This window comes from Cimex lectularius, unplaced genomic scaffold, assembly GCF_000648675.2.
Source record: "Cimex lectularius strain Harlan isolate CLEC.00 unplaced genomic scaffold, Clec_2.1 scaffold4, whole genome shotgun sequence".
NCBI lineage: Eukaryota > Metazoa > Arthropoda > Insecta > Hemiptera > Cimicidae > Cimex > Cimex lectularius.
In genome coordinates this window covers 2,009,600-2,275,667 of record NW_019392723.1, presented here as the reverse complement: position 1 = coordinate 2,275,667, position 266,068 = coordinate 2,009,600, and the positions used below count along the sequence as shown (strand labels likewise).

The window sequence follows — 266,068 nt, the reverse complement described above, 5'->3', positions numbered from 1 at the left end:
ACTTCACCTAATCGATATAAACAGTCCCGTTGTCGCCGTGGTTCCACATAGAGTGGGCCATGACTCCCAGGGTGGGTGAGGCGATATGGCCGTTCAAAAGCCGAACTAGTCGACCGTATCCCGTCCAGTCGCCACGGGGGTTGAATCCGAGTCCGCGGAAAATAAATTCCGCGGGTCGGATTGGGATCCTCAATCACAAACACTCACTCTTCACAATCAGTGCGCTCGTGGTGGGAGACCGGTTCCTCAGGCTATCGCAGTTTCCGTTCAGGTTCTCTGTCCAGCAGCTACTCTAGAGTCCATATGCTGCTCCGTTCAGCCGTTTCCCACCACCGTTGACATGCATTTTTTATTTATTTGTTTTTTTTATTTTTTTTGTTAGTCCTACCTATTGGCCTCTTCAAAATTAATAGGTTATCTATCAAATATGCCCTAAAAAATCTATTGCCCACCTACTCGCGTCATTCTAGCCTACCCCCCTCGCACGCTAGCCATCCCGCACGGACCTGCCCTAACTGTTTACTGCTCTCTAATTGACAGATTATAATATAAGGTTTATTAAGATATTAATATATTCAAGTTTAAACTCTATTCCCTCTCAGAGTTCTTTTACAGATATCTCTGAGATGGGCCCTATGCTCCTTATTTTTAAACCAAACGTGGAGATCTTCGCTCCACTCTATTCCTTTCCTAAACATTTCTATCCTAGCCGGGAATCTGACGCCGTCGGCCAACACACATGCGAAGACCCTATGTTCTATAGTGTCGATGTCTCCGCACTCGCACCTGTCGGTGTCAGATCGCAAAAAACGATTTAGGTATGCATTGCACGGCCCGTGTCCTGTTACCAATTGGGTAACTTCCGGGATCCATTCATTGCCCGGGGTTTTGAAATTCACCCTTGGCAATATATCCCTTACACGGCGTCCGTGCGGGTTTGTCTCCCAAACCCTTTGCCACCTATCTTGAAGGAATTGGTCGATTTCCTTCTCGACTCCTCTATTCCCTAAAATTTCTACCTCATCTTCATCAACTAGCCTAGCACCTAAACAAACTTTGCCCTCTCTTCTGAACTCATGCCTAAGTTTCGCTTTCAAGATCCTTAGATCAACGGGCAAGACCCCTGCTATCACTGGCAGGGCTACTGTGGACACTGTACTATATGCCCCCAGAATGGACATGAGGATTTTCCTCTGACAAGAGAGAAAGCGACGCTTGCCTATCGCCTCCATTTTTTTCCAGATGAAAGGTGCCGCGAAGCTCTTTAAAGCCGTAGCCCCCCCATCTGGTCCTAAGCCTTTTTACCTTCGACCATATGGTTTCGACTTTCTTGCAAACCGTATCAATGTGTTTCTTAACACACATTCGTTCACTGATCACGACGCCTAAATATTTATATTCACGAACAGATTTGATTTTTTCTACATGGACTATTACTAATGGAAGTCTTTCAGCATTGAGCTTCCCTTTAAGGAGAACCAAAGCTGATTTTTCCTTTGAGACTTCCAATTTGATTTTCTCACACCATTCGCTAACTGCCATAACTAATTGTTTGGCTTTATCTTCTAATTGTTTTCTGGAAGAGCCTTTAACCAAGCAACAGAGGTCATCCATAAAGGCTCTTCCTCTAAAACCTATCGATCTCAGGTGTCCTAGCAGCTGGTTGAAGACGATACACCACAGATAGGGACCAAGAACAGAACCTTGAGGGCAGCCCCTCTCTGCCTTCCTGGCCATTTTCGTTTGACCTATTGTGATGTTCATTACTCTAGTTGACAAATAACTATTTAGCACGTTGTACCATGTGCTCTGTATTTCCTAAATCTCACATTCTACGTTTGACATAGGCCACCAAAGACTATCGAAAGCGCCCTTAATGTCAAAGAATACCGCTAAGGAGTACTTTTCCCTAGTATCATTTCCTTCTCTATCCATATCCATTAGGGCATCGTCTACCGATCGGCCTTTCTACAGCCATACTGGTCGGGATCTTTGCTTGATTTAATCATTCCAGCATGTTCGTAGCAACTGAGTGGAACAGCCTCCTCTTCAAGATTCGCGTTACATGATTCGCGTTGAGTTCGTTTGCCGTCCACACTGTTCACTCTAAATTACACGTAATCTTGCATTACACGTTACACCCGTCTGGACCCGCCTTTATTGGCCTTCGGGATCATGACCACTTCCCCGATTTTCCACGAATCGGGGAAGACGCCTTTACGGCGTGATTCGTTGAATATCCAAAGGATATCCTCTTTGACCGTGTTCCAGCCTTCCCTTACCATTTCTATGGTAATCCTATCGTGACCTGGGGCTTTCTTTTTATGAAAATTCATAAATACCGCTTCCCAAGCCTCCTCTTCTCCTATATCTATGATGTCTTCGGAGTCGAGTTCTTCTTCGTCTACCTTGACACCATCGCGTATTGACTATTGAAAAGTAGATTCATTCTCAAGTTCGACTTTGAGAACGAATTCGCGCAACCATAACTCCATATTTTCTATTATGGAGCCGGTCCTATTCTCATTGTCCCTCAATTCGTTGACTACTGTATCGCGTCTAATTCTACCTGTCTCTACTTTATATCCTAAAGCCCAAATATTTTTAGTTTTGTCCGTCTGGAGGAATTCACCCCAGGTCTTATTTTTTGCCGTAATGATCTCCTTTTTGAAAGAGTTGACGGCATTCCTATATACCCTGGCATCGAAGGCGTCCCGGGTACGCTGACTCGTCTTGTTACGCCCGGACTGTTCACCTCCCCGATTTTGGGACTCCCGGTGGGAAATTTTAGAAAAGTATATAATTTTCGACGTTAGGGGTCGGAAAAANTTTTATATCTTCTTTTTAGTTGTTCTCTCTTCTCCTCATCTCTCTCCTTCTGCATGTTCCTTCTCAGTCGTGTAACCTTCTCCTTTCCCTCCTGCAATCCCTCCGTCCACCACCTTATCCTTCCTTTATGTCTCTTCCTATCCTTTACGGGTTTTGCAGATTTTTTGCATGCCTCCCTTATAATTTTTTCCATCTCGTCAACCTCCTTGTTCAGCTCTATCTCTGACCTTAATTCCTCACTCCTCATCATTATCAAGTTCTCCTCATATTTCCTCCAATCAACCTGCTTCCACTTTCCTACTCCGTCTCCTACCTCTCTCCTCTGTCTTTCCTTGTTCTTCCTTAATTCTATTTCAATTAACCTGTGATCACTGGCAGTATATTTTCCCAGTATTTTCCAATGTTTAACTCTTTCCACTACACCCCGTCCTGCCAAGGTTACATCTATATTCGTTTTGTATCTTGCGTTCTCAAAGGTTGTATATTCTGATTCCCTGTTCAAAACCTCAAGGCCATACTGATTTATCACTTCTAACAATTTCCTTCCCTTATCATCTTCTTCTCTACTATGCCATACCTTAGATTTGGCATTGGCATCAATCCCAATCAGTATATTCCTAGTGCCCACTATTCGTAGTATTTCATCGAGTTTCTGTAAGTGGTTCTCAATTGGGCTGGAGAACTGGAAGTAGCCACTCACCACCACTACCTCCCAGCTCTCCCACCCTACCTTAATTATCACCCAGTGAGAATCGCACAGCTTATCCATTTTTAGTATATTTAGATTCGGGTTCGTTACTACTATCGCAGCTCCCTTATCTTCCTCTCCTCCAATCACTCTAGCGTCCACGCCAAAACCCATCTCTATTCCCCTCCTAGGTGGCTCTTGCAACAACAGCAAATCCAGTTCTCTTTCCACGGCAATTACCCTTACCATATCCAACGCCATCGAACCTCTTCCCAAATTCACCTGCCCCAGTTTTAATGATCTACACCCCATAATCGGTCCTCAAGATTCTCCCCTGTAACGCCACCTTATAGCTTATGCATGTAATATCCCCTATTTTGTGGTCAAACTCTCTGTTTGCTCTTTTGCATGCAGGGCATCTATTTCCTTCCTTTTCCTTGCAATCTTTAATTTGGTGTCCCTCCTCTCCACATCCTCTGCATGTTTTCTCTTTTCTTTTACACACACTCTGCATGTGCCCATAATCATAGCAATTATTACACCTTACTACTCCCACATAATCCGTCACCTTGCATGAATAGAAATTTATATATACTCTTCCTATTCCCAATAAAATCTTTCTCAATTCCGCTGTAACCTCTATAACCCAGTTGACCACATCCTTTTCCCTTCTCCCAGTCCTAAACCTACATTTTACTCTTTCCCTAAATTCCTCTAATGTTCCACCTATTCTTTCTTTATTTTTCTTAAATATGCATGTTATTAATTCCTCTTCTGTTAGGTTTCTTTCTACATCGTAAATTATTAGCATCGGATTTCTCTTTTTCGGAAGTTCCACTTTATATCCTTTTTCTTGTAATATTTTTGATCCCTTTATTTTGTCGATATCCTGTTTACCCTCCACCCAAACAACAATTCCTTTATCCCTTGACTTCCTCACGTTCCTCACCTTAATCCATCCATCCTCTTCCTCTCTCTCCACTAGTTCCAAGACCTTTGTAGTGACTTCCTCACTTTCTTTTTCACTTCTCACCACTAATAAGTTTCTCCTTGGCTTTAGTTTTATACCTTCTCTTCCTTTGAATTCTATCTCTTTTTCCTTCGTAACTTCTGCATATGTCTTCGTTCCTAAACCGCCTCCTTCTCCTTCCCCTTCATATCTTTCCGCATACATCCTTATTTTGTTTAATCTAGTTTCTATTCCTTCCTCTATTCCTCTTCCTATTACATGCAGATTTTCTATCATTTCCTCTTCCACTCTTCTTATTCTGTCAACAATTACCTTTTCTATTCTTTCATGCCCCTTTCCCATCCCTAATCCTTCCTCTTTTACCATTTCTATCTCTCTTCTTAGATCCACAACCGGGGTTATGCCCTCCTTTAAGATGTTCATGTTTGTGCATAGGCTATCCATATTTTTCCTTATTTCCTCATTTAACCCCTTGTCCTTCTCAATCATTTTTATCACATGTCCTATTTTTTCCTTGTTTATCCTTAGTTCTTTCTCTATTCCCTCCTTCCACTCTTCCCTTTTTTCTTCCATTCCCTTCTGTATTTTATTCATCACCTGTATGGAATTCTTTATTTCTTTTTTAACTAATTTTATTTCCTCCCCCATGTCTTCATTCTCTCCTATTCTTCTCTCCATCCTCTCCACTCCCCTCGTTCCCATCTCTATCCTATCCGCATTCCTCTCCAGAAGTTTTTTGATTTCTATTAACTCCTCCTTCATCTCTTTAGTTTCTTTCCTCAATTCTACTACCTCTTCTTCTAATCCCACATTTCTTGGTCTTTTTACGTTCTTTAACTCCATAAATTCACCGAACATCTCTTTCACAATTTTAATCAATTTGCTAGTTCGTACCATAAACCATTTTCCTGCCTTGTCACTAACATTTCTTTTGGTCGGTTCCAACCATTTTAACACTTCTGCCTCAACCGCCATGGCCTCGGCATACCAATGTAAAACATCCTCCGACCCTTCTCCAGCTCTTCCCCCCAACTCCAATTCCTCCCGAAGAGTTATTGGGATTGAGGGGGAACTCCTTGTCCTTTTCTTCCTTGAGGGTACTGGGGTACCCCAGATACCCTCTCCCCCTCCCTCCATCTGTTCCTCCATACCGGAGGAAAGTGAGCCTAGCCCACTTACTCCATGCTCCTCTCTATCTGGGCCGGGAAGCCCCTCGCTCAACGGTGCCTTTGAGCTTTCAATATTATCTGTACTTTCCATTTTAAGATCATTATTTATTTGTCTGTGTGTGTGTATGCCCGTTTGCTTGTTGTCTGTTGTGTGTGTGTACGTGTGCATGTGTGTAGATGTATTCACCTGAGAGTTCCCCCCTCGTGCCATTGCCCCACCGCAGCCTTGTCCCCGATCCATCAGTGGATGGTGGCCTCGGATCGGCCCCCCTCATCATGCATGACGGTCCCGTCCAGGCGCCACCTGGCAGTCATGCACGACTCGGGATTTTTCGCTCGCTGATGGGTCAGCCTCCTTCCCAGCGACGGGAAGGTTCGGGACCCTGTACTAGCGGCGGCCCGGCGCACCCAGTCCGGTTTCTCGGTCTGTACCCTCCATCCCCCGACTTGACGGGGGGGCCGCGGATCAGGCTCCAGCCCGAGGGGTTTCCTCCCAGGTGTGTGTTGTTGTGTATGTGTCTTGGATGCAGTGTATTGGACGTAGGGTTAACCACAAGGGGATGTCACCCCCTTGTAGCTGTGCATCTCAGCTACCCCTTAGTGGTTGGTTCATTCTTAGCTTCNAGGCTACACCATTAGTTTTTGCCTGGAAAGCCCCCTTGCAACCAAGGGTTGGGATAGGATTATTGGATTGAGTAAAGGTCCTGTAAAGAAAAATAACAAGGAAATGTTGACTGATTGCAAAGCAAAGCTTTGGGCGATGGGATCGTCAACCCCTACGCCAAAGTCCCAACCTCCTGTGATCCTGAAGATCCTTGCGACAGTCCTTCGCTGCTCTGCCCAGCAGTAACACCTCCACAGTCCCTTTGCTGCTCTGTCCAGCAGCGCACCTACGACAGTCTTTTTGCTGCTCTGTCCAGCAGCAACTCCAGAGTCCGTTTGCTGCTCTGTTCAGCCGATTCACTCCGCCGTTAACATGCAATTTTTTTTTTTGGGGGGGGGGGAGTTAGTCCTACCTATTGGCCTCTTGAAAATTAATAGCTTATCTATCCAATATGCCCTAAAAGACCGAGTAGATAGGGACAGAGGGAATCTCGTTAATCCATTCATGCGCGTCACTAATTAGATGAGGCATTTGGCTATTGAATTGAGTTTTGAGCTAGCCAACCTTGTAGCAGAATAGTAAAGCTATGTATGATCGTTTCCCCTTAAATGAGTCAATTCTAGTGGTGGCTCTACACCACAGGGTCACCCCATAGTTCCTAGGAACTAGAAAGAGTTGGCCCCTAGCCTAATTCTAAATTATTTAAACAACCTAAATTAAATTAAATTAAAATAAACCTATGAAACCCTAAAACTACTAACTAACGCCTAGAAAAGACAGACATGAGATATGTGATCCCCTGAGGACACGCTCGGTAACCCAATCACAAACGTTCTTCCGAACTCCGAGCCCCAACAAGCTAAGATAGGAAGATCTACACCAGATCCCCCTCCAAGTGAGGGTCACTCCAATAACCTGGACGTTTCGTCTGGGGACGTCCATCAGCAATGCTACCTCATACAGCAGCTCCGGACCACTGTACTTGAGAATCTTATTCAGATTCTTACTTTCAAGTTCAGAGGCGCCACTAACAACCTGAAGATCGATCACATAGGCCTTATTATTCTTCGCAAAGACTCGCCATCAATCTCAGCTCATTATTCTTCGCAATTACCAAATCCGGTTTATAAATTCTGGTATCCACTTCCATTAAAGGTTCCTGTATAACTTCATAGCCACCAGAAATAAATGCAGAGACCAACAACAGAACACAGGCATTGTGTCTGAGTGATCTGCCGCCATCAGTCCTTGAGCAGTTTTGGACCACATGAGCCAATGTTTCAGTCGCACCACATCCGAACCGGCACATGTGATCCATGGCGGCACGCCTACCTCTCGACAGTCTAACTTTGGTTGGTATCGCTCCAATCCAAAGCCGACAGAACTGGACAAATTCTGACGTGACGACACCGCCGTACCAGTCCTAATCCAATTAGTGGAAGACGACACGTCAGCAGCATGCTTCAATTCTTTACCGTCCACCATTCCATATAACAATTCAGCGACCGCCTTCCTTCTTTCCAACCTTGTCTGCACCACCTGCTCCTGCTGGTCACCACCATGTAATTCACTCCTAGCTCTCTCCACCCTCAAGGCCCTCCAATATGGCACCCAATATGCCAACGAAGGTACGCCAAGCCCTCCAAATCGGCAAGCCGAATGAATGAAACCATTGGGGACATCGTGCGGTAAGTGCAGCCATTTCCTAATAAAATGCCTCACCCTTACGTCCAGCCTGTTAAGTTGAGGTGCTCTGAGGTTGCTGAATACCAAACGATGGTAGAACTTTGGCAACGTAAAGGTACGAACCAAATCAAGTTTTTGCGCCGGTTTGAGGGGCGCCACATCCACCCTGGCCAACAAAGGGTCCAGTTCAATCGGAATACCAGTTATGTCACCATGAGTCATCGGTACACCCAAATAATCAAATTGCTCCTCGACATCAAGACATCGAAGTGGAGCATCTCCAATCATCAGATGATCGTCGGTTGTCACTTTCAGTTGCTTGGTTTTCCCAACCGGGCAAAGGGATAGAGTCACAGACTTCACACGGTTGATCTCCAGACCAATCAATGCCAGATCAGCCACCGCCGAATCCAACAGCATCTGTAGGCCAATCTTAGACGACCCAATCAAGATCAGGTCATCAGCATATGCCAACGAGGTAACCCTTGTACCCTTGTAGCCTTGTACCAGTAGCCAATGTTAGACGAGAGCCTCTCCAACACCAGGTCCATCATCAAGTTGAATAACAGTGGTGATAGCGGGTCACCCTGCCTAACCCCCTACCCACTTCATGGAGTAGCCTGGGGTCACGCAGTCCATCAATGAAAACCATGGAGTGGCTATACAAGAATTTAATGTACCTAATAAACTTTTCGGGGAACCCCCGGGCTTGCAGGACAGCCAACAACGCATGGTGGCTCACGGAATCAAATGCTTTAGTCACGTCTAGTATCGCTACTCGCAGCTCACGCTTTTTCTTGATGGAATCCTTCAGGATGCCATCCAACAGGACCACAGACTGCGCAATTCCATCTTTGCCGGCAATAAATCCCCTTTGTGAGGAATGAAAACGAACAAGTTTACCCATCCTAGAAGCCAACACTCTGTGGTAGTGCCTTAATATCACGGAGGCCACTGCGATGGGCCTGTAATCGGATGCACTAGATGGAGACTCTTTCTTGGGAATTAGTGTCAACCGCGCTACACAGAGTCCTTTCGGTACCCTATCCAGAAGCATGAAGCAACTAAAGAGCACCGCCTTGATAACATAAGGAACACTCCTCCACTCTCGCACAGACAGATGATCCGGTCCCGCCGAGGAGCGCATTTCAGGCTCATTATCGTTAATTTCCTCAGCAGAGAACCCCTCCACCAGTCGCCCGAATGATGGGTTGGCAACCCCCGAAAGGACTTCATTCCATTCCTTGGACTGGGCAGAGACAATCCTCCCCCAATATTCGTCAAGTTCGCGCAGACCAACCGACCCACACCCATAAGTACCCCCCAAGATTTTATCCACAGTCGCCTTCCTATCCTTGGTCTACATCTTTTGAATATACGCGTAGTCAGATCTCAAGCTTCTTCGCCGCGACGTCCCACCATAACGATTCCTATTCGAAGAAATCCCCGGGCTAACAGCAACTTCATCCCACACTTCAAGGTCAGGCGGAAAAGTAAGCTCGAGCCACAGCCAAAAAACATCCTCATCAAGAACGCCATTCAAAGCCGCTCTACACAATTCGGCCACAAGACGAGGATTCACTCCTCAGCTAAGTCACGCGATTGCGTCAAAAAATCAGACAAGACCCGTCTAAGCACCAACAGGGTTTCATCACCAGACACCATTGGTGCAGACATGACCTGTGGTTGAGCGTCCACCAAAACAGGCTGAGGCTCATGTTGGGGCCGATCATGACCAGACATCTCCCTCAGGAGCAAAATATAGGCCGGCTTCCTCCTGGCACCCTTAATTGAGTTGATTGTTCTCCCCGGGAAGCTGAGTAAGATCCTCTGATTGATGTTCTGGACATTGCTTCTTCTAAGCTCAAGCTCCAGACTCGCCATCAGTCTCAGCTCCTCCTCAGACCAATTAATCCTATTATCAAACACAGTTATGGCCTGATTAAATTCATTGGGATGAGCCCGACGGGCGTGAAGCCCCATACCATTCCTGGTGCCAAACCTTCGCCCACAATAGAAACAGCTAAAATTAGAATCCATAGTCAGTATTCATGACAGTCCACCTTTTAAGCCTGTTATACTCTGGACAACCAGTAGATCCCTCATCATGGACAACATTTTTCCCGAAGTGACGACACGTACCACAAGCACCAGGCAATGATTTATCAGGACATACAGAACGTACATGTCCCTCCTTCCCGCAGTGACCACATGTTCTTTAGTTTACAACCAATTGATGTATGCCCAAAACCTTGGCATCTAAAACACCTTTGAGGTTGGATGAAGTCTTCGATTCTACAAGAGATCCATCCAATACCTACGGATCCCCTCTTTATAAGCTTGTTATACATCTCCGGCGTGACTTCAACCACCCATGCTCTGGTCCTATGCTCAGGTCTCCCCATTTTATATAGCAGACGGAAACAGCTCAAAAATTCGGTTTTGGACTCCCCAACGCTAGTCATTAGGTCCGCCACAACTTCTTCATCCGAGCGCTCAGCCGGGACCCCTCTAATGACAATCCTGGGTCTTACCTTTCTCATATCCGAGACCGTAAATCCAAGGTCCTTTACCTTGTGGCTAGCCCTGATTTTGTCGCAATCCTCAGGGGTGGCGACATCCACCACAACAGCCTTATCAGACCTCCTCCTAAGCTTAACCACTTGCCATCCTTCGTTAGCGGGATTAATCCCCTTAGACAAAGCATTGGCCGCCTCATCCGAGGAGCCAATACCCGATTCAACAGTCGGGGTCAGCAACACCGCATTACGCTTCAATTCCCTTCTAAGCGCGCCAGCATACGTCCTAAGTCCAGGTCCCGGCCTAGCCTGAGACTCATCTTCACCACTACCAATCCGCGTAGCCACTTTCTCTAGATCACCCCTTAGTCCATCCACAGCAGCACCCACTGAGTCGAAGCCATCAGTCACCTCTTTTTTCAGACTTCTGACAGCATTATTGACTGCCCCAGGATCGCCAAAATCCATTTCATCAAACCACCGATCCCTGGTTTCAACCACCGTCAGTAGTCTGTCCAAGCGCCCCTCAAAACGCGCTGCAGCATCCGAAGCCTTTTCAAGCGCCACAAACTCTGCCACAAGTTTGTCCACAACTGCACTGAGGCTAGAAACACGCTTCAAGATATATGAGGCGGCTCTAGATCCATAGTTAGTGGTAACACCTATCCAGTCAGTTAACTCCTTCTCCGTAGTCCTGAAGTCCGTAACCAACTCAATAGCCCTTAAGGACTTCACTTGGGCCCCAGAGACCGTATCACCAACAAACTCCTGAACACCGAAAGACTCACGGGGCCTCTTCGGCTTGGGGGCAGGTCCAGGAGAAGCCATATTGGCCCAACTGGGAAGCCCAACAATAAAAAACAAAGAAAAACACTCAGCACACTCAAAAGTATACGAGTAATACACAAGAGATAATCCAAATTAAAAACCGAAGACAAGTCCAGGTCGTAATCAAACACACCGGGTAGGAAAGTGAAAACACTCACACTCACACACTCAAGAGTGTGAACACAGTGTAAGTCAATGAGAAGTACCAATCGAAGTCCAATAACAATGCCAAGTCGTAATCAAAATCAAGTTTCAATAGGTTTATAAATAACACAGGAGCGGAGACAAATCGATGTTGACTGGTCGACGGCTCGAGGGCAACTGAAACCTTTTCACCTAGGGCTACCATTCCTTTTCACAGAGCAGATCATTGCTCGCTCAGTATAGTCTTTCGATCAGCTCGCGAGCCCCCATGACCATTGTCGACCGAAGAGTAGTCACTTTTTGGAAAAGATATAGTTTATCCTATATATATAAGTGTCTACCCGGCTTGTAATTCTGACTATGTGTGAACAATAATCTAGAAACTTTCATACTATATGCACAATTAAAATGTTGGGAGGCATCGGCGTTTTACGCCGGTCTCTAGCCCACAATTGTTCTTTAAAAAAATTTAACAAAAAAAAAATATATATATAAAACTAACCTAGGACCCACCCTTGGGGTACCCTATATTCCGCCACAAACCCGCCCACACCCGTACTCACTCAACCTATCACGCTAATAAATACATTCATTCAGGACGATAATGTGACTAATAAGTTTGGTGGATCTATGGGGTATTCAATATTCCACCACATACACTCTATCTAATAAGAAGCAAAACGCCCTAAATATTGTAGGAAGATTGTGTGAAAAAATAGGTTTAAATATAAGCCATAAGAAAACATAACTGATACCTTTTACAAGAAGGAAGCTAATTCTAAAAGCCCTCGCTTAACAGATGAAGACTTAATTTTATCCAAAGAAACAAGGTAGGTTATAATCCACGACCGAAGGCTCAAATGGAGAAAATACATAGGCAACATTCTGCATAATGCCAAGGCTCTACTAAGCATTCGCCCATAGATTAAGAAGCAAAAAGTGGGAAATAAACACCAGAATGGCGTATTGGTTATATACCACAACGTTAAGACCCCTGGTCATCGGAGCCCTAGTATTGTGGGCAAAACATTGAACAAGGTGACACAGAACAAGCTACAAGGTCTACAAAGACTAGCATGTCCCTATATAACAGTGGCAATGCAAACCTGCCCCACTATAACAATGGAATGAAACAGCACTCGACCTTCTTACATTATATTTATGTTCAAAAGATGGCCTCTGAGGGTGCCACTCCTGAGAAATGAGATGCAAGGAAATAAATCCGAATCTAAGGAGGAGCCACTACAAAATTCTAGAGAGTAAATGAGGTAGCTATAACCGTGCCTGACAAAATGGAGAAAAACTCAACTTTGGCAGACTCTCTCAAATGGCCATACATAATAGAAACCATTGGAAAAATGGTAGCCCAAGTTTCAGGAAGACAGATGGATCGAAGAAGGAACACTGAATAGGTGTAGGGATAAAAGGGCCGAACTACACCGAGCAAAGCCCCTTGGACTAATTATGAATCCCAACAGTTTTACAATTTTACATACTCTGCCAGCCAGGCAGCCTTAAAGGAACTAGATTCGTACGCTTTCAACTCCAAACTTTCTCGTAGTGTCTAAATTGCCTATTGGCTCTCGGAAAACACAAAATTACCTTAAGTGGGTTCCCGGACATGAAGGTATAGAAAGAAACTACAGGCTGATCAACGAGCGAAAAAAATGGGCATTCCTCCAGTAATATGTAAGTTACGTTATTGCGCGAAATAAAATATTTAAAAAATAATACTATTTATTACGCAATAATAAAATCGGAAGTAAAAGAAAGAAAGCCAGTCCATACATGCATTAAGCCGGGAACACACTTACCCGATGCTTACCCGACGCCTTGTCACGTTTTAGTTGGGTGTGCACATATATCCGACGCAAGCACACGTCGCGTACTGTCCGCAGCGTTTATCACAATAATCACTATGACAATCGCAACGCATCTTTTGTTCTTAATGCACTATTTTGAGCAAAACTTTGTAATAAATTGTTAGTTAAATTTTATGAGCACAACCACAAGCAATGTAAAAGTAAGAGCTGGATAAATGTCTTGAGAGAGAAAAACTCAAACCCTTTGTAGGTGACTTTTTGGAGATTAAGGTATAGGCAGAAACAAACGGATTGACCAACTATCCAAAAAATGGACAGCCCTTTCACCCATGAAACATGAAACCCAACTAGGCGCAGCGAAGGGTATATTAAAGTAAGAGCTGGATAAATGTCTTGAGAGAGAAAAACTCAAACCCCTTGTAGGTGACTTTTTGGGGATTAAGGTATAGACAGATTGCACAACCAGCCAAATTAGAGTCAGAACTTTCACCCATAGAACATGAACCACAACTAGGCGCACAGGAGGGTGTGCTAAAGTAAGAACTGGAAAAATGTCTTGAGAATGGAAAACTCAAACCGCTTGGAGATGAGGTTTTGGAGATTAAGGTATAGACACATTGACCAACTATCCAAAAAATGGACAGCCCTTTCACCCATGAAACAAAAACCCAACTAGGCCCACCGGAGGGTGTGTTAAAGTAGGAGCTAGAAAAATGTCTTGGGAAAGAAAAACTCAAACACCTTGGAGGTTGGTTCCGGGACATGAAGGTATATAAGGAAACGAACAGGGTGGCTAACTTTTCAATGGAACTAATTTGAAAATCAGACTTTACCGTAAAATTACTTTTCTAGATTTCATCTTTTACTTTATCACAATTTAAATTTTCAAACTTATTAGTTAAAAGGAATTAGGGCGTGCCAATACTTTTTTGACCCACTGTATATTGAAAACGCATGTATGAAAATAGGGGTAAAGTAATATGCAATCAGTTAAGAGGTAGTTTGTTGGGTTAAGTAGTTTTCGGTGTCTGTCGACTAATTGAGTGGGTCCTTACAAATAGTCTAAGGGAAGGCTCGTGTGCAAACTCACTCCCCGTTCACACTTGATTAGTAACGACAAACACGGATTACCATTTTATTACCTTCGAGAGTAGAGAGGCCGCCGGCAAAGTGGTATTAAATACTCAGAATCTCCTTTGATCACAGCCCACATCTCAACTTTAAATGAAAAAGCTCACTCAACCATTCACACAAACTATCTTTATTAAGCCCTTACCGACACCGGGGTAAACCCTCTTCTCTCACTTACGACTTCTTTGTCTACTTTAGACGTTATTTTCAAGTTTAATTGCATTTTAGTTGCGATGAGGAAACGCATTGTGTTACTGAATCTATGACATTTTACATAACGTTGCGATTCATTTAAGGTTTAAAAATATTCTCTTTCACTCTCTCTCTCTCACACACACACACACAATCTCACTCTCTCTCTCTCTCTCTCTCTCTCTCTCTCTCTCTCTCCTCAATCTATCTATAATAACAAAACTTTATTAAAAAGCAACAAATACTAACAGAATTTATAGGTTTTTAAAACAACGTCTACTGAGGTTTCTTTTGACTTAAACAAAAAAGTAAAAATTTTATATACTGGCAAAATTAAAAGTAAAGGTTGCTTCTAATTAGAAAATACTCCCAGATTGATTGATATTTTTTATAAACTTTTAATATTCAGGGGCACTTACAAAGTGACGAACATCAGTCTGTCCAGTTAGAATGGGATAATTTATTCCCTCAGCTAGTTTTTCTTATCAACATAAAAGCCAGTTATAGCTTTTTACGGTCAAATTTACACATTTTAACTTCAAAATTATCCCTTTTTAATTTCAAATTAGCCCTTTCTTTATAGCATTAAAAAAGTTCGTAGATAACATGAAATATAAACATGTAAAGTAAAATTCCTGTACATTTGTCAATTTTTTTTATATAATTATATAAAATGATTGGGATTTCAGAAGACCATATGCAAATTATATGTGAAAAGCATTCGATTGATATATGTAGCTTTTTTCCATCAAATTAACTCCTTTTTAACTTCAAATTAGCTCTTTTTTTATTTCAAATCACCCATTTATAACTTTGAATTAACTTTTTTAATTTCAAATTAACCCTTTTTTAAAGCATTAAAAATATAAGCATATTAAATAAATTCCTATATACTTACTTTTTTATGTATAAAATAATTTGGCTCTTAGAAGGCCATGAGAATATGAATTATAATTTTTTTAATTATTTAAAATTAAATATAAAAATAAAGGATAATTATGTTAATTCGAGAATGTTTTTAAATAAAAAAATATGGTTCTGATCTAAAATATTACATAAAAATTAAGTACAATTAAAATGAAAAGGAGTATAAAATTAAATATAAAAGCATATAATTCTTCTGTCTATCAAAATTAAAAAAAAAACTTATTTTATAATCCATTTATTTTATATTTTAAAAATCTGGAATTAATAGAACAATCATGTTTTTACTTGAATTTTATAGTATTTATCTCAAATTAAAAAAAGAATCATTCATTTTACATTTAATTTTATACGATTTGTAATTTTACTTGAACTTTCACGTGGTATTCTGAATGAAATGTAACCATGTAAGATAAAATTCCGGAATATTTGGGAATTTTTTTTTAAATAAAAGAATTATTTGGCTCATAGATCACATGAAAATAAATTACAATTTAAATTTAAAATAATATAAAAATAAAGGATTTTCATTTTAATTTGAGATAAAGTAATATAGAAATAAATAAAAAAACCGGTGATCTTTATATTAATTCCCGATATTTTTAAATATAAAAACCTGTAATTAATAGGAAAATCTTTTTTTATTTCTAATTGTAATTAATTTCTCGTGGAATTTAGCTAAGAACAAATTTCATATTTTTTTAAACACTCAAATTAAAAGGAGAATTCTTATTTTTTATATAAGATTGTATTTAATTTATTGTATTTTTTTAATTTTTTATTGTAATTAATTTCTATGTGATGGTCTAAGAGCCTATTTATTTTATATTAAAAAATAGCAAATATAAAGAATTTTACTTTACCTGTTTATATTTCAAGTTTTTTGATGCTTTAAAAACGATTCATTTGAAATTTAAAAAAGATTAATTTTATATTAAAAAGTGTTAGTTTGACGAAAATAGCTATGTTCCCTGAGTTGTGGACTTTCACCTCCAAAAAATAATAGGAATCTTCTCTTACATTTTTAATTACAGAGTGAGCACATTTCTACATTTGAATCCTTGTCTAGCCATGGCTTGTAATTCAAATAAAGTATTCACCCCAGATTTTACAACTTAACAAGATTCTCGGCCTGTTGTACCACTGTTTTTCAATGAACTTTATAATCTGTCATAATTATCGTATACAATGAAAATGAATCAGAAGTTATGGAAATATGGAAGTGAGAGAGACTTTTAACAGTATTTTATATTAAGTGTGATGAAAATAGAAGATACAAAGCAATTTCAATGTCCAGCATAAAGTTTGGGGTGACTGATGGCCAGGGAAGTAATTTTTTATTTTAAAAAAATCACTGAAATTTTTCAAGTATCTCATATAGCCAAAAACCCCAGACTAGCTCGCGTAACAGACCACTGAGTGAAAGACGGATATAAATACCAAAATTTTGATATGTAACGGAATATCATTGTTAATGATAAATTTCAATTAATCATACTTTTATCTAAAGTCTTTGTTGATATATAAAAGCTGTCATGAGCGGGATTCGGAGATTTCATCTCAACCAAGACTTTAGTTAAAAACTAATTGAAATAATTAAATAGATCATTGACCAATAACCATATAAGGGTTAATTGTAATAGTAAATAATAAACTTTGACCAAGCTCCATAGATATTCTTTTACTACATCTATTTACAATTTCTAATCTTTCTTTGAAACTACTTTTCTTAATAAAGAACCTACATTTGTTAATAATACTTCTATTCTTAATAAAGAAAGGTTTATTGGTCAATGCCAGCCTACCTCTATTTCGAAAAATCTTTTTTTTTTAGTTAATTAACAAATACTATTGTTCACAATAGTCTTCAATTATATTTATACTATTCTATTTATACTACACTATATGGAGTAATATCTTTATTCTGTTCACCGATCGCGCAGATTGAGTGCAAACAAGCAACATAATTTATGTCTCTATCCTAAATAAAAGAAGTATGTTTTCTGAAAAATGAGATAGTTGGCCAATATCAAAAATAGAATTTAAAAAGCCAAGTTCTATTAAGGAAATTGAAACAAATTTGTAAAATTATTGTTTTTATGTTCTGGCCTGGGACTTATTATTTTTATTGATTTAAGCTCCTTAAAAGAAATTGTGAATCATACTTCTTTTTATCTACGTAATCTTTCCACCTCTTTCTTCTCACTCATCCTTCTATTTCAGCTAACTGAGAGAAGTATTTAATTATATAAAACCAATTAAATTTGATTATGAAAAATATATTTGCATACTTTTATTATTCAGTCCATAATTAGATACACTGTATTTTTGTCAGGTTTGGAGGGTAACAAAAAGGTGGATGATGCAATTAAAACCATGCTTAAAAGAATGTAGCAGCCTCAGTGGGCCAGATCAGAAGAGACACACTCATGTATCAACAGCACCGTCAATAAGTGGCCCTTGGATGATCTGAACCGTAAAAGAATGGTCATCCTTTCCTGATTAAAGATAGGCCACCTCGTGTATGTGCCCGGCATAAAGAGAAAGGTTGCTTTATGTGGAGAGTACATAGGTATGCCATCCAATATGAGAATTGTGCTTGAGCACGTAAGCGAGTATCTGGGTCCCCTGTTCCAATTCTTGGAGGCAACAGGGTTGTTTTATTGTGTATAGTGATAATATTGCTGTGTACCCAATATGTGTTAGGAATGAATGTATTTATTAACATAAAAGTATAGTGGGAGAGGGCTGATGATGAAATAATGTATCCCATTAACCCTCAAATTTGTTAGTTAATAGGTATAAATGGAGGAATAGTAAGTACTCCTTCATCCTAACTGAGTGAATGGTATGTAAATAAAAAATAATGTATTATGCGTGAGTGAATATGAATGTTTGAATTTAGGAACTGTTTGCATTGGGGGCTTAGTTGTTGATAGCCCTTGGAGCCCAACCTCAGCGGATGGACGAATAAGAATGAGGTATGACTCCATTCTGCCAACACCTGGGGTGGGCGATTCTCAAGGCCTACAGGTAAATTACAAAAGCTGGAATTGACAGTTAACTGCGAGAAGTGATAGGCTCATATATACTATACATGTGAAGATTTGAGCTTATATAAAGCAATTTTTTTGTCTTTAATGTACATGTGAAATAACAAAACACCTTTTGCTCACTAGGACTTTTTTTCTACTTTAACATTATTTTCAAGTTTAATTGCATTTTAGTTGCAATGAGGAAATGCTTTGTGGAACTGAATCTCTGTGACATTTTATATAACATTCCAATTAATTTAAGTTTAGAAAATTTCTTTAACTCACTATTTATTTAATCTTTCTATCCCCTCCCTCTCCCTTATTTATCTGAGAGACGTATTTAATTACATAAGCCTAATGAAATTTGATTATTATAAGTAACTACACAAAATCATATATTTGCATACTTTTATCCAGCCTATAATAAGAATAATAAGAAGCTAGATACACTGCAATTTTTTCCTACAATGTAGCTGTGAAATAACAAAAACATAGTTAGAACATATGTTTTTTTGTTTTGTTTTTTGTTTTTCTAATAAAAATCTAATGTGAGTCTCCTTGGTTACTACTATTTCATTGGCAAAAAAATTTCATCAAAATTAACAGTAGGAAAATTTTTGATAAAATTTGAGTTATTTTTTTTTAAATTTGGCATTTAAGATTGTACTATATTAGATAAGATTAGTACACTCATAAAGAAGAAGCTGTATTTTAATTTTCTTGTTGCTCCTAAATTTAAAAATTTCTGTTAGTTTGAAAAAATGTCGGGCGATTATAGCGATATTATTGCATCGATTTTGATGGAACAGCTTCAACAACCGCTCCCAGCCCTCATGCATGTCATACGCAACCCAGAAGAAGACGATTCATCAAGACGGAACGTCATAATGGCGCACCGCATTGTGAAAATGCATAAACCATCGGATAGAACCACTGATGAGGGCATGCAAGATTCAACAGCAGAATCGCACGATTTGACAGGTCCAAGTACAAGCAGAAGTGATGAAAGAGTACCGAACGAACATTCTTTAAATTCTCGTGACACACATTCTTCTTAAATGCACAATACACATTTACAGGTATAAAATTAACAAACATTTCACATTATTAAACCTGGTAATATTAATTTTTTTTAAACTAATTTTTAGACCTCTGCATTACACTACAACAAATTTACTGCTGCTCAGAGACATCATTACAATCTAATGCTGTACCTACAAACCATTGAAATTAGAACTTCTATATAATTATTGGATAATTATGGTAAAGTTTCAATTATTACAAATCTAAAAAATATTTAAGTGGTATTGTTTAATTAAGAACACCCGAGGTAGGCCGACTAAAATGATCAGTAGTGACCAAAATTCAGTTTCAACAGCCAAACAATCATCTAAAAGACTGGTAATTTCTAGCCGTTGTTCTTGGGATGCGTAAATCAAAATTAATCATGGCAATAGTTAACATAGTAGCAAAATGCCATACCTTATTAACTGAATCTCCTCTTCTGAACCGTTCGGTATTAAATTTTTGAGAGATTTTTCTGTGTTATCTGAGTCATAACTGTAATTTTATTTTGTGAAAGGTATCTCGGCTAGTACTCTATTGTAAGCTAGTTGATGATTGATGATGGCTAAATTTGAGTGGGCGGTTAATGCAATTGCCATAAAACAGCAGTAGCTCCATCTCCTCTTCCAATGCCACTATCAGATTTTTTTTTTGTAAGCATTATTATCCGATAATGCGTAACTTACTCTTTCTCGTTCTCAAACAACCTGAAGGTCAAATTAATGCAGATATGTTATAAGTTCAGTTTGAAAGTTTTACCTAAAATCACCTATGTTTTCTTTTCACTAGCATAATGTGAAATACTGGAGTACGTTGTCTTGATATTCCAAAGGTTATGTACCTTATGTACCATGTATGGTATGTATGTCATGCATGTACCAATATTTTTCTGGTGTTTGACTTTGTTTTGAAAATTTGGAAATTGTGTCCAAGCACAAATAACTATAATTTTCATTCTTCTACCATCACAGTAATCACAGACTAGCTAAGAACAAAAGAATATATCACACAACATATCAGATCGTACACTACTTAATAAACTTTTCTTTATATGTAAAATTTAATATATATTATAAGCATAGTTTTTACTTCATTTGCTGGAAAATTTTATTGGTACAAGTTAAATTCAGATACAAATTTAGATGCAGAAAAAAAGAAAATACTTCACATTTTCTTGCTTTAATTGGCACTGCAGTAAAATTAACATTGTAAATTATTATAATGTAAGCTATTATAATAAAAGCATGTTTTGTAAAAGTTGTTTAATAAGTAGATTCAATAATGTTGTTAAATTTTAGGAGGTTATGTTAAACTTCTTTTGTGAAAAATTTAAATGGAAGCTACTTTAGATGCAACTACTGAGAAAACTGCATGAACTACAATAACATCTACATTTGTTGGAACAGAAGCTATACAAAATCAATATGAAGTAGGTCAATATCAAAAAGTAATTTCTGTGGTAGAATATTATTTTTTTTTTAAATTGTACATTCACACATCAAATAACTTTAAAGTTCAGCCAGTCTGGATAACCTTTTTCTTATTTATTGAGTTTTAGGACCAGTAATCTACATTGATCCTTTGTGGTTCTTTTTGAGTCTCATTTAATTCCTGCTCATTTCTCCGTACGCAACTGACAAGTTATTTTCCTGTCAATTATCGTTTGGGTCCTAAGAAAACCGAATTTTATGTAAGTAATATTTCATATCAAAATTTACAAATCTAATCAGATGTCCAATCGACATGAATAACATTTAAAACATGAAAGCTGAAAAAAATTAATAAGCAAATAACAAAAATGTCTAGTTAAGTCATTTTTTACTTAAGTCTTAAAAATCACCATTTTTGGAGGGATTCATAAGCAGTTCTTGAATAAATCATCAGCATTTTTTCTAAACAGACATAAAATATATTAAACTTTTTGTTTTGTAATACATAATTATGTACAAGACTTGGATAATTGCTTCATTAAATATTGTTACAACATAAAACATAAAACTGATCTTAAGGAGAAAAAAGTGAAAATAAACTCAAGGAAATAAAAAAACACGAAAATACAATATTAACTGTAAAATTTCGACACACTGTATGCATGAATTAAATTTTAACAGTATTAAAATTGTTAGGTTAAAATTTTGCCGTTCAACTGTGATCAAGAAAGAAGTAATTTAATAGTATTTGACCTGAAAATAATTCCTCATTCTTTCCATTTTTAATAGCACTGAACATCTTTTTAATAAGTTATGCTTTTTTTCAAAGGGTAAATAAACTGCAATTCGGAATGTTTATATATTTATCTGAGCCATAAAAAGTAATATACCAATACATACATTTACATAAAAATAAAAAATAAAAAGGCTGAACCAACAAAATTTATTAAAGAGGAAAAAAACTATTTCTTCTTTTTACTCGAAACAGTCACTGGAACTGGAGCAGGAAAGAGCTGTTTTGATGTTTTGTTTATGTAATACAGGCCAATTACAGAAAACAGGAAGCTGAAAAAAATTAAATGTTAATGTTAAAACAATTTAATAATAACACAATTCTTGCTTGTGTTTGTGACAATTCGTGCTGAACTGATTTGTCTTAAAAATTCAATACTTTTGTGTTAATTTTGTATAAAACTTATTTTCCACAATACATGACCCCTCTTTGTGTAGACTGTCGAAATTGGTTGCACCTTATCTACCATTCTAAAAATCATGTCAAATTGGTCGTTTGTTTAAAATGATGAATAACTTGAAATAAAATATACCTACTTTCTCTCTAATTAACAGGTTCATAATGAAAATCTCCATTTTTGCCTCACAATTATAAAGATTTATGTACTTTCGTTGTAAGAGATTTATTAATTTCAACGACTAAGTCACAAAGAATACTGACATTTCAAAATAACATTTTTATTCTATAAGAAAATTACAATATGCAGTATTGTTTTTAAAACACTAAATGCATGAAAAATCACATATGAAGCTGGTCTTGGTGGGTTACCACTAAGACCAGGTTCTGCTTCAAAATCCAAATGCCTTTTGTATATTTTTATTTTCACTTAAAATAAGGAAAAACGATGATAAAAAAAATTAATAATTAAGCTGTTGAGGTTGGGCTCCAGGGGCTACCAACAGAGCTAGGTCATTTCAATTAGTTCCCACATCCATACTCAGTGCCATGCCCTTCCTACAGCCCCTCTATATGTAGCCAAGGAATTGCACCCTTCAACATGATGGGACATGTTGAACAATCTTTCTCCACATATACATCTTTGTCTACACATATACTTGGGCTTTGGCCCAAAAGGAATTGTCCTTGTCTCAACTTCACATGGCCTATTCTTACTCAGGTGACGAATTTTTCTATGAATCAGGTCCTCCGAGGGCCATGTATTGACAGTGCTCTTGATATGCGAGACCTTTTCTGATGCTGCCATTTTCTTTTACCCATGTTTTATATTGCTCTTTTAGTGTCAGGGGGCTGGATTGTGGTGGCTGAGATTGGAGATTGGGACATTCCAGCCTTAGCCTCCTTGTCCACCTCTTCATTACCCTCCAGACCTATGTTTCCGGGTATGTGGTGAAGAAAGAACTGAACATTTGAGTTATGTTAGAAGAGTAGCAGCTGGTTTAAAACAAAAAATCACATTTTGACTGTTCATGCCTGCAGTCAACGTGTTAGGGAGTTACGAATGTGTGATATGTAAATCAAAATTACATCGTTATAAAATTGGTTGTTTTTACATTAAAACATGTCATGCTTACAATGTAATGGACATAATGCTCTTGCACTGATTAAGTTTATTATTTTCATTCCAGGTATAAATGGTGTTTATGTTCGTTCTATGTTATAAAGGAAACTGTAGAATCAGAAAGTACAATCATGATTTGCATTATTCTTCTATATAATCCGAGGTGTTCTCAAAACATTTGCACAAGATGATGAAGACTTGAAAAGGATGACACCTCTGACAGTGCCAATCACATCTACTTTAATGCAACCAATATAAAACTAAGTTTGCCTGAACACTTTCAGTACTTCACCTTGAATGAAGAAATCAAACTAACTCATGCAAAATAAATTATGATTAGATTCTGAAACATTTATTTTTGAAAATAAAGTAAATATATGTTGTTTAATTAACATCAATTTTGGAAAGTTCTTCTGTTCTCTGGCTTATGGTCTGACAGACCAGGTTGATTAGAAATGACACTATAAAAAATAAGTTAACTTTCTCAATGTTGGGTGAAGGATGAGTAGAAATAAAAGAATTTTAAACAAATGTTCATCATTCACAAGTTTAAAGCATGTATCAAGATGTATCAACGACTTTTTTACTCACAAATAATCTGGATCTTGGTATCTTCTGGATGAAAAAACAAATTCAATTGTTATCTGTTCAACTTTTTTTTCCCTTTTTTTTCTCATTTTAATGTCACCATCAGGGCCTACATAAATTACATATTACGGATAAATAATAAATCCTTGGCAGTGTTGGGTCTGAGTCTATTTGTAGGCATTTTTAAGGTTGGTTTGCCGTGATGATAACCTTACCCCTTGCCTTACAAGTTTTTTCTGATTACATTCCAAAAATCACCAATTTTTTAATAACTGATTTACACTTGTAACTAACATGTAAAAAATTAGTTGTGTCACATTTTTTAAAATTAGCTAAACTTGCTCAGCTGATTGACATAGTCCTCCAAAGCAAAGTTTGCCAAACCTACATGGTGTAGAAGAACACCCCAAAAAGACAGCACTTCGATTTATAAAAATTGGATAGACACTGCAAGCAAAACAGGTGGGAAAACAGCACTAAAGTTAGAATGACCTACCTGAATACTTCCTAGACATTGAGGAGGAGCGAAACAGGTGTATCCGGATTTCTGGGCCAAGCAAACCTTGACCTTGCACCTTCTTGTTAGACCTCTTAAATTCAATACTTCCAACAGCCTTTCATGCTTTGAATGCGATACTGATAAGACCTAAAAGGCCACTTCTGCAACAGTTAGCCCTCAACTTTAAGTGAATTTGCAGGACCAAAACTGTTTCTAGGCGTTCAAAGCATTAAGCCTAAAAATTCTTGGCCATCAAATATAGAGCATATATTGATCTACTTATTTATTTGGCCACATAAATTTATTTAATTAATGGTATAATAAGCTTTAATAGAGCCGTAAGTTTAGTCCTAACTTGGTTTTCCCTTCTCAATTTTGCAAACATTCTGGTTGACATACTAGTCAAAATTGTCCAAAAAATAAAATAAGGCTCATTTGCTTAAGATAGGATAACACAAGGAAAATAAATGCCCATACCCTCCTCAAGCCTCATCTTCATAAGGCAAGGCCTGAGGAAGACATAAGCTCAAACATTTCCTCCTTTTCTGTTTCACATCCGCAGTTTTTAGTTTGGCATGGTCCACCGGTATAGGGTCTGCCTAAGGTATGGGGTGGATGGGGAAAAATCCAAATCATACCAAGATGCACATTATTTGTAATCATTCACAAGAACCTTAGCAACAATATAAAATTTAAAATTGGTATTATCAAATTTAAAAAAAAAAACAAGTCACCAAGTTGTAGTGCAGACTCGATGTACCATTCCAGTAGCCAAGAGGGAGACCCCCAAGCAAATTATTACTGTAAAATGTTAAAAATTACATTTTGACTTTTTTATTATCAAGAAACAATGTTATTATTATTCTATTAACAATTTCATCTTTCTAAAATGATAAGTTTGTACAATAATTAAATGAATGAAAGAAATACAAACCTTCTGGAAATAATTTAGTGTGAAACCTTGGTCCAAACATGATTGATTCCATATTTCCAATAGCCTGTTTCAATAGTTTTAATTAAGGCAAATAATAAAATTAATTTAAAAAAATTGTTGATGAGACATAATTAAAACATTTCATACCAATATTGCAAAGGATACAGTTAATAAAAATGTAAATAGAAGAGAACCTAGGTAACCTCCTAATATAGTGTGCACTTGGGAAGAAGAAAACCATTGCTTCTGTATTTGCATCAGACAAAATATTAGAACGGCCAGCATTGTAGCAAATACAAAGGACAACCTTGCGTCAAGACCTGTTTGCCAAATCAAAAGAAAATTACTAACAGTGGTGAATTTAACTGTAAGATCTTAAAATTAAATTGACATTCTGATTGTATACTAATTTCAGAAATTAAGCCAAAAATTGAAGTGTCTGATATTAATAAAGATGTCACTTGACAAAGGAAGAAACATTCAGAAGAAAAAATACAGAAATTTAGTACAATAATTATGAAAATAATATAAATCGTAGCTGTAAAGGTGTAAAAATTTAAAAGTCAAATTTTTTTTTTTTCAATGGGACTAGACAATTAGTAAAAAAAGTAATGACGTCTTCCTCTTGTTTGTTAGTCTAATAAGTCTACTTACATTTTGTTGTATAGTTTAACAGTTAACAGACAGGTTAATTTTCTCAAACTCAGAATCTGCCTTGCAAGCCTTGGACCACTCCTATTCAAATGACCCTAATGTTCAGGATATACTGGTTCCATTGAGGGGCCTACAACTGCAGGAAAGTAAATTTTATTTTGTTCCTTGATATGCAAATATTAAGGAAACCACTTAGCTGACAGAGCTGCAAAAAGAAGCAGCCATATAGGCCTTCAAACCAGAGACGTCCCAAAGGGTAGTTTGCAATTCAAAAATTTGGGGTCAATGGAAACCAGTCTGGGCTAACATACATGAAAACAAACTCCAAGTGACAAAGGACTCTGTAGGCGCATGGCCTATTTTGTATAGGGATAGCAGAAAGGAAGAAGTGATTCTTGCATGGTTGAGGATTGTACACTGTAAGCCACCAAGGGTTATTTGATGGTGCGAGAGGCACCCCCCCCCCCAATTTGTAGACCTTGCAACTAGACCATTACAATAAAACACATACTATGTTATGCACATTATAACAAAGTATAACTTCTACACTCCTTGCCTGTAAGCAAAGAGGTGATTAGCGACAACCAGGATAGTATGCATAAATTATTTGATTTTATTTAATCAGCAATTTACTCAACAAAATATGAGCTTCTCACATTGTTTGTCTTTCTTTTAACTATTTATCAAGATCGACTGAAATGTATTAATATAGAACATAAAATGTAAAATGGTGTATGTGCGTCGTCTGTGGGCGGGAGGCCCGCTGGCCTGGGCAGTTCATGGGTGCTTCACAAGTCCCTGTTGGTTTATGCTATGTTAACCTACCCGAGGGATTTGGACGGGCCCACAGATGCACATCCCTCTCAAGCTCAGAATAATATAAAGTGTAATATTCGGAGTGTAATATACTGAGAACTATTGTACCTCCCGCTGTACATACAACACACCGATGAGTAGGTCCGGTTTACAGTGGTTTCTTCTACGGCCACATTGTACACCCCAAAACAGTTCCTCCTGCAGGTAAATGTAGCCAACCACAGTTGGTTAACAGATGTGTTGGTGTCTCCTCTGCTTCTTTGCAAAATCTCGGCCATGTTGGATTATACCAATCTTCTTCAAATGCCCATTTAGTCTGCTTGGGGCTATGAAAAATTTGAACAGGTCAAAAAAACTCAACGATTTTTAATTAGAAAGTTATTTACCCTTTCCAAAACCCTCTGAATTATATAATTTATTTAGAAACTAATGTATACCAGTTATTTTTATATACCCTCAAACTTCATTTTAACTACATCCTAAAATTCTTCGAACAGCCTGATTTCCGGCTTTCCAAAATAGTGGCCCTTGAAGTCGTTAAACACGGTGCTTATGGTTCGACATTGGAATAGTTTATGTAGAGATCTTTCATGTAACTCATCTCTTTCTATAAATTATGTGTAAGACTGGCCTTTCCTGTTTATGGAAATTATTAGAAAACTAAGTATCAAATTCGATGAACAAGTCATATCTACCTCACATTTTTACTCTATTAAGAACTATACCAACGTGATTTTGATATGATTAATATAGATAAAGATGAGACTAAGGTCTGTCATTGGTCAAGTTAAGGTGATTATTTGAAATCAGAGATCTGCTACATCTCAATGGGGTTCCTTTTGAACTGTTGCTTAACAATTTCAGAAGGGGGGCGTCGATGGCCACAACGGTTTAGGCGTTGACACGGCGCTCATCACTGTAAGGTAAAGGTCCCGGGTTCGAATCCAGCAGCCCTGCATTCGAACCCGACACGTTTATAAATGGGCTTTTTTTTCAAAAACACCAGCACCCCGACGGATGATATAACCTTTGCTGTTGCGAACCCTCATTTAAAAAATTTAAAAAAAAAATTAAAAAAAAAAAAAAGTTTCAGAAATTTAATTAATTATGCTCGCTCGCCACACTTGGCACTATTGCCAACAGTTTTATTTAATTTTTGAATATTTTAAATCTTTTTCTTTCTAAAATAATGGCCCCAATAATTTATGATTATAGATGTGAGATGCGGTCTAGTGTGATGTAGATTTAGAAACTATTTTTTTAATAATCAAGCCAACATTTCTATCTTTATTGAGATCATCTTCAGCGCCTGTTATTTATAAACATTGTTTAAATTATACAAATACATGTACGACGTGAAAAGAATTTATACAACAATATAGAAATTTTAGGTTTAATCAAAATATTTGTATTGTTCTCAAAGTGTGTTTTCTGTGTAACTTTGATTAAACATAAAATTTCTATATAAATTCATTTTCACATCTTACATGTATTTGTATAATTTGAACAATGTTTATAAATCCCAGGTCCTGAAGATGTTCCCAATAAAATTGAAACATTGGCACGATAAAGACAATGTTTTTCTAAACCTGTCAAGATCTCTAAATGATCATTAATTAACGGTCACTAAACACCACACATTTATAATTTATGTCAGTCCAAGGCTCGAGAGAATCTCCAGAAAGGAGATCTGAGAATTGAGAACTTTCCACAAGGGTGAAGATAAGGCAGGCAAGCTTTATGACGAAGATTGAAGCCCAGTAAAACGTAGCCTATCGACATAGGCAAGATAACTAGGTGTACCTAATTTAAAAGACAGGTATATAGTAGCCCTCCTTATACGATGTTAACCCTCTGCATTTGGATGCGGATGGTGCCCACCCAATCCATCCCAAGCTCGTAATACAGAAAAACATGCAGCAGTATTATCTGGCAGAATATCAGATATCAAGGGCCTCCATGGCTATGACCTTCCGTCCGCACCGCATGCCACCTATGAGCCTGTTATTGGGGCATCATGACCCTTGTGGTTGCGCGTTTATGTATTATTTCATGTATGGGATTAATTCAACCTGAAGAATTTATTTTAAACACGGTCCGATGGGAAAATACTTCGTCCACCCATGACTCTAAAAGTGAGTAACGAGAGTTCTTTCCGGCATTTTATAAAACTGATCAAACAAACCATCAGGTTGGTTCATCAGGTTTTACCTGGACTCTAATAATTTTGCCGGCTTATCGAAAAGTTTTTCCACTCACCTGTCCCACTCATCCTGTTTTCTACGATGTTTACCGTTTCTGCTGGTTCAAAAAGTCAAAAAGAAAGAAAAAATAGAATTTAGCCGGCAGAAGACAACTTGAGACCTGCCACGCCAAACAAAACGGCCAACTGTGTAACCTACCCGGTAAGGTTACGACGAACCATCGCAATCTATGGCCGTTGTAAAAGGTAAACAGAAAAAAGTCCGAACGTCAAATCGGCTCTTATCTCCGCCAGCTATCCAGACCCTCCCACAGAATCTACACAGTTTTGCATCAAAAGGCGAGTACGAGATGTTTATGCATTTTAATTCAGTACTAGAACTAGATGGGTCAACAGCTTTATTTAAATAAAAAGTGTTTAAAAAAGACCTGAAAGCAGTTGTTGCAAAAATTGTTAGACGCAGATTACTGTTGAGTATTGTCTCATTTGCTATCGCTTTCAGGTGGCTGCTTTGCTGTTGTCTCGACAATGATATCTGGTACCGACAGCCTTCGTCCAGCTTCATGAATGTAGAACTGATCCTGTTTACTTAAAAGAATGTTGTTGGTTATCGTGTTGTTGGTGGTCGTATTGCAGGTCGGCCGAGCTGTTAACATCGGTGAGTGGGCATGTTGAGCATGTGATTTTTTGCCCATGTTACAAATTCCCAATGCGGTTTTACACCTTTTGATTTGAAAATGTCATAGTGTTTTATCTATTTAGAAAGAAAAACTATGTTAAATTTGTAACTGTTATTGCGATGCATACTTGCTACACAAGCTTGGTGATGAAGACTGCACTCGGTTTATGTATAAAAGGCGTTTTTTTGAAAGCGCCAAGACTCCTGAGATACAAGGAAATAAATGCAGATCTTAGGAGAAGCCATTAGAATAAATGAGATTACTAGAACAGCCAAAATGAGAGGAAAACTCAACTTTGTCTGGCCTTTCCAAGTGGTCATAGATAAAAGATCATTAAAAGAAAGGCAGCCTCAAGTTTCAGGAAGGAGCAAAAATTTACATTAAAGAGCAAAGATTTACATACTTTTGGACAGTCATGCATCTGACATGCGTGCTTTTAGCTCTAGGAATGCCTAAATTATCTAATAGCCCTAGGAAAACACAAGGGTGCCTTAATCAGTTTCGGGACATGAAGGTATGGAAGGAAATGAATAGGAACGCAAAAAAACCAAAACTAGGTGCATGGACTCTGTGCTAAAGTTAGAGCTGGAAATATAGCTGGCGAAGAAAAAACACCTTGGAGTGTGGTCTGGGATATGAAGAACTGGTCTGAATTGAAAGAAGGAAACAAACAGGCTGACCAACTAGCCCAAAAAAGGGCAACCTTCACACCTCTATGATTGTAACTACTAGGCACACCGAAGAGCGAGTTAAAGTTGGATCTGGCAAACTGTCTTGAGAAAGAAAAACTCAAATATCTTGCAGGTATGTTCCAAAAGATATGAAAATGTAGAAGGAAATGAACAGGGTGACTAACTATCCAATGGAACCAATTTGAATACTTTGTCTTTATTTAAATTGTCAAAATTATTAGTTATGAGGAATTAGCCAATACTTTTTTGACCCACACTATTGGAAACGCATATATGAAAATAAGGGTAAAGTAATATGCAATCAGTTAAGAGGTAGTTTGTTGGGTTAAGTAGTTTTCAGTGTCTGTCGACTAATTCAGTGGGTCCTTACAAATAGTCTAAGGGAAGACTCGTGTGCACCCGTTCACACTTTTCACACTTGATTAGTAACGACAAACAGATACTATCCAACTAGCCCAAAAAAAAGGGCAACCGTCGCACCTATATGACTGTAACTACAACTAGGTACACCATAGGTGAGTTAAAGTTGGTGCTTGAAAAATGGCTGAAGAAAGAAAATCCCAAACACTTTGGAGGTGTGTTCTGGGATATGAAGGTGCAGAAGAAAATGAAAGGTTGGTCAACTAGCCAAAAAAGGGCAACCTTCCCACCTATTTGATGGAAACTACAACTAGGCACACCGGAAAGTGTGTTAAAGTTGGAGCTGGAAAATCGTCTTGTGAAAGAAATCTCGAACACCTTCGAGGTGGGTGCCGGGAAGTTGTATATTAGAATATATATAGTGCTTTTTTCATGGATTTTAAACTCCCGTTTGACTACTGCAAATAATTTTTGTAAGTTCAGTAATGGCTCGTAATTGATGGTACTTTTGTTGAACCAGCACTTGCGGATGTAGGTGTATTGAGTTCATTCACCTGGTAGATGGTTTTTGTCTCCAAATCTGCCAGTTCATGAGCATCGTATACATTTATATTTTCCACTTGAAAAAATATTTTTGTAATTATGTTGCCCGTATATCTACAATGGGTATATTTTGAAATTGCATACCCATTTTATTTTGTACGGATCAAAATCTATTGGCAATTTTGTTATTTCAGGTATAATTGGAGGTGGGATAGGAGGTACATCCGCTGCTTATTTTCTAAGGGAATTTTTTAACGACGATGTTAGCATTGACTTGTATGAACAGTCAAAAATAGGTGGTCGTTTATCAACGATTACTATTGACGAAAAAGAATATGAAGTAGGAGGATCCATAATCCACACAAAAAACAAACATGCTGTTGATCTTGTTAAATTAATGAGTCGGTGTCATTTCTGATCTTGGAATACCATGGGTCAACACTGATAAATAATCCACAAATTAAATTCTAGATTTAACCAAGAATTATGAAGACCCAAATGAATTTTTTGGCTTGTTCGGTGATAAAGGTTTTGTGTTCACCGGAAGTAAATATTCATTTATAACAAACATAAAAATGTTATGGAGATATAAATGGCAGCTAATCAAACTTGATAGATTTTTGACAGACATGCTTAGCCATTTTTCAAGGTAATTTTGATTAAAATAAAATTGAAAACTTGACAAGGAATTTCATAACAGACAATATCGGTTTATTATTTATTTTTACGAAAATATTACTGATTGTATTTTCAGAATTTATTCGTTTCAAGACCAATTAAATAGTTTTAAAGATGTACACAGCCTATTATACTCAGCCGACCCAAAATTTGTAAAATACTTAACAGTAACAGCAAAGGAAGGCTTCAAGGAGGATAGTTTTTCACAACAAATTATTGATGAATTGCTTTTAGCAGGACTTCGTTGCAATTATGGGCAATCCACCTCTGTACATAAATTTGTTGGTGAGTTCTAAAATAAATATGATGTCTTGGACTATACACCCAAAGACAAAAAAAAATTAATAATAATAATTTAAAAAATAGTAGTATTTATTTGTTTATTTTATGTAAAATGGGTAATATAAAGTTTAATAGTTACTTAAGCATAAATGCAACATTAATAAAATGTTGTCTTAAATCTTTAGTTCAAAAATAAAAAATCTTTAGTTTAAAAATAAATGTGCGGTGATTAATTTAAAAAAAAAAATCAGAGGCAACTTGTTGGTTTTATTAAATTATTTTCTTTGATGAAACAATAAATTTGAGAAAGGGGGCGTAGGTGGCCACAACTGTTAAGGTGTTGATCCAGGAGCCCTGGAGTCAAACCCGACAAATGGGATTACTTTTTCAAAAACACTGACATTCCGAGGGTTGATATAAACCCTGCTGTTGCGACCCTCCTTTGGAAAAAAAGTAAAAGAAAAATTTTTATCCTTAAAAGCATGGTTTTAAGTCGAGATCTTACCTGGGCAGATGCTAAGGCCGGGCGTAGCGTTACATGATCCAAGTCCTGGTTGACCATCCATTATAGTCTACAGCAGTTTGGGCCATTGGGAGTCTTGATCTAAAGAAGGTAGTGGTCGACCGCAATGTACGACAGTGAGAGCGATCGATTTATTGCTCTTACTGTTACTGTCATTTAATGGCTTCCTTGATAGTCAACTCCAAGCGACTATCCAAGTGGTCTGTAACATAAAGGTGAGCTCCAAAACAGTCATCAGAAGGCTTCATGAAATATCCTAGTCTCTAGACACCCCACATCAGTTCTCAAATACTGGAGAGGAATTGAGTAGAAAAATTCTTCACAAATCAGCATCTCGTTTCAACACTTGAACAATGTGGGGCTGTTCTCTTATGATATTTTGTTGAATTTTCTTTCAAACCATCATAATTAAATAACTTTTTATTAAAACCCATGAATTTCTGATCTCGTTTAATTTAATTCACATTAATTTTTTTTTTTTTTTTTTTTCGTTATGAACTATGCATATTAGCCATGTGACAATTCATATATGTGTGTTCAAATTTGGGGGGTTATTGTGAAAAAAGGGCCAGAGGCGACGGTGGGAATCGAACCCACGACCGCGGCGTGAGAGTCTCTCATGCTAACCACTCGGCTACCGCGGTCCCCCAATTCACATTAAAATAAGTATGTTGTAATCAATATAAAGATAAAAATACATACAGGTTTAAAATAAACAACAAAATATGATTTTTTTTTGTCTTTGAGTGTAAACCAAATATATTACTTATCATTTTTATGTTACTTTTTAATTTAATTTAGGCTCTGTATCAACATCTGGAATGGGCGCTGACTTGTTCTCAATTGTTGGCGGAAATAAACTACTAGCAGAAAGACTCATGAAAGCATCGTATGCTAAGTTGATCAATGATCAAGTTATCTCAGTAGACAAAACAGAAGGAGGAAAGTACATAATTAAAACAAACCATATTAAATCTGTATATGATTTTGTCATTGTTGCGACACCTTTGACAGTAGACCAAAAAAGTCCCATTGTTTTCAATATCGACGTTCCCGTGAATGTCCCTGGACATTACCATACTACCATTGCGACCATTGTAAAGGGAAATTTAAATAATGAATACTTCGGCTATACGAAGAGTGGCGATGTCCCAGATATTATTTTAACAGTCTCAGAGAATCTATTTTTTAATTCAGTCGGAAGAATCAAACCGGTAAATGGGACAAATAAAAAACAGATTTGGAAAATCTTTTCTAGAAATGTTCTCAGTGATAACGATTTAAAAAAACTGTTTAAAAATTATATCGTACTAGATGTCATCAATTGGCTAGCGTATCCTCATTACAGCACTGATTATAGAAATGATTCATTTGAGTTAGACCAAAATCTTTATTATATAAATGCTATAGAATGGGCAGCAAGTGCAATAGAAATGTCACTGATTGGTGCAAAAAACGTAGCTTTACTAATACACAAAGAATTACAACCAGCTTTCCAAGATAGTGACTCGTTACACGATGAATTATAACACGGTAACCACATTTTAAGAACGGTGTGATTTTTTAAAAGACTGCATTAATTCATTCAATCATTTAATTCTATGTTTTAGCTTGGTTTACAGGTTATATAAAAATAATCAATTTTTGTAAAATATTCTAACCAAGCTAACTTGTGATATTTCCCTACTGAAAAATAACTATAAAAAATGACAATGCAAATTTATTTTATTTTTCAATTAGGATGTATGATCGATTTATTAAATTCAAGTCACAAATGTCAAAATGTATGGACCGGTTGAAATGTAAATAGATATTTTTTACAAATATTTTGCACTAAGTATATCATGTAAGTAGAATAATATTACGGCTAGTGTAAGTGGGGAAACAAGTAAAAGTACATTTTTCATTCTACCTCAGAAAATATAAAATGATCCGAATGCTCAATAAATAGTTATTTTAAAGCAAATGTATAACTATTTCATGCAACCTTTTTGGTCTTGTTTGGTTTGACAATTATTTATATCCTTTACAAAGTTAAAAACCACTTGACATTGATGCAATGTTTGTGCACTTGCACTGATGTTTGTTTTTATTGCCAAAATTCTTTACTACATGGTATTACAAAAGAAGGATGACAAAAATAATCCACACTAGTAAAATTATGCTTATAATTATTTTAAGTTGTACACAAAAGAACAGAATTTAGCATAAATTATTGATAGAATCAACCAACAGTTGTAATTATACTGATGTAGTGATCGAGGTTGTGGTCAGAGTTTCTTAAGCCAAAGACTGTTCTGACAAGCTTTTAACTTTATTTGAAGTCTTCTTCAGGGCCTGAATTACAGAAAACATTGAAAACATACAGGATTAAGACCCCCCCCCCAAACCATGAACACAATCTCGATCACTACATCAGTATAAAATTTAGCATATGTAAGTTTGGTAAAAAAAAAAAAATCTAGAAAACGATTAAAGATTTGACATAATGTTGTTTTTCCCTTATACTGATTGCTGGAATGAACTAGTTGTTGATAGCACCTGGAGCGCAACCTTGGTGGCTAGATGGATAACCGAGGTTTGACCGCAGACTGCCAACCCCCCCCCCCCGGGGGTGGGTGATTTTTGAGGCCTGTGGTAATTTATTGAAAATTACACAAAAGCTGGAATTGCCAGCGAGCTGCGAAAAGTGATGGGCTCAACACTGTACATGCATGTGCATATTTGAGCTTATGTAAATCACTAATCACTTATTTAACTATTTATTTACAAAAGGTATACCATCCAATGCTAATAGCTCAATTAAGTATCAATAAATCTATTAACCCTTTGTGACATGCAAAATTGCCAAAAACATTGACCCATCAGATGGGTTAAGAATCAGTTTTTGGTTCAACGGAATTTTATTCAAAATGTCCATCAAAGGACCATCGCAGGAACTAATGTTATAACTACTAAACTTTGATTAGGATTAGAATCATAGTAGGACTGCTGATTAAATACAGCATACTCCAGAGTCATATCTTTACACGAGGAGCAGCAGAAACAAGCCCATGCGAATATCGCCAGAAAGAAGAAGAATCAGTGGATTGTTTGGTTGGTACAAAGACCTACAGGTAAGGAAAATTTAAAACTTTTAATGTTAACTTTAACCTTACATCAACAGGCCTGAGGGTAAATGGCTTCTATAGCATCAGGAAAGCCTTTCAGCCCATCACATCAGGCAATGAAATCATCCTGCAAACCATGATTTTTTAGCTCAGTCATTACTGGCAGCCAAAACTTTGCCCCTTCAGTTTTTGCTAAGGTCGTAAACAAGAATCTTTTGAACAGGCTACACTAGATATTGAAAAACGGCACCAAGGCGATGTTATGATGGCCTTAGGTGAACATAAAGGTGAACTGCGTGATGGTAAAGGTCAGATGCGGCTTGATTAATGAATCCTTAAATGTTAAACATGAATTTATGGTTTTATAATTATCTCAATTCTCATGTACACAGTTGAGCATAATATGTCAAGGATACATCTCCTATTTTGCAGAGGAGCAATGAGTCACTTATAATTAAATATGTATTTACCCATATTTAATCGGTTTGAAAAAGGTAATGGTTAAATAGTTAGATAACGATGGGTAAGTCTACAAGAATTTTGATATTGTTTTGTTGAAAATAAAACTGGTGTCTGTTTTCGTCCCTTGGTTTAAAATGTGTTTTGCTATATTCAGTACAACCTAAAAAAGAAAATATATTGTACATTTTCCCTGCTTTATCATCCTGCTGTGTGAAGTTGAGCGAAAATACTGTTTTAGTGAAATCTACACTCAAGGGAGTAGACAGCCTGTGTAACGTGATCAAATGGCAATCAATTGAACAAGTTTCATGTATAATAATATTATATAATTTTATTATTATTATTTAAAACTAGAGATGAATTAGGACAACAAAATGGGTTAATAGATTTTTATAACTATATTATAACAATATATTAATTTTTTCAAATTACATATTAACATTTTGTTGACTTTTGTATTGTTACTTACAATCATGATAAGAAAATTTATCAAATCATTCATGCTTAACATTGCAAAAGAATACAATTTACTTTTTTCTCTGGTAAAAATTAGATTTTTAAAAGAATTCTTAGAAATCAATTGCCACAGTTAAGTTGTATCCAAATATAAATTTGTGCATGGATCAAGGTATGGTCTTGAAGAAGAAGGCAATTTTCAAATTAATACTTTTTAACTTAAAATTAATCCTATTTTAATTTAAAATTAACCCTTTAAACAGCGTTAAACAAAATAAGGAAATGGTATGAAATATAAGCATGTAAAAAAAGATTCCTGTATATGTTTTTTTAATTTCAAATTAACGATTTTCAGTGAAAAAACAACTTTTTTTTCAATTTCAAATTAACCTTTTTTAATAGAAAAGGTCTCACATCGACGCCCTCCCCTCCTTACCGCTAATAAATACATTCACAGTACCTCACAACTTCTTATTTCCAGTTAAACAGGGTTTATAGCTTTTTCTTCCGTCAATTTAACCCTTTTTAACCAAAAATCAACTTTTTTAAATTAACCGTTTTTCTAAACCATTAGAAAAACTTTGGGGATGATATAAAATATAAGCATGTGAAATAATTCCTGTACATTTGCATTTTTTTAATATAAAATAATTTTGCTCCACATATGAAAATTAATTAAAATAAAAAATAAAAGTTATATAAAATTAAATATTAAAAAATCTCAAGTGGCTTTCTAGGAGAATCATTTACTTTTCTATTTAATTTTATATAACTTTTAATTTTAATTGTAATTTAATTTTTACTAAGAGCCTAATAATTTTATATTTTAAAAAAATCATTAAAAAAAAAGAATTTTACTTTACATGCTTATATCTCATATCATTTCCTAAGTTATTAAATGTTTTAAAGAGAAGGTATATTAGAAATTAAAAAGGGCTAAATTAGAGTAAAAAATGGTTAATTTGGCGGAAAAAAGCTGTAATAATTATGCATTTTAAACTTGTTAAATTAAATAACATCCGATTTTTATGAAGCTTTTTCTTGTTTTGTTTAAAAAAATGTTTATTTTGTTTTCTATTTACTTTTCTAAACCCAGTGTATTGGTGTTCGTTGCCGTGAGATTTAAGGATTTAAATCACAAATACACCTGCTTTTTATTTTTCATGAATTTGAGGCGACTAATCACTGGATAAGAGAAAACTGAAGTATTCTTCAAAACTATAAATTCTTCAAAAGCCTATAAGTTTAAATAACTTGTCTTGTTTTATTGTGGACACGCCCACGCAGGTGTGCTTTGGATGTGCAGTCACCTAAATGGCTATCGTTTGCAAACTAAGCCCCTTCAAGCCGAGGGAAATCACGTTAGTTAACGGTGCTTGAACTTAACAACATAGGTGCCGGCGAAGTGCCCACGGGGATTAAGTCTCAAGAAATCAATTATGAAATTGCAAATGAAATGGATTTTTATAGGTTTTACTTCATACAAATTTTAGTAGTAGAAAGTCTGTTTCTTATCGACCAAATTTGTTTCTTTTGATTATAAACGAAATCTGAGTCGGACTTTCGTGTGGCAATTGACTCTATTTATTTTCTTCCCTTAGAAGCAGGAGTATCAGCGTTTTTTTTATAGCTTGCATTCAGGAAGATCTAATTGGATTATGATGATGGATACTGGGAAGTGGGGTTTTTCGTTCCCAAGCATGGTAGCCATCTGGCTTACTTTTCTTTCCTAATCCTTAGTTCAGTGCAATTGTCTCAATCCTTCCCCTAGGCCATTGACTGTCGTTGCTACAATTCCTTTTCCTGGGTTTTCTTTGTATCCCAGGTTATGTCTCCAATTGATCGCATTCCAAGATGATATGGTGGCTGTTCCCCCCCCCCCCGTTGCATAACATACAAATGTGGTCATGATTGAATCCATGTTATGGGGTTGTTTTAATATAAGCTTTCTGTGCCTTGAACCTCTATAGTTTATCCACGTGCCCTTTTGTCTTTTTTTTATCCATGCTGAGACGGAGGATTCTATGTTGGTTTTTGTTATCCCAAGAATAGATTCAGGGACTATATATGGTGCAGATCCTTCCAGATCCAGAGAGTATTCCTCCTCGTGGACAACATCTCGCCACCACTGCATCTACTTTTTCGTTGAACATGGATGCCTGCTATTTTATTTTTTTAGCATAAATTCTATCCACCTACATCAGGTTTTATCAGTTCCTCGCTCTCTCAGTGATGTGACCGTTGCTTCAAAAGGAATATTATCAAATGTTCTTCAATATCCAAGAAGATTACTAATGCTATTTCTTGTTCAATTAATCTTCTATTTGTGCAGTTATTTGATGTAGTGCTCATTCACAGGATAGGTTTGCCAGTCTGTATCCTGGCTAATGTTTTAAGTAACTTGTTTTTGCTGAGCTTTGGTTCATCAGATTAGAGAGCCATAGGATAATTTGGGTCTGGATTATGATATCATCATCACAACTAGAATCCTAGACATTATTGAGCACACAATGAAGCGCACTAGGGACGTACTTCGCCAACAGATATAAAACTGATTCATTTTCTATTCAAACCAACTTGGCAATATGGGCAACTCCAGTCGAGTCTGTGTGAAGGTGAAGTGCTCGAGACGTCCAGTCATCTAGTCTCCTGGTTGTCAGGCAGATCTGTGTATCTCCTTGTAAATAGGGCGTAAATAAGACGTTTTTTTAAACAACAGTACAAGTCTTCTCAATAGTTAGGACAGATTTGTGATATAGTTTATACTCAACTGCTTAGTAGAGTATACTCAGACAAATATGTAAACAAGAATTAATCAAGTTAATTAAAAATATAAATTAAACTGAAATTTAAATAAGGAGATAAAAGTGAAAATGGAGAACAAGTCGTTTCTTTTACATTATGTACAAAGACTTAAAGTGGGGGAGAAAATTAAGTCGTTAGTGAACGTATTTAATTAGGTGAGTTATAAATGTGGAAATAACTGCTGCCACGGGCCGGGGTGGGTATAACAACAACGAAGTTAATTAAAATATGATAATGGGTTTCTTGTCTTGGGCAAATTAAGTGGGGCATTCAGAAGACGATGGGACGGGAATTCAAAGGGAGAAGCGGGAGCAACTATTACACGATTATTAGAAGAGCTTATGGACAATACAAAGTCTCGGATGAGCGGGTCCGGCAACGAGTCACAATTGACTTAAACCGAGTCCATTGATAGGAGAATGTCACATGCAAAGCGGGCCAGATAATGGAACGAGGGTTAACTCTCACTTAGCTCACTCCCTCACCCTCGAAAACTCACCCTCCCTTAATAGTTCACCCCCTCACATCAAAGATAGAAAACTAATTTGGGAAGATATTAAATCAGAACAAATAGACGGCGCTCTGCCACCCCTCACCCACATTGACTCGGCGAATCTTTAAATGAAGTGTTTATTACAATGAAGATCCCGTGAAAACGCAAACTTAGGTCCACGATTATCCACCGATTCGTAAACGTCGATGATCAAAGGGATACATTCCCCTCAACCCTGCGAAACTAGTGGTATTTATGCATACATCAGACCATTTTAAATACATTGAATAGGGTAAAAACTAGGTAATTTTTTCTGGTTATTACTGTGTTGTTCTTTCTGTCGAATTATCTCGCACCCATAATAATTAGTTTGACAGTTTCATTTAAACTAAATTAGTTCAATTGTTTATTTTTTACCAATATAACCACGTATATGGTTTCAGGTACTTGTTTTGTGAGATTCTCTCATGGGGTCTACGGGATGGTCTTGAGGGCCATTTCCGATCATTTCGGTCTGTAAGAAGCGTTTTGACTTCTCGCCATATTCGGGTTTTAAACAAATACTACACTGAAAATTGCGAGAAGTCACCAAGGAAAACCAAAGAGATCGGAAACGGTCAAAAAGATAGGAAACGATCAAACTACAGGCTCCATAAGTCATCACCAGAAGGAATACACACCTTCTTCAAGATTATTAAAATATAAAATATTAAAACTATAACTTTTAACAATACGAAATTGAAATCATATAGCACCAGATCAAACAAAACATTTTACAGCAGAGAAAAAATTATAGAATTTATTGACCATGTTTAATCTGGTCGTATATGATATCAGTTTTTTAATTTCGTTAACGAGTAATAACTGTCCGGATGAAGGTGATATATTTCTCTACATCCGATGAACGAACTGAGTGTTTTGTTTCCATTCGGCCTCATCCTTGATCGGCATTTTTTAATTATATACAATCATAATAATAACAGTACGTTATTTGTTATAATACATTAATATAAAATGAAATAACTATACAATATGCACGGTAGGTACCTGGAAAATACCGTTTGCCGGAGTTGAATGAAAACATACATATCAGAAAAACAACACAAAAATAAGAAGGAGAAAAATGAGGAAAAATTGAAAAAAAATTGTACCTGATTAAACATTAAATCTTTAGATCTTTAACATAAAAATTCCTGTACTGCCATGCTTTTCCGCAATATTTTACATGTTGGGTCGGTTCAGAGTTTAACCCAGTAATTTTTTCTTCTCCACCCAGGGAACTGTGGCCTAGGTAGAGCAAACGAATTTATTTATAAATTGTGAGTTCTGTTAAGAAATGGAACACGTCCTTTCGAACCTTAGAGTTACATACGATAGCACAGGGCAGAAGGCCCCTCCATCCAGGGTGTAATGTAGCCAAAGCAGCTCACACCTCATTTTTAAAACCTAACTCAAATCACCCAGATTCAAATGGCAGTGGAGAAACTGTATGACCGAGATCTCTATAAAGCATAAAACAAAGCTCAATTATGATTAACGATATATTATCGTTCTGGTGACCCCTGTGATGAAGACCGAATAAAGAGTTGAATTCTTGGCAGAGATGTAATAATAATTCACTAATTTCGTGGTCCGCTTGACCAATTAATACATTAAAATTAATTAAGGTTTTTAGTTGAGATGAAAAAAAGTTAATGGCACGAGCGGGATTCGAACCCACGATCTTCGGCTAGATACGCCGCTGCTCTACCACTTGAGCTCACGATAGCTTGTGACCTCCAAGCTATCGTGAGCTCAAGTGGTAGAGCAGCGGCGTATCTAGCCGAAGATCGTGGGTTCGAATCCCGCTCGTGCCATTAACTTTTTTTCATCTCAACTAAAAACCTTAATTAATTGTAATGTAATAATAATCTTCAATCGGACCCACCCCTGATTCTCAAAAAACATAGTTAAATATGCTGACTTTAGCTGTCAGTGGGTTGTTGTAATTTAGCATTAAGCCAGCCTAAATATTGGAAGGGGAGGAAATTTATTATATAATTACATATAACAAGGAATAAATGATCATGTGCTGGAAGTTTCAAGATAGTATTTTAAGCCTTCCAAACCAAAAGGATAAGAAGAAATAGGATTTTGTTTGACATCAGCCCCCCCCCCCTATTTCAGCCGGTTTTCCGTCCAAAGTACCTACTGCAATTAAAATCGTGCCAATCAAAATAAAACGTTTCTTCCCTTCCCCGCGGGCCAGAAAACAAACGAAACAAAGAGGATAATGGGGAAAAAAGTTAATTGTAAAATTAAACAATTCTATGGGAAAGAGAAATTAATTTTGGTTTAACTATGGTACGACATAACAAAAATAAAACTTAATTAATACACTTTGCAAATATGCCTTGAGCTAAACACAATATGTCTAAAGCGAATTAACCCTTTCGAGGGGGGCGGGGGCGGCAAACGGGCGGAATGAACTTGCATAAAAACGTTCAGCCCTTCGGATAGCAGTAGGGGGCAAATGAACTTTATGTCATTTAGAATTTATTCCCGCATGCTAGAATAGTGACCCACACCATTGTTCCAAAACCATTCTTGTATTACTTGAACGTATCAGATCAAAAATAAAATCGAGGTACGTATGATTGTTATTTGTTTTTATAAACTAATCTCTGTTAAATACAGTCCGTTATAGTTTTTACAAAATGTAGTACCAATATAATAAGGGTGTGAACGAATCGAATCTATAGACGAGTACTATACTGAAGTTTGCGAGACAAAGACAGACCAAAATGACCGGTAATGACCAAACTACAGGCTCAATCAGTCATCACCAACGGGAAATACATCCCCTTCATCAGTACAATGAAACTATAATTATTCATTTAAAATATTTCCAAATATCAACACACATTAAAATTTTTGAAGTTTATTGTTTCATCTTGAAACTTTCAGGTATATTTTTATGGATTTCCACACTGGTCTGCGAGGTGATCTTGCGGGTCTCTCAGATGCGTTTTGGTTCCTAGCCAAATTCGGGTCTTTAGAAAGATACAACACTGAAGATGGCGAGAAATCGAAACCAGAAGAAGGTAGATCAATATGATCGAAAACGACCAAACCCCAGTCTTCATCAGCCATCACCAAACGGAAATACATCCAAACTCTAGGTAATTATTAATTTTAAAAAAATTAACAAACTATAACATATATTAAAAATATACGTTTCAAACCTTTTACGTAGTTTTTTTTTGTGAGATTTCCTCATGGGGGTGTGTAGGTTGATGATCCGGCGGGTCATTGCCGACGCATTTTAGTTTCCAGCGTTCCAGCCATCTTCACTGTCGGGTCTGTAGACAAATTACATACGGAAGATTGCGAGAAAGCGAAACCAGACCAAGGCATGCCAAAAAGATCGGAAGGACCGAACTACACGTTCCATCAGTCATCAATAAAGGGAAACAACCCCCTTCGTCAGTACTATGAAAGTACAATTATTCATTTAAAACCTTAACAAATATGGACATATATTAAATTTTTTTAAATATATAAACGGACGGAGCGTTCGGCTTCTCGCCTTCTTCATTGCTGATTCGTATGTTGTTAGCAGATTTCCCCCAGAAGAAAGAGTTCAAACGGTCAGCCGGGTCAAATAATCAAATTTCTAGATGGATATTGACCACCTGTGTACTATAAGTGAAGAAAATAAAAGCGTTTAGTTCAAATTTTTGCCATCTTCAGTGCCGACTCGTACGGTATTTGCAAGGTCCGAAAACAAGAAGCAACTCACACATATTTTCAGGATTTTGTGATACGCTTTTTTCACTTGCGTACACTTTTGTGAGATTTTTCCGTGGAGCCTGAGGATCTTTTTCCTCTGCCATGCTCTGGTTTCGGCTTCGAGCAAACTACGGAGTAGAATTTGTCTACGGACCCGAAGATAGCGAGAAACCAAAACGCGTCTGACAGCGAACGTCCGGCTCTTAAGAAATTTCACAGATAGTACTTGAAAGTTGCTTCGAATTTTTGATATTCTCGTACTGAATACACAATTAACCGTACGTAAATATCAGGTCCCATTTTTATGTGGCATATCTTCATGGGGTCTGAATGGCACCTGTACGTCTTTTTCGATCATTTCGGTCTGCCAGAAGCGTTTCGAATTTTAAACATCTTCAGTGCCGAGTCTGAGCGATTCTTGTGCAAGTTTATGAAAGGTAAAAGGGGTGTCAGCAATGAGATGGCGAGAAGTCTAAAAGCGAGTGTCGGACCAAACCGGCTGAAATGACCGAAAACGACAGTATTAATTTTTTTAAACAAATCTTTCCAGCAAGAGATTTTACACAAAACGTCAAAAATAAACTACCCAAGAGTGTAGGACGATTCAATATCAAGTGGAAATCAGCAATGGTTTATTTAATTTGTCGTTAAATAATTACTCGAAATTTTTCTTTTTTTAATGAATCAGTCCGGAGAAAGGCTTTACTTTAGCAGGTATGTTTGTCACAAGATATTAAGTTTAGAAAAAATCTAGTTGATACAATAGTAGCAACCCATCCCTTTCCCACGTTGTAATGTTCTTTATTTCTAAATTATCTAAAAATATATTTCTCCGCAGCATAGAACGTAGATCGGGAACATAAAAGAGGCGGCGGTGCCCTTTCATTAAGCCGTGTACGTCAAAAGCCGATCAGCGTCCTGAAAAGAGTTAATTTATTGATATAGAGTTGTGGAAGAAGGGCTTAGGAGAGAAGAGAACGGCGGGTGGTCGAAAAACCGAGGGGACATCTGTACCTCTCCATTAACATTCAATCCCTGCAATTATCTAGTCCAGTACACAGCCCCCCGCTGCTCTATACACACCCGGTAACCTGATTTTAGGAAAGGGGCCTTGCCGGCGGAAATCCACGACCTGGGCTATCCTGTGCAACGAACATTTTATATAAATATAAACGCTTTCAAGGGGATTCCTGGTCACACGCACTCAATCCACCATTGTCAGATCTTTTCGTTTCATTCTGCAGGGATTTTTTTTATTGTTAGTCTAAGCTTTATACAATGATACATGGTCGTTTGTGAAACATTGTTGTGGTATGCGAAAAGAAGAACTTGTGGGGGTTGATGATAGGCAATATAAAACCAAGCTTTGCACTTTATTTTAACTTACAATAAAATAGTTATATGCTGGTAATACCGTGGTCAACATGAAATACAGGTGGATCCAAAATTAAGGAACCAGGCCAGGTTTTTTCTATGCAAGCCCAAAATATGACCAATTAAGCTCATTAGGGACGAACACTTATCTCTTTCAAGCTGAAATACATGTTTCTGCAATAAAAAATCTTAAAAGAGGTTACCCTGACAAAACAATTTCTTGTAAGATTATACAACCAAGAGGCTCTAAAAGAATTAGCACATAAAAATATAACACCCCAAATAGTCAGTGTATACATCTAAAACTTTTAAAATCTGGGATCGTAATAAACAGACAATACAAGTGCGATGGCACAAATGAATTTTGAGTTATAAACATATGTACAAACTGGCCAAATGAGAATCTGCAAGACTACTTACAGGCCCAGAACCTAGGATAACTAGATCCAACCGAGGATCCTCTATTTCAGAATGGTTCCACACCAAATCAAAAGGAGAAATGGACGTAATCTTAGAGACATACTAAACTAATGAAAGACAGTGATCAGGAATATTCTGCGTAAAGGAAAAATATGAGTAATCAAACTTATTAGACAAGTACACTCAGTCTTTCAAGCTGAAATACGTGCCATCAACGCTAGTGCCTTAGAAATGTTAAAAGAAGTTTACAGTAACAAAACAAATCCCCATTCTATTTAGACAGTCAAGGGGCTCTAAAAGCATCAGCGCGCAAAAATATAACACCCAAAATAGCCGGTGAATACATCCAAAACATTCAAAATCTAGGAAAACGTAATAATCAGAAAATATCTTAAGGGCCATGGTACAAATGATTTTTGGGTAATAAACAAGATAACGTGCTGAATTATCAGGTATATTCTGTGCAAAGACAAACTAACATGTAAACTCATTAAGGACGTACACATCGGTCATTCCTCCAAAATCCTGATAAGATCAAACAGCCAATGGACAGGGACCCCACAGAACCTGAACTAATGAACTAGGAAGTACAATGATCCAGAAGACTGTAGTGCTTGGGGAACTTAAAACCTCCATTGCCTCGTATCTGCATTCAACATCATTATCATGTCAGCAGTATGAGTCTTATATGAAGGGGACTACACCAAACTAGCATACTCCAGAATTAAACGAATTATAAAATTGGTTCTTCTCTAAAATACCACATGAAAATTAATTACAATTATTTTATGTAAAAAAGTTATATTACAACTTAAAACAAAATGTAATGTCATGCAGTTGTAATTTCAAACCTACTTTTATTTTTACGTACCTAGTTAAACGATTTATTATCGTTGGTTGAAATTTGATGGAAGGACTGTCTGGTCGGCTTAGAAACTGAGAAAATGGACAAAAGATTCTGTTTACCCCAGGGGTCGTGTACAGGCTAGTTTCACGAGTAGCTTGTCCCTAAAAAGGTGTAACGACAAGGAAGCACAATAGACTATTGAACTTCACGGCCTATCATGTTCTCCACCTCACCTGCTTTCGGTCGGACACCTTTCATCCCCATACAAGAACAGATTTACCTCAACCATAATGAACACGGCTTTTCGAGGTGCCGTGGGCAGAGGACCATCGACAAAGTGGGCGTCGTCTACCACTCGAAACAAAATTTCGGCAATATAAACAAGCCAAAGACACGTTCGCAATGGCCGGTGAAAAGGGTCTTCTAGCCGTAATTGCACCTTTTTTTCTCTCTTCTAACCAAACTGAGGTGAACAGAGGGATTATTCCCTTTGGGCTTTCGTCGCCGGCTAATCCGTTTCGAAAAATGACTGCCCCTTTTGACAAGTTTATGTTTATCTTCATTTAGTGAATCTTTTTGAATTTGCTCACCACAGTCTGTCGTACGTCCTTGCTGGACAATTCAATTTAGAAATTAATGGGATAATGCTGAAAACAGTCTTGGAATTTCTTGCACATTTTCTGCTAAAAGAATGAACCCCACTTATAAGTTGATATATTAGAAATGTATACATTTTTTATTCTTAAGCATATTCGCATTAAAAAAAGTGCCAAAAGCAATCATCTGTATTAAATTAACTAGTTTCGTGATCCGCTTGACCAATTAATATCTTACAATTAATTAAGGTTTTTAGTTGAGATAAAAAAGTCAATGGCACGAGAGGGATTCGAACCCACGATCTTCGGCTTGATACGCCGCTGCTCTACTACTTGAGCTATCGTGAGGTCAAGATAGCTCAAGTGGTAGAGCAGCGGCGTATCAAGCCGAAGATCGTGGGTTCGAATCCCGCTCGTGCCATTGACTTTTTTATCTCAACTAAAAACCTTAATTAATTGTAACCATCTGTATATTTATTAATTAATTTTTTATCGTTAAATTATGAAAATTAATTAAATTAAAATCAATATAAAAATAAAGGATTTTTTAAATTAAATATTTAACATATATGTAATGGGTTCTTATCTAAAATACCAAATGTAAATTAATTAAAACTTCAATATAAAGTAAAGCGTGGGTAACTTGTTTTTGTAACTTGAACTGGAATGCCACTCGATATAAGAATTGTGCTTAACCACGGCAGGAAGTATCTGGGTCCCCTATTCCGATTCTTGAAGGAAACAGGGTTATTTCATTGTACATAGTGCTGATATCGTCGTGTACCGTAGTGGATTGAAAATGAATGTATTTATTAGCGAGAATGTGAAGTGCGAAAGGGTCTGTGGTGAAATATTTGGTACCACATCGACTCCAAATTAGGTTAGTTATATAATAGGTGTAAAGGGTGATGGGGGAAGATAAAGCACTCCACCTCACTGAGTGAATGGTATTTAAGAAAGAGAGTGTGAGTGGATTTGGATTTAGGAACTGATTTGGTTGGCTGCTGAATTGACCTAGCTGAGAACAACCATTGTCCAACCTCGATGGCTAGACAGATAAGACCGCGGTCGGACCCCAGACTGCTATCACCCGAGGTGGGTGATTTTTGAGACATCTCGTTAATTTCTTGAAAATTACACAAGTTAGAATTGCCTGTGGTGTACGAGAGAGATAGGCTCAAGTCTGTACACGTGTGTCCATATGCATGTATAAACACGGTATACGATATACATTTTGTAAAGTCTGTCAAACACCTTGGAGTATGCTTTGATCGCAAAAACGAATTAGAAAGCCGTTCTTTAAATTAAAATTTTTAAGGTTTATTTTAAAACCAAATGCCATAAGGGCCGTGGGATTATGGCTATAGATAAATACTCGCTAAAATAAACAATATCCTTGCTTCAAATAAACAATGATAACTCCAAAAATAAAAGGTTTTGGACAAATCCGTTGAAATGAAAACTACGTTAAATTTCCAATAAATAATAAGTTCCAATAATAAGTTTTTCAAAATTCCATGTTGAAAAAGTTACTACAGTGATTCTGAACTACTATTTCGAAACCTAGAGACCAGAAAATTTCAGAAAACGTATTCCATTAATATCCTTTTTAGTGGTGTAATTGTTTTGTTAATTACTTTTTCCAAAGATGAAGAAATTGATGAAGGAAAGGAACAAACCGTGGTTAACGGACTGGTAAGGTGGAAAGATTAATAAAAAAGGAAAATTTTAGGAAATTTTGAATGACTTTATTAAACCTTTTTTAATTTTGATTCGAAAAGCTTACCACCCTCCGTATATATGTATTGTATGTACAACGATTTTCGACGCGCTGCCGTCGCATTAAAGCCGCAGACCCTGCAGCCTAAGATGTATATCAGCGTATTCTTCATTAGAAAAAGTAGCCATAGGGTTAACCAGATATCACATAGATAACTAAAAACGTTTTGAATCTTAAAAATCTTTTATTCCGGAGAATAATAATATAATAATCCTTTAATCAAAGTTGCAGTCGTAAATGTTTTTATTTTCTTTTTTTTACGAAGGTTCGCATCAACAGAGATCATATAAACCCTCAGGGTGCCGGACTTTTTTGAAAAAACAAATTTGTAAGTATGTCGGGTCGGGTTCGAATGCAGGGATTCGAACCCGGGACCGTTACCTTACAGAGATGAGCGCCGTGTCAACGCCTAAACCGTTGCGGCCACCGACGCCCCAGTGTTGGTAAATAAGTAAACACTTGCACTATTTCGGTTTTGAACCCAAATTAAAAGAACGTTTAATAAATTCATTCAAAATTTCCTTAATTTTTTTTTGATCTTTCCACCTTACCAAAACGTCAACCACATTTTTTCCTTTCCTTCACCAATTTCATCATCTTTGAAAAAAGTAACTGAAAAAGCAATTACACCACTAAAAAGGGTATTAAATGGAGTTCGTTTTCTGAAATTTGCTGGTCTCTAGGTTTGGGAATAGTAGTTTAGAATCACCATAGTATGTTTTTCAATTTTGAAAAAAGAAAGAAAAAAGAAAAGAATTGAAAGAATTTTGAAAATATTTTTCAAAGTTCTTTGCTACTACTACTAAAACGCTTATTTCACCAACGTTTACAAGTTTAGTATTTATCACATCTTATCGGAAATTTACGTAGTTTTCAATGGTACCAACGGATTTGTCCAAAACCTATTAGTTTTGGAGTTATCATTGTTTATATGAAGCAAGGTCGTAAAATCTTAAAAAATCAGAAAAAGGGGAATAACATAGAAACTGTTGAGATTCGGAGCATATTAAAACCAAAAATTGTTAAGTATTTTTGCTTATATATACAATATTGAATAATATTAACAAATCTACTAGTAATACGCTTTCTTCCGGAGGAAATAACAGCATGTGTGATGTGACAGCCACCAATATCACGGGTAATAATCACCAGAAGACGTTAGAATTAATCAAACCCAGTCGTTTATTTTTCTTTTATATTTATTTCACGCAATTTACAGGATGCAGCCGGCAATTAAAACTGCATTCCCGGCAACTGACAAGACCCCGAATCGGGCGTTTGTCTCAGTTGAACAATGGTCTCGAGCCAAGCTATTAATTTGTTGCCTCGTTACAAATGTGATAAGTTTTCGGTTTTGGCCGGGATTAGTTGACGCAGCTGCGGTTCCATTCATTTCCGTCCGGTATCCCACTGTGAAAATTATGCCTCTAATGGGGATTACAGTGTGAGTGTATGCTGTTCGGACTTTTTCTATAGACCTTTCAAATTGTATCAGCTCTCCAGCAGCCCCCAGGCCGTATCAAATTGCCAACGAATAGGTTTACAAACAGAATTTCAAGCTTTATCCTGTTGATAGGTTTCTATGGGGCCTCATCAATGAAATGGGAGTAGAAAATGATACCGTCAAATTTACTGTTTAAACGTTTTTTTCTTCTTGAACTTGGAAAAGCAAGGACAGAAAAAAAACCAATGCTAATAACTATACTATAACAACAAAGAAACCGACTATTTTCTTTCTAATTGGCCTTATCTCTGATAGTGTTTTAGCCTACAATTACTATAAAATTTAATATATTATACAGGGTGGCTTTTTTAACATGCTACAGCAGGTTTTCCCTATTTTTGAACAGATACAATGTGTGACGAATGAAAACCCCCGTTACATTTTTACGCAGATTCCACAACCGTCATCAATTTTTTGGCCGACAAGTATCGCTGACGTCACTTTTTTAATTTCAAATGAAAACCGCAAATTTTCAATTTATTTCTGAAACTAGACTTCCCTCCTTTTTGCCATTTTTTAAATGTGTGATTAGAATTCGATTCTCACCGATAAATGAAATGGCCACGGGAAGCTTTAGTGAAGATATATATCGTTTTACTTATTAAAGCCATTATATTCCGTGGTCCGATTGACCAAATAACTTCTGTCAATTAATTAGTATTTATGTAAGGTATTGGTTGAAATGAAAAAGTCAGTGTCACGAGCGGGATTCGAACCCACGACCTTCGGCTCAATACGCCTATGCTCTAACCACTTGAGCTATCGTGACTTCGATCCACTCAGACATATGGCCAAACGAGGGAAAAATTGGAAAAGTTGTAAGTTGAGATGAGGAGTTGGTGTCCGAATGATCGAAATCAGGACAGCTCAAGTATTGAGCCGAAGGTCGTGGATTCGAATCCCGCTTGTGACACTAGCTTTTTCTTCTCTTGCAAATTCGCTGGCATCACTGAGCGACTTTAAACTTTGACTCATCGAAAAACAAGATTTTAGTCCAATCTTAGTCAGACCGATTGATGTTATTTCTTGCGACACAGCTGTACTGTGCCTTGTCAAAAGTTCCCGACCAGTGGCAGGCCTTCTCGCATGTAATCCAGCTTTTGAAAGCCTTCGTCTTTCAGTGCGTAAAATGAAATTAAATACATTTCTTACTTGTTGAAGTGGTTTCTTGAACTTGAGAGCGAACATCGAATGCAAAATGTTCATTACTGTGTATATCCGAAACAATAAAAGATCATCTCTCTGATATGTGACACTACCTGATCCATGAGTCTGATGTTCCTGAGTATCCTCCAGTATCTCAGTAACTCCCATTCGGGCAGTTGAGCTGGGAATATTTTACACCCTGACCTCATATGGCTTGACTTCTTCCATCATTCTAACCCAATCTGTATCACTTAAAACCATCGCAGCAGCAGAGGTCATATCAACCCTCGGGGTTCCGGTGTTTTTGAAAAAAAGTCCATTTGTAAGTACGTCGGACTCGAATGCAGGGCCGCTGGATTTGAACCCGGGACCTTTACCTTACAGTGATGAGCGCCGTGTCAACGCCTAAACCGTTGCGGCCACCGACGCTCCCATTAGAAAGAAGCTTTCCAGAAAAAGCAACTAAGCAAAGATCGATTATTCAATGATTTATTTAAAAAATCCAACTGTTAATGCAAGTGGAAATTTTATCTGTGATTTATTTATCTCTAATCCTGTAAAACGGCCCAAATATTGTTGCATGATAATCAATGGAAAATAGTCGAACAAATTAATTAACAATATTAAGGGTGGCCACTTTTTTGCCTCTCAGTATAGTTTATAGGTATGGTTTGTTTGTGTATTTTTGGAGTATTGAGAGTGTGGTGGTTGTGAGTTCATTTTTGTGTATCTGAAAGTTTTTTTTTGCTTTGATGTTAGTTGATTTGTTGTTTGATATCTTTTTGAAAATTGTTTTTGAGGTTTTTGTACAGTCAAAGTTTTTTATAAAATGGTTTTATTGATATTATTATTTTGTTATAACTAGAATAATTATTAACTACAGCGAATGGAAGAAACATAACACATACCAAATACAACGAAGACAGTCATACTATGATGATCAGAGAGGAACCGTATTTTGAAAATAATCGTTTAGAATTGGCCAACTTTACCGTAGAATAGGGGAGAAAAAGAAAACCGACCGTTTAACAATCGGATTCCTTAGTTTTATGGGAAAAGCGCAAATTGAATGGACACCAAGAACACTTTTTCTCTGTGATCAATGGAGGGTTAGGACGGTGACAAAGGGAAGCCGAGGTGTGAACTCCGTCAACCGGTCGAGATGGGATTAGGCGCCGACCTCTTTAATGTAATAAAGGTCCGTTCAACTAGACTAATTACTTTACTCCTCTCGATCCCACCCCATATCCTCATTAACCCTGAAAGGTGGAACCACAAGGTGTCACCCCATCTCAAACCCCCTAAGAACCCAATCCCTTATTTAATTGCCCCATCTACCGAACATTTTGAAAATATTACCGATGGTTCGCCTAGTAGTAAGTAATAAATAGCCAAAACTGTGATATCGCCAGGATCAAACTGTGAGTCGCTGTGTAAATAAAACTCTCAAGTAAATCGAGACAAAATTTTAAAAACTTTTCATACACCTCTGCCCTTTTTTGATTTATTTGGGGTATTTCGTATTTTTTTTCTTTTTGTTTTTTTGTTCCGTTGTCTGTAGTGTGTCTCAATCGATTCTTTTTTCCATCTCGATGGCCTCGACTTTTTTGTTAAACATAGTTACATATTAATTATGTTCGGTGTTTTCTCCTTTTTTATTATCGGTGTGTTATTTGTTATTTTTTTTAAGTATAAGATCGCGACGTTGGTCGTACAGGCATCACTGTCCCTCTTATTATTTATTGTTGGTCCGGTCTTTTTGATTTTTGTGTTGTATTTTTTTTTCTCTTTTCTTTCTGCCGTCTCTTTAGTGTTTATCTCCGTTTTCTTTTCTTTTTTTTTTATTTTGTTTTTTTTTTTCGTGTTTTTTCTTAAACTCATTAACCTGGTACATTTATTCTGCGTTCAGTGGTAGTTGTCTTTTTACCTTTTATAAGGCATCTTTTTTTTTTTAGCGTGTGTTGTGTTTATTTTTCGTCGGTTTATTCTCATTTTCTGATTGTTGGTTGTTGTGAGGTGGGGCGTTGTTTTCTGGTATGATTTTGTTTTTCGTGCCACCTTTTTTTTCTTGTGTGCGCTTTTCTTTCTTTCTTGAGGTCTTTTTTTTGTGTGTAGGTGAGTTGCTGTTGCCCTGGCCCCGCATGATTGGCCCTTTACGGAGAAAACAAACACTTTGAGATCTCCAAATAATCTTTTATTGTAATTCTTTCTACCGCAGATATAGAGGGTATCTCAATCTGCTATTTTTAATTCAAATACAGGCCAACCACTATTATTGCAAACAAAGCGAGATATTAAAAAATGCTAAGTGGTCACCCCCATTTTAATTTTTAATAGGCATATTTTTCATGCTTTCTTTCTACCGCAAATATACAGGTGTCCGAATCAACTTTTTTTCAGATACGTAGGGGGTAAAAAAAATCCAAATATATATGAATCAACATCAACAATTGTTTGGTTCATTTGTTAACATGTCAATTATCTCAAGTTTAAATATCCTATGGAGCCAGCCAAAATTGTTAGGCCTTTTTGGCTTTTATCCTCCCCTTTTCGCATCTAAAAGGTTGTATTTAAAAAAGAATCATAGTGATATATCCGCGGTAGAATTTTATTTTTAAATAAACAAAGAAGCTCTACAAAAGATAAAGAAAGTTTTCAATTTTTTCTTCATATTTCCCTTTGTTTACGATAAAAGTGGCTGGTCCTCATTAAAGAGACACCCGGAATAGTCACATTTATTCATGAGATCTATGAGTCAATGAACCTGTAGTTTCGGTGTATAGTTTAGCCAGACACATTTCGCCATATTGCCTTCTTCGCAGATTATATATTTTTATATAACAATAATGTGTTTATTTGTCAGAAACAAACATAAACGAAAAGCGGATTAGCAGATCATGCAAACAATCAAACTACATAAAAATGTTCATAATAACATACAAATATAGAAATGAAGGGGAATCTTTTCCCAAGAGGTTTTAAAAGGAGAGTTTTCGGCCGCGCGAGGTCAGGCCACCCCCAGAGAGCCTGCTGGTTCGTTCAGGAGCTTCCTTGGTCCTTATTAATAAAATAAGCCATTATACGATGTGAAATTTAGTTAAACATCTTCTAACCGGGCGATTAAAGTTTCCAAGCTGTTTAATTAAAGGTGAGCGGAAACTCCGAGAAACTTTTACCGGAAATTATATGTTGCGGGGGTGGTTTAATGCACGACTCCCTCTACCCTGCCCGGCTTTGATGTTACTTACGGCAAATTGAAAACTAATATCATCATATCTCGTTGCAATAATTATACTTCAAGTCAGAAACATTCTTCAACGGAATGAGTTTACACTCCAACGTTCTGTTTGTTAACCCCGCCTTGAACAACGGGTTAATTACTGTTCCAGATTGTAACAAAATAAAACAAGCTGCGTTTTAATTAAACTTACAAGAGGCCAATTATGCGATAGCCTAATGGGAAAAATTAAATTAAATTTTTTCTAGAATGGCGGCCAAGGGTTTTATTAATCTTAAGACGTACTTTCAAGGGTTTCGATAGGAAAGAGTGCGACCAAAATGAAACATTACAACAAAACTAGGATAATTAATCATAGTTTTCTATGGCATACAAGCGAGTTTTCCATGTGGGTCATCATACGTGATCGATAAAATAATTAGTAGCAGAACAAATTGGTCCGTGACTCTGGGTCGTTTTTCCTTCCCAGACGAAAGATTTTTGCTGTTTTCCTCCTGTTAATTTGTCTTCTCTCGAGGGTTAGCGATCCAAGCAGCTCTTCCCTGTTGGTCGCAGCCCTGAAAATATCCACAGACGAGCATTCAAACCAGCACAAGTCCTTCAGCTAAGAGCCTCCTTCCGGGCTCCACGCATCACATGTCTCATATACCGTGACCTTCTTTGATCGTGAACAGAAGTTCCTGGGCTTGCACTTTCTGCGAAGCACTTCCTCATTTTTAACCCCCGCCTATAAATACGCATGCGCCACATATACGCCGTATGTGATACTTGCATCCAGCGTCCAGCTTTTGCATCCATATAACAGGACCGAAAAAACAGCATCTTATCATTCACATTATCAACTCTAAACTACGTACAATGAATAAAAAGGATTTTCATTTGATAGAATGCAGTTCTAGCCATCTCTATTTGGGCCCTTATCTACTCCGTCGCAATGCTCAATAACTATGGTTTTTTTAGATTTTCCCCGCTATATTAACTTTTTTAATATCATTTTAACTCTTTTAACTTTAATCTTTTTTATCGGAAAATTAACCCTTACTTTAATTCAAATTAACTGCTTCTTTAAAGAATTTAAAAAAGTTTAAGAGATGGGAAGAAATATCAACATATAAAGTAAAATATCTGTAGCTTTTTTTAAATATATATCCATTATGAGTGGATACTTAGAAGACTATATTATTGAACTTTTAAAATTAATGACAATTAAAATTAAAAATTTAATTGATTAGTGTCAGAAAAATATTCATTTTTTTATTGTAATTATTTTTCCTATAATGTTCTAAAAGTTCAATTATTTTATATCTACAAAAACTACAAACAAATTGAAATTAAAAGGGGTTTATGAGAATAAAAGTGATTAATTTGTAGTTATAAAATGGCATTTGAAACTAAAAAAAGTTCATTTAAAGTTAAAACAGTTTAATTTGAAATTAGAGAAAGGATAATTCGAATTTAAAATGTGTTAATTTGACGGAAAAGCTATAATTTTTTATTTTAATTGTAATTAATTGCCATTTTGAATTCTAAGAACCTAAATACTTTATATTTAAATTTTACATGTTTATATTTCATACCATCTCCTTTATTTGTTACATAGTTTTGCTCATAAAATTGAACTACAATTGATTACACTGCTTTGCTCATAAAATTTAACTAACCATTTTTTTCATGGTTTTGCTCATAAAATGTAACTAACAATTTATTACGTGGTTTTGCTCATAAAATTAAACCATTTTTGTCGAGTAGCGTCAGAACCGGACGCTCATATTTTTTTGTAGTTTATGTCAAACTATGTATGTGTAATTTTGTCGTTCTATTACAAGATGCTTATTTTAATGTAAACCAAATTAAACGAAATCAAACATTCATGAGTTTTTGTAAAAATTTACTTCTGATGGTTAGGGAGAAAATTTATCAAAACACCTGAATATCATTCATTCGATAGAACGAATTTAACTAACAATTTATTACACGGTTGTGCTCATAATAATGCATTAAGAGCCAAAGAGGCGTTGCGATTGTGATACTGATTTGTGATACGCGCTGCGTAACTGTACGTGGCGTGCGCACGACGTCGCATAGCTGTGCACACCCTACCAAAACGTGACAAGGCGTCGGGCAAGTCCCCGCTTGAAGACCCTGCAGACAGAGGAAGTAAATAAATTTAATATAAATTGAAACAATAGTTCTGCGGTCTCAAGGTAGATCATGTAATCAGGGGTGAAAGAAGAGAGATGATAAATGTTACGGATTAAATAGCGTTGTTGGGATCCAATTGTTTCATAGCGCTGGAACCCCAACCTGGGAAGCGTAGGGCAAAATCGAGTGTCAAACAGCCAAAAACAGCTTGTATTTACTGCAAACCGGGACAAGATTATTCAATATGAATTTAGCCCAAATTGAATTCGTTACATATTTAGAAAGAATAATTTCTCCAAAACAATGTTTTCTTTCTCACAGATCCACTGAGCAGGCTTTGTTTGATGTTACAAATTTGATTATTACGTTATTATTACATATACGTTATAGGATTGTTTCTGGACATTAAAAAGTCTTTCTACTCTATTGATCATAAGTTATGATAAAAAAATTTAAGTGCATTGGTATCTCTAATATTCCCCTTAAACTCCTTGAATCATATTTTTCGGACAGAACTCTGGTCATAAAGGTTGGAACAGTTTATAATTTTTCTTTACGCGTTGAATCGGAAGTACCACAAGGTACAGTCTTAGGCCCAATTTTGGTTCTTTTATATATTAATGGTTTTTTGAAAATTAAATTCTTTGGAAAAATATTTAGTTATGCAGATGATATTTGTATCATTTTCTCAGGTGATAATTTAATTAATGATATGAAGTTTAATTTTTGCTTAAACTCCAACTTTCTAGTTAAACACAAAAAATGTAATGTATTACACTTTTCATTGAAAAAGAAAACAAACACTAATAAATTAAAATTTGCTTATCATACTTGTGATGATAATGATGTGTGTCCTTGCTTGCCTAACCCTTTTGCTTACAGTGATAGATATCTTGGTGTGACATTGGACTCGAATTTGAGATTTAATTTACATATTGATTCTTTTGTTCCTAGTCTGAGAAAGCTCTTTTATAAATTTAGCATTTTACGCAAATTTATGAAAATTGAAGTCTTAAGGGCAATATATTTTTCTCTTGCACAATCGATAATATCCAATGGTATTGTTTCCTGAGGAGGTACTAAAAATGCTACACTAAGACTCTGGATGTAACTATAAACTCACTTTTTAAAATTATTTTACGTAAACCGTGTAATACGAAATACGTAATAAATAATACGAAAATAATACGAAAAAATTATACAGTGAATTTAAACTAATGAATCTATACCGAATCTTTCTTAAATGTTCATGTTTGTATATATATAAAAATAATCTTGCAACTACTTACATCAGTTAATATAATACAAGACACAATTCATTGGCTACCTCATATTTTTACAATGTAAAAACTACGCAACATTATAACTTTTCATTAAATATGGCCTTTCGTTTTTGTTTTTTTTTATAAAGAGAGGATTATTATTCAAAATTTCAAAAACTACAAAGAAGGTCAAAAATTTTAAACTGTAATTGTGATATTTTAAAGCCAAGATTTAATTTGGTTGGTTTTTTCATGATACAAGTTTATTCTGAATTACGTTTGTTTATTTGTTTGGTTTTCATTTTGTAAAGATATATTCTGTCTATATCTCTGATGGTCTCCAAAAACTCCTGCTGTCTAGTACAAGCTTTGCTTTTTGATAGCAGGCAGGGATGTACTAAAATAGTATTTTTTGTTATAAATTTGTATGTAATGTACATTCTTACAAATAAAGATTTATTATTATTATTTGCACAATATGAATCTTTCGCTTGAGATGAGCATTGAATGAAAGTTCAGGAGTGAGAATTAAGCCCAAATATTTATACTTACTATTTCAATGCCTCCCCTGCGAAAAACCATAATTTTGAATTTGTCTAAGTTCACCGAAAGATTCCATTTATTACAGTAAAGTCTCTAAAGCGTTAATATTTTTTCACAGAGTAACCGGTGAGTCTGACAGAATTACAATATCGTCCGCGTATAAAAGAATCTTTATTTCAATATTTCCGTAAATTAGTAGGCAAGACGATCAGGCAGATCGACGAGATAAAGGGAGAATAATGAAGGACTCAAGTTACATCCCTGTGTAACCCCTGAGCATCTAATACAACCGTATTATCATAAATGACAAAATTATCTGAATATTGATCATCCTCTGCCAATTGTCCTTTCTGCATTCAGGACTATTACTGTACTTTTACCTTCAAATTAACCTGTTTTTTAACTAACAAATTTACTTTCTGTAATTTCGAATTGATTATTTGTTTGTAACCGGTTTTAGCTTGAAATGAATCCTCTTTAACTTCAAATTAACCCTTTTGTTAAACTACAAACTAACGTTCTGTAATTTCGAAATGATTCTTTGTTTTTAACCGGTTTTAGCTTCAAATGAATCCTCTTTAACATCAAATTAACCCTTTTCACTCAACTTAACCTTTTTGTTAAACTACAAACTAACTTTCTGTAATTTCCAAATAATTCTTTGTTTTCAACCGGTTTTAGCTTGAAATGAATCCTCTTTAACTTCAAATTAACCTTTTTGTTAAACAACAAATTAACTTTCTGTAATTTCGAATTGATTCTTTGTTTTTAACCGGTTTTAGCTTCAAATGAACCCTCTTTAACTTCAAATTAACCCTTTTCCCTCCAAATTAACCTTTTTGTTAAACTACAAATTAATTTTATGTAATTTCGAATTGATTCTTTGTTTTTAACCGGTTTTAGCTTCAAATGAATCCTCATTAATTTCACACGAAACCTTTCGACTTTAAATTAACCTTCTGTAATTTCAAATTAATCCTTTATAACTTTAAATTAACCGTTTTTTAATTTTAAATTATCCATTTCTTTAAAGCAATAAAAAATTGGAGATAGGTTATGAAATATAAACATGTAAAGGAAAATTCCTGTCTATATGGGGATTTTTTTAAATATGAAATAACTGCAGTCTTATAAGGCCAATTGCCCATAAGTATTTTATACACATTATTAACATATCAGCAAACAAGAAATGTGATAACTAACAGCCAAAAGAGAACAAGGACTACCCTTCAAGAAATTTTTTTGCTGATTTTTAACAAAGAGCCAGACGAGATGTAGATAAAGTTCGGAGGAGGATTTCACACCGATGGCAGAAGGCGTGATGCAAGAGAGGTCGGTCTCTGCGCGCGCACCACGGCTATCTTCACTTCTTAAATTATTATCCAATTAATGCTCCCGTCGGCCATACTTCCCTCACCACCACCACCTATTTCTTGTCATATATAATATTTTAGATGATCGGGGATGTGATATTGTCATGCGGGTCAAAACCGGATATTCGACGTGGGGAAGAAACATCAACAACCCCACCGGTCGTGCAGAAAGCAATATTCTGAATTATGTACAGATGGAACGTTTTCCCTCATTTCTCACTCCCTCTCAGAACCAAGTTTAAAGCCTATTTTATATTTTTGACAACTTATAAACGCTCAAAGACAAAAACCAGACACTCGTATTTTGTTGTTTATTTCAAACTATGAGCAATATATGTACACTGACAGGCAAAAAATTCCGTCCGATTGATTTTTTTCATTTTCTCGATAAAAGAAAATTCTACCCTTAATTTGTCTCATTGTTTTTATATATAAATATTTGCTTATGCTGTGTTTTAAATTGGGAATATTAATTAGATGTAAACACACTTAATCCTTAATCCAAAACAGAGATAAAGAATTTTTCAACGTTTACTTTTTACGGAATTTAAAATGTTTATTCAGACTCATTTAAATTCTGAAGCAATAAACTGTTTAGTTTTCATCTTTGTTTTCTTAATTTCAATTTTTAAACTTAAAAATGCTCCATAGTGCTGAGGATGTTGCGCGTGGTGTGGCACTTATTGATGATGGTATGCGACTATTGCCATCGGAGTTCCCTACGAAACTTTGCGAGACGCCGTTTTACGTTTTCGAGAAACGGTCCTATCATAGAAGGGCCGTTTCTGGACACCCTAGGGTAACAGAACTACAGGATGACCGTTTTTTGAGCTGTGAATTTTGGGAAACCGGCACCTTACTGTTGTTCTAGCGATCCATCAGCTCCAGGAAGTTCGAGGTGTCCAAATTTATGAACACACTGCTCGAAGAAGATTAAATCATTACGGACTGATGGCTTTTAGAACCGTAAGAGGACCAGAGTTGACCAGAACACGCAGAGTTGCTCGAGAACACAGCCATTGGTCTTTAGACGATTGGTCTGCAGTACTTTTTACAGATGAATATAGATTTGCACTACGATATCCAGATGGGCGTGAAAGAGTGTGGAGAAGGCGAAATGAAAGGTACAAAGCTTCTAATTTTTCCCAGAGCCAAACTTTTCAATGTAGCTCAGTGATGGTATGGGCGGGAATTTCAATGGATAGTCGCACAAAGTTGGTTGTTGTTCGTGGAGGGTCTTTGAAGGCCACTCGCTATGTGGATGAAATTTTGAAACATCATACGTTGCTTATTTTCGATGAAATCAACGACAACCCACTCTAAAGCCGGGAACACACTTACCCGATGCTACCCGACGCCTTGTCACGTTTTGGTAGGGTGTGCACATCTATGCGACGTCAAGCGCACGCCACGTACAGTCACACAGTGTGTATCACAAATCAGCATCACAATCGCAACGCATCTTTGTCTCTTAATGCATTATTTTGAGCACAATAAATTGTTAGTTAAATTTTATTAGCACAACCATTAATAAATTGTTTGTTAAACTTTTTAATGCTTTAAAGAATGGATTAATTTGAAGTTAAAGGGTTATTTTAAAATTAAAAAAGTTCACTTAAATTCAAAAATTGTTAATTTCAAGTTTGAGAGGTTTTTGTTGCGTTTGAAAAAATTAATTATAAAATAACTGGGCTTAGGAGGACATATGAAAATTAATTAATTAAAATTAAATGTATAAATTGAATGATACTTATTTTAATTTGATTAATATAAAATTAAATATAAAAACAATGATCTGTTAATTCTACATGTTTTAAAATATAAAATAACTTGCCTATAAAATAATTGTTTTGTATTTATAAAATAATCTCGAATTAATAATCAGTTGTCCTCGAGTCAAATTTTTAAAAATTATTTTACAATTTTCATTTTAATTGTATTGAATTCTCATGTTGTATTTGATATAATAGCACACTTTATACTTTTAAAAAATTCCCAAATTAAAAGAAGAATCTTTATTTTTATATGTAACTTTATATATTGTTTAATTTTCATTTGGCCTTTTGAGACCGCAATTATTTTATTTTTAAAACCTCAAATACACAGGAATTTTACTTATATGCTTTTATTTTTAAAAACTTAAATACACAGGAATTTTCTTTACATGCTTATATTTTATACCATTCCATAAGTTTTTTGTTTTGTTTTAAAGAAAACATTAATTTGAAATTAAAAAGGGTTAATTTGAAACTGAAAAAGCTTTAAAAAAAATATTAAAAAAATAAATACCATGAGCGTTTGGAAATAATTGAAAGTTTTGGAAGAACACAAGATTGTATTTTACTTTTCTAAACAAAAATAGAAAAAGGGCTAAGTCAATATTATCCTCCCGGCAGTTATGATGTACAAAAATGATTTAAAAATGAAGATTCTGCGGTTGTTTTCGTAAACGAAATGTGGTTTCTAATTTTAATAATAGAACTTGGTCGATGAAAATATCTTTTATGCTGGGATTTTCAAGGTCTCACCTTAATTTAACGAACAACATTGGCAATGAGTGTTGGGGTTGTAACCAAATTATTAATTTAATAAATTTCTCAGGTAGATCACGTACTTTCTCCTTTACTATAATGGGTTGAAATTTTGTCTATCTGAAGTTTAGTCTGTCAACAGGTGGGTCCAATGGATAGAGAGATCAGACAACAAACAGGATAGGAAGACAAGGAAGATAGGAGGAAAAGACCTAAAAAACTACAAGTTCATCTCCGTGCAGACCTCAAGAGGTTCACAATTCATAGTGTTTTAGTTTGATTTTGACACATTCATCTAACCAATTGAATCGGTGAGTGTAATAGGGTTAAGACTCTAATTTTCCAGTTTTGAGAAAAACAAAGAAAACTTATTTTCTTCCTGAAAAATAGTTTTAGTCCAAATATTTTTATTTTACGTTCATTGTAAGTCTTGAAGGAAATTATGTGAGTTGTTGAAAAAAAAGTCCATGGTATCTATAGCTATATTAAAAAAATCTGTTGTAATTTTATCTTTCTTCCATTAATTGAGAAAAAAGCAAAATATTCATGTAATATAAAATGTATTTTAAGGAATAACTTTCTTTAAAAAAGGCATTTTAATTATTGTCGTTGTCGCTCTCTCAATCCTGGGTGGTAGTTGGCCATTCGAAAATCCCTTGTTACAACGGTTTAAAATCTTCAGGCATATAGTGTACAACGTTCTTGATGTCTTCTACTTTCTTATAGTTGACTGGTATTTTTTCTTGATGAACTTCCAGTGAAGGTAGCTGCACTGGGGCAGCAGTTTTAGTTAATTTGAAAGTAACTGGAATTAATCCATCAATGAATTCGCAGGCTTTAACACAACCAGGCCCACTATTCGAATACACGAGATGTCTGTACTTGCTTATATTGAACTTGATTCTTTTTTTCTCAATGTCTGTCGTTGCTTTTTTTTTTTTTTTTGTAATGCTGAGGCCACCTACCCTTGACATAGAAAATCAGGTCAGTATCAACGGTTCTTACCTCAAAATGGGAAGCTTGTTTCTTGGCTGTAGATGTTATCTGTTCGTTTTGACGGGGGAGTAAATTCTATCCGATTTATTAATCTGAATTTACTATCCGAGTAAATTCTATCAAACAAGACGTTTGATCACTGAAAAGTTCCTATTGCAAGGTAAGAAACTGTTAAATTCACTAATTTCGTGGTCCGCTTGACCAATTAACATATTATAATTAATTAAGGTTTTTAGTTGAGATGAAAAAAAGTTAATGGCACGAGCGGGATTCGAACCCAGGATCTTCGGCTAGATTCGCCGCTGCTCTACCACTTGAGCTATCGTGACCTCAACTAAAAACCTTAATTAATTGTAGTAAGAAACTGTGTGGAATCTTATCCTTCTTGTCTCACTAATATTTTTCGTAACCCCATTAGATTTCGTGGTCCGATTGACCAAATAACTTCTTTCAATTAATTAATCTTTATGTAAGATATTGGTTGCGATAAATAAGTCATTATCGCGAGCGGGATTCGAACCCACGACCTTCGGCTAAATACGCCGGTGCCGGACACAAACTTCCCATCTCAACCCACCTTACGAATTTTCCCTCATTTTTGCCATTTTTCATTCGAAAGGTGGGTTGAGATGGGGAGTTGGTGTCCGAGTGGATCGAAGTCACGATAGCTCAAGAGGTAGAGCAGCGGCGTATTTAGCCGAGGGTCGTGGGTTCGAATCCCCCTCGTGACATTTTTCATAACGTTCTTCGCCCTAAGTAACGCTGTAATCGTAACCGTTTTTGACTCGATAGCGCTTAGATACGGCTACAAAAAAGTTTTCGCCATTCATTTCAGCCAATTTTGGAATCTTAACTTTGTTACACTCACCGATTTGATTCATCAAACCACTATTAGTGTTTATTACCTTTGTTGTGAAAAATTACAATAAGAAATAAATTATATTTAAAAAAAGAAGCTCCAGATAAACGGCTTGAAAAGAGGATATTGATTAAATTTAGCTTGTTACCTGAGACTTGAACCGTCTGTATCGCTTTTTGAGATGCGAGATAAGAGAGTAATCCGATTGAGCTTCATCCGTAACGTACTCGCAGGGTAGGAAAGGGCTCCCACCCCCTAATACAATTAGCAAAGTCCTAAACCGAAAAATTCTATACCTGTTCACGTGCCTGGATTACACTCTTTCTAAACGATTACTTTCCCAACTTAATCTACCAATTAACGTCTTTGTAAGGTTGAGGGAGTCGGAAAATAAAAAAAAAGAGGAAGATATGAAGAAAAGATTTTGGGGATTACTTAGTTAGCTTTAAAAACACAGTAATTGCTGGGTTACTAGTGTTTTTACAATGAAAGACCGAACAATGCCTCGCTCCAAAAATAATAAACGTAGAAACAGCGGTAACGGTAACAAGCCTGATTTTACTTTAAAAAAAGTACATATTGGTCACGCGGAACTAAGAAAGAAATAATCCAAAACGATAATGTTACGTTTTGTGCCAAACTGAGGAAAGGGTTGTAAAATAATAAAAAAAATATAAGTACATTTTAAAGTTTGAGTGAAATTTGCTGAACCCCTCCAGATAAAAATGAGCGTACTCACAGTTTATGAGGGATCTCGTCGCCCAATAAGCCCAACAGGGAAAAAAGCGGTCGTGATGCAAATTTTTCATTATTTTGCCGTAATCAAACCCCTAGGAATGGATCCAAGGCATTCTGAGACAATTTTCAGGACGCTAGGGAATTGCGTAGGCCTCAAGGTGATACGTTCTTATTGAAAAATGGGGACACATTTCGATGAAGTGTTTCGCAATTTTTTTAGCGTTTTAAGGCCTGCAAAGTAAATTGTTCATCGCCTGTACATTATTAGCTTTGTTTTTCTTTTCTCACCTTTCTCGCGTTTTAAACCTACTGACTTTGTTTACTGTTTCTGTAGCCAAGTTTTGCTGTTTTGTGATATAACTGTAACCGACCCAATTTTCTTTATTCTATTGCTGCCTCTCTGTGTCGATAAAATAACACACATGAAATAGAAGAAAAATAAAGGATGATAGCCTGGTTAACAAAAGCCTTTTTTTAAATTTCTGACGAATTATAAACGCTCAAAAAAAATGTGTAATATATGTGTGTATTTTCACTTAAGGGCCTCATCAATTGTGGAAAAAATGAAAAACTCAAATGCACAGAAATAAAACAAAAACATGATAGTCTCGATCTTCCTCGAGGTAAATGGGGATAGCCCTGTCATTTGCACTAATAAATTTCATTCACATTACCCGAAAATACTCCATATTTCTCAGGGTAATTGGGGTTGACCACCTCCATTCCTATTGATAATCACGTTTATACACCAGATTTCCTTCACACTACCCTAGAGTACTCGATATTCCTCCGGATAATTGGGGATAAACCAGGCATTCACGCTAATAAATTATATCCACACCTCAAATCATTCACACAACTTCAGAGTACTCGATATTCCTCCGGATAATTGGGGATAAACCAGACATTCATGCTAATAAATTACATTCGCATAACACAAATCATTGACACTACCTTTATATGTTTTTTAATAGAAAATAACTGGGCTCTTCGAAAACCAAATGCAAAATAATTACCATTATAATTGAAATATAACTGCTTAACATCAAATTACCGGTTTTTAATGTCAATTAACCCTTATTAATGTAAAAGTAATTCTTTCTTTAAAGCATTAAAAAAACCTAGGAACTGGTATGCTGTATGTTTTTTTCCGAAATTACGGCTGTTTAAAGAAGGTCGGACCCCGATACCTAAGATCAATTTGTTAACTCTTTTAATTTTTTCCCCACAACTGAAGATAATAAATAGACAAGCTAGATCCGCGCGTCCGCCGCTCGGTTTCAATTCACGTCCAATTTTAGTAACGTACCATTTTAATAAGTTTACATGCCCTTTGTATCTTTTCAGCTCGTTTTATTATTGCTGATCTAATACTCTTGCCGTTCGTCCCCTCGAAAACATCCCTGGGATTATATATACAATAGGGATTTACGCCCATATCCTTCGAGTCGAACCACTTTGGTAGATCGATACAAATTATCAAATAAAATAATAACGGCAGTACTAAGAATCGAACCTAGTACTATCGCCACAAACGAGAATCGGGCGTATTTAACGATATATAAAATATATAATACATAGCCTTGATGATGAACGTTATACAGGGTGAATTGCTACTCGTGCTACAAACTTCTCCAGTAGATTCTTCACCCTAAAATGAACAAAAAAGTTCATATTGTCCATGGTCCGATTCTCAACCATTTCAGAGTAATTTCGCTTTTTATCGATTTTGAAAGATATCACGTCCTGGCGTCGGAAAATCGTGATATCTTTTAATCTAAACATTTCTCTTAAAATCTATAAGCACCGTTGAAATCCCCGTTAATTTTTAGAGAGAATCAAAATCATAATTCCATTGAAATTTTTTAATTTAATTTAATGCCCATTTAGTATGTAATGCTTAAGAAGTTTACAAACAGCTAGAAGGTCAAGGAAGAAAGACCCAAACGTTTTGCCACCTTCATCTTCTTATTGAAAAATTAACGGGGATTTCAACGGTGCTTATAGATTTTAAGAGAAATGTTTAGATTAAAAGATATCACGATTTTCCGACGCCAGGACGTGATATCTTTCAAAATCGATAAAAAGCGAAATTACTCTGAAATGGTTGAGAATCGGACCATGGTCAATATGAACTTTTTTGTTCATTTTAGGGTCAAGAATCTACTGGTGAAGTTTGTAGCACGAGTAGCAAGTCACTCTCAAACATTAGCAATCCTTGAACCACCATTTTTTCTCTTTTTGTCATCAACATCTTGGTCTCACAACCACTAAATAAGAAAATGACGAGTGCGTTGGAAGCGTTATTAAATCAGGTAGTTTTCCTCAAATTTGCTGCCTTCTGAGACTAAAATTAGAAACTCTGGATTACTTTATACACTTTCCGATTTACACAATTTTCCACTCTTTTTGTAGTTCTGGCTGAAATAAAACACAAAAAATTAGCCCAAACATTTTGCCACCGTCATCTTCTTATTGAAAAATTAACGGGAATTTCAACGGTGCTATTAGATTTTCAGAGAAATGTTTAGATTAAAAGATATCACGATTTTCCGACGCCAGGACGTGATATCTTTCAAAATCGATAAAAAGCGAAATTACTCTGAAATGGTTGAGAATCGGACCATGGACAATATGAACTTTTTTGTTCATTTTAGGGTGAAGAATCTACTGGAGAAGTTTGTAGCACGAGTAGCAATTCACCCTGTATACTGTTTAACGATTATTTAATTTTTGCTTTAGGCATATTCTTCAGTTAGTATTTTAAAAATATTATTTGAATGTACAACGTTTCAGCACCCGCGTCTATCAGGTACAATATTTTATTTCTATAACTATTATTTTATTTTAGTAATTCAAAATAATGTAACATATGATTGTGTGAATGAAATTTATTAGCGTTAATGGAGGGGCTAATCCCCAACTACGTATAACAACCTTATCGAACTTAAAATTTTTCTTAATCTTAAGCAATTAAAGTTGATATCTAATAACAATGAACTCATTTTAGATTTGCTTTGAAGTAATATTGATTCAAAATCTCTGCGGAAGTTAGAATTACATGACTGTTTAATAACAGTTGATCCACATTATCCTGCCATCTCACTGAATTTCACTGTTCCAGCATATTAAAATTATATTAGACCCGTTCATTTGCTAAATTTTAAAGCCGAAAATTTTTGAACATTAAACGGAAGTATGTTTTTAGTCGATCGGAGTGCGTTGTTTGAAGGTTAAAATGTTGATGACAGTGTGCAAATATTTTATGATCTCTTATTTAAGGCGATTGGTAAATGTGTTGCAAAGATTGTTAGTTCTAATAATTCATATCCACCAATGGTTCAATGCTGAGTAAAAATTACAAACTAACAAAACAAAAGTAAACAAAACAAAATATGCTATAGTAAATGTATTAAATCTATTGAAGCTTCTATTTCTAATGAACCTAGGAAATTTTCATCTAATACAAAGAATTTGAAATCTTCCCCTGCCATTCCTAGCAATGTTGTCGATTTAAATAAAGCTAGTATCTATGAAAGTTCTGCAGTTGATCTATTCGCTGATTTTGTTGCAAGTGTTTATTAAATTTGTAATATTAATACACCGAGTAGTTTATCTTCGAATGGTCTAAATCTGTCGTTAAAAAATTAAATCTTTGACACCAACTAATTGTATAGGTCCAGACAAAATTCTTTCTGTTCTTAAGAATGCTGAGATGTTGGCTTCCCCTTTACATCCTATTTTTAACAAATCGTTGAATTCCAGTATTTTTCCAAACAGATAGAAACTTAGTTACATTAAACCAATTCTAAAATCTGGCTGTGCATCTGAAGTTACTGTTTACCAACCCTCAGGGGGCCGGTGTTTTTGAAAAAGCCCATTTGTAAGTATGTCGGGTGTGAATGCAGCGCCGCTGGATTCGAACCCGAGACCTTTACCTTACAGTGATGAGCGCCGTGTCAACGGCCAAACCGTTGCGGCCACCGACGCCCCTACTGTTTAATATTATCGTCCCATTAGCCATCAGTGTGCCATTGCTAAACTTTTCGAATCTCTTGTCTATGATATCATTGCCCCTCTCTGTAATAAATGTATAATACCCGAACAGCATGGTTTTCAACCTTTCAAATCAATCATCTCAAATCTCCTTCTGTTTGAAAATTTTATACTAAATGCTTTTGCCCACAATAAACAAGTTGATGTAATTTATACGGACATCAATAAGGATTGTGACAAAATCCATTTGCTTTTGTCGAAATTAAATATTCTAGGCTTCCATGGGCCCATATTGTTGTGGTTTCACAGTTATTTGTATGGTAAACAACTCCTGGTCCTCAGCAAAGTAAAATTTGTAATTTTTTGTCTATATTTATCGACGCAAAATCTGGAGTGCCTCAGGGTTCTCATTTAAGCCCTTTATTATTTCTGATCTTTATTTATGCAGAATTTCTCCCTTGAATATAAATTTCTTGCTCTTTGCTGGCGACGTCAAGCTGCACCGTGTAATTAATAATAATAATGACAAAAAAGTATTTCAAACCGTTTTTTCTAATTTTGTTGATTGGTGCTCAAAAATGGACTTCTTTTTTTTTTGGCGTTATGAACTATGCATATTAGCCATGTGACAATTTGTATGTGTGTTCAAATTTGGGGGGGTTATTGTGAAAAAAGGGCCAGAGGCAACGGTGGGAATCGAACCCACGACCGCGGCTAACCACTCGGCTACCGCGGTCCGGACTTAAACTTCATTTTGAGAAATGCTTTGCGTTGTCATTTTTTATATGTAATAAAGAGTTAATTCATCTATTTTCGTAATAAAGCAACTACAAACTGTGACCACATTTAAAGACCTTGGTGTAACATTCACTCATGCCCTTGAATTTTTCCATCTTGTAACTAATATTACTAATTAGGCTAATAAATTTTCGGATTTGTGATTCGCAACACTCAACACTTTAGAAACATATTGACCACAAAAAAGCTTATTTTGCTCCATAATTCGTAGTGGTTTAGAGTATGCTAGTCTTATCTGGTCACCCTATCAAAAGTGTCTTTCTACCAAACTTGAAAGAGTCCAAACTAAATTTTTAAAATTTGCTGCTTTTAAATTAAAAATTCCTTTCGTGGATATTTCTTATGATCACTTATACTTAAACCTAAACCTGTTACTTTCTCTTCTAAAGCTTTATCAGTGGCAAAATTAATAGTCCCCAATTGTTAAGCCCAATCACTTTCAATGTCAGCTCTCACAACCCTCGAAATCCCCTTCCTTTTTTAGCCCAAACTCAAAAATATACGTACTTACTTCACTGTGGCATTTCTAGAATTTTAACTGTTGGTAATAAGCATACTACCATTGATACGTTCGACACAAACAAACTTGCAGTAAAGAAATATTTTCTCCCTAAGAAAAATTGTAAATATTTTTTTTTTACATCTCATTTATGATAAAGATATATGCTTTTTTTAAATATGTTTATGTTATATATGTTTGTATTATTATTTTTCTATAAACAATATCTGTCTTGGTATTTTTATAACTTTAGATTTGTTATTGTTGTATCTTCGTAAATGGGCTTCTTGTCTGTATTGTATTGTATTGTATCACACTAATCACCAACACAATCGCAATGCCTCTTTTGTTCTTAATGCACTATTCTGAGCAAAACCTTGTAATAAATTGTTAGTTGTATTTTATGAGCACAACCATGTTGTTAACTTCTTTGATAAATTTAATTGTTTTAAATAAAGTTATTCTGGTGTTTCGATAAATTTTCTTCCTACCATCATTATTAATTTTTTTTTCTCAAAAACTTATGCATCTTTGATCTCGTTTAATTTGGATTACATTAAAATAGGAATGTTGTAATTAATATAACAACAAAATTACATATACTTAGTTTGAAATAAACTACAAAAATATGAGTGTCCTGTTCTGACGCTACTCGACGAAAATGGCGTAATTTTATGAGCAAAACCATGAAATAAATTGTTGACTAAATTTTATGAGCAAAACCGTGTAATAAATTGTTAGTTAAATTCATTATATCAAAAAACGGTATTCCGGTGTTTTGATCAATTTTCTAACACACCATTAATTTTTTTTTTAAATAAAAACCAATAACCAATTAATTTGGTTTATATTAAAATAAGTATGTTGTAACAAATATAACGACAATAATACATGTAGTTTGAATAAAAATATGAATGTCCGGTTCCTTTGTCTTCGACTGTACTCGATGCTATCTAGTTACGAAAATCTGGACAGTGGGGATCGCAGAGCGTAGTGTAGGGTAGCGTTGCATAGCATCGGGCCGATGTGCACTGGGGTTATGCAATCTTATGAAAAATTGGACTTAAGATTTGCGTCGGGTAGCGTCGCATAGCGTTGCATCGGGTAAGTGTTTTCCCCGGTTTAAAGCCAGAAACACACTTACCCGATGCTACGCCATGCGACGCTACCCGATGCTACCCGACGCAAATCCAAACTCCGATTTTCCATAAGGTTGCATTACCCCCGTGCACATCTACCCTGTGCTATGCGATGCTACGCCATGCGACGCTACCCGATGCTACCCGACGCAAATCCAAACTCCGATTTTCCATAAGGTTGCATTACCTCCGTGCACATCTACCCGATGCTATGCGATCCCCACTGTCCAGATTTTCGTCGGGTCGCATCGAGTACAGTCGAAGACAAAAGAACCGGACACTCATATTTTTATTCAAACTACATGTATTATTGTCGTTATATTAATTACAACATACTTATTTTAATATAAACCAAATTAACTGTGATTAAAAATTAATTAGTTTTTATTTAAAAAATTAATTTTAATGGTTTGGTAGAAAATTAATCAAAACACCGGAATACGATTTTTTGATATAATGAATTTAACTAACAATTTATTGTACTCGCTTCGGCGGTACATATACTAAAATTGGAACAATTTATTACACGGTTTTGCTCATAAAATTTAATTAACAATTTATTTCATAGTTTTGCTCGTAAAATTACACCATTTTGTAATGTCGGGTAGCATCAGAACAGGACACTCATATTTTTTGTAGTTTATTTCAAACTAAGTACATGTAATTTTGTCGTTATATTAATTACAACATGTTATTTTAATGTAAACCAAATTAAACGAGATCAAAAATGCATAAGTTTTTATAAACATTGTTTAATTATGATGGTTAGGAGTAACTTTATTTAAAACAATTAAGTTTAACAAACAATTTATTAGATGGTTGTGCTCATAAAATTTAACTAACAATTTATTACAAGGTTTTGCTCAAAATAGTGCATTAAGAACAAAAGATGCGTTGCGATTGTGATAGTGATTATTGTGATAAACGCTGTGGACTGTACGCGACGTGTACTTGCGTCGGATAGATGTGCACACCCCACCAAAACGTAGCAAGGCGTCGGGTAGCATCGGGTAACGTCGCATGGCGTAGCATCGGGTAAGTGTGTTCCTGGCTTAACAGTTGCGGCCACCGAAGCCCCGTTTCACTCGTTTAATTAACAAATGTGTTTGTTATTGTGTTATTTTATTCAGAATTGATTAGGTCCTGAGGTAGACGGTTAGCGTTGTATCGTATAACATTATAAATTGGCTAGAGAACCAATAAAAGAAAAAGATAGGAAAGATGATTTGACGGATAAAGCTATACAGTCCGTGTGATCTGATTTGAGTTCATCACCTTATATGCTCTTAACATTTTGTTATTTTTTAATCGTTTACGCCTTGTATAAATCAAACGGAGGAAATTATTTTTAACTATTCAAGAGACGTATTTAGCACGATCTAAAGTAAAGTGACTATGAGAGGTAATAACTGAATATCAATCTCTGAGAATAAATGTCAGGATGAAAGGGCAGAATCGTGTGGAACTTCGAAATTAGTGTAAATGTTCTCTTGAAATTGGGTTTCCGATATAATGGGTTGAGAGAAGCAATTGGGAAGGAAATGTTAGACAATTATTACTGTGATTCTGGCACTGTGACGGTGTTCTTGTGTGTATGTGAGAGAAATCGTCTATTAAGCTCTATACATCCCTCAGTCAGTAATAGATAGTTAGGAGAGACACAATGGGAATATTAATAAAGTTACATTCTATACCAGGCGTTCCATGTTCGTCGACCTAGCGTTAATTTGAATTGAAATCTAGCTAATTCCCATTCGAGACCGTCTCGTCTTTGGAAACTCAGTCTGAAAATATCAATGGTTATACGGTATAATGTCATTTAATGGAAGGAGACGAAATCCCCTTTTATACAAGCTCATTACGAAATTTCTCAGGATCTGACTCTTTGCAAAACACGTTCACACAACGTGTTCGGGTACAATTAAAATGTTCCGGAGCCGATTCTCATTAAGGTCTATCTACTTCTTAGGATTATTAATGCCCCTTCTTTCGATTTATACGGAATTAATTAAAACCGCTGTGACTCCGCTTCCAAAACGATATTCGATAATAATAATTTACTTTTTTAAAGGGAATAATCGGTTCCCTCTGAGGAGGGCTGTGCCTTATTTAATATAACTTTTGATGTTAGCACCCCTCCACTGTCAATAAACCATCAGAAAATCGTAATCGCACTCTTTTTATGTAAAATAATTCTTAATTTTCACTCTTCCTCTTGCTCCTTTTTTCATCCTACAACTCGGTTTCCCCGACCTCTCTTCACAACTTTTTAGCTTTTATTACATTCCTTCCTTCCTTTATTTTCACAGTTTTAGCTCTTATACTACGAAAAATCTCCTCCTATTTTAATTTATGATTAATTCTTCAATTGAATTCTTTTTTTGCAGAATTATTTATGTTTAATTTTATATAACTTCATTATAACAGTTTCACCAAACAGATTTCAATTTATCCGAATTTTCAATAAATGGACGTTCAACCAGCACGAATCACAAGCAGTAAGTTTAGAAGTAGCTCCATTTCCGTCATATACTTGGAATACATGAAGACTTATAAATAAACGCAACCCTTTTGAGTAAAACTATCCATTCACAAAAAAGCAACAATCATCACGGTCGAATTTGCAATTATAAATCGTGTATATCATTAATAATCATTAAAAACTCTACTTGTCATCAAATGAAATTAAACCAACGTTTACGAAGCAAAAAATTAATTGGGAGGTGTAATTGGGTATTTTTGGTCCTCTGACCAAATAACTTCGTTCGATTAATTAATATTTTTATGTAAGTTTTTGGTTGAAACGAAAACAGTTCCCCATGGCCACTTCATATGTCGCCGAGAATCGAATCCTGATTACACGACATTTGAAAAATGGCAAAAAGGTGGGAAAATTCGAAAGTTGTAGGTTGAGATGGGGAGTTGGTGTCCGAGTGGATCTAAGTCACGATAGATCAAGCGGTAGAGCAGCGGCGTGTTTAGCCGAAGGTCGCGGGTTCGAATACCCCTCGTGGCACTAACTTTTTCGTTTCAACCAAAACCTTACATAAAAAGATTAATTATTTGTAAGAACTAATAAATTACATTAACACATTCATCCGCATTATCCCAGAGTATTTGATATTCATCGGGGTAATTGGGGATCAGCCAATCAATTCAAGCTAATAAAGTACATTAACACAGTCATTCACACATTGATTGTATATAGGTTTTTCCGACCTCTCTACACATTTTTTTAAAACTTTTATTACTTTCCTTTCTTCCTTCATTTTCACAGTTTAAGCTCTTATCCTACGAAAAATCTCCTCCTATTTTAATTTCAGATTAATTTTCAATTTGATTATTTTTTTGCAGAATTATCATATTTAATTATGTATAACTTCATTATAACAGTTCCACAAAACAGACGTCAATTTATCGGATTTTTCAACCAACGGACGTTCAACCACCACCAATCCAAACAGTAAGTTTAGAGTAGCTCCATTTCCGTTATGTACATGGCATACATGAAACTTAAAAACAAACACAACCCCTTTGGCCGACTTTGAAATTACAAGTCGTGTATATCATTTATTGGGTTGTCCGGAAAATAATGCAGGATTTTGGTATTAAACAAAAAAAAAGAAACTAGTTACTTTAAAGCAATGTTCTTTAATCAAAATAATTTCCCATACTCTCAATACATTTCTCCCAACGTGTTGGTAACTTATTAATTCCGTCTGAGTAGAATTCAGAATTTTTAGAATTGATAAAGTCAATAAATGCATTTTCCAGTTCCGTTTGATTTTTGAATATTATGTGTTGTAAGTAGTGGTCCAGGTGTCTAAAAAAATGGTAGTCAGTAGGCGAGAGGTCCGGAGAGTAGGGTGGGTGAGGCAAAGTTTCATAGCCAAGCTCCAATAATTTTTGTGACGTTACACGTGACACATGTGGTCGAGCGTTGTCATGCAACAAAATGGGCCCTTTCCGATTGACCAAAGAGGGCTTCATTACTGCCAATTTCTGATGCATGGTATTAATTTGGTTACAGTATGATTCAGCATTGATGGTTTCGCCAGGATTTAAGAAGCTGTAGTGTATTAAACCAAATGAAGCCCACCATACCGTAACCATTACCTTTTTTTGATGAGTTGGGGGCTTTGGAAAATGTATTGGAGCTTCTCCTTTGTCGAGCCACTGTCCAGAACGTCTAGTGTTATCGTAGAGAATCCACTTTTCGTCACATGTAACAATTCTGGCCAGAAATGGGTCATTTTTGTTTCGACAAAGAAGTGATGCACAAACATCAAAGCGCTGATTTTTTGGCGATCGTTTAATGAGTGTGGAACCCAATTTTCGAGTTTTTTCACTTTTCCAATCGCCTTGAGGTGGTCAGCGACGGTCGTTTTACTGACTTTGAGTTGCTCTGCAAGTTCTCGAACAGTTGTTTTGGGGTTTTCTTCCACCACTGATCGCAGAACATCATCATTAAGAGAGGAAGGCCTTCCACGACCTTCTTCATCTTCAAGGCTGAAATCTCCCTCCCGAAATTTTTTAAACCACCTTTGCCCAGTGCACTCATTAACACAACCCTCGCCCCAGACTTGGTTAATGTTTCTAGCCGTTTGGGCTCCGCTTCGGCCGAGTTTAAACTCGTAAAAGAAAATCGTACGAAATTCTCGCTTTGACATTATAAGGATGACTGAATTATTTCCAAGTAGCGGAATGCTACAGAGGTAAACAAACAATATCATTTGGAAGAGGATTAATAAGTGTTGACATTCATACAAATGAGTAATCCTGTAAACGTAAACAGAATATTTTATATAGATTTTTTTTAATGAAAACTTAAAATCCTGCATTATTTTCCGGACAACCCGATACAATAATTTTTTTACGAGGGATTTCAACTATGAACTTATATGAACTCTTGGGGCGACGGCGTTGTTTGAAAAAATGTCCATTTGTAAGTATGTTGGGTTCGAATTCAGGGCCGCTAGATTCGAACCCCGGACCTTTACCTTATGAGCGCCGTGCCAACGCCTTAACCGTTGCGGCCCCATTTATAATCAATAAAAACACTACTTGACATCAAATGAAATCAAAACCACGTTTATAAATCAAGAACACACAAGTAAAAAAAATTAACTCTCGTCCATTTTACCTGATTTTAATCGAATGTATAACATTAACATATTATAAAATTGAAAAAAGAATATCGACAGTTTGGGCACGAAAACTACCAATTATTGAATACAAAATTTACAACTATTTAAAGAAGCGACATATTTCTAATACTAGTATCTATTTAAATTTATTTATAAAACCTAAATAGTTTATCAAATTGCAACTTTATTTTTTATTAGCTTGATTGGAAATATATTGTTTTATAACTTTTAAATTGATCATGACTTTTTTTTAAAGAAAAGCGTAGTCACGGGTAAATAATTTATACGTTTATAAAACAGCACGTTTTAATGAAGACCAATTCGAATTAGAGTAGTTATAAAATGACATAATAAATCGAATTCCTCCTTTACTGTTGAGCTAAGATAAAGATTTTCTTTTAATGCTCGTAATTATATTAATAAAATTCTCCTTTACAGGGTGAAAACGATAATTTTGTTTTTAATTAAAACAGAATTTACTTGTTTATGTCTGCCTAAAAGTTAAGGCAATTAATATAGGAATAATATAGTTTTTTCGTCAAATTAACCATTTTTAACTTAAAGTTTAACTTTTAAACTTTAACCTTTTTTTACTACAAAAGAATCATTTTTAACTTCGAATTTAACTTTACGCAAAGCATTAAAAAACGCTTGGGAGGTAATATGAATTCCTGTATATTTGCACCAAAAAATTTAATTATAAACTGGGTTCTTAGAAAACCATATGAAAATTAATTAAATTAAAAAATTAATTAAGATTAAAATTATATAAAATTAAATATAAAAACAAAAAATTCTTCCTTTGATTTGTTGTAAGAAATTATATTTACCCACAAATGACAAAATGTCTTGCCCCAATAGGTGAAAAAGTCGGGGAGGGAGTTCAATTTAGAAGGGCAAACGGTGTTAGGTTTCTAGGGAGAATCAGTCCCAATTCGTCCCAATAGGTTATCCGAGCTAAAAACTAACACCCAGCAAACTTGACTAATCGCCAAAGCACATAGACAATTGAATCCACCTCACCAAAAATCACTAGACTGACGAAGGAACGTCCAAGCTACCACGAACACACCACTATCATGCACTTCAAAGATTCACTCAAAATTTGGGTTTTTTCGGAGCGGAAATTCTTACTTGTTTCAAGTTTTAAGTCAGTGATCTCTCCAAAAACTCATTTAATTTATATTTCATTATTTTTCCAAATGCAAACTTTTTTAAACTTCAAATTAACTCTTCTTAACTCCAAGTTGATTGTTTGTAACTTCAAGTTGTCCTTTCTTAACTGCTTCTTAAATAAATCGTTTTTACCTTCGAATTAACCCTTTTTTCAAACCATTAAAACAAACTTGGTGAATAAGTATTTCATTATTGTATATTCAAAAGATTCTAGTGATAGATATAGTTTGTGTTACTTATTTCGCATAAAGATAAAGATAAAAGAGAACAAGTAACTAAAAGAAAAGAACTCACAAAAATACAGACTTGCATGCATCTGCATAACGGGAGCAATGAGAACATGTCCCACAGTTAGTATGGAAAAAGTATTGGGATTAATCCCCCTACACCACATAGTGACGAGGACAGTACAGAAAACTATCATTAGTATTATCAAAGAGAAACCTCCATCAGGAATAAAACTAAAATGTAGAGATAGCAACAAAATAATGAAAGACCATCTGATACTCCAAGAGACGACATGAACAGGATGTTTGAATTTAATGAAAACTTCCAAATAAATCTAGGTACCAAAAAAGAATGGGAACGAGAGGAAACCACTTCCTTTAACAATGGCAACATCTTTTGGTACACAGGTGGATCTAGAAGGTAATGGGGCAGGTGTATTCGGTCCTGGAATCAAATACTCAGAACCAATGGGAAAATACTGGTTAGGGACTATCATGTCAGATAGCCAAGCAGCCATCAAAGCACTAAGCTCAAATATCATTAGTTCAAAGTTGGTGTTGAACTGCAAAACCAAATTACACCTATAGGTACGCAGAACAAAGTCAGTCTCTGCCGGATCCCAGGACACATGGGAGTAGAAGGCAATGAGAAAGCGGACACCCTTGCAAGGAAAGGAGCTGCTACACCAGATAGGACCCGAACCATTCTGTGGCATAGAAACCCACACTATCAATGAGTATCTCAGACAGAAGGACGAAAAGAAAATGAAGGAACATTGGAATTCACTCATTGGACACCGGCAATCCAAGAATCTCCTAACAAATTTCAGAAGAAAAGGAATTACAGAATGTGTCAAAGGAAGCAGAAATAAACTGCGAATCCTAATAGGATTCTTAACTGGACACTGCAAGTTAAATGGACACGTAAAGAAGATTGGACTAATCCAAGACGGCACATGCAGATTCTGCAAAGAGGCAGAGGAGACACCAACACACCTACTAACAAACTGCGGTGCTACACTTGCTCGGAGGAGGAAGTGCTTTGCTACATCTTTTTGCATAAATTATTATTCGGAGATCGTGAGATGCGGTCTAGTGTGACGTAGGTTTTAGAAAAACATTTTCTTTATCGTGCCAACGTTTCGATCTTTATTCAGATCATCTTCAGGGCCCTTTTTTATATTCAATCAAAGTATTTTTACTCAATCAAAGTGTTTGTTTTCTGCGTAATTGAGTGATTATTGTTTAATTAAGAACAAATGAAAAATTTATACGTAAAAAATACCTAATAAAAAGCCTTTTCAATGGAAGCCAACGTAGGAACAACACGAGACAACAATTTCTAGTCTTTTAAAATAGAATACACCTTTTTTTTCAAATTTTTTATATTTTATTTGTTTATTTATTTGTTTATTTTTTTAACAACGTGCCTCTCCGGCTTCTTCGATCGTGTGACCACTGGAAGGATGATTTGGTGGCCTTTACGAATTTCGAATGACGAATTAAAGGTGCTATAGTTGAATTATGAATTTAAAAAAAAATAATATACATACATTGAGATTAATGAAACATTTATAAAAAAAATGTGTGGTGTTTAGTGACCATTAATTAATGATTATTTGGAGATCGTGAGACTATACTACTATACACTACTATACCAGACCGGGGGGGGGGGCGTCGTTGGCCGCAACGGTTTAGGCGTTGACACAGCGCTCATCAATGTAAGGTAAAGGTCCCGGGTTCGAATCCAGCGGCCCTGCATTCGAANTCAGGGCCCTTTTTTATATTCAATCAAAGTATTTTTACTCAGTCAAAGTGTTTGTTTTCTGCGTAATTGAGCCATTATTATTTAATTACGCCGAAAACGAACACTTTGAAAAAAATATTGAAATGAAAAATTGAAATACTTTGATTGAATATAAAAAATATTTTTTGTATTGTATAAATTCACTTTTTTCCACATCCTACATGTATTTGTTAAATTTAAACAATGTTTATAAATCCCAGGCTCTGAAGATGATCTCAATAAAGATCGAAACGTTGGCATGATAAAGATAATGTTTTTCTAAAACCTTTCAAATTAACTCATCCTTTAAAGCATTACAAAGCTTAAAAATCATATATTATATAGGTTTTATAGATCAAGTTAACTCTTACTAACTTAAAAAAAACCTTTCTAATTTCAAATTAACCCTTTTACTTCGAATGCATCTCATTTCAAATCAAACCTATCTTTAAAACAATAAAAAAAATTTAGCAGATTTTTATACGATTTTTAAGAGTTCTATTATTTAATATGCGTGGTATGTAGTGACCGTTAGCCAATGATTATTTGGAGATCGTGAGGTGCGGTCTGGTGTGACGTAGGTTTTAGAAAAACATTATTTTTATCATGCCAACGTTTCGATCTTTAATGAGATCATCTTCAGGGCCTAGGATTTATAAACATTGTTTCAATTTTACAAATACATTTAGGATGTGGAAAAAATGAATTTATACAATGCTAAACAATTTTAGATTTTAAAAAATGAATTTATACAACGCTAGAAAAAAAATTTTTTCTTTTTGTTTAATCTAAAATTTTCTAGCATTGTATGAATTCATTTTTTTCCACATCCTTCATGTATTTGTAAAATTGAAACAATGTTTATAAATCCCAGGCCCTGAAGATGATCTCAAGAAAGATCGAAACGTTGGCACGATAAAGAAAATGTTATTTTCTAAAACCTACGTCACGCCAGACCGCATCCCACGATCTCCGAATAATCATTGACTAACGGTCACTAATCACCACACATTTTTGCATAAAGAGCTAAGTTTAATTAAAGATAACCCTATATTTTCATCCTAAAGGGAAATGAAAGGTTAGAAAGGAAGAACATAGTTTATAGGAGGATTCGGCCAGGACGGAAGATACTATACGGAAATATTAAGAAATCCCTGATGTCTAATATAGGGGGATGAGTGCTGGCAATCTCTCTTTAAATAGCAGTAAAGCCGGTCTAAAATAGTAAGATCTCCCTTAGGTTTATTGCCGCTGTCGGCCTACCCGTCTAAATTCTATGCATAATTCCTTTCAAATTAAACTTCAGGGGATTCTTGTCCTTTTCATACGATTCGGCTGACTCCCTAATATCATGCCGATCCCTGGTGTTAATTCGGCCAAAAATACGCTTTTTAACCTCGGGGAAACCTTTTCATTGGCATTTTCATTTCGGGATTGAAGGGGGTGGACAAGCATCAATAAACTCCCTCATCAGGACGTAGCTCGGGTTTGATTTGAAAAAATTAAAAAACTTTCTACAAGGAACTCTACTGTAAAAAGACAAACTAAAAAACAAAACGAGGGCTTTTATTTTGACATAACAACATGTGAAAAGGCATGTGTTTCAAATGATTTCCTGTCGGCTTTATTATTTTACCGTTTCTACCCACACGAGTTATTTTAGAGCCCCTGAGACATTTAGATAAACTTTTAGTCAATTTGGTAGTCGGAAAGAAGCCAGGAGATGAAAACTGACGTGCTGCGGGGGAGCGGTGCAACGATCGAAGTGCTCTCGCCCGGCCGAGCTCCTGGCCTGTCATCTCCTCCCGATCCGGATAGCGGGGCCGCAGTTCGATCTTCGGCCCCTTCGGCAACCCTTTTTCTGCCGGCCTCCCCATTTTGACTGACAACCCACTCGATTATAATTAAATGCGTGGATTTTCTGTAAACAGTGTTGCCTTAAACCCGATCAAATCAACTGTATGCAAGTTACATTTATTTTATATATGCCCGAGACCTGAGACAGTCCCGCCCAGGTCGGATTATGATTTCACATTTAGAAATAAATGTGTGTTTCTTAGTGAACCGTTAGTTGTTTCATAATTTGTTGAAGACGTTCAAATTAATCTTTTTCAGTTTAAAATTAATTTTTTTTCAAATTACCCATTTTATACCCAAATATAATTTTTTCATTTCAAATTAACAATTTATTAATTAACGTTTTAAAAACTTAGGAGATTGTATAAGCTCGTAAAGTTAAAATTTTTCGTATATTTGCGAATTTTTGTAAAATAAAATAATTGATTCTTAGAAGACTAAATAAAAATTAATTACTTTAATTAATTACTTTTAACTTCATAGAAGGAACTTCCTTTATTTATTTCTTGTAAATTATTCTTAGGGGACACCAGTCCCAGGATAAAGTTATTTTTCTTCTTCTTCTTCTTCTTTAAAATTAATTACAATTAAAATATAAAATTATAATTTTTTCTGTCAATTTAACTTGAATTAACTTTTTAAATTTCAAATTAAACTTTTTTCACTTCAACGTTTTTTAGTCTCAAATAATTTTTTATAACTTCTAATTAACCCTTTAATCGTTTGTATAAAGGAGAATATTTGTTAACAAATTCTCAAAAATATGTAGGCTTTTTTTCATTGGTATTTTAAAGAAAGGGGTAATTTAGAGTTAAAAAGAATTAATTTGAAGTTAAAAAGGGTGAAGTTGTATTTTTAAAAAGGTTAATTTGAAGTTAAAAAGTGTTAGTTTCATGTTAAGAATGGTTAAGTTAAGCATCAAACTCTTTTTAAATTCAAATAAATTCTTTCTATAAAGTGATTATTTTTAACAAATTCTCAAATATATAGGAATTATACTTTACTTGTTATATTTTATACCGTCTTCGAAGTTCTTCTAACCATTTTAATCCTTCCTTTAAAGCATGAAAAACGTAACCCTGTTGAACTTTTAATTAAGTTTTTTAACTTCAAATTAACCACTTTTAATTTTCAATTAGCCTTTTCTTTAAAGTGGAATATTTTTTCTTTTTTACTTTACTTACTGTTTATGTTTCATACGGACTCCTTAATTTAAAAAACTCTCCAATTAAAAGTGGAACCCTTTATTTTTATACTTAATTTTACATACGTTTTTATTTTTATTTTAAATAATTCTCATGTGGCCTTTTAAGAGCCCACTTGTTAAAAAACTCAAATACCCAAGAATTTACTTTATATTTTTATGTGTGTTTCTTAGTGACCTATTGTTTCATAATTTGTTGAAATGGTAAGGAGCGGTCAAGAATGAGGTAGTTTAGAAAAACGCCTTTTTTATTTTTTTGCCGTCGTTTCGATCTTTATTCGGGTCATCTTCAGGGCCTGGGTAAATTAAAAAACATACCGATTGGAAAAAATACAATTTAAAATGTAAATATAAATTTTGAACCAAGTATTTCATATTCACATAAAGTGTGGTGCTATTCTTGTGGTGTCGTTTTGGTTTTCTGTGAAAGTGTTGTGAAACGTGAATTTGTATTCTGTTGTTTTTATATGATTGTGACAGGGTATGATCAAAGAATTTTTCCCAGATTTACCGCGTCCACCACCCTGTCAGCCAGAGACACATGTAAACTCAGCCGCAGCTACGCTAATGTCATAAGTCAAATTCGACATCAATAACGCACAAAATATATAATACAACATATAAAACAATCATTACACTCCACACATCAAACAATTGTTACATAGTCTAAATCAGTAACAATTTATCCTTTCTTTCCCAAATAATCCCTTCTATAATACAGTAGAAATCCATTTATCCGGACTTGAAGGGACCGGGATTTGTCCGGATGATCGAAAGTCCGGATAATCCGAAAATTTGTGATTTTATTACTATCGTGTCATAAAAACACACATACGAATTGAATACTTTTATTCGTATATCGAGTAATATTTAAAGTAATAGATAATTTTTATTGGTTTTATTTTTGTTAAAGTCTGGACACGCGTTTCTCAAAAAATTTATACGTAAAAAATACCTAATAAAAAGCCTTTTCAATGGAAGCCAAATTACACCTATAGGTACGCAGAACAAAGTCAGTCTCTGCCGGATCCCAGGACACATGGGAGTAGAAGGCAATGAGAAAGCGGACACCCTTGCANTGGGGGCGTCGTTGGCCGCAACGGTTTAGGCGTTGACACAGCGCTCATCAATGTAAGGTAAAGGTCCCGGGTTCGAATCCAGCGGCCCTGCATTCGAACCCGACATACAAATGGGCTTTTTTTCAAAAATACCGGCACCTCGAGGGTTCATATAACCTCGTAGTTGAAATACCCTCGTAAAAAATATAACAAAATAAAAAAATAAATATACCAGACCGCATCTCAAGATCTCCAAATAATTTATAAAAAATACTTTAACAAACGGGTCCGGATAAACGGGTTTCCACTGAAATTCTGAAAAGAAAACTAATCCCGAACGAAAAACCAATACCCTTTTTGCCCACTGTCGGCCCATTTCACCTCAAAGAAGCCAACTCCTCATAAAAAAATGAATTTTTATCCCTACTTCCTTCCCCACTCCTTCAAAATCAATCATACCTAAACACAAAAAACATTTTTTATCTCACTAGCACTCTCAACACGATACACAACAATGACACATCTACAAAGAAAACACACACTTTGAGTGAGTACAAAAACTTCGATTAAACCTAAAATTTCTACTTTGTGTGAATCAATGTATGAATTCATTTTCACATCTTTCACGTATTTGTGTAATGTAATCAACGTTTGTAAATCCCAGACCCTGAGGATGATCTAAATAAAGATCGAAACGTTGGCACAATAAAGAAGATGGTTTTCTTAACCTACGTCACACCAGACCGAATCTCCCGATCTCCAAATAATCATTATTAAATGCAACCTTATCTAACATTTTTAAGAAGAGAATAATTATAATTTATTGTATAAACCAAGAGATGGTATTACATAGTCAAGATACAATGGTGATTTTTTTCTACAGTTTGTTATCAAAAAATTCTTCAATAGACATGTATGCGGACAAATACTTTATTTTTGAACGTGTGACAATTCGATTTTAGTTCTGCGGTTAAACAGTTGTACAGTTTTGGCATCCAGAACCTTGCACTGTTTTGAGAATTATTCACTCTCGAGAAAGGAACATACAGTTTAAATTCGTTGCTGAAACTGTATTTGTTAATCACACAGAGAATTATCGACCAGCGATGATTAACAAATTGATGATGGGGATCAGATATGTGGTCTAAAATGACGTAGTAGTGTATTTGTTGCCAAGTTTTCGCTTTTTTATTAAGCCTTCCACAGGGTTCTACAGAACTATGAACATTATTATTTTAATTGCATGGGATTATACTAAAACAATGTTTGCAATGAATTTACGTGTACTTAGTTAAAAAACTATTAAGGTTTTACTGGTTAACAAATAAATAACATAATAAATAAATAATCAAATTAATAAATATTATTTATAGTAAACGTAACCGTGACTTGATGGAAGTTTGTAAAGTGTAGCAAAAGCAGTTGTATATGTATGTATAAAGTAAAAAAAAAACCGACCACCTGTTTTTTGCACGAAAAAATGATCAACTTTGGAAATGCTCATTTTCTCAAACTTTTAAATCACAGATCTTCGCTAGGTCTCATTTTTTATATATTTTTACGCTGAACAAAATGGGGCTTTTAAATGTTTTCCTACTTTTAGTCATTCAACAGTAAATTCAAATTTTCGGGAACATGTTAATTTTTGCACTTTTTATGAAAACTTCAAATTGAGCTGTGGAGCCAGGAAATCGTCGTGGAGCGGCGTCCTTTAGCAATCCATAAGGAATTTTAATAAGGTTTCTATTGACCATATTCCACTTTGCCCGATTTCTCAACCGTTTTCGAATTATTCGAGATTTTTGGGCAAAAACCGTGTTTTTTTAAGTACTCATGTAAAAAAACCGATCACCCTCTCCCTGAGGAGATACAGATCGGATGCTGTTCCATCACCAAAAAACCGGCAGCGTAATTTCGACGAGGAGCTGAATATTTTACTGTATCAATTAATTATTCTTTTTATGTGAGGTCTTGGTTGAAATGAAAAAGTTAGTGTCACGAGCGGGATTCGAACCCACGACCTTCGGCTAAATACGCGCTGCTCTAACCATTTGAGCTATCGTGACAGTGATTCGAGTCCCGCTCGTGACACTAACTTTTTCATCAAGATCTTACATAAAAAGATTATTAATTGAAATAAGTAATTTGGTCAATTAGACTACTAAACATAAATGGATTAATTTTACGGTATGTTCGCGAAAAAACCGAATTTCTCTATCCGAAATGTTGGAAGGGTGTTAGGTTTTTCAAAAAATAAAATTAGATGCATTCCGGACTTACTATTTTAAGCCGTATCGCTCTCATCTTGTCCTGGCACTTCGGGCTATAGAAGATGTTCTTCCATACATACTGATGAATCCAAGCTCACCTCTAATGGCATATTAAAACGTTAAAATTTTCGAACGTGGGCTGAGGAAAATCTGAGAATTTTGTACTCTTGTCATCATCACGTGGTTCAGAGTATCGACGTTTGGTGTGGACTTAGATTAGATTATTAGATGATGTTCTTCTGCAACAAAGGTATGAATGGTTCTCCAGCTTGATGGACCCCGCATACAATTCTTTGGAGGTGAGACGTTATTTAAATCTTCACTTCCGGGATAGGTGGATAGGTCCTCATGACCCAAACTGTTGGCCTTCTCGGTCACTTGACTATATTCTGTGGGGCCATTTATAAAACAGACGCTAATCGTAACCAGCAACCTGAGATGAAGAACTGCGGCAAAGGATAGAAACTGCTTGTCAATCCTTCTCCCTTGATTCTATCGCTCTGAGCACCGGTGAAGAGTGGTTAGCAACAAATCTTTGCATCTTTACGCAAAGCAGGCAGTTCGAACCTGAAATGTGATTAATAATTAGCAAAACGTTTTGCCATAACTTTGTCATTTTTTGACCAACTTAAAATTTGATTGCGCCATTGTTTTCAGGATAAAAAATCCATTAAAATGATGTGGATTCAAACCCAATCTTACTCATATTCATTTTTAAATATATTCAGTCTTATTTACATACCATTCATTCAATTAGGGTGATGAAGTACTCGGTATTACTATCACTCCTTACATTAAACAACTAACGTAATTGAGGGTCGATGGGGTACTCAATATTCCGCCATCGACCCTCTCACATCACACATTTCTGAACACAAACTAAGTATGCAAAACTATTATTACTATATACAATAGAACAATCCGAATCCTCCAAGAATTGGAACAGGGGACCAAAATACCCTCTGCCATGCTCAAGCACAATTCTCAAATCAGATGGTATTCCTACGCGCTCTCTGTATGGAGCCAAAGAATCACACCCTTCAATTATGTGGGACATATCAAGCAACATTTCTTTGCATGCCGGGCATATATGCGGATTTTGCCCCGAAAGTAAGTGTCCGTGTGTCAACCTCGAATGGCCTAATCTTAATCAGGTGAGGATGACCCTTCTACTACAAGTCAGATCCTCAGAGGGCCATCCAGACAGTACTCTTGATACGCGAGATACTCTGTCGATCCGCCCCATTGACAATGCCACCTTCATGATTCACCTTGAATCATATTTTTATTGCATTTTTAGCGTCAGAGGGCCGGATCGCGTTGGTTAAGTCCGGAGGTTGGGACATCCGCCTTTTCATTACCCTCCAGGCCTATGTGACCAGGTACCTAGACAATAACCACCGATTTGCCGAGACTATCCAGTTCGTGGTATCTCTTCAACAAAAGCACTACGAGAGGGTCGACGGAAAACCTGTCACGGACCGCAGTAACCGCCCGGAGGGAGTCGGTGCAGATCAAGTAGGCAGAGCCACCATCGTCTCGAATCACCCCAAGCGCATGCCAAATCGCGTACAATTCTGCCGTGCAAACGCTTCAGTTCGGCGATTAAAAGAAAGAGCTAATTTGATATTAAAAAGGTTTGGATGTAAAAAAAAGTTAATTACAATTTAACAAGGGTTAATTTGTGGAGAAAAAGTGTTAATTCGACGGAAAAGAGCTGTAAATAATGTATACAAATTTTAAATTTTAATTAATTGTTTACTATACTGATTTATTTAATAGAATAATAATTTCGCATTTAATTATCATCTCAAATCTACTCCCACCGCTTATTTACCTTATACGCGCTTAATAAAAAATCAATTAAAAAACGATTAAAAGTTCAGAATAAATAAAAGGTCTAATAATGTGTGAATAACGATAGCTCAGTAAACAGCCAGCTCCCCTGTTTAGCACTCGGACGCTTAGCATGGTTATTAATTTATATGAACGGCTTTCATTAAAAAAATCCCGAGTGGCATTGTCCGAGAAGTGGCCACATGCCACCCTTCGATATTGCCACTTATTCCAGATATGCCCTCCAGACACTCCTAAGGATAGGCACACGTCCATTATAAAATTGAATTGTGTGAACAGAGGACAATGTCCGTGCACTATCGACTCGTTTGTTGTAATTATGTCCTGGAGGGTAAGATTTTAATTGCTTAGCTCTATTACGTAAAAATGCATATCCCCGCCAAAAAAGGACATACAATGATTCCTCATCAATAAGTAACAGTAATATTTCATATTTGTATTTTTTCATATTGGTACCCCAACACCTAACTTCTATCCCACATCCCCTGGGTATCAAACCACCCAGGCAATATTGGAAGATATGGCAACCCTATAATAATCAACAACTCACCACTGAAAAATACACAAAACAAAACACATAACTAAGGCTTCATCATCGTAAATAATAAATGACACATCTATGAGGAAACAATCACAATAAAAGAAACCATAAAATAAACTTTTTTTGGATCAGGTACCACAAGTAACAAATACATACACAAAAACATAATAAATAAAACATATATAATAGTCAGATTAAAATTCACTCGATCCCCGAGTACTCGATCTTCATCGCAGAAAGTGGGGATAAAACCCCCATATTCGCGCTAATAAATTACTTTCAAATAATAGATTTTGTTCACACTACCCCGAGTACTCGATATTTCTCGGGATAAGCCTTCCATTCATGCTAATAAATCATATCCTCACTACCCAAGAGTACTCAATATTCCACGGCGTAATTATGGACACGCCTTCCATTCGCGCTAATAAATTATTTTTAAACACTAGACTTCGTTCACTCTATCCCAGATTACTCGATCTTAATTGCAGAAATTGGGATTAATTCCCTTCATTCACTCTAATAAATTATATTCACACTACCCCAGAGTACTCAATATTCCTCGGTGTAATTGGGGATAAATCTTTCCATTCAAGCTTATAAATTACCTTTACAGACCAATCTTTTTTCACACTACCTCGAGTACTCGATATTTTTCAATTTCAAATTAACCTTTTTTTTAACTTCAAACTAACCATTTTTAAAATCAAATTAACCCATTTCAACTTCAAATTAACCCTTTTGTCAATTTTAAATTAACCGTTTTAAATTCCAAACTATCCCTTTCTTTAAAGCAGAATATTTTAAACTAATTTTCACTTATATAAGAATTTTCCATGCTTATATTTCTTACCATTTCGTAAGTTTCTTTACCGTTTTGAAGAAAGGGTTTTTCTTTAGTGAAAATGATGAAAAAATAATTTGAAGTTAAATCTCTTATTAGCATTAAAAAAATTATGGGATGGTAATGTGTAATTTAATAAAATTACATTGTAAGCATATAAAGCAAAATTACTTCATATAAAATTATAAAATATTATGATATGTAATTAATCATAAAAATAAATGATTCTTTGATTATGATTTATTCTACGATACGACTAACAAGTTGGTTATTCATAATTTAATTTTACTTTATCACAAAGCGCAATTATATTTTATCGAATCGTTTTGTTCGTTATTCTACAAAAATTGTTTCTGCATAAACACAAAAAAATTTATTGTTTGTCTGAGAGTGGATGAGCTTACCTGGCTAGGTCAATCTCGCGGGTATTTTACGTTTCATACACATTTCTGCTTTACGCTGTCATCAGTGAGGAACAGCCCTTATGATGCGTTTGAGTGAAACATAAGAAGAGTCCTTCGCTTAAAATTCCTGATTTTAAAACGGAACAACATTCCAGTTAGTTCCATTATAGCGGGATTCGAACCCACGACCTTCGGCTAAATACCATCTCAACCTACCTTTCGAATTTTCCCTCCTTTTTGCCATTTTTCAATCATCTTTTTCATTTCAACCTTACATAAAGATTAATTAATTGAAAGAAGTTATTTGGTCAATCGGACCACGAAATATGATGGATTTAATAAGTAAAACGAAGTATATCTTCTAAAGCTCCCCGTGGCCATTTCATTTGTCGCAGAGAATCGAATCCTGATTAAACGACATTTGACAAATGCGGCGTATTTAGCCGAAGGTCGTGGGTTCGAATCCCGCTCGTTACACTGGCTTTTTCATGTCAACCAGTGCCTTACATAAAGATTCTTTATTCTACTTACTTTCTAGATTAGTTGAAAGTGATTACTTTCTAGTTACTTATTATTTACTGAAAATATTATTATATTTTAGGATTCAAGTTATAAAATGAAAAATTATATTTAAGTATATCAGGATTGATACGGAAGGCAGAAATAAAAGGCTTAAAGAAAAATTTAACTTTTGATAGACAATTCAGGCAATGTGACTGTCATCATTGATTCACCTCTCATTGGCACACAGTTCACAAAACGGATGGTTTACTATTTGAAAGTCTCTTTCTAGGATAGAAATTTTCTTTGAAATCCATTTACATCAAACCGACCCCTCTCTAAAAAAGAATTTTCCAGCGCGATGCCATTCGGAAATGATGAGAACGCTTCCAAGGGAAAAGGGCAAGGGTTATAAATGAGCAAAAAGTTCGATATAACCCGTATAACAGGGATTAATAAAATTAAAGATTATAATAAGAACGGGAGATGAACATTATTAGCGAAGATATTAGGTTGAGGAAGATTCCTCGGAGGCCTCTAAACTAGAGTACAATAGGGTGAGGCTCCCCATATATCCAACTTGACTGTTTACTTTACCCTTCCCTCATTCCAATTTTCTACCGAATAAAAGATGAAGTTTTAATAAACCAATGGTTTAAGGGTTTATAGAGGGTGAAATGGGGATGGAAAAACCACGGCGGTGGTAGGTTTTGATTAAAGTTTACACGGACGCTACTGGCTGTGTCAACAAGGCCAGATTCAATAAGTGAGCCCCTTTTATTAAGTCCTCCTTTATTGGCTACCATTCGGAGAGAACCGCACGTTCTACCAATAACATTATTCAGTTGGTCTTGTACATTATTAGACCACTAACTTGGCCTCATTGATCACTGACGACTAAAGAAACGTCATGAATTGTTTCTAATTTAACGTTATTCCTCTCTATCCCAAAAATCCATAGCCGCGACACTGTTTATTCCGTGTATTTCCAGTGTAAATATCCTGTTGCGTTCAAATATGCAAACTCCATTGAAATCTACAACAGTTAACGAAATGAGACAAATTTAATTTAAATATCTTAACAAATTAATTATCGCACAATTTGTGTAATGCGTATCACCATAATTTGTGTAGATTTTCTATCGTTCTGTTGTACATATCAGTAAAATGCAGAATAATAGGCACTTCGTCATTTTTTCATGAAAATACGTTGAAATACTTAACATAGAGTCCAAAAATTAAATTTGTTTCTGGATGTTTCCCAAAAATAAATATATGTATATCCAATTATCATATTCCTTCTTTTTTTTCACAATATTTCTTATTATACAGGGTGAATTGCTACTCGTGCTACAAACTTCTCCAGTAGATTCTTCACCCTAAAATGAACAAAAAAGTTCATATTGTCCATGGTCCGATTCTCAACCATTTCAGAGTAATTTCGCTTTTTATCGATTTTGAAAGATATCACGTCCTGGCGTCGGAAAATCGTGATATCTTTTAATCTAAACATTTCTCTTAAAATCTATAAGCACCGTTGAAATCCCCGTTAATTTTTAGAGAGAATCAAAATCATAATTCCATTGAAATTTTTTAATTTAATTTAATGCCCATTTAGTATGTAATGCTTAAGAAGTTTACAAACAGCTAGAAGGTCAAGGAAGAAAGACCCAAACGTTTTGCCACCTTCATCTTCTTATTGAAAAATTAACGGGGATTTCAACGGTGCTTATAGATTTTAAGAGAAATGTTTAGATTAAAAGATATCACGATTTTCCGACGCCAGGACGTGATATCTTTCAAAATCGATAAAAAGCGAAATTACTCTGAAATGGTTGAGAATCGGACCATGGTCAATATGAACTTTTTTGTTCATTTTAGGGTCAAGAATCTACTGGTGAAGTTTGTAGCACGAGTAGCAAGTCACTCTCAAACATTAGCAATCCTTGAACCACCATTTTTTCTCTTTTTGTCATCAACATCTTGGTCTCACAACCACTAAATAAGAAAATGACGAGTGCGTTGGAAGCGTTATTAAATCAGGTAGTTTTCCTCAAATTTGCTGCCTTCTGAGACTAAAATTAGAAACTCTGGATTACTTTATACACTTTCCGATTTACACAATTTTCCACTCTTTTTGTAGTTCTGGCTGAAATAAAACACAAAAAATTAGCCCAAACATTTTGCCACCGTCATCTTCTTATTGAAAAATTAACGGGAATTTCAACGGTGCTATTAGATTTTCAGAGAAATGTTTAGATTAAAAGATATCACGATTTTCCGACGCCAGGACGTGATATCTTTCAAAATCGATAAAAAGCGAAATTACTCTGAAATGGTTGAGAATCGGACCATGGACAATATGAACTTTTTTGTTCATTTTAGGGTGAAGAATCTACTGGAGAAGTTTGTAGCACGAGTAGCAATTCACCCTGTATATGGTTAGAAAAGACAATTTTTTTTCTCGGTTTTTTTTTCATGTGAATGTTTTTTCATATAATACTGCATAATTTGATCCAATCTTGACAACATTTCGATGAGGTCGAGAAAGAGGGCTTTTTTGACATCTCATAAGAAATGGAAATTATAGCGTTTTTCAAATCAACCCATATTACTTCAAATTAATCTTTATTATTATTCACAGAAAAAGACTTAGGAGATAATTGAAAAATGAAAGTATATAAATTTGTTGAAGTCAATTACACAGGAATTTCATTTTATATGCTGATGTGTTTTTATTAGTGACCTATTGTTTTATAATTTGTTGAAGTGTTGAGGAACGGTCATGAATGAGGTAGTTTAGAAAAACACCTTGTTCATTTTTTGCCGACGTTTCGACTTTTATTCGGGTCATCTTCAGGGCATAAGGTGTGGTGCTATTCTTGTGGTGTCATATTGGTTTTGTGTGTTTTAGGCCCTGAATATGACCCGAATAAAGGTCGATACGTCGGCAAAAAAATAAAAAAGGCGTTTTAATAAACTACCTCATTCTTGGCCGCTCTTCACCACTTTGACAAATTATGAAACAATAGGTCACTAAGAAACACACATAAGCATATAAAGTATAATTTCAATGTTTTGAGTTTTTTACAAGTGGGTTCTTAAAAGACCACACGAGAATTAATAAAAATAAAAATAAAAACGTATGTAAAATTAAGTATAAAAATAAAGGGTTCCCCTTTTAATTGGAGAGTTTTTTAAATTAAGGAGTCCGTATGAAACACAAAAGAAAAAATATTCCACTTTAAAGAAAAGGCTAATTAAAAGTGGTTAATTTGAAGTTAAAAAACTTAATTAAAAGTTCAACAGGGTTACGTTTTTCATGCTTTAAAGGAAGGATTAAAATGGTTAGAAGAACTTCGAAGACGGTATAAAATATAACAAGTAAAGTATAATTCCTATATATTTGAGAATTTGTTAAAAATAATCACTTTATAGAAAGAATTTATTTGAATTTAAAAAGAGTTTGATGCTTAACTTAACCATTCTTAACATGAAACTTTTTAACTTCAAATTAACCTTTTTAAAAATACAACTTAACCCTTTTTAACTTCAAATTAATTCTTTTTAACTCTAAATTACCCCTTTCTTTAAAATACCAATGAAAAAAAGCCTACATATTTTTGAGAATTTGTTAACAAATATTCTCCTTTATACAAACGATTAAAAGGTTATATTAACAAAAACATTGAAATTTGAATGTACCTGCGTATATTTCATACTATTTTCTAAGATTTTTAATAGTAATAAAGAAATGAATAATTTGATTTTGAAAAGGGTTATTTTGAGAATAAAAATGGCTAATTAGAAGTTATAAAAAATTATTTGAAACTAAAAAACGTAGAAGTGAAAAAAGTTTAATTTGAAATTTAAAAAGTTATTTTAAGTTAAAATAAGTTAAATGGACAGAAAAAATATAATTTTTATTTGGTCTTCTAAGAATCAATTATTTTATATTTCACAAAAATTGACAAATAACAGAAGTTTTAACTTTACAAGTTTATATTTCATACTATCTCCTAATTTTTTGGAATGTCAATTATTGTTGATTTGTTAATTTGAAATGAAAAAATTATAATTTGAGAATACGAATGGATAATTTGGAAAAATAAAAGTTTAATTTTAAACTGAAAAAGATTATTTTGAAGTAAAAAAGGGCTAATTTGACGGAAAAAAGCTATAATCAGTAAATTGTTATATAGACTATCCACACAGAGTAATTTTTTTTTTTTTTTGTATTCTTTCTACCCGCTCTTCGCTGGTGGTAGCGTATATTATATAATTTGTTGAAGTAGTGAGGAGCGGTCAGGAATGAAGTATTTTCAAAAAAGACCTTTTTCAAGTTTTTGGCCGATATTTCGGCCTTTAGTCGGGTCAACTTCAGGGCATAAAGTGTGGAGTTATTCTTGTGGTGGCACGTTTGTTTGGTGTGAAATTGTTGTGTATCGCTTTATGCCCTGAAGACGACCTGAATAAAGGTAGAAATATCGGCAAAAAAAGGTGTTTTTCTAAAATATTTCATCCTTGACTGCTTCTCACTACTTCGACAAATTATTGACTAACCGGTCACTAAATAACACTCTTGTATATTATATATTTTTTAATTAATACTATATTGTTATCTAGTCAAATAACAAATGCCAGTGGAGAGAGATCAGATATTTTAAATTTGTTTGAAGCGGGATGAAAACCTTTAAAAAATCCTTATTCCCAAAACTATTCGAAAGCTTTAAGCTATAACTGAATAACAAAATGAAAAAGGAACAGCAAAGTTTATTTTCCAATTGAACATTTCAAAAAGGCCAAAAATAAATTTAGATTTGTGATGGTTAAAAGACTTATACGTTAATACTAATAGTTGGGTTTAACAGAATTAAAAATATAAAAACGTGCTTCAAAATTATTTGTTTATTTTTCATAACGTTCACATTGTTTGTAGTGCGTAAAATTGAATATGTAATAGCGGGTATATTATTTTAGAATTACATTTAACCCATTATATTTAGTGATCTATTGACCAAATTACTTCATTCAATTACTTATTCTTTTTATGTAAGGTTTTGGTTGAAATGAAAAAGTTAGTGTCACTGGCGGGATTCGAACCCTCGAACTTCGGCTAAATATGCTGCTGCTCTAACCGCTTGAGCTATCATGACTTCGATCCACTCGGACATTTGAAAAATGGCAAAAAGGAGGGAAAATTCGAAAGGTTGTAGGTTGGGATGGGGAGTTGGTGTCAGAGTGGATCGTAGTCACGATAGCTCAAGTGGTTAGAGCAGCGGCGTATTTAGCCTAAGGTCGTGGGTTCGAATCCCGCTTGTGACGCTAGCTTTTTCATTTCAACCAACATCTTACATAAAAAGATTAAGTAATTACATTTCATATTTTTTTAGACCTCGATGTCGTCTAATTTTCAAAGTCCAAATAGGTCTAAGTACTTGATGTTTCATAGCTGTCTTTTATGCCTACTCATTAGACCATTGAACCTTTCATTATGGCTTCTTAATTAGAATTTTCGTGTTGAAAATTGAAATAAAGCCTTGTGCCGAGTTGTTGCTGTCGATTCGCTTCCAACTCGGACTTAACAAAAGGTAATAGACTAAGCAGAAATCACACAGATCAAACTGCATACCCAAAGAGATAAACTTTTGAGAAAGCCAGTTTACATCAATCGTTCAAACTTTCTCCTGACACAGATATGAGATATTGTGTTACCGTTTTTACGGAGCTTTAGGTAAAGCTGAACGGAACCTTTAGGTGGCAATTAAATAATTACCGCTTAAACGAACCTTTTCAATGGGTAGAGCTCATTAACAACACGCCTACCATACAATTTAAAACAATTAAAAGTGCAAATGACATGTCACATATTTTAGATTCCGGCGGAGAAAAGTCCGGCTTTAAACTAAGTTTTCCAAGTCGTCAGCTTAGAGACTGAAAAGCAAAAGTTCAAAATTAAAAGTTAATCAACCCTTTCTTTCTTTTATTAAGGAGAGTGAATAGGGATTTTAAAAGTTCTATTAAGGACACAGCTTAATTAGGCCGAGGTAACAATAGCAAATTGTCTTATTTATTTACACGGATGTAACTTTTTAACTTTTTCCATTAAATCATTATAAATTAACTCGTTTATTTGTTGTAACATTTATTTCCGTGTGAGACTTTTAATTGCGACCGAGTCGGATCTCAATTCAGGCGAGTGGTTGAGACGCCAATTGCTGGGAAAACCTATGTGTACGATGCAAAATATGCTAGACAAATCGAAAGTTGAAGTTGTGATCATCACATCATCAGGAAACCCTGAATACGACAGGCGTCTTACAATCCATCCAAGAAAAATTGCGTACCCCAAATTTTTTACTCTCGAGAGGCTACTGAATCTAAACAGTCGTGTAGATCCACTCCAAATTAAAAGTTATATACAATTTAATATAACAAAAAATTACTAGAATAATCGTTTGTTTTTATTTACTGTATGTATTTAATTTATAATTGTAATTAATTCCATTAGATTTCGTGGTCCGATTGACCAAATAACCTATTTCAATAAATTAATGTTTATGTAAGGTATGGGTTGAGATAAAAAAGTCAGTGTCACTAGCGAGATTCGAACCCACGACCTTCGACTAAATACGCCGCTGCTCTTCCACTTGAGCTATCTTGACTTCGATCCACTCGAACACTAACTTCCCATCTCAACCCCACCTTTTGCATTTTCCCTCCTTTTTAATGTCCGAGCGGATCGAAGTCACGATAGCTCAAGTAGTAGAGCAGCGACGAATTTAGCCGAAGGTCGTGGGTTCGAATCCCGCTCGTGACACTGACTTTTTATCTCAACCAATACCTTACATAAACATTAGTTAATTAAAATAAGTTATTTGGTTATTATTACTTGAATTATTACTAGAAGAAACCTTTATTTTTATATATAATTATAGAACATTTTTAATTTTAATTGAATATGATGAAAATAATATGGTCTTTTAAGAACCCAATTATTTTATTTTTTTCATGCCATATATTTCATATCTTTAATTTCACTTATCTTTTCTTCAATGCTTTAAAGAAAATGTAAATTTGAAATAAAAATTGTTAATTTGGCATTAAAAAGGATTCATTTTAAATTATAAAAGGTTATTTTAAAGAAAAAAAGGTTGGTTTGAAATTATCAAAGATTATAGGAAAATAAAAAAGGTTCATATTTAGGTGTAAAAAAGTATTAATTTGAAGTTGAAAAGGTTTAATTTGAAATTAAAAGTTCGGTTTTCAGATAAAAAATGTTAATTTGAAGTAAAATTTAATTTGTATTCCCTTCTATTTGCACATCTAAATGTTATACACTGATGGACAAAATAAAAGAACCACCCTTAAATTTTAATATATTTAGGTTTATTCATAGTTTGCATATTTACTGAAAATTCTTAATACTGTTACTGGAAAACATTGATATGTAATACCTGTTTTGCAATCTAAAAATGGCTAAGGTTTTTATTTTGTTTTAAGCAAGAATGCCGCCAAAACGACGCTCCTTAAACTCCAAGTATTTTATTTTACCTGACACCAGAATAAGTAATCAATTCCATGGTAGTGTACGTTCGGTCAAGAGAACAGGTCTAGATCAGGGTGACATCAATTTTGCGGCAACTATTTGACTCATTCCCCAGTCGGAAAAGTTGGCCATTCTCAACTCAGTAGACATCTAATCTAGGGCGGTTATAATGGCCGTGGTAAATGGGGTTTCTCAGTGACAGATCCAAATACCTTTATTGCTATGAATCTTGAAAGAGGAGGAGGTAATTGTTGCCAAGTGCTCGTTGGATGTTTGACATCAAAGAGATAATTGACGGTTGCGAAATGCAGATGGGGTCCGATTGTGCCCATCTAATCGCCGAGATCCGCTCAGATTACTCGGAGAAATCCACCCTCCCGTCAACCAGTCTATACATAATTGACTCTATTACATTCATCCACCCACCCCCTTCACCGACAAGAAGTTATTTGCCACATTCGTCCTTTTCATTGCCAAATGATTCCTCGCACCAATATCACCCTCGAGGACCGTTTGAAAGCGAATTGACCTTACCATGAATTTTGCCATTCTTTTCACCCTCTCAAACGCCTATTTCAAGCTTCCTTTACAACACCGAAATTCTCCTTAACAAAAGAATGGTTCAAAGCAACGTTCAATCCAAATGGCTCTTTCGAATATAAATGAACGCTAATAGGACTTCATCAAAAAACGAACCGACTCGTAAAATACAACTGCGAATTTCAATTACACGCCAATATTCGTCACTCCTTCCCCAGTGACACCGGTTGACTACTTCGACTAGGAATCTCAACATTTCCTCCTGATCAATTTCCACTGACTTGCTTAACGCTATTTTCCTTTGCGACATAGTAGAAATATCTATAAAAACTGGTTTGAGTAAGTCCACCGACTTTCTGCCGTCTCAGTTCATTGTAAAGTTTTTTCTGAAAGGGTGAAGTACATAGGGTATATGGCGTTTATCCAGTGGTTCTACAAAATGGTACCGAAATCCATTGTTTAAGGCATTAAAAAAAACTCAAAAGAGTATGAAATATAAGCACTTATAGTAAAGCGTGTGGTGATTAGTGACCGTTAATCGATAATTATTCAGTTCATTGTAAAAATTCTTCTGAAAAGGTGAAGTACATAGAGTATACATTAAGGTCATTGTGGATATGAGATGGGAGACATAGTCAGAAGTTTGGAAAATTATTCTAAGGACTTTTGATTAAAAAGCTTGGATATGTTGGATAATATGACTTGGTGGTACCCCACAGTTCCGCTCGTACGTCCAAATCCGGTCGAAGTACGTTTTTGTACAGAGGTAGTTTGTTCTTTACTGTCATGTCTGCTTTTGGTTCTCTCGAAGTCGAAATCTTCGTAGTTGTCAAATGTTCTTTATTGTTGACGTATAGACGTGGGCAAGGGTGTTTGTTTGGCGTGAAGGTAATGTGGGTGCATTCATCTTCATTCAGCTTCATTGTACATGTTGCTTGAGAAGGATTGGACTTGGGAGATAAAATGGCGGTATCGTCCGCATAGTATGGTGTATGGACGTATCGGCAGATCAGCAGTATAAATTGTATATAGGATGGGGGTCAAGAATGTTCCCTTGTGGGGCGCCGGCCTGGATTGGTCTGACTTCGGAAAACTCGCCGCCTCATCTCATTCTGAAGTAGTGCTCGGTTAGATATGATTTTAGGATTGGGTAGTAAGGAGTGGTTGAAGTTTGAGTTTGAAGAGATTCCAGGGTCCAGACCCTGGGACTCATAGCAATGCACGCGAGCAGTACTCATTGTTCTTTAAAGCAGAGGAAATAGGGTCAACAATTTAAAATTAGAAATAAAACAAACGATTCTTCTAGATTGATGATAATTTGAATTTTTAAATTAGTTATTTAATAGTTATTACTTTTCACTAAAAGATTTAATTAAATGAATAGGAGAAGCGTATATTATTTTTAATTTCATATAATTTATAAGCTAATTATTTTATATTTTTATTTAGAAATCGTGAGATGCGGTCTGGTGTGATGTAGGTTCCAGAAAAGCATTTTCTTTATCGTGCCAACGTTTCGATCTTTACAATTAATTAAGGTTTTTTAGTTGAGATGAAAAAAAGTCAATGGCACGAGAGGGATTCGAACCCACGACCTTCGGCTAGATACGACGCTGCTCTACCACCTGAGCTATCGTGACCTCGATCCACTCGGACATCAACTCCCCATCTCAACCCCACCTTATGAGTTTTCCCTCCTTTNTGAGCCCTGAAGATGATCTCAATAAACATCGAAACGTTGGCACGATAAAGAAAATGTTTTTCTGAAACCTACATCACACCAGACCGCATCTCACGTTTTCTAAATAAATATCGATTAACGGTCACTAATCACCACACATTTTATATTTTAAAAAATTGGCAAATATGCAGGAATTTTACTTTGCATGCTTACATTTTACACCATCTCCTAAGTTTTCTTAATGTATTAAACAAAAGTTAATTGGAAGTTAAAAACGATTTATTTGAAATTAAAAAGGTTAATTTTAAGTTAAGAAGGGTTTGTTTGACGGAAAAACAACTGTACAAAAATTTTTTTTGACCATACCCTGAGGGTAAAATACGGTATTTTTATAATTTTTAACCAGCTTAAATGTAAAGTTTTTCTTCGTTGAGGGGTCCTAGAACTGTGAAAACTGGACCTAGAACGGAAAAGGTCATATTTACCAGATTGCATAAGATCACACACGGACACTTTCTAATGGGGATGAGACCACGTAGAGCGAGTTATGTGGAGGGCTTATCATGGTAGAGGATATAATAACAGATTGCAAAGAAATAATTCTGCCAAATACAGAAAAACAACATACCTAATGACCTATGAGCGCCCTAGGGGCACGGCAACAGGTATCGCTGATCCAAAATCTCCATAGGTCCATAAATATTTTTAATTGTATAGATCTTTGTACTTTTATGTTTGCGATATTGTTATTTTTGGACCAATGTATTTATTGCGTGAATGTACGGTATATCCCCCAATTAACCCGAGGAATATCAAGTACTCTAGGGTTGTGTGAATGATTTGTGTAATTTATTAGCGAGCATGGCAGGGTTTATCCAAAATAACCCTTAGGAATATAGAGTCTTCTGGCGTAGGTTAGTAAGAATGGAGGGGCTTATCGTCAATTACCTCGAGAAATATCGAGTACTCTGAGGTAGTGTGAACGAAATCTGGTGTGGGAATATAATTTTTAGCGAGAATGGAAGAGCATATCCCCAAGTACATTGTGAATGCTAACCCGACTATCATGTTTTTATCTTGTTATGTGATTCTGTGTAGTTGTGTTATTTTACCCACAATTGTCGAGACCCTGAGGTACACAGAGACGAGCTACCCCCCGTACCTGTATACGCTGGAAGTGCATTTCGGTTAATGTCTCAAAGTGTCCGGCACTCTCGCACCTAAAGTTAAAATACTTTAGTAGAGGTACGATTGATGTCGAGACTTTCCTTATAATAAATAATTTATTATAATAAATTTATTAATTTAAGTTATAAAAAAACCTTGTCTTACTTTTTTAGTATTATTATTTACAGTAATGACACGTTTCGTTATTATATAAATGTTATTACTACTTAATTATTCCGAAATCGTGAGATGCGGTTTTGTGTGATGTAGGTTTCAGAAAAACATTTTCTTTATCGTGCCAACGTTTCGATCTTTATTGAGATCATCTTCAGGGCTCAAAGTGAGTTGAGAGGCCGAATGTAAGAATGACACAATTACACAGAAGACAAACACTTTGAGCCCTGAATATGATCTGAATAAAGATCGAAACGTTGGCACGATAAAGAAAATGTTTTTCTGAAACGTACATCACACCAGACCGCATCTCACGATTCCGGAATAATTATCGATTAACGGTCACTCATCACCTCACACATTATTACTACTCATTGCAAAATAATTATTTTCTGTATTGTTTCTTTAATTTGATAATTACTTACTATTGGAAAAATTCTCTTTTCTTATTGGCAAACTCTGGCAGATGGTATTAGCCATTATTTCATATATTATTACATTTTTTGTATATTAAAGGTATAACGCGTTTTTTGTTATTATATATTATTGCCTTACTTTTTAGTTATTATTATTATCTAGTGTAATTACATTTTGCAATTATATAAATGTCATTATTGCTCATTGCAATTTTTTTTTGTTTCTTCAATCTTTAATCTATTTATGTTTAGTAGTCTAAGTGGCCATATTAATTATTTCAATTAATTATTCTTTAATTCTTCTATTTTAAGCAAGCTATAATATTTAATCTTTAATTTTAATAATTGCTTACTATTGTATACATCGTTACTATGAACGATAGCTCAAGTGGTTAGAGCAGCGGCGTATTGAGTCAAAGGTCGTGGGTTCGAATCCCGCTCGTGACACTAACTTTTTCATTTTAATCAATGCCTTACATAAAGATTAATTAATTGAAAGAAGTTATTTGGTCAATAGGTCCACGAAATATAATGGAATTACTGTAACATTTTCTCTTAGTGATTAGGTCTTTCTTTTTTAATGGCAAACTCTAGCAGACGGCATTAGCCATGCCATTATACTGACATCAAGATGACATTTGTATGTGTTTTCTTTTTTTTCAAATAAAAAGTATTTCAATCAATCAGAGGCGAACAATAGAATAAAGAGAAAAGAGAGTTGGTTACCATTATTATCATAAAACATCAAAACTTGGCTAGAGAAACCGTTATGATACAGTAAAAGACATTAGTAGGTTTAAAAAGCGAGAAAAATAACAAAATAAAAGCAAATGTAAGGAAGAGAGGGCTGGCGATGGCAAAGTAGTTTGCAGGAAAAAAGCCCAATAATTTTATATTTAAACAAATTCAAAAAAAATCTTGTATGTGCTTGTTATTTATGTTACAATAATTTATCCTCAACTGACAAGGCCCTGTGGTACAAAAAGGCTAGATATAGGATAAAGAAAAGATAGTCCGTTACCGCTATATCATATAACATTATAAAATTGGCTAGAGAAAAAAAACATTTACGTCCAAATAATTGATTATTTTGGCTTTTCACGAATTCTTTGAACCAGCAAACGAAAAGTTAAAAAATGTTTCATTAAGGCCATCACGAATTAATGCTCCTTTATGCTTCTTGTTATGCTTATCTGTACATTCCACCTTGCTCCTAACAGAAGTAACAGACTGAGCATAACAATCCTCAATGTTGTTGATAATGAACCTACAAACCCATCGAGGATAACAAACCGTATGACCAGAGATAATGAAAATATGTCTATCCGTTTATAATCAAGGGTGTACAGGTCCAAGATTTAGATGTTACTTATTAACATCGGGGCGATGTTAAAGAAAGCGGAGACTTAGATTGTTGAAGGATTTTTAATCCAAGTGTCAAACTGAGTGATGCGCGGAATATCTGGATAGGAAGTGTATTTAAAAGACTAATTGGCCATTGGCATGAATAGAGTCGGCTCGGTAGGTGAGATGTATTGTGGGCAGAGATTGGCCCATTAGTACTGCATGCTTCTCGACCTCCCCTAACTTTATCAAATAACTCGTTAGAAGCAATAACTACTGAGTCGATCGACAAAGGAAACCTCTGGTTAATTACTCGCTAGGCTTTTTAATCATTCCCTTGCCATATTGTGAACCGGCGACTGTGGTTGACATGATCTTGTGACAATGGCCTCAACCAAGCTAATCATTTCGGCACAATACCTCACCACCTGTACCACTTCCCCTTTATTTAACTTTACCCATTAGTGGATAACGAATAGATTTCTATGTTGCAATTATACGTCATAACTACAAGTAGATTGTCTCGGCTGTTAGCCGCCTAAACCATCGACTGTTTAGAACATCGATTTGTACTTTTGCGAAAGTTAATTTTACGATAAACTCATTTCACGGTGCAACTAGGTCACCCTTACCCGCCTTTACTTGCTTTCAAAGTTAGAACCAGTTTGTTCAATAACACTAAAACAACCCAAGCAAAAGTTAACTAGGAGGTAGTTAGTCCATTGCTAAACAATATTCAGGATGTTTGCTTCTACCCGTGAAGAAGGTCATCCTCACCCGATTAACGATAGGCCATGCCAGGTAGGCACACGGACTTACTTTTTTACAAACACGCGTATTTATCCGGCATGTAGAGGTTTGCTCGATATGAAACCTTGAAGGGTACATTTCCTTGGTTCAATATAGAGAGCGTGTATGTACAAACATAATATGCCTCCCGATATGAGAATCGAGTATCTGGGTCCCCTGATCCGTTTTTTTTAAGTAAACAGGGTTGTTTTATTACATGTAATACTGATAGGTTTTGTGTTGGGAGTGATAGTATGTACTGGCATGAATGTGTAGTGTGAGAGAGTCGTTGTCGGAATATCGACCCTCAATTAGGTTAGTTAGGTGTTAAGGATGGAGGAGAAATATCGATTACTCGACCGCCCTCAATGAAAGATATGTAAATAAGAAATAATGTATTTAAAAGTGAGCGAGAGTGTGAATGGGTTCGGATTCGTAGGCTGATTGCGTTAAAGGTTGAAATGACCTTAGATGTTGATAGCCTTTAGAGGTGTCCTCGGTTGTTAGGCCGGATAAGACGGGGGCATTGAAATCACTAGCCAAACATGGAAGACGTAGGTAATGAACTGAGGATCAACAGTTTAAACGTTTTTCACTTAGATCATTTACATGGTAGTACACTATGAGATGGAAAAAAACGATTGTAGATGGAGTAGAATGCCGCAAAATACGGGCTTTCTAACTCACACCGTCTCAATAAGATAGGGAAAAAGGATTCACCTTAATGCCAAGTGTGCGGTTGCGTTGAAGATCTCCAGCACATCATAATGAGATGCAAAAGATACAAAGAAGAAAGAAGTAGCATCTTGGGAGAAGTTATTAACTACGAAATTCTTCTTTCCTCATTCACCAAAACGACATACAATAAACTGTATGAATTCTTGTGCTGTGCAAAAATAAAAATATAACAAAGGAAAATAAGTTTTGTACATAAAGTTAACGATGTAATAATTATTTTGTTCATAAATGGTTGTATATATTAATTATACCAAATTAAAAAAAATAAATTAAAAAAAACACCGTCGAGAAGATACGATTGTAAAAATTAATCTTTTTTAGTTCAAATTAATAGCCTTATTTATTTTCAAATTAAAATTATTTTAACTTCAAATTAATCTTTTTTTATTTTCAAATAAATCTTTTTCAAGTTCAAAAAATTAACCCTTTTTAAAGCATTGACAAAATAGGAGATGATGTACAATATATGCATGTAAAGTAAAATTCTTGTATATTTGGAATTTGTTAAAAATAAAATATTTGGGTTTTTTTCGGAAAACCATTATTTATCGCCAGCCTTCTCTTCCTCAACTTTACGTTTCTTTTCTTTCTCAAGTATTAATTCTGCTAATTTCTTTTTCTGTTTCCCCAGCTGAGTTTCAATATTTTATGGTACAACGATAACCAACTCTCTCTTTTCTTTGTTCTATTGCTTAGCCTCTTTGTACCTCATGGCCTCGTCAATTGTGGATAAAATAAAACAAATAAGAAACACAAATGCCCAGAAAGAATTCAAAAATATGATAGTCTGGATAGCATTCATACTCCCCCAGAGGTCTCTATATTCCTCGGGGTAATTGGGTATAAACCCTACCATTCACGCTAATAAATTACATTCACACACCAGACTTCGTTCAAACTACCCCAGAGTACTCGATATTCCACAGGGTAATTGGAAAATAAGCACCTCCATTCACATAAATAAATACGTCGTTCCAATGACTAACACATGCCACATGCAAGAAAGTACAAAGATCTTAATAAATTAAAAATATTTACAGCCCTTACAGATCTGTTCCTGCTGTCGTGCCTCAAGGTCGCTTAGGTCATTAGGACTGTATCGCTCTCCTGTTTTTCTCCAAGCCCTCTTCGGCAGTCAGAAAACTTCAAACAAAACATTGACTCATCAAAAAAACAAGATTTTAGTCTAATATTGCTCAGACCTATTGATATGATTTATTGGGAAATTTAACCGAACTGTTTTGTGACTTAGAATTTCTAGACTAGGCAGGCCTTACACAACTTAAACTACTTAAAAAAATGAAACCACCGGACGTTAGAAAGAAGCTTTACAGGAAAAGCAACAAAGTAAATATTGTAAATGTATTGGTGATTTTATCTGTATTTTATGTTTCTCTAATCCTTTACAACGGACCAAATATTGTTGTACACTGGTAAATTGTCTAACAGATGATTAAAAATATTAATGGTGGTCACTTTTTTGCCTCTCAGTTATTTAATTGTATATAACTTTTAATTTTAATCGTAATTAAATTTCACGTGGTATTTTAGATAAAGAACCAATTTTATATTTTTTTAAAAATCTCAAATAAAAATAAGAATCATTTAATTTTCAAATGGTATCTGTCTCAACTATTTTCTATTAAGTATTTTATATTAGTATTTTATTTTACCTGGTTATATTTCATATCACCTCTTAAGTGTTTTTTAAGCTTTAAAGAGCAGATTAGGGGACCGCGGTAGCTGAGTGGTTTGCATGAGAGACTCTCACGCCGCGGTCGTGGGTTCGATTCCCACCGTCGCCTCTGGCCCTTTTTTCCCGATAACCCCCAATTTGAACACACAAGAATTCGTACTATGGCTAATATGCAAGATCATAAGGCCAATAAAAAAAATAATAATAAAAAAAAAGAGCAGATTAATTTTAAATTAAAAATGGTTAAGTTGTCGGAAAAAAGCTATATATATCCATGTATGATTAAATCTGCATAATATAAAAAAGATATTGCATCCGTTTATTCTAATAAATAAATAAACAAATAAATTGCTGAATTTGTTAAGAAAATTATTTCAACATTCGTCTCCATCTGTGAATGTCACTGGAAAGAAGTGCCTCGCCGACGCTTGCTGGTGGCTTGGTGCAATTCAATAAAAATAAGAATTTCATTTATTATTATTGTCCAAATGTATTATTGTCCAATTTTTATAGTTTCATAGAGGCCATACTCGATTTTAAATTATGTAGAATGCGGCGAAATTGGGTTTTCTAACTCACACCTTCGAGAAGAAACGATTTTTTGTATATCACAAAACAAACACTGATTTTCTCCTTTACTTATTTCATTTTTCATCAAAATTCTCTTTTTTAAAAATCGACGTTAACTTTTGTAAATAACGGGTCATCTACTGAACCCTTTTCAGTATAAATTTATTTAAAAATAGGATAAACTTTGAAAAATTTTAAAAAGTCGCACTTGGACTAAACTTGCTAGATATTTCACAGTCTCACAAAAACTGCTTGAATAAACTTTGGAATGGTTTTTTTCGAAGTAGTAGGATAGATCAAGCGCCGCAAAAAATCTAGTACCATGGAAAATCAAGGTTTTGAGCAAAGGGGATGATTTTCATATTGAACACAGAATTAATTATTTTAAAAAAGCTTTATACTAAAAGTTAAAATTAAAATAAAGATAAGCTTTTTTGACATAGTTATCTAGCGTACTACTCGAAAAAAAATGTCCCAAAGCTTATTAAAGCTTATGAAACAAGCAGTTTTTGAGAAATTCGCCTTCATCAAGTAGGAGCTTTCATTAGCGCGTGACTTTTCGAAATTCTTCAAAGACCTTGCAATCCTTTTAAAATTGAACATGGTGATAAATGCATTAATAATATAACAGATTTTGATCTACCTCCCATTTTAAATATGTACATAAAATAATATCAAACATCCAAATAATTAAACTAATTTATTTTAATTGTTATTATTTTTATAGTAATTTAATAATATTAAGTATTTACTAGTATAATATTTATTTGTGTTATAATTTCCGCGTTTCGCACGTTCAAATTGAGCGCCATTAAAAAAATCAGCTGCTAATTGGAACGTCGCGTTGGCGGAGGTATCAGCGGGTTCACTTTGGCAATTCATGTCGAGAGACGTGGTTGTAGAAGTCCTTCAATCTGATGATGAGCTAAAAGGCTCGAAATCCGGATCGTTGCAAAACAACTTACTGTGAGTAGGAACTATCTTTTTAAAAAAGGATTGAACACCACACTCACTCCACCATTTATCATTTCTAAGACCTTGCAATGTTTAAATTTAATAGGTTTGTTCCTGTGAAACAGCTATCATTTGAACTGAAAAAGAATCAGAAGTTAACTCAATTTTCAGACAGTTTAACATAGATCTTATACCATAGGGAGCTCGATTTCGATGACAATTGCATACTTCATTAGTAAAATGATAGTTTTGTGTGGGTTGTCCGTTTTTCCGGGGGAAAAATTGCATATAATCGTACCTTCTCAACAGTGTGATAGAAAACACCCGTATGCATTTTTAAGTGCATTGGTGCCGATCTGGATCTATACGGGCAGAGAGGGATCGTTTACGTGGATCAAATCTGTCCTCAAATTAAGAAAAAAGTCCCAAATTATCCGAGGGAGATAAAATTATATAAAAAGAAAGATAAATAATATCTATTTGACCTTAACAGATTCTTTCGGAGCCCTTCTCTACTACTCGAGAACACCGATAATCAAATACATTCTATTTCATTTATAGGCGACTATCACTTTTTTTTTCTTTTCTTTTTCCCCATAGCCATCCTGACTATACATACCCTACTACAGGGGTCGGCAACCTTTTTCGGACGGCGGGCCATTTTCAAAATAAAATTTTTTATGCGGGCCGCACATTCAAATGTAACTTAAATAGTGCTTTTATATCATATACGAGTATAAATATTATTAAAAATAAATATAGAAAAGATTTATTTTTATTGACATGCTATAATAACAATAATGTCAGAGAACAAAAATTTTACAATTCTTAAAAGGGGAAAAAAAGAAAATACAATTCCAATTACATATGTATAAATATGTAAATATAAAATATATAAAATATTAAGGAAAATAGTTTATCTTTCATTCTATTCATTCATTAAAATTCAATGCGCTTTTTGTTCTTGAATATTGTTTGATAATTCATTTAAGTCCGGTTGTGTTTGGGAAACTGAGATCCTCAACAAGTTTTGTCAATTTTCATCCGTCAACCTCATTTTATATTTTGATTTTATGTAATTCATTCTTGAAAATGTTTGTTCGCATAAATAGGTGCTTGAAAAAATACAAATCATTGATTTTGCAAAATTTCTTAAATTGGGAAATTTGTTTTCTGGTAGATTTGAATAAAATGCAATTAAATTATTTTCATCAAAATTATTTTTATATACATTGTTAGATTGCGAATCAATTAACTCTAGTTATAAATTGTCTGGTGCTTTTACAATATCAAATTTTAAAGGATTTTCAAATATTAATATGTCCATTTCTTTTGCATAAAAATCTTGAAACCGATGACGAAAATTTTCATCCAGTACTTTTATTGACTCAATAAAAATATTCGAAGGACACTGTTTGTCGTTTTTGGTTAAAAACGATTGCAAAGTAGGAAAATGACAATAATTATTCTTCTCAAGTTGAGAAATAAACAATTTTATTTTAAGCTGAAAACTTTTGATTTCTGTAAATAGCTCGTTGATTAACTTTCCTTTGCCATGTAGTGTTATATTTAATTTATTGAAGTAAGTTGTAATGTCCACATAAAAAGCTAACTCGCTTATCCATTTAAAATTTGATAATTCTGGTATATTATTTCCTTTTTCTGTCAAAAACATTTCAATCTCGTCTATCAACTCGAAAAATCTTTTTAAAACTTTCCCACGGCTGAGCCATCTTACTTCAGAAAAATAAATGATATCTTCATATTCTGCGTCAATTTCACTTAAGAAATTCCGGAATGTTCGATGGTTCATACCGTTTTTGCGAATATAATTGATGGACTTTACTACAATATTCATAACATTTTTCAAATTTACAACTTTTGCGCAAAGTGCATGTTGATGGATAATACAATGAAGTTGTAGACGAGGCTGTGTAATATTTACTTCTTTCAATTTTTTTATTAATCATGCCTACCAAACCAGTATTGTGACCCGTCGTGTTCTTTGCACCGTCAGTTGTCACATTTTTTAATTTTTCCCACTTGAGATACGTATTGAAAACATCTAATAGTTGCAAAAATATATCTTCACCTCTTGTATTCCCATGGAGGCTTTTTAATGCAGCAAGTTCTAAGGTAAGGGACTTATACCATGTTATAACCGTCCGATGTGTGCTCTCAATTTTCTTCAAATCCTGGTACATAGTTGTATATAGTTAAATTATAATTTTTAAGTTAAAAAACAGTTTAAAAAAGTTGTATATATATAACGTATCTATGATAGAGAAATACGTGTACCTGAAATTTAGTGTTAACTTATGAAAAAGTGAAACCAAAGGATGACCGATGAGGGTCACTAGACTTTAAGCAAGACGGTTTTTGTTTTTTAGTATGTAGATTCATTTTCACCTTCACTTCAAAAAAACAACAAACATGTGCAATAAATTGAATTTTCCTAACAACTGGGTTAAGCTTTGTTGATTTTTCCTAAAATTATATTGGGCTTTGGCGGGCCGCGCAAAAAGTTGCAAAGGGCTGCCAGGTTGCCGACCCCTGCCCTACTTTACCCTAGTGATATAATTACATAATTACTGCCATTTATTCAAGAACGATAAGGCCGCAAAATATAAACACTAGAATGGAACAATAAAAAATAAAGGGTAATAAAAGACTAACAGACAAAAATAAAATTAATAAACAATCCTAATGTTTATTGAATTGCAGGAACACGTCCTAAGCTACCAGCAAGCGCAACCTTATGAGGGTTCGCCGAGGCTCTACTTTCCAGTGACATTCACAGATGGAGACGAATGTTGACATACTGTTTTTTAACAATTTCTATAATTTATTTATGTATTAGAATAAATAGATTCAATATCCCTTTTATAGTATTTATGTTAAATCATATATAGATCACATAGTCAGCTTTTTTCTGATAAATTAACCTTTTTTAATAATATAAAATTAATCTTTTCTTTAAAGAGAAATTAAATTTCAAAAACGCCTAGGAGGCAGTATGAAATTTAAGCAAGTAAAATACCGGAAAAAATTCAATTTTTTTTATATAAAATAATTGGGCTCTTAGAAAGTCATATAAAAATGAATTACAATTAAAATTAAAAATTTAATAAAATTTAATGTACTAATAAGGGATTTTTCATTGATGTTCAGATACAATTATAAAATCTATCTTCAAAGCGTTGAAACCATTTTTTAAAAATTTTATTTATACGTTATACGTTTTGACCCATCGTGGTTGTATGCCTTTATAATAAAAAAAAAATTATTATATCAATTTGTAGACACTTTTAAGATTGTTTTGCTCTGATGATGACCATAAAATATGTTTGCTTTCGCATCCAGACCATACCGAGATCCAGAATATTCGTGATTAAAAAAGTGGTCGATACAATTAAATTTTTTTAGTTAATTTTTTTTAAATTATTTTTTTAAGGCTAACAACCACTAGGGTTAAAGCTGCCTAAATTACAGCAAATTATTTATACAAAAATTAAATTAAGTTTATCAATCCAGTCTTACATAAGAATTCCATCAATCTGTAAGGTCTGTGATATACTTGATTGGCGTGTCAGTGTTTGTATTTCTCACAAAGTTTATCCAAGAGACTCTTTTACAATTTTTTTATTATATTACTTGCTGTGTCTCAGCTTTATTATAATGGTCAAAGTTCCAAGTTGATGGCTGATGTAGAAATTTTGTTAGGACTTTTTTATGACTTCAGATGGCTTTGCTGCATTGATCATTCCACCAAGGAACAGGTTGCTTTTGACCTCGTACGTGGAACAGTTTCCTGCGCGTTTATTTTTGTTCAGGTTAGTATTATCATCATCTAATGGCAGTTGTTCTAGAGATACTAAATCTTTATAACTAACCCAATCAGCTTTTGATAATTTCCATGAGGTTGGTCTTTACAAAACAGAGGCCATTGTTTCAACGGTGATTAAATAATGGTCATTACCGTGTATATCCGTTAAGGTTCTCCATTGTAATAAATGCTGAATGTATGGGCTTCATAAGCTTACATCAATCTTTGAATGATTTCCTAACCTCGCACAGAAATCAGGAGGTTCACAGGAGAGAAAGTATCATTAAGTGTGTTAATATTTCATATATGCCTGTCCATGTTAGTCTCACCCCACAGAGGACACATTGAAATCGTCCATCAGAAGAACTAGGTTTGTCAACTGATCATATAAATTCTTTAAATCTTCTCTTGACTCATTTATTCCAGGAGGTAACTGTATAGAGCAAATCATGACTTCTACAGGCTTTAGAATTCGGCTACAACCTGTAAAATTAATCTAATGTGTATGTGTAAAAGGTGTATTGTCTCTGATCATCAAGCACACTCCTCCTATCTTACAATGATTCCATCTTCAAAGACTTTTCAAACCACAGATAACACCTTACGTTCACACCTTGATCATGTTTTAATTTAAGTGTGTTTTCTGCAGCCCAACCACCTGATAGTCGTTTAATTAAATTTTCTATTGTTTTTTATTATTATTATAATTTACAATTTTTTTAANCATATATTTTTTCTTGAAATTGTATTGACATTTGTGAATATTTCATTTTGTCGATGGAAAAAGTATTATTTGATTAAGATGGGGGCTTTATTTTTGGTTGCAATTTTTTAGTATCAGGAAGTTTTCTGGAGCTGCTGAGGAGGTTATTTTTTGTTTTGTTATTATCTTTTGATCAATCTTTGTGTGCTGTTCAGGAATTGTTTGGTTTGAGAAGAGATTGGGTGATTTATGTAAGGAAGGGATGTTATTGATCTGGTTTTTGTATTTTCACTTTTTATTTAGTTTGATAGCCAATTTTCTACTGCATTTTTTAAAAAACCAAGAGTTATATTAAAGGTTTCAAGAGTTTTATTTAGAAGATCTTGGTTTTCTATCTCTAGAAAAGTTTAGAGATTTATAAAGGGTAAAGGAGATGGTAATGTTTTCATATGAATTTAATGGCATCTTGATAGGGTTAAAGCGTTTAAAAATCCCTTATCAGTCATCAGGCTCTACGAAACCACAGCATCACGAAAAATGAAATAAGAAATCTTATAAGACAAGTCTGAAATGTTTCGATTTTCTCCAGGACTGTAAGAAGAAGGCGCAATGAAAATAAACTCAGGGCCGGGTACCCGGCTAGTGGACCTCTTCTTACCACAGTTCAGAAAATGGCTAGGCACAGGAACATGTGGCATAATCAAAGAACATGTTGTGCCATTTGCCCCCCCCCAAATCAGTGAGAGAATCTTGCTAATGTAGGATAATACCAGGCCCCATAGAGCACATATTGTGGATGACTACCTGAATAGGTTGTAATTGAGTGCTTGGTGTTAGCAGCTCAAAGTCCAGATTTGAGTCCAATCAAACATATTTGGGACAAGTACGATGGCGACACGCAGGTCCTAATACCCTAGAAGAGTTGGAAACGGTTGTTCTTGACGAATGGAAAACAAATTAATCAGGATTTATCTGAAATTTGTTCGAAGGAATGCAAAGGCGTTTGTGCGAGGTGTAAACATTTTGTTTTTAATTTTTATTTGTTTTTGATTTTTTTTTCTCTATCCAATTTTCTTTTTCAAAATATAAAAAACCTAATTACAGTAATATTTAAGAGTGGAGCATTTATTTTGACCATCATTGTACATTTGCAGTGTGATAGGAGTAGTAGTCCGCCACTGGACGGGTGACTATCCAAATGTGTGAATGTGTGTGTATTTCGAGTGGAATTTGAGTACCCACAAACCATTCAAACCAATTAGGTTAACTTGTGGTAGTGAATGCATGAGTTTTGTGGTGTGTGTGAATGCATTTATTAGCGTGAATGAAGGAAGGGCATCAAGGTGGAAATCGTCATGCTGGGCTCCCCACCATAGATTTAAGCTTTACATAATTTTAGCGTTGTTGTGTGGATGAGAATCAGTCTATCAATTACTCTTGAGACCCACCAAACTTAGATATTCTTTTAAATAGAATGAATGTGTATTTTAATTGACTTAGGACATTTTAATGGCACAAGGAAGGGTTAAACATCAAACAGGGTAATAAACAAATGCAAGAAAGATAAAATGTGAGGAGCTGACAACCTTAGCTGCTCTGGCTGGAAAAAACAGAATTTGAAGTCATGCAAGGAAATAAAAAAAGTAATCATTCAAAAGAATTATAATTTATTTTTAAAGCCGCTAAAAGTTTAAATTACAAAAATGTTTGCTAGTGTACATTTTTAAAAATATTTATTCTTTGTCAAATTAAACTGGTGAGAACAGAAGTATTTGCTAGGGATCATTTTGTGGTATTTTTATTTTTTAATTTTATTTTATTTATTTTTTTTATAATATTTTTAAATGGTGATATTGGTTCAGTACAAGTTCTAAAATAGATATATGTTTGTAACAAAAGTGCAAGACTGAAGATTTAAAAAACAATTTTGTTCTTTCGAAGTTGGGCTATTTTATTTATACGCACCCACATACAAGCACAGGATATACGCTTGCGTATATGTGTTTGATTGTTCATTTGTTTTTACAAAAATTCAACTTTAAAAAAAACTATTTATGGATAATACCACACACTTTTATTTCTAAGTAAAGCTTAGTATACTCAATTCTAAACTAAATATTGCTTAATTGGATGATAATTGTTTTAACAGTAACAAAAATAAAATGAGACACAAGAGATAATATACAGAAAAACAGAAGACACACGCTTTAGTACAATCAAAATTGTTGTTTTTTTGTTTTGTTTTTTTAACAATCTTTGTACAAAATAACTGTTTTTTTTTTTAATTTTTAAATAAAGAATGACTGATAAATCATTAATTATCCTAATCATTGTATCAATCAATCCCTTCTACAGTATTATTTGGCTTGATTGATAACTAACAATAATTGATTAAATAATTTTGCATTCCTTTTTATCGATTGTTTATTTATTTTTAATATATTATCAAGTGTCTCATTGACAAACTGACGTTTTCTTTAACATAAACAATAATGTCACATGTTATCTTGTCCACTTAATATAGTCTTTATAAACATTATTTATTGACAATTTGTTATACGTTAAATTAGAAAGAATAATGTTTTTGAAGTGATTAGAAGCAAGAAATGGAAACTAATTTCTGCAAATACAATACAGTAAGAATTGTGTATAAATGATTGAATATGGGCCCTTGATGTTTTTTTTTTAATTTTTTAATTATTTTTTTATATAAGTGCTCTTTTATAATATTTGAAATAGTCAAGGTTCAAAATACAAATTTTTAGATTATTATTATACCCAACTTCTTTCTCTCTTAAAAACTATTATGTTTTGTTCTAAAAGTGGAGTGAATTAAATAAATTGTCTACTTTTTAAAAGCCAAAACTAGTTAAAGTGTATATTTCAATTCTAATATCAATGCTAATGTTAGCGAATACAATTCTCCTAACCTATTTTTCAATCTCATTCCACTTCCATATTATAATAATTACAAAAAAACTAGACTATTTAAGATAAAAAACAGTATTTTTGCCGGCACTGAATTTGGAAGAAGCATTACAATATACTTTATTAATAGTACTCACATATACATATTAGTCAATATATTAGTCAATATATTTACAAGTCCTAATTCATACTTATTCTATATCCCTAAGGAGCTTTAAGTGTAACTGAATACAACAAAATCTAAACAATATTTTTTTGAAGTATACCAGTGGGAAGGTAAATAGGTATACTGCAAGATGTAACTGTACATTATTAAAATTGAAAGTAAATTAGCGGAATAACGTGGAAGATTAAACTGAAAGTGTTACACAATCAATTTTTTAAATTAATTTCCTTTAAAATAAATTACCCTCGTTATATTATAAATCACACAGTCTAACTGCACATTTGTTTCTATAAAAAAATCCCCCCCCAACCCCGAATAAAACGATCGTGCAATTCTTAACTTTATCGTGGTAGATGGGCTGTAAAGTGGTTGCATTTCAGTTTTGACAAGAACAGTTTCTTCACTAAGAGACTAGAACATTTACTCAAATATGATTTTGAGTTTGCAAAGGGCGTCTAAATATGAATAAATTCCAGTTCTGAAAATTGACACAGTTAGGACAAATATGTACAAATAGTTTCATTTTTATTTTATATATATATTTAATAAGTGTTGACATTCATACAAATGAGTAATCCTGTAAACGTAAACAGAATATTTTATATAGATTTTTTTTAATGAAAACTTAAAATCCTGCATTNATATTAAAATTTGGTAATATTTTTTCTCTAGTACTTCAAGAAACTACTGAAAAACAAAAATACTGGCAAATTATAGTTTGTATTTATTTTTGTTTTATTTCCTGAATATAGTGCAACATAAACATATAAAAGAACTTTTTTTGATCTACATATATTGTGAGTACAATATAAGGTACATTAGTTTGTACCGTACAATTTTTTTTTTTTTTTTTTAATTTGTTGCAGTCAAACCCTCTCTCAGTATATTAGTAAAAAAGTAATTTTATGTAATTGCTTGATATCATCCCAAGAATATTAGAACCCTAATTCACTTAACATAGTCTGGCACTGTCTGGTTTAACCACTGGAACTATAATTTTTAACACTTTTCCCAAAACTATACACATTTTACTTTTATGGTACTCACTCGCACCGTAAATGTTAATATAATAAATAATGATTTTAAAAAAGTCTGTAAATTAAAATTTATAAATAATAAAATAAACTTTCATAGATATAATAATTTACACAGCTAAATATCAAACTCGCTACCACTTGCTATAATATTTTTACAATTGTTTGTGCCTTATGTGCTGGCAAAATATCACAAGACTTTAAAATAGATATTGGCTATGATATAGTTGAAATATGTAAATATTTTAAATGCAGTGCCCAAATCCCCTTCCATATTTTTAATCAATTAATCAGATTATTTCTATAAAAGAAAGAAAATAATCCAAGGAAGTTTAAAAATTGATATCTCATAGGGTGCATAAATTACAAATATTTGTTTACAAAATTTGCAAAATGCATTAAAAAAAGATTAAAAATAAAAACCAATATGAACTTATCAGTCTTGTTTACCACCTATATATTAAAACCTATACAGATTGAATAATATATTCATATATAGCTAGTAACTATTATTAAATACTATTTGCAAAAAAGTCAACATATCTATAACTGCCCTGTTCATTTATCAGACATAGTCTATGCAAAAAATAAAAAAGAAGAAAAAAAAATCAAAAGCGTCCTATTATACTAATTTTGAATATGTCAGTAGTCACCAGTGCATATCACATGACAGAGAGCTACCAATAAAATAGCACTGTTTCCAAATACTCTAAGTAACAATTATGTAAATATATATTTTTCTATGTTTTTATACATAAATACATACATACACACATACATACATATATGTATATATGCCATATCACTAAAATATTATAAATAGTTTGCTGCTGTTTATATAATTAATGCTCTACTAGTGGACGAGTTGCACACAACAAAAGCACTCATGCAAAAAAAATATAAAGTAATGAAATATATTAACATCAATACTGATCAGGGTTAATGATCTATATACAGAAATGTGCAATCACATGAATGAAAAATTGTTTGTGGTGGAAAAAAACAAAACAAAAAACACTACATTATCCAGTGATCCTACTTTCTTCCAGATTGGATGAGATATACAATCAGTTATGATATAGAATATGAGTCTGTACATATAAGAATTCTATAAATGTATCTAAGGCATCCCCTATGCTGCCATAGAGTACAAAAGCAAATGAAATTTCTAAATTATTTTTAATAATTGTGTATATGTAAAACAACCTGAATTTTAAAAACGTTCAATTTGTTTTTTGCGCAGTGTTCACTTTTTACAAATTTAATTTGAAAGTGGTATGCGCTTAATGTAGCAGCTTTATGTTTACAAATTGTTTTACAGAATGTACAAGCACCTGAGCCAAATTTGTGTACTGTTACAAAATGTTACTGGATAGTATTTTCTTTTTTTTTTTTACTTTTGCATGTATTATTTTTATTTATATTAAAAAAAAGAAATAATAAAAAATCTTTATTTATTGACAGTTCTTTATGGGAGCTTAACAGAACTTCTCCAGAAAGGTTGAATTTACAAGGACTTTACTTATTAAAGGCAAAAATATATTTTTAACAAACTAGAAAATAATTATGATCACAGCATTAATCTTATGTGCATATTCCTGTGTGACTGTATATATTTTTAATTTTTAAACATTTTCAGTAATAATGTTGTTTCATACAAGATAAAATAACAAAGCCGTTAAGGCTTACCACATATTTAGTAACATACTAACTGTCAAATTCAACAAGAAGGCATTGTGACTCACTACTTGCGGTCAGCTGAATTCTAATTCTTCCTTAGAAGGTTGTCTATAAATATACATAGACCTACAACTATCTTATAATATTAAAGCTTAAAGTCGGTCAATTTGAAAAAAAAAAATTTACATACACAATATCATTAATTTTTATACTTGGGATATAATTTATTATATTTTCCTGTTGTCACAAATTGCTTTATGTTTATTATGTACTTTTTTAAAGGACTTCCAATCCAGTATTAAACGGTGTGGAATTGGATTTTACTCATATTTCACAAAAAGGAACTAGCCCATAGTTGCATGTCCATGCTCATTATGAGACAACATTTGGCACTTGACTTATGGTCCGGGGTTCACGCCCTGTAAATATAGCTGCAAGGTTGAGGAGGATGTGGAGGAGTGTGTGGTGGGGATGGGCTTGAGGATGGTGGAGATGGGGAAGAACTGGAGGGTGGGGAGCTGGCCAAGGGGTGCCTACGACTAGCTCGAGCACGCCCAGGCAGACTTCGCCCACCCTCCCCACCTGTCTCTCAGAGGTAAACCTTTTTTACAGAGCGAGTTGTACCAAAACCATCACGGTATCCCATACCAGCGCATTCATTCTACAAAAAACACAATTAATTAGACTTCTGTAATGAGATTGTTTTGTAAATTGAGTTGTAACAACCTTTGCTGTGTCTCGTTGAGATCTTAAAGTCCCAAAATGATCACGGTTCGGTCTGGCATAAGGTGGTTGGTAGTTATCGTTAAACTGGAAGAGGTTTTCATTTTTACGCAATGTAGCTTTAGGAGAATTCATATTTTTATTAGGCGGAACCAATACTGGCTCTGCATAGGTAACTTCTTCTTGTGGTAACAACTTCGGCTCGGTTGGCATTCTCCTGAAAATATTAAAATACACTTTAGTAATTGGACCTTTATAATATATTATAAAACTTACATATTGACATTTTGCCTTTGTTCAAAGTATTCATATTCTGTATCTGGGTAGGGTAAGTTGTCGTCATCGTCTTTATGACATTTACGCCCGCATAAGTAGCCAGACACAAAGCCTACTAATAGTGCAGCTAGAGATGCTGCTACCACGGACATAGCCATAGTTTCTATGGTGTAATGCAACGCAGCACTGTCTGCGGCACTAACTTCTGGTCCTGTAAATTATGTTTTAATAACTTATGATATAACAATAATAACTGTAATGACACTATTATTATATAGAACAATTAGAAAGATAGCAAAGAATTCTTGGTAACAATGATCACCTCAAAATGTCTAATCAGAGAAATTCTGTTTAATTTACACAATATTTAGATTTTTTCCGTCAAATCAATCCTGTTTAACTTTTTAAAGTTCTAAGTACTCTTTTCTAAACTTCGAATTAACCATTTTTAACTTCAAGCTGACTATTTTTAATTTCAAATTAACCCTTTCTCTAAACTATTAAAAAACTAGGATGATATGAAATATACGCATGTAAAGTAAAATACCTCTAATTTTTTTTAAAATATTAACTAACTGACTGTTAGAAGACCATATGAAAATTAATTACAATTAAAATAAAAATATAAGAAATTAAATATAAAACTAAAGCATNTGATGGGGGGAGAGAGAGGGGGAGAAAGAGAGAGATAGAGAGAGGGAGAGGGAGAGAGAGGGGAGAGGGAGAGAGAGAAGGGGAGAGGGAGAGAGAGAGAGGGAGAGATAGAGAAGGGGAGAGGGAGAGATAGAGAGAGGGCGAGAGGGAGAGGGGGAGAAAGAGAGAGGGGGAACGTGAGAGAGATAGAGCGAGGGGGAGAGGGAGAGAGGGGAGAGTGAGAGAGAGGGGGTGTGAGAGAGAGAGAAAGAAGGGGAGAGGGAGAGAGGGAGAGAGAAAATATAAGATGGCTTCATATATTTTTTTGGTCAAATTAACCCTTTCTAACTTCAAGTTAGCCTTTTATAAATTCAAATTAGTATTTTTTTTATAAATGTAGAAATAAACCTTAACTTTAAATTAACAATTTCTTTAAACCATTAAAAATGCTTAGGATTTGGTATTAAGTATAAGCACATAATGAAAAATTGCATTTGAGATTTTTTAATATATAAAATAATTGGTTTCTTAGGCCATATGTAAATTAAGTACCATTAAAATTAAAAGTAATATAAAATTAAATATAAACACAAATGTTCCTTCTAATAATTTGAGATTTATTAAACATACACAATATTAATTTTACAAACAAATTATTTTATATTTTTAAAAAGATATTTTTGACTGGGAGTGTATTTAGATGTAGTAAATTGACAACTATACTTAATAGAATGCCAGTCAAAATAAATATAAACAACTGAAATTTCATTTAACCAAATACAAACCATTATAATGATTATCGTCTTCTTGCATAATGTTAATGACTTCTCCATCGCCAATGTCTTTGCGTTCTACATCAATTTTTTGACTGGGATTGTGCGATGACAAGCCAACGTTCTGTGAAAGAGCATCTTTCCCTTGTACTTTCCCCGCTTCAATAGGAAAAAAAAATTATTAATTACAAATCAATAGTTAAATATCATATTTTTACTAACTGGAGGGGCAAGATGTGTGTATTCCGTGCTGTATGTTTTGGTAAAATACCTTCTCCTCATTCCACCTAGGAGCACCTACAGATTTGCATTTACCACTAAGACGATCCCAAGCGCAATAGGGATCTTGCAGTGCGACACATTCACTGGGATGATTAAAAAAAAATTAACCAACTGTTAAATAGTTTATTGTTGGTAAAAGACAAACCTGCAACCAGAGTTGACTTTGTCGCAACGATGCAGGCGAAGAGAAAGGACTTCAAAATCTGACACAACGATGAGCCTGCCTTCTGGTTGGGCTGCTGTTCGGACAATTTGCAAATTCCTGACACTCACATTTGGGTGAAATACTTGTAGCTCTTCTATTACAACTGGTGTCACTCTTTGAATAGAATCGGCAGATTCAGCATTTACTGTCTTTAAGACTTTTCCATTATCTACAAAAAAATATATATTAATGTAACTCGAGAAGAAGAATAATTGTCATTTCTGGTACCTGTTCCTATAAAAAGTACATCGTAAGATTTCCCTCCAGGTGTTTTTATCTGAGGATCAACTGCTATTTGTGTAAATCTATAACTGAAACAAAACAGGAATTTAAATACATAAATTCTCACTATTGGCTTGAAAAATTCATTTTATTCTTGGCACGTTTGATTTCAAGATCTCAAACAATAAACAATAATACTCACTGAAAAGTTGTTCTAACCAAAATTGGTTGTCTGAAAAAGGAAGGCACAGACTCATCCATTAATGCATGAGTTTTTATAAAATTTAGCGTTAAATCTGGGAGAGTTCTTGAGTCATTTACACATTGCCCTGGTCTAGGATCAGGCACCTGTAAAATCATATATTAAAACAAATTTACAAAAAAGCCATATGAGACGTTTAAATATGTACGTACTTTTACACTTTGCACAGGTAGCCAATTTGAATTGAGTTCAGATTGCTCCTTAAAATTGCCTTCAAAAGTATCTGTAATGTCTTGAAGAGCAAAGGCACAAACAGCAGATCCACCAATACTGTTAATTGGAGTTGTGAATACAGCATACAGAAGATGAGTTGTTACAGATCCGTAAGTCCCTTCTACCAATTCAGTTGTAGATTCTTAAGGGGAAAAATATAAAATAACTTTATTTATAAACTTTATTTATCCTTTTGTAATTGCATACATATAAAATTGTTGCAATTGTGTGTATGAAGTAAATTTTTTAATAATTTATAATTTAATGGCAAATATTATACAATAATTAATGAGTTAATAATTGAGTTAATCAACAAAAAAAAGTATAATATGATTGTGTGCAAGTATATGTATTTTATAGTTTTTCCCATCAAATGAACAATTTTTAACTTCAAATTACAATTTTTAAAAAAATTAAAATTAAAATGAACTCTTTTTAACTTTAAATTAACCTTTTTATTTCAAATTAACCCTTTTGAACTTTAAATAAACTATTTTTAACTTTAGATTTACCTTTTTAATTTCAAATTAACTCCATTTTTTGTCCAAATAAACCTTGCTAATTTCAAATGAACCAGTTTTAACCTTTTCAATAACTTTAACCCATTACCATTAACCTTTTTTTAATTTCAATTGACCCTTTTTAACGCTGACGTATGAAATTAAGCATGTAAATTGAAATACCTGTGATTTTTTTAGTATAAAATAATAGCACTCTTAGAAGACCATAAAAAAATTAACTGAAATTGAAATTAAAAATATAAATGTAAATATAAAAATGGAGGTTTCTTCTTTTAATTTGAGAACTTCTTTAATAGATAATATTTGGGATTTTCAAATTAAATTAAATGAAAAATTAATCACAATTAAAATTGGTGTGTTTGGATAAGGAATGTGGGAAAAAAGTTGATAGATATTCAGGACATTTATTTAATTAAATATTAGAAATGTATATTAAAAATCTAAGTTTATAAGTGGTTAACAGTGATCATTATGAAGTGTGTGTTCATTTAGTACTTACGGATTTCATTGAAGTAAAATGGAAAGTCCCCTTGAACTGAGCAATTTAAACGAGACTTCAGGAAAGATGTCCACCTATTGCGGAACCTATGCGGGCCTCCACGGTCATATTTACACACTCTTGCAACTCTTGAGAACACAGCCTTAATAATAAAATAATATATAATTAAAGTCAAAATTATAAACAGTTATAAACGAGTAGATAAAAGCAAGCTAACCTTTCCACAGTTGATATATTCAACAGCGGTCTCTCGAAAGAAGAAGTACACAAAATCCCCTTGGGTCATGGAATTGACAAAGTTTGGAGCTAATAGGAAAAAAAATATATATTCTTATTTGTGCTTACATAATATTTATAAAAAAAAGATATACCATTTAAGCTCATAGAATCATATTGTTCTGTTTGTAAAGGTTCTCTATAAATAATGGGGTCCATGCCAGAGAAATCAGCCACCGTACCAGTGTAGAGATCCCCATCTAGAAAAATTCATCATTTTTTGAAAATATTTAGTTAGTAGGATAAGTATATAAACTCATATTATGGTTTAATAATTTCTCCATGTTGTGATAAACCATCCATCATATGGTAATCTAATGCTAAATCATCCAGGGAGATAAACCTGAAATTGGGCCTGACAGACCAACACTGGCTATATTTAAGGATCTGTTAATATTAAAGAGAAAGTTGCACAGATTCCACCAGTCAAATCATAGCTTTATGAGAACTTTCAACACAAGATGAAACCAATTTCCCATAACCATGGAGCACTCATAAAAACAGGACTAAGAAGCCTAGAATATGACACCAGTAAAGTAAAGTAAATCCTATCATACAGGAGGACATCTTTTGGGTGTCGCAGATAAGGGGTCAAATCACTTTACAGTACTTTTTTCATATTATTCTCAAATGAAATTCCAAGGGTTAAGCCTGGATGCCAACCCAGAACAACAAGCATGGCAGATAAGAGACGGACAACCTACACTGTGGTCCCCAAAAAAAGTTTGGGACAATTACTGTCATACAGGGAAGCTGAACATCAAAACTCCTTTGGGTGTCATGAACGACTCTTTAAAATACATTTATCATATTATTCGCAAATAAAACCAGAAGGTTAAGCCAGGATTCAGACCCAGAACTGCTAGCCTGGTAAATACGATTCGGATGACCTAACCAAGGTCCCAAAAGAAGGGTCATTCCTATGTCATACAGGGAGTCTTAATGTCAAACTGCCTTAGGGTAAAACACTTTTTTCATGTTATTCTCAAATAAAATCCAGGGGTTATCCAGAATGCTAGGGTACCAGGTCCTCCCCCCCCCCAATACAGTCCTCTAAGACACCAGTCGGGGGAGGGGCGATAGGCAGTAATTGGATCCCTAAAAAAAATTGCAAAATTGGAATCCCTGCGATCCACACTGATCAAAGATGGTGCTCTTCCACCGGCAGGTTACAGAGAAGACCAAAAAAACATACTACAACAGGGCAGGGACTACAACCATCTAGAGTAACACTAAAAAATGCTCTTCTTTCTGCTTTTCTGTCTTCTTGGTCTTGATTACCATGTACCAAATATCCAGTAGCCAAAGGTTTATGAAAAAATGGGAAGAATGTCTAAGCAGATGGAGAGTAACTTGGAGGGACAGCATGCCTCTGGCAGATGCTTGCTTCCATAAATTGTGGATAATATGTCAATCCACTACACTGAAAAATTACATGGTAGACATCAGATAATAATGAATGAATGCAAAGAGGTCCAACTACAAAATTTCCCTGTGCAAAGTTTTTCAGGGTGAAAAAAAAATTAAAAAATCAATCAAATTTTTATATTTAGAAAACTTAACGTTCATAGTAGAGATTTACAATTTTAAATAAAAATAATTATATATAAAATGTATTTACCGACATAAACTGCAGTGCTGTTATGAAGTGGATCATATGGACAGACTGCTTGTCCTGGTTTTTCTCTTATGAGATTATAAGAACCAGCCTGTAAAGAAAAATAAATTAGAAGCATTTTTCAAATTTTCCATTTTTTTAAATATATATATATTTTTTTTACTTACAGCAATCGAGTATTCCCGACACACAGGTTTAAAAGAATTTGTACCGCAAAGAACTAAATTTCCTTGTTCTGTCTTTGCAATTATCCTTATATAATTTTGACAATTGTCCTATAAATAAAAGATTGATAAAAGGTTGTTTAAGTTTAACATTTGGTACGTACTTATCTAAAGCTTAAGAAAAAAAATGTTTGGACATAGGAAATCAAACTTTACCTCATCTTTTCCTTTAACAACACACATTTTCACAGCTTCTTCAGGCGAGTACCAAACCAATCTCTGCAAAATATTTTTTTAAACATATTTAAATAAAGTAAATATCATTGATTACTCACTTGTGCTTCTGAGAAATCAGTTATGCTGACATTGTACACAAGATTTCTGAAATAGATACAACAAAAAAGTTAATCACAATAAAACTCTGAGCCTAAGGACAAACCATTTTTAAAAACCATAATTTTTATTTAAATTCTAGTTAAAAAACGCTAAGGGATATATGTATAGCTTTGTTCCGTCAATTAATCTTTTTTATTTCCAATTAAACATTTTTAACATCAAGTTAACACTTTTTACTTCAAATTAATGTTTTTAATTTCAAATCAACCCTTTTTAACTTCAAATTAACCCTTTTTAATTTAAAATTAACTATTTTTTAATTTCACATTAACCCTTTTTAGCTTCAAACTATTTTAAATTTCAAATTAACTCTTTATTTTCACAATATATCTTAGAGCACAATTATTTTATATTAAAAAATTGGAAATTTACAGGAATTTAATTTTACATGATGCCATTTCTTAATTTTTTAAAATATTTTAAAGAAAGTGTTAGGTTGAAATTAAAAAAAGGGTTTGAGAACTCGAAAAAATTAGGTTCTTATCTCAAATACCACATGGATAATTATTTTTATCAACTACAAATATTTTCTAACTAAAAAATCTGAAATTAACAGAAAAATAATTTGTTTTTATATTTAATGTTATGTAACTTTTAATTTCAGTTTTAATTAATTTTCATGTGGTGTTTTAGATATGAACGCATTTTATATTTACATGTATAGATAAGTTCTTAAAAGTTTTCGGGCTTTGTCCTATCAACTTATCAAGTTCTTCATATTTCATGAACAATTATAAAAATAAAGCAGTTTTTTGTTGATGAAAAATCCAATGTTCTGAAAACTAAAGGTGGAGCAAATGAAGAAGGAGGTCAAACTGGCGAAAATGAGACGGCAAAGCGGGTCAATACTAGCTACCAAACGGCATCGGTATTTCATTTCAATGCGTAGACTCTGACGAAAAACTTCGTTAAATATATTATTCCCTAGAAAGATGGAAGAAAAGAAGGAAAGGAAGAATTTTAACCCTCAACATCCCTTAATTTCCGCCTTATGTGGGAAGGGTGATAAACAATAGAGAGCCATTGAAAAATACATTTCTGCAATCCTTTTTACATTTTAATTCTTTACTAGGGGCCTGCTCCGCCCCTGCTCGCTTCGCTCACCAACCCTTTTTTCCCCTTTTATTTCATTGACCACTCATCCCCTAGCGAAAAAGCTAGCAGGGCGCTAGCTGCCGTGGGTTAGCCCGGGGTTAGCGAGTGGAGCCCCCCCACTAGACGATTTTTGGCAGGATCGCTAGAAATAACTCCAACGCTTCGTTGAAAACAATATTTTCTATGTACGCGGTTGACACACGGGCCAAAGACCGCGCAGGTGCCCCTTGTTCAGAGAAAGGTTGCTCGATGTGTCCCACAAAACAGAGGCGTGTAGGCATGCCCCGGATTTAAGAATGGTTCTTGGACACAATAGCGAGTTGCAGGGTCCCCTGTTCCGCTGTTTAGGGGAATTGGGAATTAATTTATTGTATATAGCCGTCAAAATATGTGTTTTGTGTTTCTGTGTTTTGTCTGAGTGAGTGTATTTATTAGAGTGAATGGGAAGGGGCTGATGGTTGAAGACCATTCCCATCGCTCCTCGAGCTGTGTACGTAACTGTGGCGGATTATTTATAAAAGTACCCTATCGACCCCAATTAGATTAGTTTTTTATTGTATGCAGGTCGATAGAGGAATATTGAGTACTCCATCACCAAATAGAATGAATTCAATGTATATACGTGTGAATGTATTTATTTGCGTGAATGCGTACTGAATGTGTGTTGTAATATTTCGCATGCGCTCGGGGCAGAAATGAGCAAGTTGTGAAATGTTCCATTAAAAAAAACTGCATTTTTTTTAAATTTGCATTATATTTTAATCCCTATCTTTGTCTTGCACCTTATAGAGGTGAAGTGCGAAATGGTGAAAATAAAAAAGACTAGTAGAGTAGTACAATTGCCTGCTAGTTCCGGTTCCAGCAGCATTGGTTTATAATTGGACATGTGGATTGTCTTACAATAAGTTAAGAACTCGAGTTTGTTTCATCTTCTTGAAATAAACTACAAAAATCTAGTGTCCTGTTCTGATGCTACTCGACGAAAATGGTGTAATTGTATGAGCAAAACTACGAAATAAATTGTTAGTTAAATTTTATAAGTAAAACCGTGTAATAAATTGTTAGTTATATTCATTATATCAAAAAATGGTATTCCGGTGTTTTGATCAGTTTTCTACCAAACCATTAAAATTAATTTTTTTAAAATAAAAACTAATGAATTTTTGATCTCGGTTAATTTGGTTTATATTAAAATAAGTATGTTGTAATTAATAAAACGACAATAATAGTTTGAATAAAAATATGAGTGTCTGGTTCTTTTGTCTTCGCCTGTACTCGATGCTACCTGATGAAAATCTGGACAGTGGGGATCGCAGAGAGTAGAGTAGGGTAGCGTTGCATGGCATCGGGCAGATGTCCACTGGGGTAATACAACCTTATGGAAAAATTTACTTTGGATTTGCGTCAATTAAAGAAGAGCCATTTCGAATATAAGCAGTGGCACTGCCCTACTGACTTCAGACTTTCAAAGTCATCAGACTCTTCTCTCCGACGAGTCCGCAATTTACATTTCGACACTCGTCTAGCCTACGTGTTCTCGCCAATCAGTAATGGAACACCGACACGACGCAAGGGTACTCGCGGCATCAGCCTCGACTTCGCCTTCTCAACACAGCCGTCTTGGCTACTGGCCAAATGCTGCACTCGGCTACCTGCTGCACCAGAATCCCTTCAACCGCTGCAGAACCGACTCACGGCCCCGGACCTGAGCCAACGCTTCTCTCAGTCATGGACCTCTACCAACGGCACACAAACGGCCACGATTCATCGTCTCAACGCTACAAGACAACCTGCCCTTCTCAGATCCACCAGCTACTAAATAGTAAACAGAGAAATGTCTCAACCTATTTGGCATCATTTCTGAAGCAACATCGCTCATCATTTTGAACATATAATTTTCCGATTCGCACAGTCCCACTCTCGCTGCTTGTTAATAAGTACAATATTCCTTTTATCGTGCGCAATTCATCCAAACTTGTAATAGCTTTTGCGTCTCTAAGGAATAGTTTCAGACGAAAACGTTCGACATCTCTCTCTCTCTTTCGGTGAAACGATGTTCAGTCGTGCTAAAACTTTATAATTGTTTTTACGTACTTGCTATTTCATTTTTTTTTTTTTTTTAATATTTGGGGGGGGATCGTGAAAAAAAGGCCAGAGGCGACGGTGGGAAGCGAACCCACGACCGCGGCGTCTATGAGCCGAGAGTCACTCACGCTAACCAATCGGCTACCGCGGTCCCCAAAACGTAAATTGCCGAGCATTCTTATCTGTTTCATTTCATTTAAAATAAGCTAATAGTTTTGTTTTTGCTCACTCTACGCCAACGCTTCATGTTCCTTTCCCTCTGTAAATGTAATATGATTTTGCCCTGGGGCAAATGAACTTAATTCAACGTTGTGTGACCGTACATGCATTGGTAATTTCATTAAGTGCAACGCACTTTACATTGCACTTCGTATATAAAATATATGTACTATCATCTTTACTAACGGTGACGCTCTATCATGACCTTTACGATAGGTGATAGGTTATATATTTGTAAATGTATTTGATACTCATTACAGAAGCACAAAACTCAACATAAATCTGACAGTCAAATGTAAGGTGCAATCATCGAATTGTCTGCGTAAACCGTTTGTGCTCCTTTTTTCCCATTATATGTGTTACAGTCAAAACGGTTGTCTCTTCGTTTGTACGGTGGAAAACCAGGTTTTGTCATATCGGTAGCTTCTATAATTGATTTTGGAAACTTTTTCGAACAGATGTGTCTTCATCCCAACACTGTTTAACGTGAGGACCACGCTTTATCACTTTAAACCATAATGAAGGGTCAGATTCTTTATTCGGAATTTCCTACTAACTAGGGAACTAGTAGATGCATATACGGTAATCCTCTCTTTTGAAACTCAAATTGTATGTACGCATGGACCTCTCCAAATTTCCAATGATTTCAATAACGTCAGACACTTTTGATAAAACAAACGGCAAACAAATGTAGGAATGTCTGAAACAGTTGTGCCAGGGGGGAATGAATTGTGTTCTTTTTATTTCTGGCCAATTGGGACAGCACGTCATGGTATGGACAAATCAGGACGACCGATCTAACGGGAAATGGACATCGCATCCATGCTATAAGTGTTGCAATTTAATTTACAAATTTCAAAATAAGCTTATTTTCCGCAAAAAAAGTTCCTTTTTCCAACGATGTATACTATGACATGGTTTCTTAAAGTTTAAACTGAGAAAATAGCGAGAGAAGTGAAAGATGAAAAATTCTATTAAAACGTTACTTGTACTCGTCCCCCTATTTTCTCTTTTTACACCATTAAAATCGTATAGGTCCTTCTCTGTCAGATTTCAGCCAAAACCTTTTTAATATTATAGAAAGATAATTTATTTTTGCTTTGTCCCAATAATTATTCCTAGGAAAAAAAATGAATTACCGAAAATACACTGCTCAAAAATAAATAGGGATATTCACGTAGAGAAAGGTTGCACGATGTGTCCCACATACTGGAAACATGTCATGCCTTGGCTCCCTACAGGGAGCGTGCAGGCATGCCATCCAATCTGATAATGGTACTCGAGCACGGCAGCGGGTTTCTGGATCCTCTGTTCCGCTTTTTAGGGGAAATTGGGTTTTTTTACTGTATATAATACATCTTATGTGTTGTGTGTCTGTATATTTTGTCTGAGTGCATGTACTTTTTAGCGTGAATGGCGAGGGGTGAGGGTGAAATATAACGTCATCATCACCCCTCGAACTTTGAGATCGTGTGGGTGTGTGTTCGGGGTCGATGGCGGAATATTTACAAAAGTACTCCATCGACCCTAATCTAGACTAGTTTGAATAAAGGTCGGTGGAGGAATAATCCACCGACCAAACGGAATGAGTGTACTGTATGGATGTATTTATGTGTATGAATGTATTTATTTGTATGAATGTAGACTTAGTTGGGGGCTAAAATAACCTAGATGTCGGAAGCCACAATTTAAAAAAAAATATTTGTAATTTATTCTTATTATCTTATTCTAACCATTCGTTTGTGAGAAGTTGGCCATTGCATTGTAGCCCCTTCGAGACGACCTGCATCAACAGCCAGCCACCAAGCAACTAATGAGAATATGGTGCAGCGAGTGATGGCAGGCGCCCAAGATTCTACCGAGAACAGGCGATGCGTACTATGCCCCAGTTCGTGCTCCTTTCAGTGCAGTTTGCGGAGGCGGTGAAATAGTCTGAGCTGGGTATTACACTGGAAGACGAACTGGACTCCTTGTTGTTGAAGGCAACCTCACCGCAGTCCGTTAAGTCCAAGAAATTATCGAGGAATACATCCCTCAAAACAGGGATCTCATTAGCAGGGATTTTCGATTTCTGTATGACAATGCCAGACCTGATAGAGGCCAGTGTTGAGCAAAAATTAGTCATGTCTAATGATTAATGATTGATCACTCAGACCGTTAGTCATGATTGGTAGTAAGTGACTAATTTAGTCATTAGTCGCCATATGTGATTGATGGCTAAATTAGTCATGACTAGTAATTAAATACGAGGCATGACTAGTAACAATATAGTTAGTCATGACTAAATTTCGATAAATCATGTACAAATGGGTGCTCAAAAAATGAAAAATACACTTCATCACTTTTAAAAAATTTTCTAACAGAAATTTATTTCATCAAAACGAAAATCCTTCAACACCTTATTTAACAAAAATCAATCTTCCAATTATAAGTAAAACTCCGTCGTTATGAAAAGCCAAAAAATAATGATAATGATAATAATAAAATAAAATAAAAAAATCCTAGAACAAGCTACGCTTTGAAAAGTAAATATGTTTACATAACCGATCAATGGAAAAAATATTTCTTTGAATTAAAATTTATTCCACTTAAAAGGAGAGATTTCTATATTATTTGGAAAATACACCATTTAGGGGTCTTGATTATAGTAAAATAGACATGTAGAATAATTATGTAACTTTGGTTTTCGTTTATGATAACAAGTTTTGAAGGTTGGCCTTGAGCATTACTCTCATCTCAAAATTTTTATCCGGAGTCGGTTGGATTTTGGTAAGTTGGTCATTGTAGCCAGAGTTGGGCAAAATCAAACTAATTCAATCATGATTAAGAATTTTGATTGACGTTTAATCATGATTGAATTAGTCATGAGTAAATTAATCATTATATGATTTAGTCATACCTCATGATTGAATTAATTATGATTAAATCATATAATGATTAATTTACTCATGACTAATTCAATCATGATTAAACGTCAATCAAAATTCTTAATCCTGATTGAATTAGATTGATTTTGCCCAACTCTGATAGAGGCAAAGTTGTTCATCAATGTTTAGAAAACCTGGGAATTTCCCATCTGCCCCTTCCCCCAGACCTCAATACCATTGAGCATATGTGAGATGCGTTGCGGAGAAGGCTTTTCGATCACCATGCAACAACTGAGTGCAGCGTAGCAACATCTATGGTTCGAGTCAAATGCCTTATGAAATTGGTGACAACCTTATTAACAGTATGCCTAAAAGGTGCTAACAGAGGATATTATACACGGTATTCATTGTTTAAACAAATTATTGTCTCCAGTAAACAAAATTATGGAATTAAAACCTTTTATTTTGTTATTTTTCAGAATCCCTTAATTAAATTTCCCTTCAATAAAAACATATTATTTTTTATAAATTTTAATGCTATTTATAATAAAAATAAATTAGGAATGCCAGGGAAAGTAATACTACAAAACTCAATATCCCTATTCATTTTTGAGCAGTTTAGTTCTGGTACGTTTGGAAAGAGGAACAGAATTACTGATTGGTGTTCACAAAAATCCGATATCAAATTTTTTAATGTTGGCGAGTGCTTGGCAACCCAGGTTGTTTGTCGAGAAATGTTTGAGCGAGAAAGTATTTTCAGAAAAAAAAAATTTTATTTTTCAAAATAAGTTGAACAAGCCGAGATCCCAAACTTGCGGGATTGTGGCTGCTTTTCGACCATAGCCATTACCGCATGTTTCCATTTATTTGGAAAGTGCCCAAAAAGTAGGATCCGAGGATCCGGTTAATGACTGTGGCTTAGACTCCTTTCGTATGGCCTCTTGGTTACCAGGATAAAATTTATAATCCTGCACTTGAAATAGTAGTTGGGTTAGTTTTTATTGCCAAACATGTTCTTTCAGCATAACTTTTAAAAAACAGAAATTTGTACTTTTGAGCTTTTAGGTTTATGTGAAACCAGATGTGCTCGAAAAATACGAAAATTCCAGGATGTTGCGATTTTTTACTAGGAATGTCCTTGTAAACTGGGCAATTTGCATTGTTTGGTAATTATTTTGACATCTTCCCTCCTATCTAAGCCAAAAATATTGAATTTATAATCACTCTTACAAAAGGACTGTCCAAGAAGCGATTCAAAATCACCAAGAATCAATGTGAACATTGGAGTGATGGATGTTTGTATAATAAGAGGAATAATCCTTTTTTGCGACTTTAAATTAACCTTTTTGTTCCAAATTGATCATTTGTTATTTCAATTTAACTCTCTCTTTAATGCATTAAAAAACTAGAGATGGTATGAAATATGAGCATTTAAAGTAAAATTCCTGCACATTTGCAATTTTTTAACATAAAATAATTGGGCTCAAAATTCGATTAAAATTAAAAATTAAAAAATATTACTTCTATTAATTTCATATTTTTTTAAACATACAATAATTACCCTAGAAACTAATTATTTTACATTAAAAAAAATCGGATTGTCATGAACCTAGAATCATTTTTTATCTCTAATATTATATAACTCTTTATTTTAATTAATTTCAATGTGGTAGAATACATAAGAAATACCTTTACATTTAAAAAACACTCAAAAGAAGAACCCTTTATTTTTATATTTAATTTTATATAGTTTTAATTGTAATTAATTTTCGTATATTTTATATAGGTGCCCAGTACATATTTATTAAAAAATCTAGTATTAATAATAGAAGAATAATTTATTTTTATATTTAGTTGTATATAACTGTTAATTGTAATTATAATTAATTTTCATATGGTTTTTAGGTTATTAGTGTTTAAATAAATGGTTAATTTTAAATTAAAAAGGCTAATTTGAAGTTAAAAAGAGTTAATTTGACGGACTACAAGAAAATTACTTTACTCGCTACCTCGTAATTTTTAAAACTAAAGAAATAACTTGCAATTAATAAGGGTTAATTTGAGGTTAAAAAGAGTTAATATCAAGTTGATATGAAATGAAATTACAAAACTTTTAGCTACAATTATATAAAAATAATGTTTTAAATTTTTGTTTTCACTTTTGTATGGTAGCATAGGTTCTTAACGTTCCTTGTAACTATAATAAAAATTGACGTTATAACGCAAGGAAAAAAGGAAACATTAAAAACAGAATTTATTAATAATTTTGGAGGGCACTCACAAGTATGTACAACCAAATCTAATTTCGTTATAGAACTACATTTCTATTTGATTTATTTGCAATATTTCTATATACATAATTTATTTAGAAATCGTGAGATGCGGTCTGGTGTGATGTAGGTTTCAGAAAAACATTTTCTTTATCGCGCCAACGTTTCGATCTTTATTGAGATCATCTTCAGTGCCTGGGATTTATAAACATTGTTTACATATTACAATTACATTTTGGATGTGGAAAAGTGAATTTATACAATGCAAAATATATTTTATATATGTTAAACACAAAATAGCAAAATCTCACTGGCACTCTCGACACGACAAACAAGAATGGCACAATTACACAGAAGACAAACACTTTGAGTGAGTAGAAATACTTTGATTGAATATATAAAAAATATATTTTGCATTGTAAGTAAATTCACTTTTCCACATCCAAAAGTAATTGTTATATGTAAACAATGTTTGTAAATCCCAGACCCTGAAGATGATCTCAATAAAGGTCGAAACGTTGGCACGATAAAGAAAATGTTTTTCTGAAACCTACATCACACCAGACCGTATCTCACGATTTCTAAATAAAAATCGATTAACGGTCACTAATCACCACACATATGTACATAATGTCGTTTCTTCGATTTTTTTTTTTTAACTACGAAGATTGAAATTTTCCAAAACACTATTTGTCACTCTTACAAATTGTTCAAATGCGTTTCGAATCAATTGGGGTTTTCAATAAATAATTATTTTCGTCGGAAAAGGAAAGCTCATCGACTTATCATTTTGATATTTTTTTTTATTAGCAATTTTGCCGATATCATCAAAGCTATTTTCGTTTTGTCAGTCGCAATTTCTACACTGGTGAGCAAAATCCTGTTCGTAAGACGAATAAATAGCTCATAATCAGCGTAATCGGGGATTAGCTAATCGCTGGAATAAAAACACTGACTGTTCGCTGTAGACGTTTCTGAAACCATCCGCAACCATTTCAATTAAAACACAGTTTATCGATCCTACCATTAGCGCTCTTCAAACATTTCAGGTTATTGCATATATATTTTTTTAAATGTTGTTCGTCTCTTCAATTTTTATGAGACCTTAATGACCTTAATTAAGGTACAATGAAATTCCGCAACCCTTTAATTAGAAAACCAATTAGGTTTGGTAGATACCTAATTCGGAACGGTATACCAATTTACGAAAACATGTCAGTGATTTGAACTAAAAACAATTTGAACAACTCGGTTCGAACGTAGTAGCAGGGACAGACAATAAAGGAATCAGACTGATAAATATAAACAGAAGACTATTACAATCCCCGATAATAAAAATAAATTTAAATTTTTTAAACAATTGAACCAAAGGAAGGTGAACGGAAATATTAGATTTTTGAGAAAAAAAGCTGATTATTATTAATTATCCGCTAGAGTTCGTGGTCCGATTGACCAAATAACTTTTGTCAATTAATTAATCTTTACGTAAGGTATTGGCTGCGATAAAAAAGTCAGTGTCACGAGCGGGATTCGAACCCACGACTTTCGGTCTAAATACGCCGCTGCTCTACCACTTGAGCTATCGTGACTTCGACCCATTCGGACACCAACTTCCCATCTGAATCGAATGAATTGAAAAATGGCAAAACAGGAGGGAAAGTTCGAAAGGTGAGGTTGACATGGTGTCCGAGTGGATAATAATTTAAAAAAAATTATTAATTATTATTCCCGAATTTTCCATAGAAATTCGAATGATCTTTTGCTTTGAAGCTAAACGCATCTTAACATTTATCAGTTCTATATACGTTTTATCTCGACAGAAATTAAACTGGGCACTCTCAACACGACACGCAAGAATGGCACAATTACGTAGAAAACAAACACTTTGAGCGCTGAAGATGATCTCAATAGAGATCGAAACGTTGGCACGATAAAAAAATGTTTTTCTGAAACCTACGTCACACCAGACCGTATCTCACGATTTCCGAATATTCATGGACAAACGGTCACTAATCACCACACATTTGTACACGAGAAGAACGAAGAACATGGGATTCTATGAACAAATTTCAACTAAATATGGACACGAAGCAAAAAGTATTCTGAAGGACATCGCCAACAATGAGAAGAAACTCGCATCGGCTATGAATCAGAGAACCTTTTTGTTGATATGCAGACAACACAAGGTATTTCCTACTCACATCAAAAACAATTTTAACTTCTCAAATGTCACACTAACACAACCCAACACCAGAATTAACGACATACAAGCCACAATAAATTTCAAAAGAAACATTTTAAACATAGAAATCACCACGAGCATCAAAAACATTAAGACATTAACACGAAAATAACAACAATTAAAACTCAGTACCGCCAACATAATACCTACAGGCATTTTAATTTTTTTTACAAACATCAAAAAGATGCATATAATTTCCACTTTGACCAAATTAAAAACAAAAACACCAAAAAATTGAACAAATTATTCAACAAACAAACACCTGTTAACACAAACAAATGGTTTCCAGACCTAACAAAAACTAACATTCCTCGAGAAATCCAGAACTTCCTATCACTTGGTCCCAAACATTCCATTTCTTACAACAAAAGGGCACTCTCAACACGACACGAAGGAATGGCACAATTACGCAGTAAACAAACACTTTGAGCCCTGAAGATGATCTGAATAAAGATCGAAACGTCGCACGATAAAGAAAATGTTTTTTCTGAAACCTACGTCACACCAGACCGCATCTCACGATTTCCGAATAATCACAGAAAATTAAAATTGCAAACAGTAGGTTGCCTACAATGTAAATTAGTGAAGATCACCACAGTCAACTATTGGTATTACTGAAGCAGGAAATCGACAATTTTTGTATATCTGATCCGGATCTTTGATTTATTTAAAAATCGTATTATTTGATCGAGTGTTTTTTTTATTTGTAACCCTAGTACATATTACAAATCTGATCACAGTTAGATTTTTCACACTGTCACAGAACTAACACTTAATGCCAGGCGCTGCACCCAGATGGGTATGAGTAACCAGACAATACTGGCACTCAGTCTAAGGGATTACGGGGCAAGGAGGTCTCGAGGCCATCGTTGATTAAGGCAACGTGCCGGGTTCTCGGGATAGGAATGTGAAGAGAATGCAATTGGTGTGAAATTTTTGGAATCGGGAACGGATCGTTGGCAAAAGGATTGTGGAGGTCGTTGTGGTTAGTGACGTAGTAAGGAGCTTTGACGATTCAATTGGAGGATTGGATGCGTTTGATGATGGAAGGCTTGGCAGAACCTCAGTTCCATATGTCCAAAGTGGTCGCAGTAAAACCTTGTGTAAGGTCAAGACAGTAGTTGTCAAAGTCTTCTGCAAGTTGATTACCTTTTAAGTCTTGTGTGGGGATTGCACGTCTGTTTGCTGTCTACATTTCAAGGGAAGTCGGTATCTCTTTATTGTTGATGTACAGCGAAGGGCAATAGTTTCTTCAATGTGAACGTACACTAAGTACATTTTTTCATTCAGTATTGCCTCCAACTTTTTGGACCTGTCTACGATAAGTTCAAGCTGGTCTTGGTTAGGCAGGATTTCAGGAGATGGAATGGGTAGAAAGCGTTTAAGTTTATAAAGCATGCTAGGATGCCTGATCCAATCAAAAGGATGTGCTACTTCTAGGAACTCACCCAAGAAATACACTTTGTGCTCTAGAGCAACTTCGTATCTACTCAATAAATTCCAAAAATATTCCGTTTCTCTAACCATTGCAAGGCAAATTGGAAATAAAGAAAACTAAAACAGTAAAAAAGTAAAATTATGCCTAGTGTTAGCTTACCTTGCTCCGATGAGAATAAAGTTGCCGTCTTTGAGAATCAACCTGAAATAGTCGATGTTGGTGTTGTTTCCGGTGAACCTGTCCACATCGTCAAAACCTGAAACGGAAGATAATAAATTATTACACGGCTGAAAAAACAACGACGATCAAATTAGCAAAACTAGCATTTGATAAGATATACGATGTTTTAAATATGAACATTATTTACGTCAGTTCTGATGGATAACGGTTCTCGAAGTCAACACGGTGACAGTCTCTCTGTCCTCAATTACAGAGCTTGGCAGTGTTGGGACTGACAATGAAACTATTTTCGAAGAAATATGATTTGTAGACATCTTTAAGATAGTATTGCCCTGATGATGACCTTAAAATAGGTCGAAAGCTCGGCAGATAACAATTTAATTTGTTTTTTCATTCAGATAATTCTTTAAATGTCCTGTCCAGAAGTTAAGTAAACAGTTCCTTCGAGGGGACAAGCATGACCCACTGGATCATGAAGGTCCAGGGAAGATGACTAATGAAACCCGGTAAATATTATTGCAACAGGTAAAATTTTATTAGTTGTACTAAAGTAATTCTCCCGATAGAGAACCGCTAAGTTGGGTGTCGCGGACGAGGGGTCACTTTACAATACCTACTACTATTACTTACTTTTATCAAATAATTCTAGAATTAAAATTCCAAGAATCGGCACTCGGGCACTACTGGGTCTGTCTTCACTCGCGGGTTTTTTTGTTTGAGTTATTCTTTCGGCATTACGCCATCTTCAGTGAAAAACGTTTTTAGAGAGAGAGCTTTTCACTGAAGATGGCGTAATGCCGAAACGCGTTTGAATAACTCAAACAAAAAAACCCGCGAGTGAAGACAGACCCAGTAGTGCCCGAGTGCCGGTTCACTTTTTTCGATTCTTGTGAAGTCAAGTTTCTTACATATAGTCTTGATTTCATTTAAATTAAATATAAAAACAAATGATTCTTCTATTAATTCGAGTTTGAGATTGAGGGAAAGGAGATTTTTTAAAATGCAAAATAAACTTTATACTGGGTGTATTCGGATCAGTGTGTAATTCTTAAATGTCATTTATAACAAGACAAATGTAAAATTGATCAAAAATCCGGAATTTTCGGAAGAATTCAAAAATTTGCCTCTCTTTTACAAATACCCTTAGAGACTGTCGAATCCCACAAAAATTTCTTTATTTAATAATCTTTCTAATGATGTATGCATTACTGTGATTGATACTTCTTTGGGAGGAGAAACCGAACTTCAAAGGGGAAGAAACGTGGTCTCGTTTGATGGAAGGGGTTGGAAGTAGTTTATCATTTAATATTCCTTTCCTTTAATTTTAAGGTGGTATTTTAAATAAAAACCAATTTTATGTATTTTTTAAATGCTCAAATCAAATGATTTAATTGTAATTAATTTACATATTGTCTCCTAAGAGCCCAATTATTTTATATTTTATAAAAATACGCATATATACAAGAATTTTACTTTATATGCTTATATTTCATACTGTCCCTCCGGTTTTTTAATGCTTTAAAGAAATGGGTTTATTTGAAGTTAAAAAGGGTTATTTTGAAAAAAAAAATTAACATCAAGTTAAAAAGGAAAAAAGAAAAGCAGGGGAACTAATACGACAGTTCCAAAGAATCGCATGCCCTAAAAAATATTCAAATTAAAAGAATAATCCTTCGCATTTTTTTTTTTTTTACTTAATTCATATAATTTTTATTAAACTTTATGTAAGGCGTTGGTTGAAATGAAAAATTTGGTGTCACGTGAGGGATTCGAACCCACAACCTTCCATATAATTTTTTATCTTTCAACACAATAGACAAGAATGACACATCTACGCGGAAAACAAACACTTTGAGCCCTGAAGATGATCTCAATAAAGATCGAAACGTTGGCACGATAAAGAAACTGTTTTTCTAAAACCTACGTCACACGAGACCGCACCTCACGATCACCTAATAATAATTTTTTATTTTAATTAATTTTTATAGTCTTCTAAGAGCCAAATTATTTTACATTAAAGAAATATTTTATTTTACAATACAATGTTTATATTTCATACTATCTCCTGATTTTTTAATACTTTAATGAAAAGGGCAATTTGAAATTAAAAAGGGTTCATTTAAAGTTTAAAAAAGCTTAACTTGATATCGAAAAAGGTTAATTTGAAATTTAAAGATAGATTTTAATGAGTGAATGCAATTTATTAGCGTGACTGGAGGGTTTTAGCCCCAATTACCCCGAAGAATATGGAGTAATCTGGGGTAGGGTGAATGTTATCCGAACTATCATGTCTTATCTCACTTCCATTTCGTTTATTTATTTTTTTTACGAGGGTTCGCAACAGCAGAAGTCATATAAACCCTCAGGGTGCCGGTGTTTTTGAAAAAAATCCCGTTGTATGTCGGGTTCGAATGCAGGGCTGCTGGATTCGAACACGGGACCTTTACCTTACAGTGAACGCCGTGTCAACGCTTAAACCATTGCGGCCACCGACACCCCCTTCGTTTATTTATTATTTTATCTATAATTCATGAGGATGTGAGGCACAGAAAGGCTAGCAATACGAGAAAAAAAAGAGAATGGATTACCATCCTAACTGGTCTAATTATTATAATTTGGCTGGAGAAGAAGAAATTTATTAGCAGGATTCAAACGTGGGAAAGAGAAGAACAGAAAAGCCAAGAACCAAAAGATAAATACCGATTTTATATATTGTTTAATACTCAAATTAAAAATCCATTTTTTATATTCATTTATATATAATTAATTTTTTATCGCAATTGTCATATGGCTTTATAAGAGTCCAATTATTTCATATTAATCGCAAAATTACAGGAATTTTACTTAACAAGCTTATTTTTCATATTATCTCTGAGTGGTTTATGAAAATCTAGTGCAGGAGTGTAAATTGATCGTGAAAAAACGGTGGATCAAATTAGAGAAATTTCACCTGTGCCAAAATGGAAATTACTACGTTTACTCAGTTGGTGCGAAACTGGCATTGTAGTAACAAATAAACTAAGATAACAAGCAAGGTCCTAGCTAATTACAGGCTGGCAGTGATAAACATGCGTTTATCTTCTTCCACCTGTGAAGAATTCATTACCAAGAGAAAAACCCAATTTCGCTGTTGAGGTACGAAATGAGATGAAAGGAGCAGTAAAGTACACCTCCTTTTGAAAGAAATTAATTAAAAACCACTTCAAACGGGATTTCTCAATGTGTCGATAACAAAATTAAAAAACCGTTTACTCTGTAAAGACACGATAAAAAAAATGTTTTAACCGCGACCAAACAGAATTTTACGAGCCCTTCAGATTAAAAAGAATAAGAAAGGGCGATTATTTTCATTACAAGTCATCTCGTTTTACTCTGAGATTATTGTTGTTCCCTTTTAAAGCATTTTTCCTGAAAAAGGCCGCTTTATTCACCTTAATATATTACAAACAAAATAAGTAAAAAGTATAGTAAATGTTTGTTGGAGCTGCACAAAACTTTTTACATAAACAAGCACATAAGGCAGCGAGGTTAGCCACGACGAAACCACACGACCCCACCCACTCTACACAACCAGCAGATTTACAAACAACAAGTGTTAATAATACAAAAAAAAACGAATGGAGAATCCGCTGGAAAAAAAATAAATATCTAAAATATACAAATGTAAAAAGACATCGGTCCCTGACCTGCGGAGGATAGGTTCATACCAGGTTGCGCATAGGTCATATCAAAATAACACGGACTTAACACAAAGTCAATTAGGGGATTTTGAAAAGATTTTATAATTTTGTTTATTGGAGACAATAATTTTTTTAAACAATTAATACGGTGTAAAATGTCCTTTGTTAGCTAAAACCACTGTGTACCTGTTAGGCATTCTGTTAACAAGGTTGTCACTAATTTAATAAGGAATTTCACTTCATAGATGTCCAAATAAATGGAAACATGCGGTAATGGCTATAATCGAAAAACAGCCACAATCCCGCAAGTTTGGGATCTCGGCGTTCAACTTATTTTGAAAAATAAGTTGTTTTTTTCTGAAAGTACTTTCTCCCTCAAGCATTTCTCGACAAACAACACGGGGGTTGCCAAGCACTCGCCAACATTAAAAAATTTGATATCGGATTTTTGTGAACACCAATCAGTAATTCTGTTCCTCTTTCCAAACGTACCAGAACTAAACTGCTCAAAAATGAATAGGGATATTGAGTTTTGTAGTATTACTTTCCCTGGCATTCCTAATTTATTTTTATTATAAATAGCATTAAAATTTATAAAAAATAATATGTTTTTATTGAAGGGAAATTTAATTAAGGGATTCTGAAAAATAACAAAATAAAAGTTTTTAATTCCATAAGTTTGTTTACTGGAGACGATGAACAGCTCTGCCTCCATAAGGTCTGGGGATTGTCATCCAGAAATGAAAATACCTGACAATGAGATTCCTGGTTCCTGGATGTATTCGAGGACAAAACGGACTGCGGTGAGGTTTCCTGCAACAATAGGTCCAGTTCGTCCTCCACTGTAAATTCCCAGCCCAGACCATTACACCGCCTCCTCCAAACTGCACTGACTGGGGCATTGTACGCATCGCCTGTTCTCGGTAGACTCTTCGGCGCCTGCCATATTCTCATGAGTTTCTGGTGGCGGGCTGTTGATGCAGGTCGTCTCCAAAGGGGCATACGATGCCAGGCCAACTTTCCACAAACGATGACGAATCGTTTGTGTTGATTAAGGTTTTGCCAAAACATCTTGTACTTCATTCAGGATCTGGAGGGCACTATGGAAAGGGTTCCGTCATGCACCAATGACAATATTTCTGCCCTCCCTTAGCGTCGTAATGTGCTGAGATGCACTACCAGGTCTCCTATTGGCACTTCCAGTCCCTCGAAATCGGGCTGAAGTCCGGGAGATCACGCTCTGAGAAGCGCTAACTGCCTCTACGATATCCACTTCCCGGTGTCCTCTATGACTCATTCTAAGTATTGAGAACTTCTGGTTCAAGTTGATGTCTTTCCATGGTTAAAGAGAATACAACTGGATTGTAACGGAGAAAAGACGAAAAAAGTGTTTGTTTACAAAATGAGTAACCTTCATGTTAACTACTCTCAAGTAAATCCGTTATTAAAACTGAGGATTAACATTTATTTGCTTTTGGAGTATATTTTCTATTTTGTTTTATCCAACTAACAAGAATATATCGGTTAATTTAATTACAGTTAATAGAATAATAATCAATTACAATATCCCTATTTTTGAGCAGTTTAATATTTGTCTTATACAAACCTCTTCACATCCTATTGTGTCTGATAATATGAAACCATCTTTAGGCTGTTAAAACTTTAATCGTTGAATTTACCTGAGAGCAAGAAAAAGAACGTCTTCACTCTCCCATTGCCATCGCGTTACTTAATGTTTAAAATATTTAAAACTTGATGAAAAAATATACAGAAACCTTGAAATACACGCATTAGGGATAATGATAGGTATAAAAGAAGTGGCCACAAGGCCTTTTGCACCTCACCTGAGTAGACTTATTGTGCTCATCTATTTTTTATAAGTCAATGGTTAGCTTTGGGTTTTTAATCAACGTCAATAACCTTGCCAGCGGCTCGTGTAGGATCTTGCCTGTGGTTTTTCCTGTCCTAGTTGCAAGAACCTGCACCTACATAGACCTTTACAGAAACATAAAATGTGTTCTGCGGTCTCCTTTTCCTGGCAGTATCTGCACAGTGTTTCTTCTGTCTGTACTCCTATCCGCTCCATGTGCTATCTTAAGTGGCAGTGCCCTGTCAGGACATTCGCACGAAACTTGCATATGACCACCGTTATACACCCGGCCTCACGGGATATGGCGGATCGGACGGCAGCATATAGGCGTTGAGGACGCGATGATTGTGCTGGATAGTCCCTCTAATGCGTGAACCGCGGCCGGAGCGGATCCGGTAGTTTCTACGCTGGGGAAGCCTCAATACTCTGGGAGATAGAGTCGTCTTCTCTATCTAGGGAGTGCGCGGGAGACCGAGCTGATGAAATTCGGCTTAGGTAGCCCTTTGCACGCGGCATACGGCCTGATGCTCAATGCAGACCCGACCACTCGGAATGAGCAAGCTGGGAGCGAGGTTGTCTTGGCCCTTGGGGCTGAGCTGCCTCTAAACCAATGCTGGCAGTAACACCATCCTGTCGTATGCGGAGGTGCGACAGCTCTCATCTTGAGAATCAAAACGTCCGACAAGGCCGAATAGGCTATGTGCGGACGTTAAAGATCCTCAGAGTGCTTTTTAGGATGACCGAGTAAGCGGGAACCTCATGCCCTGTCAGGACAGCACAGTGTTTTCAAGTTCCAAGCCCTCTAGAGTCCTATGTGGGAATGGATTCGTCGTTGGCCTAGGTGGAGGCCCCTGGCGGGTACTTAGAAAAGAGCCACCAGTTCGGTGGTGCCCCTATGGGTTTCCTTTACCGAAGGCAGATTCCTCTAGTGGTTGGTTAGAACTTTCACTTTAAACGAAACCGCGGCCGGAGTGGATCCGGTAGTTTCGATGCAAGCGGGGCCCCTACACTCAGGAATATAGGGCTATCTTCTCTATCTAGGGAGTGCGGTGGGAGACCGGCTGATGCATTTCAGCCCTATCTGTTATCTCTTTACCGCCTGCACGCGGTTGAGTGCAAAATGTTAGCCCACCTCCTACGAAGAGGCAATCGGGCGAAGTCGGCATGTCTGTATGAAGGCCTAGTTTTACCAGAAATTTATTGTTGAGTCGATCCTAGGTCAATTTTACGGAATGAGATTTAAAAAAAAAATTACGATAATAAATACAATTTTCCATTTTGCTTAGAGCAAAACCAAACTTCAAACTCGCATAACATTTATATTTTCTACTTTTCATTAGATTACGGCTTAGAATTTATTTCAGTATTATACTGTATCTGGGCAAAGAATTTTCTGTATTGTTTGAAATCGTACGCTCGCGGAAGGAAGAAATTTTTCCGATTACATTCTGCAGTAAAGAGAAGTAAGACTCGATTTGTATTAAGCACGAACTCCTAACATGTTTTCTTGTTTTTCCGACTTGGAAAGCCTTTGTCCACGTGAGGCCATCCGTTTCTCCACACCCTTTCATGCTCTTCTCACCCTCATTTCAGAAACGCATTAAAACTCAAAGGTGTCAAATTACCTACCCTTTTACACCGAGCTCGGTTCGATCCCACTGACCCTCTCACCCTATCCATTCACGCTAATAAAAACGTTATTATTGCATTCAGTTTATTTGATATACAAGAACAACATCATAAAATAGAAAGCTTCTATTTGTCCCAAATTCCGAACTGAAAGCCCAGAATTTCTCTTTTGTGCTCAAGAAATATTCTGGCGGCAATTCTACTTGGACTGAATTGAACCATAACATGACACCCTATGTAGGAAGCATCCGATACAACATATATGACCCACAAGGAGGTTTCCATATTGTGCAACCTTAACGCTTGTTCTGTTTTTATAGCAAGTCAGCTTCGATCTCATACATTATAGCTTTTTTCCGTTAAATTAACTTTTTTTAACTTGAAGTTAACCCTTTTTTTATATCATGTCCAAAATGTTAACTTCAAATTAACCGTTTTAATTTCAACTGAATCTTTTTTAATTACCTTTTTCATGAGATGATGTCCATAAGTTGGTCAATTATAAGTTTTCCTCATCGTAATCAAACTGCGGTTTAAAGTGCCTCTCACACAACATTCAAGGCAAGGTATGAAATGAGAGGTCGACCTATCACCTTATGGTTAATGCATGACAGATCATCAGAACGTATGTCCAAATCCGCAGAAACTACTTGTTATTTTACCATTAATTAAATCCTCTCGAAGCCACGTTGTCTTTGGTCCGTCTTAAGGCAATTGATTTACAGACAGTAAAGTGAGTCACTTCTCAGGTGCTCGAGCACGTTAACATGAATGCCACTGGTGGCTCAATCCATTAAGCAATTGCAGTGAAATAGCTCCAGATGGAAATTAAACCGAAAGGGACTTGACTGCCGAAATAGAAGTCCTTACTCATCCGAATCTGAATAGATTTGAAATTGCCCTTGATTTGTAGTTTAATGTTACTTATGCAGCGTTATCTGACGTGTTTAGACAATAGACTTTGTTCGCGCCAAAAATCGCGAATTATAATTGTTTATTTTGTTTCCGAAATGCCGCTAATCTAGAATTTATCCTAGCACTGTTCCCTCCCCACAATCCTGTCCTGTTGCTGCCTAGTCCTGCTCTAGTCCTGTTCGCTTCCATACAGTCCACTATTAATTAGCCTCCAAGAGTGATTTTCCTTTAGTTTTCTTTCAGTTTTTCTCTTATTTTCAAGAAGCATTTTTTTTCGTTTTGTTAATTATCGCGTTCAAAATAACGCGAGTGTTTCCTCCCGAATCCTTAATGCGACACATCATGCAGGGTTCGGACGGAGCCCCGAAGGTAATTAATAGACTAGGATTCTGTTTTTTCTTTGGCCAGAGTTATTGCAGGTTCTAGCTATTAAACGGCTCTCCTCCCTGGTTGTCGAGAAAATCAAGCCACAGTTAACAAGTTAGTATTTATTTTATTTTGTATTTCATTTTATTTTGTATTTTTATTTTATTTAATTTTATTTTTATTGCGACCGACCAGCGCGTGCACCGACTTATTAACTTGCACTCGTTCTGGCATAATTTAAACTAGTGTTATGCACATTATTCTGTAACGAATAATGAATAATTTAAAAAAATATATATTAAACTAAGGAAAGGGAAGCGAACTATTCACTAGTGTCAAGTAAGAAGTGTCTCATTTTGCTATTGACAAATGGAAATGTATTTTGATCTGATGCTCGTAAGTAGTTACAAGGGTGCCTCGAAGGATAACAAGCCGGGGGTAATTGATGTGGCCGCAATTCCAGACGCCACTAATGTGCTAATTGTTCCCACTACCCCTGAAAATGGGCTGACTGCGAATTAGACAGTCAAGAGGAAAATGAAAAATGTTTCAAATGTGGTAAAAGTTCAGCAACGTGAAAACCTTTGTGACAATAATTTTCGTAAATTAAAAAAATGATAATGAAAACCTGAAAAGTGAAAAATCTCGTTTCCTTTCTGGCACCTCAAAGACTTATGGCATCCTAACTATTAATAACAAATTGACAGCTTTTTTAAAACAATGGATTGACAAATTTTGAGAAATAATTAATTAAGGCTGGGATTATCGCAGATTAAAGGTTTATTCAGTGAGGCATCGCAAAGTAGTGCAAAAATGTCCTATCATATTAATTAGCCAGAGACGAGATATGACGAGATTATTAATTTTTTTGGGTGAGGGATTCAGAAAATTCCAGGAGCGCCGGTGGAATCGAACCCACGACTGCGGGGTCTAAGAGCCGGGAATCTGACACGTTAACACCACTCGGCTACCGCGGTGCCCTGTTGTTGGTCATTTTAATTGTAGTATACATTCCAAAGGTTCTTACTTTAACATTTTTTTACAATATCATTCACAGGATAATAATATTTGGCAATTGGGTCGTCAGTGGCCGCAACGGTTTAAGCCGGGAACACACCCGATGATACGCCATGCGACGCTACCCGATGCTACCCGACTCCTTGCCACGTTTTGGTCGGGTGTGCACATCTATCCGACGCAAGCACACGTCGCGTACAGTCCACAGCGTTTATCACAATAATCACAATCGCAACGCATCTTTTGTTCTTAATGCACTATTTTGAGCAAAACCTTGTAATAAATTGTTAGTTAAATTTTATGAGCACAACCATCTAATAAATTGTTTGTTAAACTTAATTGTTTTAAATAAAGTTACTCCTAACCATCATAATTAAACAATGTTTATAAAAACTTATGCATTTTTGATCTCGTTTAATTTGGTTTACATTAAAATAACATGTTGTAATTAATATGACAAAATTACGTGTACTTAGTTTGAAATAAACTACAAAAAATATGAGTGACCTGCTCTGATGCTACCCGACATTACAAAATGGTGTAATTTTACGAGCAAAACTATGAAATAAATTGTTAATTAAATTTTATGAGCAAAACTGTGTAATAAATTGTTCCAATGTTAGTATATGTACCGTCGAAGCGAGTACAATAAATTTTTAGTTAAATTCATTATATCAAAAAATCGTATTCCGGTGTTTTGATTAATTTTCTACCAAACCATTAAAATTAATTTTTTAAATAAAAACTAATTAATTTTTAATCACAATTAATTTGGTTTACATTAAAATAAGTATGTTGTAAATAATATAACGTCAATAATACATGTAGTTTGAATAAAAATATGAGTGTCCGGTTCTTTTGTCTTCGTCTGTACTCGATGCGACCCGACGAAAATCTGGACAGTGGGGATCGCAGAGCGTCGGGTAGATGTGCACGGGGGTAATGCAACCTTATGGAAAATCGGAGTTTGGATTTGCGTCGGGTAGCGTCTCATGGCGTAGCATCGGGTGTGTTTCTGGCTTTAGGCGTTGACACAGCGCTCATCACTGTAAGGTAAAGGTCCCGGGTTCGAATCCAGCGGCCCTGCATTCGAACCCGAAATATTTACAAAAGTTTTTTTTTCCTAAAACACCGGCATCCAGAGGGTTTATATGACCTCTGCTGTTGCGAACCCTCCTAAAAAAATAATTGGCAATTCTGAGAAGCCATAAAGGATCTGAAACAACGGAACTAACGAATACATCTCAACTTAAAAAGGCACAACACCAGCGTAGATAAACCGTTGCATCTTTTACCAAGTTTTTCTTTTAGTTTACAACACAAAATTTAAACCCACGAGCATCTTGAGTATGAGTGGTGGCATAAACAGCCTGAACAAAATCAGATCTGTTATAACAATATCGTATGCTTCAATTTAGGTTTCAGCCAAAGAGAGCAGTTGACGCTCACCTGAATTTTCTCTGGATATTAAACGGTAAACTTGATTTACCCACAACGTATTAGGACTCGATTATCAAACCAAAATCGCGTTATATTTGTGGGATAATTTAAATGGAACAATTATACAAAATAATGGTTGATAGTTTAGAAAGCACCCTTCTGACATAATCTCCCATCAAATAAACTCCCCTCCTATTTCTCAATTCTGGAGGTGTTAATGAAATTCAAGCGGCAACATGGTACTAGACCCGGAGTACAAAACACAATATAAGGCGAATTAAGAAATAAGATACATATTGTAATAAGGTACATGACCTTTATCAATGATGGCCTAATTGCATTAGAGAGAAAGGGCAGTAAACGAAATGAAGCGAACTTTCAAAAGGGCACATCACATGCAAACTAGTTTTCCTGAATTTAATGACTTATAAAATCTACTGAGAAAATATCGGGTTGTCCGGAAAATAATGCAGGATTTTAAGTTTTCATTAAAAAAAATCTATATAAAATATTCTGTTTACGTTTACAGGATTACTCATNATTAAAGAACATTGCTTTAAAGTAACTAGTTTCTTTTTTTTTTGTTTAATACCAAAATCCTGCATTATTTTCCGGACAACCCAATAATTTTAAATAATAAACGATAGTTTTCTTACTTTTCGGCGGTTTTTTTATGTTTGAGGTAGAATATTATAGGGAAAGACTTTATGTGTTTCTGTACTACTTGAACGGGTAGGTGTTTAAAGTAAGAGAAATTATCTTATCCGATTATACTTTAGGTCCTGATTGATAACGTTGCTGACGTGCAACCTTGAGAGACGATAAACACTAATCAAGCCCAAAGTTGTTTAACGAAGAATTATTAAACTCTACGAACCCGAAGAAATCGACAGAACGTTGAATATGTAGAGCTGCGACTAGATTGCAAGTTACGTCGATCGATTCAGGTCTGATAGGTTTCTGTGAGGACGGGTGTACCCACTGGGATTGTGCAAAGCTCAGCAAAAGAATGGATCCTTTCTAAACACAAGCAGACCAATTTAAAACGCTGCCCTATAAAACCCACCAAAACATTGTACATACATTATATTTAGTGGTCTATTGACCAAGTTACTTCTTTCAATTAATTATTCTTTGTATGTAAGGTCTGGTTGAAATGAAAAAGTTAGTGACACGAGCACGAGTATCATTGATAAATGGCAAAAGGTGGGAAAATTGGAAAAGTACGTGAGGTGGGAAGCTGGTGTCCGTACGGATCGAAGTCACGATAGCTGAAGTGGGAGAGCAGCGGTGCATTTAGCCGAAGGTCATGGGTTCGAATCCCGCTCGTGCAACTAACTTTTTCATTTCAACCAATACCGTACAAAAAAATTAATTAATTGAAAAATTTTAATGTAGAGTTCAAATCTTCTTTAAGGTCTTTACTAGGTGAAAGAAGACAAAAGTGTTGGGATCACCAAGCTTTCGGCAACATTATGTTGCCATCATCTTGTGGGGCGAAAGCTTCGTGATCCCAACACTTTTGTCTTTCTTTCACCTAGTAAAGACCTTAAAGAAGATTTGAACCTACATTGATTATCTGCAGGTCGATCTACAAACATCATTTCTTCTGAAAAATTTTACTTAATGTTTCAGTGATATGATGATTTCCGTCAAATTAATTCTTTTTAATCCAATTAACCCCTTTTTAACTTCAAATTAACTCTTCTTACCCCTTTTTAACTTCATACTATCTCGTTTTAATTTCAAATTAACCCTTTTTACCTTTAAATTAACACTGTAAAAAAAAGTGGTATACGCTTTTACTTAATTGCATTGAACAAAAATGCTAAATGGGTAAAAAGTGTTAGCGGCGTTAAATAGGGGTAGTGAAGTTAATCAAGTTATTCAAATTTTGTCCAGGGCAAAATTTATTTCCCGAAATTAACTTAACAAAAAAGCACAAAAGGAAAGATTTTTTTTAGAAATTTTAAATTTAGCAGTTTTTGAAAGATTTATTGTTTTTTTTACTAAAAATTAAATTGAAAGGTCTGCAAGGGTACCTTCTTAAAGGTAATATAAAGTTCTTTTAAATTTTTTTTTGTTCGGAATTGAATAGTTCAACAGCTACGAGATACCGTAGATAGTTAAAAAAAACATAAAAGGGTTCGGACCATGGCTCCTACGACTTTTTTGTTGCACCTAGGTGTAAAAGCATCTGAGTAACTTTGTCGTACGAGTATCGAATCCTTGTACAGAGGTCCTTTTTAGGTGACCCGGCAGAATTTCTCTTGAAACAAAGACTATCAAACAAACCAAAAATTACGTGTTTATTATTTTTTAGTCTAGACTCAAATTTTGACTTTTTTTGTAGAAAAATTATACAGGTTACCTCAGGCCAGTTCAATTTCAAAATTTAAAATACTTCCGTATACATCCTGACTCATCATTTTAAAGGATTTCTTACGCTGAAAACAATGGTGCAGACGGATTTTAAATTGGTCAAAAAATGACAAAGTTTGAGGGAACAAAACAGACATTTGGTTTGGTATTTGTTAATCACATTTCAAGTTCGAACTGCCTGCCTTGAGTAAAGGTGCAAAGATTTGCTCTTTGTAACCACTCGTCACCCGTGATCAGAGCGATAGAATCACGGGTCATGGATTGACCAGCATTTTCTATCCTTTACCGCAGTTCTTCAACTGAGATTGATGGGTTATGATTAGCGTAGACACTGTTTTTTAAATTGCTCCACAGAAAATAGTCAAGTGATCGAGAAGGGGGCCATGAGGACCAATCCACCTATCCCGAGAGTGAAGATTCAAATAAGGTCTCACCTGCAAAGAATTGTGTTGGGTATCCATCAAGCTGGAGAATCATTCATAGTCTTTGTTGCTGAGGAACATCATCTAATGGTCTAATCTAAGTCCACACCAAACGTTGATACTGTGAACCACCTGATGATGACAAGAATACGAAATTCTCGGATTTTCCTCTGCCCACGTTCGAAAATTCCAATGGTTTAGTATGCCGGTGGAGGTGAACTTAGATTCATCACTATATACATATATGGAAAAATGTTTTCTTCCAATGTGCAAGGAACGTTATACGCCTGTCAAAATGAGAGTCCCGAAGTCCCTGGACAAGATGAGAGCGATACGGCTTAAAATTGTAAATACAGAGTACATCTGTAATTTTATTTTTTGAAAACCTTAAAACCCTTCCAACATTTCGGAGAGAGGGACTCGGATTTTCGCGAACATACAATAAATATTCAGCTCCTCGTCGAAATTACGCTGCCGGTTTCTTGGTGATGGAACAGCAACTGATCTGTATTGCCTCCTATTGCGAGCAACACGAATAAATTTTGTGGTTTACTCTGGGGCGTTCAGGAAATTTCTGGGAGTACAACTCCCGTCGTTAATTCGACCGAACAAACTACGTTTCTTAATGGTTTAAATAAAGGGTTAATTTGAATTTAAAAAAGGTTAATCTTATGTTAAAAAAGTTAATTTGAATGAAAAAAGGTATAGGAATTTTACTTTACATGCCTAAGTTGCATACAATCTCCTAAGCTTATTAATACTTTAAAGAAAAGGTTAATTTGAAATTAAAGAAAGGTTTAATTTGAAATTAAAAAAGTTAATTTGAAGGAAAAAGCAATAGGAATTATTGTGTATTTGCGAATTTTTGTTTAAACGACATAAAAAACAATATCAAATTAAAAAACGCTAATATGAAATTAAAAAGGGTTAATTTAAAGTAAAAAAGGGTTAATTTGCAATTTAAAAAAGTTAATCTTAAATTAAAAAGGTTAATTTGACCGAAAAAATTACGTTTCTTAATGTTTTAAATAAAGGGTTAATTAAAATAAAAAAAGGTTAATCTTATGTTAAAAAGGTTAATTTGACAGAAAAAGCAATAGGAATTATTGTGTATTTGCGAATTTTTGTTTTAACGACATATAAAACTTAATATCAAATTAAAAAACGCTAATATGAAATTAAAAAGGGTTAATTTAAAGTAAAAAAGAGTTAATTTTCAATTTAAAAAATTAATCTTAAGTTTAAAAGGTTAATTTGACCGAAAAAATTACGTTTCTTAATGTTTTAAATAAAAGGTTAATTTGACCGAAAAAAACTACGTTTTTAATGTTTTAAATAAAGGGTTAATTGAAATAAAAAAAAGGTTAATCTTATGTTAAAAAGGTTTATTTTGTCGGAAAAAGCAATAGGAATTATTGTGTATTTGCGAATTTTTGTTTAAACGACGTAAAAAACTTAATATCAAATTAAAAAAACGCTAATATGAAATTAAAAAGGGTTAATTTAAAGGAAAAAAGGGTTAATTTGTAATTTAAAAAAGTTAATCTTAAGTTAAAAAGGTTAATTTGACCGACAAAATTACGTTTCTTATTGTTTTAAAAAAAGCTAATTTGAACGTAAAAAAGGGGTTAAGTTAAACAAAGAGTAATCTGAAGTAAAAAAAAGGTTAATTGTAAGTTAAAAAGGGTTAATTTGATTAAAAGAACTTTGTTTTTAATGCTTCAAAAAAGGGCTAATTTGATGTTAAAAAATTATTAATTTCAAATTTTGCTCGTCCCTACGCGTTAGGGAGATTATATTTTTATCTGGGCTCATTTTATGTGTAAGAAAGATAAATAAAATCGCCTTTGGTATGTGACTATTATACTTGCGTAAAGATAAACGTAGAACAACGGTAAAACGTGTATACCTGAAACAAAACACAAACCTATTAGGACTGGTAATTGAAACTCGTAATTGAAAAACGAACAATTAGTAGACTGCCTTGCAGAGACAAGAACAGTCAATTTCATCACAAGGATTTTTTTTTTTGAAACCTATAAATTTCATATTTCATGCAGAATTTGATAAAGGTCAGCGGTTTGATTGGTAAAAGGGAAAACAATTGGAGAAAACTACGATTCCGAACCAATTGTTTTTGTTTCTATACATGATAGCCACATAATTGTAAATGAATGTCAATAAATAGTGGGAATCCACTCTCACGGTATAAAATTGTACAGCCCAGTTGCAGACGAAATTTACCGTGTACACCGTGTGTATCTTTCTAAACATTTTTTAAATATTTATTTGTCTTCTCACCCTATATATTGTCTATTAAAAACAGCTAGCAATAGAACATGAATCCCTTTTCATGATTTATTATGATGGTTGAAGGAAGGAACTATTAAGAATCCTTCAGAATATCACTACGCCACAAAAATAATAATACACGATCACCTTCATTATTAATAAAAGAAAAACTATTTTTCCGAGAGAGAAAGGAGCCATTTTCATTTATATATTGAAATCACATACACTGATAATCTATCTAGGTTGGTCATCTGCGCGAAAATTCGCAGTAATATCTAGATGTTTGATAAAGCCGTTCAAAGCAGTCTCAAACTCTCAGATCACTTCAAATTCAGATCTACCTCTTGGTTTTAGAGTGGCTGCTTCCACACCGGACAAAAAACTAAATTTTGGACCTCACATAGTAAACAGGATAAATAAAGCAAAACTAGCTATTAGACTTCTCTTCCCGCTCCTCTCAAGAGAATCTGGACTGTCCCCCTGTAACAAGAGACTCATTTACAATGCAATTGTAAAGCTTATGATTTTCCTTCTCGAAGGTGGGATAATAGGTCATCTAAAAAAAAAGTTTTTCTTTCAATCCACAACGTTTCGGATTTATTTTAATCCTCCCTCAGTTCAGTTAACGCAGTGGGTAAACTAATTTAATGAAAATTGAAAGAATTCAAAACGAGTTTCTAAGGCCAGTGGTCTCCCCTGCCATATAGGCCAGGCTAGAGTGACCACATGGTAAAGCCTAAAGTTCTTGGATACACGGGCAATAGAAACAAAACTGAATAATAATTTTTCGCAAGCTTGCCATAAGTAAAAACTCCATATGCAGTTCGATTGGCAATTACGAAAGATGAGATGTGTGGAAACACAAAAGAATTACATCAATTTTAGCGCAAACATAAGATAGAGTTAAAACTAACATTTTAATTAATTAAGGTTTTTAGTTGAGATGAAAAAAAGTTAATGGCACGAGAGGGATTCGAACCCACGACCTTCGGCTAGATACGCCGCTGCTCTACCACCTGAGCTATCGTGACCTCGATCCACTCGGACATCAACTCCCCATCACAACCCCACCTTATGAGTTTTCTCTCCTTTTTGCCATTTTTCAAATGTCGTGTAATCGGTTTGGATTCTCGACGACAATTGAAATGGCAAATTGACAATTGTAAAGTATTAATTGGTCAAGCGGACCACGAAATTAGTGAATTTAATGAATTAAAATGAAGTACACTTCACTAAAGCTCTCCGTCGCCATTTGTGTCCTCTAAGGGGCGAAAAGCCATCAGTCCGTACTGACTTAATCTTCTACGAGCAGTGCCTTCAGAAATTTGGGCACCTCGAACTTCCTGGAGCTGATGATTTGCTTGAACAACAGTCAGGTGCCGGTTTCTCAAAATTCTCAAAATCAAGAAACGGTCATCCTGTGGTTCTGCTACTCAAGGGCGTCCAGACCCGGGTCTTCTATGGTGGGGCCCAGTTTCTCGAAAACGTCCAACGTTGTCTCGAGGAGTTTCGTAGGGAACTCCGATGACAATAGCCGCATACCTGATGGAACGTCCATCATCAATACGTACTACACCACGCGCAACATCCTCAGCACTAAATGGAATTTTTAAGTTTAAAAATTGAAATTAAGAAAACAAAGATGCAAACTAAACAATTTATTGCTTCAGAATTCAAATGAGACTGAAAAAACATTTTAAATTTCGCAAAAAGTAAACACTGAAAAATCCATCCTTGTTTTGGATTATGTTTTAAGTGTGTTTACGTCTAATTAATATTCCCAATTTAAAACAGCAAAAACAAATATTTATTAATAAAAACAATGGGGCCAATTAAGGGCAAAATTTTCTTTTATCGAGAAAATGAAAACAATCAGACAATCAGTTAACAGAAGGATCATTTGATTTTACATTTATCTTTATATAAATTTTAATATTACTTTTGGTTAGTTTTCATGTGGTATTTTAGATATGAACTTTTTTTAATCTTACATTAAGATAAAAATCCTTCATTTTTATATAATTTGTAATTTGATTGTGATGAATTGTAATTGTAACTAAATTTCATGTGGTCTTCTAAAAGTACAATTATTTTACAAAAATTTTTATATTACAGGAATTAGACTTTACGTGCTTATATTTTGTACCGACTCCTAAGTTGTTTCAATGCTTCAAAGAAACGGTTAAAAAATGTTAAATTGAAGGTAAAAAGGTTTAATTTGACGGAAACTAGCTATACACCTGTGGCTCCCCTGTTTAACTCCGAAAATGAAGTTGTGAGGTTTTGTTAACGTATTTATTAGCAAGAAGGAGGGGAGAGTGTCAAACTGAGACCTTGTCAGCCTCGAACTGTCGGTTAATTCTTGCTTATCGGTTTTAGATTAGTTGGGGGGGGGGGTTCCCCATCGGAATACAAAGTAAAACGAGTCCCACCAAATTTAGATTAGTTGTTTTTAACAGTGAGGGCGCGTTTTTATCTTACTAATTAAAGAAATGGACAGTAGTCAATGAAGGCGACCTATCCTCCAGTCCTTCAATCAGAACAAAATGCAATTGAATGCTTTAAATAAAAGGAAGATGCATGGTGGAGAGAACTAGTTGAAACAGGATTGATTGATTAGCCCTGCTGTCTGCCAGCTGTTAAAAAAGATCAATCGTTTAATAACGTATTTCTTGGATTTGGAAGCAGTGTAAAGCTGGGGTAATTGCCGAAGAGGTCGGGATGACATAACCCAAGAACTCAGATATTGATCCTGGTAGATTTTCGCCGCGTTATCTCCGTCGCCCCCTCCAAGTTAGGCGATATCCCAGTATAAAAGGGGGCCCCCGTCCTGCCCGAACTTCCTACGGGCTTCTTTCTCCTCTGAAGGTTTCAACTTGATAAAGAGCCCTAAAAATTTAATTCGAACGGTATGTTTCATTTTATACGTTAGAATTTGACCTTTTGAATCAACGTCTTCCTCACCTTTTTTCAAAGCTTTTTTATGGGATCAATGCTGATGAGGTCTTAATTATTTCATTGTTATGACATTTTGTATTTGAAGCTGTGTGTTCGTCTGCGAGTCGAAGAACTCATGCTGAACCGGCATTTGCTCAATTATAGGGTCCGTCTTCATTGGCGGGTTTGTTCTACTACTCAAAGGAGTTGCGGCATTGCGCCATATTCAGTGAGGATGTTCCTATAAGCTGAAACTATTAGGACTTCATTGAAGAAGCGCAATGCCGACTCCGTAGTTCAATAAACCATCCATTGAAGACGGACATAATAAGTGACCTAATCAGCATATTTTTTATTGGCAAACACTCATCGTTTATGGAAATTTATTATTTTCAAACAAATAGTAAAATGCTTGTCAGAGTGTGCGCCATGGGTTACGAAATAAAGTGAGCATTTGCCTTTCGGTGGGGGAGAATAATTAAAAAGAGAACAAAAAAATATTTTGTACAAAAACACAAAGTAAACACAAATTCTGGTCGTTTCATCCGAAAGAAATGAGCAGTTCGGTTAATCTTCCAGACAGAACGTCACTCATGGAAAACTGACATAAAATGTCAAGAATTCATGTAGCGCCTTTAATGATAACTCAGTTATGTGATGAATGTTAAACTAGTTTTCTATACTGAACTGACGCCACAAATTGTGGTGTACGTAGAATACATAAACATGCAAAGATTCTTCACATGGTAATTCAGAAACTTGGGAAGTTTTAACTCAGAATGTGCTCCCATATTAAACAAAGTCGATATAGCATCGTGTTCCACATTCCGATATGATGTTATTTGTGGATTTTTTTTATCCAGAAGAAGACCCCATAACACGGACTTACATTGAACACTACGAAGGGGGTTAGGGATACTGTAAACGTTTTTATGGGCCCATTGTATGAAAAGAGACCGTAAAAGAGGAGTATTGGAACTTGTCAGATCAAAATTACCCCCCGCCCCATCACTTAGCACGACTTTATAACAGAAACTTCACAAAACTCACCCAGACCCACCATTGATGATGGCGAGATGCCGAAACGCGTCTGAGAACAATAAAGTGAGTGAGTACAGGCAGACCAAAATGATCGGTAACGACCAAATTACCAAATTCGTTTCTGGGTTCGAATTCTGCCCTAACTCTTGGAAAAGTATTGTAATGTGGCTCTGGCCCGTCGTTCGCGACCACCCAACTTAGCGGTTAAACATTCACCCTTCTTGTACGACAAGAATTACTCAGTGAAGCTAACATTATGCAATAATTATTACATTAATAATACAATAATAATTATATAATAAGCATGTTGAGGTGTTCAGAGCCTTTTTCGTTTCATTTTACAAAATGGTAATGTTTAACTTTAATTTAACACTTTTTAACTTTAAATTAACCTTTTTTTAATTTCAAATTATCCTTTTTAACTTCAAACAAACCTTTTATAACTTCAAATGAACACTTTTTAACTTCAAATGAACCTTTTTAATTTCAAATTAACATTTTTAACTTCATATTAATCTTTTTAACTTCAAACAAACGCACTGGAAGGAGTTCAGCTTCCTATGTAAGGAGGGGGGGTCGTTTTTGACAGGCGACACACCGAGGTGCTTCGTTTCGTTTACCATCTTCGCCTGGGGAGAACATCCATCGATACGTAATATTCCTGAAGACGATATTTTCATATTTTTAGTTTTCCCATTTGTTTGTTAATAACTCGACATATTTAGATTGGAAAGTTTTCTTTAAAATCTCCCTCTAATTTTTCTACTATCCAAAACCTAGTATAATTAATTTCTTATGTAATGACCGTGCTTTCTTTCCTTTCAGCTTCTCTTCTTTCTCCCTTGAGCTTTTTCGATGTCGGCTCATAAGGCTGCAGCGTCAGCGCTGGTCCAATTTTTTATCCACTATCTACCCCTCTTGCAGAACCATTTGCTGGGAGGTGCTGCTCGGTATATCTACACCCGATCCATCACTAACGGGGGTGGCCCCTCGGACTATTCGCTCAAAAATGAATAGGGATATCGCTAATTCTGTAGTATTTACTTTCCCTAGCATTTCTGTTAAAAAAATGCATTGAAAATTATTGTTTCTTGCTAAAGGAAATTTAATTAAGGGATTTTGAAAAATCACAAAATAAAAGGTTTGAATTCCATAATTTTCTTTATTGGACATTAATTTTTTTTGAGCAACTAATACCGTGTGTAATGCCCTCTGTTAGCTAAAACCTCTGTGCACCTGTTAGGCATACTGTTAATAAGGTTGTCACTAATTTAATAAGGAATTTCACTTCATAGATGTCGCAACGCTGCACTAAGTTCTGGCATGGTGATCGAAAAACCTTCGCAAACACAATTCACATCTGCTCAATGGTATCGAGGTCTGGAGACGATGGGGGAAGGGGCAGATGGGAAATTCCCAGTTTTTTTAAACAGTTATGAACAACTCTGTCTCCATAAGGTCTGGGCATTGTCATCCAGAAATTAAAATCCCTGCCAATGAGATCCCTGGTATGAGAGATATATTCCTCGATCATTTCTTGGACAAAACGGACTCCGGTGCGGTTTCCTTCAACAATATGGAGTCCAGTTCTTCCTCCAGTGTAAATCCCAGCCCAGTCCATTCACCGCTTGCTCGAAACAGCATTGAAGGGAACACTAACTGGGGCATTGTACGCATCCCCTGTTCTCGGCAGACTCTTCGGCGCCTTTTACCACTTTAAAGACAGAAACGACATATTGGTGTTTTCTTCTAGGCACTCGATGTACGATATTCTCATGAATTGCTGGTGGCGGGTTGTTGCTGCAGGTCGTCTCAAACGGGGATACGATGTGAGGCCAACTTCCCACAAACGATTAGGAATCTTGTTCATCATTTAAGATCTGGTGGGCATTATGGAAAGGGTTCCGTCTTGCAGCAATGACAATATTTCTGCACTCCGTTAGCGTCGTAATTTAAGCACTATCTGGCCTCCTATTGGCACTTCCAGTCCCTTGAAATCGGGCTAAAGCCAGGGAGATGACGCTCTCAAAAAGGCCAACTGCATCTGCGAGAACCACTTACCTGTGACCTCGATGTCTAATTCTAACAATAATCCATATATGTTTAGGGGTCATAATTGACCATAGTACTTATTTAAATTAATTATTCTTTTTATGTAAGGTCTTGGTTGAAATGAAGTCACGATAGCTCAAGAGTTTAGAGCAGGGCGTATTCAGCCGAAGGTCGTGGGTTCGAATACCGCTCGTGACACTTTTTCATCTTAACCAAGACCTTAGATAAAAAGAATAATTAATTGAAATAACAATAATATTGCGAACATCTGATTCAACATGATTGATGTCTTTCGAGTGTTAAAGAGGATACAACTGGATTAAAATGGAGAAAAAGAAATGGAGTGAAAGGTGTTCGTTTTCAAAATGAGTAATCATCATGTTTACTATTCTTAAGTAAATCCGTTATTAAATATGAGGATTAACATTTGTTTGTATTTTCTATTTTGTGTTATCCAATAAACATATATCGGTTAATTTAATTAAAATTAATAGAATAAGAATAAAGTACAAATCCTATTCATTTTTGAGCAGTTTAGTACTGGCATATCGTCAGGAACTGGGGCGTTATGGCATTTACTTTTTGTAGTTAAATATTTTTGGAAGCAGATACCCTCCCGACCCTATCTGCTTAGTGGGGCTGCCCCACTGAAGGTGAACGGCACACCACTCCTCCCTAAATTCTGGGACGCCGGAAGTAGGAATAAGAAAGAGATTAGTAGGGTGACAGGTTGTTACGCTAAGGTTATGGGGTTATTAAAGTCAATAGGGAGTTAAGGATGGTCACCTGGTACGGGAGGGGCACATGGACGTAGTTAACCTCTTGCCCTCCTTGAGGACAATTAATTGAAATAAAAAAATAAAAGTCATGTAGAATTAAAAATAAAAACACTTATAATTTAAAAAAATATAAAATACAATAATTATTTTATATTTTAAAAATCTCGAATTAACAGAACCTTTTGTTTTTATGTTTAATTTATATAACTTTTAATTTCATTTGTAATTGATTTTCATGTGATATTTTATATAAAGAACCAGTTTCATATTTTTATATTCTCAAATTAAAATAAAAATCCTTTGGCCTTCCAAGAGCCCAAATAATTTTATATTCTCAAAAAAATATCGAAGAACCAATTGTTTTTAGATTTAATTGTATTTAGCTTTTAATTTTCATATATTACTTTACATAAAACCCCATTTTATATTTGAGAAAAACTTTATTATTAGATGTAATTTTTAAAAGTATTTAATTTTAATTAATTTTTTTATGGCATTCTAAGAGCCCAATTATTTTTTATTAAAAAATAGGAGTTTTATATAGGTAATAAACATTTTTATATCGCTTTATACCTTTAAAGTTTTCTTATTGCTTTAAACAAAGGGTTAACTTGAAATTAAAAAGGGTGGCAGTACAACAGGTTAATTTAAAATTAAAAAGTGTTAATTTGAAATTAAAAATGATGGTTGAAGTTAAAAAGGGTTAATTTCGCGTAAAAAGCTAGGTATTAGCTCAGGTAAAAGATATGGTTATAAGATAATGAGTTAAGCAAACCCACTTTAGCCTCAAAACAACTTTTTAATCCTGGTGGCCAGTCTATTTTTTCAGGTAACATCCGCTTTTGAGAAAAATCTGCTGGACCGATGGTCAAGAAATAAACAAATATTATCTTGTTATATCATCCATTTGGAGGTAGATTTTTTTGTGTATTGTCAGTCTAGTCAAAGCTATTTTAAATTTTTACTAAATAAAGCAAATTTATTGGAAATATTTTCCATCACCATCTATACGTCTTTGGCAGAGTAAAAAGCGCTTTTATTCCGCTGACATAAAAATCTTTACTTCGACTCAAATAAAGTCTTGGAAGGCGTTTTCGGCTTCACCGCGTTCTCTAAAAATTCTATCAATCAAGATGCTTAAAAAAGTGGAAGTCTGAAGACAAGAGGTTGGGTGAATACGGAGGGTGCGGTAAGGTTTCATATCATAAGTCCTTAATTTTCCGCAGGGTTGGCATTGCGACATGTGGCCTGGCGTTATAGTGAAGAAGAACTTATTTAAGACTTGCTTAAGAATACTTACCTAAATACCCTTTCGCGTTACCAATGCTGGGCAAAGACGCTGCTATTTCCCGTGCATTTTGTCAATTTCTTGACAATATTTCACTGCTGTGATAGTTTCACCATCATTAAGGAAATTATAGTTAACAACCCCACCAGTACTCCACCAAACAGTCACCATACCTTTTTTGGGTGCAGATTTGGTTTTGGGAAGTGTTTTGGCGCTTCATCCTTGTTCAACGCCTCCTGTTACGTACAGAATCCATTTCTCATCGCACGTGATGATTCATCATTGGCACAACAGAAGAGACGTGTACATTTCAGAGCGTCTATTTCTTTGGGCTTCTGTTAGTTTGTGCGATTTCCACTCTTTACTTTACTAATTTGCTCCAGATGCCGAACAACGGCTTAGTGGTCAACACTAAGCTCTTCCGCAATTTCCCGTTTTGTCTTAAGTAAATTTTCTTCAATCAACGTTTTGAGCTGGTCGTCTTACCTATCTCCCAGACGGCCCAAGTTTAAATTCGTACAAATAAATTTGACGAAAAGCTGTTAAGACATATTTAATTTCGCAGGTCCTCGTTCTTATAAAATTCAATATAAACTAAAATCCATTAGAGTTCGTGGTCTGAATGACCGAATAACTTTTTTTCAATTAATTAATTTTTACGTAAGGTATTGGCTGAGATAAAAAAGTCAGAGCCACGAGCGGGATTCGAACCCACGATCTTCGGCTAAATACGCCGCTGCTCAACCACTTGAGCTATCGTGATTTCGATCCCCTCGAGCACCAACTTCCCATCTCAACCCCACCTTTCCAATTTTTCCTCTTTTTTGCCATTTTTGAAATGTCGTGTAATCAATTCCATTCTCGGCGACAAATGAAATGGCCACGGAGAACTTTAGTGAAGATATACTTTATTTTTCTGATCAAATCCATTGGAGTTCGTGGTCTGATTAACCGAATAACTTTTTTCAATTAATTAATCTTTACGTAAGGTATTGGCTGAGATAAAGCATCATTTGTCGCCGAGAATCGAATTGATTACACGACATTTGAAAAATGGCAAAAAGGATTACCCATCCATAATTCTGAGAACTTTGTATGTGTTCATTTATGCATACAACGGCCGATATGGGTACCGAGTCACTGAGATCTGCGTGTTACTGTGCTTCGGTGAATCGACCTGTGAGCTCGCGTGACCTGACTGTATGAGCTTTAAGGCTCTAAGTCGTTTTGAAGCTCAAGAAAAAGTGGCTATGCGTTTGATATATTTAAAAACAAGGATATTTTTAATAATTAGTGTAATTTTAATGTAGTCACAACACTGGCACTAAGGGCAGCACTGTTCCCACAGGAAAGAAGTGTTTTCTGCATGGATTGGCGGAACCCTCAGTTTCACTTTGTAGAAATGGTCAAAGTTAATTTTTGTACTAAAAGTCTTGACAGATGACCAAGTTATCTCCTACGTCTTGTGTGTTGAATTAGTACGTCATCTGGGTGTATTACATAAAGCTGAGCTTATTTGTATAGTTTTTCTGTCAAATCAACCCTTTTTTTACTTCAAATTAACCTTTTTTAAGCCGATGAACGGGAGGAAATATTGTGGTCTTTATTAACACATGGAGGCTGCAGTGGATGGGACATCTGCACAGGATAGACACAAGATGTCCAAAACGTGCTTTATATGGACACCTTGGAAGAAGCAAACTGTGGGGTCGACGACGACTTTAGGATGGTTGACCGACTTGGAAAATGATTTGGAGGTGAAAAACTGTGATTGCTGAGGCTCAAGCCTTCATAGGCTGAGAAAGTCAAGGAGATATTACGGGGCATTTTGGGATGTAAAGTAAACAAAAGTATAAATAGTATACGAGATGCCGCACCTCTCTCTGAAGCAGCAATTAGGATTCTGAGGTATGATTATAAAGGATTTCAGTATGGTAGGCCTAGGATATATCTTTAGAACTTTTTTTTTTGCGAAGGTGAAGTTGCGTCAATAACGTTGAAACTTTGTTGGGTGATTGGAACGGCATTGATGGATCTTAAATGAAAGGTTAACTAGTCAAGAGAGTGACTTATGTTTGGAGCCAAAAGTCGGACTGATAATCTTAACTCGTCGGATTTAATTGGAACCTTCACTGCCGTTCATCAAAATGACATAAGTAGTGGGAATTTTAGAAGAGTTTTGCGAAGCCCTTTCTGCGCAACTGCTTAGTCGTTTTGATTAACCGAAATGGAATTTGTGCTGCTTTATTAATGAATTATAATAGTCTATATGGAAATTAAGTGTTCTCAATATTCAGTCAAGTGTTTGCAGCTATAGGATAACAACCCTGGCTAATGGTATTTTTATCCTGGCATAATGATTTTAATCAAAACCTGACGAACTGTGAAACTCTATAACACATATTATTATAGCCAAAGGTAGAATTACCTATAATTCATGCGTGATTAACCGAAAAGGGCAGTATTACTAAGATGTGTACGAAAGGGAGGAGGAAGGGCGTTCGATACTTCACCATCCCCCAGCCTGCAGACACACCCGAACATAAATATTTCAATTTTATCTCGTGGCCCTGTCTGTTTACATTGGGTATGGCTTAGGGGGCAAAATTTCCGCCTGAGGACGAGCACAAGCATGGAATACGAGAACGGCCATCATTCCCTAGTTTGGAACACTTGTTTCTTTGAAAAATTATAGAAAATAATGAGGCTCATTCGCACATATAGAGGATTCCTTTAGAGTTAAACGTCTCCTAACCTTGCGATTACGTAGTGGACGAGTAAGAAACTATGTAAACGTGTTGGCGCATATATATTAATTTTATAAATTAACCTTTTTTTACTTCGAATTAATTATTTTACTTTGAAATTAACACCTAAAAATTTTAAGAAGACATTCCATGTTGCGTCACATGTGATAAAAAGTTCTCTGCAAACAACTTCCCCTCCTTCCCGATAATAAATACATTCACAGAACCTCACAATTTCAAATTTTCAGTTAAACTGGGGAGCCAAAGTTGCTATTCTTCAAATAAAATTTTATTAACTTCAATCTAACCCATTTTACTTCCAAATTAATCCTTCCTATAAAGCATAAAAACCGTAGTAGATGGTACGAAATATGAGTATGTAAAGTAAAATTTCTATATATTTGCGAATTTATTTTATATCTTCCATATAAAATATATAGGCTTTTAGTTGACCGTATTCAATTTAATTACAATTATGTTAAAACCATGTAAAAATATAGGTTCTTTCCTTAATTTGAGAATTTAAAAAAAAAATTAAGTTTCATATCTAAATTGCCACAAAAAATTAATCTCAATTAACATTAAATGTTATATAATATTAAATACACAAACAAATGATTCTTGGGTTAATTGGAAATTGTTTAAAACATAGAATGATTGGTCTATAAAATAATTATTCATGTGGTATTTCAGATAAGAACAAAATTGATGTTATTTAAAAATTCTCAAATAAATGAAAATTCCCTTATTTTTATATTTACTTTCACGACATTTTTAATTTTAATTGTAATTAATTTTCGTATGACCTGCTAACTGCCCAACTATTTTATATAAAATAATCACAAATATACAGGAATTTTATTTTACACATTTTTTTTTAAATTTAATGAAGAAAGGTTAATTGTGGATTTAAAAAAAAGGTTATTTGATGTTTAAAACAATAGTAATTTTATTTGCATGTTTATATTTCATACTATATCATAATATTTTAATGTTTTAAAGAAGGGGTTAATTTGACGTTAAAGCTTTAAGAATTTGACTTATTTCACAGTATCTCCTAAGTTGTTAATGGTTTAAAGAACGGGTTCAGTTAAAATTAAAGAAAGGGTTAATTTGAAGTTAAACAGTGTCAATTTGACGGAAAAAAAGCTATAGACATTTTACTTTATATGTCTATGTTTCATACTAATTCATAAGCTCATTAATGCTTTAATGAAAAGATTAATTTGAAATTAAAGAAAGGTTTAATTTGAATCTAAAAAAAAGTTAATTTGGCGGAAAAAGCAATTGGAATTTTACTTTATAACTTTTTAAATATCCTAAGTATTTTGATGCTTTAAAGAAACGATTAATTTGAATTTAAAAAGTTAATTGGAAATTACAAAGGGTTAATTTGGTAGTAAAAAAAGGTGAATTTCAAAATATGTACCTCAATTTTATCATAGTTTACTATGTGTGGTGTTTAGTTCAAGACTTAATGATTATTTAGAGATCGTGAGACCGCATCTTTAAATAACTATGTATTAATGTTGATCAAATCATAAATTTTTCCGTCAAATTAACTTTTTAACTTAAAATTAACCTTTTTATTTTCACCTTAAGCTTTTTTATTTTTCATTAAGCTTTGTTAACATCGAACTAACTCTTTTTATTTCCAAATTAACCCTTTTAAACTTCAAATTAAACGTTAACTTCGAATTAATGTTTTTAACTTCAAATTAACTCTTTTTAACTTCCAAATAACATTTTAATTTCTAACGTTTTTTTTTATTTCATTTTTTTACTTCAAAATAACTTTTGTTCATTTCAAATTAACCTTTTTAAATTCAAATTGACCCTTCCTTTAAAGCGTTAAAAACGTTAGGAGATATGAAAAGCTTATAAATTAAAAATTGCTTTCTCCGTCAAATTAACTTTTTTTTAATTTCAAATTAGCTTTTTCTTTAAAGCGTTATTAAGCTTAGAAGATATTATGAAAAATAGACAAATAAAGTAAAATATAAAGTAAAATTCCTATAGCTTTTTTCCGACAAATTGACGCTTTTTGACTTTATATTAGCCTTTAAATATTAAAAAAGTGAATTTGAAAACATGTATTTCAATTTTTTCATAGTTTACCAAGTATTAATGTTTATATAATCATAAATTTTTCGGTCAAATTAACACTTTTTAACTTCAAATGAACCCTTTTAATTTCATCTTAACCTGGCAAATGCCCATCCACTCCTTTCGGTCATCCTTATTCTCCAACATATATGCCTTGTATGTTTTGTTTCTATTCTGTAGTAGACAACCTGAGGTTCAAACGAGAGGCTACACACTTTAGGCTACTGCCGTAATATACATATGAAAGAAGAGAGTCAGTAACCAGATTGAGACGCTCAAATGGTGTCAGTTTATACCAAAATATGCGTGAAAAACCAGAAAAGAAGGAAAATACGCAAAGAGCCTGACAACAAAGATGACCTCGGCTGCTTGGCGGCTCATAAACCTTCCACTCAGGGGAGCCATACCCACTTAATGTGGAACTACGGTGACAATGGGTGGAACAGTACGGCCAATGCGGGGGGTGCAATCTGAAAAGGTGAGCGTCGTGTCCACGGTCACTTCCCTTTCTCAATCCAGAGACCTCTCCCAACCCTTGGATGCAAGGGGCATCCAAGCACGACATAATGGTGTAGCCTTGGGAGCGTGGCAACCTCTCTAAAGCACAAGCTGGATTCGGGTCGGTAGCGGATGGCGGGTGTTTTATCAGAGGTACACGAGGGTTAGGATACCAGATCCTGTCTGCATAGACGGGGGAGGGTGCATAACCATCTGAACTACGGGGAAGCAGAAAATGTTCCAAGTCCAGCCCTGCTACAAGGGAATGGACTCGTAGTGGCTTAGTGGCGATACTCCTGGCGAGAACTTAGTGTGAACCTGTTGCGCGGGGTTACCGTTCGCAGATCCTTCCAAGGGCAGTGTTAGAAATTCACCACCTCTAGGGGGTGGTTAGAAATTCCACTTTAAACAAAACCGCAGCCGGAGCGGATCCGGAAGTTCATACGCTGGAGGAGCCCCAATACTCTGGGAGATAGAGTCGCCTTCTCTACATACAAACTATAATATTACATGAATTTTTATTTTTGATATTTGTCCAATAGAATACCATCTCGAATTGCCCACAGCCGACAGACTTATTTATTCTACAGATCAAAGAATGCGAGTCACCAGTGTCAACATATACGCCTTTTTCTCATATTCTGTTCAGTTGGTTAGTCTCGCCAATCTTATAGCCTATTTTCTCTTGTTTATCTCTGTCTATTTAATATTTTTTGACAATTATTTTCTCCTTTGTATATCAATGGCAAAAGATCAAGGAGATTTTCCAAAGTTTATTCAGAAGGAATTCGTTAATGTAAAATAAATACCACTCGGAAAGTTGACCTCTTGTTGGAGGCTTAATTTAAATGGGCGGCTTTAAGTGTTGAAAAGATTAAGATTCCGAAAAGAGCAAATTGCTTTTATAATTGTATTCAAGCAATGTTAGTCCTTGCTATTTATTGGCTCTTCTTGAACCCGAAACCTCGACACCAATTATGCCAGACATTATTTTTCCCTTCTACTTCACAATCGAAAATAGATGCGCATCTTTCGTCAAATAAATGTGACTTTAAATAAAACCGAATCGTCTGCTATTTACACTTATACTATTAAAATATCAAGAAAACAAATAGGACTGGTGAAGCGATACCAGTTGATACCGCAGCTAGCAAACAGAAGGTAATTTTATTTTACAAAAAAAAAAGAGTCAGTATGGTGAGTCACTATGGTGAGTTGATTTGTCGTTTAATCGATACTTTCCGCCACACTAACTTTCATGCTACCGACTCATCCCCTTGCTTTCAGAAATCTCAAAACTAGTGTTGAAAAAACTGAAAAAGGGAATATTATTGTGATTAACCTTGAATAAATTTTCAAACTATGTACTCTTTTTTTATAGATAAAAGTCTTTAAATTAAATAAAAAACGCCCCATATACATTTTTCAAATTGGTTTTTAATTTTGAACTTTAATCGAATAAAACGACGAGTTGGCACATTATAGCTTTTTTCCCATCAAATTAACATGGTTTTAATTCAGATTAACTCTTTTTAATGTCAAATTAACCATTTTTTAACATAAAATTTACCTTTTTAATTTCAAAATAACTCTTTTTAATTTCAAAATGCAAATCAACCTTTTCTTTAAAACTTTAACAAACTTAGAAGATAGTATGAAATATAACCATTTCCAGTCAAATACCTGTGTATTTAAGGTTTTATAAAAAAAAAATAAGTGTGCTCTTAGAAAACTATGTGAAAATTATTTTCAATTAAAATTAGAAATTACAAAAATTAAGTGTAAAAATGAAAGATTCTTATTTCTAATTTGAGAATTTTTTATAATTTTCAAACCTTTATTTTTAGATTAACTTTTACACATTTTTAAGAATCGATTTTATATTTTTTTAAATAGTCAAATTAAACAAAGAATCCTTTATTTTTAGATTTAATTTTGTTGATTTTTAATTTTACTTGTAAAATTTTCATATTGTCTTTTAATAGCCCAATTATTTTAAGATATTATTTTTAAATTTCACAAATATACAGGATTTTACTTTACATACTTATATTTCATAACATCTGCGTTTTTTAATGCTATAAAGAAAGGGTTAATTTGAGATTAGAAATTACAAAATCTGAAAAAAGAAAAAGCTGTACATGCTTATAGTTCATACAATTTCCTAAGGTTTTGTTAGTGCTGAAGTTAAAAAGGTTAATTAATGGTTAAAAAATGGTTAATTTGTCGGAAGAAAGCTATACAGGTATTTTACTTTACAATGTTATATTTTATACTGTCCCTTTATGTTTTTAAAGGCTTCAAAGAAAGGGTTAACGTGAATTTTAAAAAACATTAAATATAAGTTAATTGCATGGAAAAAGCTAAATTTTACAATAAAATGAAAAAATGTAGTAGTCAAATGGTCTTGATGTACGCTCTGTTAAAACCTTTAATGAACATTTCATGTTTTTTAATGCTTTAAAAAGGATTACTTTGAAGTTGAGAAAGTAAATTTGAAATTTAAAAAAAAATTAAAAAACCTTTATTGACCATTTCATACCATCTTTTCAGTTTTTAATGCTTTAAAAAAATGGTCATTTTAAACTAAGAAAGGGTAAATTTGAAATTTACAAAATTAATAAGCTTTTATTGACTATTTCATAGTATACATAAAAATACACTTAAACAACCAGGTACTTCAACGTGTTAAGCCATATCGTTGAACATAAGTACACCCTCGAAACAACGATCGTTAAATTATTTAGTACATGATTTTCGGTTACAATTCATAGTCAATCGGCAGCAACAAAAAGGTTTTCACTTGTTTCCTGCGGCTTTAACTTGGCAGAAAGGAAGTCAAGAGGTTTGATCTACTTGAATATGCCGTTTGAACTGTTGCACTTGAACTAGTCAGTACAACTGCAAAAAATATCCTTAATCTGCATTATTTACTTTTAGTATTTCTTGCATTTAGAACATTTTCTCTCTTAAAAACTAATTTTAACGACTTACGAAGAATAGACGAGATGATCATTTGACGTAAAATGGTGACCAGATAATTATTTGTGTCTTTTCCATTGAATACATTGTTTTTACAATTCGATCACTTGAGGTCTTGATGCATAAGTGAATATTTTTAAAAAGTGACAATTCCACCCAAGATCGTGCTCAGGGCGTTTGTCCGTAAAACGGCTCGTTACTTTAACTGGCGCGTTGTCTATACTCAATCGTAAAGAAATTATTTTTGGTTACAGCTTATTTAAATTTATCATGTGTTGTGACAGGATTAACTAACGCTATCTCCACTGCCCTTGAGAAGTTCCCTAAAAATAGTTTAATAAACTGTTCCCGATTTTGATAATAATTAAAACAAAACGGTAATTTAGTTCTTACGGAAATGGACAGACTCTTGTAAACTTCAAGGGATGTTTCATCGGAAAAAAGATATGTACCAGAGGAAAAAGTGGAGAAGGTAAACTATAAAGGAATATCACGTGGAAAAGCTTAAACTCGGGGTTCAAGAGAAAAAAAATGATAAGAAGGGATGACAAAATAAAATCATGATAAGCTAAATAAATATTCATTATTCCATTAAAAACCATGTAATGATCAAATATGATTTTTGGTAACTGTATTTGTTTATAAATTAATTTGTGGGACGGTCGCTTGCGCAGTCAGTTTCTACAAAAATCAGCTGGTAAAAGAAAAACAAATGGTTAACCGCTAATATTGAGTTGAATAATCTCTTTTATCTAGTCAGTGGAAAGAATTCAAGTAGTGGGGACCTCGTATACATGGCACCATGTCAACAAGATTGCACTAGTTTGGCACCACAGTTTGCTCAGTTTGCGACCCACAGCACCCCCAGGAAGTAGGGATATGAAGCCTTCATCAATAGCACTATTCAGGCAGTATTTGGCTGCAGCAACAGGTAAATCCTAGCAATTTTTTTTCTTTTGCAGTAAGGATGAGAGGAGATTTTTGTTTTTCCTGCTTTTGATATGATGGAAGTGATTTTTTTACTATTTCACCCAAATTTAGAAGAAAAATAAATACATTCGACGTTTTAATATAAATTTATTTTTATTAAACCTTTTTTTTTAAATTGAATGGAATAGCGAAATAATAGTAAGGTTGGTTTCGATTTTCCATACCAGTTTGTAATACTTTACAGAAAGGGTTAATTTGAAATTAAAAAGGGTTAATTAAAATAAAAAAGGGTTAATTTTACGGGCTGTATCAACCTAATCTGTCTCACAAAATTAATCAGAAATCTCTTTTTGTTCTTTACAATATTACGTTTCAATATTAGAGCTACCTAATTTTTTTAATTTTGCATTATATTTAAAATGTGATCTTAATACAAGTTAAACTTCTGAAAATTATGTGAAAACAATTAAGAATTAATAAATTAGTTATAGAAAAGTAAATATGGATTCAATCATAGGTCACAAAAATAATCGGATTCAGAGTTTGTTTATTGATTTTCGTTTAGTTCCTAGTTTATATTTCGGTCTATATTTTTATCCGTGCGGTCGTGGTATTAGTTTGTATGAAAAGAATGTCGCAAAAATACTCAGTTTCTTCAATGGAAACACGTTTCTACGGGAAAAAGAACGAGATTAAAAAAAAGTTTAGAAACAGAAATCTAGTTGTGTATGGCTCATGATGACGTGCGGAGATATTAGAGAGGAAGACGGAATCGCTGACGAAGAGGAAGGGCAGGTCGACAAAAATCTGGCAAGAGAGGGTTGAGCGCAAATTATTAAGGACAGTAAAAAAAGGATTCGTTTATGAGCTGTCTAAAATCGCAGCAGATCTTCTGAACGAATCGTGTTAAACACGGAAACTATTAACTCGACTATAATACTATTTACTACTGCTATTACATTCGAGTCTTTTAAGGAGGCTTGAACTTTTCATTAGCTCTTCACCACACTTGTAATACCGTCGGTACCATGGAGGTTAAAGGATTTTTAATACTTTAAAGAAAAGATTAATAAGAAATTAATTTGGGTTAATTTAAAGTTAGAAAAGGATAACTTGAAATTAAAAAGTTAATTTGAAGATAAAAAAGGGTTATTTTGAAAATTAAAAAAGGGATATTTTGAACTTTAAATAAGTTAATTTCAATATGGGTTAATTTAAAGATATCAAAGGTAAATTTGAAATAAAAAAGGGTTCATTTGAAATTAAAAAGGTTAATTGGAAATTATAAAGGGTTAATTTGAAATTACAAAAAGTTAATTTGAAGTGAAAAATAGTTAACTGGGTGCTCGCTCTTTTGGCTAAAAGTTGTTGCCAAAAGAAAAATTTTTCAAAGATCTTTTCCTTATAGACGTCCAAGAGCCGTGGTTTTTCAAGGGAATATGTGGAAAATATCTAACCAATTGGGGGAAAAGCATTCGCCTTTTTGCTCTCCTTTATGCCAAGAATGCTATACACACAACAACCGAAGGACAACAGGCAGTACAAAAGACACGTAGAAGAAAGGAGATCCTATCGGTGGATAGCTACGAGACACAACTTGGCTCAAAGATGAAAGATTTAAATGACAGGATATTTAAGTTCATGTGGCGAACAGGAATGAAAATATGATTTTTCAAATGTGTATACATGTTTTAAATGAGGTCTAAAATTTGTGTTTACTTGCTTACTTGCTCTATTATGTTTTAGCAAGCATATCAGTGATAATACTCGGTACTACCCTGGCATGGCCCTCTCCAGTCTTGACGAAAATCGAGGAAACGAACGAACCTATGTCTCTGACAACATCCGAAATTTCTTGGATGGTGTCTTTTCTCTACTTGGGCAATCTAATGAGCCCCATGCCGGCGGGTATGTTGATGGATCGTTTGGGGAGGAAAAGATCTCTGTCTATTTTGTCCGTTATACCGCTCACCTCATGGACGATAATATACTTCGCCAATGCTTCATATATGTTGTATATCGCCAGATTTTTATCAGGTAGTTTTAACGAAAACGTACAAGATTTACTTTATGCATCCCGTTTAATCATATTATTTTTTTAGGTATGTGGAGTGGCATTGTAACCACCATAGCACCTATGTACTTGGCCGAAATTTCTGAGCCTAGAATTAGAGGAGCATTGAGCACCTTTGTACAACTTATGATTAATTTGGGGGTAGTTTTTGAGTATATTGTCGGACCGAGCGTTTCCTACCACCTGTTGGCTGTGATATCGGGTGCGATACCTCTAATATTCGTAGTGACATTTTGGTTCATTCCAGAGAGTCCGTACTGGTTGGTTATGGTGGGCAAGAAGGACGAAGCCTGTAGATCCCTCGCTTGGCTGAGGGGATACAACAGCCCCGACTGCGTCAAAGAAGAAATGGAGATAATTGAAAAGAATGTAATTAAAGAAATGTGCAATAAACACACCATGAAGGACTTAATTGCGACCAGTGGAAACAGAAAAGCTTTGATAATTGTTGAAATGCTCGCTATACTACAGAGGATGTCCGGTATAAGCGCATTGATTGCATATACTTCGACGACCCTTCCTCCACAAGGAGCCGGCATGTTAGGAAGAAACGATTGTGTCATCGTCATGGGGATGGTTTGGGTGGCTAGCGTTTTTATCGCGATGGTCTTAGTAGATTCCTGGGGGCGAAAGCCCCTTCTGTTCGGCTCGAGCGTCGGCTGCGGCTTAGCTATGTTCACGGCTGGGCTATGGTTTTTTTTAGACACGGAGACCGACATCAACGTTCAACCGATCTACTGGCTTCCGTTCTGTTCCTTGTTGGTATACGGATTGTGTTTTAGCATTGGATTGGGACCTATCCCTTCCACCGTCCAGGGAGAAGCTTTTCCGACAAACATTAAAGGCCTCGCATCGGGTTTAACTGCAGTCGTCACCGCTGGAACGTCTTTCATCATGAACAAGATCTACCACCCTCTCGCCGAAGGCGTCGGCATGTACATCAACTATTGGGTGTTCTCCTGTGCCTGTGCTGTCGCGACCATTTTTGTTATAACGTACGTCGTGGAAACCAAGGGGAAAACCCTCCACGAAATTCAAGAAAAACTGAATCACAAAAAGATAACAGTTAACTCAAACGGGACTCGGTCCACGCCAGACATAATAACCAATAGCGTTTAAAACCTTATCAGGTACAATATTCATTCAACAAGTAATTGCTTACTAAAAATAAATTCCATCATTAACACTTTTAATCCAACATTTATACTTGACGATCAAGCAATATGTTTTTTTTTAAATATTATTTTGACGAGTATTTACCTCATTTCTCCTCGTAAATTCTTCCCCGTTGATGTCTCATTTCTATTTCGATTGTTTGTATATTAATTAAATCGAACTAACTGAGGCCAAAATAAGCCATTACATTGCTACATTCAATTCAGAATATTTCCTTCACATGAAGTGGATGTACTCTCAATTTATGTTGTTAATAGTAGCGTGAAAGAACCTTTTATAATTTCTTTTTGGAAAAGATCTCAATATCGCACATTTGACAAAATTGCGGTAATTTGCACAAAATGAATTAAAAATTTGAACAAATATGTGATTCGTTAGATGATTAATTGTAAAAAATTTCGATTATAAGCGAATTTTTTTATAGTTTTTGTTTACATTCCATGAATAAATTTGTTTATTTAATTTGATGTATTATTTCCTTTATTCGATGCTCATAACGAGTATTTATACAGCGCGTGTTGTGTCAAGTTGTTATGAATGTATTGGGTTGTCCGGAAAATAATGCAGGATTTTAAGTTTTCATTAAAAAAAATCTATATAAAATATTCTGTTTACGTTTACAGGATTACTCATTTGTATGAATGTCAACACTTATTAATCCTCTTCCAAATGATATTGTTTGTTTACCTCTGTAGCATTCCGCTACTTGGAAATAATTCAGTCATCCTTATATTGTCAAAGCGAGAATTTCGTACGATTTTCTTTTACGAGTTTAAACTCGGCCGAAGCGGAGCCCAAACGGCTAGAAACATTAACCAAGTCTGGGGCGAGGGTTGTGTTAATGAGTGCACTGTGCAAAGGTGGTTTAAAAAATTTCGGGAGGGAGATTTCAGCCTTGAAGATGAAGAAGGTCGTGGAAGGCCTTCCTCTCTTAATGATGATGTTCTGCGATCAGTGGTGGAAGAAAACCCCAAAACAACTGTTCGAGAACTTGCAGAGCAACTCAAAGTCAGTAAAACGACCGTCGCTGACCACCTCAAGGCGATTGGAAAAGTGAAAAAACTCGAAAATTGGGTTCCACACTCATTAAACGATCGCCAAAAAATCAGCGCTTTGATGTTTGTGCATCACTTCTTTGTCGAAACAAAAATGACCCATTTCTGGCCAGAATTGTTACATGTGACGAAAAGTGGATTCTCTACGATAACACTAGACGTTCTGGACAGTGGCTCGACAAAGGAGAAGCTCCAAAGCCCCCAACTCATCAAAAAAAGGTAATGGTTACGGTATGGTGGGCTTCATTTGGTTTAATACACTACAGCTTCTTAAATCCTGGCGAAACCATCAATGCTGAATCATACTGTAACCAAATTAATACCATGCATCAGAAATTGGCAGTAATGAAGCCCTCTTTGGTCAATCGGAAAGGGCCCATTTTGTTGCATGACAACGCTCGACCACATGTGTCACGTGTAACGTCACAAAAATTATTGGAGCTTGGCTATGAAACTTTGCCTCACCCACCCTACTCTCCGGACCTCTCGCCTACTGACTACCATTTTTTTAGACACCTGGACCACTACTTACAACACATAATATTCAAAAATCAAACGGAACTGGAAAATGCATTTATTGACTTTATCAATTCTAAAAATTCTGAATTCTACTCAGACGGAATTAATAAGTTACCAACACGTTGGGAGAAATGTATTGAGAGTATGGGAAATTATTTTGATTAAAGAACATTGCTTTAAAGTAACTAGTTTCTTTTTTTTTGTTTAATACCAAAATCCTGCATTATTTTCCGGACAACCCAATAGATTTTGTTTTTAAATTTTGACGAAAATCTCTAATTAAAGTGCCTAAACCTAAAACAACACCAATTTCTTTTGGAAAATAAATCAATATATTAATACAATATATAATTCACAAATATTCAATTGTGTCAGTTTTCTTCCCAATTTTACACGGGAATTCAATTTAGAAAAACCTTTGCTAGCCATTTGCGCAGCAAAAGAAAAAATAACATGAAACTGACAAAAGGTTACCGAAGAGACGGTACATAAAAGTGAAAAAGGACGAGGAAGAGCTGAAAACAGTAGTTGTGTGATATAGGTGAGAAAGAGCAAGTTTTACGTGAGTATACTGAGAACTTGGAAGGTAAACTCGTATAGATCAGTTATGGGACCTCTTGGGGAGCCGAAGGTAAAAAGTACAAAACGATTCGTTAAAGTTTATTTAGTTTCAAGGTTCTCAGTGCGTCGCTCTCCGCAATCAAATGATGAAAACTACGAAAGACAGCTGACAGAACTGATGGAGGAGAATGTGGCGTCGGGTAATCTGGGAAAAATGTGGATTCCAGGATCAAGGGCCTTGACAGAAGAAAATAAGGTGATTGTTAATGGCAAAAGGACGGTAGGAAGTGAGGATTGGAAGAACAAGATCTAAACACAATAGCCTGGGACATTCTACATTCGAGTTAAGCCCATTTTCAGAGCCCCACCCTTCTGAATTTTTACCATTAAACATGCAAGTGAAGAGGTAGGAAAGAAAGGTAAATTTGGGAGTCGTCGTTAGCATAAAGGGGAGCAATTAAATTTTTAAAAGCATTTATTTTTTAAAAGCATTAAAAGAGTTAGATGGTACAAAATATAGCATGTAAAATAAAATTCCTGTATATTTGCGAATCTTTTTTTTATACATAAAATAATTTGGATTTAGAAAACAGTATGAAAATTAATTACTATTAAAATTAAAAATAATATAAAATCAAATATAAAAATAAAGGATTCTTTTTTTTTCTTTGAGAATTAAAAAAATATATAAAGTAGTCCATTTATGTTTAGTGGGCTCAAGTGGTTGGAGCAGAGGCGTGTTGATCCGAGGTTCGTGGGTTCGAATCACACTGGTGACACTTGCTTTTTCATCTCAACCAAGACCTTATATAAAAGGAATAATTAATTGAAATAATTAATATGGTCAATTAGACCACTAAATGTAAATGGTTAATAGTAAAAAAGTAATCACTTCACTAACAGCTGACCGTGGCCATTTTCATAAGTCGCTGAGAATCTAATCCTGATTACACGACATTTGAAAATTGGCAAAAAGGAGGGAAAATTCGAAAGGTTGTAGGTTGAGATGGGGAGATGGTGTCCTAGTAGATCGAAGGCTCAAGTGGTTGGAGTAGCGGCGTGTTGAGCTCAGTGTCGTGGGTTCGAATCCCGCTCGTGACACTAGCTTTTTCATTTCAACCAAGACCTTACATAAAAGGAAAAATTACTTGACATATAAAGTAGGTTCATAGATAAAATACCACGTAAAATATTTTTCTTTTAATTGTTAAGACAGGTTATGCTTTGGACCTTTTGTATTAGTTCTTTCTTTGTACTATTATTTAAATAGATGTTTTCAGTCAAATTAACCCTTTTTTTGAAACATTAAAAAATATAGGAGGTTCAATTCTTTATAATTTCAAATTATCCCCTTTTCTAAAGCATTAAACAATTAATCATGCAATACAAGACGAATATTCTAATTTTGTATGATTTAAAAAGATAAATCAACAAATTACAGCTTTTTTGCATACTTTAACATTCAGTAAGGAACGTAGATCAGAAAATGGTCAAAATTTGGATTTGACCTCATTGTCGTTATTCTAGCGTTACAAAACTCTTAGACACCGACTTTCGCGAAAATCGGTGTAAATTAATATTTTGACTGATAATTTCGACGACCTTTTTCCGCCTCACTGATATTCCTTGTACAAGTTCTAACATCATTTTTCTCCAAAGCTAGTGGATTAATTTACATGGTTGATAATTCATTTTAAACAAATTCTAAAGGGCTAAAACAAAATTTCATATTAGTTTCACGAGAAAAAAAAATTTGACCTAGTTATATTTTATTTGTAGAAATTTTTTGGTTATTGATAAGTTTTGATAGGTATTAATATATTTTGATTGCAATCAACATAAAAAATTTATAATCTAAAAAGTTCGCAAATATACAGTAATTTTACTTAAAAGCTTATATTTTATTCCGTCCCCTAATGTTTGAATGGCTTAAAGAAAGGGATAAATTGAAATTTAAATCGATTTATTAAAGTTAAAACAATTGTATTTAAAAAATTGCAAATATACAGGAATTTTACTTTATTACGCTTATATTTTATACCATCAAATTTTATGGGTCAAAAAATCGGGAAATTTTAATTAAAACAAAAATTTATATTTAGGGGTCTCTAAAGGTGCTAAAACGAAATGTTATGTCAGTTTCAAGAGAAAAAAATTAGGACCTAGTTTACTTGAAAAATATTTGGTTTTTAGACATTTTTGGGCTATTAATAAACTTTGATATTTTTATTGCAATCTACACAAAAAATGCTGTATTTGACATAGTTGAGTTTAACAAGAAGAAAGGCGAAATAAGACTATTTCCACTTTCAAAACAAAAACAAAAAAATTCACGAAACCAGCCAACATCTATTCCCAAGAAGTGGCGTATACGTGTCCGATATTTTGGAGTTTAGAATCACAAAAAAAAGTTTGGTCCAAATCCATGTCATTGACCCTTGTCAATTTTCGTGAGAAATATAACATTTTTGTTATAAAGGGTGGTTCTTACCCACAGGTTGTTGTTGTTTAGGCATTTAATGAATGTAACACTGTTTAAGGGGGGCGTCGGTGGCCGCAACGGTTAGGCGTTGACACGGCGCTCATCACTGTAAGGTAAAGGTTTCGGGTTCGAATGCAGGGCCGCTGGATTCGAACCCGACATACTTATAAATGGGCTTTTTTCCCCAAAACACCGGCACCCCGAGGGTTTAAATGACCTCTGCTGTTGCGAACCCTCGTTTAAAAAACAAAAAAATTAAAAAAAATTTTAGAACAGGGCATTTTTTCGGCTTAAAATTTATTTTTACCTAAGTAAACCAACTAAATTAACTAAAAGTTGCTTAATCAAATCGAAATGAGAACGGAAATAATGTAATTAAAAGAAGGAAAATGCTACAAATATGAAGGTTTTTTAATTAAAAAGAAATGGTTAATTCGTACATCAAATTTTCCTCCACAATGAAAGGTAATTGAAATGGAACATAAGTAAGAGATCGAAAATTAATTGCTATCTCTCCCCTTCTCGTTAACAAGGACTGATTACTCAAAATTTTTTCCCTGTCGCTTTATGATTGTTAATAAATATGGTGCCAAATATAATGCCATGTAATTATTGAAAATAATACTGCAGAAATTTTATATCGAGGTGTTTTAAACATACAATTTACGAGTCGTAATCACAGTATAGAATGCAAGGCCGCCATTATACAGGGTGTACCGTGAGCACAATACTTCAGGAGGTTACTTTACATGTCGAATTGGACTTAAATGTTTCTATTGTCCAAAGTCTGATTCTCAATTTTATTCGAGATATTTCACTTTTTAGATCATTTCAACCTTTCACAACTTTATCTCATAAAGTCCCCTGTATCTGATCCTAATGTAAATTTGATTACGCCAATCGAAAGAACAATAAAAAAAACCCTTTAAGATAGATTTTTTAATTATTACCTTAAGCAAACAAAGTGGAAAATCGCTTAGAAGATTAACATATACGAGTTCCAAAAGTTCTTACCTAAAGTTTAATGAGATTTCCTTGGTTCGCCAAATACTAAGATATAGAGCTTACAAAAATGTTGCACCTAATAAAGAGGGTAAACACATGTACTTAATTTCTCAAAGGTCAAGTTACCACCAGTGTAAAATGTAAAATTAACATTTAATTGCTATAAAGTATATTTGTCGGTTACAAACGGTTAAAAACGATTACCAATTAAGAAGTATTAAATTTATTTCTATTAGAAACTAAACTAACAAGTCTATTTGGTACAAAATTGAACTTCAGATAAAACAAAAAGCTTCTAAAACATAAAATAAAATAAAATGTTCAAAATGTCCACTTTCTTGGATGGATCTTCATTTTAGGAGCTATTTTCCTTTTCTTATGTTCAATGTTGTACCCAAGTGCGGTGTTTTACTTTGTATTAGTTTCATTATTTTTTTAACTGCAGTTTCAGGGGCGTCGGTGGCCGCAACGGTTCAAGCCGGGAACACACTTACCCGATGCTACGCCATGCGACGCTACCCGACGCCTTGCCACGTTTTGGTGGGGTGTGCACATCTATCCGACGCAAGCACACGTCGCGTACAGTCACACAGCGTTTATCACAATAATCACAATCGCAACGCATCTTTTGTTCTTAATGNTGTTCGCGGCTTTAGGCGTTGACACGGCACTCATCACTGTAAGGTAAAGGCCCCGGGTTCGAATGCAGAGCATACTTACAAATGTTTTGTTTTTTTCAAAAATGGGTTGATATAACCTCTGCTGTTGCGAACCCTCGTAAAAAAATTAATTAATTAATTTAAAAAAAATTGCAGTTTCAAAATCTTAATGACTAATTTTTTAAACCACGTAACCGAAATTTTTGAACATTTAATTTATTTTTCAGTTCTTTTTGCTTTTGCTTGTGTTGTTTACTTTGTTTCCAGTCTTTTGTTTACATTGTATTACTTTCAGTTATATTTTTATTAAAAGAAGTTTCAAAATCTCAATGAATAATGATTTTAAACCAATTTTGAATGTTTAATTTAATTTTCAAAAGCTATTTGTTTTTTCTTATGTTCAATTTTTTCTTTGTATTAATTTCATTATTTTTAATAGAAGTTTTAAAATCTTAATGAACATTTTTTTAAACCATTTGTAACTAAAATTTTTGAACTTTATTTAACAACATTTGTTTTCAGAAACTTTTTGTTTTTCTTGTGTTTAAGGTTACAATAAAAAAATGGATGAATCTCATAGGGTTTTTAACGCTCTTTCCATAGATAAAATCAGACTGCTAATAGGTATTATCTTATTAAATACGGGAAACTTTATAGAAAAAGTTATGAAAGTTGAAGAAACCAGAAAAAGTCACCGTTTTTTTAACAATGGATACCAGGAACTGGAGGAGTTTCCCATGAGCACTGCAGCTGTACAGCTTATTGTACTTTATCCCAGGCTCCATTTTTGGTGGCTCGCAATACGAGTGTGAATTTGAGCCCTCGGTGTGCCGGTGTTCTTCCATCGAAGAAACTCATTTTTGAAGGGTGTCGGGACCAAAATTCAGGGTCGCTGAGATCTGATCCCGCCCCTTCCATTGATGAATGCAGTGTCAATTTCTTTCAATTGCGGCCACCGGTCCACTTCGGCGTCAGAAAAAGAGTCCAGAGGCGACGGTGGGGATCGAACCCACGACCGCGGGATCTACTAGCCGAGAGTCTGACGCTTTAACCACTCGGCTACCGCGCCCCCATCCAATAAATGAAAAAAGTTATGAACTTGAAAAAACCCTGAAAAAGTGAAATATCACCATTACAATTGAGAAACAGACTTTGACCTCTGTTCAATCATATACATAAAAGCAATAAAATAGGTTTGCAAAATTGACAACGAGCGGGGTCAAATGTTGATAACATGAAATCAACGTCATCGTTCATCATCGCACTATGCGTTATGATTATTAATTAATTTCATTAGAAATCAACACAGATTGGGATTATGATATATTACATTAAACAGGCACTATTACAAACATTATTATAAAATTAGAGTCTCGTCTGTGTAATACATGTCATACGATAACTAGAAAACTGACAGTCTGGTCCAAAAAATGCGAGAACCCACCCCTAGGACCGAAATTTGTTATGACTAAAAAACCCAATACACTAAAATGAATAATATCAAATGGCTTACGATCCATAAAGCAAATTTCTTTTTCAGGGATAATTTCAATTAAACTAGCAAATACTAAATTATTCTTTTCATCCACTGGAAGATAGTTTGTAAAATACGGAAGCTTCTCAAAAATTACCATGCCAGAACAACAAAAAAGTATATTTTCTCAGCGATGTTATATTCCACTCAGACTTGAGTTGAAAATAAAACAAAAACACATAAACACAATACTTTATTACGATCTGCAACAACAACTTGCACCGTGTAATTTGAAGATTTATATGCACGGTTGCATCGAGGGGAGTAAATAATCAATGTTATGCTTCCCATAAAAAATGAATAACAACACGAAATGATTCATTCAATGTTGAAATTAAGAAGAATAGAAAGTTTAAAGGGAGGGATATACAGAGGGTCCTCCAATATGCCAACTGAAACAAGGGATCGATCAGAAAGGATAAAATGGCGGTGGGCGACCGAACGAACGAAAACGAAGTGTACCAGAGTTGGGCTTAAAATAATGACATTTCAGACTTTAAGATCATTGTGGTCTGCCTATCTCTGGCTTATAGTGATCAATTTTAAAGATATTTTGGTCGTTTACGATCATGTTGGTCTGTCTTTCCTCTGGATTACAATGGTCAGTCTTAAAGTTATTTTGATCGTTTTTGATCATTTTGGTCTGCCTTTCTTCTGAATTACAGTGGTCAGTCTCAATGTTATTTTGGTGTGTTACAATCATTTTTGTCTTCCTGTTCTCGGGCTTATAGTGAGTTGCCAGTCTTAAATAACGATAGTTTGGTCGTTTAAAATCATTTTGCCCACCTTTCCTATGGATTATAAAGGTCAATCTTAATGTTATTTTAGTTGTTTACGATCATTTTGGTCTGCCTTTCTTCTGAATCATAGTGGTCAGTCTTAAAGTTATTTTGGTCGTTTACGATCATTACTGTCTTCCTATTCTCAGGCTTATAGTGAGTGGCCAGTCTTAAATAATGATAGTTTGGTCGTTTAAAATCATTTTGGTCTGACTTTCTTCTGAATTATAGTGGTCAGTCTTAAAGTTATTTCGGGTGTGTTAGCTCATTTTTGTCTTCCTATTCTAGGGCTTATAGTGAGGGGCCAGTCTTACATAATGATAGTTTGGTCGTTTAAAATCATTTTGGTCACCTTTCCTCTGAAGTATAGAGGTCAGTCTTAAAGTGATTTTCGTGGTTTACGATCGTTCTGGTCCCCCTATCGTCGGGCTTATAGCGGCCCGTCTTAAGTAATGATGATTTGATCTGTCTACCCTCTGGCTTATATTGGCAATTCTTAAGGTTAGTTTGATCGTTTTCTATCAGGATAGACTGCTTATCCTCTGGCTTTAGTATTGTCTTTTATCATTTTAGTCAATCTATTGGCTTATAGTACTAAGTCTTAAAGATATTTCGTTCGTTTACGAAAATTTTGGTCGGTCTTAAAGAGGTTTGGTCGTTTAAGATCGTCTTGTCTGCCTATTCTCGCTGGTTTGGTTTGTGATAGCTGTGTCTCATCTCGACCTCTTCGATGTTGGGTCTCTCAATGATGTTAATATATAAATGGTAAAAAACATGTTCACTCTTGTTATTTTGACTCCATTTCACCAAAAGAGCGAGGATAGGCAGACCAAAAGGATCGGTAACGAACAATTTGCAGGTTCAGCACATCGCAGACAACACGGATTATCACATTTTTTCTAATTTGTTCAGATAAATTAAATTTAAAATACAAATCAAATAGGATATGGCGCGATGGATTATGCATAAATAGTCATCAATCACTTGGTTCCTGCGTAAGGAAAAAGACTCATTCACACGTGAACAATTATTCAATTCCCTGTTTTTAATGCAATCAGGTAAGCTTTCCGTTTTGAAATAAATAAGTGAAAGCGTACGAACAGGGATCGAACCGTGGGAAAGCTAATGAAGAGTTTGAATAGTGAATTATAAGTGGACAATATTGTTTGATAAGGAAAATTGAACATTGAGGACTTCTTCGGCAATTATACAGCAAAGAGGAGAAAAATCAATAATCAGTTAATCTGGATTTGTATTTTGTCATACTGTGGATCAACGAGGCGGTACGGATTTTGGTGGAAGACTCTTTGTTCACTCCATTTTTAATCACTTAACGTCAAACATTTTTCACATACGTTTCTGGTAGATTTCACCCCTAATCACATTCAACAAACGATATTTCTTTTTAACTTTTTAATCCTATTAAATTCCCGGAAATAAACTGGGGCGCATTGGTAGTTAGGGCAAAGACCATTATACATCAAGTTAATTAGAGATCGTTTGCTTTTTAAGGTGGGGTCTGCCTGCCTTCAGCCAGCAAGACGGGAAAGCGGCTTCATCAACATTAAAAATACTTTGGTCCTCCTCTCTGTTTAATTCCTCCAGTTCTCGTTTTCTTCTCTCTTTCCTTTACCGCTCCCTCTTCCCATTGTTATCCTATAAAGAATCTTCTAGGTCATTATCAAACCTTCATGGCCCGTCCAATAATAATACATTTTGTCCTCATTACCTCGCGCTTATCTTCCGAGTTAGGTATATAAGGAAGGTGGAAAGAAAGAAGATCAAATTTTCCTTCTATAGGCCTCGTGGGTTTAATTCATTTAAACACGGTTATGAAATCGCCTAAAACCCTTTAACCGTCCAGTACGTCTGCATCGTTTCTATTTTTAAAAAAATGTAGTTATTGGGATAGAATAATGAAAGTTTAATTATAAACCCATTTAAGTTTTCGTGGTCAAATGACCAAGTTACTTCTTTCAATCAATTAATTATTCTTTCTATGTAAGGTCTTGGTTGAGATAAAAAAGTCAGTGTCATGAGCGGGATTCGAACCCACGACCTTCGGCTAAATAAGGCTAATTAATCATAAATATTTATTAAATTAGAAAAACTAATACTAAATAGTGTACCTTTTTCTTTCATATTAACGCTTTTTAACTTCAAATAAAGTTTCTTAAATTTCAAAATAACCCTTTTCAACGTCAAATTAAACTTTTTTTAAATTTCAAAAATATTTTAATTTAAAATTAACCTTTAATAATTTCAAAATAGCCATTTTTAAATAAACCTTTTTTATTTTAAATTAACCCTTTTCAATTTCAAATTAACACATTTTAACTTCAAAAAAGTTTTACTTTCAAATTAACCTTTTTAGGTCCGACTCGTATCTACCACGCTAGCGGCCCTGGTTCGAATACTGGAATAACTTGTAGAATTTTATTCGATAATAATATGAAAAAATGTAAAGTGGTTTAACCTCTCATCCGCGACGACCAAAGACAGTTTGACGTTAACGTTAAGCCTCCTTGTATGAGAATTACTTTTCTTTGGGTCCTCGGTTCGAATTTGAGAATAACTCTTGGAATTTTATTTAATAATAATATGAAAAAAGTGTTGTAAAGTGGTTTGACAGCTCGTCCGCGGCGACCAAATGGCAGCTTGACGTATGTCCTCCGGTATGACAGGAATTAACTTAACTGTCGGGACCTCGGTCGCCGTGTGGTTAGACCGTCCCATGGCTTTTTAATTGGTATACCTTCCCTCAAATTAATCCTGCTTAACTTCAAATGAAACTTGTTTCAAATTTCAAATTAAACATTTTTTTCTAATTCAAAATAAAACTTTTTTAATATCAAATTAACTTTTTTAAATTTGATATTATATAACGCTTTCTATAAAGGAATGAAAAAAATAGGATCTGGTATGAAATAAAAACATGTAAAGTTTACATATCTCGGTGTTTTTTCCCCAAAAACGCCACAATAAAATATAAGAAATATATGGGTAATAAAATTTAAACTCACCCTGTTTCTATTCAAATTTTGGTTAACTTTTTTGCCATTACAATACATATATAAAAGAAGAATCCCTTATTTTAATATTTATTATTATTACAATTAATTAAGGTTTTTAGTTGAGATAAAAAAATTTCTTCAAATTTTCAAAAATCACAAAATTTCTTTGTCAAGCTGCCATTTGGACGCCGCAGACGAGCTGTCAAACCACTTTACACTTTTTTCATATTATTATCAAATAAAATTCCATGAGTTATTCTCAAATTCGAACCGAGGACCCAAAGAAAAGTAATTTTATCTCAATTAAAAACCTTAATTAATTGTAAAATATTAATTGCTCAAGCGGACCACGAAATTAGTGAATTTATTATTATTAATTAATATTTGTTAACTTCAATTTTAATTAATGTTCATAAGTTATTGTACAAATATAAAAGCCCAATATTTATATTTTTCATTACACTCAAAATCCTGACAACTTACATCAAAATCATTATTCAGTAACATCTATGGTCCCATTTCATTATCTCATTAACAAAAGAACACGGAATGAAAACTAGTTAAGTTATATATCGGTCATTTTGGGTTTTTGAAAGAATTTGGTATCAGGATGGTATCACGTAATGCCCACTCTTTTCCACTATTTTACACTTTCTTCTATATTTAATCCGGTAAGGATTGTGTGTCTATTGATTTGTTTAGCTCCGGTTCTTTTGCCAACTTCACTGCCAGGTGACGACGAGAGGCTATATCTCCATTATATCACGGCAGAATACCTTTCTCAAATATTTGGTGGGATCGTCTAGATTTTAATTTAGATAATTATTATGTTCATCTTTACCAAGAAAGCTTCCGTTAATAGCTACATAAATTTAAAAAAATGTAAATTCAAAAATACATGCGTTTATAAACTACTTTTAAGCTCATCTAGTCACCTTCTTATATAGAGCTTTTTTGTCGTCAAATTAACCATTTTTAACTTCAAATAAAATTTGTTTTAACTTCAAATGGATCTTTTTTCCTTCAAATTAACCTTTTATAAAAATGTGTGGTGATTAGCGACCGTTAGCCGATGATTATTCGGATATCGTGAGATGCGGTCTGGCGTGACGTAGGATTTAGAAAAACATTTTCTTTATCGTGCCAACGTTTCGATCTTTCTTGAGATCATCTTCAGGGCCTGGGATTTACAAACAATGTTTACATTTAACAATTACATTTATGATGCGGAAAAGTGAATTTATACAATGCAAAAAATATTTTTTATATTCAATTTTTTATAAAAAGACTTTTTTATCTCGACCAATACCTTACTTAAAGATTGATTAATTGAAAAGAATTTAATTGGTCAATCAGACCACGAAACCTTATCGATTTAATAAGGAAAATGAATTATACTTCACTAAAGCTCTCCGTGGACATTTCATTTGTCGCCGAGAATCAAATAGATTACACGACGTTTGAAAAATGGCAAAAAGGAAGGAAAAATTCAAAAGGTGGTGTTGAGTTGGTGTCCGAGCGGATCGAAATCACGATAGCTCAAATGGGAGAGCAGCAGCGTGGGTTCGAATCCCGCTCGTGGCACTGCCTTTTTTATCTCAGCCAATGCCTTACTTAAAGATTAATTAATTGAAAAGAATTTATTTAGTCAATCGGACCACGAAACCTAATCGCTTTTATAAAATTTCAAATCGATTTTTTTCACTTAAAAGTAATCCTTTTTAATTTCAAATTAACCCTTTCTTTAAATCAATAAATAAACAACCATATAAAAATTATTTACAATCAAAATTAAAAATTATAAACAATTAAATATAAAAAAACATTATTCATCTATTATAATTTTGTGATTTTTTGAACTGAAACTTAAAAAAAAAAAACATTCCTCTAGAGAACCAATATGATTAGTATACTATTTAGTTATCTTCTTCCTTTTAATTTCCTACTACTAAAACATCAATTAAGTAATTATTATATTTATAATAATTATCGTGTTTTGATGTAGTTAAAAAAGGCTTTTTTGTCCAAAGCTAGTAAAACATTTTAAGAAATAATGCTACCACCCCTTGATTGTGAACCTATTTATTAAATGAAGATTTTAAAATAATTCGTGTTAAGGGGCATGTGACAAACGCTAGGTCAACAAGGTTCGTTTTCTATAAAGACGTGGAACTTGAAGAATCTGCGTTCGACGAGAGGCGAATTTACTCTACCTGGATTTCACCCCTTGGGTCGAAGGGAGGGTGGAGCTTTGCTTATTGTGTGTAACCCGAGGACTAGGGGAAAATGTGGTTCATTTTTTCGACTCCACGTCCTTTATTAGCATTTTAGAATGCGGCCCTTGGTGTCCCTTCTGCCTGAAGTTCTTAAAAAGAAGCCAAAATTAAAGGAATAACGCAGTTTGAGTCTTGTAGACCATATTATTGTGTAATTTAGACCAGGTATCTAATTAATTTTTGTTTAGACATCACGAGTCTACACCCTTCAACACATTATACCGATTAAAACGGAACAAGACCGACCCGAACAATAAAAATTTTTAAACTTAATTTACACAGACGCAGAGAAAATGGCGAAATGACGAAACGCGTCAGGTCGATCAACCCAGCGAGAACACACAGGCCAAAATTATTTTTAATATTGGTTTAGGAAATATTTATGGGAAAAAGTGGCTCGAGGTGGCCGACTGTTTAGGTCGTTCGACTAGTATCTGCCACTCTAGTGGTTCTGAGTTCGGATCCCGGCTTAACCCCTGGGTTTTTGAATAGTATATAATGTGTGGTGATTAGTGACCGTTAATCGATATTTATTTAGAAATCCTATACAAAAATGTCTTTTCTATACCGACATCCTTCCCCACCCCTTCAAAATCCAACGTATATAAACACAAAATAGCAAAATCTCACTGGCACTCTCGACACGACACACAAGAATGGCACAATTACACAGAAGACAAACATTTTGAGTGAGTAGAAATACTTTGATTGAATATATAAAAAATATATTTTGCATTGTATAAATTCACTTTTCCACATCCAAAATGTAATTGTTATATCTAAACAATGTTTGTAAATCCCAGGCCCTGAAGATTATCTCAATAAAGATCGAAACGTTGGCACGATAAAGAGAATGTTTTTCTGAAACCTACATCACACCAGACCGCATCTCACGATTTCTAAATAAATAGTATATAATATAATAGCTATATAACAATATGTAAAGTATTTAAAAGTAAAAGAAGTTTAAAATTAAATTATTAAAAATGGTTCTGACCCGTCGTCCGTGTCACCCAAAGGTAATTCGTAATTAAGCCCTCCTATATTTAGTATTTTACTTTCGGAACCTCGGGTGGCCGAGTAGTTAGATCGTCCGACTCCTATCTGCCACCCTAGCGTTCCAGGGTTTGAATCCTGCCAGAGCCTTCGGCTTTTCAATTAATATGTGATTAGTCACAGTCCTTGTATGTATACGTTATCTAACTGGCTGAGGCGGGTTCTCATTGCCGTACTGTAGGCATATATCCATAAAATAGTTTTTGGCACAGGAGCGATCTAAATAGAGTCATCCGGACCTCTCTCGATGTTCCCCGTTTGTAATTTGCAAAATATCTGAGGGAGTTGATGACCCTTTTACACTGAACAGTTTCTCTTATTTGTAGTTGCCATCTTCATTTCTCGTCGAATTTTATGCCAAGAAATTTCACTTCCTCCGCGTACCCCAGAGGTTCGCTCTTTACGCTGAGCCAAGCAATGTCGTGGGGTCTCCTCTGCCTGCAAAAATGAACTGCTCTCGTTTTTACCAAGTTTCAAGATTTTTTAAATATAAAATAATACACCTTTTTTTCCGACAAATTAACCATTTTTAACTTCAAATTAACCTTTTTTTAAATTTCAATTTAACCCTTTTTTCGTTATATTAACCCTTTTTAACTTAAAAATTAACTCATTCAATTAATTATTCTTTTTATCTAAGGTCTTGGTTAAGATGAAAAAGTTAGTGTCACTAGCGGGATTCGAACCCACAAGCTTAGGCTCAATACGCCGCTTCTTTAACCATTTGAGCTATCGTGAGTGGTTAAAGCAGCGGCGTATTGAGCCTAAGGTCGTAGGTTCGAATCCCGCTCGTGACATAACTTTTTCATCTCAACCAAGACCTTACATAAAAAGAACAATCAATTGAACGAAGTAATTTGGTCAATCAGACCACTAAACGTAAATGGATTAAAAATTAACCTTTTTATATTCCAAATTAACTTTTCCTAATTTCAAATTACCCCTTTCCAATATTACTTTACATGCTACATTTCAAACCATCTCCTAAGTTTTTACTGCTTTAAAGAAGGGGTTAATTTGAAATTAAGAAGGGGTTGATTTGTAGCAACAGAAAAGTTAATTTCAACTTAAAAAGAGTTAATTTAATGGAAAAAGCTATGTTAATTAAACTTCCACTGCTACATATACTCATTCAAGTTGCTAGAGGCTCCAGGACAATCATCGACATTGCTAGACAATGTTAATGAACAGCTAAGGGAGGAGTTACAGGCGCAAAATTAGGTATACGGATAAGTTGTAATAACTCCCAATTTCAACCTTAACAAGGACAAATTAATTCTGCTCAAAACGAAATATAGGATCGAAACGTCCTAAAAAAAGAATGCACAGGGAACGGACTCTTAGGTATAAATGCAAACAGACTGCAAACTTTGACAGATAGCTTTTCAGTTGGTATTATAGCAATTGAACACTACCCAAGACAAACAAAAGGACTTAGAATCATTCACTCAACCAAGATCCGTAAACTGTGGGGAACCGCTATACATTCCAATATCCAGTATTTCCAGTCCTTTCAATCGAAAGTTATAAATGGTCAATATTATGTCTCCAATACTAGCTTCAATAACGACCATAAAATCCCGTTTATCCAAACATTAATTAAAAATAGCCTTATTTGATCTGTAGAGACTGACTTATTTTCATGAAAGAGTTTGTCCAATACTAATTGTAATAAATCAACCTGAAAAAATATTTGTACACTATAAAAAACTTCCTGAATTTGAGCTGTTAGTGTTTACTCAGTACACTACATATCAAAGTGTTTACCCAACTGTAATTCAATCTCGAATTGAAACTTTCTTATCACATTATTACCTAGAACAGTCACCATTGATGACATTTGTCTCAGGATTTAGAAGAGGCCTCCATTTTGTGTCCGGATCTGAATAAATAGGGGTGTGTACATACATAGCTACGAGTATACATCGAGTAAGTAATTTCACTCAGGCGTTTTCCCGTGTTGTCCTAAAACGATGTTCAGATTTAATATGTGTGAAAAGTTCAGAAATCCAGCAAAGTTCGTCTAGTATACGGGTGCTTTACAACTTAGTTAATAACGTATATTGGAGTTGTGTGCAATTACAAATATTTTATAATACAGGCAGAACGGATTTAGCAAATAAAACATTCTTACACATGATGCTTTCGTACAAAACACATACTAAAAAAATTAAAAAAAAAAAAAAGAGGACACATTTTTATAAGAACGTCATTAACATTTTATACTGGCACTACCTGATTCCTACATCGTCTAAAATGGATTAAACCCGCTAAAATATTGGCGAATAATTTATTAAGTGGAAAATCAATTGAATACTCAGTGTTGGGCAAGTCATACGACATGCACAGTTCACCGGTTGTTTACCTTTGTCAAATCCCGACTGGTTTATACAATTTTTACGTGGTTCCGCGTGTAGAAACGGCACGCTTTTCGCTAACATTGGTAATACAGAGTAGTCTATTATGAATTTTACCAGTAAAAAAAATTTAGCCTTTGTATGATATTAGAGGAGGGCTTAATGTCAAACTACACGTTGGTCTACTGATATTTCCTAGCATCGACTACGTTTTGTTATTGCTTTAAAAAAGATTTCATTGAAATTAAAAAGGGTTAATTTGTCTTTAAAAACGGTTGATTTGAACTTCAAAAGGTAATTAGAAATTAAAAAGGCTAATTTGAAATTAAAAAGGTTAATTTGAAGTTGATTTAATTTGGTTTGGGTTAATTTAAAGTTAGAAAAGAATGACTTGAAATTAAAAAATTAATTGGAAGTTAGAAACGGTTATTTTGAAATTAAGAAAGGGTTAATTTGTATTTAAAAAAGATTGATTTGAACTTCAAAAGATAATTAGAAATTAAAAAGGGTTAATTTGAAGTTAGATTTAATTTGATTTGGGTTAATTTAAAGTTAGAAAATAATGACTTGAAATTAAAAAATTAATTGGAAATTAGAAACGGTTATTTTGAAATTAAGAATTGGGTTAATTTGAATTTTAAATAAGTTAATTTGAATATGGGTTAATATAAAGATAGAAACTGTAAATTTGAAATAAAAAAAGTTATTTTGAAATTTAAAAAAAAGGCTTCATTTGAAATTAAAAAGTTTAATTTGAAGTTAAAAAAGATTAATTTGAACTTCAAAAGATAATCAGAAATTTAAAGGGCTAATTTGAAATTCAAAAAGGTTGATTTGAAGTTAGAATTTAATTTGGTTTGGGTTAATATGACGGACAAGTGTTATATTACATAACCATCCACAATTATTTTATATTTAAAAAAATCTCGAATTAATAAAATAATGATTTCTTTTTATATTTAATTGTGTAACATTAAAGCAGCCTTCCTTAACTTGTAAAGGCATTAAAAAAATCCATTGTTTAGTTATTCTTATATATTATTTTTAATTATAATGAATTTTCATATGGTCTTATATAAGCCCGATTACTTTATATTATAACAAACGCAAATATACAGGAATTTTACTTTACAGGCTGATATTTCGTAGGTAGCGTCTCCTACGTTTTGTTAATGCCTAAAATTTTAAAATTAATTTGAAATTAAAAAGGTTAATTTGATGTTAAAAATGGTCAATTTGACGGGAAAAGCTGTACTTTCAAAGCTACAGTAGGCGTTGTCCGCATAGACGGTGGCATTTACCATAATTGAGTGCCAATGAGTACCTTGATCATTTTACCAAGTCCAATAATAACTGATGATACTGACCCGTGCATAGTATGTAAATCTGTGTGGAGAGTTCGGCATATATCAATCAGTAATTAGTAATCAATATCGTATTCTATTTCAATTTTAAATGAGTATAAGTAACCAAAAAATAAAATTTAAAAAAAAAAATATATATATATATATAACGCATTGTATGTGACTATGATTATTAAATCGAGTGCGGGATTTTTTTAAAGAATATAATACCCCATAAATTAATGTAGTTTATTCGGTTGAAATGGCCCTTAATCTCCAAAATAAATATTAAAAAGTTGCGCATTTTACGAATACAGGCAGAAATTAAACCTGAAATTTGTTTAAAGGGCCGTGTCAATAATTTCCTTTCAGCCTGGAAAATTGAATGATGTATAAATATTATAAGCTTAAGAGAAAAGGGTGAAAAGAGACCATCAAGTCACCAATTTTCTTCAAGTTTACCAAAAATTATTTTACCTATTTCGTTCGTAACACCTGAATTAATCAATACACGACTTTTCCAACGTCCTCCAATTAACACTCCCTCCTTGGGAAGTGTTCTTTAAGTCACTTATAGCAATCTTGTCATTAATAACTAAGTGTTAAACTTGCTGTCATTAAACTCTTTCTACATCGATTTCGTGATCTCTATCCTGAGCAGTTTATTCGTAATCTGTTAACTAGTATGTTGAACGGATTATTCAATACTTACAAACCTAGGTTTAGGAATCGGATTGAGTTTTAATTAAGGCAAATTGCGTGACATACCTGAAACAGAAAAAACACAATGATTTTCCACTATTGTAACAATCGCTAAATTATATTAGTTATGTTAACAGGTGGTGGTTTAACAGGTGAACATATTGTTTGTGAGAGAAGTTGAAAAATATCTGTTTTACACAACTTCACGCATCCTGGACCCTGGAAGAAAGACGATACTGAAAAGGCATGGCATGAAGTTGGAAAAACGCGTGTACGCTAAGTCTTCTTCATATCATTCCTCGTCTGTAGTGACGATAGTACAGTAATGTGACAGCATCATCGCTTGAATCATTGCTCTCAGCAAACATACATATAGAATATAGGATGATGTTCCTGCCATGATTTCGAAGAAATTACTGATTTCGATCTGAGTAACTTCGTGAATGTATCCAAACCATTAAAATTTTGAATAGTTTAGAACTGATGATCCTTTTTTATTGAGAAACAAAATAATCTGAAAACTAAATAAAATAACAATAAATATAAAAATAAAATAAATTAATAAAATAACAATTGGATCACAGAGTCCACATTTTAGACGTCGAGGTCGATTATTAGGAACAGATAGGGAGGAAAATTGTTGAACAAGAGTACTAATATGTACAATTCATGTTATTTTTTTTTAGCTGGAACTGTAGTTGCAATATCGGGGACCGCGGTAGCCGAGTGGTTATCATGAGAGACTCTCACGCCGCGGTCGTGGGTTCGATTCCCACCGTCGCCTCTGGCCCTTTTTTCCCAATAACCCCCAATTTGAACACACAAGAATTCGTACCATGGCTAATAAGCTAGATCATAAAGGCCAATAAAATAAATAAAAAAATAATAAAAAAAATAGTTGCAATATCTAAGAATTCGTCCTTGTAGAGTTCAATGGTGGAAGGTTTGATTGAACCACATAGTTTCGTAGTGACTCCAAAGGAATTGGCCACACGACTTCTTTGGTGTAGTGTACAAAATGATCAGTATGATATTGGAGCACCACCAGTGAGTGATGACTCCCTCATTTAACAAATAACATATTTACTTATTTTAATTGTAAATGACAAAATAAAATTATACAAGCTGATATCAAAAATCGACATATGCGTGCAGTCGAGAGGTATGATGACTGTCAAAAGGCAAGCACTGATATTAAACCATGTTTATCAGATATATCGGCAATGAATTTACATAGTCCAATAATTGTTTGACAAATTTGGATTTTGAAGAATGCAGAAGAGATTGTTAATTAGATGGGTGATAACGTAGTAACTTAAATTTTGGGAGCTGGGTTTTGTTTCGTACAAGTATAATAGATTTCCTCTGGACTAATTTAAGTCTTTATAACGTTATGGATCTTTAATTCGCCCGTGATGAAATCTTTCACTGAACATCCTTCATAAATATGTAAATGTTTCAACATAGGATACAAAAGCTAATGAGCCCCAAGGCATCATTAAATGTGTATGACGGAATCTATTTTAATACTGATAAATTAGATGAACTGTACTATAGCTGAATTTCACCAAACCGAATTTCTTCAATGCTGATGTTAACACATTCTTATTCCTCTGGCCCGACTAAATTATAACATTTTTGCGCCACATTATACTTTTCCAATTTCAAATTAATTCAGTTTAACTTCAAATCAACTTTTAATTTCAAATCAACCCTTTTTTAAAGCTTTATAAAATATTAGAAGTCGGTATGAAATATCGACATGTATTGTAAAACTTTTTTTTTAAATTGTACTCTTATAAGACCTCATGAACATCAATTTAAATCAAAACTTACATGAAATTAAATATAAAAACAAATGATTCTTCTATTATTAATTCGAGTTTTTTTTAATATAAAATAATTGGTTCTTATTACAATGAAAAATTAAATTAACCTTTTTGTAACATCAAATGAACGCTTTTAAACTGCAAATTAACTTCTTTTCGTACAAATGAACCCTTTTGTGAAATCAAATGAACCTTATTAACTTCAAATTAACTACTCTTCGTACAAATTAACCTTTTTGTTATATCAAATTAACCCTTTTTAATTTCAAATGAACTCTTTTTTAAAACTTTAAAAAATGTAAAAGACGGTATAAAATATCAATAATGTAAATTTCCTGTACATTTGCAATTGTTTAAAATAAAAAATAATTTCGCTGTTATACGAATATGTGGTAATTAATAAAAAATTATAAGAAATTGAACATAAAAACAAATGATTCTTCTATTACTAATTCGAGTTTGTTTTTCAATATAAAATAATTTACCTCCTAAATTAATTATAAGTAAAACTAAAAGTTATAGATTTTTTCCGACAAATTAACCCCTTTTAACCTCAAATTAAGCCATTTGAACTTCAAATTAACAGTTTTAATTTCTAATTAAAACTTTTAACTGCAAATTCACCTTTTTTAAAAGTCAAATTAACGTTTTTAAGTTCAAAGTAACTCATTTTAATTTCAAATTAAACCTTTTCTTAAAGAAGTAAAAAAAAATTAGGAGATGGTATGAAATATGAGAATGTTAAGTAAAATTGTCTATTTGACTTTTTTAATAGATAATAATTGGGCTTTTGGAAGACCAATACCAATTAATTCCAATTAAAATTAGAATTTATATACAATTAAATCCAAAAATAAAAAATTATTTTTTGTTTGAGACATAAAAGTGACATAAAATTAAAGATAAAAACAAATACTTTTTATATTAATTAAGAACCAATTTTATACTACAAAAATTATTCAGAAATCTTGAGATGCGGTATGGTGTGATGTAGGTTTCAGAAAAATATTTTCTTTATCGTGCCAACGTTTCGATCTTTATTGAGATCATCTTCAGGGCTCAAAGTGTTTGTCTTCTATGTAATTGTGCCATTCTTGCCACTCTGAAGTGCAGCCCTGAAGATGACCTCAATAAAGTCGAAACGTTGGCACGATAAAGAAAATGTTTTTCTGAAACCTACATCACACCAGACCGCATCTCACGATTTCTGTATAATTATCGATTAACGGTCACTAATCACCACACATTACTACAAAAATATTTTCAAACAGAAGAAGAATCATTTATTTTTATGTTTAATTTCATATTTTTTATTTTAATTTTAATGGATTTTCATATGGCCTTTGAAGAACCGAATGATTTCAATTTAAACAAAAATTCGCAAATATACAGGAATCTAACTTTACACGATTATATTTCGTAGCATCGAAGGTCTATCGCATTTGAATTCAATGGTTCAATTGAAATTAAAAAAATAATGTAAAGTTTAAAAAGGTTAATCTGAAGTTAAAAAATGTTAATTTGACGGGACTATTCAGGAATTTTACGTTACATCCTTATATTTCACACCATTTCCTAAATTGTTTTAATGTTTTAAAGAAAAAGTCAATTTTAGATATACACAAGGTTAATTTGAAGTTAAAAAGGGTTATTTTGACTGGAAAAAGCGATACTTGAGTATTTTTACTTGTTGCATTCATGTCTTTTTTTAATGTAAAAATGAAATAAACAAAAAAAAATTTAAAAAAATTTAATGTTTAAAAAGGTTAATTTGAAGTTAAAAAGTGTTAATTTGACGGGACCATTCAGGAATTTGTCTGTACATGCTTATATTTTACACCATTTCCTAAATTGTTTTAATGTTTTAAAGAAAAGGCTTTTATTTGTTTGGCATTTTTATTTGTCGCATTCATGTCTTGCCGGTCGGTATTAAAGCGACCATTCCGCTATTCCAAACGAATAGCGGTCAGGTTTTATCGGGTTTTATTTAGTTACATTCTAAAGTGACATTGAAGTGTTTAATGTGGGATACACTTTTGGATGAATGTTCCGGCTAATCCTGTGGGTAATTGAAGAAAATGGTGGCAGTCAACCCTACCCCAGGGTGCCACTCACTACAACCATTCGCACATTCCACTCTCCCAGCTTTGTTATTGCTGTTTTTCTTTACGTTTTGTCGCTTCTCTTTTCGTTACAAGAGTGCATAAATAAAAAGGAAAAATACTGAAATTAATAAAACCGGCACTTATTCAAATACATTCAGTCTTCTTTATCTTTAAGTTCGAAAATCTAACGAGCCTCGTGTTTTTTTTTGTTTTTTTTTAATGTAATTATACCATAAAAATTACATACTTTATACTATTTTATAGAATTAGCAGTGTAAATTGGAACATAAATAATTTAATACGACGGCCGGTTGTGGTGTAGAGTGCAAAGTATGTTCAGCCTACACTGTATGCTTGGCTCAAACGTTAAGTTGAGCGTAAATGCGGCGTTGCCGACCCCAGAGCCTTTGAAGGAGGTCAGCTAAACGAAGGGAGTAAAATAACGTAGATCCGGGTATATTTAAGCCCCCTGTCGTGAAACCACATCGACTAGTGACCACCAGCCTTTTACTTTAACTACATTTGTCCCTAGGGAACATTGCTATTTATTGGTTCAATACAGATTGGCCACACATAACCAGAGAGTGGAGTCGGAATGAAGGATGCGGAACAATCAACAGTCAATAGCAGTTTTCCCCTTCACATTCAACCCCTTTAAAAAAAATTACAATTACAATTTACAGTCACCTCAAATTGCGAATTTTTTCTGCAACAGAAAAAAAATTTCTGTGAAAATTTTAACAATTAAACCATGACAACCTTTACAGTTGTCTTTGATAAATTAGTAAATGACGCGATTGAGGCACCTGTGTATGGCTAGGATTTCCAGATTCATAAGACACGAGTTCCTTTGCTCATTTTCAATTCAAGTATACGCAGTTCGAAAATTAGATGATTTTAGTAATTTTCTTGATATTTTTCCTTGCGAGAAATCCTATAAACTCCTGTCACCCTATTAAAAAGGTAGATAAGAAAGGCCGGTTAAATAAATATCGATTAACGGTCACTAATCACCACATATGTAAACAATGTTTGTAAATCCCAGGCCCTGAAGGTGATCTCAATAAAGATCGAAACGTTGGCACGATAAAGAAAATGTTTTTCTGAAACCCACATCACACCAGACCGCATCTCACGATTTCTAAATAAATTTTATTGTAATAATTACTTGTATTTACAATTATAAAAAAAAGGGATATTCACGATCTTTGTGTTAACCCTGTTAACTCTGTTAGGTCCTGTTACATCGAGAAAAATGATGATGTGGACTTGTAAGAATCGGCTGGTAACATTGCTCGATCTAACAGGCCTAATGTTGGGTGTTAGGTCGAATATGTAGTCACATTGCTATCCGTTACGCAACATGGCAGCCATGAATTTAACAGCTGGTTTTCGTTTACACGTATTTTTATTCTTAAATACGCATTAATTAAATCAGACCAATACATTTATTTTGTTAATTTCTGACCTGTCCTTATACTCTCATTCATAATAGATACATCCGATATCATATAAAGTTGTAGGCTATTAGACCTTAGGATAAAAGTTAGGTATGCCGGCACGAATTGAAGCGTGTCATTTGTTAGTACTTTCGAGTGCGCAGATAGCATTTTGAATGAAAGAGAAAAATTTTTTTTTAAAAAAGTATCAGCCTACAACTTTATAGGATAGATGAATGTATCTGCTATGAATGAGAGTAAGGATAGGTCATAAATTAACAAACTAAATCTATGGGTCTGAGTTAATTAATACGTGTTTAAAAATAAAAATACGTGTAAAGAAAAAACAGCTGTTAAATTCATGGCTGCCATGTTGGTTACCTACGCTCTAACGGATAGCAAAGTGACTACATTTTCGACCTAGAACACCTAGCATTAGTTAGATCGAGCAATTTAACTGGCCGATTCTTACAAGTCTACGTCATCATTTTTCTCGATCTAACACGACCTAACAGAGTTAACAGGGCAACACAAAGATCGTGAATACCCTAATATGCGGAGTACAATATATTGATATAAAATAATGATTAAGATCTAAAATTGATAATGTTTTAACAATAACAAAACAAATACACTACCTAGCTCCCAGGCCAGATAAAATAAACGTTCAGCAGCAGGGTTCCAGCTCTGGATAGTCTTGAAACGGCAAGACCGCAATCGCGTACAAGTCATTGTTGTTTAAAAAAGTTTTTATAACAGTAACCGGGTTGTTTGAAATTTCTATCTTTACTTATGAATAAATTACTTCAGATTATACAAATAAAATACAATATTTAATATTTCACTATTCTTTTGTAGTGATGCTAAATTTAACGTTATACACTTTTAGTCTAATGTAGACATTTGGGACAGTCGTATTTTCTATTCTGTTAATTTATGGTTAAATAAATTCCCGGAGATCTGGATTCTGTTTGACCGAAATGATTTGAGATCATGGCACACTGAAAACTCACTAAATGTAGGTCAATCTGAAGTAGCCTTTGGGTGAGATAGGGGTGGCACGGCGATCGTAAATTATAACGTTTTGTAGGGGTTTTTATCATGGCGTTAATCATGTGTATATTTAGGTCTCGGTGATGATTAATATGGAGTGTGGCCGTTTCCGTTCCTTTTCGTCCGTCGGACTTGGATTCTCGCTATCTTCAGTGTCTGTAATGTACCGAATTCATAAACATTGATGGGCTCGTCAGACAGATCCCATTTATGTATCAAGTAGAAGAAGGACGGAGGAAAAAACTTTACATCGTTAATTATGTCATACTTAGGATTAGGTCACTCAATCCAGCGAAAGCAGACGTACCCAAGAAAACTAATCAAGCGTCGATTCAACAGGAGCATTGTTCATCCAACTTGTGTACCAGGTAGACAAGGAAGGAAGAACCACAAACTCTAGGTCATATTTTTCTTAAAGGGATTGACACATTTCTAGACTGTCTAAGTAGTTCATGTTTTAGTAGTTTCATATATTATTAGAGAGCAGTATATATTTTTTAATTATTTCTAGCTTACTAAAACCCTATCTAAAAAAATCAGACGGATAGAGAAAAGTTATCGATAATTATAAGAGTCTACATCGTTATTCTTCCTAGTAATCTACCTAGACTTCTAAAAAAGGTAGTGGACACCGTGATCAGCTCTCGGTGAGTGCGACTAATTAAAATTTATCAATGATTTATGAGTGTTATCGCTGGACAGCTGCTCCACTCGATTTATTGTTATTTTATAATTTGTTATGTTACAGTGTTGCTCAATATAAAAAATTAACCAGTTTACTATAAATAATGTTATTAAGCCATTGTTTTTTTAATTTTTTCTATTAATTCAGGTATATCACGCAAATGGCCTTAATTAAAACTCATTCGATTCCTAAACCTAGGTTCGTAAGTATTGAATTAATAATGACACAATAAGGACACCTTATTACGATGTGTCCCAAATATAGGAAAGAATGAGAAAAATTATTCAACTCCATAATCCAGTTCAAGGATCTTCCATGTAACTCAAATAACGCTAAAGTTTACAAAGCAATAGTTACATTTTTAAGTCCCTTCGGGGAAAAAGTACTTTCAGATAGTCACCCCTTGTGAATATAATTATAGTTTGGATGATGACCATCGCAACATACGACTGCTACACAGATGGTTCACTTATCAAAGATAGAAGGAGTGGTGCAGGAATCTACATACCTAAATTAGGAATCAGCATCTCCTCCCCTCTTGGCAATAACACCTCCGTTTTTCAGGCGGAAATCCGGGCCATTAATGTGTGTTGTAGAACACTTATGGAAAGTAAAATTAAGGGAAAGGATATTAGAATTTTTCTGAGTCAGGCTAGTCTTAGGTCATTACTACAAGATTTGTCAACCTCAAGACTGGTGGAGGAAAGCGTAGATCTTATCAATAGGATCTCTTCCAGGTTTGAGAACAAGGTAACCCTTATTTGGATACCAGCACATAAAGGACACCATGGCAATGAAAAGGCGGATAGCAACGGAAGGTTCTAACACTGCGTTTGGCGGGTCACAACCGGTATTACCTCACTCTATCAGCACAGCGAAAGAGAGGATTAATAACTGAGGCATGAAACAATTCCTTAAGGAGTGGAATTTATCCCCCGGACACAGGCAATCGAAAGATTTTGTTAAGGTGATCAAACCAGCAGAATCGAAATGGCTACTCTCTATCTCAAGGAAGGGAATTAGGAGGCTTATAGGCATTCTGACGGGCCACTGCCCACTGAGAAGACACCTCTTCGTAATGGGTATCCTACCAGATCCCTTTTGCCGTTTTTGCGAAATAAAAGAAGAAACGGCAAGGAACTACCTCGCAGAGTGTGATAAGTATGCTAGGTCTAGATTTGAAATTTTTGAAGGAGAGGACATCAGCAAATCACTCCCCGAGATAAAATGGTCCAAAATCTTGGGATTTGTGAACCAGTCCAAGAGATTTATGCAGGACACGTGAGCCGACCAAGTCCCGGACCTTTTAGGGGGTATGGTATGGTATGGTGAAGAAGGATACTAGGAAGAGGGGTTTGCAGTCCCCAGGCACTGCAGCCTTCTGGTTTATTGCACCTTCCTTGTTCTTTAGTTCAGTGCAACAGACTCTTCTTAGAAGTATCAGGTCATTGACTGTCGCTGCTGCAATATGAATCCCTAAGTGTTTTCCGTACTTTAGGTTGAATCTCTATTGAGCTGTTGCTTCGCATTCGAAGATGATATGGGTGACCGTTTCCTCCTCCTCATTACATAATCTGAAAATGGGATCATCGTTGTATATACCCATGTTGTGTAGATGTTTTCTCAGATGCCAGTGACCGGTTAGTAGTCCTACCACTCCTCTGAGTCTGGCCCTCTCCAATTGCAGCAGTGCTTTTGCCAGTCTTGGTGAGGGTTGTTTCATCATAAGTTTACTATGTCTAGCACCGCTAGAGTTTATCCACTTCTCCCTTTGTTTTGTTTGGATCCATTCTTTGATGGAGGATTCTATATTTGTTCTTGTTATCCCAAGAATAGGTTCGGGGTCTATGATGGTCTCTGGCCAGTCTGTCTGCTTTCTCGAAACCCAAAATTCCCCTGTGCCCTGGCATCCAAGATATCATCTGGTTGTTGTGTTTCCCGAGGTTTTGGAGTTTGGGGATGGGATACGAGTCTACCCAGGCATTTAACCCTTCGGGTCTTGGTCGCTCATCCTGCGAATATATANTGTATATATATACATTTTTAATAGAGATTGGACACCAAGTGTAACGTGTATGAGATGTATACAAAATTGCACTGCGGTATGTGTTGGTTAGGGGTAAGGAATCAGGAAACGGCATCGTCATAAGAAAATAATAAAATAAAACAACAACTACAAAATGGTATGATTGGCTGTGGCTAACAAGGTTAATGCAAAAAAAAAAGTTGAATTATGATTTCAGTATCTATCAGCTTACAAGTTAACAACCGACCAGCTTGCGAATAAACTGGTCGGGATAGAACTTAAAACGTTGTTGAAATAGTTTAATGACAGAAAGTTGAACGCCTTACTCAATAACCAATATTAAATTTATAATAAATAATAATGAATACTTGTTTCTACGTTTGTATTTGTTATTAATGGCATGATTGATATAAGCGACTTAGAGAACACTTCCCAAGTGGGGAAAGTGTAAAGCGGAGGGCGTTGGAAAAGTCGTGTATCGATTAATTAAGGTGTTACTGACGAAATGGGTACACTAATTTTTGTTAAACTTGAACAAACTTCGTGTCTTGGTGGCTTCTACCCTTCTCCCTCAGCCTCATATTATTTATACATCATTTAATTTTCCAGGGTGCAATGAAGTTACTGACACGGCCCTTTAAATCTCAGGTTTAATTTCTGACTGTATTCGTAAAATACACCACATTTTAATATTTATTTTGGAGATTAAAGGCCTCACCATTTCAACCGAATAAACTACTTAATTTATGGGTTTTTTTTTAAATCGCGCCCTCGATTTAATAATCATGACTTTTGACCTACTGTGCTTACAGAATATTTGTTGTAGACAAACAACAAAAACAACAATATAAAACAAAGATATTCTACGATGCAGAATATTCTAATTGTGTATGATTTAAAAAAAATAAATCAACAAATATTGCTTTTTTTGCATATTTCAACAAACAAAGTAGGACAGCAAATGGTTAAAACTTGGATTTGATTTCATTGTCAATTTCGTGATTCTAGCATTGTAAAACTCTTAGACTCCGACTTCCGCGGAAATCGTTGTAAATTAATTTTTGACAGATAATTTCGACGACATACCTGTCTGACATTCCTAGTGCAAGCGTTAGCATAATTTTTCTCAAAAGCTAGTGGACTAATGTTCATGGTTGATTTTAAAAAATTTCGTTACGTTTAAAAAAACTGTCAAATGTATTTTATAACTATATGAAACATTAAAATTGCACTATTATTTTCATTTAAAAAAGACGTATTATATTATATTTCACATTATTTTTTATTTATTAGTAATACTTTTAATTTTAATGGTAGGAATGTGTGGTAGGTAATTTTCATACGGTCTGGAAGAGTCCAGTTAGTGAAGAAAAAAAATTATATAGGTATTTTACAAGTTTACATGCTTGTACAGGGTGACTGGGATAAGTGTCGAAAATGTCAACCAGTTTCCCTCAGCCTCTGATGAAATCGATGGAAGGTGCGATCTACTGGAACGCCTCCATGTGGAAAACGAGCATGGTAGTAGCATTACCGTTGCAGTAACCGTAAATGAAATGCATATCAGCAAGATGTGCATTAGGAAACAAGGACATAATTTAAATCACCAACCTGAGGAAGTTGTCAGCTGATAACAACTGACTGAATTGAACATTAAAGAACTGACACCGCTGGAAGCTAATTGAATGTAGAACTTTTGAGGGAATTTGCAAAGCTCCAGGAGTTTATAGTCATCAACAGTTACCAATCCAACATTTTAAAAAAATTCCAAATTTCAACATTTTTGTTTTTTCTGAATTTTTTGTGCAGAATGTTTCCATCAATTCTGCAATGTAAATGGGTTTTCTTACAGCGAATTTAACGTTCTTTCAGGTGGCACAAATCAGATTTTTCTACTGTAATCCTGAAGTTTATAAGCAATTTAGTAATTTAGTAGACCTGAATCGAAAAATTACAAAACACCCAAAACCTGAAATTACTGTTTTACCGTTGAGATTTGGACAGGGGTTTATAGGAAGTTTTTTTGTTACATATGGTGAGTAGAAACACCAGAAACTTTCGACACTTATCGCCAGTCACCCTGTATTTCATGCCATCTTAAAAGTTTTTTTCATCTAAAGAAATTGTTAATTGGAAATTTAAAAAAAAGGTTAATTTGATGGCCAAAACTACACAGGAATTTTACTTTACATGCTTGTATTTCATACCATCTCCAAAGTTTTGTTAATGGTTGAAAGAAAGGGTTAATTTGAAATTAAAGAAATGGTTAATTTGAAGTTAAAAAGGTTAATTTGAAATACAAAAGGTTATAATTTGACGTTAAAAATGGTTAATTTAATATTAGAAAATGTTAATTTCGTTTGACGGGGGGAAAAATAATTCGTACGTAACAGACGTAAATGTTGGAAAGTTGGTAGACTGTTGGAAGGAACAACATTCCGAAGTTCCAGCTTACAATACAGGAAATTTTGCGGCTAACCTCAGGAAGAAAAGAAATGCCCAACAACACTAATAATCGTAAGCTCGTACATAACGTTAAACGATCAGTGTTCGCAAACTCACCGATTTAACGGGGATAAAGGCAGAATACAAGCACAAGCTAGACACTAGCAAGCAAGTGATTTGAGTAATCATTGAACTCAGAGGGTTTTGACCATGGATTAAATTGCGAGCTTAATTAACGAAAATCCATTGAAATTTTAATGGCGGTTAAAAGGTCGGTACAACATGAACAGAACGTGCACATCCGACATCATGTACCCGTCCGTGCTCGTATGTGTATGACATCGGTAATTGACTTGAAAGATAAGAAGCCACGTGGCTTTGTTGATGGTCGTTGGCTGCGAAGGTTTCATTGACCTTGGTCTCGTCCGGACGAGCACCGCCCGGCGCAGCCGTGAATCTGGCATGAGCGCAGTTGACGTTAGGAGCGAACCGCCGGCTAAAAGCCATCGGCCAGCCCAGTCGCTACTATTAATACTATTATCCGCCTGTTAGTCAGTATTAATACTATGAGTTGTAGTAAGCGTGCGCAGTACTGACATGGCAACTTGTTGGCAAGATTGGTGGCTTGCGAAGGGGCGCATAGTATGCCGGTATCGATCGGCATGGAAGCAGAGCCTACTTTACATTTGAGACACCCCCGGCACCTCTTCCCTCTTACATTGATTGTCACTATCTCATTAATGCAATTTCCCAAAGGCTCGCAGCCCCTCTAACTATCTCTGGCAAACCCCAGTCTCACCCTCCGAAACCGAAGTTGGCCTGAAATGTATAAATATGGAAACTATATACTAATGGAGATACCCTGTTCAATCTGTAAGTCCCCACCACCGTCTGTTGGTTGTCGAGACGCCTTCTTTCACTGTCCAACACTGATGAGCAGTAGTAGGCGGTTCAAGGTCATCGGGCGGCTCGTTGCCACAAACATTTTATGTACGCTAAGCAGGCCAACTTACACAGTAGTCAACAGAAGAGACATAGTTGCTAAAAAAATGTGAAAACTGACCTAGTGAAGCTTTAATGCTCTAGTCTGATCAAGGTGATCGAAAACGACTGCTTAGACCGACAAGAAATGTGTCCAACCCCTTTAAGAAAAATATGATCTACTTATTTATGGAGTTCGAAAAGTTTGTGGTTGGGTCTTACTTCCTTGGGATTTAAGGAACAGTACTCTTGTTGAGCGGGTCGACACTTTGTCAGTTTCTAGGTTCTGCGCTTGCTGGACAGAGTGACAGCCCTAAACATGACCTACTTATCGAAATAAAGCTTCTCGTTCCTCTATCCTATTATTTCATACATAAATGGGATTAACAGGACAGTACTCTAGCCGTAATTATCGACACTCTAAAAACCTACTTATCGAAATAAAGCTTCTCGTTCCTCTATCCTATTATTTCATACATAAATGGGATTAACAGGACAGTACTCTAGCCGTAATTATCGACACTCTATCACTTTTTTGAATTCGTCTGCTCTAGCTGGACAGAGTAACCTAGTGAAGCTTTAATACACTAGTCTAACCAAGCCGATCGAAAACGACCGAACTGCTTAGACCGACAAGAAATGTGTCCAACCCCTTTAAGGAAAATATGACCTACTTATTAATCGACTTCTTAAAGCTTGTCGTTCTTCCATCCTACCTGGTACAAAAATGGGAAGAACAGTGCTGCTGTTGAACTGATGGACGCTTGACAACTTATCTTGGGTCCTCCTGCTCTCGCTAAACAGAGTGACCTAGTCCCACATATGACCTACTTATTGTCATAAAGTGTCTTGTCACTCCATTCTTCTTCTTGATAAATAATTGGATTTAAAGGACAGTTCTCTAGTTGAACTGATAGACTTTTATCAATTTACTGGGTCCGTCTGCTCTCCCTGGACACAGTGAACTAGTCCTAAATATGACCTACTTATCGATATAAAGTTTCTCGTACTTGCATCTTTAACTACTTGTTACACAGATGGGAAGTACTGTGTTTCTGTTGAAAAGATAAACGCTTGACCACTTTTCATGGGTATACTTGCTCTCAATGGGAAGGGTGACCCAATCTAGGTTTAATGCACTAGGTTGGCTAGAATGATCGGAAACGACCGAATTGCGTTCAACACTTTAAGAAAAATATGACCCATTTATCAAGTTCTTGAAGTATGTGGTTCTTCCAACCTTGGGATTGAAGAAACAGTACTCTTATTAAAAGGGTTGACATTTTGTCAGTTACTGGGTTCTTCGCTGGGCAGAGCGACCTAGTTTAAATTCACTAGGCTGACCTGGATAATCGTAAATGAACTACTTAGGGTACCTTGTCAACAGAAAAAACAAAGAAATATGTTCAACCCCGTAAAGAAAAATATGACCTACTTATTTATGGAGTTTTTAAAGTTTGCGGTTCTTCCTACCTTGGGATTAAAAGAGAACTACCCTAGTTGAACCGACTGAACTACTTAGAGAATCAAGAAATGTGTTCAACCCTTTTAAGAAAAAATATGACCTACTTATTTATCGAGTTCTTAAAGTATGTCTTGGACAAATTGGATGAACAATGCTGCAGTTGAACTGAGCGTCGCGTGACCACTTTTCTTGGGTCCGTCTACTCTCGCTGGATAGAGAGACCTAGACCTAAATATGACCTAAATATCGATATAATGTTTTCCCTTCTTCCATTCTTCTACTTGATACATAATTGGGCTATTAGTGTTACTGAATACCATACAGACCGTTAAGATGGCGAGACTTCCAAATCCGACAGACGGAAGACATTAAAAGGAATGATAACGATTGTACTATATACATAATAATAACCACCGAGATATAAATATACATATCTTAAATATTTTTAAACTAACTATTTAAATGGACTAAAGATTTATTTATTGTCCATTATTTGTTACCGTTTTTTGTTGTTGTTTTTCTAGTTTGGACCATGCAAGATAGCATATATTAGGTCCTTGCATGGAGTTGTGTGGCTAATGTGAACTTATATTTTTATAGATTTTTATTATATTGTTAATAATTTTTTCATGTTTAACGCCATGATACCAAAAGCTAGAATTTACGATCATCAAGCCATCCCTAATCTGTCCCTAAGGTTAAGTTAGATTGACCTGTATTCAGAGGATTTTTAGTGTGCCACGATCTCACATCATTTCGGTCAAACAGAATCCAGATCTCCGGGAATTTATTTAACCATAAATTAACAGAATAGAAAATACGACTGTCCCAAATGTCTACATTAGACTAAAAGTGTATAACGTTAAATTTAGCATCACTACAAAAGAATAGTGAAATATTAAATATTGTATTTTATTTGTATAATCTGAAGTAATTTATTCATAAGTAAAGATAGAAATTTCAAACAACCCGGTTACTGTTATAAAAACTTTTTTAAACAACAATGACTTGTACGCGATTGCGGTCTTGCCGTTTCAAGACTATCCAGAGCTGGAACCCTGCTGCTGAACGTTTATTTTATCTGGCCTGGGAGCTGGATAGTGTATTTGTTTCAATCTCAGCCCTTCCTCCAGCCCAAAACAACCTGCTCTCAAGTCTCTCTGTCACAAATAATCTAACCGCGATTTCCCTCGTGTGTCCCGCTGTTATTTTTAACTCTTCATGAGTTACGGGTCCCGCCGAAAAAAAATTCCTCTTAAGTTCCATCAAATTTCTTAATGATAACAACATGGCGAGAAAAACTTTAAAGGATTGAGCGTGCAGTTGTGAATTGTCGAAAAAATGTACATACCTATGACCCACCTGTCTGTCTATTCTGGTAAAATGCGAAAAACCACCCGACCTGTCGAGTACCGCTGCTATATCCAGAAAACTGGTCAATTTGTTTTATATCAATAAATTGTGAGATTTTTTGGAGTGAGTGATGAATTGAGTATGTCGTCCCGATTACTTTGGTCTACTTATATAATACAGGTTCTTTGTAGAAGCTGACGAGAAGACAAAAGGCGACTTTCAGGCCAACGCAGCGAGGATAAGCGGGCCAAAATTATTGGCAACGACCATTCATAGTCACCAAACAACCAGAGCGGAGGAAATCTTACGATCTTATTTTAACGTAAGCGTTTCTAACAGGATAACAGGAAAAAATAGGACAAAGAAAAATATCCTGAAAAACGCTCAAATTTGATCAATTTTCGGACGTTCTATAAGTTCGAATTAACTCGCCTATCTATTAGGACGAAAGGTATCAAAATTACCTTTCAAAAGGGAAACCCAGGTCGACAAAATCGTAAAGATTCGTCGTATTTCAAAGTTCAACAACTTTTAAACAACAATTTGACAAGCGTTAGTTGCGATGCAAGAGCACTGACAATGAAAAATATCCTGGAAATCCTCGTATTTTCTTCTTTTCGACCATTTTATACTTTAAATCAACAGGACTTTCTATTAGGGTCAAAACGTATCAGGTCGTCAGGGGCGAAAACGAGCTTTGTTCAAAGTCAAACAAATAGTAACAAATAACATGCAGTTTCATTTTTTTGTAATAAGGTTACTAACAGGACGATAGGAGTATATTGGAGCTCTCACAATGAAACAAGCAAAAAATCGTTCGAAATTTGCTGTATTCAAACTTATATTTGGACGTTTCTTCTTGTTTATTAGAATGATAGGGAAAAAAGGAACTTGCTTCGAAATTCAGTTTCTTTAGATATTTTTTTTTTTTTTTTTTAAATACGTGTTTTTTAACAGGATGCCAGGAACTTATAGGAGCTTTACAATGAACAATAACCATAAAATCCTTCAAATACTCTTCTTCGTTTTCGAACTTTTTATACATTTAATTAACAGGTGTTTGCGTTAGGATTGTAAGGGATGAAAAGGAGCTTTAAAAAGTAAAATAATTACTTAAATTGGGAAAATCCGTCCTTTTAAGCTCTTATTTTAATGTGTTTAACGTTTCTTACAAGATGAAAATAGATTTTGCTGTTTTCCTAACTTGGACGCGTTGAAATAGCAGGCGTTTGTATTAATATGAATTAACAAAATAGCAAATTTCAACGTTTTTGCTCTTATTTTATTTATTTTTTAAGTAAGCAGCAACTGTTTTGCTCAGACAAAGAAGAATATCCCGAAAATCGCTCAAATTGGTTAGATTTCGACCTTTTTATACTTAGATTTATAATAGTTTATACTATTGATTTCTAATAGGATGACAGGGATCAAAATGACCTTTCAAATAGAAAAAAAATCGTAGTGTTTTGAATTAACAGGTGTTTGTGATAGGATTGTCAGGGATGAAAAGGAGCTTTAAAAAGTACAAATAATTAAGTAAAACGGGAAACATCCATCACAACCTCTTCTTTTATGTGTGTTTAACGTTTCTTACTAGATGAAAAAAGATTTTGCTGTTTTCCAACTTGCACACTTTGAAATAGCAGGCTTTTGTATTAGTTTGACAGAGAAAGGAGCATTCAAGAAGAAAAACTAACCAAATAGCAAATTTCGTCGTTTTTTCTCTTATTTTGTGAATTTTTTAAGTAAGCAGGAACATTTTCGCTTAGACAAAGCATCCTGAAAATCGCTCAAATTTGCTAGTTTTCGAAGTTTTTATATTTGGCATTCTAATATTTTATACTATTGATTTCTAATAGAATGATAGGGATCAAAATGACCTTTCAAATGGAAAAAACGTAGTTTTTTTTAATTCTTATATTAAGGTAAACGTTTCTAATAGGATGACAGGGATCAATATGTCCTTTCCAATGAAAAAAAAATCGTAGTTTTTTTAACTCTTATATTAAGATAAACATTTCTAATAGGGGACAGGGTTTATAGGAGCTCTCCCATACAGAAAATCGCCCCAAATTTGCTGTTTTCGATAGTATATAATTCGACGTTTTATACTTGACTATCTTGTGTATTAATTACGATGATCAAAGAATAGGAATTTCAAAGGGACTGTAAAAAGTAAGCGTTTCTAAAAGGATGACAGAAGCTTATAGGAGCTCTAACAATGAAAACAACACAAATCGCTCCAAATTTTCTGTTTTCGAACTTGCATACTTTGACTTTGAATTAACTTTAATTTAATTAAACTGTATTAGGATTGTCAAGGATGAAAAGAAGCTTTGCAAAGCACAAAAATGCCAACAAAACGGCAAAACACCCTAGTTTTTAACTCTCATTTGTGATCGTTTCTGACATAATGACAAAAGTTTATTAGATTTCTCACAATGACCAATCTTTCAAATTTCCTAGTTTTGAACTTTTTATACTTTGAGTTAATAGATATTTGCATTAGGATGAAGGGATGAAAAGGACTTTAAAGAGGGAAAAAATGGTAAGGGTTTGTTGTTTTTTAGCTCTTATTTGAACATAAACCTTTCAAATCTTGTGAGAAACGGTTACATTAAAATAAGAGCTAACAAAAGTTAGCCATTTTGTAAAAACTTTTCGTTTGGAAAGTTCAGTTTCCCTGTCATCCTAGAACAAACGTCTGTCAAAGGATACAAAGTTCGAAAGCTAAATTATTTGGGCAATTTTCTTGATATTTTTTATTGACAGCTCCCATAAACTCACAGGTGTCACTCATCATCCTGTTAAAAACGATTACGTTATCGTAAGGGCTAAAAACTGTGAAATTTGACATTTCGCTGATTTTTTGTCATATTCAAAGCTCCATTTTCATCCATTTCAATTCCTAATGATGCGTTTCCATTGCGCGAAATTCACTCGCGAAACGGCCTTCCCGGGTTAAATGTTTCCAATAGGCGAAACATTCAGCGACATAGATTTTCTTGTGGTGACCGAAACAAGGTGATCAGTTCGCGAGACATCGCAAAATCAGCAATCTGTCTGCAGCATCAGCGTTTGCTATCATGGCGATGCTTTACGTTAAGAATTGAAAAAAAAAAAAAAAAAAAAAACTTAGAAAACACCACATCCATTCCAGGCATCCTCTCTCTTCTTCTTGTTATTATGACTTTCTTTAGCATCCCACAAAAATCGATACCTCTGATAACAGTTGGATAAGTCGAATGCAATTTTCCTGGTTCATTTTTAAGCTCGAGACACGTTTGAAAAAACCGTCATTCTCGCACAAAGTTTCAGAGTGAGGGCAAAGACAAGTTTCAACAACGCTACGACAAATTTCACAAAACAATCGCGCGAATGATTTTCGCGCAATGGAAACGCGGCCTAATACATACGTCCGAGAATTCAAGATATAAAAAGGTCGAAAATTGTACAATTTAAACCATTTTCTGATGTTTTTAATTGTGACCCTCTTGCCGTCCAATTCAAAAGAAGCCTTATGGTTGACTAATTTTTCCCTTTTGAAAGCACCTTTTCACCCCTGTCAATCCAAATACAATAATTCGAAGTATAAAGGGATCCAAAGCTGCAAAATTTGGGCAATTTTCTAGATATTGTGAGAGCTTCTATGAATTCCGGTCATCAACTTACAAACATTTGCCATTTGGTTTACAAAAGCTCATTTTCGTTCTTGTCACCTGATTGACCCAAAAATCCCTTTTAATGGAAAGAAGAAAAAAAAACATTGAAATTGCAAAATGTAGGTGATTTTCAGGATATTATTATCATGAGAGCTCCTGACATCCCGTTGAAAAGTCTTACGTTAAATAAAGCGTGAAAGAACATCCGTTTTGCTAAACCGATTGGCGAAGTTCGAAAACCTCATAGTTAAAGAACCTCGAGATTTAACGCGAAAAATCCGGAAATGTTTTTTTGGACATTTTCCAATGGAAAATACACTGTTGAATCGATTGGCGCAAGTATTAAGTTTATATTGAGATAAACGCAAAAACCAAAAAAATGTGTAATTTTTTTCGACGTTTTACTGTTAACGACCTTGCTGAATCCATTGGCGGATGAGTTAAGCAGGAAACCCACAGTTAAAGAGAAAAAGTCATTTTTTTCGACGTTTTCACGAGGAAACGACCCTACTGAATCGATTGGCGCAAGAATTAACCTCACAAACCACATACTTTATTAGATTAAACGAAAAAGAAGGAAAAAAATATTTCCACGTTATTCAATGCGAACGACCCTGCTGAATCGATTGGCGTAAGATTTAAGCACGAAAACCCATAGTTAAACACATAGTTTAAGAGTTAAACGCGAAAAAGGCCAAAATTTTTGTTCGACGTTTTCCTACGGAAACTAACCTACTAAAACGATTGGCATAAAACCTCGAAAACCTCACAATTTAGGAGTAAAAACCAAAACGGAAAAAAAATTTTAATTTGGAAAAGTTTACCAGAAAAAAGTAAAAACACACATAAACAAAATAAAGAAAAGATGCCGACAAATTTTCTACATTGGTGCGAGAAAACGCAAAAAAATTCAAAAGTTTTTCGCCACATTTTCCAATGAATTTGACCCTGTTAAATCGATTAGCATAAGTTGAATGATCAAAAACCTAATGGTTTACGAGAAAATATAAAAAAGCAAAAACATACGAAAAGTATAAATTTTCTGCATTTTTCAATGGAAACGACATGGCCGAGTCGATTGACAAAATAATTAAGCTCGAAAAGTCAGAGTTTACTTGAGAAACGTAAAAACACGAAAAAAAATTGAAAATGTTTCCCACATTGTACATTGGAAACTATCCTGCTGAATCAATAGGCGTAGAATTAAGGTCAAAAGCATAATATTTTCCGAGATTAAATGTAAAAAATATATAAAAAATAGTTTCGCCGTTTTCCAATGAAAACTAACGATCAATTGGCTCAAGATTACCGAGAGATTTAAGCTCAAAAACCTCAAAGTTTAAGAGAGAGAAAAAAATCAAAAATATGGGAAAAAATTGTCTTCGTTTTCCAATTTAAACGAGCCGCTGAATCAATTAGCTGAAGAATTAAGCTCGAAAACATCAGAATTTACGAAAGAAACCCACAAAACCAAAATATTCCGCAAATTTTTTCCCATGTTGTCCAATTAACCTCAAAAACCTCAGAGTTTACTAGAGAAACGAGAAAAAATCAGAAATTTTTTTTTCAACGCTTTCCATCCAATCTTCCTCTTAAATCGATTGATGCAAGAATTCCGTGATAAAAGAAAAACAGAAAAAAACCAAAAATATTTTTTACATCTTGTCCAATATAAACAATCCTGGCGAATCGATTGGCTCAAATTCCGAGACAAACGCAAAGAAATCCGATTTTTTTTCCAAAATTTCCAAGGAAAACTACCGGGCTGAACTGAGTGGCGGAAAAATAAAACGCAAAAACCTCATAGTTTAAGAAAAAAAAAATACATAGCAAAAATTTTTTGTACGTATTCCAATGGATACGACCCTCTTGAATCGATTGACGCAAGAATTCCGTGATAAACGAAAAACACAATAAATTCCAAAAATATTTTTCCCACATTGTTCAATATAAACGATCCTGGCGAATCAATTGGCTCAAATTCCAAGAGAAACGCAAAAAAACCGAAAAAATTCTTTCCATGCGTTCCGGTGGAAAGGACGCTGGTGAATCGGCTGGCATAAGATTTAAGCTCGAATAACTCAAATTTTACGAGGAAAACGAAAAAATATCCAATTTTTTTCCAAGTCTTCCAATGGACACGACCCTGCCTGCTGAATCGAATGACTCAAAATTCCGAGAGGAACGCAAAAAAATTTTTTTTTAACATTTCCAACGGAAAAATACCGAAGGACAAAAATATGCGGAAAAAGTTTCTATTTACACCGATGGAAACGACACTGCGGAATCGAGCGTCATAAGAATTCAGGTCGAAACCTCAGATTTTAGAAGGAAAAACAAAATAAAAAAATTCTCCACGTTTTCCAACCAATGGAACGACCCTCTTGAATCGATTCCCATAAAATTTAATCTCACAAACGTAGTTTACGAGAAAAAACAAAAGCAAAAATATGCGGAAAATTTTTCTACGTTTTCCAATAGAAACGACCTTACCAATCAATTGGCACAACAATTAGGCTTGCAAACCTAAGAGTTTTTTTTAGAGAAACGTCAAGAAAAAATCAGGTTTTTTTCCTCATTTTCAAATTAAAACGATTAGGCCGACTCGATCGGCGAAAGAAGTACATCAAAAACCTCAGTTTACGAGATTAAAACACAAAAAGTCCGGAATGTTTTTAGACATTTTCAAAGTAAACGACGTTTCTGAATCGATTCGCGCAAGAATTAAGCATGAAAGTCTCATATTTTGCGAAAAAGAAGCAAAATCAAAAAAAAATATCAGACACTACTGAATCGAGTGGTGCAAGAATTAATCTCGCAAATATCATAGTGTACGAGATGTAAAAAAAAAGCAAAATTGCCTAAAATAATTCGACTTATCATATGGCCCTGCTGAATCTATTGGCGCAAGCAAAAGTATAGTAATACCTAATTGTTTACGAGATTAAACGGGGGAAAAAATAATTGAATTTTCTATTGGAAGATGCACTGCTGAATCTGTTGGCGCAAGAATGCCGACATTAAACGCCAAAAAAATCCGAAAACATTGTTTCTAAACTTGCTAATGGAAGCGAACCTGCTGATCGATGGCGCAAAAATTCTGAATTAAGTGTTTATGATGAATAAGCAAAAAACAGAATTTTTTTTGCACGTTTTCCAATCTAGGCCATGCCGAATCGATTAGCGAAAAAGATTACGAAATATACGCAAAAAAGAAAAAAATCCGGGAAAAATTCCACGTTTTCCAATGGTAACGACCCTTCCTGAATCGATAGGACCAAGCATTCCGAGAAAACGCAAAACAAAAAAAAAATTAATTTTTTCAACGTTTTCCAATGGAAATGACCCTGCCGTATTGTTTAGCGAAAAGGATTACGAAATACGGCAAAAAAATCTGGGGAAAAAATTCCATGTTTTCCAATGGAAATGATCCTGCTGAGAATCGATTTGCGCAGTAACGAAGCTCGAAAAACATCAAAGTTTTAAATGCAAAAAACAAAAAGTCCGAAATATTTTTTACATATTTGCCAAGGAAAAAACGTTGCTGAATCGATTGGCGCAAGAATTAAGCTCGAACCCCCCCCTTTTGCGAGACAGAAGCAATAAAACAAAACAATATCCGATTTTTTTTTTTTTTTTGCGCTTTCCGAAGAAACGATGTTGCTGAATCGAACGGCGCAAGAATTAAGCTTGAAAACCTCAAATTTTGCGAGATAGAAGCAAAAAACAAAAAATATCCGAAAATTTTTTGTGCGTTTTCTATAGAATCGAAGTTGCTGAATCGAATGGCGCAAGAATTAAGCTTGAAAAAATCAGAATGCACGATATGAACAGAATACAAAAATGTGAAGGAAAACTTTCGACATTTTACGATGGAAAATTCAGTGCTGAATCGATTGGCCCACCAATTAAATTCGAAAATCTTATAGTTTGGGATATAAACTTTTTTTAAAACCCTAAAAAAATTTTCGACGTTTTTCATGGAAACAACCGTACTGAATCGTTTGGCCGAAGAATTAACCTCGTAAATAAGCGAGATAAAGGCAAAAACTGAAATCAAATTACGGAGCCCTGGTAGTTCCATTATCGAACATCCTAGGGTACAAGTAACCTTTCTACTCTATTTTAACCTGTTTTTAACGCAACAACCCTTTTTGATTGATAATTTAAGTTTCTTGATCAATCTTTTTCCTTACCTCTTTCTTTTTTAAACGTTTTTACAACATCTTTAACTTATTTGTTTGTTAGTTTATTATATTGGTGATGTAACCCACCTACTTCGTAAATTAAACTCATTACCCAACGTGTCGATCCTAAGTCCTGTCCTAGTCATTCACGTATATGAACGTGGTTGAAACGGTAAATTGAAAACATTGTAGCTTTATTGTCGTATTATTTTATCCTTGATCGTCTTGTCGTAAGACGTATCGACAATAAAGTACGTAATTTCCCTGATATTGCTCACAATCGCATGCTTGTTTTCATCCTCATCGAAAGCGCTGTATGTAAACATAAGTAAGTCCCGACATTTTTCAATTTCATGAACTATCCAGTCTAGGGGGAATGCTTATATCTGAAAAGGTCTTCGATTGTAGAAAATCTGTTTAGTTGTTTGTTTTAACGTCGGTTACGTGACCCTGTACTAGTTTGGAGTGGTAAAATATACTAGACTAGGCAGTACTCAGTAGACCCCTGAGAGTACTGCCGACTGCGGCCAAGTGGTGGTGAAACTTCCCTTCTCCAGGGTGAGAACTCATGGAGGGGAGCACATGCGCACGGTTTTCCGAGAATCCGTGGGAAAGACGGGTGAAAAATTCGACTTGTTTTCAATGAATGGTGCGAGTGTCGATTGGTGCAAAAATTAAAATAACCAAAATTACCTTTTTTTAAATTTATTTTGTAGCTTACGAGCTTAATTCTTGCGCCAATCGAATTAAGACGGTCGTTTCCATAACAACCTTCAAAAAAATCCAATTGATCTGGGAGGCGATTAGGAACAGCGAGCCAAATTGGTGGGTTGGTTAGGAGAAATAATCCTTTTCTGATAAAATCATATTTGTGAGGTGACGTCGACTGGGATTCTTAAATCTGCGGCCCATTATGGGTACTTAGACTTTGCATTGAAATCTCCTCCAGCTTCAAACGGAGAGAAAGATTAAATTGGCGAAGATATAAAGATATTGATAAATGTTCTAGGTCAGTTTCATTATATCTTATATGGAACCGTTGACAACACGGCACCGAGAAAAAGAATAGAGAGATCGAAATCTCATCCGGAATCTTAATGGAGTGTATGTGGAATAGTACGATCGATAATTAAATCAATAAAATTAGGGAAATTAAATTCAACTTACCCCTCAACTATGCTGGTTTTCTTCATCCACGTAGGGTGCGGCGGGGAAGGGAAAAGGTTCTTAAACATCCGAGAGGGATGGCATAAGTACGGCCAGCCCCTTTTACCTCGTGATAATTTTCACCGACTCTAAGATAAAACTTACCCGAACAAACGAAGAAACTAGAAGTCCACACCGATGAAGCATCAAAAAGAAAAACTCCACAGAATCGACTACGGTCGGATGCCAAACTAGGTCTGAGCCAAAAACGGCATATGATCCATACAAACGATTTTGAAAATACTTAATAATTTAATTCTGAGCCCATATTTTACAAAAAAATATTATATTGTTTTACTTTTAAATTTTGTTGCAGAAAAAAAAATTAACTACGCTATCTCAAAAGATTCGTATATTTAGGACGCAGGGTGGCCTTTTTAGATGGCCCGGCTGAATTTCTCTTGAACATATAACGTTATCGAAAGAAAATTTAATATTTTTTAGTCTAATTTTAAATTTTCACCTTTTTTAAATTTAATATTTGTTGTCAAGATACTTCAGAACCAAAAAAAAATTAATTTTAAAAGAAATTTCGAATGAAAACGCATTTCTTAATCTTACCCACTGTTTTAAATGATTTTATTACACAGAAAACAATTGCGCAATCAGATTTTACAATGGTCAAATAATAACAAATTTATGGCACAGAATGTGAAAAGAAATGTCTTAATTCCATTTTTATTATTATTTTCAATAAATAATTTGTTTGTTAATTTTAATTTAAAAAATTCTTTACTTTGTCTATTTAGGTCATTTTCAACAAAAAATTTCACGTGAAAAACATAAAATAACAATACACAGCAAACATAAAATAACAAAACGTAATGGAGCGAGAACTAATCGAACTTTCTTGGGATGATCCATCTGCAAGCAGTGGGTACGCACGTTTTTAGTTAATAATTTAGTTGATTTTTTAAAAAAGGTATACTCCACATGTTTTGAACGTCACGAACAACAAACAGGAACACAGAGATGTTCGAGCCATCACCATCATCCCATGAAATTCATAAAACCGGCTAGCACAAAACCAGCAATGAAAATATTTAATACTAAAAACGAAATTAAGTTATTTCTTTTCAAATTGTGTGTCATAACGTTGTTACTCTTTGATAAATTTAAAATCTGATTACGCCATCGTTTTCAGTATGTTTTGACATTTTGAGATATCAAAGTCAATTTCTTGCTGTAACAAAATTTAAAAGTAAAAATGGATAATAATTTTTTTTGTAAAACGATATTGTGGGCTCGGAATTAGATTATTTTCAAAAATCGTTTGTAGAGATCATATGCCGTTTTAGATCAGTCCTAATTTTGCATATGACCGAAGTAGATTGTGCGGGTTTTTCCTATGATTCGTCTGAGGCTTCATCTGTTTGGAGGACTTCTCGTTTCTTCGTTTGTTGGGGCATGTTTGGACTGGCTTTTATAGCCGGTGGAAATCATCACGAGGTAAAGGGGTGTCCTTCTTTATATTCCTCTCCGATCTTTTCGAACTTTTCCCATCCCGCATCCTTCGTGGATAAAGAAAACCAACGGAGTTGAGGATAAGTTGAATTTATTAACGTTCACATAATCTCATTACTGCTCTGTTAACAATTCTCTAATTCTCTCTTCTGTATAACTTCTGTATAAACCAACGACTTTCAACATTTTGCAAAAGGTTTCATTTAAATCGTGCGAGTACTTATAGAGAAAACGGGTCACAAATATAGCTTTTCCTGTGGATCCCCATAACGATTGTGCTATATTTACTCAACTAGCTTATATTAACTCAACAGTACAACCGAGATGTTTATCCCATTTTCTAGGACTTCTTTTTTTTATCCCATTGACATCTTGTACTGACTACTTTAAAAAAAAGCTCAACCAGATCTGCCCGTATCAAACCTTTTTTTTTAAATATTGCAGCTTCAACTAATCAGTGGTTGTAAACTGAAGTTGATAGTGCCTCTCATAAAACGTTAGATGCGGGACAGATCTGGTTGAATTTTTTTAAACATAGTTCCAGATGTCACCTACAAAATGTGATAAACGGTGGTACTTTTCAGTATCGACCTAAACAACATTAGGAGTGGAAATTGGTATGTTTATGACCTATTTTCTCGAAAATTACTCCCACGATTTAAATGAAAATGTTGCAACATCTAAAATTAAATTTCAAAAAACCTGGATCAGGACAATCTTCATCACTTTCTGCTTAAAATTCAGTCTCTGACACACTTGATTCAGGAACAGAGAAATTTATTTTATTTTCAATACTTAATTTAGCCCCAACTCTCAGTCCAAGAGTCCATTTTGTCGACAGGTGATGCGTTTCCACTAACACTTTCATGTAATTTTTATGCACAAAATCGTAAAAAAATGATCCTAACTTATTTTGTGGCACTTCAATAATTTGTCGGGGTGCTCAAACCATTTTGCAATACACTTGTCCTGTTATAATCAATTGAAAAGCCCGGCTCAGACGGGATTCGAACCCAGGGTTAGTTAGACAAACACATGTCGGACGCCCTAACCACCGCGGTCCTCCAGCGCATTTTACACAAGGAGTTGTTGCACAATAGATGACAAACGCTTTATTTGCAATTAGAGCTCTGTCATCAGGATTTCCGCGGACCCCTACAATTTTTATCCATCCCCGTCAATATGATGTCATGTCGAACATTAAAACACCAAACCATATTGATTATGGCACTTTTATTTGAACACTGAAAACATTTGAGTTAAATCCTTAAATCCTAAATCACTTGTCCCAGTCTGGTTCATCCAAGAGTACAAAATGAGAGATTGAATCAGCTGATGTTCTGTGAAGTCGCTCCACCATTCCAATGCCTTCGAGATGGTAGGAAGTTGTTTGGATCTTCTTTATACCCAGCAATTCACATGCGTTCTTTAACAGGTCAGAAACGAAATTCCTGCCATGGTCCGTTAATAGTCGCATCGGGACAACATACCTCGACCACTGATTCTACGAGAATCCTAGCCGTTTCTTCGGCCTCTGCTCTTGCAATGGAACACCTTCGGAGTACTGGGTGAAATTGTTGATCCACGCCAAAAGGTATCTGTGTCCTCGGTTACTCCTTGGCAGCGGACCCACGATTTCCATGGACTCTCCTGCTCGAATCGCTTTACTGGAAAGAAGAAAGGCGCAGCGGGACCTTCTGGTCAGCCTACGACTTTATTCTCTGACAAGAGTTGCATTGCTCTACGTGAATTTCGACGTCCCTCGTTAAGGTTGGCCAATAGTAGGACCCCGTTACAATTGCAGCGGTACGATCTTTGGCTGGTGACATCGCCTTATTGATTCGGGGACTTTGGGTTCCCGATTACTCATCGTCAACAAGACAAGAGGATCTTTAACGTCCGCACCTAGCCTATACGGCCTTATCGGACGTTTTGATTCTCAAGATGAGAGCTGACGCACCTCTGCATACGACGGAAAAGTGTTACCGCCGCAGCATTGGTGTAGTGGTGTCCCGGCCCCTAAGGGTCAGTAGCCACGCTCTCCGCTTGTCCACTCCGAATGGTCGGGCCCGCATTGTGCGTCGGGTCGTACGCCGCACGCGAGGGGCTAACGGGCCGAAATACATACTTTGGGTGTTACGTTCTCTCTTCGAGATTGACCAGATGGGCTCTCCGCCTGCAAAAGTTCGAGTATGAAGTCGAGCACAAGGCCTGCCGGAAACATACCAATAAGGACGCCTTGTGTAGGGCGAGTGTAGCTCTCAGGTAACTGCAGCTCCTCCACGCAGGGGATTAGGGAAGATCTGTGGTGTCGAGGTTTGGCGAAGGTTGGAAAGAGTGACCTAAGAGATGTAAAGGGCCACCTGTATAACTGCACGGACCCAAACGACACTACCACGTGGAGTGCTTGATTGATTCGGGGACTAGCTAGTGAACGCACATTTTTCTCCATTCACCTTCAGTTAGGTTTCTCTTAGTTTCTGGAATACATTCCCAATCGAAATGGCGTGCTCCTCGATCGACCCGTTGTAAATGATCACGCCGTCTAAATAGACGTAAAAATGGGTCCTCTTCAGCTCTCCTAGCAGCTGGTCCATCAGGAGCTAAACGCCATCCTCTGGTATTCGAAATGCCCCTCCGCGGTGGTGAAATCGCCCTTTTCTTGATTACGCATCGGATCTTGTGATACCCACTGGCCAGATCAATGGCAGAATGGTAGAGAAAACACTTGGGCCAGCGTCTCTTGGATATTTTATTATTTGTAAGGACTTACGGCAGGTTCATTGACTCCAGCAATCCCCACCTTCGAGGATGATCGCTACTAGGCTCCGAATAAACTGTCTCAGAATTTCAGCCAGCATAGCCCTTCGCAACAGCACAGGACATTTTCCGCGGTTTCTTCTTAACACATTGGTTGTTTCTGCTGCTCGAAGTCTATACACATTATTTCATGACTACCATTATAGTCCTAACATATTCTAGATTTAGTTGTTCTACTGTTGGTTTCTGCGATAGTAAGTACTTTGATGAACTTTTTGTTATGCCTTTGTCCAGGGGAATTTTACCTTAGCCAATTTATCGATCTTTTCGTTGCCCCACTGCCGTGAGTGCAAGGTACGTAAACAAGGCTAATTTTGTTGTTACTAATGTCTAAAAGGGCTTTGCTTCAATCCCAAATGACTCGGCACTACCTATGAAGTAGTTGCTCTCAGAGGCTGTCCGAATAGATTATTATTCTTTTGTTAATAATATCTAACCTTGTAATCTCCGTGGTACAGTGTTTAATAGGTACAGACTCTGATTTTAAGGCGGTGGCATATTGCCCAAGGTTTTATATCAATTCTAGTCTTTTTTATTTTCATAGATATCAGCTCCTGACCCATACCTGACTGCTCTCAGGATTTTTAAAGAGAATTATTTTTATCAAATCAGAATTTCGCCATCGCCACAGAATCTTGTCTGCCTGAAGATTTAATTGGTCCTTGCGCGTCCCCTATAGTTGGCAGCATTTGCTCCAGAGTAGCACGGGTGATATGGGTCCCATAACCCACCATAATTGACATATTCATTGAATTTTGTATATAAAAGGTACTGAAACTTGATTATCTCCTCATTATTTTCAGCCTTCTTCTTAAATGTTCAAAATCCTAGAATGACTCCTTTTAAAACGTTTAATGCCAATCAAAGATTCACATGAAACCATTCCTTGTTACAAATTCTGCTTTAGATTCCACCATTCCACCGATCCAGCAAGGTTTCAGAATCGTTGACATCATTTCCTCCTCTTTAGGGAGCAGATGTAGGCATGGATGTGGCCCAGGCATTTGACAAGATGTGGCACCTAACCAACCTCTATGTACTAACTGCATCCTACCCACTCCTTATTACCTCATCCTTGAATCCTATTTAACTGAACGCTCCTTCAGAGTGAGGTGAGGCAACGAATACTCGACTTTGACCAATACAAGCAGGCGTCCCTGAAGAGAACGTTCTAGGTACAATCTTGTCCATACTGCTGGCATTCCTATACATCTCAACACGTTGATGTTGCCCTCCAATGCACATCGGCAACAAGGACCCTCCGATTTTCACTCATGACCACACAGAAAACGTAATTGATAACAATTAGCACATGAAGACTTTTATGTCCAAAATTTCTCTTGACCCTCAAAACTCAACTAACTTCATACCAGACATTACTACGACCAGTTTAATCATACGGAGTGGAACTGTGAGGTTGCACTGAGCCATCCAATATCCAGCGCATGCAATCCTTCCAACCAAAAGTCCTCAGACATTGTCATAGTTTCTTACTACTAACTTATGTTCACAACATTAACATTCCAAACATTCATTTGGTCAGCAAACTGGTCCAATCCCGCCTCCACACCAACGTCTCTTTGCATCCATATTCTACTACCCAAGCCCTATTTACACTTTTCCGTCTAAAAAAATAACCACCATGGTCTCGAGACCTCGCCCCTAAACCTCTCATATTGAATATTAGCATTGGCTGTTTTACGTGAACATGCTGGTACTCTCTGAGTGGCTATTTTCCTTTTCTTTATTTAACGCAAAAACTAATGAAAAATTGGAAACGACCCTTCTGAGTCGATTGGCGTAAAAATTAACCTCGTAAACCCCAAAACAAGCGAGATAAACGCAGATTTTTTTCGACGTACTTACACTCTTTTTCCCACATAATCGACCCTTCTGAGTCAATTGGCGTAAAAATTAACCTCGTAAACCCCAAAACAAGCGAAATAAACGCAGATTTTTTTTTCGACGTACTTACACTCTTTTTCCTACATAATCGACGCTCCTAAAATGGCACAAGAATCAATTAATTCTGTTTTAAATAAGAATAGTCCACAGCTGTTGTATTACTTATGACTGTTTTATATAGCATACATAAGTATATCATATTATTCATGCTTACTTTTTTCATTGTTAATGTACAAACGCGAATCTTGCTGGTGACCACGATGTTTTATGATTTCTTGTTTATTGTGGTCATATTTTATTTTACCATGCCTACATCCCTTACTGAGTTTACAGGTTAATTTATATCCTAACGTTAATCTATAAACCCGCAGCACACGTTTTTCTCGAATACCAGTATCGATCTCCCTGGTCACAACAGCTAACCTCTTGAAAGAGCACTAGAGATCACCTAATTCCATTAATTAACCAGTTCAGCTGTAGCGTAACAAGAGAGTCCAAAGACACAGTGTCTTTCTTTTACTTACCCAGCTGGTTCATTTAATTATAATTGTTGTCTCTTCCTCTTTTTTTTATCTTTACTCCTTCCAGGGGCCCCTTCCGTTTTTTCTATTTGTTTTTCTTCGGGTATTCCTATCGTACTTCCCGTCTTTCTTTTTAAAATCATTAATCCTTACTTCATCAGACAGATCTCAAACATTAAATTTCATTATACATACTATTAATTATTTTAATAAATTATTCTAATCTAAGGTCTTGATTGAGATGAAAAACTAGTATCACGAGTGGGACCCGAATCCACGACCTTCGGGTAAAAGTGCCAAGGGTGCCGAAGGTCTTGAGTTCGAATCCCGCTCATGACACTTGCTTTTTCATCTCAATCAAGACCTCAGATTAGTATAATTAAATAAAATAATTAATACGGTCAATTATGACTACTAAATACACATATGGATAATTATGTATTACCTTCATTGTAAGATCGTATTATATCAACGTTTTTCCCAAGAGAAAAGATTAATCAATACCACAAGAAGTCATTATATCGTGTATAATCTGTCACATAATATGACATCCATGTACCTCTTAACTTAAGTGGGGGACTAGAAACGCATGAAACAAATATATTTGGGGGATATTGTGATATTACTGCAGCTGGGACTTATTTTCTTCGTTCAATGAATCCATCATACTTTGGATTAAAAAAACCCTGGTTTTATAAACTTATTTTACTACAGGAAAACAAGAGGTAAACAACGAAATGTTCATTTCAAAACTGACAAAGTTTACCCTTATTTTGAACCATACCGCCCAACAAATGACTGTTAAATGAAGCCAACAGATGGAATCATTTGTTTTACTTCATATACTCTGGTAGACAAAACAAACGGGAACACTACAGAACTTTCATTTTTTATGGCTTTATGTTTCTTTTATCAAACGTAATATGTATTTGTATGAGCTATGATTTTCGGTGGGAATCGAAGCGATGACCGTGGAGTCTACTAGCCGACAACCACAAAGTACACTATTATTTTAAGCTTACCGTCCACCAAATCTCCGCTAAGTAAGGCTGAATGAATCTCCTGCTTTGTACATTGGTTATCCTACGGGCCAGTGGCACCAACATAGGTTAAACGTAATCTTGAATCCCCAGCTTTGTCAAACAAAACAGGGTAAATCACGAAGCCTTCATTTCAAACCTGACCAAGTATAATCCTACGTTGAAACATACCGCCCACCAAGTTTCTCCTAAATTACTTAGTGCCTGAATGCCCAGCATGCTTTCCCAACATCTTTGTTTCACAGCATAGCTGGTAAAAAGAAAGAAAGGATTCCTGTCAGAAAAGCGTGCTGATGAAAGATGAAAATAGTCGGAAATTTATTGTTAGATCAAGACACGGGATTTGAATTAGGAGAGTTATATTTTACAGCTACAAGTTCTAAATAAAGAAAAACGTGTTTATGATCTTTATTAATTATTTATTGTTGTAATAATGTGTATAAGAAATAAAATTATTTTATCTGAGCATTTGATATTTTTAAGTAATAAAATTCTTTTTTGTTTTTGGAATAGGTTCATTTCTTTAGCATGCTTCTCCTTAGGTTTCATTTCTTTAGCATGCTTCTCCGTAGGTTTCATTTCTAGGACATGTCCTTCTAATAAAAACTGCTGTCAGAATTTCTTCCTCTTATCGTTTGAGCTGTATATAGACAACAGTCCACTGCGTCAACTGACAGTTCCGTGACCCTAGATACAATAACAAAACGAACTAAGAAAAAGGCGCTGTACACCAAATATAATTAACTCACTGGAGCTGTATGGTTTCTCTATTTTACTCTGTAGCCTGTCTTTAGTCTTTCAACTACCTCCTTACTAGGTAAAAAAGTTACAGGTCCCGGTTTTTCTCATTCTCTGCACACATCACATAGACCGTCAATGAATGCTAATTTTGTCAATAAAATATCAATACGAACCATTTTTAGACAGTCATTTACAGCAAAATGGAACTGTTCAACTTCTGGAGCAACTACAACAATTTGACAGATAATTACTAAACCTATTTTTGTTCAAGAATAATGGAACCAGTTGTTGAGTGACTTACCAAGAATGTTCGTGACTTCGGCACCGATGGCGAACTCGTGTGGGACCCGTTTGTTCATTTTTCATAACGCTTGTTGCACGAAACAAAGCAAAATAACAACTGAGAGCTTCGACGAGTTAGCAACAAGTAAAAGCTAGAATATATGAACACAGTTTAACGCAAACTGAATTTAGTTTTGCATGAAAGACGCTTTTCCAGGAGATGAAATTCAACCTAATTACACCAATTTGCTCAAAACTAAGTTTAAACTAAACCTGACATAAACAACAAATCGGGGAAAATTCAAACCAGACAATGGTATACTCGGATGTTGCAATATACCGCCCACCACGGTTCGCTCTTCATATTAACCAATCTACTATTTTCTATTATTAAAATTTACCTGTTCAACAATCCAAGTTTTGAAAGGTGAAACTCCAATTGATTATAAATATAACGTTGAGGTTTTCGAAGCAAAATATAAAAACTAAGTTTAACGTACACCGAGTTCGGTTTTGCGTGAACAACGCTTTTCCAGAAGCTGGAATTTAACTTATTTACTCAAATTCGATCATGACTACGTTTACACTGGCCCTGACATAAAAAACAAATTAAAAATTCAAACCAGGCAGTGTATACTCGGATATTGAAATACATCCCACATACCAGGTCGATCTTCTCTACCTCCTCCACATTTATAAATTCAGTTAGGGGAAAAATCCGTCCACCATTACTGCCTTCAAGGTTGTCCTTCGGCAATGGGAAGTTCCAACGGTTCTCAAGCTCGCCCCTGGGATTTATGCCAACACCCCCCCCCCCAGCATAAGATACACCTGTCCAGGGCATGCTACATTCTTCATAGGGTAAACAGGTGTGTTACCCACTTTAATCTAGCCTATAAGGATTAGGGCATAGATAAAAGGTTATGTACATCGTCACTTCACCGTTCCTCACTCACCGGTCGCAGTGTAAAGACTCAGACTAAAGACCTGCTTATTGTCATGTCCACAAGGCATGTTAGTAAAATTCCAGATTACTATTCAGCCAATATACGACAAAATCGTCGGCCCAAAAATACATGGACCTGCTATACTCCGAGATAACGTAGCTGAACTGTTTAGTGTGCTTAACCCTTTGTGGCCTGATGTTGTATTAGAGCTGGACGACTTTTAGAAATTTTGTTTAAAGGTTAGCGAGAAATCCCGTGTGTTTAGATTGGTGCCAAATACATCAGTGTTGCCAATACATGGGCAGAAACAGAGCAGGAACAACAATGCGCCTGCTCTAAACTCCTGCTTTCCTGATCTCCTGATAACCTTAAACAAAATTTTTAATCCATATATGTATTTAGTAGTCATAATTGACCGTATTAATTATTTTAATTAATTGTATCTTTTAATCTAAGGTCTTGGTTGAGTTGAAAAAGCTTCATCCCACTTGTGACGCTAGCTTTCTCACCTCAACCAAAACCTTAGATTAAAAGTATAATTATACTTATTATAGTATAATTAGCTTTTAAAAAATGCTAATGTTGGCATTGCTCTGAAGCAATTTTGGACAAGAAAGACTGGATATAAGAAAAATTTAGTGTTTGGTAAATAATTTACCAATCGATACAAAATGGAGGGGTGAAGAGCATGTTAGCGATAGCAGATGGAGATTTTCCATTAGCCTCCTAAAAAAAATGTTGCCAATACACGGAATGAAACATTGAAGGGAAAACACGGCACCCCGCCCTAAACTCATGGGATTAGCTAAACTTTAGCAAATTTGCTAAATTTGGTGTTACCCTGAGGCAACATTGGGCAAGAGAGTGTAAATGGTGTCCCAGGGTACGATCCCCTCCAATGTCATGTGATTTATTGCCAGTGCAATACTATATTTCATTATTATATTATTTATTTTATTTGTACAGTGGTACAATCAATTTTATTCCCGTCCGAATTTCCTCGGTTCCGAAGAACGGCTCAATGGGCCCAGGGTCGTTCCACTCCTACCCTTCCTTAATTCGTATCTTGATTACTCCCTTACCGTCCCGGAGGACTTCGGTGGCAATTTCATCAAAATTTTTAATGTAATTTTTCATTTTCGTTTAAATTGGCAAAAAATACAATTAACGAAGGTGTGACATTTTGTCACGTTTATCTAAACACAACTTTTGATTGTTAAAACATCATATTCGGCTATTATTAATTTTATTTATTATTGGGTTGACCACATGAAATTTCCTTGTACATTGAAATATCACGGGGCTAACCGGTAACTCTTTCATATCCCGGAATATTTCACTGAATAGGAAAACTAGGGTTGCAACATTTTTACCGTTCGCTTAAATTTATCGAACGAGTTTCGTTTTTGGGGTCTTTACGTCTGAGGAGATAACACGCGATGTAACATGCTACACGAAGATGCGTCACAGGGCGGAGAAAACAAATTACACAATTATTGTTTTACACAATTGAACATTCGACGAATATGTACTTTTATTTCAGATCTAGAATTATTTGTAATAAATGCGACACCTTCTGAAGAACAAAATCATTTCTTTCCTAAATTTTAAATTAATTCAGGTCAAACCTAACTGCTCAACTGAACCTTGCTACTATGGCTACGGTCCTAAAAGATAAACAAACTCCGATACCCGCCATTAAATGTGTTTACTCAGAAAAAATAAACATAATCGTCCCAGTCCGCTGAAATTATCAATCCTTCTCTTCTAGGCTATACAACAACCATCACTGCCTTAGAAAATCATAAAAAAGGTTACACTGGCAAAAAATGCTCATAAGATCGCCAAGCGGATATGAAGCATTAGCATGAAAAAAAAATCACACCAAAACTAGTCGGTGAATACATCCAAAATGCCCACAACCCGGGGTAAAACAATATCCTGATAATATCTTGGGTACCAGGACTGAAAGGAATTCTGAGTAACGAGAAAGCAGACAAATTGGGCAGAGGAGTATCCGCAAGACCAGAGTCCCTGACCTTATTAAATTAGTAAATTCGCTGCTGCAATTAGAGAGGGCTAAACCTAGAGGAGTGATAGGACTATTAACCGGTCGCTGGCATCCGAGAAAACATCTATATAACATCTATAGAACATGAGCGTATTCAACGAAGACCCCGTTTGTTGGGTATGCAATGAGGAGGAAGAAACAGCCATCCATAATATCTTCCAATGCGAAGCAACTGCTCATTGGAGACATAACCTGGGGTGCAAAGAAAACCCAGGGAATGGAATTGCAGCAAGAACAGTCAATGACCTAGTTCTTCTCAGGAGAAGGATCGAATCGATTGACTAAGAGACGAGAAAAGTACAAAAAGCCAGAATGCTGCAATGCTTGGGGAATAAAAATCCTTACTTCCAACTATCCGTCATCATCATAATCTAGGCCAAACACGACTCACGAAAAAGATAAAACAGTTAATAGTTCTCAAAAGTCAAGTCTGCGTGTGAGGCACCAAAAGCCCTGGCAGTGTACCTAACTAATTTTCTTACCACGTAGAATTTTAGCTAGAGCAATAGAATAATAACTGGCGAAGATCAGACAGTGCAGTCACAATGTGTTACTGTGATTTTTTTTGTAAAGATTTGATCGTGAGTCGTTTCGTGGCCGGAAGTCATAGGAAGTGTGCATTATGGGAGATGAATTATTCATAACGGATACCAATCCAAAAGACACAGTCGAAACTGAGGTACAGCCTAAAACCGGAACCTCCGATCAGGCGTTCGACGGGGGACTTCTGAGCAAACAAGACCTATTTATCTTTTTGGAGTTGTTTTTGTGGAATTTAGATTTATATTGTTTCCCTTTTGACATTGACAACAATAGTATTAAAATAAAAGAGTAACACCAACAAATTTCCGATTCCCTTTGAACTCCTTAAAAAAACCTGTTTCTGGTATTTCATGCATTGTATTCTGTATCGTAAACAGCATTGTTTTGCTTAAAATATTAAAAAATTCCACTTCGGCTCATAGCACACCCCCAAAAAATGCTATTTGCACCGATTTGGCCAGTCAAATGCCCCGTTATGTTTTGGGAAAAGAATTTTAAAAATAAGAGTTTAATAAAGTAGTAGAGGGGCGTAGGTGGCCGCAATAGCTAAGGCGTTGACACGGCGTACATCGATGTAAGGTGAAGGTCCCGGGTTCGAATCCAGCGGCCCTGCATTCGATCCCAACATACTTATAAATGGGCTTTTTTTTTAAACACAGACACCTCGAGAGGTGGTACGAGTTCTATTGTTGCGAAAATCCATCCTCTACATACATAAAGCAGGAGAAATCAATAAAATATTAACACACTTGTAAAATAAGGGACGACGTTTGGTATGCTGCAGATGATGCTATTGGTACATATGAAACCTTCGCAACCTACTTTTTTGCGACTCCTACTTCAGTTTCCTTTGGTTTTCGAAAGTATTTGTGTAGCCAAATATTTACCAGTGCTGTACAAGTTCTGTATCTTGTGTAAAGATTGTTTTTGTGTCTGTAGAAGAGTGTTGGAAATGCCTTAGCGTCAGGCTGAGTATTATTTTGCATTATGTCGCTATTCACGTTTTTTAGATTCTAGAATTTAAAAAAGACTACTAAGAGAGGTATTAATTAGTTAGAATCGAAAATGTAAAGAGGTTCAAGAGGAAAAAAATACGCCAGAATAGGAAATAGTTTAAGGCTGACGGAAAAGTAACTAACTGGCAACTTACAAGGGGAGGCCTAGAAACGTGGGACATGTGATTTTCATGAAATTTTTTGAATGGTACTTCGTCGAAAAATATTAGACTTCTCTGTGTGAAAAATATATTTGACAAATAGCCATGGGGATTGCAGCTATTTAAATGCACAGTTTTTGACTTAGCGTCTTAGGAAAGTAAGTTAAAATATTATTTCTGCAAGAAACAAAGTTGACATTCGTTTTTCTCCCACTAACAAGTTCACCACAACAGCTTCCTAGTTACATCGTCATCATCATCATCGCCCTAACAAACCTCTTAATACAGATTATTGAGAAATTGAAAACATATTTTTTTGTCTCAATTTTTTTACCTTTTTTGCAGATGGTGATTTTTTCGGAAATCACAAATATGGCGACAACTTTAAAACGGTTCCACTGATCTAAACGGGTTTAGCACACTGTAAACCACAAGTAATGGCTCAAACCTGGCCTCAGTAAATAAATTAGCACCGGTGATATAAAAAAGAACTTGTGTGGGGTTTTCGTCGAACTCATCCACCTTGTTCTCACTTATAATGACATAAAATGTAAACACTGTTCATACGCCCTGAAAGAAGAAAGATCAAGCTTTCCGGCGGTTGTGATAAAGTTCAATTTAGATAAAATCCAGGAGTTATGAATTTTTGAAATGGAACACCGGCCATGGAAAAAATTGCCACTTGCAATTCGTAATTATTGACCGAGCGACTAATGGAAGTAGGATAAAATATTATTTCAGCAAGAAACCTAGTTAATATTAGTTTTCTCCCTCTAAAAAAACCAAAATACAAATTTTTGAGAAATTGACAAAACATTTTTTGCCTTAATAAATTATTCTCCCTTCAAGAAGTCTAAGAGATTTTTGAAAATCACAAAAATGGCGATAACTTCGAAACAGTTCGACTGAACTATAAGAAAGTTTAAAAGGCTTTAGAACTTTATAAACCACAAGCAATGGCACAAAACTGGTTCCGTAAATAAATACATCTCACCGGAGATATAAAATAAAATATTTTAAGGAGTTTTTATCGACCTCATCCTCATTTTTCTCACTTATAATCTAAATCGATGCATAAAAACTAAACATTGTTGATACAGCCTGATAAAAAGAAAGATCAAGCTTTTTAGCGGTTGAGGTAAGTTCAATTTGAATAAAATCGAGGAGTTATGTTTTTTTTAGGAACAAAAGACATATCGGACAAAATGAACTTGCCTCCGGCGGATCCATGTCCGAAATGTCTATTTTTTGCTTTTTATAAAAGTTAGTGTTTAAGGGCTTGAAAGAAAAAGATAGCTTAAAACGAATCTTAATTGTTTGTGGGTTTTTTCAATCAAATTTTTTGGCCTACTTTATAAGCTTTTAGTATATATTGAACATTTTAAAAACAGTCGTAATCGTGAACTCGAGTGAGAAGGACGTGTTTCCTGAACGGGATTAACGGTGTTGACTACTGCAGAGCGATAAGTATCCTTATCTCAAACCAGAACAATAAGGCTAATAAATTTTTTTTTTAATAAATAATTTTTTTTTTCTCGTTGTAACATAGAAGTGGGGTAAATTCTTATCATCTTGTTTTGATTTTTTTTCGTTCTCGCTTTAAATTTTGTGTTTTAATTGATTAGGTACATCGTTATTTACTAAAATCAAGAATATAACCGGCCCATCGATGGGCACGGACAGTGTGGGCGCTGTGCCTCCCAACACAATTATTTCATTGCAGGACATAATTAGAGATGAGATCTACTATGTCAGTAATAAAGACAGCAAGAGACTAATGGTAAAGGAACCAAATAAATCTTACTCGAAAATAATCTATCAAGATATCTCTGATATTGATGTTCAAAAACAACAAAGGCGAGCTGAATTCCAGTCCCGTCTTTCCAAAAATAGATTCGATAATAATGATAGATGCCCTTTTTGTGCATTCACAGAAAGCAGAGACAAAAACATAGGAAAGGCCCATCCGATGCTTTTGGGAAAGTGGTTGTATCAAGATCAAAACATACACCTTATCTCCTAGCATTAAAGAAATTCGCGAGATTAGTAAAAGCAGACTGAAGATAACAACCTTTTCAAAAGAAATGGCTAATTACCTAGTGGAAACAGAATATCTAAAAAAAGAACATTTATTCACCTATATACCGGACTTTCTAATAAAAAAAAGTAGGCGTAATACGAGGAGTACACTTAGAGTTAGAAAACGACGAGATCTTAACACACATGCAATCCAACGTACAACCCCATATGGTAGAGCGAATGAAAAAATTCGAAAAAATGGGTGATGAAATTAAAATTTACCCTTTAGAAACCTGTTTAGTAACTTTTAAAGGTCAAAACCTGCCAGAATTTATCACTATATATGGTGGCCTATCTCGGGTACGTCCATATATACCAAGAGTAAGACAATACAGTCAATGCCTTAGATTTAATCATTCGGCCTCTCAATGTCTGGGCAAAATACGCTTCCTCGGTGCAGTGAAGAGCACTCATTCAACGATTGTACAAAAACCAATATAGAGCCAGTATGTCTTAACTGTGGCAAAAACCATTTGTCTAACAGTAAAGACTGCGAAATATATAAACAAAAATCGGAAGGAAACAAAAAGAATCATATGGAAGCATCTTTCGCTTCAATACAGTCTTCAAATAGATTCGATATCCTACAAAATATGGTAGAAAAATCAGAAGACAACTTCCCTCCCATCACACCAACAACATCGACTCGTCGTCAATATAGAAAAACACTTGTAAGGAGATCCGATTCGACTGCCGGGTGCGGTCAGTCTCCTACTGACTTTTTACAAACAAGCACAAAGCCGAAAACATTCGAACCTAACCCCATATCGACTTCCCCAACTGAGAAATACATATTAGAATTAACTAAATTAATTTCGAATATCAAAGAGAACCAACACCATACGAATACTACTGAAATAGTCGACATAATAGGTTTAACCTTGTACAATTTAATAAACGAAAACCAAGCAATAGTTCGTAGGCTTAATGAAAAATACCGGAACCCAGATAGGGAACCTGAACTATAAATAATAATAATAAATAAATATTTAAAAGAAAAGTATACACAAAAATATATAAACAAATAGACACAACACATCGGATATGAACGGAAACATTCTACACAAAAAGAAACAAACTAAAACAACCTATGAAAAAATAATAAAATCCACACATTACCCATCCTTCCTTAGATCCTTAGACCATGGCTCAACCCCCCCCCCCAAAAAAAATATATATAAAAAAATGAACGTACTAAAAGTATTACAATGGAATATACGATCTTTCAATGCAAACAGAAATATCTTAGACTGCTCATGAGGCAGGAAGGAATAGACAGCACTGCTCTCAGAAACATGGCTTGCGCAGAACAGCTTATTTAGCGTCTCTGAATATAATCTGTTACATAACGATAGGTATGATGGGTACGGAGAAAGCGCTATCATGATACATTCAAGATTGCATTACAAGCCAATAAATGTAACCAATCGCTATGAGGAAAAGATCCAGATCACAACCGCAAAAATTTACATCTCTCAGCGACCATTAAGCGTAGTGTCCAATGTACATTAAACCCAACGAAAACATTATCGAAACAATTTGGACGGAAATGTTACACCAATTCTCGCATCCTTCTATTATAGGCGGGGACCTGAATGCACACCACCTATCATGGGGGTGCTCCTATGGGGACGCGTCAGGTAGAGGTTTATTATCCGCTTTAGAACAACTGGACCTATGCTTCCTAAATGACGGTTCGCCAACTATCATCAATAGACAAGGAAAAAGCAACTCAGCGCCGGACATCTCCCTCATCACATCAACCATAGCCCCACTAGCAACCTGGACCACGCTACCAGATAATTTTGGGTCAGACCATTATGCCATATTAATGAATATTCAGATAGGTCCAGAAGATACGGTAGAAGAAGTACCAGAACGATGGATGTATAAAAAGGCCTACTGGAAAAAATATACCAACTGGGTACAGCAGGAAGTGGACAAAGTTAAGCCAGAAAACTACGTCAAGATGGTGGATATAATAAACCAAGCTCAACCAACTCTATCCCACGTTCCAAAAAGACACGGACTTGAAAAATCGACCATGCAGGAAACCAAAACATTGATGGGACGATGCATGCCAAAATGAATGGAACAAGAAACAAAAAGATTTCCAGAACTTCAAGAAAATCCCGTCCATAACAAACTTCATACGGGCACAAAAATCAGATGCGATGTGCAGAAAAACGTTCAAGCAAAAAAAAAAGAGATAGTTGGGAAAATTCGTAAATACTCTAAATAGAGAAACACCAATAGGAAAAGTCTGGGATAAAATAAGAAAAATAAAGGGACTCGAACGACGAAAATCTATCCCTAAAACAAGAGGCATGGCGGAATTCATTAACATAGTGGCTCCACCTACAGCTCCTGAATACGTAAGCACAGAGGATATAGAGGTTTCCAACGACACAGAAATAGACATCCCTTTTCCATGGAAGAATTAGAAAAAGCCCTCTCGTCAGGAAGCGGAACCGCGCCAGATCCGATGGCATAAACTATGAAATGGTGAAACGACTACCCGACAATGGAAAAATCTCCCTACTAAGAAGATTTAATGAAGTATGGATAGAAGGAGTGATTATTTCACAGTGGAATAGAGAATACATCATTCCAATCTGCAAACCTGGGAATAGAATGACGGGGAATCTTATAGACCAATCGCGCTATCATCGCTTGTTCTGAAAACTTTTGAAAGATGCGTTCAGGCTCGACTAGAGTGGTACGTTGAAAAACATGGATTAATACCAGCCAGAGTTTCAACATGGATTTCGCAAACGCCATAGTACTTATGACAACATGGCGACTTTTTTAAGTGACTGCTATAAAAATTTGGGGTAAAAAGAAATTACGCTAGCGATATTCTGTGATATCTCCAACGCCTATTCTAATGTAAATATTAATCTATTAAACCATCAAATGTTAGGATTAGGCATACCCGGACGATTCATTCGTACGACCATTAATATAGGCAAAAATAAAACACTTGTCTTCCAAGTTGACGGGCAAATTATGGGAACACGACTAGTCCATGTCGGCCTTCCGAAAGGAGCCGTCTAAGTCCTCTCTTGTTCTCTCTCTACACATCCACACTGAAAGTACGGCTACAGAACAGATCAAATTTTCCCAGTTTGCCGACGATATAACACTATACTCACGGAAGGACGTAGAAGAGATAAAGAAAATCAGCACACCACTTGATAGCCTTATTAATTGGACGAAGAACCTAGGACTCTCCTCTTATCGGAAGGAAAAAGTTCAGCTATGTTTATAACACGGAAACGAAGACTAGTACAACCCGAATTCATAACGAGTGGAAAAATACAAACAAGGACAACCATGAAACACAAGTTTTTTGGTATAATACTTGACCGGAAACTTTTATGGAAACCACATCTAGAATACACAGAGGCGAAATGCGAAAAGGCCCTAAACGTATTAAGAGCTATTTCGAGAATAAAGTATGGCGGCCATCCCTCCATATGTACTATAATATACCTACCTCATTCAGTCAGTCATGGACTATGGAAGTATTTTCTTTGGGGACGCAGCCAAAACACACTTAAAGACTCTTGACCGAATACAATTCAGAGCGTTAAAATGTTGCTTGGGAGCAATGATATCAACTCCCACCAATGTTTTGCAAGTGGAATCAAATATCCCCCCTCTAAGTACAAGGAGAGAACTCTTAACAAGAAATTTCTTAACACACAGGATTATAAATAGTGAACATCCGATGTCGGTAGGCCTCAACAACCTTGCTGGCTCAATCCTGGGTATTGGGACCGGCGAAAGTGCCACTCTGGGAGCCAAAGACTTATAGACCAAGTGTGATAATGAATGTTAAGGATTTAGAAGGAAAATCAGAAGCTATACAAGGCTGCTTTGAAACCGGGAATTGTAACAGCATAAAACTAGTATTCACGGATGGGTCGAAATCAGAAAAGGGAGACGGGGCAGCAATATTAGACCCTGGAAATAAGACATTTAAAAAAGTTAAGCTCCCCAATATAGCTTCAATATACACAGACGAGTGTATGGCTATACTCGAAGCATTGAGATATATTCAAACACTACCAGACCAACGAATTGTCATAATCTCCGATAGCCTTAGCGTGCTAACGGCCATCAAATATGCGACTCGCCAACAGAATCCCCTAATAGATGAAATGCTGGATATGATTGAGAAAATTAAAAAAAAAGAGATTGACCTCCACTTCATCTGGGTCAAAGCGCATCATGTAAATAGGCACAACAACGAAGTAGACTTACTCGCAAAAGACGCTGCACAGAATGAGGTTCCTTACAACATTATCATCCCATGTGACATCACGGCTCACCTGAAACAAATTGCAAGGAGGAAATGGCAGAAACAGTATAACGAGTCCATAACAATGAAAAGCCAGTACTACGCTAATGTACAGCTTAGCATCCAACCCCTGGTACCTTAAGGTGAATAGACCAAAAAAGTTCTTCCCGACGATATTCAGGTTACGGTCTAATCATAACCAATTACCATACCACCTTGCCAAAATTGGTATTGTGGACAGCGACAGTTGTGGATGCGAAGCGAGGACCATTGCCGATTCAAACCACGTTATCCTGGCATGCACAGAAAACACGATGGACAGGGAGGTTTTGTTCTCAGAACTAAAAAAAAATGGAATGAAATTCCCAACGAAAATGGATATCGTACTCTCGGACACAAGAAACATCCCGGTTCTCGATGCACTCGTAGTCTTTATAAATAAGAACAATATACATATTTGACAACATGAAGTACATACGGCAGGAACGAATAAAAAATTAGTTTGACTCGTTCGTGGCGTGGGGTTGCCCGGGGACGGGTGGGTTTGGGTGGTGCTGGACTGTGAGGTCGGGTGCCATAAGCGGCTTGGGCGTGTTTCGCCCCGGATTCTATGGGGATGTGGTCTTTTCCATGGTGTTGTAAATGGTTTTTATCCACATCCCCGAAAATGGAAACCGTATATAGGCCTTAAAAAGAAATAAATAAGTATGAGTTCTGGTCCCCTTAGGCAGGCTTGGGCATTCTCCCGCTTTCCGGCTGCGCCTTGCTTGCCCCTTCGGGTTTCCACATGCTGCGAAGGAGAGAGAAAAAAAAAGAAATGGCAGATGCTCAAACGGCGATGCCAATTTTTTTTTTTTTAATTTGAATAAAATTATGATCTTAACGTAAACAGACCGTATTACCGAGTTTTCGGTGTATGTTACCACAATCGGATTTATTGGAGTCACATCCGTAAACCAAGCGCTTCTGGCAAAAGAAAGATTTACCACCGGCAAGTTAAAAAAATAAAGAAAGTTCTTATAAAACAACATCAAAAAACAACTGACCACTCTCAAGCTGTAATAAAAAATATTAATATCATGAGATTTTCAAAGAGTCCCACGGCGAAAGTTTGTCGAACCTGAACAACATCTGAGTTGTGCGTGTGTACTAGTCACCCGACACGCAGTGGACACTTTATTTTCGTCAAATTTTTTAGCGTTTAATCCATTTCGTAGATATAGGAAAGGGGTAGTGGTCACCCTTTGGGTGAGTAAGACCAGCACAGAGTAAGAAGTGTGAAAAAGAGATCGGATTTCTCCCCCTGACACATTCGATGACTCATCTTAATAACAGAGTTAACAATAGTTTCTATCTCATCGGAAAATTTGCTTTACTAAGCTACAACATGTAAAACTTGACTCCTTCTGAGTAATCGAATGGGTTGACCTCCTCTTCAACGCACTTCCACGGGTAGACCCAGTAAAATGATCATTCTATAAGTTCAACAATCTTTTGTTGAATCAAACACTATAAAAACCAGGCCCACGTTTTATTCCCCTTAAATACGAAGTACATTCTTAACAGCCTACAAGATTCCAAAGGAAGTGTCTTCGATGACAATATTCAATTCACCCACCATACAGACTTAATATTAGGAAGTAAAAATACAGTGTTGCTGACTGCTGGTCGAAAAGCCGAATATTGGATTGGAAATTAACTAGACGATTCTTATCAGCGGTGAATAAAACGTAAGTATTTATATTGATGTTGATACCTACAAAAGTCGAATCTACTTTATAAAAATTCAAGCTGATAAAATAGTAGTGCTCAGGGCGAGCAGGTGAAAAGCCTACGATCAAATCTTCCGAACAGTTTTCAAGAGTACTACTATTCAAATTCAACGCTAGCCCGCATAAAGAGGTTGGAAGTGAGTCGTTAAAGGGCTTTATTAATCAAAAAGGCATCCGTGAATTCCAGGAGGATTTGTCATGTTGGGGAGAAGGGTGCATTCATTACAAAAGGGCAGACCTCGCTTCATATCGGAACCGAACAAATTAGATTGTCGTACGGTCTTTAAGAAAAAAAAATCGCTTCAAAAAGGCGAGAGGTCGTCCATCGGTTGGGACAAATTCGAGTCTGTTCGAGATTTATGTGAAAGAAATATATAAAAAAATCACTCACCTAGTTGGACGTACATCTTTGGCCTGTGGTTATCCTGCCAGGCTGCGAACACGAAGGTCGTGATCGAGAGCAAGAAAACAATGCGGCCCATGCTTCCGCTGTTCCAAAGGTCTATACGGCGCACTAACAAATCCTAGATTACATCTCCCTTCATACTTCCGAACACCTGTAAAATCATTGAGTAGTCATTACTTTTTTTTATGTTACTTTATAAATCGCTATTAAGACGATGCAAAAATGTGGTCGAATTGAATAAAATGTAAAAGCATGCTTCTTATTTGTCATCTACACTTGGACACAATAACACCACGGTCAGCACTGCACACGAAAGAAACGTATCTGTTGACAGAAAGAGCGACGTCTCAGAGACATCGTCGTTGGAAAATTCTTGGAATGAGCGCTTGAAAAATACAGTTAGGATAGGTTGAAAGGTTATAGTGAAACAATAAGACCGTTCAAGAAACCGTTGTGGTTGCATTATATAACACTAAAATATCTGATTAAATGTTTATTAAACAGAAGGTTACCGTATATAATAAAGTTATAATAATAAACTTTTTAAGGTCACAGAAAGTTTTTTCCTCTCGGGTGAATTCTGCCGGTTTGGTCAGACTGCCCATAGTACTTCCTAAACATGGTCAGCTGTGATGGAAGGCCTAGGAAAGATCATACTGGAGGTTTCTTTTGGCGTCGGTTCCAGCTTTCTGGTCAAACGGTGCTGGAGTTGCCGAGTCCCAGTCTTGAATGTCAAAGATATATTCGTGTAACACAAATACTGTTTAAGACGGTCAATGGAAACATACCGCCCACCAAATTACTGCTAAGTTAGGCCGCCGAATGATATCACCCGCCTCCTTCAACGTCTTGTTAAAAAAAAAACGATAAACCACGAAACTGTAATTTTTTTATAGCCTTATGTTTCTCAAATCAGTCACAGAACATAATGTATAAACAATATTGAGGGGATGGCGCATTGGAAGAGTCAGAAATTACAGGAGTCAAAGTGAAGACTCTATTTTTGGTCTTTGTGTAAAAAAATTGCATACTTAAGACACCCAATTTGAAATATACCGCCAAGCCAAATGGCTGCTAAATTAGGCCGCCGAATGGAATCCCCTGCTTCCTTGTTTGTTAATTTTTATAATAATTTGATCATTTTTCTTGTTTGATTTGTTTTACTACTGCGAGCAAAACAGCGTTAAATAACTAACCGTTCAATTCAAACCTGACCAAGTAAACTCGTATTTTGAAACATACCGCCCACCAAAATACTTCTAAGATAGGCTGCCTCATGGAAGCCCTCCTTTTTCGACTTGTTTTACAACAGAAAGCAAATCAGGGTTAAATAAAGACTTATTCATTTCCAACCCCGACAAAGTATACTCTTACTTTGAAAAATATCACCCACTAAAATATTGCTAAGTTAGGCCGCCAAACGCAATCCCCTGTTTTGGCAACTTTTTTCCACGGCAAATAAAACCAGGGTAAACCAAGAAACCTTCATTTCATATCATTTCCAACCTGACAAAAGCAGACTTTTGAAACAAACTACCCACCAAATAACTGCTAATGCGCCGATTGTATCCTCTGCTTTGTCTCCTGGGAAACCAAAGAGTCAGTTGCGCCGACTCAGTTTATATTTAGTCTTGACTTAACTCGGTTTATCTACATTTAAGAGGCTTGCTCAACACTTCTTTCACAGTTTCTTAGTGAAGACAAGGATTTCAAGGTTGGTGACAAGTTTGTTCGAAACAAAACTCTAAATATTCGGCAAAGTCCTGATCATCTTCAAAGTCCAGTACAGTCTAAAGGTAGGGGTTAAGTGTATTGGACCTTTACTAAGTGCTATAACTGCTGAGTGAGCGAATGGAGTTCCTGCTTCCAGAGTTTACGGTTACCAGTCAAAAACGAACAAAGTTCATCAACGGGTTTTTTCGTGTCGATCGACCAATTTTTAAGCACCTTACAGTAGATGTACCTATTATTGACACCTGTAACTTAAATTTGTTAAAATAAGCGTTTGGGATCACCCAGGATTTCAAAATTGACGCTATTTGAAAGCCCTAGTAATGAGTCACTGATTCCCATCAATATCACTTCTCCTTTGGGTAATAACATGGGGAAATGCTTATTTCTCATCACTTCACGCCAGTCGCCGGCTCCTTACGCATCAAGGACTCAAAATTTTGCCTATTTCATTCTTGTCCTATTATGTTTATGATCTTCAATTATTTTTAACCATTTTGATACCACTTCCTGATGATGTGAATATAATTTTTAAACGGCTGTTTAGAGGGTCGATAACTGTGTCTTCAAAATGATAGTTACCTACCTCAGTTATTGAAACAAAGTATAAGAGGGTATTTTATAGAACTTTGGTTTATATTCTTACTAGTTTTTTTTTTTCATTTGTAACAGAATGAAGAATGTTTTTCAAATTGATGATGAAATACTAATCAAAGAGCAGAACATAGTTACCCAATTTCCAAAGTCTAGTGGTTGTGAATAAGTTTTATTCCCTAATTCTTTAAATATCCATTAAAATGTACCAAAGTATATCTACCAATTACGTAGGTAATTTTCTGTCTAGATTATTTTATAATTATTGATTAGCTATGGGTTATAACTGAAATAAATTTAAAACTGTTCAGAACCTACTGTGTGATCATTTTGAACCAAAAATTAACTGTATTGAAAATGAAATCGTTTGATGTTTAAAATATGATGTCAATAACTGGTTCCTTTCCTATCGATAAATAGTTTTTTCATGTCAACAATTGGTGAAAAGACTGGTCATCGATATTCGTCTCGAAAAATAGAAAATTTTAGCATTTTGGCAAAAATTATAAGCGAAATCTACAAAATAGACCGGACAAGTATGAAAAACTTTGAAACAACGATAGGTTAATTAATAAAAAGAGTTGTTGGAAAAATATTGAAAAATGTCATTAAAGTATCGTCAATAATTGGTGACTTTACACTATATTGTACAAAACAATACAACACTTATTTATAACTCATTTTTTGTTATTTTACATTATTTATCTTCATTTTTTAAATTGTTTAATTCTTTGACTATTCAGCTGATGGAAACAATTTGCAATTATTATTAAATTGTTGTCCGATTGCTCTAAAGGAACATTCTCCTGAAGAAATAAAAATGAACCGAAATGAAGAAAAGCCGATAATCGCGACGAGTCAGTGACGACCTCACTCAGTCAACGAACCGAAAAGAACTTCACAAATAGCCAATTTTTCCCCAGAAAAAAGAATAACTAAAAAAAGAAGGAAAAAATAATATTCAGGAAGCCACTTCTCAATTCGACCAACCTATACTCCAGCGTACTACACAGACGTTTAATGTACCAGCTGCTAGTAGTACTCCAGATACCTCATCGCATCTTCGATGATTGCTGCTCCCGTAGGAATATTAACCAATAGTCCTTTTGCTCCTTTATCATTACCAGACGATATGGGGACCTCACTTGCGACAGAAGAAGCCACACACAAAAAAAACACCACCCATGTAAAAAAAATGTTAAGCAATACGTTATTTTCTGTGGTGTACCTTCACGACTTGTGAAGAAAAACTCATTCACCACCAAAGCTCGCTTTACCGACCTTGTAATTAATGCGGAAACAGTTGGGAGCCACACAGGTATAATCACATACCTTAAAGAACATAATGCTAATTACCATACATTCCAACTACAAGAAGACAAGGCATATGGGGTGATCATTCGCAACTTACACCAGAGTCTGCGACTCAATGGCATTAAAGAGGAATTAAGAAAAATGGGTCACTCTGTAAGAAACTTATCGCCAGTGAAACACCCGATCACGAAGCACTGTTCTTCGTGGACCTGGAGCCGAAACCAAGCAATAAAAACATTTTAGATTTTGTGGCCCACTATTGCTCTAGGGTTAAAATCAAAGAGCCGCATAGACAATGCCAGTCCTGCTCCCACTACTCCCACAACAGTCACACAATACAATACCCCTCTTGTTCGCTCAGGAGATTTCACAAACCTTCTGGGGTCATTTCTAAATGATTTCATAGCTCTAATCACGTCCTTAACATCCTTTATTAACCACAGTTGTAAACCGTCTCCCAAACTCTCTCTCCATAAATGGCCAACACACAACACCCTCTTACCGTTCTTCTTTGGAACGCCAACGGACTATCAACCGATGACATAAACAAATCGCGATTTTATATCCCAGCTACACAACTTTCACGATAACCACCACGATCAGACAGCACACGATGGGACATCAATTCTTGTTCACAACTCTCTATCTTACTTCCCAGTACTGGCAAATATTTCGAAGTACTCTTAAAGACAAAATTAAATTAAACGTAACTTAAAGACATCACAACAACTGGGTAGAACAACTAACTCCATACAACAAAGCATCTGGCATTCGACTTCATGCAAGACCAACATTACCTTACAATCTACCATTATATCTAACTCAAATTATAAGTTATAAAAGTAAGAGCGTGTTGGCACAGCTCCCTTTACCCTTCAGACAAAACATCATTCAACCGACTAACCACATAACCATCTAAAGAATTGCACAATTACTTCAACAATCAATATTCAACATATGCAGAGTCATTGATAACTGACGACAACTCATTATGGATTGCTACTAAGAAAATACTAAAATACAAAAACTGTCTCGCTTTCTACACCGAACAGACGGATTATAGACTATATCCGACGGGATTTATCAAATATATTCACTCAACACCCAGACACACACGATCACTTTGTCCCAGAGAAGTCAAGCAATCTATCTTTAACCTCTGGAAAACAAATAGTCCTGGTTACGATCGAATTACTCCAACAATATCTCAACTCCCAAAGCTCCCAACTCCCAACTCAAAAGCAATAATTTTCATAGCATATCTCTTCGCATTACTCACTTCCCCACTCTATGGAAAATCTCTTCAATAAAGGTTATTCCTAAACCAAACAAACCCACTCGCCTTCCTAGTTCTTATAGACGGATCAGGCTTTTGACTATAATCAGGAAGATTCTCGAAAAACTACGGTTGCTCCGCCTTTATAACGAAATTCCATCCCATACTTCATAATCACCAATTCGATTTTCGGAGCTGCCACTCGATTATCCATCAAGCTCATCGCGTTGTAGACACTGTTGCACAGTCCGCGAGCTGAAACAGTACTGCCCTGGTGTCTTCCTGGACATATCTCAGGCATTTGATAGGATATTGCACGTTCTTCTATGGAAGCTCAAGGGTATCCTGCCATCTACTCTATTCCTGATACTAAAGTACGATTTAGTTAGACCTTACAGATCGTCACTTCCAAACTGTCCAAAACACTTCTTTCTCCGCCATTTATACGATGCTCGTTGGTGTTCCACATCTCCTCTACACAATCTACACAGCTGATCTACCCACTCACCTTAGCACTTTCACTTTTACCTGTGCCGACGACACATCAATACTCACCTCGAATAAAGACCCCCTACATCTGGAGAATCGAGATTGATGAAAATCTAAATATATTTTTTTCACCTTTAACAAAAAAGACTCTCCTTCCTTTATATTTCAATAATCTTCCCACCCCCGTTGCAAACCACGATACATTGGGCTGTACCTCGAAAGTCAACTTACGTGGAATCACCATAAGACTAAAACGTAAAAATTTAAATACAAGATTGAGACTGCTAAAATGACAACGATCCAAACTTACAGTAACAAACAAAAAAAGACAATACCCCCTGCTAGCCCCATTGTGGACATATGGACTTGAACTATACGGAACCGCTTTGCGTTCCAATCTTTACAGATTACAAACCCTACAATCTAGAATTCTGCCAATAATAGTTAATTGTCCCTTTTATGTCTCTAACAATACAATTCATACCGACTTAAAAATCCCATTCCTATTCGACCTTGCCCAAATCCGTTGCTAATTTTCATTCTAAAATATCCGATCACTCAAACCCCTTAGTCCGCGAATTGTAATGCTCAACATTATTTGCCAATCCTCGTCGTAAAGTGAAGCGACGATGACGACGCGACTATTTATTTGCCTAACATCGGCAAGTGGCAATGGCCAAGTGATATCCACCCGGTTGGTGACTAACGGCTCCCTTCACTGGATGTGCACGTTCACACAATATACTAACAATTTCGACATTTTTACTTATTATATATTTAAATAAACAAATGAATTTAAAAAAAGGGAAAGTAAGTTTTGAAGTATTTCGTATTCCAACAAAACTGGTCAGGACATTTCTTTTGCTTTTTACACCGCTTTACTTAAAACCAAATTTTGTTTGTCGTGTTCTACTGTTTTTCTCTCACACACAACCGTAGGTTGCTTGATAGAAGATAGATTGTTTCTCCGGCATTTTTATTTATTTTGACATTACTTCGAATCATAGCCTTATGCCTCTTCCTTTACGTTTCAACGCGCGACCATTTTTCGACTCATGTGGTTATAAATAAATGTTGAAAAGCTGGCCGGTTTCCAAAGACGTTGGGACATCCACCGGCCTCATAATCAAGTTCAAAGGATTGTTTGTTTTGTTTTTTAAGTTGAACATTAACTAAGACTAACGTTTAAGGATGATCTTTTGTGCAAAACCTCTCGTGTACACTTCTGAGTGGCAAGTATAGTTTTGAAAAACCAAAGTCTGCCTATGCGAGTAAACGTGTTTTCGGCCAAGTTATAAATTATTTCCATGCCATTCTAAACATCAAATTCTAACGCAAAAGAGTATTCTGGGATCTGCTACAACAGGTATGAGGGAGACTTTATACCACTCGGGTAATACATGTACATCAAATAAAGAACTGGTCTCAGTATACTACCTTGTGGTACATCAGTGTATGGACAAGATGTGGTTCCATCGCGTAGCACAGAGAATAATAGTAGATATGATGCAATAAAGCGTGTCCGGCAAACAATTGTTTACCTTCATCAAGAGACTGCTCTTGTCTTACACAGTCGGACGCCTTTTCGGCGTCCAAAAACAGCTCTGATAATTTTTCGTCCTATGCATCTATGTAGTTTTCGATGACTACTCGAAGAAGTAGCAGAGGTCAAAAGGCATTTCTGAACCCGAGTTTTCTAGCTGATAGAAGTGGTTGAACGGGTTTGTAGCTTGTAGGATCATCTCTATTGCCATCTTATTCGGAGATCCCTATTACTTTTTTCATAAGCCAACCAAACCTGTCAATCTTCCTTGATCCTATTACCCTATCAGTTTCCTTCCTGTAAAGAGTAAAATTCTCGAGAAACTTCTATTAAAATGCCTATACCCTATCAAGTTTGGATTTAGGTCATCACATTCTACTATCCACCAATATCGCGTTGTGGACGTCATTTCATCTTCCCTTGAATAGAAGCATCAGTTGACCGGGTGTATTACATGACATTGCTCAAGGGTTTGGCACCCGGGCCTCCTACGGACGCTGACGGGCATCCTACTCAGACTTACTACCTAATCCTAAAATTGTACCTGTCTAACCGTTTCTTCAGTGTTAGGGCATTATGATATCTTCTATCCTGTCCAAGCTGGCGTCCCTCAATTATTGGAGCGAAAAAAAGGAATTGTAACGACAGTCAATAACCAAGTGCTCCTTAGGAGAAACATCGAGTCGAGAGCTCAGAACTAAGAAACTAGAAAAGTACAATAAGCCAGAAAGCTGTGCTTGGAGAACAAAACCCCCACTTCCTAGTATCCATCATCACCATAAATAACTCCTTAACCAGAAAATTAATGCACCCGTATTTTCTGCCTCTTGTGTAGTAAAAACGGTTAAGTGATTCAAAGTGATAACCGAGGCATTATAGTGATGAGTCGCTTTGCAGCTCTCTTTTTATTGGAGAGATTTTAGTTAACAACCCTGATTATTTCAACTATAATTTTTGTCCACGACTTTTCGCTTTTAGTTCGTTTCCCCTTATTTCTGCGTTCGTGTAAAACTTTATTAGGGATTCGATTTGAACATTTTATAATAAAGTATTGTTCAATAACCATCGGTTATAACAAACTTGTTCCGATCATTCGATGTAGGAAAGTGGAAGGTTTAATTTGATGCAGTGGACATGGAGGCCTGTGTTACTGTCATGCCAAAGCTCACCCCCTGTCCGGGTAATGAATCAATACGGTGGTCGGCTCACTATTAATGGGGTATAATCTACATCTCCTTTGATATTGAATGTGCATGTGTGAAGGATGATCTAGGAAACCAGACTCGCGGTTATTAATGACTTGCAATGATACGACACTGCCCTTTGTTAGTTCAATATCGGAACTGGAAAGATTATTTTTAGAGATACCGATTCATTAATCGTCTTTGTTTGGTTTTCTTATTATTTACCTACGTTTTAAAGAAAAAATGTCTTTTTTTAATTAATTTATTTGTAGCCTATGCATATTAATAGCACATTACTAATGGCCAGCATTATACCCAAAGGACAGATGTTATGAGAAACCAGGCTGGCACACAATATGAGAGATTAAGGGGTGAGGTCTCGAGGGATTGTTTAGGGCGACTTGGAGGGTTCTCGATATGTACAAGTGTAGGATTGAGTAGTAGGGATGGATTCGAGAGCATTGGTATGGAAATTTAGAAAGCTGGATCAAGTTCGTTGACAAAATGAATATTGAGGTTGTTGTGTCGCACTAAAGAGCTTTAACAATTCGTCTGAGGACTTTTGAAAAGAAGGATTGGATGGGCTGAATATTGATTGGCTAATTCCACTGACCGTATATCCTAAGTCATGGAAATCACCGCTCCATAAGCAACAATCTATATACAAAACAGGAAATCTACACAATCATTTGTTAATTTATTTTCCATTTTCTCTCTCCCTTCTATCTCTCTCTCCCACTCCCTCTCTGTTTTTCACTTTTTCTTTCTCTCTTCTTCCTTTCTCACGTTGCTCTCTTATTCTTCTCTCTCTCTCTCTCTCACTCTCTCTCCCTCTCTCTGTTTTTCACTTTTTCTTTCTCTTTCTTCCTTTCTCACCTTGCTCTCTTATTCTTCTCTCCCTCTCTCCCTCTCTGTTTTTAAGTTTTTGTTTCTCTTTCTTCCTTTCTCACCTTGCTCTCTTATTCTTCTCTCCCTCGCTCCTTCTCTGTTTTTCACTTTTTCTTTCTCTTTCTTCCTTTCTCACCTTGCTCTCTTATTTTTCTCTCCCTCTCTCACTCTCTGTTTTTTCACTTTTTCTTTCTCTTTCTTCCTTTCTCACGTTGCGCTCTTATTCTTCTCTCTCTCTCTCCCTCTCTGTTTTCACTTTTTCTTTCTCTTCCTTCCTTTCTCACTTTGCTCTCTTATTTTTCTCTCCCTCTCTCACTCTCTGTTTTTCACTTTTTCTTGCTCTTTCTTCCTTTCTCACGTTGCGCTCTTATTCTTCTCTCTCTCTCCCTCTCTGTTTTCACTTTTTCTTTCTCTTTCTTCCTTTCTCACTTTGCTTTCTTATATCTTCTCTCTCTCTCTCTCTCTCAAAATTAAAGGGAGAGAGAGAGAGAGAGAGAGAGAGACAAAGGGAGCGAAAGAAAGAGACAGATCGTTCGCAACCTAAATTGGCGAGGATTTTTAACTATAACGATATCCATTCCTTCATTCAAATAAAATGAAGCTGCCAATAAAGATAAAGAACCCTTGACTGTCCAATAGTTACCAACATTCTAAATAGCGAATTATGTTGTTACAATGTTGGTTGGCAGGATTGGAGTAAAAATAAAAATTTACGATACCGTCATCGTAGTGTTGGGATGTGGTAAGTCAGTGGACAAGAATGCTCCCTTGTTGTACGTCAGTTTTATTTGGCCCATTTCCGATTATTAGATTAAAAAAGTCTTATATTTTTCTCTGAGCAGTAATATATGGAACCCACCCAGCTAATTCCTCCTCCACGTGTTGGTCCTTTGTTCGAAAAGCAAAAAGATTCAAAAGGGCCAGGTAAGGGATGAATCCGTCCTTGGAGTTCCTTAGCCGACTATTCCAGCTGGTTTTACGTTCCGTACGGGTTTTCGGTCTCACGTCATTGTCAGACTGTTCCGAAACGCGTATATGTGAAACGTAAACCAGCGCGAATTGATGAACGAGAGAAACGATTAACGTCAATCATCCTGTGAAGTTCTTTGTTTAAATTAAATACTAATTAATTTTAAAGATGCACTCTTAATGATTAATTGTAGATTATTATTAGAATAGCCTGACCAGTACGATCAAACACGATCAAATTACAAGCAACTTTACGTTTAATGTTGTACAATGCTTTATTTTATGTTTACTAATTTTGATTCCACTTCGGGATGGTTAGGGGTTGATATTTGATCACAAATCACACATCAAAAGAAAGCATATCTTGCCTCCCCCAGCGTACAGTATACGTAATGTCGCTAAAGTCGCTCCAATTAACTTTGGGGTTGGTTTAGGGTTATGTTAGATCATGAGGCTACCTTCGGCGTGGATGATTGTTAGTGTGGGATGTTGAAGAAAGGCTTAGTGTCGAAGGAGAGTGGAGGTTATCTATTCCTATTTGGATCAGGTCAGTTTGATGTATAGGTCTTTATCGGTGGACACTGGATGGATTCTTTGAATGTAAGGTTTAGTTCTTCTCATTGGTATTTTGTTTATTATTAGTTTGTTATGTACACTTCTTGTGGATTTAGGTCTAAGTAGGCGTCTAAGTTGGATCTCCAGTTGATCGTTTTAAATTTATTGTGTGCGTTCTATGTCTGCTGTCCAAGTAGAACCCAATGTGGAGGGTTTGGTTGGATTGTGAGATTTCCCTTATTATGTGCGCTAGTGGGAAAGTTTGTCTTCTGATTCGTTACGCGACTGTTCTTTTGTTCATTTAACCACCGACTGCACCAGTCTGTAATGAGGTCTTCTTGGTTGATTCCAAGAAGACCATGAAGCGGGGGTTTTGTATGCGCCAAGCACTGCAGTCTTATGGTTTATTGTGCTTTCTAATTTCCTTAGTGTGACTCGATCCCTCTCTTAAGATGTATTAGGTCATTGACTGCCGTCGCTGCGATTCTTTCCCCTGGGTCTTCTTGATATCCTATGTTATGGCTCCATTAAGCCGATCTCATTGCGTAATCTAAAACTGGAGTCACCATCGAATATTATCACGTTGTGTAGGTGTTTCTCAGTGCCGGTATTTATAGCTGTATCATTCCACCGAGTTTAACCCTCTCTAGCTGTAGCAATGGATTTGCCAGTTTTGGTGAGGTTCTTAAAGCATAAGTTTACTGTGTCTGACACCTCGGAAGTTAGTTCACCTTTGTTTTTTATGGACTCATTCTGAGATGGATGATCCTGTTATCCAAATTATAGGTTCTGGGCCTAAGGTCTTGCAGATCCGCTAGTCAGTTCGTCTGCTTTTCCATTAACAGGAATCACTTTGTGTCCTGCATCCAAGATATTGTCAGGCGTACCTTGGGTTGCTTCTGCTGTCAAGATGGGTTCAGAGTGTGAGGTGTCTTTGCGGCGTTATTTAAAAGGCCCAAGGTATTGAAATGATGGCACATTGAAAGGAGAGGTGAATGAAAAAATAGCTTTACTGTCGATTGAAGCAGCAGCACGTAAATTGCCCTTTCGATATCGTTTATACCTGGATTGTCAAAAGCCACTTTAAATTGTTACGAGCCACGTAGGGATGATTTGATCAAGAAGTACAACAAGTAATATTCTAATACTTTCATAATAAGGACCATGTATGATCAGGTATCACTATTTCACAGTACTGTTGATAGAAGTACGGTCGTGTCATAAATAAATGCTAAAACAAGTCGAACCAGTTTTTATTGATGCATCGACAGTTGGACAGTTAGGTACAGAAAACGGAATGGGGTGGTGAAAATAATCTACGTGCCACAAACTCAGAACCATGTACATGGTAGTGCTTGAAGACGTCTCTTTACTTTTATACGGCAACTAAGTCGATAATCTACAATGCTTGCCTCTCATTTGTACCTCAGGTTGTCAACTACAGAATAAATATATAATAGGCAATACATCACCAAAAACATATAAGTCTGATCAAATTCACTCCTCCAGAGTACACGATATTCCTCGGGACGAAGTTGAACCTACTCCATTCCACTTCTTGATTCCTTTTGACTTTTTGAATCCAAGGCTGCCAAATTTGGATTTTTCGACAATTTAGCCCTTAAATAATGTTATAAATATTCTGGGAACGTTTGCGAACTGTAAAATCGATTGGGCTGTGTCTTTCTTTGACTCATGCACGAATCCCAGTAGATGTAATCAATGAGTTTCTGCCTACCACCCTCTTCTCTAGTTTAATTTCTATTCCAATAATGGACAGAGGGGTGATTTCGCAAAAGATGGAAAGGCCGGCCAGTTTCGTTACGGCAAACAGGAAAATAATGCCGTGCTTTTGACAATGGCTTTAAAACGTTCACACATTGATTTTCAAGAAAAATTCCACTGCGTTACATGCTCGACATTGTAAACCAGTCGGTTGTGTACTTCACGATTCTTTGATCGTTGAAAGTATCATGGATCGGTTGCTATCAATTATCTCTGAATTCTCCCACTTGAGAATTTTCATTTTCCCAGGGAACTAGATCTAATTTAAAGTCTGAATTAACATTATTGTTATCAATTGGGCTGAAATTACCGGGCCACCCTCACCATCCGACGAGATCGTTTGGGTTTGTTATCATGGGAAAGGTTCCAGTTTGTACTTGATTTATCAGTCCTTTGCTCGAGTAGAAACTCTGGGCAGAAACCCAACAATAAAGGTACTAAAGTATACTAATTCCCGACATACAGAAGGTTTAACGTACAACTATCCGTTGAATGTCTCTCACGAGGGTTCAAAGCACTTTACAATACGTTTTTCAATAAAATTCATTCTTCATTAAAAAGCGATGGGGTGTACCGGAACTCGATCCCAGAACTTCACCCTAAATACTAAGCCATCGTAGTTCCTACCAGCCAGGCCCCAAGAGGAAACTCTTGATGACCTCGGATCAAAGATATTTTAACAGATCTTGTGAAGGTCCTCGGTTCATAATTAGCTAGTCCTTTCCACCCTCGAAACCCTTTTACTGGAAATATCGCCGGACTTCTTTGTGGCTCTTAAAGCGACGAAGCAGTTAATGAAGGAAGGTGAGAAATTTCCCAACGCGGCACAACCTGGGCGATATGTACATAGCCGACTTAATAACGTCGATCGATTCCTTCCTAGAGGCCTTGGTGTTGAAATCCCGAGCTCAAAGCTTGTTTATACACCCCGTGGGTTTGAATCGACAAGTTTTGCCCGATAAATTTTCCAGAAGAAAGAATTTTAACAACTCATATGTTCCGTGTTGAGTTCGCATTGGGATCAACATAGATTGTCTTCGATTAGAATGCGACCTGAACAGTAAAGATTGCACCAAAAAACCAGTTATTTACTTTAATCGGCGAGAATGAGTAGTGTGACAGGGACAATTGTGTAATATTCAGAACACCATCGAACCTCGAATTACATTCCTCATTAAATTAAGTCAATATCTCGATTGATTCTTGACACGTTCAAAATGGTCCCTGATATGCCCAATCGAACTAGACCAAACAGAACCATGTACATCCTTGGATTATAAAATATAATAAGAGCATAGTAGTTGTAGATTGTGATGGGAAATTGGTGTGCGGTGGATCGAAGTTACGAAAACTCAGGTGGTAGAGCAGCAGCGTACTGAGCCGAAGGTCGTGGGTTCGAATCCCGCTCGTCTCAACCAAGACCTTACATAAAAAGAATAATTAATTGAAAGAATTAATTTGGTCAGTTAGACCACTAAACGTAAATGGATTAATATAGTAAAAGGTTAACTAATAATGACTTAAATTTACAACTTTGAAGCCTACGGATTAAAGTACAATGAAATTCGAAACTCTATAAGAGCAGATCGAACATAGCCATCCTATGTGATTACTGACTTGAAAGCTTAACAAATAACAACCTCAACTTATAAGTTGGAAACCAACGGGCAGTGTGATGAAATTAAAAATCAAAAATCGAACCAGATCGAACATGGCCATACTAGAACTAAAGTATAACTTTTACATATGGTTTGATTATATTATCACAGTAAACAACAATTACTAATTTAAAAGGTTAACAAATAATAACCTCAAGTTACAACTTGGAAACCTACGTATAGAGTATAATGAAATTAAAAATTCTTTAGAAACCAAAACAAACATGGCCAGTACATTTTATAATAAAAATATCTACATATTCATTACATTTTATTATTTTGTTGAAGAGCGTTATAATAGACGGTTTAAATAGTACTGAAATGGATTTCTGGCCATTCTATTGTCTAGGTTTTATTGCTCTTACAACCGTGGTGATCCTGTGTGCGGATGGGCTCCGTCTTGCGTCAGAATGAAATGCTCGCCCCTCATTTCAACTGCAGCTGTTAGGGGAACTTGAGGACTCATTTACGTATCGTTAAGCTGTCAAGAGTATTTCGTAAAATCATAATATCAGTTTTTACTTCCTCGGAAATCCTCCTGACACTATTTTCTCGTCTAAACTCGACTACATCATACGAATTTAAATTAAAATTAGAATTGTTTGTGAAGAAGGCTGAACTTTTTGTGTCATGTCCCACCTGCCAATGTGCCTGACTCCTCGGGAAGATTTCTGTCAATTTTGTGACGCTTAGTTAAATATTCCACCTTTTTAGGAACTCTTGAAGTCGATTGAAATTTGACCCGAAACACCGAGCAGCACGGGAGAAAACTCTCAAAAATGTGTCTTCACTTGAACTTTTATCCAGGACGTCTAATGCACACCTGTGAAACCCCTAGACGAAATCTAACAACTCTTAAAATGTGCTTTCTTCAGCCGAATAACAGCATAGGTCGTAAAAATTGTGAAGATATTTTCATATTCGTTAGTAATTGAAGTTTTAAAGACCATTTTTCGGCATAGGACACAAATTAAATGGTCCATATTCTCAAATTTATTACGACAGACCCATAGCGGTTAAGGCCCACTGCCTCATCTCTGATGCCTATTTTATTGGACACCTGCCTCCAGCAACCTAGGCTTTACTTCTTACTTAAGGACCAAATTCGATCGATTTGTCAACTATACAGTCAGCCTAGAGGTATACATCTTTAGAGGAAGTGTAACAGGCTAGCAAACAGAATATATTCAATAATTATTAAAATTTTGTATTAAAAATAAAATAAAATTAAATTAAATTTAAAAGAAGTAAAGGCAATTAGAAAGAAAACATTCATACTTTCACGGAATTCCCATCATCAGTACTATGAAACTATAATTACAAATTTAAAAGGTTAACAAATAATAATCACTGCATACAACTTTAAAGCCTATATAACCACGTACATACTATAAAAATATGTAACGTATACATATCGATTATATTTTATTATTTGAGTAAACAATAATTATTATTTTGAATTATTATTTAGGTTTATTAGCCGCAACTTACAACTTTGAAAACTACAATTTAAAGCGGAATGAAATTAAAAATCCTCTAGAACCAGATCTAGCGTGGGCAGAACTAAAAAATGTAACATCTGCATATCAATATTTTAAATTATTTGGGTACAATATACTAGTAATAAAAAATAACCTCTGTTTACAACTTTGAAACCTAAAGTTTCGAGTAATTATAATGAAATTAAAAAGCTATAGATAGATTTTACATTCTATACATTTCATATCATTTAGAATCTTATTATTTGGATAAATGACAATTACTAATTTGAAAGGTTAACAAATATGAACCTCAACTTATAACTTGGAAAGCTATAGCTATAAGTACAATGAAATTAAAAAGCGAAAATCCTTAAAACCACTACAAACTTGGCCAACCTACAACAAGGCTAACCTACATATATAGATTCAACTTTATTACTTGGAAAAACAACAATTACTAATTTGAAAGGTTAACGAATATTAACGTCAACTTACAACGTTGAAACATACGGATTATAGTACAATAAAATAAAAAAAATCCTATATCGAAAAATCTATAGAACCAGAACAAACGTGGCCAACGTATAAGCAAACTATAACCTCTACACATCGATTTTATTATATTATTTTTTGCCAAGCAACAATTACTAATTAATAAGGTAAACAAACATACCTAACAGCTTTTAAACCTGAACTTACACATTTGAAACTTACGAATTAAGGAACAATTAAATTAAAAATCCTCTAGAACCGGAACAAACACGGCTAGTACATCGTATTACAAAAATATAACCTCTAAGGGTGAATAGGATTTTGTTATTTGGGTAAACAATATGTACTAATAAGTTAACTTTACCTAATAATAACCTCAAATTACAACTTTGAAAACTATAGTTTAAAAGTATAATGAAATTAAAAAGCAAAAGTCTATAGAACCATATCCAACATGGCCATCCTAAAACAAAAATATAACCTCTACAAATCGATCCTATTTTGTTATTAGGGTAAGCAACAATTACTAATTTAAAAGGTTAACAATAATAACTTTAGTGTACAACTTTGAAATCTATGGTTTAAAGTATAATGACATTAAAAAGCAAAAATGTATAGAACCAGATCCAACGTGGCCATCCTGTAACAAAAATATAACCTCTACATATGGATTTTGTTATATTATTGAAGTAAAAACAATTACTAATGTAAAGGTTAGCAAATAGTAACATCAACTTACATCTTGGAATCCTACCAATTAGATAATAATGAAATTAAATAAATAAATTATATATATATATGTGTGTGTGTGTGTGTGTGTTATATTGTTATATTTTTGTTGTAATATGGCTATGTTTGTTTTGGTTTTATGGTATTTTTAATTTCATTATTCTCTATTTCCTAGGATTTCAAGATGTAAGTTGATGTTACTATTTGCTAACCTTTTACATTAGTAATTGTTTTTACTTCAATAATATAACAAAATCCATATGTAGAGGTTATATTTTTGTTACAGGATGGCCATGTTGGATCTGGTCCTATAGATTTTTGCTTTTTAATGCCATTATACTTTATACCATAGGTTTCAAAGTTGTACACTGAAGTTATGATTGTTAAACGTTTAAATTGGTAATTGTTGTTTGCCCTAATAATAAAATAGAATCTATATATCCAACATGGCCAACTTCTAACAAAAATATAACCTCTACATATGGATTATAATTTATTATTTGGGTAAACAACAATTCCTGCTTTGAAAGTTTAACAATTCCTGCTTTGAAAGTTTAACAAATGAAAACCTCAACTTACAAGTTTTAAACATACAGTTTACGTTATAATGAAAATTACAAATCCCATACGACCGTTCATAAATAACATCGAACTAACACGATGTATAAAATATATAACCTCCTTATTTTTATACAGATTAAATCGGCTATATTTTTGTCATAGAATGTTTCATTTATTTTGTCACTGTACTACGTTCATATCAGTTAGCTTTTTTAATTGGTAATTACGGTTTCATAGTCTTAATGAAAGGGGGTATTCTTGGCTGTAGGAATACGCGTTTTCTTTCTATTTGGATTTCTAAATATACAATTATTTTATAGTAAAACTAGGTTGGTTTAATACTAGTTCACAATACTATTGTACTTTTCCTTTTTAAACATTTATAGTTCGTTTGTTTATAATAGGAAAAAGGCGATGTACGCATGCGTCTTTTCAATGGGAGTTATAACTGTTAATTGTTATTTGTTTATTTTGACAAATAATTTCAGGTTTGCTTGTATGTTTCTTCCGATACAATAACCACTCCCATGAATGAAATTTCCAGCCCGACCTATAAATCACGGTTCTGACGGAAAGGGCCCGGAGTGATAGATAAAAAATAAAATATCGAGACTATAAAAAAAATTAATAAAAATATATTAAAAAAGGGACACAATTTTAATACACGTATGCGTAATGGGCGGCACGATCGCACGCAAAGGAAATTCAGTCAGGTTATTGAACGAGAGAGAAAGACGAAATAAAAAGGTCGGTGAATGGTAATAGAATTTTTTTTGTAGTATTGTCTGACATATGATATAATAATAATACACAATTTTAACGTTTTAACGGCACCTCTGAGGAATTGCACAATTAAACAACTGGCGTGCTTAGCAAGATGGTATAATTTCCTATACGCCAATTTTCGAGGGAACATTGTGCATTTTTGATGATGATAAGAGTGATAAAGATGAAAAATAATCGGAGAAAGCGCTGAAAATGAAATAAATATGACAGAAACCAGCCCCTATTCGGATGAGAGGTTATAACGGAGGGTGATATTTTCTCTGGATCGTCACAAAACAAAACGTGCGTCCAAAATAAAGTATTTTATCGCACTTGTGTCGAAGAGGATGAAATATATAATTTTATTGTTGAAAACTTGTTTAAAGGGGCCGTGTAAAGAAGCGGGTCGATAGGAAACGGCGTTGTATTTCCTCGAGTCTAACGGCCTGGCCGTGGCGTATATGCGTTTTGGGATGAAAAATCGTACGCTACGTACCGTTAAACTAGGGATTATGTAATCCAATCCAGTGCGAGATGTGGATCGACGTCGGCGGATGGGCGGGGTGTCGGGCACGGCCTTGCAAGGCAAGGGTAGAAACGGCACTGAGGACAAACGCGAGAAGGGGAGAGAATTTTACGGTGGCAGTCTGGCAGAGGCCGCCATGAGCCGCGCCGGGGGGGTTGGTGGTTGTAGAGGGAAACGTTTCCCAGGATAAAAGGGGAAAAATTCATCTTTCCATTACTTGACCATAGTTCCCTCCTAGCTCACAAATTACCTATTTCCACATCTACGATAACAAGGAAGACAGTTTAAAATAATTTTTCCAACAAGAAACAAACTTTATATTCGTTTTTTAACCCCCAAAAAATCCCTGAATACAATTTCTTTTGTAAAAACCCTAGAAGCCCAAAAATAAAATACACTGACAGGCAAAAGATTCCACCCAATTGATTTCTTTTTTTTTTTAATTTTCCCGATAAAAGAAAATTCTGCCCTTAATTTGTCTCATTGTTTTTACCACAAAATATTTGTTTATGCTATGTTTTAAATTGAAAATGTTTTCTCGATAAAAAAAACATTTCGCCCTTAATTTGTCTCATTGTTTTTACCACAAAATACTTGTTTATGCTATGTTTTAAATTGAGAACATGATCTCGATTTAAAAAAAAAAGATTTCGCCCTTAATTTGTCTCATTGTTTTTACTACAAAATATTTGTTGATGATATGTTTTAAATTGAGAATACGATCTCGATAAAAAAAACATTTCACCCTTAATTTGTCTCATTGTTTTTACAACAAATTATTTGTTGATGCTATGTTTTAAATTGAAAATATTATCTCGATAAAAAAATTCCACCCATAATTTATCTCGTTGTTCTTACCACAAAATATTTGTTTAAGCTATGTTTTAAATTGGGAATATCTCTTGATAAAAAAAAATTCCTCCCATAATTTATCTCGTTGTTTTAACCACAAAATATTTGTTTAAGCTATGTTTTAAATTGAGAATACGATCTCGATAAAAAAAACATTCCGCCCTTAATTTGTCTCTTTGTTTTTACAACAAATTATTTGTTTATGCTATGTTTTAAATTGAGAACGTGATATCGATAAAAAAAAAAGATTTCGCCCTTAATTTACCTCGTTGTTTTTACTACAAAATATTTGTTTATGCTAGGTTTTAAATTGAAAATATTATCTCGATAAAAAAATTCCACCCATAATTTATCTCGTTGTTTTTACCACAAAATATTTATTTAAGCTATGTTTTAAATTGGGAACATGATCTCGATAAAAAAAAAGATTCCGCCCTTAATTTGTCTCATTGTTTTTACCACAAAATATTTGTTTAAGCTGCTTTACATTGAGAACATGATCTCGATAAAAAAATTCCTCCCATAATTTATCTCTTTGTTTTTACCACAAAATATTTGTTTATGCTATGTTTTAAATTGAGAACATGATCTCAATAAAAAAAAAAAGATTTCGCCCTTAATTTGTCTCATTGTTTTTACTACAAAATATTTGTATATACTATGTTTTAAATTGAAAATATTATCTCGATAAAAAAATTCCACCCATAATTTATCTCGTTGTTTTTACCACAAAATATTTGTTTAAGCTATGTTTTAAATTTGGAATATCAATTACAGATACATTCACACAATTCTTAATTCAAAATAAGGAAAAAGAATTATTCAATGTTTACTTTTTCCGGAATTTAAAATATTTATTCAGTCCCATTTGAATTTTGAAGAAATAAACTGTTTACATTTCATGTTTGTTTTCTTAATTTCAATTTTTATACTTAAAAATACTACTTAGTGCTGAGGATGTGGCGCGTGGTGTGACACTTGTTGATGATGGACGTTCCGGTATGCGGCTATTGCCATGGAAGTTCCCTATGAAGTTCTGCGAGACGCCATTAGACTTTTTCAAGAACCTGGGTCCTACCATAGAAGGCCCGGTTCTAGATGCCCTAAGGTAACATAACCACAGGATGAACGGTTTTTGATTTTGAGACGTTTGGGAACCGGCATACCAAACGTTGTCCCTTATTTTTCAAGTATTTTATTAGTTTAATGATTTTTCATGATTTATTTGTGTAGAGGGTGGATTTTCATAACAGTAGAAGTCTACCAACCCTCGAGATTTACCTTTACCTTACAGTGATAAGTGCCGGAACCGTTGAGGCCACCGACTTGAACCCCATCGAACATTTATGGGATAACCTCAAAAGACGAATAAGAGCACTCCACGCACTTCCTGATACACTCCACGATCATGAGGACTCTTCGTGAAGAATGGGCTAACCTCCAGCAAAGAGAATTTCCAGATTGGTAGAAAGTATGCGTCTTCGAGATGTAATTAAGGCAAGAGGAGGAAATACGCGATATAGAAATGTTAATTAACAATCTAAAATAAACAAATTTTATCTGTCCGTCTTTTTTTTTCATTTTTAGTTTTCTTTAGCAATTTGCATTTTGTTTTTGTTTTTTTAATTTTTTAGACAAAGACTTAATTGTGAATCATTAAAAAAGGTGAAACTTTGAGTAATATATAAAAATATATACATTTCAAATTAGTTTACAAGTGGGGGCAATTTTTTTCCCTGTCAATGTATTTTCAGTAATTTTCTTTAAAATAAAATTCTACATTTAATAATGCATGTAATGGACTCTCTAGGTCCTGACCCTACTGTGGCTTAACATCTTGCCACAAAAGAGGATATATCTTAAAACGGTTCCTTAATGAGTCCAAAACCTGGTGGAACAATAGCACAGGCATGGGGCACGCGAAGAGGATCTCATAGAAGAGCCATCCGTAAAACTTAGAAACGAAGGCAACAGTAATCTAACCAGGATTCTGGGTGTCTCCTAACAAGGCATTCTTTCCCACTAGGGATCGCGATGTCATTAGACAATGAGGTTCTTTAACGTGCGCACCTGGCCTTACACGTTTAGACTCTCAAGATAGGAGCGCCTCACCTCCGCTCACGGGGCGTGGTGCTAATCCCGTGAGATTTCTTGTAGAAGCCACCAGGTCCATAAACTAACCATACAGACATGCCTACTTCTCCCGCTTGCCTCTTCCTAAGAGGTGGGTTAATATTTTGTACTTAACCGTGTGTAACGAGATACCCAATAGGGCTGAATGAAATGCATCAGCCGGTCTCCCTAGCCGCTGGCTAGGTTATTGAGGTTGATTAACAACTCGAAGCTATCCACTGAGTTATAAAAAACAGATGAGCACAATAGATCACTCAGGTCGAGGACGTCATTTTCGATTTCTCGTTGACGATGAGAAAAATTATACAGAGTACATCAGGCCACTTCAAAATTTAGTCAATATAAAAACACTATAGACAATTTTTTGCAGGTGAGAATGTGAGATGTTATTTGAATCGTCACTTCCGGGATAGGTGGATAGGATCCTCATGGCCCCATCTGTCGGCCTCCTTGATCATCAGATTTAACTCCATTTGACTATTTTCGATGGGGACAGTGTCTACTGCAATCATAATGCAGCAACCTCAGTTGAAGAACTGCGGCAAAGGATAGAAAATGTTTGACAATCCATCTCTCCTGACTCTATCGCTCTGAGCACCGGTGAAGAGTGGTTAAAAAGAGCAAATCTTTGCAGCTTTACACAAGGCAGGAAGTTCGAACATGAGATGTGATTAATAAATAGCAAACCAGATGTCTATTTTTTTGTTCAAACTTTTTGCCATAACTTTGTCCGTTTTCAGCGTAAGAAATAATTTAAAATGATGAGTCAGGATGTTAGGGTCGTATTTGAAATTCTGAAGTTGAACTGGGCCTGAGGTACCCTGTATAAAAAACCTTCTCCAAAACAGGTAAAAGTTTGAAACTAGACTAAAAAATATTAAAGACGTATTTGTTGTTTTTTATAGTGTCAATGGTTCAAGAGAAATTCGGCCATCCAAAAAAGACACCCTGTACATAGAGGATCCGAACCTGTCAGGCAGGACGTGTGACCTACAAGACGTTCCGACATCCTCGTGAAGAATATTTTGTCTGAGACCGATAAATATTCCCAAAAGCCGTCACAACCTTATAACCTTGCGCAGTGGCAATATCGTAATCAATGAAGTTCTACTGAGATGCGATTATTGCTAGTTGCTGTAGTTATATAGGATCGGCATCGCTTCGAATCCGCAACGTGTTGTGTCTGATAACGTGAAACCGCCATCTGCCTAAATCTCTCATGGGACTTCGCGAGTGGCAATGTGCTTATTTTATACGAAAACGTGTTTACGGGCTTGTTAAATTAGAGTGAAAAAATGGTGAATTTATTTCAATAAAAATCTTTCGGTCTAGAAGAGGTTGGAAAAGGAGTAGACAAATTACGCAAGGACAACAACATCAAGAAGGATAAGGGGGTGTGTAAGAGAAACCGAAAGTTTCTGTCTCAAAAAAACTATTCGGTTTCTTCAAAGGAAGGTCGGGATATGAAAACCCGTCAGGATATGAAAATGTTATCCCCAACAAAATCATGCCCAATCAAAATGTTGAAAGATCAGCTACAAGCAATGCCGATAACGCAAACTTGGTCGAACAACTAAAACATTTGCAAGATGGATTAGCGAACTTAAAGACCAGAAAACCAAAACAAACGAGGAAAAATATGCCAAACAGTAGCGAAGACAGAACGGCAAACTCAAAGGTACAATAAGAAAAGGAAAGTTTTGTGGTCACCAGAACGAGAAATCAGCCATCAAAAACAGCCTAACGCTACCCCAAGAAGGCAAAAGCAAACACCAAGAAACCAACAATGAAAGGAAGCCCCCTCCAATCATAGTGAGTAATGTTACGAACAAAACACAAATTAATAAAATAATGTCAAAAAATGACTTTAAATATAGTGGATCGAAGTCACGATAGATCAAGTGGTTAGAGCAATGCCCTATTTAGCCGAAGGTCGTGGGTTCGAATCCTGCTCGTGACACTAACTTTTTCATCTCAACCAAGACCTTAGATAAAAAGAATGATTAATTGAAATGATTAATATGGTCAATTATGACCGAAAATATATATAGATTAAATACAGTAGTAAGTTGATGATTAACAATCAACTGTAAATGTTCATTACGAAACAGACTACCAAAAGGATCACTAACACTTTTAAGGAAGGAAAATTGGAATGGCATTAGCAAATAAGCATACCAGACCAATCATAGTTATGGTTCGAAATCTCCACGCCACCAGAAGATGTAAAAGCCGACATACACGAACAGGGGGGGGGAAGGAACTTATAACTCCCTTACTATTGGTCATGCTCATTTTTGACTCAAATTAAAATGTAAATAAAAATTTTAAACTTTAATACACATGTAAAATGAAAGTAAAGAGCTACAAACTGATTCTTCAGTGTCAAAAGTGCCAGAGATTAGGGCATGCGTATAAATATTGTAACCATGCTACAGTGTATGTGAAATGTGCTGGAGACCACCTCACGGCACTATGTTCGAAGCCGAGAGGAACACAGCAAAGCGCGTAAATTGCGCCAAGGCATTGAAGCGAGCTATAAGGCCTACCTAGTCGCTGAAAAGTTACAAAACGGCGACAAGTAAAAAATAATTAAGTAGAGTACAAGCATAATAAAATATTTTTGGAAAATCGGAGAAAAGATTAACATTTGCCCAAGTGGCTGTACATAAAAAGACAGACGAATCGAATTCTCCGGTAACTACGTTCGAAATGATGCAACAAACGATGTGTCTTTTTGAATCAATGTCACCAAGACTGACCAGACTCGATAGTTAAGTACTTCAAAAGTACAAAATGAATAAAGAACTAGTGAACGTAGTAACTGGAGCGCCAATGGACCCCCAAATAGAAAACACGAATTGGAAGCTTTTTTTGTTTTCCTATGACGTTAATGTTGTCTGATCTCAGAAACGCATATGATAAAGCAGCCTTTCTTAAAAATTAGGGGCTACAAAACGTATCATACATAAATGATCACATCAAATATCATAAATTCTAGGAAAGCTCCAGGATTTGACCGGATAACAGGAGAAATTTTGAAAAAACAACTTCCCAAAAATGGAATTTTGAAATTGACGAATTTATTTAATGCAGCAATAGGACTCCCTAATGTCTGGAAAGTCGATGAGATAACCATGTAAAACCAGGTAAACTACCATACGAAGTATCGTCCTATCTCCCCATCTCTTTGCTTTCACTTATCTCAAATTTGTTCGAAAAAAATTTCCTGAACAGACTGAAACCCTTCACTGAAAAACCGAACATACCAAGCCACCAGTTTGGATTCAGAGCCAAGCACTCAACCATAGATCAGGTACATAGAATCACTGATATTATAGAGGAAGCTCTAGAAGATATATGTTCCTAGACGATACGACGCGATATGCAAGCCTTGGACAAAATTTGGCACGAAGGTTTAATAAATAAACTTAAAAAAATATACCCAAAACAATATATTGAACTTTTGACCCCTATCTATTGGAAAGACTGTTCCAACTTAAATTACAAGAAGAACACTCTGAGTTTTGAAATCAAGGCTGGCGTGCTACAAGGCATTTTCCTAGGCCCGGTGTTACACTTGCTGTAAACAAGTGATCTACCACTGATGGAAATAAAACGGTCGCAACTTTTGCTGTTGACACAGCTGCTCTCTCAGTCGAAAAATGTATTCATACATCCATGAATCGACTGCATATGGCAGTCAACAGCATCCATGAATGGACAGATACTTGGAATGTTAAAATAAATTACCAGAAATTCGACCATGTAAATTTCACTTTAATGGTAAAGTATTTGCTTCCCAGAATTCAATAGAGAACTTAGGTATGACTATAGTTAAAAAATTTAATTGTAAAGAACATATCAAAATGAAAAGGAAACAACTTGATTTCAAATACCTTCAACTTAGTGGTAGCTGGGAAGGAATTTCCGGCTATCAATTCAAAATAAAATATTAATTTATGATCAAATGTTGAAACCTACATGGATAGATGGTATACAAATCTGGAGGTTGCCAAAAGAAACAATACAATCAAAATACAACGGTTCCAGAGCAAAGTGTTACGAAATATGGTAGATACTCCATGTTCGCAATAGCGACATACACGGAGACCTGAAGATCC

The 266,068-nt window shown here is 35.1% G+C and overlaps 4 protein-coding genes, 1 long non-coding RNA gene, 1 other non-coding gene and 1 pseudogene across 6 annotated transcripts; 4 read left to right on the top strand and 3 right to left on the bottom strand.

Moving 5' to 3' along the window:
• Positions 1-19,099: 19,099 nt before the first annotated feature.
• On the top strand, positions 19,100-23,698 carry LOC106672128. The gene is made up of 5 exons (XR_001341207.2): positions 19,100-19,621; positions 19,691-19,805; positions 20,906-21,036; positions 21,160-21,297; positions 23,417-23,698. It is a non-coding gene; the product is annotated as an uncharacterized LOC106672128 (long non-coding RNA).
• On the bottom strand, positions 21,883-29,236 carry LOC106672120 (protein KRTCAP2 homolog). The gene is made up of 5 exons (XM_014403294.2): positions 29,100-29,236; positions 25,536-25,690; positions 25,371-25,434; positions 25,171-25,237; positions 21,883-22,102 (listed from the first exon to the last, which is right to left on the bottom strand). Exons 1-5 carry the CDS (start codon positions 29,110-29,112, stop codon positions 22,000-22,002), a joined length of 402 nt encoding a protein of 133 aa, XP_014258780.1. The 5' UTR covers positions 29,113-29,236; the 3' UTR covers positions 21,883-21,999.
• A 27-nt stretch (positions 29,237-29,263) lies between these two features.
• LOC106672112 (prenylcysteine oxidase 1-like) lies at positions 29,264-35,290 on the top strand. The gene is made up of 6 exons (XM_014403282.2): positions 29,264-29,382; positions 29,546-29,701; positions 31,513-31,719; positions 31,790-31,967; positions 32,073-32,281; positions 33,603-35,290. Exons 2-6 carry the CDS (start codon positions 29,641-29,643, stop codon positions 34,328-34,330), a joined length of 1,383 nt encoding a protein of 460 aa, XP_014258768.1. The 5' UTR covers positions 29,264-29,382; positions 29,546-29,640; the 3' UTR covers positions 34,331-35,290.
• A 15,824-nt stretch (positions 35,291-51,114) lies between these two features.
• On the bottom strand, positions 51,115-51,188 carry Trnan-auu. The gene has a single exon. It is a non-coding gene; the product is annotated as a tRNA-Asn (tRNA).
• A 65,432-nt stretch (positions 51,189-116,620) lies between these two features.
• LOC106672286 (semaphorin-1A) lies at positions 116,621-259,050 on the bottom strand. The gene is made up of 19 exons (XM_014403600.2): positions 258,930-259,050; positions 240,405-240,570; positions 137,945-138,041; positions 125,509-125,554; positions 125,390-125,452; positions 125,177-125,284; positions 125,013-125,100; positions 123,487-123,591; positions 123,333-123,421; positions 123,116-123,257; positions 122,035-122,237; positions 121,823-121,968; positions 121,627-121,709; positions 121,339-121,567; positions 121,134-121,276; positions 120,924-121,070; positions 119,506-119,716; positions 119,233-119,446; positions 116,621-119,167 (listed from the first exon to the last, which is right to left on the bottom strand). The coding sequence occupies exons 2-19, from the start codon at positions 240,493-240,495 to the stop codon at positions 119,096-119,098; spliced, it is 2,277 nt and encodes a 758-aa protein (XP_014259086.1). The 5' UTR covers positions 240,496-240,570; positions 258,930-259,050; the 3' UTR covers positions 116,621-119,095.
• LOC106672297 (facilitated trehalose transporter Tret1-like) lies at positions 171,052-174,985 on the top strand. The gene is made up of 3 exons (XM_014403618.2): positions 171,052-171,339; positions 173,085-173,375; positions 173,441-174,985. The coding sequence occupies exons 1-3, from the start codon at positions 171,288-171,290 to the stop codon at positions 174,529-174,531; spliced, it is 1,434 nt and encodes a 477-aa protein (XP_014259104.1). The 5' UTR covers positions 171,052-171,287; the 3' UTR covers positions 174,532-174,985.
• Positions 259,051-263,014: 3,964 nt separating the features above from the next.
• LOC112126836 lies at positions 263,015-263,169 on the top strand (annotated as a pseudogene).
• The last annotated feature ends 2,899 nt before the right edge of the window (positions 263,170-266,068 follow it).

What these genes read in the sequence shown, in the direction of transcription:
- LOC106672297 (XM_014403618.2), top strand. Translation starts at nt 171,288, where the DNA reads ATGAAGCCTTCATCAATAGCACTATTCAGGCAGTATTTGGCTGCAGCA. An exon ending in GTATTTGGCTGCAGCAACAG is followed by an intron (nt 171,340 to 173,084) that starts GTAAATCCTAGC and finishes ATTATGTTTTAG; the next exon opens with CAAGCATATCAGTGATAATA. An exon ending in TATCGCCAGATTTTTATCAG is followed by an intron (nt 173,376 to 173,440) that starts GTAGTTTTAACG and finishes TTATTTTTTTAG; the next exon opens with GTATGTGGAGTGGCATTGTA.
- LOC106672286 (XM_014403600.2), bottom strand. Translation starts at nt 240,495, where the DNA reads ATGGGCCGCATTGTTTTCTTGCTCTCGATCACGACCTTCGTGTTCGCA. An exon ending in CAGCACTGCAGTTTATGTCG is followed by an intron (nt 123,592 to 125,012) that starts GTAAATACATTT and finishes GAATTTTTCTAG; the next exon opens with ATGGGGATCTCTACACTGGT. An exon ending in TGTACTTTTTATAGGAACAG is followed by an intron (nt 121,568 to 121,626) that starts GTACCAGAAATG and finishes ATTTTTTTGTAG; the next exon opens with ATAATGGAAAAGTCTTAAAG.
- LOC106672120 (XM_014403294.2), bottom strand. An exon ending in TATTTACATTTTTATTAACT is followed by an intron (nt 25,435 to 25,535) that starts GTATCCTTTGCA and finishes CTATTGAAACAG; the next exon opens with GCTATTGGAAATATGGAATC. An exon ending in CACTAAATTATTTCCAGAAG is followed by an intron (nt 25,238 to 25,370) that starts GTTTGTATTTCT and finishes AACATTTTACAG; the next exon opens with TAATAATTTGCTTGGGGGTC.
- LOC106672112 (XM_014403282.2), top strand. Translation starts at nt 29,641, where the DNA reads ATGTTGTTGGTTATCGTGTTGTTGGTGGTCGTATTGCAGGTCGGCCGA. An exon ending in CGGCCGAGCTGTTAACATCG is followed by an intron (nt 29,702 to 31,512) that starts GTGAGTGGGCAT and finishes TTGTTATTTCAG; the next exon opens with GTATAATTGGAGGTGGGATA. An exon ending in ATGCTTAGCCATTTTTCAAG is followed by an intron (nt 31,968 to 32,072) that starts GTAATTTTGATT and finishes TTGTATTTTCAG; the next exon opens with AATTTATTCGTTTCAAGACC.